This window comes from Oryctolagus cuniculus, chromosome 3, assembly GCF_964237555.1.
Source record: "Oryctolagus cuniculus chromosome 3, mOryCun1.1, whole genome shotgun sequence".
Classification (NCBI taxonomy): Eukaryota; Metazoa; Chordata; class Mammalia; order Lagomorpha; family Leporidae; genus Oryctolagus; species Oryctolagus cuniculus.
Genome location: NC_091434.1, coordinates 171,366,231 through 171,653,885, shown reverse-complemented (window position 1 = coordinate 171,653,885; position 287,655 = coordinate 171,366,231). Strand labels below are relative to the sequence as shown.

General features: G+C 47.9%; 4 protein-coding genes across 6 annotated transcripts; 2 read left to right on the top strand and 2 right to left on the bottom strand.

Annotated features, from left to right (window-relative positions):
• The first annotated feature begins 107,369 nt into the window (after positions 1 to 107,369).
• FAM180A (family with sequence similarity 180 member A) lies at positions 107,370 to 124,262 on the top strand. The gene is made up of 3 exons (XM_008258158.4): positions 107,370 to 107,690; positions 121,431 to 121,531; positions 123,469 to 124,262. The coding sequence occupies exons 1-3, from the start codon at positions 107,615 to 107,617 to the stop codon at positions 123,811 to 123,813; spliced, it is 522 nt and encodes a 173-aa protein (XP_008256380.1). The 5' UTR covers positions 107,370 to 107,614; the 3' UTR covers positions 123,814 to 124,262.
• A 5,437-nt stretch (positions 124,263 to 129,699) lies between these two features.
• On the top strand, positions 129,700 to 167,321 carry SLC13A4 (solute carrier family 13 member 4). Its single transcript, XM_070071338.1, has 16 exons — positions 129,700 to 129,943; positions 134,223 to 134,351; positions 145,733 to 145,869; positions 147,316 to 147,488; positions 147,854 to 147,908; positions 150,379 to 150,418; positions 151,113 to 151,193; positions 152,152 to 152,336; positions 153,663 to 153,782; positions 155,916 to 156,017; positions 156,940 to 157,041; positions 157,845 to 157,942; positions 159,448 to 159,572; positions 162,641 to 162,802; positions 163,939 to 164,076; positions 165,961 to 167,321. Exons 1-16 carry the CDS (start codon positions 129,845 to 129,847, stop codon positions 166,096 to 166,098), a joined length of 1,884 nt encoding a protein of 627 aa, XP_069927439.1. The 5' UTR covers positions 129,700 to 129,844; the 3' UTR covers positions 166,099 to 167,321.
• A 5,014-nt stretch (positions 167,322 to 172,335) lies between these two features.
• STMP1 (short transmembrane mitochondrial protein 1) lies at positions 172,336 to 191,288 on the bottom strand. The gene is made up of 3 exons (XM_008258156.4): positions 191,129 to 191,288; positions 177,345 to 177,398; positions 172,336 to 173,214 (listed from the first exon to the last, which is right to left on the bottom strand). Exons 1-3 carry the CDS (start codon positions 191,141 to 191,143, stop codon positions 173,140 to 173,142), a joined length of 144 nt encoding a protein of 47 aa, XP_008256378.1. The 5' UTR covers positions 191,144 to 191,288; the 3' UTR covers positions 172,336 to 173,139.
• A 6,728-nt stretch (positions 191,289 to 198,016) lies between these two features.
• Positions 198,017 to 283,799, bottom strand: NUP205 (nucleoporin 205). 3 transcript variants are annotated; one of them, XM_051848965.2, is made up of 43 exons: positions 283,549 to 283,799; positions 272,241 to 272,383; positions 269,684 to 269,855; positions 266,462 to 266,606; positions 265,953 to 266,112; positions 265,297 to 265,525; positions 264,451 to 264,615; positions 258,143 to 258,318; positions 257,278 to 257,394; positions 256,981 to 257,118; positions 255,392 to 255,542; positions 253,495 to 253,700; positions 251,971 to 252,153; positions 249,302 to 249,352; positions 248,567 to 248,776; positions 245,526 to 245,625; positions 244,964 to 245,101; positions 243,580 to 243,769; positions 242,796 to 242,916; positions 241,085 to 241,166; positions 240,644 to 240,808; positions 240,213 to 240,337; positions 232,427 to 232,541; positions 229,546 to 229,695; positions 228,973 to 229,044; positions 227,725 to 227,882; positions 227,212 to 227,292; positions 226,312 to 226,503; positions 224,577 to 224,841; positions 224,375 to 224,473; positions 220,349 to 220,497; positions 218,800 to 218,991; positions 217,875 to 217,996; positions 215,169 to 215,307; positions 213,610 to 213,736; positions 210,747 to 210,823; positions 209,568 to 209,696; positions 209,245 to 209,371; positions 206,294 to 206,460; positions 203,671 to 203,794; positions 202,739 to 202,867; positions 201,658 to 201,728; positions 198,017 to 198,357 (listed from the first exon to the last, which is right to left on the bottom strand). In XM_051848965.2, exons 1-43 carry the CDS (start codon positions 283,688 to 283,690, stop codon positions 198,205 to 198,207), a joined length of 6,147 nt encoding a protein of 2,048 aa, XP_051704925.2. In that variant the 5' UTR covers positions 283,691 to 283,799; the 3' UTR covers positions 198,017 to 198,204. The 3 variants fall into 3 exon arrangements, with proteins under 3 accessions (XP_051704925.2, XP_051704926.1, XP_051704927.1); XM_051848966.2 differs by lacking the exon at positions 283,549 to 283,799 and adding an exon at positions 282,635 to 282,789; XM_051848967.2 differs by lacking the exon at positions 283,549 to 283,799 and adding an exon at positions 281,984 to 282,671.
• Positions 283,800 to 287,655: the final 3,856 nt, after the last annotated feature.

Sequence of the window (287,655 nt, the reverse complement as noted above, 5' to 3'; positions counted from 1 at the left end):
TCTTTTAAAAATAAAAAAGAACATTAAAAAATAAAGTCCATTAACCAATCTTTACCAAACCAATCACTGTTTGCAAGTTGATACAGGTCCTAGATTGCTTACTGTGCATGTCTGTGTGGATAGATAGCAATAGACGTATGCACGGAGAACATACACACATTTGAGTACAAAATTTTCATTATTACAATAAACTGTAATTCTGCTTTAAATAGGTCCATATATATACATAAATTTCTATACATTTTTCATGAGTATTTAGTGTATTTAAATAGATATATCAACCCCCAAAAAAATATAAGAGATGCAACTGATTTATTTACATAAGTATATTCCTTATCCAGTACTGCCTTTTTCCCTTTCTTGTGTAGTGAACCTGTAAATTATTCTAGCCCATAGCTGCTTCCCTTCCTTCACTCACTCACTCACTGTTTTGTTTTCTCTGCTTATTTACATAAACCAGAGCTGTCTTACGTGCTCTGCTGCTTCTGCGTCATGCAAAGACTTAGAAACATGTTGGCTTCTATTCGAGGGGCAAAGGGTGAGGGAGCTCTTCTTCAACTGCATGTCCACTGGGATGTCGCAAACAGTAGGAGCTGAAGCCTGTGGCATCTCCTCAACACTATCAAATAGTAGGACATCACTTCAGTCTTCTTCTAGTTAAATATACTGAGATGTCAAGACATGAAAAGGCAATAGTAGAAACTCTGGCAGATGATTTTGCCATAGGGAATATATTTTGCACTCATCTTAAGTCTCTCTTTGAAATGGCAATATCAATTTATATGGCCAACCCTATTTAGAAATGTGCTACTGTGGCCGGCGCCGCGGCTCACTAGGCTAATCCTCCGCCTAGCGGCGCCGGCACACCGGGTTCTAGTCCCGGTCGGGGCGCCGGATTCTGTCCCGGTTGCCCCTCTTCCAGGCCAGCTCTCTGCTGTGGCCAGGGAGTGCAGTGGAGGATGGCCCAGGTGCTTGGGCCCTGCACCCCATGGGAGACCAGGAGAAGCACCTGGCTCCTGGCTCCTGCCATCGGATCAGCATGGTGCGCCGGCCGCAGCGCGCCGGCCGCGGCGGCCATTGGAGGGTGAACCAACAGCAAAGGAAGACCTTTCTCTCTGTCTCTCTCTCTCACTGTCCACTCTGCCTGTCAAAAAAAAAAAAAAAAAGAAAAGAAATGTGCTACTGTGTTAGAGGGAGGAGGAGGAGGAGAGCAAGGAGACGGGAAAGGATAAGAAAAAAGGAGCAGGCGTTGGGTGCAGCAAAGTCACCACTTAGGACGCCCACAGTCCATATCAGAGTGTCTGGTTCAAGTCCCAGCTACTCCACTTCTGGTCAGCTTCCTGCTAGTGCACACACTGCAAGGCAACAAATGATGGGTGGCAGGGACCCACTTCCGATCCTGCTCTCTGCTATGGCCTGGAAAAGCAGTGGAAGATGGCCCAAGTCCTTGGGCCCCTGCACCTGCTTGGGAGACCCAGAAGAAGTTCCTGGCTCCTGGCTTTGGATCAGCAAGGCCCCGTCCATTGTGGCCAATTAGGGGAGGGGAGGAGTGAACCAGTGGATGGAAGACCTCTCTTTCTCTGCCTCTCCTTCTCTGTGTAACTCTGACTTTCAAATAAATAAATCTTTAAAAAAAATTAGGAACTAATAATTTCCCATGGTTTCACATCCTGGAGAAGATAATACTGAATGATTTTGTGGAAGCCACTTTTTCTAAACATATAACTATATCTACCAAGACAATTTTTTTTAGTTGTCTTTACAAACTGAGATCATATTATACAGACTGTTCTACACCCTGTTTCTTTTTCTGAACAATGTCACGACTTTCCAAATCAGTACATACAGACGACCTCATTCCTTTGCACAGTTACATGGTGGTTTTTTGCATGTTATGGCCCACATTATACTTAAGCTTTCCTATGAAAAAATTTGAGGTTAAAATTTCAAGTTTTTGATCGCTAATAATGCAGTTTTGCACCTCTTGCACCTATTTCTTTGAAGAGTTATATAATTATTCACGTAGGTGAAACTGTCAAAAGTAGTCCTTCTTGGTCAGAGTAAGCATGTCTGTCTTCTGAGGGTTCCAAATTGCACTCTAGAAAGGGTGTGCCCGTTCACTGTCTCTCCTCTCCCACAGTGCATATTATCAATCTTTTAATTTTTGCTAATCTGATGTTTTTAAAATGAACTCATTTCAATTAGCATATTTCCACAGTCAAGGAGACCAAAGTTCTCATAAGCTGTTTGACCATTTTAACATCTAGAATTTTTGTATTCCTGTCTTAATTCACTTTTATGGTAGATTATTTGTCTTATCTATCCATTTATCGGATTTCTTTGGATAACAACATCAACTCCGTAATACTGGTTGAAAATAATTCTCCCAGGTTTTCTTATGTCTTTTTTATTTAATTTGTGGATCTCTCCCCTACAAGAGGTTTACCTTTTTCCACAGTCATCTATATACACCTTTTGCTCATGGTGTCTACTTTCAAGACCATGCTATGCAAGGCTCACAGCACCCCACTTGTTTTCTTATTTTCTTGTAAGATTTTTAAAATTTCATTTCTACACTTAAATTGTTACTTTATGGAGTATATTTTGGTGGAAAAGGTAAAATAAGAATCTAGTAGGATCATACTCTACATGCTATGTAACAATCATTTTTATGTATGCATTATGACCGCATTTCCATGTTAATAGATTCACCTCTATAATATTACTGCATGCTGTTTCCATAATTTATTTAACTAATCCCATTATTGGTTAATTACTTTGCAACTACTTTGAACAGGACTTTGATAAACATGACGGTAGCTAAACCCTCATCCACTGCCTAAATGATAGCCTTGTATGCATCTAAAGCTCTATCATATCCTCTCTAACGTCCAGATCTTGCCCAGTCTTCTCATCACAGTGAACTGTGCCTCCACCCATCCTTTTGATTAAACCGAAAACCTAGAAATAACCTCTGAGAGGCAGGTGTTTGGCTCAGCAGCTTAAGTCTTCCCTCGGGATGCCCGCATCCCACATCAGAGTGCCTGGTTCAATTTCTGGCGACTCCACTTCTGATACAGCTTCCTGCTAATGCACATTCCGGGAAGCAGAGATGACGACTCAGGTACTTGAGTCCATGTGATAGACCCAGATGGAGTTCTGGGCTCCTGGCTTCGCCCTGGCCCAGCCCTGGCTACTGCAGCCTTTTGGGGAACAAACCAGCAAGAGGAAGATCTCACTCTATCTCTGCCTTTCAAATAAAATCAAAATAAATTTTAATATTTTTAATAAGAGAAATAACCTGATTTCTTACTTTCTCTCAAACTTCAACCCATCAAAATCAGTCCGACCTGATTATCTGCTTATATCCTCTTATCTCCTAGTCTGTTACCACCACTGCAAGTCACTTCCTTTCGCACTAGACAACTGTGATAGCCTCCCCATTCTAACTCTTGCCCACAACAACCCAGTCTCAGATAACTGGGAAATCACTGAGTGTAAGTCAGATCAAGTCACTTCACCGCTTGCATCCCTCTGATGACTTCCCATCGCACCTTTCTGCTAAATATGAAAAACTCTCACTAAATTCTTGAAGGCCTCCGACGCCTGGCCCCTGCCCACCTCCCTGACTCATGTCCCACCGCCTGTCCCCTTGCTCACTCATTCCCAGACACCAGTCTCCTCCCTATTCCTTTAAATGGACCAAACTTGCTCCTGGGTTAGAGCAGGACTTCTCACTCCTGCCACCAACGGCATTTTGTTGTGGAGTACTGAATCATGCATTGCAGGATGTCTACCAGCCTCCCTGGCCTCGCTAGATGCCAGCAATACCACCTCCCCTGTGTGACAACCAAAAATGTCTCAACTGTGGCTTGCATTGTGGTGTCGCAGGTTAAGCCTGCACCTGAGATGCCGGTATCCCACGTGGGTGCCAGTTTGAGTCCCAGCTGTTCCACTCTGATCTAGTTCCCTGCTAATGCACCTGGGAAAACCATGCAAAATGGTCCAAGTCCTTGGACCTCTGCACCCACATGGGAGACCCAAAATAAGCTCCAGGCCTGGCCCAGCCCCAGCCATTGTGGTCATTTGGGGAGTGAACCAGCAGGTGAAAGACCTCTCTGTGTGTCTGTCTCTCATCCTCCCTCTGTAACTCTGTCTTTCAAATAAATAAAAAATAAATATACTTTTAAACAACTTTCACATTTATTATAAAACAAACTCAAGACATTACTAAATGTCCCATGGAGAACAAAGTTACCCCTGGTTGAGATCCATTGATTTAAGGCTTTTGCACCAGCTCCACCCTCAACCTGGAAAGTTTGGCCAGATGGCTCTTCCTCCAATTTCTTTTTCTTGTATTCAGGATTCATATCAAACGTCTCCTCCTCAGAGAGCCCTCATCCATCCAGTCTAAATAAGCCCCACCATCACCACTCACTCTCACATCACCACGCCGTCTGCCTTCCTTTCAGCCCTTATCACCCTTTGGAGTGACCCTGTCCAGTTAGTGGTTATTTGGCTGTTGCTTGTCGCTCCTACTAGACTATCAGCTGCAAGCCAAGACTAGCACTTGGCAAAACTTCAAGAAATCTTGTTGATTGAAGAAAAAAAAATGAAATCCCTGAAGTGCAGACTGGCGGTCTCCCTTGTTCGCCAAGTCCAGTGGCTACTTCAGGTTCTTGTTTTAATTCTCTCTGCCGTATGACCCTCCCGACGGCCTGTTCTCTCTTGAGGTTCTCCCTCCCCTTGGCTTCCACGATCCCGTGCTCCCCTAGTTTATCCCCTTTCCAGTTTTCGTGCAGAGATCCTCTTCCTCAGCCCATCCCCCACACGCCACCCTTCAGAAAGTACCATCCTAGTGCTGCTTCCAATCCCACATCAACCAGGAAGGTGACCTCAGCTGCTCCCAGGCTCCATCAGTCACCATCCCCCAAATTGATGCGCTTACCCCAGATGCAGATGACCACCGGGATGTGGCCACAGACCCATGACTTCTATCAACCCCAAGCCACATCGTCAACGACCTCCCTGGGATGGTTAATTTCACACGCCAGACTGTGCCGCAGTGTGCCCAGATTCAACACTGCTTCTGGGTGCGTCTCTGAGGGTGTTTCTGGAGCTCTACATCTGCAGTAGTGAACGCAGTACCTTTCCCACCTCCTCCATGAGAGTGGGCATCATCCAACCCATTGATTAGAACAGAAGGCAAAGGACGGAGGAATCCACTGATTTTGCTTCTTGACTGCCTGCTTGAGCCCCAACATCCACCTTCTGCCTTAGACTGAGACTCACACCATCAGCTCCCCTGGTTTTCAGGCCTTTGGGCTGGGACTGAATTATATCCCAGTTTTCCTGGGTCACCCATTTGCAGATGGCAGATGGCGGGATATACTTAGCCTCTGTACTCAAATGAGTCAGTTGCTCATATTAAATCTCTCTGTATGAAAATATACTAGGGAGCTTCAAAATATTCATAGAAAAATTAAAAGAGAGTGTGACTTTTCCATGACCTTCTTCAAGTCGTCTCATACATTTAGGTTCTGTTTCTCTCAAGAACTCTAATACACCTGCTCATCTGACATGGCTCAGCCTCCTCCTCCACAGACTTCTCTGTCTACAGTGGATTCCTCCACTGGGTTGCTACAATTCCCTCCCGACAGTCTCTGTTCCACATCTCTGCTCTCTATTACATGTACCCCTCACTCTTCCACCGGAAACTCTCAATGGCTCCCAACTGTTCTAAATCTAAATTCGGGGCTGGCTTTGTGGCGTGGCGGGTAAGCCGCCATCTGTGATGCCGGCTTCCAATATGGGCACTGGTTGGAGTGCCATCTGCTCCACTTCTGATCCAGCTCCCTACTAATCTGCCTGGGAAAGCAGTGGAAGATGGCCAAGTGCTTGGGCCCCTGCACTTAAATGGGAGACCCAGAAGCAGCTCCTGGCTCCTGACTTTGGCTTGGCCCAGTCCCCGCCTTTGTGGCCATTAGGGGAGTGAACCAGTGGATGGAAGATCTCTCTGTGTCTCTCCCTCTCTGTAATTCTACATTTCAAGTAAAATAAAAACATAAAATAAGGTCCAAATTCCTCCCCAGGCATCCCTGGGCCCTCCATGTTCCATCTTTGCCACCTGCCAACCAGGCTAAACCACATTTTCCCTCATCTCAGGGACCACAGATGTGTGTCTTTCCCTGCCTTAAAAACCCTTGCCTCTACCCCTATCTGCCTGGACTCACACAATTTTTGCAAAATCCAAATGGATGGGTAGGGGAACATTCTTGATATTTCCATTACCCCTGTTCATGGCTGAGCCATTGTTCCTTTGATCCAGGTCTCCTAAGGCTTTGACCTCCTTTCAGGCTTGTATACTCTTTCCTGCATTGCCTGTCCCCACTGAGTCTTTGCTCCACAACTCAAGCTACCTCTGCAATGACTCATGGAGATTTCTACCCTACCCGTCCTACTTCCCAGACCCCTTCTCCAACGTCTTCAAGGGCCTGTGCTAATTAATAACTACAGTTGGCCTCTCCCAACCAAGAATTTCACCCAAGATTTGCATTTTGCCACAACTGGGCACTTCTAGTAATAGTGACTAATCATTCGCCAACCTTCAGAGTATACAGCATTCAGAGATAACACAATAGATGATCGTGAATAAATGACGAAAACACAGTTATAGACAAAATAGGAAGTAATGAGTTACGTATTAAACAAATACACAAAAGGAACAGAGAACTGCTCTCTGCTCCGGAGATGTCGCTGGCCTCTTCAGTTCATCTCCAGTTTGACTGTCACATTCCTGTCAGTGCCTTGGCGTCAGCCCAACATACTTCGTGGCTGTGCCCTTGGCTACACCAGCGTGGATTCAGAGTCCCTCTAAACGAAAATCAGATCTCAGCCTGTCAGTCTGCACAGCTCCCAATCAGGTCAGCCTCCGAGGCATTTACAAACAACACAGCCCTGAAAGGATCGGATTCCTCTTACCTTACCCTAAATGTCACCAGTGGGCTGGACAGAGAGACCTTGGGAGCCGACCAGCACCTTTGGATGTTGTCCATGGAACATTCTGTTTTCCCTACCTAAAAAGACCCAGGCAAAGAGCAGCAGCAGGTGACAATTGTGAAGCCGTAGCCAGACAACAGCCCTGCCAGCCTATCTCCAGCTCAAAGGAAATGGGCAGGGAGTTCATCCTGTAGGTTAGTGACAGCTTGTGCTAACAGCGACCGTGTGGGCACAGACTCCCCATCCCAATAGGGAGCTCCAGGGGCCTACCTAATCAGCTTTCTGAATCAGCTTGGGAAACGCAGAGCCAAGCATCCCAGCAATCCCATTCCTCTGGTCTCGGGGACAGGGGATTCTATCAGTGTGACTTTGTGCCCGGTCTCTCACAGCTCTGCCCTAGGGTCCTTCAGAAGCCAGTCCATACATGAGTGTGACCAAGGAAGCCACAGGGAAACAGGTTCCCAGGGCTTTGGAAGGAACCTCCTAACAATCAGTAACAACAAAAAACAGAATGCAGTCTCAAGATATTAGCTTTAGTATATTCTTTGGTAGTTGGAGGTCCACAAAATTCAAATGTTGCCAAAGACCCATAGAAATCATTATGCAGTCTTGAACACAGGGAAGGTAAGCACAGAGCTGCATGGATGCCTGGTTCCTGCTCTGCACCTGCACATGTGCCTGACAGGCAAGCAGGAAACCTGCAAGCCCTCTTTGTTTCTCTCCCTAGTTATCTTGCTGGCAGGATGGCTGGGTAGAAGCACTGCATATCATCATTTTCCAGATATCACCGCAAGAGTCTGTGAACCAGGCACCTCTCTGTTTGGCCGTGTGCCATGAAACGTGTTCACCACCTCTCACTGAGTCCCACTGCCCTTCATGGTTGGCCCAGCTGGCTGAGACACTCGGGTGTTACCACTTTCTCCAAAGCCTCAAAACCATCTTCCCCCACCTCTTCACTTTGCCCTGTCTGCTTGTGAAACTGTGTGTGTCCAAAGAAACCAAAGAATATCTCCAATATGCCAAACAACAAACGCAGAAACCGAGGTAACAAGAACAAGGAAGTACTGGGGGACTTCAATACTCCACTCTCAGAAATAGACAGATCAACAGGACAGAAGATCAACAAGGAGACAGTAGATTTAAATGACACTATAGCCCAAATGGATATAACAGATATCTACAGAACTTTCAATCCTACAGCTAAAGATTTTACATTCTTAGCAGTACATGGAACCTTCTCTAGGATTGACCACATACTAGGCCATAAAGCAAGTCTCAGCAAATTCAAAAGAATTAGAATCATACGATGTAGCTTCTCAGACCATAAAGGAATGAAGGTGGATATTAGCAACTCAGGAATCCCTAGAGCATATGTAAACACATGGAGGTTGAACAACATGCTCCTGAATGAACAATGGGTCATAGAAGAAATTAAAAGAGAAATCAAAAATTTTCTGGAAGTAAATGAGGATAACAGCACAACATACCAAAACTTACGGGATACAGCAAAAGCACTGTTAAGAGGAAAGTTTATATCAATAGGTGCCTACATCAAGAAATTGGAAAGGCACCAAATAGATGAGCTTTCAATGCATCTCAAGGATCTAGAAAATCTGCAGCAAACCAGACCCAAATCTAGTAGGAGAAGAGAAATAATTAAAATCAGAAAAGAAATCAACAGGATTGAATCCAAAAAAACATTACAAAAAATCAGCCAAACGAGGAGCTGGTTTTTTGAAAAATAAACAAAATTGACACCCCATTGGCCCAACTAACTAAAAAAAGAAGAGAAAAGACCCAAATCAATAAAATCAGAGATGAAAAAGGAAACGTAACAACAGACACCACAGAAATAAAAAGAATCATCAGAAATTACTACAAGGACTTGTATGCCAGCAAACGGGGAAACCTATCAGAAATGGACAGATTCCTGGACACATGCAACCTACCTAAATTGAACCAGGAAGACATAGAAAACCTAAACAGACCCATAACTGAGACAGAAATTGAAACAGTAATAAAGGCCCTCCCAACAAAGAAAAGCCCAGGACCAGATGGATTCACTGCTGAATTCTACCAGACATTTAAAGAGGAGCTAACTCCAATTCTTCTCAAACTATTCAGAACAATCGAAAAAGAAGGAATCCTCCCAAATTCTTTCTATGAAGCCAGCATCACCTTAATTCCTAAGCCGGAAAAAGATGCAGCATTGAAAGAGAATTACAGACCAATATCCCTGATGAACATAGATGCAAAAATCCTCAATAAAATTCTGGCCAATAGAATGCAACAACACATCAGAAAGATCATCCACCCAGACCAAGTGGGATTTATCCCTGGTATGCAGGGATGGTTTAATGTGCGCAAAACAATCAATGTGATACACCACATTAACAGACTGCAGAAGAAAAACCATATGATTATCTCAATAGACACCGAGAAAGCATTTGATAAAATACAACACCCTTTCATGATGAAAACTCTAAGCAAACTGGGTATGGAAGGAACATTCCTCAATACAAACAAAGCAATTTATGAAAAACCCACGGCCAACATCCTATTGAATGGGGAAAAATTGGAAGCATTTCCACTGAGATCTGGTACCAGACAGGGATGCCCACTCTCACCACTGCTATTCAATATAGTTCTGGAAGTGTTAGCCAGAGCTATTAGGCAAGAAAAAGAAATTAAAGGGATACAAATTGGGAAGGAAGAATTCAAACTATCCCTCTTTGCAGATAATATGATTCTTTATTTAGGGGACCCAAAGAACTCTACTAAGAGACTATTGGAACTTATAGAAGAGTTTGGCAAAGTAGCAGGATATAAAATCAATGCACAAAAATCAACAGCCTAGGCCAGCACCGCGGCTCACTAGGCTAATCCTCCGCCTTGCGGCACCGGCACACTGGGTTCTAGTCCCAGTTGGGGCACCGGATTCTGTCCTGGTTGCCCCTCTTCCAGGCCAACTCTCTGCTGTGGCCCGGGAGTGCAGTGGAGGATGGCCCAAGTACTTGTGCCCTGCACCCCATGGGAGACTAGGAGAAGCACCTGGCTCCTGCCATCGGATCAGCGCTGTGCGCCGGCCACAGCGCGCTGGCCATGGCGGCCATTGGAGGGTGAACCAACGGCAATAGGAAGACCTTTCTCTCTGTCTCTCTCCCTCACTGTCCACTCTGCCTGTCAAAAAAAAAAAAATCAACAGCCATTGTATACACAGGCAATGCCATGGCTGAGGAAGAACTTCTAAGATCAATCCCATTCACAATAGCTACAAAAACAATCAAATACCTTGGAATAAACAACCAAGGACATTAAAGATCTCTACGATGAAAATTACAAAACCTTAAAGAAAGAAATAGAAGAGGATACCAAAAAATGGAAAAATCTTCTATGCTCATGGATTGGGAGAATCAATATCATCAAAATGTCCATTCTCTCAAAAGCAATTTATATATTCAATGCAATACCAATCAAGATACCAAAGACCTTCTTCTCAGATCTAGAAAAAATGATGCTGAAATTCATATGGAGACACAGAAGACCTCGAATAGCTAAAGCAATCTTGTACAACAAAAACAAAGCCGGAGGCATCACAATACCAGATTTCAGGACATACTACAGGGCAGTTGTTATCAAAACAGCATGGTACTGGTACAGAAACAGATGGATAGACCAATGGAACAGAATAGAAACACCAGAAATCAACCCAAACACCTATAGCCAACTTATATTTGATCAAGGATCCAAAACCAATCCCTGGAGTAAGGACAGTCTATTCAATAAATGGTGCTGGGAAAATTGGATTTCCACATGCAGAATCATAAAGCAAGACCCCTACCTTTCACCTTACACAAAAATTCACTCAACATGGATTAAAGACTTAAATCTATGACCTGACACCATCAAATTATTAGAGAGCATTGGAGAAACCCTGAAAGATGTAGGTACTGGCAAAGACTTCTTGGAAAACACCCCAGAAGCACAGGCAGTCAAAGCCAAAATTAACATTTGGGATTGCATCAAATTGAGAAGTTTCTGTACTGCAAAAGAAACAGTCAGGAAAGTGAAGAGGCAACCGACAGAAGGGGAAAAATATTTGCAAACTATGCAACAGATAAAGGGTTAATAACCAGAATCTACAAAGAGATCAAGAAACTCCACAACATCAAAACCAACAACCCACTTAAGAGATGGGCCAAGGACCTCAATAGACATTTTTCAAAAGAGGAAATCCAAATGGCCAACAGACACATGAAAAAATGTTCAAGATCACTAGCAATCAGGGAAATGCAAATCAAAACCACAATGAGGTTCCACCTCACCCCAGTTAAAATGGCTCACATTCAGAAATCTACCAACAATAGATGCTGGAGAGGAGGTGGGGGAAAATGGACACTAACCCACTGTTGGTGGGAATGCAAACTGGTTAAGCCACTATGGAAGTCAGTCTGGAGATTCCTCAGAAACCTGAATATAACCCTACCATACAACCCAGCCATACCACTCCTTGGAATTTACCCAAAGGAAATTAAATTGGCAAACAAAAAAGCTGTCTGCACATTAATGTTTATTGCAGCTCAATTCACAATAGCTAAGACCTGGAACCAACCCAAATGCCCATCAACAGTAGACTGGATAAAGACATTATGGGACATGTACTCTATACAATACTATACAGCAGTCAAAAACAATGAAAACTGGTCATTTGCAACAAGATGGAGAAATCTGGAAATATTATGCTAAGTGAATTAAGCCAGTCCCAAAGGGACAAATATCATATGTTCTCCCTGATCGGTGACAACTAACTGAGCACCAAAGGGGAAACCTGTTGAAGTGAAATGGACACTCTGAGTAACAGTGACTTGATCAGCTCTTGTCCTGCCTGTTGATGTACAATGTAATACTTTATCCCTTTTAGTATTTTTTTTTGTTCTAGTACTATTGGTTGAACTCTGTAATTAACACACAATTATTCTTTGGTGTTTAAATTTTAACTGAAAAGTGATCCCTGTTAGGAATTTGGAAAACATTATGCTGAGTGAAATAAGCCAATCCCAAAGGGACAAATACCACATGTTCTCCCTGATAGGTGACAACTAACCGAGCACCAAAAAGAAAACCTGTTAAAGTGAAATGAACACTATGAGAAACGGTGACTTGATCAGCCCTTGCCCTGACTTTTGATGAACAACTTAATACGTTATCCCTCTTAGTATATTTTTTGTTTGTTCTACTTAATACTTTTGGTTGAATACTGTAATCAATACACAGTTATTCTTCAGTGTTGAAACTTAACTGAAAAGTGATCACTGTTAAATATAAGAGTGGGAATAAGAGAGGGAGAAGATGTACAGTTTGGGACATGCTCAAGCTGACTTGCCCCAAACAGTAGAGTTAGAAACATACCAGGGGATTCCAATTCAATCCCATCAAAGTGGCATGTACCAATGCCATCTCACTAGTCCCAGTGATCAATTTCTGTTCACAATTGATCATAATGATAGGACTAAGAGTCAAAAGGACCACATAAACAGACTAGTGTCTGCAAATACTAACTGATAGAAAGAAAAAAAAAAAGGAGAGAACATCCAACATGGGAAGTGGGATACACAGCAGACTCATAGAATGGCAGATGTCCTAAGCAGCACTCTGGCCTCAGAATCAGCTCTTAAGGTATGCGGATCCGGCTGAAAAGCCCATGAGAGTATTTCAGGCATGGAAAGCCAAGACACTCTGGCAAAAAAAAAAAAAAATCTCTGCAAGTGAGATCCCAGTGGAAAGAACAGGTCATCAAAGAAGAAGGTACCTTTCTCTGAAGGGAGGAGAGAACTTCCACTTTGACCATGGCCTTGTCTAAATATGATCAGAGTCGGTGAACTCAAAAGGCTTCCATAGCCTTGGCAACTCATGACAAGAGCCTAGGGTGATTACTGATGCCATAAACAAGAGTGTCAATTTGTTAAGTCAACAACAGGAATCACTGTACACTTACTCCTCATGTAGGATCTCTGTCCTTAATGTGCTGTACATTGCGATATTAACTAGTACTCAAACAGTATTTTTTGCTTTGTGTTTCTATGTGGGTGCAAAATGTTGAAATCTTTACTTAATGTATGCTAAACTGATCTTCTATATATAAATAGAATTGAAAATAAATCTTGATGTGAATGGAAGGGGAGAGGGAGCAGGAAAGGGGAGGGTTGCAGGTGGAGTACAGCTGTACTTTGGAAATTTATATTCATTAAATAAAAGTTAAAAAAAAGAAACTGTGTGTGTGTGTGTGTGTGTACCATCAATGACAATGAAAGGTCAAGCATTGTAATGATGCTTTCCCACATGGGAGATGCAAAACATAGGTAGTTTCTGATGGGTTTAGTGGGGTACTCAAAGTAATAATCCCAAGGACTGCAATAGGCACCCTTCCTTTAGCAGAATTCAAGAGAACTGTGAGCTCTTTGCAAATGAAGAAACGGATGGGAATGGGAGAGGGCTAGCCGGGCCCAAACCCCTATGCCTCACCTCTCACTCAAATGCCCCAGGAGCAGAACACACCTGAGGACGGCGCAAGGGCGGCGAGTTCCGAAGGAAAAGATCTCCAGGTTCTGAGACAGTGAGGATGGCCAAGTGGCTTTTTTAAGTCGGTGAATGAGGGAATTCATAAGCTCAGTGACTGAAAGAAACGGTGTTTTCAGAGTCCAACTTCAAATGCAGAAAGTGCCGCTAGCTCCTGGCACTCCTCCCACTTCAGAGAACAGTGGCGGCGTGCAGACCGGATTGCTGGCCTTGGCTAAGTGTGCTGGGTACAATAAAAGGAGAACACTTCACCTCCAGGGCGGTGACTGTGGGTGCTTTGTGAGCAACACAAAGGGGAAGATGGAGTCTTTCTTGCACGTGGTTTGTTTTGTCCCAGAAAATTGCCCTTTATTCTGACTTGGGAGTTATTTGAAAAGACAGAACAAACAAGAGGCTGTGAGTAACAGAGACCTGGCTTTTAAGGTGAAGCGAGGGTGAGAGTAAGATACCTTCTAATTGGACAGACCTCTTGGAGGAATTGCACTGGGGAGGAGTTAGTTGAAAGGGAAAATGTACCCAAAAGAAGTTAAAATAAGAAAAAGCCTGCGGGTTTTGATGTACGACTGGAGTAGGCCAAATAAGCGACTCTGAGATGGAGAGGTTTTCTTAAAGCCAGTGCTGAATTCCAGAAGAATGGAGCAAAGGGCTGAGAGGTGCCCCCTCCACCGGGATCAGGGGAAGCCCCCCGTGCCTTCCTTCTGTCGGGTGCGACCCTGTTGCTGCCAAGATCTCCCGCAGATGGTCCTGCCCCCTCAGAGGTCCTAGGCTTCTGGACGCCTCGGGACTCCGGGCAGGCCAGCCCAAGGAAGAGCAGGGTGCTCCAGAACAGTATCTCTAGCAAAAAAGTCATCCTGTGGGTTCTTCCAGAGCTGCCCTAGAAAGCTAGTGTTTAAACATCTCCGCTACCTTCAGTTCCAAGGTCACCCTTATCCTGCTGGCCTCTGGCTTCCCCAGGCCCCGCCCCTCAGTCCTACCCAGACCTGCAACCTCAGCTTCATCAGGTCCCAGAGCCAGCGCTGACCAAGGCAGGAAGGAGACTCGGGGCCACCAACAGGCGGGTCTGGAGCAGGGTGTGCTGCCGCTGACCCTTTGCGCTTGCTGTGATGCCCGAATGTGTCGGTATCTACGAGGTCGTGACCTTGTGTCGACCTCTGTTCCACAGCTGGGTTTCCTCCAGAATGTCTCCTCTGGGAAGAAGGAGCTAAATCCATGCCCCTAGTCAGGGTCTGGCCACTGACTTTTTAATTGGGAATTTCATCTAGACCCCAAAACTACCACCTGCTGCCTGGTGTCCCCATCCTCCCCACAGGCCCCACGGGCAGCTATACCCATAGCATCACCCCAAAGAACTCGACAGTTTAGGAGTTTCCATATTGATGGACAGAAGAATACTGGAAGCCTGCCGCTAAAAATGAGAAGTCTGGGGGCCGACGCTGTGGCGCAGCGGGTTAACGCCCTGGCCTGAAGCACTGGCATCCCATATGGGCGCCGGTTCTGGTCCTGGCTGCTCCACTTCCGATCCAGCTCTCTACTATGGCCTGGGATAGCAGTGAAGGATGGCCCAGGTCCTTGGGCCCCTGCAGCTGCGTGGGGGACCAGAAGAAGCTCCTGGCTCCTGGCTTCGGATCAGCGCAGTTCCGGCTGTTGCAGCCAATTGGGGAGTGAACCAGTGGATGGAAGACTCTCTCTCTCTCTCTCTCTCTCTTCCTCTCCTCTCTCTGTGTAACTCTGACTCTCAAGTAAAAAAATGAATAAATCTAAAAAAAAAAAAAGGCAAGAAGTCTGGGGATGGGTAGTGTGGTGCAGTGGGTTACAATGCCACGTGGTGTGCCCATATCCCCTACCAGGCTGCTGGTTCAAGTCCCAGCTACTCCACTTCTAATCCAGCTTTCTGCTAATGCACCCAGGGAGGCAGCAGATGACGGCTCAGATGCTGGAGCCCCTGCCTCCCACCTGAGAGCCGTGGGTGGAGTTCCTGGTTCTTGGCTTCAGCCTGGCCCAGTCATGGATGTTACAAGCATTTAGGAAGTGAACCAACAGATACAAGATTCTCTCCATCTCTTTCTCTCTTGCTCTGCCTTTCAAGTAAATGAAAGTATTTTTTAAAATGAGAAGTCATATTTCCACCACTCAGATTCTGATCAAACTGCCTGCCCCATCCACTCATCCCCAGGCACAGGGGTTTCAATGGAAGAGCTTTGGGAACCCGTCTTGTCTACCCCTACATCAGTGATCCAAGCTCTTGAGCCAAGTCCCACACGGCTCTGGGTTCCTTCCCCGAGTTCCCCACCTACCTCACTTCTCACAGCCCAAGCAAGTCGTGACACCATCTATAACTCCTCCATGTTCACTATACTGCATTTAAAGCATCTTGCAATTACAGAACATGTGTTCTCTCTCCACCCAACAAAACTGAACTGAACCCTGACTTCTGACCCCAATGTATACACAGGCTCCCACAGACGCAGTCTGTATCTGGTGGAGTATCATTCCATCTTTAAAAAGGAGATGTTGCCATTTGCTACAACACGGGTGACACTGGCGGGCACTGTGCTCAATGAAATAATCCAGACACAGAAAGAAAAAGAACGTGCAGTCCACCTTCAAGAAAGAAATAGAAACAGAGTGTGTATTCTACCTTAAAGAAAGAAATAGAAATAGAGTATGTATTCCACCTTATGTTCAAGAAAGAAATGGAAATAGAGTCAAACGGTGGTTGCCGGGCACAGGGAGGGGGGGAAATGGGGGGGCAGTAGGTCAAAGAGCGCGGAGCTGCAGCACTGTGCGATGGATGCATGGAGACAGTGGCCGTGCAGCACGAGGACTTCCGTTACTGACACGGTGTCCTGCGCTGATGCTGTGGCAGCCCATATCAGAGCACCAGTTCGAGACCTAGCTGCTCCGCTTGCAACCTAGCTCCCTGCGAATGCACCTAGGGAGGCAGCAGCGGGTGACCCAAGTTCTCGGGCCCCTATCACACACAAGAGATCCTAATGGACTTCCAGGCTGGGGGCTCTGAGCTGGCCCAGCCCTGCTGTGGCCATCTGAGGAGTGAACCAGCAGATGGAAGATCAGTCTCTCTCTCATTCATTCTCTCTCTCTCTCTCTCCCTGCCTCTTGTGTCTGTCAGTCTGCCTTTCAAATAAGTCTTTCAAATATATATACATCATATGAAAACTAGCAAAGAGAATGGATTTTAGTTGCTTTTACACACACATGCACACACGCAACTATGGAAGGTGATGAATATGTAAATATGTATGACTATAGTAATTTTACTAAACACAGTCACCCCTCCATATCTGTGGGTTCTACCTCTATGGATTCAACCAATAGCAATAGAAAGTGGTAAGAAGAAAAGAAAAATCCAAAGACCTGAATTGTGGCGTAGCATGTAAAGCCACCAGCTGCAATGCCGGATTCCCACACAGGCACCAAACCACGTTCAGGCTGCTCTACTTCCGATCCAGCTCCCTGCTAATGACCTGGGAAATCAGCAGAGGATGGCCCAAGTGCTTGAGACCCTGTACCCACATTGGGAGACACAGATGAAGCTCCTGGCTCCTGGCTTCAGCCTGGCCCAGCCCTGGCTGTTATGACCATTTGGGGAGTGCACCAGCGGATACAAGATCTACCTTTACCTCTGCCTCTGCCTCTCTGTAACTGTGTCCTTGAAATAAATAAATAAATAAATCTTGTTGTTAAAAGTTCCAGAAAATTCCATAAACAAAAAACAACTTTCAATTCACTGGATGCCTGCGATTGAACGGATGTGCAGGCCCACCCTGCTACAGGCTCCGGCTCCTCCCAGGCCCTCTGTCTCTCCAGCACTCATTGTTTGAGCTCTGGTCGCCTCACATCTTGTTTGTGCACCACGTGGTTAAGCCCATGATAGCTGCATCTGTACTGAACATGTATAGACAATGCAGTTTGGCAACTATCTACATGGCATTACATCATATTAGGTGTCATATGTAATCTAGAAATGAGTTCAAGTACTCAGGCGGGTGTGTGTAGGTTGTAGGCAAACCCTACACCATTTCATATAAGAGACTTGAGCACCTACAGGCTTTGGTCCCACCAGTGTCCAGGAACCAAACCCCATGGGTACCAAGGAATGACTGTGCTTGTTACAACACGCCTTTGAGAAATTCAAAGAAAGTTCATTATCTTTTAATCCCATTTACCCAGGAATTTTTTTAAGAACTCTCCTGTATGCAACAACAACAACAAAAAATAAATTGAAAATAAACAAGTAAGTTCTCTATCTGGCAAGCCCAGGAGGCTAATTTAAGGGATATACATTATTGAAGAGAAATATGTGTTGGTATTTCAAGCATGATGAATTTTTAATGAACTGTAGTCACACAGAAATGGACAAACGGATTAACCTAAGAAGGTGTAATAAAATCAAATCATTTTTTATCTGTTTCATTTGGTCTCTCTTCAGCCTTTTCATATGGCAGCAAGACGCATGGAAACCTGACGCGGAAGGAGCCGCACCCCAGCTGTATTTCAGGAGCCTCCTGCAGACCCAGCACCCCATCTTGTGGGCAGAGCGCTCTTTGCACAACACGTCCTCTACTTGGGTCTGTCGCATTCCACACACTTCTGCCGGGAAGGGGCCCGGGGCCTCTCCTCGCACTCACCTCCACCTGTCCCCTGTCCCCACTGTGTTCCTTTTCCAGATCTGTCATCTTGATTCGTACCCTGGAGCCTACGTAAGCATAGAGAACAGCAGCAGGAAACACGGTGTGTGGCCAAAGCCTCCTGCTTTCTCCTGTCTCTGCAATCATCACTCAACTGCTTCAGTAAAGAGCAAGATGCCCCCACACACATCATTACTGGTTACAAGATCAGAATGGTCTCGGGGTCGCAAAGGTGAACACAGGGGAGTGGGGATTTTCTAAATAAATTGCTCTTCTCCACTAAGCCTCCCTTCTCTGGGGGAAAAAATGGAGGGTAGGAGGCCAGGCGTAAGTCAAGCTCGCATCCCCCCCAGTCACATGGGAAAGGTCTTGGAGAGACGCAAGATGTGGGAAAGACCGTGTGTTCTGCAAGGCCCCAGTCTGGGAAAGCAGCAGGGGTGCAGCACTGCCAGTGAGGCTCTCTGCACCCTCAGCGCCACCCTCACCCCTGCCGCTGGGGTAGGGAGTGGCCACAGGGCCAGTCCACAGCAGGGAGTCCTGCCTGGGTGGCTTCATGTTCCCCTCTTCATGGTTACCTGTCCACACCCTACCCCAAAGGGCACATAAGCTTTCAGCATAACTAGGGCAGAATAATAACAGACCAACGGGCTAGAGACACAAGTGTCCTTACGGATCAGGGGCCACCTGGCCCCAGGAGCTCATGAACACCTCTCTCAGTGCCCTGGGGTTGGGTCACACCATGGAAACCCATGTCAGCCCAGGGACAAGTTGTACGGCCTTCTTAGGCCATGCACTCTAAGAACCAGTGGTCCTACGAGATTGAAAGACGTTTGCCTTGACTTTGAAAGGTGCCCTGAAGGACTCACGAGAATGCATTGTGATGGAACAGATGGAGGTGGGCAGATGCTCCTATACCTGGCATGGAGCTTAAAGGGCTTCCAAACCCAAATGCCTTCTGGGGCATAGAAGGTAGCACATGTGTGTCATGGCCCAACTGGAGACACCTGCCACCTGTGATCATCGAATTCAAGTTCAAAAGCTGCTGGCCAAGCCAAACACAGGAGCCAGAGACCAGCTCCAGCATCCTGGCAACCAGCCTGTAATCCCTGCCCTGGAAAAGACAAGTAAAATCAAGAGATGAGAATGGACAAGAGCCAAGTGTGCTGTTCTCCTACTGACTAGCAGCCCTCATTGTCTTTCTGCTGTGAAACATCATCCAGCAGCTACGGGAGAGACTTTCCACCCAGCGGACACACTTCCTAGATACGTTTTCCAGGACCCAGAGCAAGGTTCTGCCAGTTGGTACCGCTCTCTATTTTAAGCATGTGGGGGCTGGGGAAGTTTGAGGATTGTCTCGCCAATGTTAGAAGGGAATCCGTGACCACCAGTTGGAGAGATTTCCTCTATGAAAGTGAATTCCCACCAGCCAAAATATATATATTAAAAAAAGCCCATCATTAGCGGTGTCGCCACAGGGCAGGTCAGCCCCATCCTCTGTGATTCTGTCCCAGTGCTTAACTGAGACAGAAAAAAGGAGACACGCGGCACATGATGACTGTGTCCCAAGTGGACTTCCACGTTGTGTGCCAGCTTCCAAAGATGCCAGTGAAGAAGTGAGCCCATTTGCCCACACCGCTGCTACTGCTCCTCTCTGAGAGAGAGGACACAGCCTAAGACGACAAGTGAGGAGCCAACCACCGCCAATTGGGCTGGAGACTGGTGGAGCTCTAAGCACAGGGTGTGCCCAGTGGAAATGAGTCAGGTGGCTGCTCCCAACAAACACACAGCTGGCACACAGAGACTCTGAACAGGTGTCTCACAGGCAAGTGGGAGAAGGGTCTGTAACTGTCGCTCCCCCTCTTCATGGAGGAATGACACTGAACCCTGCCTAGGTTTCCTATCTGAGTCACAGCACCATTATGTCGCTCCCCCTCTTCGTGGAGGAACGACACAGGACCCTGCGCTGTTCTTTCGTCTGCTCGGCCCTCCCCGGGTTTGCTGCTGGTTCTTCCCGGGTTGGCTACCGTCCCTTCCACTCCGTGGAAGGGCGGTTCCCCCTGCCACTTTCCCCACTTCCGCAGGGGAGCAGCACACCGCCGGCCGGCTCTCTCGGGGGCTGCACAGGTGTTCCTCAGGTGTTCCTCTTAGATGTTCCTGGTGCATGTTGTCTCTCTCCAACTTTATAGTCCTCTTCCACCAATCCCAACTCTGCTACCCACAAGCTGAGTACGCTGCTCTCCTCCAATCAGGAGCAGGTCCTGCTGTTTATTGGTTGAACTGGAGGCAGCTGTGTAGAAGCTGTTTCCTCCTCTCCCAGTGCCATATTGTGGGAGAGCAGATGCATAGAATAAGTCTTAATTCCAGTAACAGTCTAGTCCGAGTTGCTCCCCACAGTAACGACCTGGGGTTGGAGGCCAGGGAAGGAAAGGAGGGGACTGTCGGGCTTTGGGATCACATCTGAGTCCAGATCGCCAGGTCCAGTAAAGGTTAATATTGAGGATGGTTGTAACATACATCTATTTAAATTGAAATACATACATACACACATATGCACTATATATAATGTAGTATATAGTACAGTATAGTATGGTATATAGTGTTGTTCACTAATAACATTTTCTTCACCAAATACATTATCAGTAGAAGGCAACTATTATGTTCCTTTTGTATTTTCCAAAAGTAGGAAAACTCTAAGGAGAAGGGAACAGGAAGGAGGATAGTTCCTCCGTGTACATCCTGCAGTTTAGTTTGAGAACCTGTTAGAAAATGCTAGAAAACTGAAAGCTACAAACGGGGGGAAATGGCGGATGAAGTCGTTGGGTGAATTACCACTGCCACGAGCCTCCCTAGTAACTTCCACACCACAAACCCAGCTTCCCCAGTCCTGAAACCCTGACAGACACTGTTGGGAACCCCCGGCACCTGCCAGCTCACCAAATGTCTGGCCATTTCACCATGGCTCCCGCACCCTTCCCTGAGGCCTACAGGTCCCCCTGGCCAAAGCAGCTCAGACCCTAGCAGGTCCTCAGTGCCCTTCTGGTTCCCAGAGGCAGTGGTTGTCAGACAGGTGCTCCCCCAGTGCCAGACTCCTGTGGCCACCTGTGGAAGCCACGGCCTCAGCAAGGCATGGTTCCAGTGAAGTAAGCTGCACATCACCCCCGGGAAAGAGCTGAAACTGGTCATGGGAAGACAAGACAGCCATGGCTAAGAAGTGTGTGAATGGAAAAATTTATATGAAACTGATGTGATTGGCAGGACATCAGCTACAAAGGAGCCAGACAAGGGATAAATTACTTCTTGATCAGATAAAGGTAAAACAAATTTAGACCAGGTGAGGTACTCTAACCCAGAAATGCCTCTTTGTCCACCTCTGAGATGGCTACCCAGCCTTTTCCTGGTATAACAACAACAAAGATAGGTCAGGCATTTGCCTAGCAGTTGTCTATGTCTCTGCCCACAATGAGGGCAGCCCATATCAAAGTGCCAGTTCAAGCCCCGGATGCTCTGCTCCCAATCCAGCTTCTGGCTAATGCACGTGGGAAAGCAGAAGATGATGGCCCAAGTGCTTGGACCCTGCCACCCACTTGGAGGACCAGGATAGAGTTCCAGGCTCCTGGCTTTGGCCCTAGCCATTGCACTGGGAAGTCAACCAGCAAATGAAAAATTGATCTCCCTCTCTCTCTCTCTCTATTGCTCTGACCTTCAAATAAATAATAAATCTCAAAAAGAAAAAAAAAAGTCTACATCTCATATCAGAGTGCCTGGGTTCAAGCCCTGGCTCCACTTCTCATTCCAGCTTCCTACTAATGCACACATTGGTGATGGCTCAAGCAACTGGGTTCCCGCCACCCACATGGGAGACTTGGATTGCGATTGCAGCTCCTAGCTTGGGCCTGACCCAGCTCAGCTTTTGTGAGCATTTAGGGAGTTAACCAGTGGTTAACTCTGGTTCTCTTTATTAAATCAATCAATCAATGAACCAATTAACTTAAAATGTTTTTAAACAACAAAGAAAGATAATCTCATTTCACTCAGCACCCATCTGAATTCTCCACAGTGACAGGGAAATATGAACCTCTCTAGTTAAATGCTTCAGGATACGTCACTCTACTATCATCTTCAGAGGAAAAAAATTTGAAATCAGTGATCAAAGCGCTGGTCTTTGAGCTTGAAGAAGGCTCATAATTTTCCCTTGTTAAGGAGCACACAGGGACAACAACACGTTCCAAGGGACGTAAGGTTGTCCTGTCAACAAACAAGGTGAATGCAAGAAGGCCCACCAGAGAGAAGGGCAAAGTGTCCCAGAAGAGCCACAATAACTCCCACACCAGGGACACTCGACTGGAGGCGTGAGCGCAGCTGAAGCAAGAACAGGCCATCAGGAAAGGAGTTGGCAGAGGCAAGCGTTTAGGCTGGCCAGTTAAGACACCCACAATCCGTACTGGAGTGTTCGGATTTGAGTTCTGGCTCTGCTTCTGATTCCAACTTCCTGCTAATGTGTTCTCTGGGAGATGGCAATTGATGGACCAAGTGGTTGAGTCCCTGCTACCCACATGGGAGACCTGGATTGAGTTCCTGGCTGCTGGTTTTGGCTTGGCCCAGTCCTAGTCATGGTGGGCATCTGGGGAATGAACCAACAAATGAGAGCTTTCTCTTTCTCTCCCTCTTTTTTTCTCTCCTTGACTCTGAAACAAACAAACAAACAAACTTGGCAGCCCCAGTAGCTGCTGCCGGATCACTCCCAGTGTGGTTCCCAAGGAGTGTTCAAGAGTGATCCATGGGGGTTGGCACTGCAGCGTCACAAATCAGGCCACCACCTGAGTCCTGGCTGCTCCACTTCTGATCCAGCTCTCTGCTATGGCCTGGGAAAGCAGCAGCAGATGGTCCAAGTCCTTGGGCCCCTGCACCCACGTGGAGACCAGGGAGAAGCTCCTGGCTCCTGGCTCCAGATCGGCCCAGCTCCAGCCATTGTGGCCACCTGGGGAGTGAACCAGCAGATGGAAGATTTCTTTCTCTGTCTCTCTCTCTCTCTCTCTCTCTCTCTGTGTGTGTGTATGTGTAACTCTTTGATTTTCAAATGAATAAATCTTTTAAAAAAGAGTGACCCAGCTGGCGCCGCGGCTCACTAGGCTAAACCTCCGCCTGTGGCACCGGCACCTCAGGTTCTAGTCCCGGTCTGGGCGCCAGATTCTGTCCCGGTTGCTCCTCTTCCAGGCCAGCTCTCTGCTATGGCCCGGGAAGGCAGTGGAGGATGGCCCAAGTGCTTGGGCCCTGCACCCGCATGGGAGACCAGGAGGAAGCACCTGGCTCCTGGCTTTGGATCGGCGCAGCATGCTAGCCGTAGTGGCCATTTGGGGGGTGAACCAACAGAGGGAGGACCTTTCTCTGTCTAACTCTGCCTGTCAAAAAAAAAGAATGACCCCTGGCCTCCTTCAAGTTCATCAGAGCTTGTAGTCAATATACTCCTTACTTGGCTACAGTCCATCAGGCTTTTAAAACTTGAAGCCATCCAACCACCCAGCTAGTGTACTTTGTTCTGATTTCAAGCTCACCAAGCAACTGACTGTTGGCTTTAAGAGTGTTTTGTAGGAAGAGACAGGTGAAGGCCATGGCGATATGTGTTATCCGCAGGGCATGTGTGTCTTTTCAGTATAAATCAAGACGCAGGCCTGTTGATTCAACACAAGAGAAGCATTCCTGAAACACTGGATCTCCTCTTTTGGCTCTGGCCAAATCGGGCTTGGACCATATGAGGGAAGGGACAGACCCCAGACCGCAGGGAGGTCCCCGAGGACACCCCACTCCAGACCTTCAGCTCACATCTGTAACTCCCGATTCAGTTGATTGCTTCTCAGGAATGTGCTACACATTGGGCTACCCTGAACCTCATGTCCCAGAACCAGGGGCGCAGTTTGCCAGACGTCTGGCTATGGATGCTTCTCCCTCTTTGCTCAGTTACCTGTTTAAACCACATTTCTGGACACCCAATGCTACTCAACCCAATTCTGATGGAGGCACCTTAAACACCCCTGACTGCCACACATTTTATGTAGGGTGAGATCCCAGGTGTGATGGCCTTCAGCGTTAACAGAGGGGTTGTTATTGGTCTCCCTTTCTATCCAGCCGGGTTGGCCTAGGCTTGACTTATGGCAAGCTCCCCAGGGATGTCAGCAAGTGCTACTTGTCATCCCATGGCTCCTCCCCATTATCATCCAATACCCCCATCATCCAATACCCCCAGCGCCCAGGAAAACGCCTGATGCATTGCAGGGGCTTACTAGTGACCTGGAGTGCATGAATGAATGTGCGTAGTGATTCTCGACGGTGCCTCTGTCCTCACAGAATTCACAAGCACAACACGTCCCTGTGAACATCTCATTGCACAAAATGATTCTCTTAGTAATGTCAGAGGGCAAGAGGGGCAAACTAAAATCAATGAGGTCCCAGGTTTAGTAACGCACCCAAGACCCCGCAGCCTGAAGAATGTCCACGCTGACCCTTTGTGAAGGGACTAAAAGAAAGCACTTGCTAGCTCTCCGCTGAGGCTCTGAGCCAGATTTGCACTAAGCCGGCAGAGCTCTGCAGAGCCACTGGGGAAGGAGTGTGCTGCTCTCCCAGGCTGCAAAGTCTGTGGCTCCTTCACGTTCATGCACACACAGGGAGACTCGCTCACAGCACTGGGTGTTTGCCATTCGATGCATGGAGACTGGCTAAGGTAATTTTTGTGTTCAGGGAAACAAGTCTCCCATTCAAATGTGCAAAGCTGAAAGAGAAGCCAGGAGGGCGGGTGTTTGGCCTGGTGGTTAAACCCCAGGTTAAGACACCTGTTTCCCTTATCGGAGTGCCTGAGTGTAACGCCTGGCTCCCAACTCCTGACTCCAGCTTCCTGCTAGTGCAGACCCTTGGAGGCAGCAGGTGATGGCTCAAGTACTTGGGTTCCTGCCACCAGTGTGGGAGATCCAATTTGAGTGCCCAGCTCCCAGCTTCAGTCCAAGCCCAACTCTGACCATTGAGGACTCTTAAGATGTTATCTTAAACATCTTGATCAGCCCTTGTCCTGACTGTTGATGCACAACTTAATACTTTATCCCTTTTAGTATTTTTTTGTTCTACTTAATACTATTGGTTGAACTCTGTAATTAACACACAATTATTCTTAGGGGTGTTTAAAGTTAACTGAAAAGTGATTGCTGTTAAATATAACAGTGGGAATAAGAGAGGGAGAAGATGTACAATTTGGGACATGCTCAAGCTGACTTGCCCCAAATGGTAGAGTTAGAAACGTGCCTGGGGATTCCAATTCAATCCCATCAAGGTGGCATGTACCAATGCCATCTCACTAGTCCAAGTGATAAGTTTCAGTTCACAATTGATCATAATGATAGGTCTAAGAGTCAAAGGGATCACACAAACAAGACTAGTGTCTGCTAATACTAACTGATAGAATTAAAAAGGGAGAGAATGATCCAACATGGGAAGCGGGATACACAGCAGACTCATAGAAGGGCAGATGTCCTGAACAGCACTCTGGCCTCAGAATCAGCCCTTAAGGCATTCAAATCTGGCTGAAGAGCCCATGAGAGTATGATAGGCATGGAAAGCCAAGACACTCTGGCAAAAAGATCTCTGTGAGTGAGGAAAAAAAAAAAAAAAAACCCTAAATGAAAGATCTCTGCAAGTGAGATCCCAGTGGAAAGAACGGACCATCAAAGAAGGAGGTACCTTTCTCTGAAGGCAGGAGTGAACTTCCACTTTGACTACGACCTTGTCTAAATAAGATCGGAGTTGGCAAACTGAAAGGCTTCCATAGCCTTGGAAACTCATGACAAGAGCCTAGGGTGATTACTGATGCCATAAACAAGAGTGTCAATTTGTTAAGCCAACAACAGGAGTCACTGTGCACTTACTCCTCATGCAGGATCTGTCCTTAATGTGTTGTTCAATGTGAATTAATGCTATAACTAGTACTCAAACAGTACTTTACACTTGGTGTTTCTGTGTGGGTGCAAACTGATGAAATCTTTACTTAATATATACTAAACTGATCTTCTGTATATAAAGATAATTGAAAATGACTCTTGATGTGAATGGAAAGGGAGAGGGAGCAGGAGAGGGGAGGGTTGCGGGTGGGAGGGAAGTTATGGGGGGAAAAAGCCATTGTAATCCATAAGCTGTACTTTGGAAATTTATATTTATTAAATAAAAGTGAAAAAAAGATGTTACCTATCATCTATCTATCTTCTTTAATAAATAAATATTTTAAAAGGAGGCAGGGAGAGCAGCTCATCTTCAAGCCTCTGCGAATGTGATGCGGCTTTTCCTGCTTTGCCACAGACACTGCCTGCCTGTTCCTCCCTCTTATGGGAGGAGACGGCAGGTGCCCTGCCCTACCCTTCTGTGCTGTGGCATCTAGGCTGAGCCCCCAGACCACTCCCTCCAGGGCCCTAGAGACATGGAGACGCATGAAAACCAGAGACTCCCTTTTGTCACCACCAACTATGTGCTGCATGGACTGGACACTCACAGCCTTTGTTCACCACATTGGTTTGTTTGCAGGTGGCCTAGTCCCTGGCTCAGTGTTTGACACAGAGCAAGCACTCAGTAACTACTGTTGAATACATGCATGAATTAGAAGATTGCAGAGGGGCCGGCGCTGTGGCACAGCGGGTGAAAGCCCCGGCCTGCAGCACAGGCATCTCATATGGGCACAGGTTCAAGTCCCGGCTGGTCCACTCCAGATCCAGTTCCCTGCTACTGTGCCTGGGAAAATAGCAGAGGATGGCCCAAGTCCCTGGGCCCCTGTATCCATGTGGGAGACCCAGAAGAAGCTCTGGCTCCTGGCTCTAGAGCTGCACAGCTTCAGCTATTGTGGCCATTTGGGGAGTAAACCAGCAGATAGAAGACCTACCTACCTCCCTCCATCCCTCCCTCTCTCTCTGTAACTCTTTCAAATAAATAAAATAAACCTTAAAAAGAGATTGCACAACAGGGCCTGAAGGATAGAGATAAATGAAAGTCCATTTCTTTTGTTTGTTTGTTTGTTTTTACAGGCAGAGTGGACAGTGAGAGAGAGAGACAGAGAGAAAGGTCTTCCTTTGCCGTTGGTTCACTCTCCGATGGCCGCCACAGCCGGCGCGCTGCAGCCGGCGCACTGCGCTGATCCGAAGGCAGGAGCCAGGTGCTTCTCCTGGTCTCCCATGGGGTGCAGGGCCCAAGCACTTGGGCCATCCTCCACTGCACTCCCGGGCCACAGCAGAGAGCTGGCCTGGAAGAGGGGCAACCAGGACAGAATCCGGCGCCCCGACCGGGACTAGAACCCAGTGTGCCGGCGCCGCAGGTGGAGGATTAGCCTAGTGAGCCGCAGCGCCGGCCTGAAAGTTCATTTCTAAGGGAAATTCAGAAATAGAACCAGAGAGGAGGCCCCGGGGGGCTCGATGAATGGAGGACTGTGACCGCCTGGAGCAGGGAGATGTTCAAAGGTGGAGCAGGGCCCACGTCCGTCTGTCCCCAGTGCCCTTTCACCCCAGGCTGTGGGATCACATGGTCCCTCCATGGCCCTTCAGGGAGTGCAGAGATAAGGATATGGGAAGTGGCCAGTGTGTCCAGTTGGAGACCGCCTGTTGTGCCTCTGACTTGTGTTCCCTCCTCCCTGCCACCTGCCACCCCAGTAAAACCAAGGAAGCAGTAGAAGCATGCGCTGAAGGCAGAGGTGAGGCAGGGAGAGTCCTGGCAGGGGTAGGCCTGCCTTGGCCTTTGGTTTTTATTTCAAGTGTCTAGGTTCAATCCCTGTAGCTTCTCCAGCTATGCAAAGGCAAAGCCATGGGTTTTCCCTGGGACAAATGTTGTCAGAAGCTAAGCCTCACGTGCAGTCCTTGTAGCCCTGTGAGGCTGCCCAGGGTCAAGGTAGTAATTGAAATCTGCTGCCTACTGGTATCTGCCATGATCCTGTTCAGACCCAGTCCCCCAGGCATCTCACGGCCACCCTGCCCACCAGCAGCGAAAACCTGTTTTGGGCCAGAAGTTCAAAGGGAGAGGAAACTCCTGTCATGGAGAGCTTGGTGGGCCAGGCCTGGTGCTGAACACACAGCCTGGCCTCCTGCTTCTAGGCGGAGACTCTGGTGATGCCCTCATCATACATGAGACATGGAGGAGCTGAGCCGATGCCCTTGACAATGGCTTCTGGCCAGTAGGGTCAGTTTATGAGACGAGGATGTGGAAATGTTTGTGGCCAGAGAAGAGAGTGTCCTCCCAGAGGCAGAAACAGAACACCTGCCCCCTACAGCTTCCCACTGCTCTGTTAAACAAGCCCTTGCCAAGACCACTGTTCCCATCCGCACCTCCCCAGGTGCCGGTGTTAGACACTGGCCATCGGAACAGCAGTGATCAGAGGCCCCATGCTGCTGGACACAGGTCTGAGCCTGGCCGTTTTTTTTTTTTTAAGATTTATCTTATTTATTTGAAAGACAGAGTTACAGAGAGAGGTAGACACAGAGAGAGAGGTCTTCCATCTGCTGGTTCACTCCCCAGATAGCCGCAACGACCAGAGCTGTGCCAATCCGAAGCTAGGAGCTTCTTCCGGGTCTCCCATGTGGGTGCAGGGGCCCAAGGACTTGGGCCATCTTTTACTGCTTTCCCAGGCCATAGCAGAGAGCTGGATTGGAAGAGGAGCAGCCGGGACTAGAACTGGCGCCCATATGGGATGGAAGGGCTGCTTTGGGATGCCCCTATTATTCCACTGCTAGACTGGCCTCCTACAGTCACCCTCAGACAGTGCAGAATCACATTCTTCAACACAGTTTACTGACACTCGGACTCCAGGGAGCCAACAACAGAGACGCCCACAGCTGCTAACAGCGAGTTCTATCTGCGGCTGGGATTCAAGGAGGTCAATGACGTGGTCCCATCTCCTGCGATCGGACTGTCTGGTGTGGGTTTAATTGGCAAGTGAACAGGGAGGAGGAAGGAGGCGGTTATCACCTCTGCTGGCCTCTCCCTTACAGCCTGGAGCCACTCATTTGCCTCCGTGAAGAGGGAGCCGAGCAGGTTGCTCGTTAGTCTGCCAGGAAGGCAGGGGGTGGGGGCTGAATTCTCCAGCTGCCAGCCACTGTCACCTTTGGAGGGGACGGGGCAGAGGCAGCAAGTCTGGCTCCATCTGCTCTCCACCTGCCAGCAGCCCACTCTACAGTTTCCTTTCTTCTCTGTCCCCAGCATCAACTCCTTCTCTGCCTCATTTAAAGGATCTGAAAGACCAGCGGCTTCTAACCTCTTCCATCTCATATTCTGAGCTCATTAACGGAGACAAAGAGGAACTGGGGGGGGGGGGACGGCCAAATACAAAACAGACTTCCCAGAAGTAAAATCGGTACTTTTTAAATCTTGTGCTTGCTGTAGTATTCTCTCACACCTGGGCATGAGCCTTGAGCACACTGTGCTAGCCTCCATTTGAAAAGACAAAATAGAACCTCTTTGGAAACACTGTTTATTTTATTTATTAAATGTTTACATAACATCATGCTAGGGCCATAGTTACAATGCTGGGAGAAACTAACATCCTCCTCCCTACACACAGCTTCCGCGGGGAGAGCAGATGGGTTCTATAAGCGGATTGATAGGTGTGTAACTGAAATGCACCATGAGAGGTGCTCAGGAGAAACAAAGTGAAATGACGGAGCAGAGAGGAAGAGAAAAGTCTGAGCGACAGGTACAGTAAGTCATGCAGCATGAACACGGGTCATCCATGCCAACAGGCAGAGCGTGTCCCAGGCTTAGGAAACAATGCACCTCAACCCCTTCTAGAGTCCTGGAGAACACTCCCTGTTGCTTGCTCTACTTACACCGCCCTCACCAGTGTTTGGGCTGTCAGAACAGGAACTACGCATGAATCCATTCCCCCCTCTTCCCCTCTTCATGTTCACCCTACACTGTCAATGCTGTTTCGTAGAGCTGGATGCTGTCCCCTGTCGCAACCCTCTGACCATCAGCCAGTTTTCTCTCGACAGCTCCACACTGGGAATGAGGGGGACTGATCCAGGCAACACTGACGCAAAGCAAAAGGCACCGGCTTAATGAGAGACTGCTGACTTCAAAGCCACCCTAAGAGTGCAAATGCCAACCAAACTCTGTGATCAATAGACAGTCACCTCTTCTCTTTCCCACGCAAGACAAGACAGGAAGATGTGCCCCCGGCACTGGCCAGCTGCTGCTGAAGGCCACCCCGTCTCAAGGAGCAACCCCAGCCAGAAGCGGCAACTCCCTGCAGAAGCAATGAGCAGAATGACGTGTGGAAGCCAAGCAATCCATGAGACCGGGTAGGAGCTGCTCTTGGGATACCACACTTTTCCTTTCCACACCTACACACACACACACACACACACACAATAACAAACCCAGACACGAGCATGGATGCACTACATGCCGATAATATCAAGGAGTCCGTATTAGAAAACCTGGGGTTTCGACTGCTTCTCCAGTTGAATTGGGGATGTACGTGAAGATGTCTTATGGCGATACTGTGGATCTGATTGTACGCACAGAAGGTAGGAGATGGAGAGGGAGCCAGAGGAGCTGAAGGCTAACTGACGCTCCGGTCTGCTAGGGAAGCACAACCCTTGCTGCCAGCCTCAGTACCTCCAGGCTGCCCACCACGTGAGTGGCTCCTATGCTGCCTTAAAGCCACCAGCCGGCCTGGTTTGCCAGGGACTGTGCGTCTCCCAGGATGCAGAGCTAAAACCAGGACAGTTTCAGGAAAGGAGGCAGTTGTCACCCTGACAGTGTGGTTCCTGTGTGTGAAGATCCTTCTCTTTTCTGTATGTAAAATACTATGGAATGACACCAGTCTATGACCTCACCCCTACAGATTATACACTGGGCATTACTTTCAGCGTAAGACATCCATGCAACATAACTTGGCATGGGATTTTTTTTTATTTGACAGATAGAGTTGGACAGTGAGAGAGAGACTGAGAGAAAGGTCTTCCTTCCCTTAGTTCACCCCCCAAATGGCCGGTATGGCTGGCGCTGTGCTCATCCAAAGCCTGGAGCCAGGTGCTTCTTCCTGGTCTCCCATGCGGGTACAGGGCCCAAGCACTTGGGCCATCCTCCACTGCCTTCCCGGGCCACAGCAGAGAGCTGGACTGGAAGAGGAGCAACCAGGACTAGAACCTGACACCCATATGGGATGCCAGCGCCACCGGTGGAGGATTAACCAAGTAAGCCCCCGCGCCAGCCCCAGCATGGGATTTTATACACATTAGAGTCTTATGGCATCAACCTTTTCCAAGACAGTCTTAAATCCGAGGGCTGTACCTTATCTGATGTCTCTGAAGCCCACATAAGATGCACACCCCTGCAGGGGGACCTGGCCACCAAGAGCCCAAAGCTCAGAGTAAAATCTCCAGTCATAGAAGACGGCCACTTTGTAGGAAGCCACACATGATCCAAGCTATGAGTGGCGAGGTCCAGACCGTTCCTGGCTCTCCGGGCTGACTGCCTTGCCAGCCGAGCCGCTGGTGAGCAGGAGCTCACCTGGAGTGCCAACCCCCTGGGAGGCTCTGGACACATCACTGCTCCCCTCTGTGTGTAGTTCCTCATGTTTTAAAACAGCTTCAAAAGATTTCTTGGGTTTTTTTATTCCATTCTTTTTTTTTTTTTTTTTTTTTTTTTTTTTTTTTTTTTTTTGGACAGGCAGAGTTAGACAGTGAGAGAGAGAGAGACAGAGAGAAAGGTTTTCCCTCCGTTGGTTCGCCCCCCCAAATGGCCTCCATGGCTGGCACTGCACCGATCCGAAGCCAGGAGCCAGGTGCTTCCCTCTGGTCTCCCATGCGGGTACAGGGCCCTAGAACTTGGGCCATCGTCCACTGCCTTCCCAGGCCACAGCAGAGAGCTGGACTGGAAGAGGAGCAACCGGGACAGAACCAGCGCCCCAACCGGGACTAGAACCCGGGGTGCCGGCGCCGCAGGCGGAGGATTAGCCTAGTGAGCTGCGGCGCAGGCCCTCCATTCTTTTTTCTTTCTTTTTCTTTCTCAGACTAAACAGGAGAGGGAGGAGTGGGTGGGAGGGTGGGTAGGGTGGGAAGATTTACTATGTTCCTAATGTTGTGTTTATGAGATACATATAAAAAAAAAAAAAAAACAGGTTCAAGAATCTGACTTCACAGCAGACACTGAGAAATCTGATATGGAAGTCTTCTAGAACAGGAATGTGACGTCATGTGGAGGAGCACAGGCCAGCCCTCTGTCTGCCTCCCCTCCACCGCAGCCACGTCGCTGGTTCCAACCACAGAGCGCGCATCAGCAACCTGCGTGGAATGAGAGCAGACGAGCATTCTCTGCGGGGTGCAGATAAGACCCACGGGGGCCTCTGGGTCTGTCCAAGACTGAGAGTCCCTGCCTATCTTGAGACTGGAAGATATACGATGAATCAGCTCTCACAGACCAAGTCCGGGGTGAAACGCATTGTGATTCTGAAAAACCGTTTGCTGATGCCTGGGGGAGGGGAGGCCGTGTCTGAGCTGCATTTGGAAGGCCAGATAGGATAATTACATGGGACAAGAGAGGAAAGGGACTAACCGACTGCAGGGGTGGTGAACATGGACTGAGAGTCTGCTCCGGGCAAGGAGGCTGTGCTCGATGCTGAGGGTGAAGGCAGGGGAGGGCCAGGCACCGCACCCACCTGGAGCTGCGGACGTCTCTCGCGGTCCTACTTCTCCCTACCGCTCCACTTCTCGGGGACTGCTCACCTTTTCAATCTCCCCTCAGGCCTATCCCATCTCAACTGGCTGGAGACGCTGCAGGGACTCCCTCTGGCTCCCTTAGACCAACGTGACCCCAGCACAGTGCCTTCGTCCCTGGGAGCTTCCTGCGCTATAGCTCCACCCACTTTGTCTGCACCTCTCCGGACCTCTCCTCCACCTGGTGGTGGAGTAAAAGGCAGAGTTGCTGGAGGGTGGCAGGAAGCAGAGGAAACATTGGACTTGGTGCCCCAAGCGAGGCTGCTAAGAGTCTGCAGCCATCTGCTCTGGGGTCTTGCACAGGTCACGGACCTCCTGAGCCCCTGGTCTCCTCACCCAGAGGATGGAGGCCAGGCCCTGTTGAATGTCTATCCGGTTCGATACACTGGACACTTTACTGTGCGACTAGTCCTCACAGAAGCCGTGAAATAAATATTCACGTGTCCATCTGACTGTAGATAACTGAGTAGAACTACTTAATCTCGAAGAGTTTTCCAGTTCCATAATTTCATGAAAAAAAGCTTACTTCTGAGGCTCAGCAACAGAGGTGGCAAGACTGTTTTCCTGAGTGAGTTCTCTCACAGGTGCACAAGGAGTTACTCCAAAAACTTCACCATTAAAACAACACGCGTTAATTATCTCACGTCTTCTGTGGGTCAGGAATCTGGAAGCAGCTCCCTGGGCAGTACTTCTGGCTCAGGGCCTCACAGGAAGTCGGAACTGAAGGCGTCAGGGGGGGCTGCAGCGATCTGGAGCCGGGGCTGTTGGCCAGCCTCGGCTCCTCATTGGCTAGAGGCTGGAAGTCTCAGTTCCATGCCCTGCGTGGAGCCCCAGGGCAGCTTGCTTTCCCCAGAGTGGGGAGCCAAAGAGAGAGAAAAAGTGATAAGCCCCAGGACCTTTTCTCACTTAGCCACTTGCGCCTTATTCTGCTCATCAGAGGTGAGTCACACACTCGAAAGGTGGAGAATTTGGCTCCACTTCTTGAAGGAAGCAGATCAAAGAATTTGCATCATCTCTTTAAAACCACCATACACCCCATTCCAAGCGGAAGACAGCAAGCAAAGGCAAACCCAAGGAACAAATATCCCGAACTGTGGGAACAAGTGTGCCCAGTGATTATGCAAGCCAACGCCCTTAGGTTTGAATCCCAGTTTGCAATCCCTGAAAGAATGCATGACCTTGGGCAAGTCCCTTGACTGCTCTGAGCTTTAACATCCATGTCCTCCTTTGTAAGATAATAGTAATAATAATGTCCTTGTGTGGCTATCAAACGCAGCAAATGCAATGATGTTTGTAAAACTAATGGACCAGAATAAGTGGCATGAAATGGTCATTATTACATACAGCTCATCTCACCATCATCCTAATGTGTTTCTAACAATAGGCAGTCACTGGATTAGGGGCATGTGAGACACCCAAAGAAATACTGACAAATTTGAGAGAACAATGAACCCAGAGAATCAGGCATTTGATGAGTAGGCACCTTAATTTTTGTTGGTGGTGGCAATTGTAGCTGTAAAGGCAAGAAGGTCCAATGTCATTTTCATTGATTCTTTGCTTTTATTTTATCATGGTTATTATGTTTAATATTTAAATTTCACAGTTTATAAAATATGTTTCATTTAGATAGCATAGTTTTGCTAGGGTTGCTGGGACAAATGACCACAAGCTCAGCACATGTATTACCCCACAGTTCCTGACGGTCAGAAGTCCAACCTGCTCAAACTGAACTAAACTCAAGGTGAATGCCAGAGGGCTGCATTCATTACTGGAGGCTCTGAGGAAGAATCTGATGTCACATGCATGCAGGTTATTGAACAAACTCACTCAGCTGCTTGCAGTTAAAAGACTAAGGCCTCAGGCCCGCGCTGTGGTACAGCGGGTTAACGCCCTGGCCTGAAGCGCCAGCATCCCATATGGGCAACGGTTCTATTCCTGGCTGCCCCTCTTCTGATCCAGCTCTCTGCTGTGGCCTGGGAAAGCAGTGGAGGATGGCCCAAGCACTTGGGCCCCTGCACCCGCATGGGAGACCCGGAAGAAGCTCCTGGCTTCGGATCAGCACAGCTCCGGCCATTGCGGCCATTTGGGGAGTGAACCAGCAGGTGGAAGAACTTTCTCTCTGTTTCTCCCTCTCACTGTCTGTAACTCTATCTCTCAAATAAATAAATAAAATCTTACAAAAAAAAAAAAAGACTAAGGCCTCTTCTTCCTTGCTCACCGGGAGGACGGACCTCCTTTAGTCCTGAAAGGCCTTCTCTGGTCCTCGTGCATGGGCACCTGCATCTCACACGCAGCAACAGGGCATCAAGTCCTCCTCACACCAGGAGTCTCTCTGACTTCAGCCAGGAAAATTCTCTGCTTTTGAGGCACTCGGCTAATCCATTATAATCTCCCTATTTTAATGTCTTTAGTATTGATTACATCTGCAAAGTTCCCTTTGCCACGTAACCCAGCCTAGTCGCTGAGAGGGCCCAGGCATTTTGGGTATGGACATCTTTGGGGGACATTACTCAGCCCGATCTCTCTGCTCGCGGGCTGCCCTGCTCCATGGTAGGACAATCTACATGACGGACAGGATGTAAGTCAGCAGTCTGAACCAGAGGGTTTGGATTGAGGGATTGCTCCCTAAAGTCCAGGAAGAGCTGAGAAAAACTGAGAAGAGCTGAGAGTCCCAGGGTCTGAGAGACACAGGACCAGAAGGTAAGTGAACCAGGCAGAAACTCACCCAGGGCGACTGGATGGACAGGAAGCCTGCTCCTGGAATGAGCACCGGGCAGGTGCATGGTTCATGCCACAAAGCAGAAACCCGCTGACTGCCCACAAGCTCAACACAGTCTAGAGCAAGATGGGCGAGATGCTGGGTCTACGGGGCTTCTGAATTAGTCGTCCTTGGCCTCGCTTGACTGACAACACGGTGGCCTGAACCAGTAAGTTGCCTTTGCATGCCTCCAGTTGAACACATTTGTATTGTGAGGGGGAAGAGCTAGGTAAGTCCTCGTAGCCCTGTTCCTGTAAAGCACTTTTATAACAGGCACCATGAGCCTGTTATAGAAGCGCTTCTGTTACAGAAGCGGCAACAGAGCCCTACCTGAAGCCTGTCATTGTGGCGGAATCCTTTTGGGTCAGATCACTCAAGACAGCAGGAGGAGGCAGCCACTGAGAGGACGGGAAGCCTCCCACAGGGTGCACAGAAAGAGACGAAGGAGAAATCTCCTCGCTTAGTGCTTTGTCCTCTGTCATCAGAGGGGAAACCATTGTTTTGCTTTCTCGGAACGATAGTGCTGATTCCTTCCTCCTCCTTCGCCACCCCCGAAGCTGCTTTGCCTCTGGCTTCTCTCTCCTGCCTCGGCACTCCTGCTGCTGGCTGGCTGCAGGGGTTCATCTGATGTGTCAACTTGAGTATGCCACGGGGTACCCAAATGTAACTGGACGTGTCAGCGGGGCACCTCTTGCTAAGATCCACATTGAATGTCTGTTCTCAGTGAAGTGGGTCACCCTCCCCGGTGCAGGAGGGCACTATCCGATCTGGTGAGGGGCTGAACAGAACAGAGAAGTGGAGGAAAGAAGAATGGGCCCTTTGGCCTCTTGCCTGCCTGAGCTGAGACATCCATCTCCTCCCACCCTCGGGCTGGGGTTCACACTGCCCGCTGCTCTGATTCCGAGATCTGCATCACCACTTTCCTGAGGCTCCAGCTTGCACACAGACCGTGGGCTGCCGGGTTTCCCAGTCACACGAGCCATTCGCCCGTAAGTCTCTTCATATCTGTCTACACTGATATTCCTACATCCTCTTGGCTCTGCTTCTCTGGAAAGCCCTGCAGCCACACTGATCCACGTGTTGACTCTGCTTCAAACATGATGGTCTCTGTGGGTGTTTGTTTCAGCTAGCTTTTGTCAGAACAGGAGTATTACAGTCAGGGGGACACCCTAACAGTGTGGGGTGCTCTGGGCCCCAGTGTCCTCGGTGGCCCTCAGAACCCCAGCACAAGACGCACTTAGCATCCATTTCAGTGGGCAGGTAGGACACTGATTGCCCTCATCCAACAGCTTCTCTTGCGACTTCTCTCAGCTTGAGAAATGCACTCTAAGCACCAGAGTCCTGTGGGACCCAACCAAGCAGGCTGGGGGCGTCCAGAGCTTTCTTCTGAGACCAGGTCATTCTGTGGTGTGCTGAGTTTGTCTCCCAGGAGGCGCTAGGTGCTGTGAACCCGGCAGGAGCTCAAGGCCCTCAGCCTCTCTGCCAGGACCTTGCTTTGTGACCTTATGACCTGGTAACCTCTGGCCAGCCACGTCATCTCTCTGGAACTCAGTTTGTTCAACTCTAAAAGGCAGGCTTTGGATGAGATAAGGCTCCTCCAGCCCAGTGGCCCTGGCGTTTTCCCCCTCACCGTGAAAAGGCCCTCTTCCCTAGCCTAATCCCTTTTTTCTAACATGGCCCTAATGCTGCAGGGAATCCAATCAGGCCATCCTACAGTAGACAGCAAACTCTTCCAAGGTAGCAGGAGCCATACCTCTGCATCCCACAGCACGGACCACAGTGTGGGGTTGTGGTTCCCGAACCCCACAGTGGAAAATCCAGATGCCAGGGGCCCATCCAGACTACCAGACTCACTCTCAAGGACTAGAAATCTATATTTTTCAACATTTCCTCCAGGGATTCTATTGTTTACCAGCTTCAGGAAGCCCTGGTCTCATAAAGTACCCAATGTGCCAACTGTACGTTGAAATCCAGCCGCCTAGTGGGCCGAGTTAGGAAACAAGACAGAAATGGAAGCTCTGTGCGTGCTACGAGTAGAGAGCTATCAACCTGCTCAGCCCACGGGAGCAAAGCCTCATCGACCGTCTTCCTGTCTTCCTCGTTATTGGTTTGGTTCTACTAGAATGACTGTGCTTTGCCTTCAGGATAAAAATGATTATTTATGGCATGATGAGTACACTAAATTAAGATCGTGATCCTTCCAAATCCTTCCCCCAGTTCAAGGGGACTCGGCTGTTAGGGATATAAGACCAGCCTAAGGCTAGGAAGATGCAGCAACATGTGCCCTGGGTCCACTCAATTCTTCCCCGTTGTCCGTCCGTGTTGTCAAGGTTGTGTCCAGTCCTGAATGCAGTGATGTGATGGGGGCAGGGGGGCCGAGGGCTGGAAGGCAGAGCAGGAGGAAAAGAGAAACGCATCGAGAGAACTCTAGGTCGATTTTTCTGACCTCTTGTCTTCCCTGAGTCTACACCAGAGAGTCCTCGCGGAGCTCTGCCCTTGGTCTGCTGGTACTGATAATAGCCCCCTTGACCTGGACAAGGCACGCGGTTCCTAACACAAGTGAGAGACACGCTATCTCAGCCACATTAGCTCTTTTCTCTCTCCATGACAGCCAGGTGACGGCTGCACAAAGAAGATGGAAATTCAGCCGCCGCCAGCTGCCAAGGCCGGCACGGAAGTCTTTGGTGGTGATGAAGTTGTTTCAAACCCCGAGAGTGAGACGGAAATGTCGGAGCGGCTCGCCTCCTGATGGCCTGAGAATCTGCAGCAGTAGACAGGGAGTGTTCTGCTGGGGAAGGGCGGTTAGGAGCCTCCAGGCCTGGCCCACATGAACTACATGAACTTGGGCCGTGTGGGAAGGGCCAACGGCACAGACAGCCGTTGTTGTCCAGTTTCAGCGTGCATCAGAATCTGGTTCAATATTCAGGGTCCTGAGTGCCACCCAAGGAAGCTTTTGCCCTCTGCCAGTCTTGGTTCACAGCCTGCAGTTTCCATGGGTGGGAGAAGCTGGATTCTCCCTTCTGCTCCGTTCTTGTTGTTAGAGAAGGGCACAGGGCCTGCCTCTCAGCCTCCCAGCAGCCATGTCAGCCAAGGCGCGTGTGGCCTTTAACTCACAGTGAGACAGTGGATCCCCAGCCGGGCCAAGCTGCCCCAGAAACTTAGCTTGTAGTTAAGCCCACACTGGCAGGAGCTGTGTTCTTGTTCAGCAATGGTTGGCCGGCCTAGGCTAGCGCCCATGGGGAAATTCAGCCCTGGTCGTGGATACCTGAGAACTCACTGAGACTCTGAGCAGGATTGGATTACCCGCTTTGAGCTGGTCAGGTCAGATTCCCAGATGCAGAGGAGGCATCTGGGGACAAGGCCTACCCCAACATTGGTAGTGTTCTGCTGTGGCCCATCAGTCTGCCCTGCAACGAGAGAGCGTATGTGTCTATGTATGTGATCGTGTGGGCATGCGTGTGTGTGTGCACTCAAGGGCACGCACGGGGGGAATACAGCACAATGGATCCCAGTGGATGTGCACATGCTGTACTTGGAGTTACGGTTCCCTTTCGTCTCCTTTTTACTTTGCAAGTGTTGGCCGAGCCCCTCCTCTGTATTAAGGAGAAAGGGAGAGGTACAAGGCCTCATACTCTCAGAACCTACAGCCTACCTAGAGAATTTTGCAAGCTAGGAATACATTTTGCTTTATTTACTTTTGATCCATTTTCAGCCTATTTCACTCCGGTTCCAAGCACATGGAGCCCAGACCACGCCCATTCAGCTAGTACCTATTGACCAGTTATGTGCCTAGTATTACGCCTCGCACGGAGGTGATACCAAGCAAAATGAATAGTTGGTGAGCCAAGTTTATTGTGGATAAAGCCAATAGGAAAATAATCTGAGACATGTTTATGAGGCCAATAATACACTGGAACCCAAGGGCTTTTCTTCCCTACCACAGGTTTTCTCAAATTTGATAACAAATAGTTCCCTCAAAGGAAAAATTTCTGGGAACCTTCCAGTTTGACTTGAAATTGTTTTACTGTATTACTTTCAATAAGAAAAAATATGAAAAATGCTTATCATTTTTAAAGGAGTTATGTTATTTATTTGAAAGGCAGAGTGACAGAGAGGGAAAGACAGAGATTTTCCACCCACTGGGCCATTTTCCAGAAAGCTGGGGCTGGGCTAGGCTTAAGACTCCCTCCAGGGGCCAGCATTACAGCCTAGTGGGTTAAGCTGTCGCCTGCAATGCCAGCTCTCATTTTTTTAAACTTATAAACAAATACCAAAGCAGGGGCCGGTGCTGTGGCATAGCAGGTAAAGCCGCCGCCTGCAGTGCCAGCATCCTATATGGGTGCCAGTTCGAGTGCCAGCTGCTCCACTTCCGATCCAGCTCTCTGCTATGGCCTGGGAAAGCACTGGAAGATGGTCCAGATCCTTGGGCCCATGCGGGAGATCCAGAGGAAGCTCATGGCTTTGGATCGGCTCAGCTCCAGCTGTTGCAGCCATTTGGGCAGTGAACCAGCGGATGGAAGACTCTCTCCCCCCTCTCTCTCTGCCTATGCTTCTCTGTAATTCTGCCTTTTAAATAAATAAAAGAAATCTTTAAAAAAATACCAAAGCAAGTTTGTAAATTACATATTTTTAAAAACATCCAAAAACCAGTAATATTCAAATTAACAACATCAATTTAATAATACCATTTTCTTGCAAACAAATTATCTCGGCTGGGTTGGAGAATAGAAGCAGCCTCAGGTATTGGTTCTCTTTAATCAGCATTGTAGGTAGGCTTTTGTGCTACTGGTGCAGGGAGGGACTGTTTACTTCCGAGTGCTGTTCAGACTTATATTAATGGCTTCCAGTCTTTGCCTGCTAGTTCTGAATAATTAGACCTTACATGTAACCAAAACTTGCTGGCATGCAATCCTCAAGTGCCTATTTCAATGATACATTGCCCAGTGACACTGTAAAGCTGTCTAATTCAGTTGAAGATAAGACTAACATTGTGACACTCTTGAGGCCTTATTAAATTTAATCCCATTATTGTCTGTATCAGGAGAAGAAAAATGCCTTATTGTAAATGTACTACCATACTTATTTTTCAGAACTGCAAGTTGCAAAACACAGCTCCGACACACACGGTGCATCTGCTCATTCGTGACACTGTGGCGGTGCAGGCTCTTTGGTGCTCAGCTTGCCTCCTCTCTTCTGAGCCACAAGATGACAAAGTCCTCCACCTCGTCCCCGTATCTGAAGCTTCAAAGCTCTGCTCTTACAACTGCTGACTGCATGTGGCTTTCACTCTGTGCAAACGGGACTGGGTCCAAAAGTGTAAATGCAAGCATGAAAATATTATAACAAGCTTTGGTTCCAGAAGGGCCATTCAGAAGATCTTAGATAAGCATTTTTAGATTTTTATCAAAGTCACCACATCTCAAAGAGTCAAGTAAACATAAAGGTAAAAAATGGATCAAGGAGGAAATCTTTAAAATTTTGTGAAATGAATGGAAATAGAAATAAACATAACAAAATCTGTAGAATACAGAAAAAGCAGTACTAACTGGGAAGTTTAAAGCAACCAATGCCTTTCTATTAAAAAAAAACCTCAAATAAATAAACTCAACAATGCACCTCAAAAGATTTATAAAAAAAAAAAAAAGAACAAAAAATCACATCCAAAATTGGTAGAAAGAAAGAAAAAATACAACTCAGTGCTCAGGGGCCAGCGTTGTGGCATAGTGGGCTAAGCCTATGCCTGCAGTGCCAGCATCCCATATGGATGCCGGTTCTAGTCCCGCATATTCCTCTTCCGATCCAGCTCTCTGCTCTGGCCTGGGAATGCAGTGGAGGATGGCCCAACTCCTTGGGCCCCTGCACCTGCATGGGAGACCAGGAGGAAGCGCCTGGCTCCTGGCTTCAGACCAGCCTACCTTCAGATGTTTTGGCCATTTAGGGAGAGAGCCAATGATGGAGGACATTTCTGTCTGTCTGTCTGTCTCTCTCTCTCTCTCTCTTTTTCTCTAACTCTACCTTTTGGATAAACAAATAAAATCTTAAAAACCTCAGTGCACAAATAAATGACTTAGTGACTAAATAGTGACTATATATATATATATATGACATACACACACACACACACACACAAATCAATGAAATAAAGACCTCCTTTAACTAGACTAGCCAAAAAAAAAAATACATAGAATCAGAGGTGAACATGGAAACATTACTACTGGCACTTTAGAAATACAAATATTGTTTTTTGGAGGGTAAACCAACGGCAAAAAGAAGACCTTTCTCTCTGTCTCTCTCTCTCACTGTCCACTCTGCCTGTCAAAAATAATAATAATAATAATAATAATAATAAAGAAATACAAATATTGTTAGAAATTACTATGAAATACATAGAAATTACTATCAAATACATAGAATCAGAGATGAACATGGAAACATTACTACTGGCACTTTAGAAATACAAATATTGTTTTTTGGAGGGTGAACCAATGGCAAAAAGAAGACCTTTCTCTCTGTCTCTCTCTCTCACTGTCCACTCTGCCTGTCAAAAATAATAATAATAATACAGAAATACAAATATTGTTAGAAATTACTATGAAATACATAGAAATTACTATCAAATACATAGAATCAGAGATGAACATGGAAACATTACTACTGGCACTTTAGAAATACAAATATTGTTAGAAATTACTATGAAAAATTATATGGCAACAAATCTGATAACCTAAAAGAAATGGAAAAATTCTTGGACACATGCATTAAAGATTGAATCATGACAAAGAGACTACTTAAACAGACCAGCAATAGTAGTGATATTTAATCAATGATAGAAACAAAATCTCCCATCAAAGAAAAGCCCAGGACCAAAAGACTTCACTACTAAATTCTACCAAACATTTAAAGAAGAATTAGCATAAATCCTTCTTAATTTAGTTCATAAAACTGGAAAGGAGAGAATTCTTCCAAACATATTCAATGAGGCTAGCATTGCCTTGATAACAAACCAAAGACACAATAATAAAAGAAAGCCACTGGACAATATCTTTAATAAACATAGGTGCAAAAAATACTTCAACAAAAAAAATCAAAATCAAAAAAATATTTAAGAGATCATTCACCATGACCAATTGAGATTTATCCCAAGGATGCAAGAAAAATTTAACAAACACAAATCAGTAAAGTTGAAACAGCCTAACAGAATAAGTAACAAAAATCATATGATCATCTCAATAGATGCAGAACAGGCGTTTGATAAATTCAATATCCCATCATGATAAAGAACTCTGATCCAATTAAGTAGAGGGAACATGTCTCAACATAACGAAGGGCCTATGTAACAGGCCAGCAGTTAACACCATGTTGAATGGGGAGAGATGAAAGCTCTCTCAAATCCAGAACAAGACAAGGATGCCCACATCCACCACCCTTACTCAACACAGTACTAGGAATCCTATCAAGAACAATTAGGCAAGAAAATGAAATAAAGGACATCCAAGCTGGAACGAAGGAAGTCAAAGTGTCAATATGCAGATGACAAAGATTCTACCAAAAAGCTACGCAGCTCACTAGGCTAATCCTCTGCCTACGGCGCCGGCACACAGGGTTCTAGTCCCGGTCGGGGTGCCAGATTCTGTCCCGGTTGCCCCTCTTCCAGGCCAGCTCTCTGCTGTGGCCAGGGAGTGCAGTGGAGGATGGCCCAAGTGCTTGGGCCCTGCACCCCATGGGAGACCAGGAGAAGCACTTGGCTCCTGCCTTCGGATCAGCGTGGTGCACCAACCGCAGCGGCCATTAGGGGGTGAACCAACAGAAAAAGGAAGACTTTTCTCTCTGTCTCTCTCTCTCACTGTCCACTCTGCCTGTCAAAAAAATTTTAAAAAATAATAAAATAAAAAAATAAAAAGCTATTAGAATAAACAAACTCCCCAAATTTGCAGGATACAATGTCAGTGTACAAAAATTAGCACTACTGTCATATACCAATAACAAATTGTCTAAGAAAGAAATCAAGGGTGCTGGTGCTATAGTGGGTAAAGCTGCCACCTGCAGTGCCAGCATCCCATATGAGCACCAGTTCAAGTCCTGGCTGCTTCACTTTTGATCCAGCTCTCTGCTATGGCCTGGCAAAGCAGTAGAAGATGGCCCAAGTCTTTGGGCCCCTGGACCCACATGGAGACCTGGAAGACACTCCTGGCTCCCGATTGGCGCAGCTCCAGCAGAAATGGCCAGTTGGGGAGTGAACCAGCAGATGGAAGACCTCTCTCTCTCTCTCTCTCTCTCTCTCTCTCTCTCTGCCTCTCCTTCTCTCTATGTGTAACTCTCTCAAATAAATAAATCTTTTTTAAAAATCAATTTCATTTCCAATAGCTATCAAAAAAATCTGAGAATAGATTTAACTGAAAGGTGAAAGGGTATTGAGGTCCCCACCACCGTCTCCTTGCTGCCCATGGGTTCATTTCTCAAGTCTAGACCTCAAGCCTGCGGGAGAGTCCTGGGATTTCACCTGCTGACCACCGAGGGCCATTGCTTTGGTTTGAATGTTTGTATCCCCTCCAAAATTCATGTTGACACCAAACCCCCAGTGCGACAGTACTAAGAAGGGAGGCCTGTAGGAGGTGATTAGGCCATGAGGGTTCCACCTTCATGAATGTGTTTGTGCCCCATGAGAGGGATGGAGGCAATGAGTCCCTTATGCCAGGGAAGGACACAATGTTTGGCCCCTCTGGTAGACTGAGCGGATAGGTGCCATCTTGGAAACAGATGAGGCCCTCACCAGACACTCAACTTGCCAGCACCTCGATCTTGGGCTCCTCAGCCTTCAGAACTGAGAAACAGAGTTCCATCCATTCTATGCAGTGCCAGTCTGCAGTGCCTTCCTACAGCCACACCAGCTGTGTGAGACAGCCAGCCGTTAACACACCAAATCCCAGAGTTCCATCCATGCTACGCAGTGCCAGTCTGCAGTGCCTTCCTACAGCCACACCAGCTGCATGCGACAGCCAGCTGTTAACACACCAAATCCCAGAGTTCCATCCATGCTACGCAGTGCCAGTCTGCAGTGTGTTCCTACAGCCACACCAGCTACGTGCGACAGCCAGCTGTTAACACACCAAATCCCACAGAGCAGTCCAGTTCCACAACTCCTGCTTCCTCAGGGGCCTGCAAGGGTCTCCTTGGGCAGGTTGCTGGTATGACCCACCTAAAGGAGAAGCATGACTGTTCCTTAGCTGTTGGACTTGTTGCAACATAGATACACACGCGTACACACACACACACACACACACACACACTCTAATTCTCACAGACAGTGGCTTTTACTGGGAAGGAAATATCCCCCGTCTTCTCATCTCCAAGGTGCCAACTTCACCCAGGACGTGAGACAGTCACATTATTAAGACTGATAGAGTTCACTTGCATTTCTATGCCCCTTTGGGCTCACAGAATGGGCACGGCTACACCCTCCTTAGTGACTGTTCCTGAGGTACAGGAAAGGCTTTGGCCATTCTGTTGGTGACTCGTCTCCATTCTCCACCCACGCTTTCACTCAGCAGAGAATGGCCACTGAGGAGAGGGGAGGCTGAGAGACCACTTCTTGTTACAAGTACAGGTTCCCAAGGAGGACAAATGTCAACACTTGGTGTCACCAAGGAGGCGCTGTGGACAAGCTGAGGACTGAGGGGAAGTTGAAAGGTGAGCCATCTCCACACAGGTGCTGTGAGGTGTGGGCTGAGGCACAGGAAGGGCGCAGAGCCAAACATGGGCCAGGATGTGTGAGGACCTGGGCACAGGATAGGGCGAGATGGACAAAAGGACAAGGCCAGGGAGGTCACAGGGCCACTGATGTGTCAGTGGTCAGGCTTGGCCCAAAAGGCCATAGGGACCACTATGCATCCTTGAGCAAAGAAGAGAAAAGTCTGAAAGTAAACTCATATTTGGGGTGGACAAATGTGGCAGTGGGGGGCAGGATGGACTGACCTAGGAACAACTGAAGGAATTGTCTCATATTATCCATGAACTTTAGGTAACTCAGGTGTAGCCCTGTTTGACTACAGTCCCGTGTGGGCAGGTGCTGTGTCACACCTGAGAAACACAGAGTCTACAGGGCGCCTTACCTACAGGAGATGCTCACTCCCTCCAACAAATGAAATGAAGCTTAGTCACAGGAAAGAGCTGGCAATGGAGCCCCAACGAGGGCCCCTTGGCTAAGTCACACAACCCCACTCCCACACGCCTGCCATCATCTCCTGTGCCCTTTCCCACCAAAACAGGTCACCAGACTCTTTCCACACTTTCTCAATCCACTCTAGCTGAGAGAGTGAGCGAGCGAGAGAGGGAGAGAGAGCGAGAGAGCGAGAGAGAGAGGAGGGAGGAGTTTCATCACTCCCAGAATCTCAGGAGAAGAGTATCTTTGGTGGTACTCACGTTTCATGTCAGGATAGTACCTGTTACTACAATGTTATATAACAACCAACCATAAAACATCTCGGGAAGAGAATAAACTTCTGGTTTTGCTCGTGAGTCCATGGATTGGCTGGGCTGTCCTGCTAATCTGAATAGGCGTGTTCATGACAGCCAGCTTCTCTAAGCTGGCACCAGCTAGGGCAGCTCAACCAGGCTCCAGGTGGCCTCCCCCTCTCCAGGGGGCTAGTTCAAGCTTGTTTTCATATGTGGCAGGAGTCAATGACAAGGAGAGAAGCAAACAAGTCCTTTTGCAAATTTGCATCCACTTTGCTGCTGACCCCTTGACCACAGTCTCCTGTCCAAGAGTCTGAGTGGGTGGAGACTACAAATTTACAAGGCAAAGGGCATCAATACAGAGAGGCCATTAATGGGAGCCCTTAATAACATCGACCGGTCACAGCAACCAGGAAAGAAAAGGCTGGAGATCAGAATTCAGACCAGGAAAATGTTAGGAAGAGAATGACAGAACTGGTCACTGGAGAAGCTAGTCTTCAGCCGTAGGAAGAACGGTGAGTCACAGATTGGCCCCTTGGCTAATTCTCACCTTATGCATGCCTGTGAACACTGAAAGCTGGGGTAACAGGTGGCTGAATAGCCTGACTATGTGGTTCTCCCCTGCAGGTGATCACAAATCCTTTTGCTTTTCTTACTGATAGAATCTTTCCCATCAGCATGTAGATATGACCTGCTCATCTTAAACTCTTCTTTGAGTTCATATGCCCCTCCAGCTACTATCATTCTTAAAATGCAAGGCTTCGAAGGAACAGATGGGAACTAAGAAACCCTGGGATCCTTCAAGAGTTGTTCTCTTCAAACTAGCTTGAGGAGACAGACTGAGAGCAGAAGGACTTGGTCATGACAGGTTGTGAGGAGGTAAGACAGACTCTTGGGGCCGGCACTGTGGCGTAATGGGTAAAGCTACCACCTGCAGTGCCGGCATCCCATATGGGCACCCGTTTGAGTCCTGGCTGCTTCACTTCCCATCCAGCTCTCTGCTATGGCCTGGGAAAGCAGAAGATGGCCCAAGTCCTTGGGCCCTGCACCCATGAGGGACAGCCAGAAGCAGTTCCAGGATCCTGGCTTCAGATCAGTGCAGCTCCTGCTGTTACAGCCAATTGGAGAGTGAACCAGGGGATGGAAGACCTTTCTCCCTTTCTGTGTAACTCTGACTTTCAAATAAATAAGTAAATCTTTAAAAAGAAAAAAACTACAGAATCTTGACCTACTTGTGTCATCAGCGAAGTCAGAGAAGGCTAGAATATCTAGACTATGAGGCCTTGCACATGTAGCTACTCTAGATTCCAAGATCTGGAATAATTCTGTAGGCACAGGATGTCTGCTGCCTTCTCAAAACTTAACAGGCATAGGAGGACCATTTCCTGAACCCGCCAGGAGACCACCTCCCAAGAACAGTTCCTCATGAACAGGGCTGCTGAGGGCAGAGTGTGAAGTTGGGACGGGCTCTTCATCTCTCAGGAGGGCAGAGCAACAACCTGGCTACTCGATCAGGGACAAAGGACCAGCACATCAGCATAAGCAGTGTCCCCTGGCACATCGGGAAAGTGGGAGCCAAGGCCGTGGGCATGGCCTCCAGGGAGCACTGCCAAAGCAGGGCCACAATCAGCAGAAAGCCCTGCAAACAAAACTGCAAGTGATGGCCAGAGACCGCTGGCCAGGCCAGGCAGGCAAGCGGCCTCCAGGAGCTCCAGGAGCGTGGGCTGGGGCATGCAGATGCAGCGGGAATTCCACGACTGCACGTAAGCCAGGGCTGGGTTATGCGAAACAGAAAGCACAAGAGCGGACCGGTCAATGCCTAACTCTGTGCCACGTGGGAGAGGGACACAGGACCCGAGCTGTGATTCGCCCTGTGTGAGCAGCACCTCTCTATAGTCCCTGGAACTTGCAACAGGTTTTTTTTTTCTTTTTACAGGCAGAGTGGACAGTGAGAGAGAGAGACAGAGAGAAAGGTCTTCCTTTTGCCGTTGGTTCACCCTCCAATGGCCGACGCGGCCGGCGCGCTGCGGCCGGCGCACCGCACTGATCCGATGGCAGGAGCCAGGTGCTTCTCCTGGTCTCCCATGGGGTGCAGGGCCCAAGCACCTGGGCCATCCTCCACTGCACTCCCTGGCCACAGCAAAGAGCTGGCCTGGAAGAGGAGCAACCGGGACAGAATCCGGCGCCCCGACCGGGACTAGAACCCGGTGTGCCGGCGCCGCAAGGCGGAGGATTAGCCTAGTGAGCCGGGGCGCCGGCCTGCAACAGGCTTTACCTGTGGATGAGAACCGGTCAGGTGCAGGAGAGCCACTGGCAGGGACCAGTGTGGGGGAAGACCAAGAATTCAGGGTCTAGAACTAAATCTCAGACATCTTCCTCTATCTTTTTCCTTTTAATTTTTTTAATTATTTGAGAAACAGATCTTCAAATAGAGCTCCCATTGGCTGGTTCACTCCCCAAAGCCCACAGTAGATGGAGCTGTGCCAGGTTGAAGTCAGGAATGCAATCCAGGTCTCCCAGGTGAGTGGCAGGACCCCAATTACTTGAGCCATTACTGCTGCCTCCCAGGGTCTACTACTCTGGTAGGAAGCTGAACCCAGATTAGTTCTAAATTCTTTTTTGTTCATAAAGAGTTTTGCCAGCAACAATGGGTGCGATTGACTGGGTTTCTTCTATTCCCCTTTCTTCAGGAGTGGAGACAATTAGTGCTGACACAAATGATCACAAAGACACATTTCTACAGCAGTGGGCCAGTGATTTTGACCTAAATATTGCTCAGCTCAAACCAACGGCACTAATGCAATAGACCACAACATGCAAAGAGAATCCAACCCTTTGGCCGCTGGTTCAGCAGTGAGCCTTTCTATGGTCCCCTTCTCCTAAGAAGAGAGCGCCATCTTGTGTAGAAGCACTGAAGTTCAACACACACTGATCCACTTTTTTCTAATTCACCAGCTTAATTCCTAGAGCTAGGGGCCAAGGCTGTGGCATAGTGGATACAGCTGCCGCCTGCAGTGCTGACTTCCCATACGGGCACTGGTTCGGGTCCTGGCTGCTCCACTTCCCATCCAGCTCTCTGCTATGTCCTGAGAAGGCATTAGAAGATGGCTCAGCCGGCACCACGGCTCACTAGGCTAATCCTCCGCCTTGCGGTGCCGGCACCCCGGGTTCTAGTCCCGGTCAGGGTGCTGGATTCTGTCCCGGTTGCCCCTCTTCCAGGCCAGCTCTCTGCTGTGGCCAGGGAGTGCAGTGGAGGATGGCCCAAGTACTTTGGCCCTGCACCTGCATGGGAGACCAGGAGAAGCACCTGGCTCCTGCTATTGGATCAGCGCGGTACGCCGGCTGCAGCGCACCAGCCACGTCGGCCATTGGAGGGTGAACCAACGGCAAAGGAAGACCTTTCTCTCTGTCTCTCTCACTGTCCACTTTGCCTGTCAAAAAAAAAAAAAAAAAAAAAAAAAAAAAAGAAGAAGAAGAAGAAGATGGCTCAAGTCCTTGGGCCCCTGCACACATGTGGGAGACCCAGAAGAAGCTCCTGGTTCCTGGCTTCCAATCAGCCCAGCTCAGCCATTGTTGCAGCTATTTGGGGAGTGAACCATATAATGGAAGACCTCTGTCTATGCCTCTCTGTAAATCTTTCAAATGGATAAAAAGATCCTTAAAAAAAAATAGATCTTCTAAAAAAAAATCCCAGAGCTGTCGCATGCTAACAAACAGCGAGAACAAACAGTGAGATGGCCCTGTGCTTTTGTCAGGTACAGGGTATGACCTAAAGATGCTCCTCTTCCCCAGAGGATACCTTTCAGCAAAGTATTTGAAGACCTGTTTTCACTTCTCTTCCTCAGCCTGAGGCATAGCAGTAGGGGGAAATCTGCCAACCTCAAAGCTCCATTAAAAGCATTTCTATGAAATAAAGGCGTTCTATGGAGAGCCAAGACACTGTGGCAAAAAAATGTTCTACATGGAAGACCTCTGTGGGCGAGACCCCAGTGGAAAGCAGCAGCCACCAAAGGAGGACGTACTTTCCTCTGAAGGGAGGAGAGAGCTTCCACTTTGCTTATGGCCTTGTTGAAACACTGGTGGAGACTGAGGAGTCAAAAGGCTTCCTTAGCCTTGGCAGCTCATGTCAAGAGCCTTGGGTAATCACTGACGTCATACATAAGAGTGTTAATTGCTAAATGAACAACAGGAGTCACTGTGCACTAAGTTAACAACAGGAGTCACTGTGCACTAACTCCCCATGCAGGAACCCTATCCACAAAGAGTTACATTATGAGACTTAATAGTAAAACTTGTTCTCATTTTAGTGTATAAATGGAGGATATTTTTGTGTCACACAAATTATAGTTATGTCTAAGTGCTCACAAAAGATGTATCATTCGTGGGTTCCTCTTTAAAGATAATCAAGGTTCCAAAAGGGAAAAAAAAAAAGTGAAATTATCATCAAGATACAATGACCTTGAAAAGCCCTTGTCTGGACTATTGAACAGCTTTTGTTGTTTTTATTTTTTTTTTAGTGGGTTTTTTGTTTATTTTGATTTGTTTTTCTTTTCTTTTTCTCCCTCATACAAAGTTAATCGTCTGTGTTTAAGTTAAATGAAAATAGATCTTAGTAAAAAAACAAGATGAGAACAGGAGAGGGAAGAGGAAGAGGGGTAGGAGTGTGGGTGGGAAGGCAGGCACAGTGGGAAGGATTACTATGTTCCTGAAATGTATTTATGAAATGCATGCAAATAAATAAAAAAGAAAAGAAGTAAAGGCATCTACAAGCTCTTCCATCCAAGGCTGAGGTCACGTTGTTCCCAGGAGGGCGGTGGTCCCGAGTTGCAGCATGTGCCAGTTTCTCTGATGCTGATGCTGATACCAAGGACCAGTGGACATCACCACTGCTGACCTGGGAGGAGACGCCTGCCCTGGGCCCTGGCTCCAGCACACCCCAGGAGACCACTTCTTGTGTCCTTCTAAGTAAACTGGCCAAAGGGGACAGCAGGGATGACAGCAACAGGCCACATTGGGGACCCAAAGATACCAGCAGTGCCTGGCGATGCCAGGAAATGGGTCGGGAGACAAAGATCTTCGCAGCCTTTTACAAAGACACGTGATCCCAGAATCGTGGCTACCGTGTTCTGAAAAAGTTCATCTTCAACAGGGCAGTCGCAACACAAGGACGGTGCTTAACACCACACCCAGCGTGCAATCTGTGCTCCGGGAGCTGGGAGTGTCGCTAAGACTCCGCCTTTCTGAGATCCATCAACAGGCCCCAAAGCTTGATAAATGCATTATCCAACCAAGCTCCAAAAAGCAGCACTGTGTCTTCTTCCGCTGCCTCAAATGTTCCCCCAGCCCCCCCTGGAAGGGCCTAGACATCTGCACGTGCAAAGAGGCTACAGTGAGATGGGAAATACTCCTTCAACCAGAACCCTGTGGAGTAAACGGCATTTATTGCGCACCTCATACCAGGGGTCTTCAAAAAGTACATGAAAAATGCTTATGAAAAAATGACATTCAGATTTCAAAAAAAAAATCACACCAAAATAACTGATCTTTTAATTCCGCTTTCTCCATGAACACCGCGAAGAGTATGGGAAGTCGGGTCCCCTCTCCCCTAGGAAACCGCGGGGGCTGGTCGTGAAGGGGACTCGTGGCTGCAGAAGCAGCTGTGACCACGTCACGGCAGCAGTGGTGGAGGCAAGACCGCATACAAGGCCTGCAGGGACCCCGGCTACATCACCCCTGGAGTTTGAAGAAACTGGAGGTTCGAGTCCAGGTTAAGGATTTAGGATGACCGTGGGAGGCTCCTGCTGTTCCCTGGTTTCTCTGAGGTCAATCGGGAAGGGAGCAGACCGGAGTCCATTCAAGGAGGGCTCAGAGGACGCCGCCTAGAGCAATGCGTGCCGATGTAACGTTTGTGCTTGGCCAAGGAGGTGCTGCGGTCCTCCGCCTGCGGAGCCCGCTGTGGGAGACAATGGCAGGCTCCTCTCCAATCCTAAAAGCACGAGAGCCGAGGGAGAAATGCGGGGTGCAGGAGAAAGAGTCCCAGCCAAGACCTTCCCTGTTGCAAAGGGACAAAGGGCTGTTTGTTCTCCTCCCTTACAAGTGGCTGGAAAAACTTTTATTTGAAAGCTGAAGGCTCGGGGACCTATTGGAATAATTGAGCTATTTAGGCAATGTCTCAATGTAAGTACATTACTCTGCCCAAGGCTAACAAAAATCACTGTGGTGGTGTTGGATCCATTCACCCAGAAATGCAACTCCATACGGGTGCCTGATTGCAAGGATGGCACACAGCGGGCACACACCAACATCTGTGGAGGACGACAGGGACTCCCCCAGCAGCTGAGCGGGTCAGAGATCACGACCTTGGGAAGCGTGAAAGTAACAGACTCTACAGGCCACGGCAGGAGGCACGATCCCGCAGGACCGAGGCAGGGCAGGGCCCTAGGAGCTTCTCTAACCTGCTGAACGGAGGGCTCAGAACAAAGCTTCCCAGATGCAGCCAAGCTCGGCCCGGTCCACGCGGATGGCCGCCTTCGGTTTGCTTGTTTGCTTTGCTTTGATTCTGCTGTTCAAAGGCAGTAGGGCGTATTGATGTTTTGAGTAAAGAATGTGCTTTCTGGGTGATCGAATTCCTCTGGCGGTGGGACGACAAGGGAAAGAGGGGACAGGCAGAAGCCAAACGGGTAGAATAGCGGGATTGCGGGAAGCAGGCGTTTCGTGTAATGCTACGTCAGCCTGGACGTGCCATGCTGCCTGCTGTATCCGCTATCTTTTACCTCCTAGGCGGTGGACAACACAAACACAGCTGATGTGGACAAGGAACGTTGCACAAGGTAAGGAGAAGGGATGGCCACGTGAGGAACCAGCATGCTTGATGGAGAAAAGAACGAACTCCCCCCGCCCCTTATCTCATTTTATTCTCACAACAGGCACACATGAGGGTACATCAAAGAGTTCTGGAAAAATGGAATTAAAAGAGAAGTTTATTTTGGTACAAGAAAAATTCTGAAATGCACACGCACATATAACCAAAGAAAAACAAAACAAAACAAAAACAGATCCAAGGAGAAAAGTCACAAGCCTCTGCAAAACAGTGAAGACTGAAAACACAAACCAGCCTTGCCTCATGCAGGCTTTCCTGTGCACCTGCTCCAGTACAAATGTGCTTGCTCCTGGAAGTCGTCAGCTTTAGAGACAGCTTTGCTTAAAGAGATTTATTTACTAATTTGAAAGAGAGAGAGACATAGACAGAGAGAGAAGAGGGGAAGGGGGTGAAGGGAGAGGGGAGAGGGGAGAGGGGAGAGGGGAGCCCTCTCATCTGCTCTCAGATGGCCACAACTGCAGGGGCTCATCCAGGCTGAAGCCAGAAGCCCAGAGCTCCATCAGGGACTCTCATGTGGGTAGCAGGGGCTCAAGTACTTAGAGCATCTTCCACTGCTTCCCCAGGCTCACTAGCAGGGAGTTGGATCAGAAGCAGAGCAGCCAGGACCCAAACTGGCATTCCATTATGGAATGCTGGCACTGCAGGCAGTGGCTAAGCCCACTGCACCGCAATGTTGGCCCCGAGGTCTCATTTTTCTTAGAAGAGATGCAATATGGATGTCATGTTTTTACCTAGCCTACTTATAGCAATCTAACTCTTAGGCTATACTCTTTCCAACAGAGTAATGAACAGAATGGGTAATGGGATTTTTGACCTTAAGAAGGTTAAGTACCCACCTCTAAGTAGCTGTGGTATGTCCAGACAAAAGACTTGTTTTGCTTTCTAAGACAAGTCAGAGCCAAGAAAGCAGATTATGGAGACTTTGCAAGTTGATACATGCCCCTGAGCCCAGAAGCTGGAAGCAAGTGAGCACAGGGGTGAGCCAGGGAGGTGGGAGTTGGACCCTGCCCTGGCATTCATTCCCCTGGACTAGCATTGGTCGTTAATCAAAGTCAGTGCTGACCTGAGAAACGCTGAGACTGTCTACACCAGCCCGAAACAGCTTGAGATCAGTCAGCCACTGAGTTCTTCTCGCCGCCAACGCCAATTTTCCCTGTACTTGCTGAGTTTTTCATTCCCAGTCCAAATGTTTGGGTGCTGCATGTTTGACGCACACAGATGCCAGGGCTCTCTCAGAGGCAAATATTTGGATTGCAAAACATTGAGACTATCCACGGTCGACTTTTCATTCTGATATTTGGCATCGTGTAAAGACGATTAAGTTTTAATAACGAAGTCTAAGAATGGATAGGGCCAGCTGGTGGCAGGAGGGAATGGTGCCACATCTAAATCAATGAATAGTTTTAAACCTAGTAAACTTTTTTTTTTTTACTTTTCTGTTACTACAAAGAGAACAGATTGCATGTATTTCACAGGTACAGTTCCAAGAAGATAACCACACTTCTCCTTCTCCCCGCCACGTCAATCCCGCTCCTTCCTTTTTTTTTTTTCCTCCAACTTCTGCAAAAACATACTTTCAATCCATTCTATAATCACAGGCCCAATTCACCACCAACCATAATATTCAACAAGTAAAAAGTAGAAAGACCACGGCCCCACAGAGCACAAAGGCTAAAAACAATCGTATCACAACTTGTCCATTTCACTCCTATTTTTTTTTATTCTATATTAACTACCACATAGCAGACAAAACATATGATATTTATCTTTTGGGAACTGGCTTATTTCACTAAGCATGATGGTTTCCAGTTGCAAAAGGCAGGATTTAATTCTTTTTAATGGCTGACTAGCACTCCATAGTGTATATGTACCACATTTTCTTTATCCTGTCATCAGTTGATGGGCATCTGGGTTGAGTCTATATCTTAGCTATTTTGAGTTGAGCTGCAATAAACATGGGGGTACAGATAACTCTTTCATATGCTGATTTCATTTTGTTTGAGAAAATGCACAGGAGTGGGATGGCTGTCATATGATAGATCTATTTTAAAATTTCTGAGAAATCTTCATACTGTCTTAATGGTTGTACGAGTTTACATTCCCACCAACAGTGCACTAGGGTACCTTTCTCCCCATATTCTCACAAGCATTTATTGTTTTTTGATTTTTGGATGATTGGCATTCTAACCGGGGTGAGATGGAACCTCACTGTGGTTTTGATTTGCATTTCCCTGACGGCTAGTGACCCTGAGCATTTTCACATGTGTCTGTTGACTATTTATATTTCATCCTTTGAAAAATGCCTTTTTGTGGGTGAACACTTTTATTGAGTTGAAGCCCTACTTGGTCTACTTGTGAGTTCCCCCATCACAGAGAGCCAATGCAGGCCCAGCCACGTGGCCAGATTGACTTCACAGATGCTGGCGCTGAGTTGAACTCGAGTTACCTGATGCAACCAGGAACAGGAAGACCACAGAACAAATAAAACCACATTCTGTAGAGTTTTGCAGACCAGGCTGGACAAGCCAAATTCTTCTGTCCAAAACAAAGCCAGAGAGATAAGGAATCAAATAACAATCGTTCAGAGATGAAAAGAATGAGGCAAGAAGCCCAAGATTGTTTCTGCAAAATAATGAGCCTTGTTTTGATCGGACTCAGGTAAGTGCTGGTCTGAGGGTGCATGTCAGGGTGTGGGGGGATCATCTTGCAAGGTCTGGGTTTCTAGATCTGGGCAGGAACAGCTTTTTCAGTGGTACTGACTTGGTCACTGAGCATTAGAGCTGGCAACACAACTTCAGGTCAGTTTCAGCCTAACAAGGACAGTTTGGTGTCACCTAGGCCAATGCACCAAACTCCTGGCCTAGTAGACGAAGGGAGCATCAAAAAGTCAATCAACACCCAAGAACGCAACCTCCATGAAGTTGCCAATCTTGGAGGAGGTAAGGAAGGAAATGGACCATGGTCTGGAAATAGTTTAGCTAATAGGTGAAACTGTGGACTTCAGATTCAGAGAGACCAGGGTTCAAATCCCAGCTCTGCAACTAGCTGCTTTGTGAAGACAAGACACTAATCTCTGACTCCTCGGCTTCCCCATCTGTAAACCAAGCCTGACAATGGCACCTGCTTCCTTGGATGTTAACCGGCTTCGAGGGCACAGTGGCTAACGTGCGTTGTGTCCTCACATGGCGCTGTGCTCCCTAGCACACGCCTTGCAAATGGTAAAAACGCAAACACTCAGTATACTAACTGCCAGTATTCTGAGATACTCACAAAGCACACAGAGTATGAAGAATGTTAACCAAGCAGCACAAAAGTATAATTTTTAAACTCAAGTCACTACTCATGAAATTTTAACAAAACATTTTTGTGATATCTTTGTTGGAGAAACTGGATGCTACAGGGGGTGCAAAATAAACTAGACATGGTCTCTGCCCCTAAGGAGCTTTAGTCTAGGAGAGAAGAGAAGAGATAAACACAGAAATAACTGGTAAGTGCCACTTAGGGTATGTACTCCTACACGCACCGAAACCAAGACCCGAGGTGTACACTGGGAGGACGGGGAACGGTTCCTTGCAGCTGGATAAGAGAACAGAGCTTCATGGAGGACAGGAAGGGAGAGTGTAGCAGACACGGATACGGGCCAACCAATCGCCTTTCCTACCTCCTTTCCCTCTTGCTCACTAACCAAATGCATAATCACTTTCCCTGCCTCCCTGGTCACTGGGGGGTGGCCCCATGACACTATGCGGCACACAGCACCTAAGAGGGAGATTAACGGAGCTTCTGAAAAAGCTTTACTATTGGAAGAAAGGCAAACACATCCATGGTGACACCCTTGCCCTTCTTCCTACCTTGAACTTGGACATGATGCCTGGAGCTATAACAGACACCTTGCAACCATACTGCAATAGGCCAACATGTCAAGGCCAAGAATGTTATACTACTGTAGTTTTATGATCCATGATTAGTTCAAAATTTACTGTAAATGGGTAAAATGGTCACTTTTCCATTCAGTTATTGTTTATAACTATTGTTTATATTCTCACTAAAGTAGAGTCATTTTGCTTTTTACTTGTTAAAGTTATTCGGTGAAGTATTAAGCCTTTTTACTATAATGTAATTTTTTTTTTTTTGACAGATAGAGTTAGTGAGAGAGACAGACAGAGAGAAAGGTCTTCCTTCTGTTGGTTCACTCCCCAGATGGCTGCCACGGCCAGCGCTGCACCGATCCAAAGCCAGGAGCCAGGTGCTTCCTCCTGGTCTCCCATGCGGGTATAGGGCCCAAGTACTTGGGCCATCCTCCACTGCCCTCCCAGGCCACAGCAGAGAGCTGGACTGGAAGAGGAGAGAATGGGACTATAACCCAGTGCCCAAATGGGGTGCTGGTGCTGCAGGCAGAGGATTAGGCAAGTGAGCCACGGCGCCAGCCCCAACTTCGAAATTTTTTAAAAGAAATTTATGAAACTCCACTAGGCTATAAATTCAGCTTAATGAAACATTGCATTTCATGGATTTTGCATAAGTTAATTGTCAGTTAATCATCAATTAATGAGTTAATAGTTATGAATAACTTATTAAGTCTGTAGTGAAGGAAATAACTATTTTCCTTTCAAAAAATAACTCTGGAAAGTTAAACTGGACAGTTTGGTTTGGAAGGCAGGGGTTCTAGAAGCTGACGGAGCTGTTGGTTATCAAACTATCACAGGTGTGCAGGAGACGGTGCGGAGTCTGATCTCGGGTGGTGGAGTGACTTAGAAAGGAGGTGATGGGGCCGGCGCCATGGCTCACTTGGCTAATCCTCCACCTGCGATGCCAGCATCCCATATGGGCACCGGGTTCTAGTCCTGGTTGCTCCTCCTCTTCCAGTCCAGCTCTCTGCTGTGGCCCAGGAGGGCAGTGGAGGATGGCCCAAGTGCTTGGGCCCTGCACCTGCATGGGAGACCAGGAGAAGCACCTGGCTCCTGGCTTCAGATTGGCGCAGTGCCTGCTGTTGCAGCCATTTGGGGAGTGAACCAACAGAAGGAAGACCTTTCTCTCTGTCTGTCTCTCACTGTCTGTAACTCTACCTGTCAAATAATATATACATATACATATACATATATATATATTATATATATATATATATATATATAGAGAGAGAGAGAGAGAGAGAGAGAGAGAATGGAGGTGATGGGTACAGACCAACTTCCCTCTCCACTCTTCTTCAGTCACAGAGACGTGCAGCCCCTGCCTGAAAGGATTCTCCTTGCGGATCACCTATATTCCACACCAAGAGGTGCTCTCTCCTCTGCGTGACGTGTGCTAATGCCTGCAAGAGCCCAGCCCCCTGTGCTCAGTACACAGGAGCCGCAGGGCCCAGACTTCAAGGCTTCCAGCCAAGCAGGTGCCGGCCTCAGGCTTGGTTACGGGCGGGCACCTGAGGATTCAGAGGTGGCTGCTTGTCTCCAAACACAACAGTGGCAGCGCTGGAATTTGAGTCCTGGTCGGTTTGAATGCAAGGCGATTACCTAACGGTTATACTATTTCTAGACCACACTGCTACCTCTCCTGATTCTAGAAAAGTCTGCCTATTTCAGGATTCTGTTTCTATGAAACGGCCAGAACAGGCAAATCCACTAAAGCAGAAGCAGACTAGTGGTTACTGGGGACACGGCAGGGGAAGAAGGAATGTGGAACGATACAGGATTTCATCTCAGGGCCACAGAATGTTCTGGAACTAGAGGTGAACATCCTAAGTGCCACCAACGTGCTCACCTTAAAACGGGTAATTTAGGGCACTTAAGTCGCTGCCTGGGATGCCTGCATCCCTTGTCAGAGTACCCGGTTCAAATCCCTGCTACTCCACTTCCAATCCTGATTCCTGCTACTGCACGCCCTGGGTCCCTGTCACTCACATGGGAGACCTGGATTGAGTTGCAGGCTCCCGGCTTCTGCTGGCCCAGCCCTAACTGTTGCGGGCATTTGGGGAGTGAACCAGCAAATGGGAGATCTCTCTGTGTCCATCTCTGTCTCTCTGCCTTTCAAATAAAACAAAAATATATAAATAAATTAAAATTTTACATGATTAGGTGACTTTGAACCTCATTTTTTTTTTTAAGTGCTGGGAGCATAGAATAGGGGAAAGAATAAAGATGACGTTTTCCCAGGACCTCTGAGGAAGCAGCAAGGGTGGGAGTTGTGGGAGGGACCGAGACGGAGAAGAATGTGACTATGACAGCAGCTGTGTGACCCAGGTGAGTCACCCAACCTCAGGCCATCCTCCACTGCCTTCCCGGGCCACAGCAGAGAGCTGGATCCGAAGAGGCGCAGCCGGGACTCAAACCAGCGCCCATATGGGATGCCGGCGCCGCAGGTGGAGGATTAACCTACTGCGCTACCGCGCCGACCCCCCATTTTCTCATTTCTGAAACGGAGAGCTTTTCAAGCAGCTAATGCTAAGTAAATACCATGTAGAGGCTACTTATCACTGTGAATTTATTGCTTTTAAGTTTATGAATACACACAGATGGCCGCCTTTCTGCAACTCTGAATTCACTCAACCTTAGATAGGAAATACATAGAATAAAAAACACCGTTGTACCAGACACGTACAGGCTTTTTTTCTTGCCATCATCCCTACACAATATCATACGCCAAGTATTGGCACAGCATTCCCATGGCATGAGGTACTGTGGGTAGTCTGGAGACGCTGTAAAGCACACAGAAGAATCAGAGGATAAGGTAAATAGTTCATCATTTTATCTGAGGTGCTTGGGGATCTGTGGGTTTTGTGTCTGCAGGCAAAGTGGAACCAATCTCCTAAGTATACCAGGGAATGACTGCAAATGTTCCTCTCTAATGACCTACCCCCAGACGCATGCTGGTTTCTAAATCAGTTCATGGGCTCAGTCACTGCCAACTTCCAAGACAAAACCCAATGTCAAGGAGGCCAGAAGAGCCTGCTGCTCAAATAAATATTCTCACTTGCATGCAGGGAGGTGAGAGGCAGAGCGGAGCCAGCAATTAATGAGTTGAGGGGGCCAATGACATCGACGCTACTGGCCAAGGTTGTTAAAGAAATATGGGTTTGCACCTCACCACCCTCGGAAGCTAATAAATAACTCCCAGCAAGTGACCCAATATGACAGTGCATGGAAATAGGTACTACAAACCCTAAGGCTGTCAGCTCCCAAGGTAAGAGGTGATGTGCCGTCTTCTGAGTGCTGAAGAGACAAGGCTGGCTGTGACCTTGGCTGTGATGCAAACAGCTCCACCCCTGCTGGGAGCACCCGGGGTGAGGGCAGGGATGGCGACGCGGCTGCACGGCCGCTTTCTCCCTGGCTACAGGACACACCAGGACACAGCCCCAGCCACATCAGGACATCACAGAGCTGACGTGTGGCACTCCGCTCTACCTTCCAGTGAACGAAACACAGGCCTTCGCCTGCTCCTACAGGCCATGCTGCCCGGAAGGGCTGCGCTGCCCTGAGGACAGTGCCACGCAAAGCTGGCACAAGCCACCCTGAGAAGCAGGGCTGGCTGGCAACTTCCCTGGGACAGTCACTCTTGCTCCACAGTGCCATCTCCTCTGGCCCTGGGATCCTGTGCACAAGGAAGAGAAATGCACAGGTTCATCTAGCTGCATTTACCTGGAACCGAGGCGTTCTGATGCAGCCAACTGACTTCTCCTTGGCTGCAAAACACTCACACTAGGGAAAAACCCAGGCATTGTTCCCTGGGTTCATTCTGCCGTCTCAATCTGTCACCTTCTAGAATGGCAAAAACGACAGGGGCGCGTCCATTCCACACTCGGACACAGGGTCTCTGCTGTGTCGCTGGCACTTCTGCTTGGCATAGGGCAAGATTCATAACAAGCTAAAGGCACGTTCTCCGCCCCCAAGACCTTCATTCGCTCATTCACTCACTCATTCCTGCTGTTCTGGAGGCACCTGTGATACGCCAGGCGCAGATGTTTGCAGCTTGAACTCGGCAGCAGAAGAAAAAGTGTCCCTATCTACAGAGCTACGGAAGAATCTCAGACAAAGCAGGCAGGCAAAGCCTGACAACTGCTGACACCCAGCACACGCTCAGCTGCTGGAGCTCACTATTATACATGAAGTCAGACAAGTTGGAGCCAGCAGGGCCCAAGTCACCACTGAGCCTCTACCCAGCCGTCCCTACCCAGTGCTTGGCTGCATCACCATCTCCAGGAGAGCTTCCTAAGAATATAGGCACTCAGCACAGCGGTTAAGCCACTGCCTGGGACACCCATATCCCGTAGCAGTGTCAGGGTTCAAATCCTGGCTTTGTGGCCGGCGCCACGGCTCACTAGGCTAATCCTCCGCCTTGCGGCACCAGCACTCCGGGTTCTAGTCCCGGTTGGGGCGCCGGATTCTGTCCCGGTTGCCCCTCTTCCAGGCCAGCTCTCTGCTGTGGCCCGGGAGTGCAGTGGAGGATGGCCCAAATGCTTGGGCCCTGCACCCCATGGGAGACCAGGAGAAGTACCTGGCTCCTGCCATCGGATCAGCGTGGTGCACCGGCCGCAGCGGCCATTGGAGAGTGAACCAACGGCAAAGGAAGACCTTTCTCTCTGTCTCTCTCTCTCACTGTCCACTCTGCCTGTCAAAAAAAAAAAAAAAATCCTGGCTGTGCTGTTGGTTCCAGCTTCCTGCTAATGCACTCCCTGGAAGGCAGCAGTGATGGCTCGAGCAGTGCGTTCATGCTGCCACACGAGTGACTCGTGGTGGGTTCTGGCCTCCTGGCTTCCGCTTTGCCCAGAATGATGCTGGCGTCTGGGGAGTGAAACGGCAGATGGAAGATCTCTCTCCCTCTCTCTCAAAATTGAAGTCAATGATTTATAAACTTGTAAGTATAAATGATTATGCCTGGGCCCTTGTCCCAGAGATTCGAATTCCGTAGGTGCAGAGAAAGACGTGCCACTCTGTGTGTCTAAGGTACCCTGGGTTGCCAGTTTGCAGCCAGGTTTCAGTGTCTCAGCCCAAGTCCTTATTTAAGAGATGAGGAAACTACAGCCTAGGGAAGTGGTTTTTTTTGTTTGTTTGTTTTGGTTTGGTTTTTTTTTTTTTTTTTTTTTTTTTTTTTTTTTTTTTTTTTTTTTTGCCAAAGGTCACTGAGCACTGGGACAGCCTAGATGGGTGTTTCCAACCCTAGCTGGACATCTGAGTCACCCACTGGTCCCCCGCCCCGACCCACTGATCAGAATCGCTAGGAGAAGAGCTACTAGGACTTGAAAACACTCTGAAAATTCTCACAGGAAATGAATCCCAGAAGTGCAGACGCCTGAGCAAGTCTTCTGGCCCTCTGCATTCTCACATGCGGCACGGCGCTTCCTGGCGAGCAGTCAGGGATCGGGGTCTGCTCTGTGAGAGGGCTGCTACCTGCACACCTTCCAGCCAACGCGGGGGTTTAGCAACCAGGCCTCAGCCTCTCTTGAGAAACTGCGGTTTTGGAAAATCAGACCTCATCACTGCATAGTGCAAGATCTAGCACAGTGCCTCGCTTCCCAGTGCAATCAAGAACAAGATATATGGAAAAATAAACAGTGAAGAAAGAGCAAGATGCATCCACTCTGACACCTGGAAAGCCAAAGACACCTTTTTTTTTTTTTTATGACAGGCAGAGTTAGACAGTGAGAGAGAGAGAGACAGAGAGAAAGGTCTTCCCTCCGTTGGTTCACTCACCAAATGGCCGCCACAGCTGGCACTGCGCTGATCCGAAGCCAGGAGCCAGGTGCTTCTCCTGGTCTCCCATGCGGGTGCAGGGCCCAAGCACTTGGGCCATCCTCCACTGCACTCCCAGGCCACAGCAGAGAGCTGGACTGGAAGAAGAGCAGCCGGGACTAGGACCCAGAGCCCATATGGGATTCTAGCGCCACAGAGGATTAACCAAGTGAGCCACAGCGCCCACCCCCAACAAAGACACCTTTCTTATAACGTCTCTCAAGGCTCCCAGCTGCCTGAGATAGTAAGAAGTCAAGATCTACTTCCTTCAAGAACTTCCTCCCAAAAACGTTTCCCAAAATAATACCAGGATTACTTAAGCCAACTCAAAGGCAGGCCTGCTTCTTCTCGCCACGTGGCAGCCAGGAACACAAGCTGTCCTGCTTAAGCAAATCAGAAGCCAAAGGGCCGCTGGTTCAAAGTTAATAAGCCACCTCTGCCATCGGTAGGAGTCCCTGGCATCAAGAGGATTGTGATTGAACCGGAAGAAGCATTACCAACCTGGGGATGAGGTGTGTCTCCTTGTGCAGTCTTCAAGCAAGGAGATATGACTTCTCATTTTTTTTTTTTATTTGACAGAGTTAGAGAGAGAGAGAGACAGAAAGAAAGGTCTTCCTTCCGTTGGTTCACCCCCCCAATAGCTGCTGCAGCCGGCACACTGCGCCGATACGAAACCAGGAGCCAGGTGCTTCCTCCCGCTCTCCCACGTGGGTGCAGGGCCCAAGCACTTGGGCCATCCTCCACTGCACTCCCGGGTCACAGCAGAGAGCTGGACTGGAAGAGGAGCAACTGGGACAGAACCGGCGCCCATATGGGATGCCGGCGCTGCAGGCGGGGGATTAATCAAGTCAGCCAGCCCCGAAATATATAGTTCTAAAAAGGAACAAGGAAACTTCAAAACTAATATGGAAAAATCAGACACTGTTAGTTGATTTTAAAAGGTCAGAAGCAGAAGAGGGGCCAGCACAGTGGCTTAGCGAGTAAAGCCGCCGCCTGCAGTGCCAGCATCCCATATGGATGCCACTTAGAGACCCAGCTGCTCCACTTCCAATCCAGCTCTCTGCTATGGCCTGGGAAAGCAGTGAAAGATGGCCCAGGTCCTCGGGTCTCTGCACCCGCGTGGGAGACCAGGAAGAAGCTCTTGGCTCCCAGCTTTGGATTGATCCATCTGGGGAGTGAACCAGCGGATGGAAGACCTCTATCTCTCTCTCTCAACCTCTGCCTCTCTGTAACTCTGCCTTTCAAATAAATAAATCTTTAAAAAAAAAGTCACTGTTGCAAAACATCCTGCCATGAACTAAATTAGGCTCCTCACGTTGCAGGAGAATGGGCAGCTACTCTGCCAGCATTCCACTCCCAAAGCCATGAGCTCTGTCACCCCCAGGAAAGGGACAGCAAACATTCCCTGCTTTGTATCCCCACCCCAATCACCTCTGGATTGGTTAAAAAATAACCTGACCCAAGAAAGTCTTTCTCTGGGAAACTGAAGCTTATTTCCCATCTATATGGTAAATTCTACTGACTTCATGCAAATTCAGTGCTTATTATAAGCACAGAACCAAATACCTTACACTGCATTTTACTATAAAAAGTCCTTGGGAACAAGAACACGAATGTGATGTGCCTGACTCCCTCAGCGAGTTCCCCCAAACTGTATTTCAGATGCGCTGCTGGTGCTCTGCGGCTCTCTCAGGAGCAAGATTTTAACCTTAGGAGAACTCCACTACTGCATAGTCCACTACTGGTAGCGTTATGGTTAGTTCAGGGCTTAGGTGCCACATAGACAGATCCATGAATTACTGCCCGTGGTGACTGTAGCTATGTAGGGCAGTGGAGAAACAAAGCCCCTTGACCTGGGACACTCCCTCCGAGTTAAAAGGGGAAGCAGAAGCATCTGCTCAGTCTTTTTTTTTATTTTTTTATTTGACAGAGTGAGAGAGAGAGAGAGACATAGAGAAAGGTCTTTCTTCTGCTGGTTCACCCTCCAAATGGCCATTACCGCCGGAGCTATGTCGATCCGAAGCCAGAAGCCTCTTCCTGGTCTCCCATGTGGGTGCAGGGCACAAGCACTTGGGCCATCCTCCACTGCCTTCCCGGGCCACAGCAGAGAGCTGGACTGGAAGAGGAGCAACTGGGACTAGAACCGGCGCCCATCTGGGATGCCAGTGCCGCAGGCGGAGGATTAACCAAGTGAGCCATGGCGCCGGCCCCTGCTCAGTCCTTTGTGGCTGCCCACTGTGGATCTGTCCTACTCCCAAGACTTGTGTGCCAAGCAAGAGTGTGCTTGGAGAGAAGAATGTGTGTGTGTGTGTGTGTGTGTGTCACCTCCTACTGTAGTATTTTCTCTATTCTCAGCCAGGTGTCCCCGGGTGCCCAGGACAAAAGAGAAAACTGGAGAGCAGCATGAAGGAAGTCCCTTCCATCTTCCTGCAGCCACCTCCCTTCCCACCCACCCCTTCCTCCCCTCCCACCTACCCCTTCCTCCCCTCCCACCTACCCCTTCCTACCCTCCTACCTATCGCCTTCCCCCCTCCCACCTACCCCTTCCCCCCTCCCACCTACCCCTTCCCCCTTCCCACCCACCCCTTCCTCCCCTCCCACCCACCCCTTCCTCCCCTCCCACCTACCCCTTCCTCCCTTCCCACCTACCCCTTCCCCCCTTACCACCTACCCCTTCCTCCCCTCCCACCTACCCCTTCCCCCTTCCCACCCACCCCTTCCTCCCCTCCCACCCACCCCTTCCTCCCCTCCCACCTACCCCTTCCTCCCTTCCCACCTACCCCTTCCCTCCTTCCCACCTACCCCTTCCTCCCTTCCCACCTACCACCTTCCTCCCTTCCCACCCCCACCTACCCCTTCCCCCCTCCCACCCACCCCTTCCCTCCTCCCACCTACCCCTTCCTCCCTTCCCACACACCCCTTCCTCCCTTCCCACACACCCCTTCCTCCCCTTCCCACCTACCCCTTCCCTCCTCCCACCCACCCCTTCCCTCCTCCCACCCACCCCTTCCTCCCTTCCCACACACCCCTTCCTCCCTTCCCACCTACCTCTTCCCCCCTCCCACCTACCCCTTCCTCCCTTCCCACCTACCCCTTCCCACCTTCCCACCTACCCCTTCCCCCCTTCCCACCTACCTCTTCCCCCCTTCCCACCTACCCCTTCCTCCCTTCCCACCTACCCCTTCCTCCCCTTCCCACCTACCTCTTCCCCCCTTCCCACCTACCCCTTCCTCCCTTCCCACCTACCCCTTCCTCCCCTTCCCACCTACCCCTTCCCCCCTCCCACCCACCCCTTCCCTCCTCCCACCTACCCCTTCCTCCCTTCCCACACACCCCTTCCTCCCTTCCCACCTACCCCTTCCTCCCCTTCCCACCCACCCCTTCCCCCCTCCCACCCACCCCTTCCTCCCTCCCACCTACCCCTTCCCACCTTCCCACCTACCCCTTCCCCCCTTCCCACCCACCCCTTCCTCCCTTCCCACCTACCCCTTCCTCCCTTCCCACCTACCCCTTCCTCCCTTCCCACCCACCCCTTCCCCCCTCCCACCTACCCCTTCCTCCCTTCCCACCCACCCCTTCCTCCCTTCCCCCTACCCCTTCCTTCCTTCCACCTACCCCTTCCTCCCCTTCCCACCCACCCCTTCCCCCCTCCCAGCCACCCCTTCCCCCCTTCCCACCTACCCCTTCCCTCCTTCCCACCTACCCCTTCCTCCCTTCCCACCTACCACCTTCCTCCCTTCCCACCTACCCCTTCCTCCCTTCCCACCTACCCCTTCCTCCCTTCCCACCTACCACCTTCCTCCCTTCCCACCCACCCCTTCCTCCCCTCCCACCTACCCCTTCCTCCCTTCCCACCTACCCCTTCCTCCCCTTCCCACCCACCCCTTCCTCCCCTCCCACCTACCCCTTCCTCCCCTCCCACCTACCTCTTCCCCCTTCCCACCTACCCCTTCCCCCCTCCCACCTACCGCTTCCCCCCTTCCCACCTACCCCTTCCTCCCCTACCCCCTACCCCTTCCCCCCTACCCCTTCCTCCCCTCCCACCTACGCCTTCCTCCCTTCTTTGCCTGCCTCAGCACTGGCCATGCTTACGACTCAAGTAAGGTGTCACCCCCTTCAAGAAACCCTGCGACCCCTCCCTGCTGCACTGACTGCCCACACTTACTTCTATGTCACCAAAGCACCACTCACGCTGGACCACGGTTGTCTTGCTATGGGTCTACTTTTCTTGAACTGCCAGTTTTGGGAGGTCTGGGGCTGCTCCTTATTTATCAGAATCTTTAAACACTAAAAGGTACCACCTGGTACACAGTAAGTGCCCAGCAAATGATGAAACAATGAGTGAGGTTAACCTCCCAATGCTTAGGAGACAGCAGAGTTCAAGGCTTTCCTTCTGTCATCCGTTAGCCATGCAGAGGCTTATTTAGGAAGCCTAGGAGATTCCCAGAGGACATGAGCTGTGTATGAGATGTATTCTCTGCTAGCGAATCTTCAAGTGCATCATTCTAACTTCCCATGGACCATTGCGCATAACCAGTAGAAGAGCAATCATACCACTGTGTTAACCCACAAAGTATCCGAGTCTCAGCAGCTGGGCCCACGGGCCATGTACCCAAGAAGGAGCTCAGAAGGCGAGTGGGTAAGGTGCAACTACTGGGGAGGGCACCTCTGGAAATTGGCGTCTCAAAGAAAGCAAGTGCAAGGCCTGTGTTATTGGAGAATGAGGGGAGAGAGGTCAACAGCAGGGTGGCTCCGACCAGACCAGCCCATCCCAGGGGCAGACATGGGCCCCTCCCTTCCCCCACTACTCCCTTGAGGCTACTGGGCTAAGAGCTGGAGGGACACACAGGGTGAGTAGTAACACCCAGGTTACGGATGAGGGGGCAGGTGTTGTGGCGAAGCAGGTTAAGCCTCTCCTTGGGAGGCCCAAATCCCCTATCAGAGGGCCAGCTCCAGTCTTGGCTGCTCCGCTTCTGATCCAGCTTCCTGCCAGTGAGTACCGTGAGGCAGCAGCAGACACTCAAGTGCCTGTGCCTCTACCACCCACATGGGAGATCCCTATGGAGCGCCTGGCCTGGCCTGGCCCAGCCCTGGCCCACTGTGGGCATCTGGTGGGAGGGGGTGTAAAACCCAATCTCTGGCGCGTGTACTCTCCCTCACTCTCACTTTACCTTATTAAAAGTAGTTGAAAATAAAAACTTTTTTGAATGTTAAAACGGATCCTAACACGAGTGATATTACAGCAAGAAGGAGGAAGAGCAATCAGACCAAAGCTGGGGAGGGAGGAACAGTGAGAGCAAGGCAGAAGAGTCAGAGAGCTCTGCTTGACCGAAATAGCACACAATGCACAACCCCCTCCACACACACACACACACACACACACACACACAGAGGGAGGGAGGGAGGGAGGGAGGTGCTAAAGTGAGAACCCAAGGGAAAACAGGTGGAGGTCCGATTGGGAGCTATAATCCCTTCTTGAGTTAGGATATGACAAAAACAATGTTTTGATAAAAAAAATCAACTGGACAAAGGCAGGGTGAAGAGGGCAAGACTCATCGGGAGGCTGCTGGACTAATCGAGAGGTCCCCATGAAGTGCTGTTAGAACGGTGGGAGTTAGAGTTAAAGCAAGCTTGTCATTTCCGAGGGAGAAAAGAATTACTGCCTTGCCAACAGACGGGAGCCCTGTAAGGAAGGGTCATTGCAGAAGACTAAGATTTTATAACCTTGACTGCAAACACTGGATGTGCCCTTAGTGGGAACTGGGGAAGGAAGCCGGGATTCGGGCTAGGAAGATGATTAACGAGGTTAATTAATAAGGCTGGGGAGACTGTGAGGAGGAGCAGGTGGAGACGGCGGCAGAGCCATTTCTCCAACACGCCCCCGTGGTTGTCATCGCGGGCTACCACACCGCACTGCCTCCAGCATCAGCTCAGCCCGAGTTCACACTTGGGCTCCGTGACTTATGTGCTGTATGATTTACAAACTCAGAAACCACTTGAAGGCTTACTGATGCTTTTGTACCCACTCTTTTTGACCTCATGGAGTCATTCATTCCCTTCCACGAACCTCACACATTCACCAGCCCCGAATGAGCTGCCCACAGGCAGCACCAGCCCACCAGGTTGCAAGAGGGCCCAATTTCACACAATCGTGTGTGTATTTGTATGTCTCCCATCAACGCCTTGCACCTTGGCCTTTGAATTTAATTTTAAATCGGGTGCTCGGGCTTTGTAGAAATCCCATCTTTTCTCAGGGAGTGCTTCAGGGCAGGCCAGTGTTTCCAAGTTGCCTTACTCAGAAGAAAATCACAGCTCAGACTAGAAGCACTGTTCTTCCAGAAACACACTCTCCGTCCCAGACCAAGTCGGCATGGAGAGGGAGTCCCTGGAAAGCTCGGGGCCGGGAGGGGCGGGGGTGATGTTGGATGCTATTTTTAGGCTGGGACGTGGTCTCCTGACAGTCATTGGCGTCAGCGGGCGAAGTGGGCTGGCCCCCTGGACCGAGTTCTTCAACCCAAATTCCAGGAGCTGCTGGCTGACAAACGGTTATTTTCTGCAAGGAAAAACACACTGTCCAGATGAATGGCGGGTCTGTCTGGGACTTGCTGCCATCCTGGCTCCGGGGCTTAGGAGCTGCACTGGCAGGCCTGCCTGTGCTGCATCCCAGCCAGTCCCCCTCACTTCCCTCCCACCCTGCAGAGTCCCACCAGAACCGCTCTCTTGGCAAGGAGCTGGGCAAGACTCCCCTCGATGGCTCCCAGGATCCCTGCCCAGCCCCTGCTGTTGCCAGGGGACTGGTTCTCTCCGTGGCTATGCAACAAGCAGGACCAGGCTTACTGATAAACACTCCTACTATACCCAGATCTCCCTGGTACCTCTAAGATCATGTCCTAGTGTTTTGGGATTTAAAAAAAAAAAAAAAAAGCTTCCTGTTAGTAAAAAGATGTAGGGCACAAGACAAAAGAACCCTGAAACCAGGATGACTGGTTTGAACAGGACTCAATTCCAATCAAGCCACCAAATCTGGGATTTCATAGTTCTTCATGTGTTTCCCTGCCTAAAACATGGTCTGGTTCAATTCCAGGGCTCAGTAATGGGCTGAGAAAGAGGGTGGACTGTTAACTGGTCCCCTCTCTCAGGATGGACAAGTTCAGACTGCCAGGCTGGTCTTTGTAGAGCTCCCTGAAGCGGACCATGTTTTCACATGCTCTTGCCCACGTGTGCTTCCTCCTCCACATGGTCCTATTCCCTGTGGTGTGTGTTTTGTGTGCTATCTTTTCCTTAGTGATTTTTAGGACTTATTTATATGTTAGATAACTTTTTTTTTTCGTATATGTGTTACAAATATTTTCTCCTGTGAAGCTTTTATTTTCACACTTCTTTTAGGGCTCCTGGTAGTTCTTCCTTGTTTTCCTTGATGACTTGCACTTTGTTTTTGTAGTTAAGAAATCCTGGGGCCGGCGCTGTGGCGTAGTGGGCTAAGCCTCCATCTGCTGCGCTGGCATCCCTTGTGGGCACTAGTTCATGTCCCGGCTGCTCCTCTTCCAATCCAGCTCTCTGCTATGGCCTAGGAAAGCAGTGGAAGATGGTCCAGGTGCTTGGGTCCCTGCACGCACGTGGGAGACCCAGAAAAAACTCCTGGAGCCTGGCTTCGGATTGGCCCAACTCCGGCTGTTGTGGCCATTTGAAGAGTGAACCAGCGAATGGAAGACTTTTCTAACTTTGCCTCTCAAATAAATAAATAAAAAGCAGATGGAAGATCTCTTCTCTAACTCTACCTCACAGATAAATAATCTTTTAAAAAAAGAAATCCTTCCTCACTCCGAGATCTTAAAGTATTTTTATGGTTTTCCAAATCGCTTAACGTTCTGCGTTTTACCTTCGAGTACTTAATGAGTCTAGAGTTGATTCTTGTACCTGGTAAAATATGGGACTCCAATTTTGTTTATTTTTCCATATGGATAGCTATGGCGTAGTCTGCCCTACCCCTGCTTTTCTCAAACGCCACTTCTGTCATTTATCAAGTTTCCAAGGACACTCAGGTCTGTGTCTGGGTTTTCTGCTGGGTCTCAGTGGTTTTTTTGTTCATCCCTGCTCTAACACCCCACTGTCTTAGTCACTACTGCTGTACACGGGGGCTTCGCGGCCAGCAGAGGAAGCACCTCCACACCGTCATTTCTCCTGCTAGTCTGTGCTGGCTGATCTTGGGTGTGTGCCCTTCCAAGTAAATACTAGAGGCAGATGCCAACTCCCATGAAAAATCATGTTGGTATTTTTTACTGGAAATGCTATGAATCTAGAGCTCAAATTTGGAAAAAGGGACATAATTTCCAAGGCTATGTATTCTCCATTCATTTATGTCTTTAAGGCCTTTCAGTAAAGCTAGACACACTTATCCATATTTTACATATTTTATTAGATTAATTCCTAAGAACCTTAGTTCTCTTTGCCATTTAAATAGCTTTTATCTAATTAAATTTCCCGAATGTTAACTCTTTGGCTAATTCCAACAAATATCTGTGATTCCATGCAAACAATCATTTCATCTATGGAAAATGACAGCTTTGTTCCTTCACTTCTAATCCTTATGTTCCTTCTCTCTCTAATCCTTGTGCTTTTTCCTTATTGTTCTATCAAGGAAGTAACAAAACAGGAATCTTTGTCGTGTACCTGATTTTCCTATTAGCCATAAGTTACTTTCTATGGAGAGACGACCTTCATCAAGCTCAGCGAATTCCTTCTACTCCTGCTTTGTTAAGTCTGCATCATAAGTGGACGCTGAACTGTACTGAACAGCTTTCATCGAAGAACGCCATATGGGTTTTCTAATGTGACTTGATTGTGGTGAATTATATCAGTAGATTTCAAACTCTGAACCAGTTTTCCACTTCTGGGATAAACTTTCATTCCAATTCAGTCATGGCTGGTTACTGTTTTATATATATACATATATTGTTCAGCCTGAAAAAAAACCTTAGGGTGCCTACATCTATGCTCATGAGTTAGGTCAGCCTATAATCTTCCTGTCCTATATTGTACTCAGCTACTTTTAGTATGAAGACGTTTCCCTAGCTTCATAAACTGACCTGGGGGTGTTCTCTCTTTCCATCCTAAGAGTTTTGTACTATTTCATCATTTTCTGATGAAACCTACTTATAAAACTAGCTGGCTGGTATTTATTAATGGAAAAAATATTTACCAGTAGTTCTATTTATTTAATAAGTTTAATACTATTCCATTTTTCTTTTAAATTAGTTTGTATAAGTTATACTTTTCCCGTTAATTTGTCCATTTCACCTTTTTCTGTTTTATTGGCATAAATTCATTCATGATGGTCTCTTACTATTTTGTAGCCTCTGCTGCACCTGCCACATATTCTTTTTTATTGCTCATACTGTTTCTGTCCACTCTTTTCATCTTCATCAATATTGCCAGTTTGTTCATTTTCCTAGTCTCATCAGTGAACATGTTCTTTATATTAATCATTTTTATATTAATAAAAAACATTTTATATTAAATGTAATAAAAATATAATAAATATGTGTTTATTATATTAAATAAAATATATTTATATTTATATTTATATATTTATTTTATATATTTATATTATTAATATAATAAAACATAATAAAACATTTTATATTAATATTAAAGCATTTTATATTAATAAAGATTATATTAATAATAAACATTCTTTATATTAATAATTAGTCTATATTTACTATTTCACTAACTTATTCTCAAACCTTTTTTTCAGTCTACCTTCCTTTTAATGCTTTCTTAATATTCTTTCACTAACTTCTTCAACTAGATGCTCTTTCTAAATTTTATTTTATAATAAAACTTTTATTTTATAATATAAGCATTTAATGCTATAAATTTCCCTCCAAATACCAGTTTAGCTACATCTCACAAATTTGAGGTATAACATTTTCATCATTTTACGAACAAAAGTACTTTATTTTTAACACATCATCCATAAAAATTTCTGACCAAATGAATCATAAACAGAATACTGACAGCACTCCAGAAAACCCTGCATCCCCTCCCAGTCACCGCCCCGTTCCACTCACCATAAGACCAGTCATCATCCTGACTCTTACGGTCATCTTTTCCTTTCTGATTTTGCCTTAATTCCTAAGAGTTCACCCCTAAACATAGTTTGGCTTTGACTTGTATTTTTTGCTTGGTTTTTGTTTATATAAATGGGTTCATACAGAATGTAATTATTTTATTCTTGTTTCTTTTACTCAACATTATACTTATAAGATGCAGTAAACTATTTAGTTCGAGTTTATTCATCTTAATTCCTCACAGTTTTCTGTTGCATGAATGTATCTTAACTTATTTATCATTCAAGTGGACATTTGAGTTGTTTCCATATTGGCCATTATGAATAATGTTGCTGCTGAACTATCTTGGAAGTCTTAGTGCACGGGAGCCCAGATTTCTGTCAAATTCATATCAATAAATAGAATTGCCAGGTCAAAAGGCAAGATAATCTTTTTAATTTTTTTTATTTGACAGGTACAGTTATAGACAGTGAGAGAGATAGAAAGGTCTTCCTTCCGTTGGTTCACTCCCCAAATGGCCGCCACGGCCGGCGCTGTGCCGATCCGAAGCCAGGAGTCAGGTGTTTCTCCTGGTCTCCCATGGGGTGCAGGGCCCAAGTACTTGGGCCATCCTCCACTGCCTTCCCGGGCCACAGCAGAGAGCTGGAATGGAAGAGGAGCAACCGGGACAGAATCCGGCGCCCTGACCGGGACTAGAACCCGGTGTGCCGGCGCCGCAGGCAGATTAGTAAGCTGGAAGGCAGTTTTGTAACACAGCACAGAGGGGGAAATGACCCAATAGAAATCAAATGACAAATACCATATGTTCTCCCTGACTGGTGACAACTGAGCACCAAAAAGGAAACCTGTTAAAGTGAAATGAACACTATGAGAAACGGTGACTTGATCAGCCCTTGCCCTGACTGTTGATGAACAACTTAATACGTTATCCCTCTTAGTATATTTTTTGTTTGTTCTACTTAATACTTTTGGTTGAATACTGTAATCAATACACAATTCTTCTTAAGTGCTGAAACTTAACTGAAAAGTGATCGCTGTTAAATATAATAGTGGGAATAAGAAAGGGAAGAGATGTGCAATTCGGGACATGCTCAAGCTGACTTGCCCCAAACAGTAGAGTTAGAAACATACCAGGGGATTCCAATTCAATCCCATCAAGGTGGCATGTACCAATGCCATCTCACTAGTCCAAGTGATCAATTTCTGTTCACAATTGATCATAATGATAGGACTAAGAGCCAAAGGGATCACATAAACAAGACTAGTGTCTGCTAATACTAGCTGATAGAATAAAAAAGGGGGAGAACAATCCAACATGGGAAGCGAGATACACAGCAGACCCATACCATAGAATGGCAGATGTCCTAAACAGCACTCTGGCCTCAGAATCAGCCCTTAAGGCACGCAGATCTGGCTGAAAAGCCCATGAGAGTATTTCAGGCATGGAAAGCCAAGACACTCTGGCAAAAAAAAAAAAAAAAAAAAAAAAAAACCGCACACCTAATTGAAAGATCTCCACGAGTGAGATCCCAGTGGAAAGAACAGGTCATCAAAGAAGGAGGTAGCTTTCTCTGAAGGGAGGAGAGAACTTCCACTCTGACTACGACCTTGTCTAAATATGATCAGAGTCGGTGAACTCAAAAGGCTTCCATAGCCTTGGCAACTCATGACAAGAGCCTAGGGTGATTACTGACGCCATAAACAAGAGTGTCAATTTGTTAAGTCAACAACAGGAGTCACTGCGCACTTACTCCTCATGTAGGATCTGTCCTTAATGTGCTGTACATTGTGATTTAATGCTCTATCTAGTACTCAAACAGTATTTTTCACTTTGTGTTTCTATGTGGGTGCAAACTGTTGAAATCTTTACTTAATATACACCAAACTGATCTTCTGTATATAAAGAGAATTGAAAATGAATCGTGATGTGAATGGAAGGGGGGAGGGAGAGGGAAAGGGGAGGGTTGCGGGCGGGAGGGAAGTTATGGGGGGGAAAAGCCATTGTAATCCATAAGCTGTACTTTGGAAATTTATATTCATTAAATAAAAATTTTAAAAAATGGAAAAAAAAAGAAATCAAATGACATTGAAGATAGAGTAAGAATATTTAACATACAATGACTTAGAATTCTGGAACAAGAGGATATAAACTAATGGGAGCAAGTAATATTTAAGAAAATATCTGGCCAGTGCCGCGGCTCACTAGGCTAATCCTCCGCCTTGCGGCGCCAGCACACCAGGTTCTAGTCCCGGTCGGGGCGCCGGATTCTGTCCCGGTTGCCCCTCTTCCAGGCCAGCCCTCTGCTGTGGCCCGGGAGGGCAGTGGAGGATGGCCCAAGTGCTTGGGCCCTGCACCCCATGGGAGACCAGGAGAAGCACCTGGCTCCTGCCATCGGATCAGCGCAGTGCGCCGGCCGCGGCGGCCATTGGAGGGTGAACCAGCGCGGCAAAGGAAGACCTTTCTCTGTCTCTCTCTCTACTGTCCACTCTGCCTGTCAAAAATAAATAAATAAATAAATATAAAAAAGAAAATATCTGAATTTTCTCCCACAATTAATTAAAAAATACAAATCTTCATAAATTAAGACCCCCCCCCTGAAATTCCAAGCATTGTAAATAAGAAAGAATCCACATTAAGAATCTTATAGTCCAAGTACAGAACACCAGAGAGAGTTATAAAAAAAAATCCACTGGGGGGCTGGTGCTGTGGGGCAGCGAGTAAAGCCACCGCCTGCAGTGTCAGCATCCCATATGGGCACTGGTTTGAGTCCCAGCAACTCCACTTCCGAGCCAGCTCTCTGCTGTGGCCTGGGAAGGCAGTGGAAGATGGCCCAAGTGCTTGGGCCCTGCACCCCATGGGAGACCAAGAGAAGCAACTGGCTCCTGGCTTCAGATCAGCACGGTGTGCCGGCCGCGGCGGCCATTGGAGGGTGAACCAACGGCAAAGGAAGACCTTTCTCTGTCTCTCTCTCACTGTCCACTCTGCCTGTCAAAAAAATTAAAAAAAAAAAAAGATCTTGTGATTGGTAAAATCTGGTGGAGGCCCACAAAAAAAGAAGAAACAGATGGTACCTTTGATGTGTCAACCAGGCTCCCTCTCCCCTTCTGAGAACTGACAAAATGTAATTTTCAAAAAGTTAAAAAACGTGATCCTTGCACATACAGAAAACAAACCTGTCAAGATTTGTCCCACACATCTATGAGGCAATCAGTAGATGGTGGGGCTGGTTCAAAGGAGAAGTGGAGGAGAAGGAATCATTAAAGGAAGAAAATCTTGAAATAAGATGGCCAAGTTGGGGCCAGCACTGGTGTAGCAGGTAAAACCCCAGCCTGCAGTGCTGGCGTCCCATATGGGCGCCGGTTCAAGACCCGGCTGCTCCACTTCCCATCCAGCTCTCTGCTATGGCCTGGGAAAGCAGTAGAAGATGGCCCAAGTCCTTGGGCCCCCGCACCCATGTGGGAGACGTGGAAGAAGCTCCTGGCTTCAGATCACACAGCTCTGGCTGTTGCGGCCAATTGAGGAGTGAACCAGCGGACGAAGACCTCTCTTTCTCTCTCTGCCTCTCCTTCTCTCTGTGTATCTCTGACTTTCAAATAAATCTTAAAAAAAAAAAATCTTTCTAAAAAAATTACTAAGTTAGCTACAACACTGGTCAGCGGATCACTGGGAGATAAAAAACCATTTGCATCCCCTCAACAAAAATCTACAAGTTAACATGTAACTTCACAGAGCCTAGGCCTTTAATCAACAGAAAAAATGAGTCAAATAAAAGCACATTCCCTACATAATTAAATAATCCATAGGGAGTTTAACAATGCTGCAATTTCACAGTGGAAGGATACACAGCCCTCCTTCTGCCTTACCTCCAAATGTGAGATGATTCTTCCTTGCAAAACAAATCCCCGTCTACCGAAATGAACCCTGGCGGTGCTGCTGGTATGACATGATTCCGCCCCTGGACAGCCTTGGTCACATGATCCAACCCACACCGTTCAGCTTCTTTACCAGCTTCTGGCTACTGGGACATCTGCAGGACGCCCCCTGGAACTAGGGAGCTGAGTCTATTTTGTGGCCTCCATGTTTGTTCACACTCATGCCAAGGAAGTACAAGCTACTCAGGGAAAAGGAACACGGATCAGACACGAAGAAAGAGGCAGAGTCCCAGTGGCCCCCAGGTGACAGAGGAAACAGGATGAAATAACCAGTCGGGTTCTTTATGGCTTTCCAGACTTTGTGACACTCAAGCTGCAGTTCTTGGCCTTGGGTTCTGTGAGGTACTCCAGTATTCTTCCAATGAATTCCCTTTTGTGTTGAAAGGAAGTTGAATTTAAAAGCACAACAAGAGGGGGCCAGCTCTGTAGCATAGCAGGTAGACCACCACCTGCGACACCAGCATCCCATATGGGCGCAGGTTTGGGTCCTGGCTGCTCCACTTCCTGTCCAGCTTCCTGCTAATGGCCTTGGAAAGAAGGAGAAGATGGCCCAAGAGCTTGGGCCCCAGTACCCATGTGGGAGACCTGGATGAAGCTCCTGGCTTTGGCCTGGCCCAGCCCTGGCCCTTATGATCATTTGGGGAGTGAACCAGTGGATGGAATACTGTGTGTGTGTCTATCTGTGTCTATCTGTGTCTATTCAAATAAATAAACATTTTAAAAAACAAAGATAAACCATGATTAAGGAACTCAGAATATCAAGACAGAGAACAATGAGACCTCGTCCAATCAACACAGCTCCACGTGCAAGGCCCCCTTGACATGTCAGAAAAAATCATGCTTCCCCGTTTCCTGTTAACCCAGGATAAGGCTCCTTTGCCAGACAGGAGAGTACACAACTAGAACTTAACCATGAGCCAAGAGCTCCAGGAGGCTAAGTTCATGAATTCATTTATACAACATACGTGGCAGATCCAGAAACTCAGTTACCCCTCTCCTCTTTCCTGCTCCGTATCATTCACTCCGCTAGGCTGGTGCTAACAGCCTGCACTGTGACCACAAGAAAATCCCCACAGCTCTTCAGTTTGGTTTATCTAGTCAATTCAGAGGAACTCAACGAGAAAAATACATTTCACGTGAGTGTTTCCACTTTGAGAATGAAGACCTTAAACAGTCACGCTTTCGAGCCAATAAAAACACACAGACTTCTCAGGAAAGACCCTTGGAGAGGCAGAGAGACCTGCAGGGCAGGGGCGACTAAGTGGGAAGCAGTGGGGTAGGGGTGGGCCCTTCGTCAGAGCGGAGCTCAGGCCAGGTATCACCAGCGCTTGCTCTGCCTGAATCTTGGTAAATCATCCGGTGCACCTGACAGCAGAGAAGAACCTGGAAAGGGGCCTTTATGAAAAAGCTTTCAGATTGTGGAACAACAAAAGGTCTAGTTTTCCATCTCAGCTCTTTTGTGCAAATAGACTCTCAGCAGGCCCGAGGTCCACTGCTGCTTCTCATTAGGGCCCCAAGGCAAGGCAGCGCATCAGGGGGCTTCGGCCCAGCGGAACACAAATGCTACCTCTGTCTCTAGCGGCAGGGACGGACGGGGGCTCACTGCGCTGAGCTTGCTCCAGCTTGCTTGCAAAGCGGCAGGCCGCACCTGCCTTGCAGACACCCTAGAAGCGAGTTTACTCGGACACTGATTCTTATCCAAACAGCTCAAAGCCTGGGGAACAGATGTGAAAGAGGAGGGAAGCGCACGGCACACTCCCACTTTCTGGATGCTGGCGTGAACCGGGGGGGTGTTGGACGTAAAAGCCGCTATTATTTCTTTGGTTTTCAGGCTCGATAAGGCATCCCTCACACAGGTGCCGAGGCTGAAATGCCGGGGGCCACCAGAGGGCCTGATCTGAGAAGGAGGCGTCTCAGACTGAGCGCTCATTAGAACCACCTGCAGGGCTCCTTAACCCGCAGGTTGGCAGACTCACCCCGACTTTCTGCTTCAGCAGGGCCAGGGCGGGGTCCAAATACTTACGTTTCCAACAATTTACCGGATAATACTGGTGCTGCGGGTTCGGGGATGACACTTGCAGACCGCTGCTCTGGGATAATAGAGAGACAGGAGGGGAAAAAATGGCCAAGACACATCAGCCTGGCCACTGACCTGGGCGCTTTGATTTTTTGAGCTGCCACCCAGAGACGAAGAGACAGCCTGTGTTTGGATGGGACTGTTAATGGGCTGGGTATGGGCCTAAATTCATTTCCCAGGTTCTTGCCTTTTACTCAGAGAAGAATTCTAAACACAGGCCCGGACACGGCATGCAGTGTGATAAACTTTACTTAAAAAGCGAGACAAACACACAGGCTCGTTAGGGCTTTATTTAGGGAGAGTGGGCCACAGAAAGGGAATTATCATACCCGCTCTGCTCGTCCTGAGTCCACGAGGAGGAGCGAGCGAGTGGCCGGTCTCCCTAGATTTTTATGAGCTTTAGAAAAATGGAAGTGTTGACGTGGTACCACCTGCCACGTCCCGGGTGAGGGGAGGTACTTCCTGGGGAGGGGTCCCCTGATTGACAGGTAGATGGACATGGCAACACAGAGCAAAGGAGGTGCAGCTCCCAGCTCATGACCTTAAAATTATCTATGTAGGCCGGCACCGCGGCTCACTAGGCTAATCCTCCGCCTTGCGGCGCCAGCACACCGGGTTCTAGTCCCAGTCAGGGCGCCGGATTCTGTCCCGGTTGCCCCTCTTCCAGGCCAGCTCTCTGCTGTGGCCCAGGAGGGCAGTGGAGGATGGCCCAAGTGCTTGGGCCCTGCACCCCATGGGAGACCAGGAGAAGCACCTGGCTCTGGCCTTCGGATCAGCGCGGTGCGCCGGCCACGGCGGCCGTTGGAGGGTGAACCAACGGCAAAGGAAGACCTTTCTCTCTGTCTCTCTCTCTCTCACTGTCCACTCTGCCTGTCAAAAAAAAAAAAAAAATTATCAATGTAAGCTTGCCCACATCAGGAGCAGGTATGAGACGAGGTGAGCCATGCCAGGCAGAGAAGGGTTTCCTGGAGGGTTACCAAGAGGGAGCAGTGAGCTAGGAAGGGCTGGGAGGGGCTGGGAGCCTGCTTCAGCCTTGCCCCGCCTCCGAGCCCTCATCCAGGCTCCCGGTGGGGCCCTCGTCCTTGCTTTCTCCCTCTCCCCTTCCTTAGAAGCTGTGGGTGCTGGCCGCCCTGGCTCCTCCTGCCCCTGATCTCCCTGTGTAGGAAAACTTGTGGTGGGGGAGGAGCTCCCTCAGCAGGGCTCCTAGCGGCGCAGGGCTGTGAATCAGCGCACTGTGGGCTTTGTTGTTTCAGGCCTGAGCTACACAGCAGTCTGCGGCAACCCCGTTCCCAGCCCAGCGTCCCTCCCAGCCCATTAGTCCCACCCGGGATGGGTCATTTTCTGAATTCTGGGCAATAGGAGGGTCTGTTCCCGAGGTCCTGGAAGGGATCTGTCCAACAGCGGGAGACACGAGGGCAGCATTCAGGTGTCCACAGGGTTCTTCCTTCCTCGGTTCATCCCACCGCTCTCAGGGTTCTCAGGGAGATAGGGAGACTGTGCCAGCCCAACAGCCATGGCTCCTGGCTTTACCATACGTGGTACGAGTCATGAGTAGGACTAGCTATATAATTAGGGAGGGCTTGGTGCAAAATGGAAATATAAGGCCCTTTGTTCGACGGTGTTGAGAATGTCAAGATGGCGGCAGCAGAGGATCAAGTGGAATGCAGGATCTGATATGTGTGGGATCGGGGCCAGGACACTGGACCACGCCAGTAGAGCCAGACCCAGACAGGGGGTCATCGGTGGGAGTCCCAGCAATCACAGGGAAGCCCTGGCTCTCCCCCCGGCTGGAAGTTCCCCCCAGGGGGCTGTAGGAAGCCTCCCCACCCTAGGCCTGTAGAGGGAGTGGGAAGAGGAGGCACACGAATGCAGTCCCAACCTTGCTGTGGCCAGGGAAGGTAGACAGACGCCGCCTGCTGACGGGTTCTCAGACCGACTCTACGTGGGTGACGTGAGGCTGGCTCTCTACGTGGAACCTGCCTGCAGTAAGGTTTTCCAGGACAAGTACACACAGAGCTCTCTTCTGGCAAGGGCAGGGAAGGTGAAGCTAAAGCAAGGAGGCCCAGGACTTCCTCATGGCTTCTGACAATATTCAGAATTCTGTGTGCACACCAGAGATCTGAACCGCCTGGCCTCTGGGTCTCTCCCAGCACCATGACCATGGGTCTGGCCGCCTTTCTTTTCTTTTTTTTTTTTTTTTTTTTTTTTTTTTTTTGACAGGCAGAGTGGACAGTGAGAGAGAGAGACAGAGAGAGAAAGGTCTTCCTTTTTGCCGTTGGTTCACCCTCCAATGGCCGCCGCTGCAGCCGGCGCACCGCGCTGATCCGATGGCAGGAGCCAGGAGCCAGGTGCTTTTCCTGGTCTCCCATGGGGTGCAGGGCCCAAGCACCTGGGCCATCCTCCACTGCACTCCCTGGCCATAGCAGAGAGCTGGCCTGGAAGAGGGGCAACCGGGACAGAATCCGGCGCCCCAACAGGGACTAGAACCCGGTGTGCCGGCGCCGCAAGGCGGAGGATTAGCCTATTGAGCCACGGCGCCGGCCCAGTCTGGCCGCCTTTCTAACAAAAATGCAGGCATCTGTTATATAGCGACTTATCCTAAACCTTGATGTCTTAAGACAACCATTGTTTTGTTATATTTCAGATTTTCTGGACTGTGAGTTTCGTCAGGACTCAGACGTTCAATTTTCCTTCCCCACATGGAGTAGTGAAAGTCACTGATGATGGATGGGCATCTGCACTTGGGTGGGAAAGTCCTCCACAGCACCTCCATGGGGTCTGTCCAACCGAGGCAACTCAAGGTCATGAACTTAGGAGGCAGCTTGGGGTCCCAGTCACGGGTCCCAGGAATTTCAGACCCAACTATGGAAATCCCGAAATGTCACTTCTGCATTTTCTTAGTCGAGAGAAAAGCTAGCTCAGATCCAAAAGAAAAATTAGACTCCACCTCTCAATGGGAGGAGTAGCGAGGGATGTGTGGCCATTATTGATTCGTCATGAATGGGATTCATGTAAGAAAGAAGATAAGAAATCCAATCACCATACCCATGATCAAATAAAAGACTTAGACTCGGTATTGCCATGCTAGGAAACAAATATGATTTTGTTTTTAAATGAAAATAAAATATTTAGCATACCTAGGTCCTATTTTTAAAATGACTCTTAACATTTTTCTACATTTTGACCTATTGCTTGATTCAATCAAATGGAGTAAGAATCTCTTCTAAGCTTAAAAAATTTCAAGAATTTAGATCCATGACAATGTCTGTTCATTCTCAAGGCTTCAAAGCACCGTGTATGTTTGCTAATTCAGTGGAGAAAATAAAACAAAAACTGGGTGTCCACTCTGCAGCGGGCCCTGTGGTTTGTGAAGCTCCAGTTCCCCGTGCTATAGTCCCTTTACTCTAGGCCATTCTCACCTCCCCCGCCACTGGCACCTTAGCTGACCCTGCCGGTTTCCAGGACACACCTTCAGTCCTGCTCTACCCAAACACAGAAACTCTTTCTCTGCTTCTGACTCAAGCAAGGTCATGCTCCTCCCTCCGCCAAGGCTTCCCTTACTCAGATTTGGAAATGTTCACCATCTACCAGCTCCTCTCACGAAATCATTATGATTCAGGTCCCTGCCAGTTTGCCTAAGGATCCAGCCCCACGTGCCATCAGACCCTCTTCTCCTACAGACCCCATCAACCAAGCCTGGCATCCTTCGTTGCCATGGTAACAACATCTGGGCTTCCACACACCCTTCCTCATGCCCATGCGCCCACGATGCCTTCTCCAAGTCTTTGCACTGTTCATCTCCATCCTCATCAAGTGTTTTCCAGTTAACCTCTGCTGTGCCAGCCTGGCTCACTGTGCATCCCGGTACTCTTGCCTGCTCTCCCTGCTGCCTCTCCCTGAAGTCCTGGCATCGTTAGGAATGCACCCAGCTTGCCACATATGCGTCTTGCCACTCCCCACTAAAATGCAAAGCCTGTGGGAGCACAGACCACAGTGCACGTAGATGCATTTTGTCTCATTGTTGAGAGCAGGACTGAGGGCTACAACACTCATATGCTCTAAGGATGCATACTGAAATGAAACATCTAATACATGTGCATACTTTGGGCTAGGCGCTGGAGTAGGCACTTTATAATATATTAACTTCCTCCCTTCTCATCCTGTACCACCGTTACCTCCTCTGAGGTCTAGTTCTAACAAAATTCACCAAAAGGAAAGAATTCGGGTGTCCCACATAGTTCATTATAATGGGATTTGGCATCTGGTACAAGCAGAGCTCAGGATACCCAATAAACGTATGAAGGTCAACAGATGGGGTCAACTTCCGGCAGATAAGCATAAGTTTTCATGGCTCAGACTCCAGGCAGACAGTAGGGAAGAAAAGCCTTGGCCTTGGGAACCAGCCACTTGTGAGTGAGGGGCAAGAAGTGGGACCAGAACCATGTAGGAGTTGTGAGGAATGAGGTTGTGGAAGCACTGGGTGGATATATATTCTACAACACTTGGAACCAGTGAGGAAGAGAACAAGCCACAGAAATTCGTACTTGGCTGCTGTCAAACATTTGAGCCCCAAACCATGCCTTAAAATCTGTTTGCCATTGAGCAGGCAACTCAAAGAGCAAAAGACACGGCCGCGTCTCGGGGGCTCCTTGGCTCTGCTGCCAGGTTGGAGGGCGAGGGCTGTGTGCCAGCAGCCTGCTTTGGTACACTCCGTCCCTGCCCGAATCTACTGCAGTAATTAGCTTTGCTCATTAGTTTCCAGTAAGTAATCTCCTTGTCCCAGCTGGGATCCTTTATCGGAACATAGACTTCAGGGTTTGCAGAAGCAAAGTGATTTTTTTTCCTTATAATTCCTTGGACACTAAATCACGACCCAGAGATCCGAAAGAGGCAAAGAAGCTTCTAAAGATGTCTAAAACTCCCAAGGAACAGCTCTGCCTATAAGATGGAAGAGTCAGGTATTAAAAACAATTGACTCAGGGGCCAACATTGTGGCACAGTTGGTTACGCCACCATCTGCAAGATCAGCACCCCATATCAGAGGGCCAGTTCAAATCCTGGCTCCTCTGCTCTGACCCCGCTTCCTACTAATGCACCTAGGAAGACAGCAGATGGATCAAGCACTTGGTCCCTAGTTCCTGCTACCCACATGTGTGACCAGGCTGGAGTTCCTGGCTCCTGGCTTCAGCCCAGCCCAGCCCTGGTCCTTGTGGCCATGTGGAGAGTGAACGAGCAGATGGAAGATCGAGCTCTCTCTCTCTTGCCTCTCTAGGTCACTATGCCTTTCAAATAAATAAATAAACCTTTAAAAAAAACTTATAAATAAATAAATAAAAACAAATGGCTCAGACTCCATGCAGGCTGGGACACAGAGACCTTGGCCATGGGAACCAGCCATCTGTGAGTCAGGGGCAGGAAGCAGGTTCAATAATGACCACAGTCCTTTGGAACAGGCTTTTCTTCAGCCCAACTTCGTGGTTCAGACCATCACAGTACACAGGAGTTCAGTTAAACCCAGGTGCTGAGGTGGAAAGAACAGGTCATCAAAGAAGGAGGTACCTTTCTCTGAAGGGAGGAGAGAACTTCCACTTTGACTATGACCTTGTCTAAATAAGATCGAAGTCAGCAAACTCAAGAGGCTTCCATAGCCTTGGCAATTCATGACAAGAGACTAGGGTGATTACTGATGCCATAAACAAGGGTGTCAATTTGTTAAGTCAACAACAGGAGTCACTGTGCACTTACTCCTCATGTAGGATCTCTGTCCTTAATGTGCTGTACATTGTTATTTAACGCTATGACTAGTACTCAAACAGTATTTTTCACTTTATGTTTCTGTGTGGGTGCAAACTGTTGAAATCTTTACTTAATATATACTAAACTGATCTGTATATAAAGAGAATTGAAAATGAATTGATGTGAATGGAAGGGAAGAAGGAGCGGGAAAGGGGAGGGTTGCGGGTGGGAGGGAAGTTATGGGGCGGGGAGCCATTGTAATCCATAAGCTGTACTTTGGAAATATGAATTCATTAAATAAAAGCTAAAAAATAAGTTTAATAAGTAAAAAGCAAAAAGACCCTAGTTTACTGGGGATATAGACAATGGCTATAGATGATAATTGAATGGAAAAATGGCCAATGTCTACTTAACAAAAAGAAAATGAACACAGGTTTTGGAATCAAAGAGTTTCAGTGTAGGTACCAGCCCTGCTACTTCCCAACTGCCAGGAAGTGTTCCCTGGCCACCCTGGACCCCAGGTCCCCTGTCTGTAAAGCAGGTGTAACAATGATGCTCACCCCCTTGGGGCATCATGGGAATAAAATGCAGAAATGCACTCAGGTGCTCTGAGTAGCACGTGGCACACGGTGACTGCTCAGTAAACATCAACCGCTGGTTTCTCTGTCCATTTACATTCCCCACATCAGTGCATAGGCACCCAGATTCACCAGGGTTTTGGCCTGAATCACCTAGAGTAACTGCCTTCATGTAAGAACGTCATGTAAGAATTCTGGAGATAGGCATTTTTATACTAATAGCTTTTAGAAAGAGGGAGGGAGGGAGGAAAGAAATGTAAAGATACTTGCTAGCAGCAAGGAAGAATTCTTGGGGGGGGGGGTGTCAGAGCTACAGCCAAACAATGCTGTCTTCCTGGGAACAGGCTCTCAAGATCTTCTTTATTTAATGGGCCTTTGCCTTCCTGGCATGCAGCCTGCGCTTGTGGGCACATTTAGCGATGTGCCGTGTCCCACAGTGGATAATCCCTTTCAACAGCCTGCCTAGACCATAATGTCCCCAGTCCTGGGACGAGCTGAAATAGAGACGAGAGGGCCTTGCGGTTTGTCCACTGGGACTAATTGATGTCATTGAACTTTGGTCAGCAGCTCCACCTTTGGGGCTCTGCTTCAGGGACAGATAGAGGAAGAGCCACACAGGGGGCTGTCCCTTAATTATGAAGTGGACATTCTCCATCCACACTGGTGATCCCAACCAGGAAACTACACCCACAGCTGTGTAGTAGCCCAGCATCTGAAACACGCACGGCTCTCCACGACCTCGTGTGCGAGAGGCAGTCCAGCACTCATATCCCTGTTCTTACATGGGAGGACACAGCTCTACCCTTACCACGGTGCTCAATTACACGAGCGAAGAAACGGGGGCTTGCTCCCTGGTATCCTGATCCCAAAGTTGTTACCGTCGCTAAACCAGTCACTTTTGCCCCCAGGGAGAGGACAAGGTGCACATCCTTTGCCCTTTGAAACCTAAAGGAGCATTTCTGGGGCAGTTGGCTGGAGTCCAGCTCCCTCCTGTTGGCACTGGAGGCCCTGGCTCTCATTCATGCCATCCAAGGAGCCAGTTTTGCAACTGGTCTCATCACACTCCAGATCCTGCTGTTATCTGAATTAGAAACACGCGTCAGCTGACCAAGACTGAGCAGGGAACACTCTGGAAAGTACAGAACTTCCAGGAGGAGGGAGACAGCACGACTTCTCAGTGGAAAATTGCATCATTGCTTAAGCCTCATCGCTCCAGCTGGTCTCCCACCTCTCCCATTCTCCTGAACTGTCTACATCCTTTCATTTCTGGGCTCGCTCTCTCTCTCTCTCTCTCTCTCTCTCTCTCATCATCCTGTTACCCAGTGCCTCTAAGAATTACCTGTCCAAGGATGCAATAACTTCAAGACCTTGCTGTCAGCCAAATGTGAGGTCAGAAAGAATTGAAGAACAATTTCATGGTGAGGGGATAAAACCGAATATGTCTCTAGGGGGTATTTGCATTTTTTAAAAGAAGGTCATTAATCTTTAGTCTTGCTGGCAGACCTGCAGGCACTAAGACAGATGCTGGGCGGTACTTTGGGGCAAGCACCTAAAGGGAGCTCGTCCAGGTACATTTCCCTTCTCGCCTTGTCCGATATGGACAGCCCTGGGTCACTCTCCCTCCGAAATCAAAATCTCCTCCCGCAGCTGCCAGGAAGGGGCACCAAGCTGCCAGCTGATTAGTATTCAAGAACAAAGCGGGCCACGGATTGTGCAGGTTCACAGCCATTATCTCCCGGGGACACAAGCTGCAGCGTGTGCCGGCTTTGTCTCCCCACGTTTCCTCTGTCCTCACATCCTTCAAGAGTGGCTCGTTGCTCTCACTGCAGCACGACCAAAGGGAACCGCAGGAAACATTCCGCTGTAACAATGACCTGCGAAAGCTTCTCTCTCCTGCCTTGGCTGTTGGCTTCTCAAAAGCGTTAGGATTCCCCGTCTGCTCCGGAAACCCCAGGTGGATGTAGAAAAGAAGATATGGGGAGGGCATGGTCCATCTGAAAAAGGGGGCAGCACCACGCCCTCAGCGTCACCACCATCACCACAGACTCGCACTGCTTGTCTGCTAAAACCCTTAAACACTTCCAGATAAAATACAGGACATCAGGTTACATTTGAATTTCAGATGAACAGCAAGTAATGTTTAGTATATAAGTAGGTCTACTAAATTTTAGTGTATACGTGCACTTTTTAGTAGGAGGGTGTACTGACAAATCATGCATCGTTCATTTGAAATTCAAACTTAACTGAGTGTCCTAAGTCTGGTAACCCTGCGTGTCCTGTCCCGTCCCCTGTCCCCAGCTGTGTCTCTCTGGTCACCGCCAGTCCTGGTGATGGCGGGGGGAGGGGCACAGGAGAAACACACGGGAAGCATACAGGACTCTGTCAGTGTTGAACAGCGAGCGTCAGAGCCACCTGCTGTCTGGCTGCTTCCGACCTGCTTGCCTGAGGCCACCCTGGACACAGGAGAGACCCGTCCAGGTGTCCCATGCTGTCAGAGTGAACAGACCGTTCTCTCTGCAGGGGACAGGGACGGAAATCAGGTTGGCTCTCACTGGCGTACAGGGAAGTTTATGGGAAACGTCCATCTCTCCGGGCTTCATATGAAAATCCGAGAGGTGTAGAGAGATTCCTAACGCCCTACTGTTCGAACGTGTGCCCAAGCCTGCTCAGCCCTGGGACGCATAAGGATCGTATCTGCCCCACTCCACCTCTCACGGGGTGCCCGTGGCAAACGGTTTCCCATTTCTTCCTGGAGCAGCTGACGCTTCTCCACCTGCCTATGCTTGCTTTCCCACCGTCTGCTTGGACGCTGCTGTGTGAGTCAGGACCCCACGCCTGCCTGCTCTCCCACTGTTCCTGCTACTTCCCTAAGAGCAACCTGTCAGTGGTACACGATCATCCTTATCCCTGATCATCAGAGTCACGTACCCAAATGTAGGCTGGCACCAACTGCAGAAGTTCTTGCTTATTTAAGATGTATTTCATTTATTCGAAAGGCAGAGTGATAGAGAGAGGGCAAAGACGAGAGAGAGATCCTCTGTCCACTGGTTCACTCTGGCCAGTGCTGGGCCAGGCCAAAGCCAGGAGCCAGGAGCTCCATCCAGGTCTTCCACATGGTGGCAAGGGCCCAAGGGCTCAGGCCATTTTCAGCTGCTTTCCCAGGTGCATTAGCAGGGAGCTGAGTTGGAAACAGAACAGTCAAGATTCGAACCAGTTCCATATGGGATGCCGGCAGCCACGGAGGCAGCCTAACCCGGATATGCCACAGTTGCAGGAATTCTAACCTAGTGAGGGCTTTATACTGGCGTCAGCAGCTTGCTAAAACTCACTTTTAGGGCCGGCGCTGTGGCACAGTAGCTTAATCCTCCGCCTGCGGCACCGGCATCCCATGTGAGCACTCGTTCTAGTCCCGGCTGCTCCTCTTCCAATTCCAGCTCTCTGCTGTGGCCTGGGAAAGCAGTAGATGGCCCAAGTCTTTGGGCCCCTGCACCCACGTGGGAGACCTGGAAGAAGCTCCTGTCTCCTGGCTTCAAATCGGTGCAGCTCTGGCCGTTGTGGCCATTTGGGAAGTGGACCAACAGAGGGAGGACCTCTCTCTCTGTCTCTCCCTCTCACTGTCTGTAAATCTAACTCTCAAATAAAATACATAAAATCTTTTTAAAAAAATAAAATTAAATTAAATTCACTTTTAAAGCAATATTAACCCAATACTATCCAATCATTCTTCTAACATAATTAGTCTTCCAGCTCGCTGCCAGCCTTGATTCCCGTTTTGTACTTATTGCTGCTTTAACTGTTCCCTTTCACCGTTTACGTTCAAGTCAATTTGTCTATTTGGTTGAACTGACTAGTAAAGTTCATGAAAAGCCATTCTTTGCTATTTTTTTAATTCCCCTTTTGAGTCTATCTGGCCAACAGCTTGTGTTTTTCCTCTGACTCAGGCTGTTTCATTTTCGTTCTACCCAAAGCAAACTCACCCTTTCAAGATTCACTTGCTCTCACGTTTTGCAACCTAGCACGAAAGGTCTGCAGAATGCACTTTTTTTTTTCTTTTCTTTTTTTAACTAAAAAGGACTCTACCCTCTTGAGCATTTTATCATTTGGAAAACAGACATGGAACTGTTTAGTCACTTCCCCCAAAGGCCACACTGGTGAAAATTTCTGGGATTAAGGAAGACAATAAGATGGGATTTTGTGGTAGAGATGTTTCCTTTCATATTGTGCTTGTGACGTCTCCCAGTGCCAAAATTTTATGACTCTATGACAAATATTCTCCCTGCAGCTCTCAGGGCTGTTCATGGCTGTATTTGGGGACTTCTTTTTTCTTCTGTGAAAATTCCAAGGCTTAGCATTCCAGAATGTTGGCTGTGTCCCCAGGGAGAAAAATCTCTTTCCAGTAGTATCTGTTTCTATTGTTGCATAAGAGTGAAAAGAAGTCACATAATTAAGCCTGCAGCTCAAGAAGAGGCCTCCTGCACGGCTGTGATAGTGCACAACAAAGCGGGCAGACGGGAGCCCCTCCTGTCCTTCACAGAAGGGCACGAGCGGCATCTGCCTCGTGGCCAGACTGCGCCAGGCTGGTGTTTAACCTGAAACAACCAGTGAGCAGAAGCACACATCCCAGTGTCCCCCAGTGAGCTGTTCATTCGCTGATTCATTCATTCAGTAAGACCCTGCCCAGGGCAGATTGTGGCACAGCTGGTTAAGCCATCGTCTACGGTACCAGCATCCCCTATCAGAGGGCACTCCACTTCCAATCCAGCTCCTTGCTCATGCACCTGGGAAGCAGGCAAATGATAGTCCAAGTACTTGAGTCCCTGCTGTCCATAGAGGAGACCCAGATGCAATTCCTGGATCCTGGAGTCAACCAGCTTTTGTGGCCATTTGGGTAGTGAATCAGCAGATGGAAGATATTCTCTCTCTCCCTCTGTCTCTGTCTCTCTCTGCCAATCTATCTTTCAAAAAAATAAATTTTTTTAGAAATGCTCTGTAGCTCTGTCACCAGAGAACTCCACAGCGAATCCTAAGACAACTCTACAAAGAATACGTGCATCATAACACATATTGAAGTGCTGAGTCTAAAAGAACACTCCATGGCTCTGGAGTGCAGTGGCTCTCAACAGGGGGCCAATGCTGCCTCCTAGGAATAACTGGCACTAACTGGAGACATTTCCAGTTGTCACAAGTAGGTGAGGGGTGCTACTGGCATCTAGAAGGCAGAGGCCAAGGCTGATGCTAACCATTCCAGACAGCATGGGACAGTTCCCCTCTCATGGAATGATCCAGCAGTTGAGAAACCTTGATCTCCTGGGACAAACTATGATGTGATCAGTTCCATCTGGTTGGCTCAGGAAATCAGTCCCACTCTGTCTACGCTCTCACTGGTTCTATCATTGGTTGGCTTTTGCTCCTAAGCCAGTTACTTCTCTTGGCTTGAGTTTCCTCACCCATTAGAACTGGAGTCTCTGATCTCCAAATCCCTTCCGGTTTAAGAATCTGTGGTTTTATTGGGCCAATATTTGTGCTTCCGCTAAACCCTGCTCCTGATAGGAGAATGCCTGGGCCAGAAACTGTTTACTCCACTCCAGATCAGAGATAAACTGGTTTCCTGAGTTGATCCCAAGGAAGAGGGCAAGTATGACCTGTGCCCAAGGACCTCGCACTACACTACTTCCGTGTTTAGGGGCTAAGTTCTCCCAATGGCCAACAAGAGCCACTTAACTCGTGTGCCTCCGTGGGTCGGGAAGAAAGACTGAGTCAACGAAGTGAGATGGAAAATCACCCAGATGCAATTCCTGCAGAGACGTCTAAACCACAAATGCTGGTGCCCTGTGGGGTGAGCAATGGGCTGGGAAGGTGGTGGTGTCTCTTCAGACAACTGAAGAGCTGCCTCAAGGTGGACCTTTGTTCTTTGTGTCCCCAGGGAAAGTTGGACATGGATTCTTGACCACATGTTCTAGGATCCGGGGTTGAGGAATCCTCAGCTGTTCTGTCCCTCTCCCCACCCGGTGTCCTGTGGTTTCAAACTCATCCATCAAACAGAAAGAGCCTTTCAGGGCCAGGAGCCTGGAGGACAACAGCAGCTTCGCAGCATGAGGGCAGCCAGGAGCAGGAAGGAGCGAGAGCGGTGCCTGCCTGGGCCTGCGCAGAAGGTCTGTTGATGCAGGCAGGCAAAGGCAGCTGGGGGGGGGGGCGGCTTTGGTGCTGCACTGACGTCACTGTCCCAGCCCACCAGCACCGGAGCTGCCACTGGAGGTCACTTATGTTCTCCCCACTGCTAGACCAGTGCCAGCAGGGTGAGCAGATTCCGCGGGCAATCAACAAATGACCCTCTTTGTTTTGTTCTGTTTTTTCTTTAGAAGAGAAACAAAAATCCAGAGACATTGAATAACATGTCCAAGTTACTTACACTGTTAGACAACGAGGACTTCTGTCAAGGTTACTTACCAGGGTACTTCAAAAAGTTCATGGAAAATGGAATTAAAAGATGTTTATTTTTGGTGAAAAAAATTGGGAATCCATACATAGTTTTGCATTAATGCATTTTTCGTGAATCTTTTGAAGACCATTCATACTACCACATTTGCTTCGTTCAGCTAGTCAGTAATAAATGCTCTGAAGTCAGTTAGCCATGGACTTCCCATTCCGGGAGCTGGTATCATTTTATACTCAACAAGATATGCAAATGATAAGCTTAATAAATTTTTATAAGATTTATTTATTTATTTGAAAGGCAGAGTTACAGAGAGGCAGAGAGAAAGAGAGAGGTCTTCCATCCGATAGTTCACTCCCCAGATGGCAGCAATGGCTGGAGCTGCACTGACCCAAAGCCAGGAGCCAGGAGCTTCTTCCAGGTCTCCCACGTGGGTGCAGGGGCCCAAGGACTTGGGCCATCTTCTACTGCTTTCCCAGGCCACAGCAGAGAGCTGGATCAGAAGTGGAGAAGCCAGGACTCAAACCAGCGCTCATGCGGGATGCTGGCACTGCAGGTGGAGGATTAACCTGCTGCACCACGGCGCCAGCCCTCAGTCCCTTCTTGATCTAAGAGTGACTGTCAGCATTTCCTTGTGCATGGTGTTGTAAGAGTGTTTGCGCTGAGCTACAGTACAGAGAGCAGTTATCTCCACTTAGAGATGTAACCCTTGCACCTCGGAATTCACCAAGAAGACAAGAGTGTCATTTGAGGGCAAGAAATGTGCTCCTTTGTCTTCAGATCTAGTCCCAGTGAAAAACACTCCCCCCGTTCTACTCTGCGGAAACCACTTGACAGAGGTCGGCTCAGAAGGAAAGTAAATAACTACACCGACTTCAGTCCGTCCTGAGCCACTTGGAAAACAGCGGTTTCTCCCTTGAGATGCGTGGGGAAGGGTTGGCCTTCATGGGCCAGGCCTCCAGAGCATCTCCGCCAGGCAGGTTTGCAGATTCTCCCTCAGTTACTGATTTTTATTGTGTCCAATTCTCATTCCAGCAAACCCATATTGTACCTGCTGAGTCTAACTGCAGTGCACGGCTTCACTCCAGCACAAAGGGTACTGCAAAAAGTTCATGGAAAATGGAATTAAAAGGCAAGTTGGGTTTGGTGCAAAATACTTTTCAAATTCTTGCATAGTTTTTTCATAATATGCATTTTCCTTGGATTTTCGGAAGCCCTCCCGTATTTAACCCGAGTCTGTTACTGTCTTCCTAGACATGCAAAGAAAAGATCGGGAATGGGGCAGGCAATCGGCATGACAGTTAAGGCGCCTCTTGGGACACCACATCCCATACTGGAGTGCCTGGGTTCAACTGCCAGCTCCGCTCCCAATTCCAGCTTCCTGCTAATGTGCACCATGGGAGGCAGGAGATGATCCTTTAAGTGCTTGGGTCCCTGCCACCCATGTGGGAGGCCTGGACTGAATTCCTGACTCTTCCATTCAGCCTGACCCATCCCCAACTGTTGTGGGCATTTGCAGAGTGAGCCAGCACATGGAGATCCCCCTCTCCCTCTCCCTCTCCCTCTCCCTCTCCCTCTCCCTCTGCCTCTCCCTCTGCCTCTCCCTCTCCCTCCGCCTCTCCCTCTCCCCTCCCTCTCCCCTCCCTCTCCCTCTCCCTCTGCCTCTGCCTCTCCCTCTGCCTCTCCCTCTGCCTCTCCCTCTCCCTCTCCCTCTGCCTCTCCCCCTCCCTCTCCCCCTCCCTCTCCCCTCCCTCTCCCTCTCCCTCTCCCTCTGCCTCTGCCTCTCCCCCTCCCTCTCCCTCTCCCTCTCCTGCTCTCCCTCTCCCTCTGCCTCTCTCTCTCGCTCTCTCACTCTCCCTCTCCTTTCCTTGTGCTCTCGCACTCTCTCGCTCTCCTCCTCTCCTTCCCTCACAAATAAATAAAAATTATTTTTTAAAAACATTGAGAACAGGCTTTTGAATGATACACATTGTTTTTAAAAAATAATAATTATATCAAAACATCACACTATACCTCATAAAGTTGGAGAATTATTATGTTACTAAATAAATAAATAGAAAGTAAAAAACTACTTTGCCTTACGATTTATTCAGTGAGGATTCCTGGAGCCACAGGGACTGAACTTCCAAAGGTCAGCATTATTACTGTTGAGGCACCCGCCATCCAGCATGGGAACCAGCTAGAAGCCCACTGATGCCTCGTCACACCGAAGGCTAGCATGCCACCTACAGTAGCATGGGCAGGGAGAGGGGCCGCACAAAGGCCTTGCCATTCCCTCTTGCTGTAGCCCCTGACCTCTCCTCCACACCCTTCCTCTCCTCTCCCTTTCCTTACTGCTCCCATTTCTCTACCGATCTCTGCTCTTTAAGGGTTCTTAAGAAAAGGGAACAGGCCAAGCAGGTGTAGACACTGTAACTCAGTAGCCTTCACTCAAGCCATTCAGATTCTGTGTCCCCACACCCCATCCAAGCACACGGGTCCATCTCTCAAATTATCCCGTGTATCCCCAGGGAAGACCTCTTCCGGACCCCAGTTGATCTAAGGCACCACAATTTTGCCCAGCTCCTTCGAATAAAGACACCCAGCTCCCAAGCCCCACGGCAGGGAATTAAATTGTTCCTTGAGAGTCTACTGAGCGGGTGGGTGCAGGTCCCTGAGCTCGGGTTCCTCTCATTCTCACAGCAGGCAGTGCGGTACTGCTTCTCATTCCTTACCCAGAGCGGGCCGCATTCTTTCCTTAGAATGACAACACCGTGCGTAATCAGTTCCTGGGAAGGCAGGCCTCAGCCCACCCCAATCAGCCCCATCCTGGCCAGGGCCCTGAAGGCACCATCCAAAATCAGGGTATTTTTCCAACCTCTCCCCACCTTTTGTTCTTTCAAGAACAAATTCTTTCCCGTACCACCACCCCCTTACATTTCTAAAAGTGGACAAAGAGAAAAAAGAAAAGGAGTTTCTTCCGTTTTGATCATGAATGAAAATAAGCCATTGTCAGTTCCTTACCCAAAGTCTGATTCAGAAATGAGCCAGCCTTGCACTGGATATGAATTTCAAGGACAAACCTGAAAGAGTTCCTGGGGTATTTTTTGAAAATTCACTGACAATAGCCAAACTAAGCTGTGGTTATTGGCATGAGGGGTTGCAAAGGCCGGAAATTCCCTGCATAACTGGCCTGTCTTCCCGAAGCCTGCTGGGAGTGGGAGCCTCCAACTGCTCCCTGACCATTCCTCCTGCGTCCTCAGCCCTACGGCCCACTGGCTCTGAGCACAGCCATTCTGGCCACTTACTGTAAGTCACAGCCTATGTCCTTGTCCACCCATCACATCCTTTCTAGGCCAGAGTTTAGGCAAGAAGATGCAATGAACCTGCAGAGACACCAACCACGGCCGTCATAAAGGCTCTAAAAGACCTCCTTCTCTGTACCCAGCCAAACACAACCACGACGCCCACCCCAGGACATTCCTATGGATCCACCCTTCACCACCAACTCCACCTCTCCGGCTCCTGCTCCCAACACACACATACACACATACACATGGAACATGAGTCAAGGTAAGCTAACTGCTGTCGGCAACACACCAACATCTCAGCGAATTAACACAAGGAGGGTTTAGTCATCTTTCACATTTCATGACCAAATATTGGTGAGTTTTTTCCTAAATCATATTTCTTGCCATCTAGATCAAAATCCTTTGAGGAGCTGTGACTTATGCATGCCTACATAACTGAGATGCCCCCCAAAACTGTGGTTTGTAAAGCACAGAGCATACCTCAAGCAGCTCCCAGAGTAGAATTTGAGCCCCCAAACTTTATGGTAGCTGGAAATCCAGTCTATATTTTCTAAAATCTCATCTCACTTGCCTTTATATATCCAAACAACTGAATTTTTTTTTAAGATTCATTCACTTATTTGAGAGGCAGAGTAACAGAGAGAGAGGGAGAGACAGAGAGAGGCAAATCTTCCATCTGCTGGTTCACTCTCCAAATAGTCACAACAGCCAGGGCTGGGCCAGGCTGAAGCCAGGAGACAAGACCTTCTTCTGGGTCTCCCATGTGGGTGTAGGGGCCCAATAACTTGGGCCAACCTCTACTGCAATTCCAGGTGCATTAGTAGGGAGCTGCATCAGAAGTGGGGCAGCTGGGAATCGGACTGGTGCTGGTGCCGCAGATGGTAGCCTAACACACTATGACACAATGCTAGCCCCAACACCTTAGTTTCTACCCAACGTAGATAGGTATGGAATGAGAAAATGCACAGGAAATAAGAAGTCTTGAGCAGGTGTCAAGTATTATTTAGTCCTGTCTAGCCGGGTCCAGAGCAGTGGCAGGATGGTTCCAGGAGAAAATTCTTACCTCCCAGTAGTAGTCAAGATAGGCAAGTGTTCCCTGGAAGCTACAACAGTGACCTCCTGGACTACACTCAGTCAAGGAAACCTGGCAAAGACCTCAGCCCCTGTCCCCAGGAACTCCTTCAGCTAATTCCCAGGCAGAACCAACCCTGGGAACACTGGACCTGGATGGCTCCATCCAGGATTCTTGGGCCAAGAACATTCCTTGACTTGCCTCAGTCAGGTGGATCTAACAACTTACTTGTGCACTCTCTCTCTCTCTTGTTCCTTCTCTCCTTCTCTCCCTCTCTCTCTCTCTTCCTCTATCCATCCATCAATCTCAAACTCCCTGGTAAGTTCATGTTGGGGGCTCAGTGGCCTACCTCTGCCACTGGCCGTGGTTGGAGCCAGCCTGATACCCACCCTCAACAGATCTCCCTAATTCTGACTTCCCTAACCCTTCCCTAGACACCTGCATTTGGCATGAAATCAGTCATTGGTCCTGTACCAAGCTAAGCGTTGAACTGACTGCATTTTGGATGCTTTAGTGAGACGTGAACACAACTCCGGGGGCTCCGCAGCACAGCCAGATCTTCACAGCTTTTCTACAAGAACAAAGACCTAACCCAGCGGCTGTCACTATGGCGTAGCAGGTAAAGCTGCCCCCCGGGATGCCAGCATCCCATACGAGTCCCGGCTGCTGCACTTCTGATCCCTGCTATTGCCTGGGAAACAGCAGTGGAGGAAGGCCCAAGTACTTGGGCCGCTGCACCCACATGGGAGACCTGGATGAAGCTCCTGGTTCCTGGCTTCTGCCTGGCTCAGTCCTGGCTGTTGTGGCCATCTTGGGACAGTGAACCAGGGGATGGAAGACCTCTCTCTCTCTCTCTCTCTCTCCTTGTTCTCCCCACCCCCCAACACTGTAACTCCGACTTTCAAATAAATAAATAAGTATTTTTTTAAAAATGATCTAGCCCATTTTGTTCAGTGGGTCCATCCATGGGAGAGCCTAACCCTCACGCCCCTGAGTGACTGCTGCTGCCGTCAGAGCTGGCAGCAACGACTGGACATCCAGGCCTCACACAGACACGGGAGCCGGATTACCCGGTTGTCCCTTTCACCTGACAGAGGACACTCTGCGTCGCAGGAGCACGCTCTGGCCCGGCCCGCCACAGGCGTACCAGTACAGCGAGTCATCTTCGTTGGCAACCCTCGAGGGCGGATGGCTTTCCTGCTTCGGAGGCTGGCACTTCCTAATGACAGCTGTGTTTCCGTTGTCAGACTCAACTGCGTTCCTTACAACCTGAAAGTAGAGGCAGCCTATAGGTACTGGCTGCGCAAACCGAGAGGGAGGTGTAGCAAGACTCAGAGCCGAGGACTGAGCCAGTGAGTTAGACAGAGAAGTCCCAACTGCTAAAAACGTAGTGCTGCCTTCTTTCTTCTCCTGACGGAAACAGAGAAGGGCCAAGTTGTGTCTGCATCGCTCTCTCGCTCGTTCCCTATCAGTGTTTCCTCCTCACTGGATGGGATCTACTTTCCTTGTCCATCAGATGACCCCAAGCAGGGAGGAGACCGACTTCTGGGACCCATCACCAAGCTGCCTTGCCCCCTGCCCGCCTGATGGGTCGTTCTAAGAGGAGGTAGGAGATAGAAATGAGATGGTGAGGATGAAGAGAGTCCTAGGGGTCTGTTCACCTGTTCCCTCCCTGCTGGGCCTTGGTTTGCAGTAGTTGTAATTCTGGGGTCGCTGTGCCATAGTAGGCTAAGCCTCCTCCTGTGGTGCCGGTATCCCATGTGGGCACTGGTTCATGTCCTGGTTGCTCCTCTTTCCATCCAACTCTCTGCTTATGACCTGGGAAAGCAGTAGAAGATGGCCCATGTACTTGGGCCTCTGTACCCATGAGGGAGACCCAGAAGAAGATCCTGGCTCCTGGCTTCAGAATGGCCCAGCTCTGGCCATTGCAGCCATTTGGGCAGTGAACCAGCAGATGGAAAACCTCTCTCTCTCTCTCTCTCTCTCTCTGTAACTCTGCCTCTCAAACAAATAAATAAAAATCTTGAAAAAAATAATATTCCTTCTACCAGGGCCATAGCTCGTGGTCAGTGGCATCTCTGCCAGAGGTTACTGATTATAGCTCACTTCCTTCTTCCTCGATGAGCAACACATTCATTTCCCGAGGCCGCTGTCACAAACCAGGTAACTTAACACACAGTTCTGCAGGCAACCAACATCAAGGTGTCGGCAAGCCCATGCTCCCTCTGAGACACGCAGGAAACCATCTGTCCTTGTGTCTGCCAGCCTCTGGCAATGATCTTGGGCATTCCTTGGCTTGCAGACGCACCACTCTAATCCTGGCCTTTTTCAGCACAGGGAGGGCCGTCTTTTTCCTATGTCTCTTTCTCTCTGGTTATAAGGACAACAGTCATGTTGGGTCGGGGTCTACCTTAATGACCTCATCTTAACTGGATTCTGTCTTCACATAAGGTCAAATTCACAGGTACTTGGGAGCTGGGACTTCAGCATGCGTTTTGGGGGAATGTACTGAAATCTGTCCCAAGTGCCATCAGCCTCCCACAGCGGCTTGTCCCGGGATCAGCTCCTTCATGCCTTCACTCCTGTATAAATAGTCCCTTCATTAGATTCTCCTCAAGACTGAAACCCTCCTGCCTGACCACCTAGCAAGTAGAGCACTTACTACTAAGTGCAAGAGAGCCCAGGATACAGTGGTGATCAAACACTAGCACAGTCCCTGTGTTCATAGGGTTCATGGTCTGCAGTCACAAAACAAAATGGAAAACATCATCAAAGAAATGGTTCATAGTGCTTAGCTCCAGTGGTGGAACCACCCTGGTTGGGAGACCAGGAAGAGCTATACCTACGCCAGAATGTGAAGGGGGAATGAAATCAGCCCCATCAAGAGGGGACCCTGTGGCCCCTGTTTGCTAGGGAAGCAGATGCGGGTGAGTTTCTTCCCTGTGTCTGTATCCCCCTTCAGCCGGGATCTGTCTTCACGCATATCCCAACCCACAACTGACTCTTCTCCCCACACATGCAAACAGCAGCCAAGAACCCAGCACAGAGGAGAGCACTCAGATAAGCCAGCAAGACGCCCTCTCGGGCTGACGGGTAAGAAACAGCTGCGCACACCACCGAACCTGAGGAGGGGCAGACCCCCGTGGAAACCAAGGAATAGCCACGCCCAGCACACACCTCCACCCCAGCATTCTTGACACTGAAACCACAGGTTCCTTCTCCTCTGCGCTCAGCCTCAGCGGGACACCCTCCCAAACTTCCATCCACTGCCTCTCCCACTCTCGCCTCCTCCCCTGAGACATCGTTGTGTGTCTCTGATTCCGCCTCCTCCGTGTTTCTCAAAGCCTGTCTGCCTCTCCTCCTCCACTGGCTGCTGTTTGATAGGGGTCCGCATCTTCCTTCCCTGAAACGGTATTTTCTTGACTGGTTCTTCATCTGTCAATGCGCCATCAGCACAGTCAGCCGTAATGCTAACCACCTCCCTCCCCTGACGGGCCCTCTCCAGAGCTCCCTCTTACCAGCTGAACACAGTCCCAAGGGTGTCACACAGAGCTCTCTGTGACTGGGCTGTGCTATCCCACCAGCCCGTCTCCCACAGCCTGCTGGTTGTGTTTGACCCTCTGTTATGAGTTGAGTGGGATTTGTCTCCCCCAGAACACATGCAGCTACTTAAACTCTAATGCTTAAGAACGGTAGAGATTTGATCTAGCAACAGTGTCTAGGAGGTGGGGTGGGGTAGATGGCAGGTCTTTGGGTCGTCGGCCATGTGCCCTAGGGAGGTGGTTCTCATAAGAGATTAGAGTATTTCAGTTCAAGTTCAGCCTGGGCTCCCTCTTTCCTTCCTGGTTCATGTTGCGATTCCCTACTGCTGCACCTGCCACCAGATGCCAGACTACGGAGCTGTTCAATCCTGTAATCTCAAACTGTAAGATAAAATAAACCTCTTCTGGGCCCAGTGTTTTGGTAATGCTGGTGTTCCATTTGAGTGCCCATTCAAGTCCCAGCAGCTCCACTTCCAACTCGGTTCCCTGATAATGAGCCTGGGAGAACAGCTGATGATAGCCTACGTGCATGGGCCCCTGTCCCCCACCTAGGAGATCCAGGTGGAGTTCCAGGCTCCCAGCTTCAGCCTGACCCAGCTCCGGAAGTTACAGCCGTTTGGGGAGTGAACCAGTGCATGGAAGATATTTCTCTCTTCTCTCTATGTAACTCTGCCCTTCAAATAGATAAATAAATCTTTTTAAAAATAAATAAATGTGGGCCAGCACTGTTAAAGCCCTGGCCTGTGGCACCAGCATCCCATATGAATTGCCGGTTCGGGCCCCAGCTGCTCCATTTCTGATCCAGCTCTCTGCTATGGCCTGGGAAAGTAGAAGATGGCCCAAGTGCTTGAGCCCTTGCACCCGCGTGGGAGACCTGGAGGAAGCTCCTGGCTCCTGGCTTTTCTGCTTCGGATCGGCTCAGCTTCAGCCATTGCAGCCATCTGGGGAATAAACCAGCAGATGGAAGACCTCTCTCTGTAACTCTTTCAAATAAATAAAATAAATCTTAGAAATAAATAAATAAATGTTTTCTTTCCCAAAGAAACTCCTCTCAAGTACAGGGTCACAAATCAGTAAATAGTAGATGTAACTAAGTTAGAAAGTTGCCTAAGAGATTCAGGCAGGTATGGTGGGAGTTCAGAAAAAACAAAGTGCCTGATACTGTCATCTTAAGTCGAATACCCCCAACTCCAGTATCCTGCACATACCAACAGCTTTGGAAAGCGCCATTGTCCTGATTTTACTGTGTTCTCTTAAATGCAGAGCTGCCCATTTTCTTTCTTTCTTTGTTTTTTTTTTTTTTTTTTTTTTTTTTTTTGCATGGAAGGTCTTTATTTCACCTTCATTCATGAATGAGAGCTTTGCAGGGTACAGTATTCTGGGTTGACAGTTTTTTTTTCCCTTGAGACTTGGAATATATCTCGCCATTCTCTCCAAGCCTGTAAGGTTTCTGATGAGAAGTCTGCTGTGAGTCTTATTGGAGATCTTCTGAAACTAATCTGCCATTTCTCTCATGCACATTTCAGAATCTTTTCTTTATGTTTTACTGTGGAGAGTTTGATTACAATGTGTTGTGGTGAAGATCTTTTCTGGTCATGTCTATTAGGAGTTCTATGTGCTTCCTGTACTTGGACATTCTTTTCTTTCTCCAAATTAGAGAAAGTTTCTATTATTATTTCACTTAAAAGGCCTTCTAATCCTTTCTCTCTTTACACCTTCAGGAAGTCCTAGAACCTGTATGTTGGGTTGTTTGATAGAATCCTGCGGATCTCCAACAGTGTTTTTTAGTTTTCTAATTTCTTCTCCTTGTGTTTGGTCTGATTGTATAATTTCCTGTGCTTTGTCTTCTAAGTCAGATATTCTTTCTTCTGCCTCACCGATTCTGTTAAGGCTCTCCACTGCATTTATTTGTTGAATTCTTCATTTCTAAGATTTCCTTTTGATTTCTCTTTAAAATCTCAACTTCGTGGGAGAAATTTTCTTTCATGTCATGTATGGATTTCATTAGTTAATGCATTTGTGTCTGATTACTTCTAAGTCATCCTATGATCAATTTTTTAAATTCCATTTCTGGCATTTCTTCAATCTCATCTTCACAATCTAGTACTGAAGTATTGTGTTCTTTTGGGGGCATCATGTTGTCTTCCTAATTCTTGTTTCTTGAATTGGTGCATTTGTTATTCCGAACTACCCATTTTCTTACTGATCACAACCAATCCACACAGAATTACAACAGAAACAAGAAAAAAAATACATAAAGAAAAAATGTCAGGACACTAGCCCAGGGTTTCCCAAGACTTAAACCTCTTTGAAAATTTGTAGCCCTTATGCCTCCTGGTGCCAACTTACAGTGGTGGGGGAGAAGGCCTGGCTTATCATCTTAGGGAACAGAATGTGTTGCAAACATATTCATTCCCAGCCCAAATTCAAAAGCTAATCTTTTCCGCTGCTTAGTAATTAGTAGGTGATGGCTCGGAGACTTGAGCCTGCAGACAAAAAGTCCAGGACTGGAAGCCAAGACTGTCATTTCTGGTTCTGGATTCCATGTGGCCTGACAAGTCATGCCCACTGTTCCCTCCTCCTCAACTCCTTCCTCACTCACAGAGAATACAGAGACTCAAGCTTTCTTTCACAGCTTCAGCATCAACCAACAAATAAATATTTAATGGCTGACTGCAGAACACTCATTACCTCATCTGGGGCCTTTGGATGATCCTTGAAGACTTAAAAGGGAAGCACAAGAAGAAAATGGCGCAGTAGAAGGTGGAGAGTATCAGAGTAAGAGGCAATGCTGTGTTGGAACCAGCTCATTGGACTTCCAGAGGGCCAACTGTTAGTTATTCCAAAATCTTGCAAGCCACTTATTAAACCATCAGTGGCTTGAAATCAGCCAAGATGAGGCTGTTTTCTCCAGGGAGACTGGCCAGCAAGCTTCTCCCCCGTGCCCCAGAGCTGGCTCACTAGCTCTCCTCTGAATGCGAGGCTGTGAGGCAGGCTCGGGAGCAGCTTTGCACGCAGGCCATGGAATCACGTGGCCCTAGGTCATCTCCACTAGACAATGGCCATGGGCAAACCCCTCCTCCCATGTACATAGAGCCTACGTGTTGAATGCTTACTGTGTGCCAGGTAGTGTCCTCAACACTTATACTTGTTAACTCATTGATCTCACAACATCCTATGAAGGAGAAACTAACATTTTCTCCATTCTTTACATGAGCAAACTCACAGCAAAGAAAGATTAGAGAACTCCACTACTGTGAGCGCCACTTGTCACGCAGCTCACCAAGGCTAATGTGACGTGTTGGAGCACGGGGAAGAATCACACAGAATCGTCATAGTCTTTTCAATATAATTTATTATTCAATGATCAATACCACTCAATATATATATTCAAGGCACACATCTACAGATCAATATCACTCAATATGTTGTTAGTCCACAGGTTATAACACTCATCTAGGAATAAGGCAATTTCCAGAAATATCCAGCAATAGTAATAAGTATAACACATACAAAGCATAAAAGCATAACCAATCTAAACACTCATGGCTAAGGATGTAATATGAATGCTACATTCTCAAGGACCATATCACGTTCATGAAAAGTCCAAGTCCAGAGAGTCCAAAGTCCCCGTTACCACTCGGAGAGTGGATCTCAGAAGAGTCACTTACAGGCAGGAGTCGTGGGATGACTGGCACTCTGGGCAGTAGGCTCAAAGTTCCAAGACGGACAGCAAGGTGAAGGGTTGGAGAGGTCACCTGATGAGAGGTCGGTCCAGCTTTCACGTCAGCTCCAGCAGCGGCTGGGACGTCCAGGCGAGGTGGCTCCAGCAGGGTGGCAGGGAGAGCTTCAGTCAGTGGAGACGCGGGCAGAGTTTCACTCGCACTGAGCCATGGTCCCCGAGGGGATGAAGAGCAGCTCGGAGGCTGCTGGGGCAGGTGGGCAGTGAAGGTGCCCTGGTGTGTCACCAACCACAAGCTCATCCTTTGGGGTGTCACCAACCAGATGTTGGTGTCTGGGTGTGACCCAGACCCAGGGGACCCTGGGTGTGGCCAATCGTGGTGCAGTAGTGTGGATGAAGTAATGCAGTAGTGAGCTGGTTGGCTGCTTCTTATGATGTAGTGTCCCCCAGTCCTTATCAGGCCTCAGCACCTGTGTCTGTTCTGACAGATGGTCTGAGCAGTTCCTGGTGCCTAGTGGCCTTAGCTTAAGAAACTCCATTTTGGTTTTGCGTTTTCTCTTTCTCTTTGGGTTAGCGGTGCTCTGTAACTCTTTTGGGACTCCTGTGGGATTCCCCACATCTACCAAGATCACCAGTAAGTGACAAAAGAGGACAGGCAGTCTGGCCCTAAAGGTTGCCCACCTGAGACAGTAGCCATTGATGACCTGTGGCTATCAAGGACATGAAAGGAGGTGCTATGTGAACCATATGATTGGTTCCAAAGAGTTCGTTTCAAAAAAAAAAAAAAAAAAGGAAGGAAGGAAGGAAGGAAAGAAAGAAAGATAAATATCCTGTCACTATTGTATTGATGAGGCTGGTGTGGTGCAGAGGGTTAAACTGCTGCCTGGGATACCGTCATCCCTTACAGGCACCTGTCCTAGTCCTGGCTGCTCTGCTTCAAAACCAGCTCCCTGCCAGTGCTCCTGGGAAAGCAGCAGAAGATGGACTCCTGGTTGCACCCTGGCCAGCCCCAGATGTTGCTGTTGATCCAGTGGATGAAAGAGCTGTGTCCCTCTATGTGTGTTTGGGGGGGGAGGGAATCTCTGTCTCTTTCTATGTTAACTCTACCTTTCAAATAAATAAAACGCATCTTTTTAAAAAGTATATTGATTGGGGGCTAGCGCTGTGGCATAGTGGGTAAAGCCCCCACGTGCAATGATGGCATCCCATATGGGCACCACCAGTTAAAACCCAGCTGCTCCACTTCCAATCCAGCTCTCTGCTATGGCCTGGGAAAGCAGTAGAGGATGACCCAAGTCCTTGGGCCCCTGCCCCTGCATGGGAGACCTGGAAGAAGCTCCTGGCTCCTGGCTTCGGATTGGCTCAGCTCCAGCCATTGGGGTCATCTGGGGAGTGAACCAGCAGATGGAAGACTTCTCTGTCTCTGCCTCTGCCTCTCTGTAACTCTGACTTTCAAATAAATAAATGAATCTTTAAAAAAAAAAAAAGTATACTGATGATGTGCCAAAACGATAGTACCCTGGATCTACTGCATTAAATAAAAGGTATAGGCTGGCACCGCGGCTCACTAGGCTAATCTTCCACCTAGCGGTGCCGGCACACCGGGTTCTAGTCCCGGTTGGGGCACCGGATTCTGTCCCGGTTGCCCCTCTTCCAGGCCAGCCCTCTGCTGTGGCCTGTGAGTGCAGTGGAGGATGGCCCAAGTGCTTGGGCCCTGCACCCCCTGGGAGACCAGGATAAGTACCTGGCTCCTGCCATCGGATCAGCGCAGTGTGCTGGCCGCAGCGGCCATTGGAGGGTGAACCAACGGCAAAAGGAAGACCTTTCTCTCTGTCTCTCACTGTCCACTCTGCCTGTCAAAAAAAAAAATTAAATAAAAGGTATTATTAAAATCAATTGCACCTATTTCTTTTTACTTTAATGTGCTACTAGGAAATTTTAAATTTGACTTGTGGGACTCGCATTCTACCCCTGTGGGAGAGTTCTGCCATTCACCACCCTGTGGCTTGGAGTGAGTGAGCACTGGTTCAGCCAACGCAAGGAGGACTCCAAGCACAGAGCACCAAGCCCCCAGCAGCTATGTATGACTGTGATTCTTATTAGTGAAATTAATGATTTTCACCTTTTCAAACAACTTTTTTAGGTTTGTTTTATTTCTCTAAAAGGCAGAGTGACAGAGAGAGAGGGAAAAACAGAATGCAAGAGAGATCTTCCGTCTGCTGGCTCATTCTCCTACTGGCTACAATAGCCAGGGCTTGGCCAGGCAGAAGTCAAGAGCCAGGAACCCCATCCAGGTGTTCCACGTGCGTGGCAGGAGTCTGAGGTCTCGGGCCATCCTCCTCCACTGTCTTCCCAGGTGCATTAGCAGGAAGCTGGACAGGAAGCAGAGCAGCCAGGACTCCAACAGGCTCTCTGACGTGGAATCTGGACATCAGTGACTTAACCTGATGCACCACAATGCCAGCTCCTCAAATTCTTGTAACAGATAAAAGAGGAGCTCCGATTGAAGGGATGAGACCCTCAAGAGTTCATCTCCAACAGCCCACTCATCCTGCCGCCCTCCACAAGCAGGAATCCCACAATGTTAAGTGACTTTTTTTTTTTTTTTTTTTGACAGGTAGAGTGGACAGTGAGAGAGACAGAGAGAAAGGTCTTCCTTTGCTGTTGGTTCACCCTCCAATGGCCGCCGCGGCCGGCGCACCGCACTGATCCGATGGCAGGAGCCAGGTACTTATGCTGGTCTCCCATGGGGTGCAGGGCCCAAGCACTTGGGCCATCCTCCACTGCACTCCCTGGCCACAGCAGAGAGCTGGCCTGGAAGAGGGGCAACCGGGACAGAATCCGGTGCCCCGACCGGGACTAGAACCCGGTGTGCCAGCGCCACTAGGTGGAGGATTAGCCTGTTGAGCCGCGGCGCCGGCACACGTTAAGTGACTTTTAAATGTGCTGTCTGCGGTTTCATACAAGGTGAGAAAGTCATACTGGACAAAATTAAGGTGTCTACGGAAGCACTTTTCAAATGATCATGGGAAAACACTACCATTTTGCTTGTGAGAATCACATTGGTCTGGTCCCAGGTTCCCTGTCTGTCTCTTGCCCAGAGAAATAATAAAAAGAAGAAGTTAATGTAGTTCTCCTGAAACCCCAATTAGTCCGACAAGAATGGGTTGTTATTAAAAAAAAAAATGAGCAGGGAGCCGGCGCCGTGGCTCAATAGGCTAATCCTCCACCTTGCGGCGCCGGCACACCGGGTTCTAGTCCCGGTTGGGGCGCCGGATTCTGTCCCGGTTGCCCCTCTTCCAGGCCAGCTCTCTGCTATGGCCAGGGAGTGCAGTGGAGGATGGCCCAGGTGCTTGGGCCCTGCACCCCATGGGAGACCAGGAAAAGCACCTGGCTCCTGGCTCCTGCCAGGATCAGCGCGGTGCGCCGGCTGCAGCGGCGGCCATTGGAGGGTGAACCAGCGGCAAAGGAAGACCTTTCTCTCTCTGTCTCTCTCTCTCACTGTCCACTCTGCCTGTCAAAAAAAAAAAAAAAAAAAGAGCTTGACCTTGAATCTTCTGGCTTCCTGTTTCACCGAAGGATCTCTTTTATTGTGATGCTGCTCCCCATGGCCCTAATAAGAGCCAATGAGATGCCAATGCCATGCCCTTGGGCCTCTAGAATGGTAAAATAAATAAACCTCTTTTCTCTATAGCTGACCCAGCCTTGGGTATTTTGTCACAGTGATGAACACGGGTGGGGAGTCCTCTGACCCCCGAATCCTCACCCACACACGTTCACACACACGCCTACACACCTCTCCACTTCTGCTCCCTTACAAGTGCAACGACCCCTCTCCCAGCCAGAGCCCAGGGAAGACTCAGCACCCAGACGCCTAGGTCTAGCTCCAGAGACGGGCACCCATGACACCCGGCCCAGGCACCACAACGCTCTTGCTGTCCTGAAGGCAGCCTCCTCCCAGCCCTTCCTCCCGTCAGCCTGGCTCGGGTGCAGTGTGTGTGGACGCGGAGAGCAGCCAACGCTTCACCGGGCTCTCTAACAAGTTCCGCGGGTCTGTTTGTGAAAGAAAAATTCCAGTGGGCGCATCCAACACATGGAAGTCAAGAGCAGAAATTATATTTATCCACCCCACTGCCAGGGAGATCACATGCCCCGTGAGTCACTCCAGATGTGCTCAAAAACAGTCTCTGTGTGGAAGCCCGGTCCCCCAATCCCAGAGAGAGCTGGATTAAGAGAGGTGCCGGCTCCCGTCCCACCCAGGAGCAGCCGCCTGCCTCCGCCCTCCTGAGGCCAGGCGAGGGCACCTCGGCTCTTCCTGAAAGCCAAGCGAGTGGCGAGCCATCGTCTCCCGGGCAGCATCGGCTTTCGCGAGCGTACCTGTAGCCACCGGGGTCCCCTCGGCTAGAAAGGGCCGCTTTCTCACCTTGGCAGACAAGATGTGTTGGAAGACGCTGCTGCTTCTGCTGTTGTATTACAATGCGCAGGCTACCGTGTCCCACAGGTGGAGCAGGGGTGAGTTGCTTTTTATTCTTTTGTTGGTTTGATGCTGTCTTTTCTTTCTTGAAGACAATCAGGGACTTGGAGGGGAAGGAAGGGGTGGGAAGGAAATTAGAAGCCCCACCACACCCTCCTAATATCTCTGCCCATTGCTTTACGCTTCTGGGCTTCTTATAAAAAGGGAGTGGGAAAATGACACTGAGAAAAATCAAAGCCACTGCTCTGGGCCCTTGGCCAAGGCGGAGAATGCAGAGAGCAACCCTCCCGCCCCGGGCAGGCCAGACAGAACTCACTGCTGCTTCACCGGACGTGGGCGTGCTTCCTGCAGGTCCCCCCACGCTGCTGCAGCTCGGGCAGGGCGTCGAGAGCAGGTGCTGCGGCCTGTAGCTGAAAGGCCGGAACACGGGTGCTGGGAGGCAGGAGGCCTCTCCAGGCTGCCTCCTGACCACAGGTGCACGCGACTAGGCAAGCAGGTAGAGCTGGCTCCGTGGCAGGCAAGGACAGACAAACCCCTCCGCACCTGCTACGCATGGGCCCTGCTACTCCCACCAGCCCCTCACCAATCCACGGAAGACAGGGTCGCCAGCAGAAACTCTTGTCTCACTGCCTGTCCCCGAGGAGGTGGCCCTCAGACCTGGGGTGACACCGTTCCTCCACACTCCCGGGACTGGCTCTGCTTGGCAGACACTGGCAGCACCCCCAGCCGATCAATCGTTCTTAGGAAATGAGGGTCCAACGTTGTTGCCCACTCTTGGCCCCCAATCTATAGGGAGGCCTTCCCACCCCCAAAAGCCGGCCGAGAACCGGAAGAAGGATGGGGCTCCTTCAGGTCAGGCTCGGGGGTGCTCCTCGCGCTCCCACTAGCACCGCGGCGTGGGACGGGATGAGCCCCCTGCTGTCAAGGGCAGTGTCAGGAAAGGAGTGAGCAACACAGAGGAGCCTGCCCTGAAGGCGGGGGTGGGGAGTGGGGCAAAGCCACTGTGCTTATTTCGGTTTTTAGTGCCTCACGGTTCAGCCCGGTATTAGGGACCTGCCCTCCTCTGAGCTGAGCTGTGAAATAATTTTTGCCCAGAGGCAAATAATGCAGCCTTTTACCCTTTCTTTTCATACCAACACTGCATATAAACACACACACACACACACACACACCTGCTCATGGTGTGCACACACATTGGGAGAGGCACAGTGCAAAGATGTCCCAGGGTTGGATTCTACTACCTCCTCCCTTGTCCCGTCTACTGACCTTGCCTATTGAAAAGGGATAACCCAGGCTGTTGGAAAACCAGAAGGGATCTTGAACTCACAATACGGCTTGTAAGCACGGATCGTGAGCTACCCTGCAAGGGACCCAGATTGAAGGCAGCCACAGCTGTGTGATCGCTGGCCAATCTCGGAACTTCTCTGAGCTTTGCTAACAACTGCCCCTCGCAGTGTAACTGAGAGGCCCAGATTAAAAAATGTGAGTGAGAATGCTTTCTAAATGACACAGCACCCTGTAAATGCCGGCTCAAACATGAAACTCCTTCCTTAAAGACAAGTCTGGGGCTCTCAAAAGAGGGTCCAACAGCAACACTGTGGCCCAGCCCCCTCCTCACTGGGGAAGGGCTGTCCCAATCGCTGGAGAGACCCAAGGCCAGCAGGACCAGCACAGAGGGCGCAGTGAGCCCACGGATGCAAAGTGCTGGAGCAGTGGCCCTAACCCGCGTTCAGAGTCAGCAGCTGATGTGGAATCCTTCCACCAGCTTCGGAAGTCGTCCCTGTAGCTGATTCCCTGCATTTTGAACATTTTTTTTGCTAATTACCAAAAGGCACACACAATACTTGCCATTTTTTACGGATGGACTGGGAGTCACACCCAAATAAAGAACACTTTGGCCACATGTCCCTTGCTCTCACACCTTCGTCCTTCTCCCGCCCCGACTCCAGCTCCAGTTTAGAACGTCCTTTGGAAAGAGTGGGAGGACGCCCTCTGCCTACATGAGCCTCCTGCGCCATCCGTATGGCCTTGGCCCCCTACCCCCTACCCCTCCCCCGTCCCTGCTCCCCCTGCAGAAATGCAGAAAGAACCCAAAGACGTGCAGCTGCCCACAGGGCGCCCTCTCTCCTTCCACAGCCCCGCCTCTCTCAGAAATGCTCTCTAGGATCCGCCCTGGGAGGTAGCTTCCACGCCAGGATCCAGGGTTGCCCAATTCCCGCCCTGCCTGCTTGATTACCACCGAATGACTCACCTGCGGTCAGGGCCAACCCGGGGCGCCCGATGTCTCTCCCTCTCTCTCTCTCTCTCTCTCTCACACACACACACACACACAGTGGCCGGATTCCCCACACACCCCAGTCCTGCGGAAGCACTGCTTCCCAAGGGAGCCCTAGCCAGACTTCAAAAAATTAAAGTATATGTATATATAATTTTTAAAAGATTTATTTATTCATTTGAAAGCGTTATGGGGCAGGGGGAGAGAGAAAGAGAGAGAGAGGGTGAGAGAGAGAGATCTTCCATCTGTTGGTTCATCCCCCCCAGGCAGCCCAATGGCCAGGGTGAAGCCAGGCCAAGGTCAGGAGCCAGGAGCTGCATCCTGGTCTCCCACATGAGTGCGGGGCCCAAGCACTTGGGCCATCTGCTGCTGCTTTCTCCAGGTCTTTAGCAGGGAGCCGGATCAGAAGTGGAGAAGCTGGGACTTGACCCAGCACCCATATATGGGATGCCAGGATCTCAGGAGGCAGCTTTATCTTCTACCCACCATCTCGCCACTCCCCCTGGGCCGCCCTCCTAACCTAGTGGATCTTTCTAGCAACACCAGCTCCCCACGGGAGCACTCCAGGGAACCCCAGCACTCAGGGCCAAGACCCTGGCTTGCTCGGAACTCAGATTTCCAAAGGGCTGCCTTAGGAGCCAGAAAGTCAATGACATCAGGAGGACCTGGCGAGAGATCTTTCATGAATAAGAGCGTTTCCCTCCACACTCACTGTCATTTCCATACAGCTGCTTTAACCAGTTCATTCAGAACTCAGCTGTCTTTTGGCTTGAGCCGGTCTGCAGGCTGAATCCTTTCCCAACAGCCTTTCTAGGACAAATGTTAGGCACAGCTAAGTGGAAACAGCGGTGAGCCTTCATACTGCTCTGTTATCTGCAGGTCTAAGCCAGGAAGCCTGGAAGAGGCAGGTGTGGGGAGGCAGCAACAGCCTTCATTGAGAAGTTAAAAGCCACTTCTTCCTCGCCAGAACAGGGCCTCCTCTGAGCTGAGGAGGGGCTGAGGTAGAGACAGATGTCAACATCTAATGTCTGATCGTTGGCCAGGACCTGGAACCGCACATAAACCCCTGAATCGCCCCGTCAGGAAGAGAAGCAGGGCCAGTGCTGTGGTGTTGCAGGCTAAGATCTGCCTATGGATGGTGCCGGCATCCCAAATGGGCACCAGCTCCAGTCCCGGCTGCTCCACTTCCCACCCAGCTCTCTGCTGTGGCCTGGGAAAGCAGTGGAAAGTGGCTAGCATGCTTGGGCCCTGCACCCATGTGGGAGACCTGGAAGAAGCTCCTGGCTCCAGGCTTCAGATCGGCCCAGCTCCGGCCATTGAGGCCATTTGGGGAGTGAACCAGCAGGATGGAAGACCTTTCTCTCTGTCTCTCTCTCTCTCTCACTGTCTGTAACTCTACCTCTCAAATAAATAAATGAAATCTTAAAAAAAAAGAGAGAGAGAGAGAAGCATTGTGTAAATCACTCTGACTGAAAAGATTGGAATTTAGTGACAAGGATGGGTAATGTGTTTCTATGGGAATACCGCCATGAACAAAACAAAGTCCTATACCTTCACGGAGCTGATACCCTAGTGAGGGGAGACAGGCGATAAACACATACAGTAATTAGAGAGATGATACAGAGATACGGATTTACAGGAGGACATATAGATAAGAAATGGGGCTGTGGGATGGTGATAAAGTAGGGGCAGGAGTTAGAGTTAATTTTTAATATAGTAGGCACCGAGGGCCTCACTGAGGAGGTGATGAAAAACCTGAGAAGGGAGAGACTCACGTGCTCTCCAGAGGAAGAGCATTCCAGGAAGATGCGCAAAGGCCCTGTGGCAGAAGCCCGCCTGGTGCCCACAGGTGAGGAGGCGCCCGTGGCTGCAGTGCCATGAGCCTGGGCATGAGCGCAGCTCAGTCCAGGGAGGTGGTAGGAGTCAGCCGGGAGCCATCCGAGGAGCTGCGCTTCCCTGGAAGGCCACAAGGGGCAGCATCGTCAGACCTGCGTGCGCAGATTCCCTCCGGGTGCCGTGGGAAGAAGGCGGCGAGGGCCCGGGCCAAGGATGCACGCAGACACCCCGGGGAGGTGCGGCAGGCCAGGCGTGATGAGACCCAGCGGGAGCCACGGAAACCCAGGGCTAGGCTGGGAGATTGCCGGTGAGGGCAGCAAAGTGAGGGCGACTCCTGAGCCGCCGAGCCGAGCGACGGGACACGACCAGGAGGGCTGTGCGCGCGTGTGTGGTGTGTGTCGAGTATGTGTTGTGTCGTGAGTGTGTTCTGTATGTGTGTGTTGTGTGGGAATGCGTTGTGTGTGTTGTGTGTGTGTGTGTGTTGTGTGAGTGTGTGTGTTGTTATGTGTGCATATTGTGTGTTGTGTGTGTTGTCATGTGTTGTGTGAATGTGTGTTGTGTTTGTTGTGTTGTGTGTGTCATGTGGGTGTGTGTTGTGTGTTATTTGTGTGTTGTATGTGTTGTTATGTAGTGTGTGTTGTGTGTGTTGTGTGTTGTGTGTTGCATTGTGTTATATGTATGTGTTGTGTGTGTTGTGTTGTTTGTTGTATGTGAATGTGTTGTGTGTGTCATGTGGGTGTGTGTTGCATTATGTGTGAGTGTGTGTTGTATATGTTGTGTGTGTCGTGTTGTGAGTGTGTGTTGTGTGGTGTGTCATGTGTGTTGTGTGTTAAGTGTGTTGTGTGTGAATGTGTTTTGCATGTGTCATGTAGGTGTGTGTTGTGTTGTATGAGTTCTGTATTTTGTATGTGTTGTGTGTGAATGTGTTGTGTTGTGAGTATGTGTTGTGATTGTTGTGTGTGAATGTGTGTTGTAGGTGTCATATGTGTGTGTTGTGTTATGTGTTGTGTTGTTTGTTGTGTGTGAATGTGTGTTGTGTGTCACGTGGGTGTGTGTTACGTGTTATGTGTGCTGTGTTGTTTGTTGTGTGTGAATGTGTTGTGTGTGTCACGTGGGTGTGATGTGTGTGTTATATATGTTGTGTGTGTCATGTTGTGAGTGTGTTGTGTGTTATGTGTGTTGTCTGTGAATGTGTGTTGTATGTGTTATGTAGGTATGTGTTGTGTGTGTTGTGTTGTATGTGTTCTATATTTTGTTGTGTGTGTTGTGTGAATGTGTTGTGTTGTGTGTGGGTATGTGTTGTGTTTGTTGTGTGTGAATGTGTTGTGTGTCACATGAGTGTGTGTTGTGTTGTTTGTTGTGTGTCAATGTGTGTTGTGTGTGTCACGTGGGTGTGTTATGTGTGAGTGTGTTTTGTATGTGTTGTGTGTCGTGTTGTGTTTGTTGTGTGTTAAGTGTGTTGTGTGTGAATGTGTGTTGTATGTTTCATGTAGGTGTGGTGTAAGCATGTGTTGTGTGTGTGTCGTATGTTGTATATTTTGTTGTGTGTGTTGTGTGAATGTGTTGTGTTGTGTGTATGTGTTGTGTTTGTTGTGTGTTGTCCGTGTCATGTGGGTATGTGTTGTGTGTTACGTGTGTTGTGTTGTTTGTTGTGTGTGAATGTGTTGTGTGTGTCACATGGGTGTGTGTTACGTGTGAGTGTGTGTTGTATGTGTTGTGTGTCGTGTTGTGTGTTAAGTTGTGTGTGAATGTGTGTTGTATGTGTCATGTAGGTGTGTGTTGTGTGAATGTGTGTGTGTTGTGTGAATGTGTGTGTGTTGTGTGTGTGTGTGCCCACGCTGAGGGTTGAGGATACAGTAAGGAGAAATGACAAACTGCAAACGCACCAGATTTCACCAGGCCGCTGGGAACACAGCACCGGAGTCCACCCGGAAGTGAGTGTGGCCCCAGCGAGGACAGCGCTCAGAGCCGGGCCTGCGTGCTGCGGATCAGGGGGCAGGCGGGCAGGAAGTGAGGACGGAAGTGAGGGTGGCCAGCATCGAGGACAGCGCTCAGAGCCGGGCCTGCGAGCTGCGGAACAGGGGGCAGACGGGCAGGAAGCGAGGACGGAAGTGAGTGTGGCCCCAGCGAGGACAGCGCTCAGAGCCGGGCCTGCGAGCTGCGGAACAGGGGGCAGACGGGCAGGAAGCGAGGACGGAAGTGAGGGTGGCCCCAGCGAGGACAGCGCTCAGAGCCGGGCCTGCGAGCTGCGGAACAGGGGGCAGACGGGCAGGAAGCGAGGACGGAAGTGAGGGTGGCCCCAGCGAGGACAGCGCTCAGAGCCGGGCCTGCGAGCTGCGAAACAGGGGAGGGCAGACGGGCAGGAAGTGAGGACGGAGGGAGCAGCAGCACTGGAGAAGTGGGTGCCCGTGTGGGGCGAGTGGGCGCGAGCGTGGGGCGAGCGCACATCACAGGGGCTGTTCTCCTCCAGCCACGCGGGTGCTTGGGGCCAAGCCTAGAACCGGTGGAGCTGGGCCGTGCCTGGGCCAGGAGAAAGGAACAGGGAGACAGCAATCAAGGATCCACGCAAGCCAGCGGGGCCTACAGGCTGTAGCAATTTGGCCTGATACACACACATTGTTATAAAGCAAAGTTTGAGCTTTTACAAATGCTTGTGATTCATTTAAGGATATGTGAGGTTTTTGTTGATTTATTTGAAAGGCAGAGTTAGAGAGACGTAGAGAGATCATCCATCTGCCGGTTCATTCCCAAAATGGCCACAGTGGTCGGGGGCTGAGCCAGGCTAAAGCGAGGAGCCCAGAACTCCATCTAGATCTCCCACATGGGTGCAGGGGACGAAGCATTTGGACCATCTTCCGCTGCTTTCCCAGGAACATTAGGAGGGACATGGATCAGAAGCGGAACAGTTGGGGGCCAGCACTGTGGCACAGCAGGTAAAGCCACCACCCGCAACACCAGTGGCCCGTATGGGTGCCAGTTCCAGACCCAGCTGCTCCACTTCCGATCCAGCTGCCTGCTGATGCATCTGGGCAAGCAGCAGAGCGTGACCCAAGTGCTTGGGCCCCTGCACCCATGTGGAAGTCCCAGAAGAAGCTCCAGGCTCCTAGCTTCAGCCTAGCACAGCCCTGGCCATTTGCAGCCATTTGGGGAATGAACCAGTGGATGGAAGATTCTCTCTCTCTCTCTCTCTCTCTCTCTCTGAGTGTCTGTAACCATGCCATTCAAATATTTTACAAAATAAATCTTAAAAAAAAAAAAGTGGAGTGGCTGGGACTCACGCCAGGGCTCACATAGGATGCTGGCGTCCCAGGCAATTGCTTACCCTGCTACCATAACACCGGCCCTAAGACTATGACAGCAAATGCATTCGCTCATTCATAATTCACTGGCTGCCCTTCTTGTAGTTACTTAGAACTTCGGATTGCCTGGTCTTTGGGCAGAGGCACCCACATAAACACATAACTGATCACCCCCTGGGTGAGACTGGGTTTTAGGGTCCCAGAGATCTGAGTTACAGCCTAGTCCTACCTCAAACAAATCGGGTGGAAGGATTCCTGAGCCGCCTAGTTTCTTCATCTATGAAACAGGAAGTGAGTACCTACCTCCTAGGAACACAGGGACAGCACAAGGCGCATAGACAGGCACCCAGTGCTCCCGAGCCGCACACCGTACAACTTCAATGTGAGGTCCAAAGTTGTCTCCCACCAGGTGACGAGGACAGAACACACGGTTACCTGGGAGCCTTGAACCTCTGACTCCGCTCCTGGACTAACCTGGGCCGTGTGGCGTGACCTTCAGCAAGGGAATCACTTGTTCTACGCTGGTCGGTCCAACCTTTCAGAGGCCAGGAGCCCGTGCCAAGGGCCAGCCTGGGCAGTGGTCTCACAGGCAAGGAGACGACATGCAGCTCAGGTGTCCCCCAGGACAGAGGCACATCCAGGAGGGTGAGCGGGGCGGGGGTGTGGACTGATGTAGAAAGCAAACGGACTGGGTTTGACACCAAGCGGGAGGTGCACAAAGCCAGGAGTTCGGACGCCCACGCCTCTGCAGCCTTGGCTGTGGCTCGGTGCTCAGGTGACCTGTGGCGAGCAGGAAGCCGAACCTGAGATGACCTCCATCCATGCGGGAGACAAGACAGACGGGATGGGAAGAAAGCCCGGCAAAGCCTCCAGTCTCCAGGGCTGTGGTTGTGCTTCTTCGCGTCTAGCTCACGGTCTAGAAGTCATTCCTGGCCGGCGCCGCGGCTCACTAGGCTAATCCTCCGCCTTGCGGCGCCGGCACACCGGGTTCTAGTCCCGGTCGGGGCGCCGGATTCTGTCCCAGTTGCCCTTCTTCCAGGCCAGCTCTCTGCTGTGGCCAGGGAGTGCAGTGGAGGATGGCCCAAGTGCTTGGGCCCTGCACCCCATGGGAGACCAGGAGAAGCACCTGGCTCCTGGCTCCTGCCATCAGATCAGCGCGGTGCGCCGGCCACAGCACACCTGCTGTGGCGGCCATTGGAGGGTGAACCAACGGCAAAGGAAGACCTTTGTCTCTCTCACTGTCCACTCTGCCTGTCAAAAAAAAAAAAAAAGAAGAAGAAGAAGAAGAAGAAGAAGAAGAAGAAGAAGAAGAAGAAGAAGTCATTCCTAAATCTGCATCGGGGCTGCACTCAGAGCTCCTGCATCACCCAGACCCCACGGTCACACAGGAGAAGCGCGGGCCCCTGCCCCATCCCTGCCTGGAGCTGGCCGTCCAGTGATAAAGGGGCAGGATGTGAAATGGGTAGAATGGATGCTGAAAGCACACGGAGACAGAGATGGGGAACAACAGCACACGGTGCGGCTGCCCCGAAGGCTCCCCAGGAAACTTGGATGTTTCTCCAACGCTGTCAGAGCTTCAAGCTTTGCATCCAGGTGGACAGCTCGGAGTCGGCCGGCCCTTGTCTCGCCGTGGCTGTGTCTGGCAGGGTTGAGCCTTCATCATGGACAAGAACATCCCAGGGTGCCTAGACATTCAATTGTTAATCTCTGTGGGTTTAAAAAGAAAAAAAATATGGATTTATCTGAAAAGCAGAGTGACAGAGAGAGAGAGAGCGAGCAAGCTTCCGTCTGCTGCTTCACTCCCCAAATGGCCACAGCAGCTGGAGTTGGGCCAGGCCGAAGCCAGGAGGCTGGCATTCCAGCCAGATCTCCCTTGTGGGTGCTGGGGCCCGAGCACTTGGGCCGTCTTCCGCTGCTTTCCCAGGCGCCTTAGCAGGGAGCTGGATTGGAAGTGGAGCAGCTGGGACTCAAACCTGCACTCCAATGTGGGATGCTGGTGTGACAGGCGGCAGCTTAAGCAGCTGTGTCGCAACATCAACCCCACTTCTGCATCCATACACTGCGTCCACCGAGCGGCTCCTCACCCACCTCCAGCGTCTCCAGGGGAGATGGATTTGTCCTCTCCAGGTCTCGCCTCACATAGAGTTAGGCATGGGCAGCTGCAGAGTCAATGACACCCCAGCCCCAGGGCTGGCTGCCCTCCAGCCACCTGCGGGGGCACAAGCACCCGCACCTCTGCCCGACGCCCAGGGTCAAAGCAGCTACGGAAACGTGACGGCAATTACTGCCAGGGCTGAAGGGGCGGGGAGGGAGGGACCCGCCTTTAAGATTCCTGTGCTCCCCATACAGACCTCCCAGAGCAAGAGTCTGCACACTGGAGCCCTGTCTAATGCTAACCTCCAGAGGGAGGCATTATTAAGGAGGCGAACGAGGGCTATTGGAAACAAGTGTTCCCATTTTCAGGCTAAGCTTTGAATCGGAAGCATTTTCTTCTCGACCCTTTGAGAACTCGGGGTTCACCTGGCGCGAGCACGCTACCGCAGCATTGCCGTGTGCAGACAAGCCATTGAGTGAGGAAGTGCAGGTCTAGGGCAGAGAATGGCTTCCCAGGAGGTGGCCACCCTGTGATTACAGGGGCAGAAAGGCCTCCACATCCACGCCACTCCCTCCCTGTCCCCTCCCCATCCGCCTAGCGGTGAATGTTTTTAAAAGGGAACAATACCTTCAACTTTGCAACAAGAGAGAACTTCTGGGAGCAGAATTAAAGAAGCAAAATGGATCTCACAGATAGATCCTACGCTGAAAAGGGGTTTCATCCATGCTTTCTGGATGGGAAGAGGAGTTGGGCACAGAGCAAGAAACAGGGCACGCCCCAGGCGAGACCCGTCTAGGCCCGCTGTGAGCCTGGTTCCATGTCTACTGAAGAGAAAGCAGAGGCAACGTCTACACCCTCTTTGTGCCTCCACCTACAGCCTCCAACAGCATGATGCCCTTGGTCTCTTCAGATGTCTCTGGGAGGCCCGCTGGAGTGAGCCTTGAACTGTTTTATGGTACAAGGGCTCCACCTGCTTATCAGGGACCTGGGCCACCCAGTGGTTATCGATGCTGGCTGCCACTGTCACCTGGAAGCTGTCAAAGTTCCGATGCCACCCCCAGGGAACCCCTAAGGTGGCCTAGGGTGTGAGCTTCAGTTGTGAGAGGTTCCCGGGTGATGCTGCAGCAAAGTCAGGTTGATGACCACTGGGCTAGCCCAAAGCGGACACCCAGCAGGGGCAGTGGCTTCTGTACAACTTCACAAGCACAGTCCAAGCGCCTCCTGATGAGGACAGTGATCCTCTACCCCGGGAAGACGTACAAAACCTAACGTCCCCAGTACACCCTGGCTCTGCGGAATCGGCATCCTGGAGCTGGGACCAGGGGTCAGTATTTTTATTTTTAATTTTATTTTTATTTTTATTTTTGACAGGCAGAGTAGACAGTGAGAGAGAGAGACAGAGAGAAAGGTCTTCCTTTGCCCTTGGTTCACCCTCCAATGGCCGCCGCAGCCAGCGCACCGCGCTGATCTGAAGGCAGGAGTCAGGTGCTTCTCCTGGTCTCCCATGGGGTGCAGGGCCCAAGCACTTGGGCCATCCTCCACTGCACTCCCTGGCCACAGCAAAGAGCTGGCCTGGAAGAGGGGCAACTGGGAAAGAATCCGGCGCCCGACTGGGACTAGAACCCGGTGTGCCGGCGCCACAAGGCGGAGGATTAGCCTAGTGAGCCACGGTGCCGGCCGGGGTCAGTATTTTTTAACAGGTGATGCTAACGGTATGAACCAGCAGAGTCGGAGGTGCCTCACTCGCCTCAGCTCCCCTAAAACCACAGGCAGGGACCGTGGATGAACAGAAGCCAGGGGCTCCACGAGCCCTAACATCTAGGAAACTCCCCTAAGACCTGGGCTATTGCTCCGAGTTCAAAGGCTCCTTCCCACGCTGGTCGCACTGCAGGCCAGAGAGTCCTTCAGACAAGGATTCTGCCAGCCAGTAGCTAAGCCTAGTGCACTCCCTAGAAGCCTGCCAGGCTCTGCCACAGGTGCCCAAACACAAAGCCACATGTATCCCAGCCCCTGAGGAACTTGTGGTATGGAGCGTAACAAGCTACCTCCAACCAGCTCGTTTGCTGGGAAGTGGGAGATGGCTACAAAGAAGTTTTCGGGAAAGTTCCTGTGAGTTCAAGCTATTTCACCTTTTATCCCTTCTGCCGGAAATCCATCTTAAATGCGTGACGTGGTCCCTGCCTCCTACAACACAGCGCACCGGACACCACCAGGCCTTCTCCTCAGGGCTCCAAGCTCCGTCCCTGACCAGAGGAGTGGTCGTTTTCGGTTCTACTAGTTGTGCTTTGCACAACTTCAGGGGGCGCCACTCTGCCATCGCAGTCTTAGTTATGTCCTCCATTTTCTGGCAGATGACAATCAAATGTCTTGGAGAAACTGCACCTTTTGTTATCAGCTGGCAGCAGGTTTAGCAATCCTTGCAGCACAGGGGGGCTGTGGCGGTAGTCAGGGCTGTTTATCCCAGCCTGATAGGATCTCCGAGAACTGCAGCTTATAGCCAGCAGGCCTGTGCTTGGTAATAAATAGTCTATCTCCTCCCCCTGCTGGTCCCCAGCAAGCTCTAACTCTGGTTATCCCGCGTCTCTCTGTGCAACCCCTGGGGAGCAAGATTGACAAATCATTGACTGCAGGCTGAGTGCATTCTTAAACCACGGTGCCTGGGGGAAGCCTGAACTGGGCCTCACGGTCCCTCGGAGCCAGGTGTCCGGGTCTTGTGGCAGCTCTCTCCCTTTATTTTTGCCCTCTGTATATATTTTGGAGGCCAGCGTAGCCCTGATCCTTGATGAAGAGCAAGGAGAATGACTATAAAGCAGCACTTTATTCTGATAAAATAAAGCGCACAGGGGTGCAGTACTGTTGGAGAACAGTACAGAGGAATTTCCAAAAGTTCACGGAAAACGGAATTAAAAGATAAGACGATATGGGTGCACAAACATTTTGAAATCCAGTGCATAGATTATTCACCACACACATGTTCCCATGAGCTTTTTCAAGGCCTCTCATATACATGAACTTTAAAAAATTTGCACCAAAACAGACTTAACGCCACTCTCTCTGAACTCTTTGAGATACCCTCCTATCTTTAGGGACTTCTTTGTTGAATTTGGGACTTTAGCTTTGCTCACTTCTCTTCTGCACTATCTCTCTTTGCTTTAGTATAAATTCCTCAGGGCCTGCATATACCTAGGCACATGCATTTTTCAAAACTTTCTCAGGGGACCAGCACCGTGGAGTAGCAGGCATCTTATATGGTTGCTGGTTCATGTCTTGGCTGCTCCTCTTCCCATCCAGCTCTCTGCTGTGGCCTGAGAAAGCAGTAGAAGATAGGCCAAGTGCTTGGGCCCCTGCACCCATGTGGGAGACCCAGAAGAAGCTCCTGGCTCCTGGCTTCAGATTGAACCAGCTCTGGCCATAGTGGCCATCTGGGGAGTGAACCAGCAGATGAAAGACCTCTCTCTCTGTCTGTCTGTCTGTCTCTCTCTCTCTCTCTCTGTGCCTCTGTCTGTAATGATACCTCTCTGTCGCTCCCCCTCTTCGTGGAGGAACGACACTAAACCCTGCGCTGTTCTTTTGTCTGCTCGGCCCTCCCCGGGTTTGCTGCTGGTTCTTCCCGGGTTGGCTACCGTCCCTTCCACCTCTGTGGAAGGGCGGTTCCCCCTGCCACTTTCCCCACTTCCGCGGGGGAGCGGCACACCGCCGGCCGGCTCTCTCGGGGGCTGCACAGGTGTTCCTTCAGATAGATGTTCCCCATGCATGTTGTCTCTCTCCTCCTTTATAGTCCTCTTCCACCAATCCCAACTCTGCTACCCACACGCCGAGTACGCTGCTCTCCTCCAATCAGGAGCAGGTCCTACAGTTTATTGGTTGAACTGGAGGCAGCTTTGTAGAAGCTGTTTCCTCCTCTCCCAGCGCCATATTGTGGGAGAGCAGATGCATAGAATAAGTCTTAATTCCAGTAACTTAGTCTAGTCCAAGTTGCTCCCAGTTGCTCCCCACACTCTCAAGTAAACAAATAAAATCTTAAAAATAAACACACAAAAAAGATACCTTCTCAGGTGGGCCTGATGAGCCGCCAGGCTTGAAGCCACAGCAGGGTCTGATATCCCGAGGAGCTTTGCAGGACGTGCCAGGGGAGTCGGTCCCCATGCCCACTCTGTGTCCACCACCACGTTGCGTCGATGGCTTCTGAGACTCTCTGGCCACAGCAAGGCTAAGGAGGGAGAAGGGCAGTGTGGACACAGCCTCCCCGGAGCTCACGTTCTATTTCTTCCAGCCGTGCTGTTCCCTGCTGCCCATCGGCCGAAGAGGTCCTCGTCCCTGCCACTGAACCCAGTCCTGCAGAACTCCTTGGAGGAAGTGGAACTGCTCTACGAGGTAGGCAGACGGGACGGTCGTCAATCTGGGTCGCCTAGAAGGCACTGGGTCTTCTCGATGCTTTCTGGAGGAGTGACCTCCTAGAGACCCTGAACATGACTGGCCCCTGCTGCTGTGGGGAATGGTCTAGACTCGTTGCAGGGGTCACAGAGTCCTGCGGGTCCCAAAGCAGCCCTAGGACCTCCATTCCCCCCCTCCCCCCAGCAGGGAAGGAAGGCATCAGTCCAGTGGAGGCAAGATCAGTGCTTCGGTTTGATTCCTGGGAGTCACCACCAGCTATGAGGCACGACTCACCCACAGGGTCCAGGGTCTGGGTGCCATCACGCTGCCAGGCTTCCCTGTAGGCAGAGTGGGGCTTCTGGAAGCCCAGGGCCACCATGCAGGCTCTCTGTGCTCAACTCTGACCCCCGCCTCACTGAAAGTGCACCCCCACCCAACTACAGGGCACACGTCCTGAAGCTGCGCTGTCCGCCTCCCCGGCTCTGTGGCTCCAGATCTGAGCCTCAGCCCTGGCTCTGTCACCCCTCAGCCATGTGACCATGCACTGAGACTGCTGGGTTAAGAAAGAGATACTAGGGCTAATCTTCCGCCTTGTGGCGCCGGCACATCAGGTTCTAGTCCCGGTCGGGGCACCGGATCCTGTCCCGGTTGCCCCTCTTCCAGGCCAGCTCTCTGCTGTGGCCAGGGAGGGCAGTGGAGGATGGCCCAAGTGCTTGGGCCCTGCACCCCATGGGAGACCAGGAGAAGCACCTGGCTCCTGCCATCGGATCAGCGCAGTACGGCAGCCATTGGAGGGTGAACCAACGGCAAAGGAAGACCTTTCTCTCTGTCTCTGTCTCTCTCACTGTCCACTCTGCCTGTAAAAAAAAAAAAATAGAAAGAGATACTGTGCTCTAGCCACACCACTGAATCCTGCCGTGGGGAGCACAGTGGAAATGCCACGTCTCACACGTGGAAGTCACACAGCAGATCCTTGTTTGGCTGGTTTGTTAGAGATGGATTTGTTTCACTTGAAAGCCAGAGTGACAGAGAAAGAGATCTCCCACCCAGTGGCTCATTCTCCGCATGGCTGCAGTGGCCAGGGCTGGGTCAGGCTGACGCTGGGAGCCTGGCACTCGAGCCAACTCTCCCACGCGGGTGGCAGAGACTTAAGCACTTGGGCTGCTGCTTCCCAGGGACACAGGCAGGAAGCTGGCTCCAAAGTGGAGCAGCCAGGGCTCAAACTGCTGCTGGGATATGGGACACCAGCATTTGCAAGTGGTGGCTTAAGCCACTGTGCCACAGTGTCAGCACCCCCACCCCCACCCCCACGCCATCCATGTTTTAAGAAGATAAAAGACAGTACCACGCAGGAGGGAGCAGAACAGGGGCAAGATGGAGTCAGAGAGAAGAGTTAGGAATTGGAGTTCCTCCAGCTATGAGCATCTGTGAGGTGCCTGCTGTGTGCCTGGCCCTGCCCAGGGAAGGAGATGGCAGGCCCACCCAGCGCTTACCCTGAGCAGGCAGAGAGAGACACAGCCCAATCTCTGTATCCCACCCAACTCCTCGCACAATTCTCCTCATCCTTCAAATTCCGAGATTCTGATTTGGGAAATTACCCAGAAGAGCCGGTGTATGCATTAGGAGGTATGTGGTGGGTGGGATGGAGTTAGGGCGGCAGGGAACGGCACCAGACCCTGGAACCAGCGGTCCCCTAAACAGCAGCTCTGCAGCCGGCACCAGGCTGGGTGTGTCCACGCTTCGAGGCTCGGAAACATTGAGCAACTCTTGCCCCATTCCATGGGCAGTGGGAAAGGCAGGCCCGGAACCCTCATCTCTCTGGATTCCACAGCTTCTGCCCCCGCAGCCTCCCCGCGCGGATGCGGGTTGTGAGGAATGCGGCTTGGTCCTGAGCACGGCCCGCCCTCATGTCTTCCGCCTCCTGTGTTTCTCACCAGTTCCTGCTGGCCGAGCTGCGCATCAGCCCCGACCTGCACATCTCCATCAGGGACGAGGAGCTGGACTCCCTGCGCAAGGCCGCGGACTTCCGCGCCGTCTGCAACGATGTCATCCCCAAGCGCCTGCCGGACATCCGGCGGCTGAGCGCCAGCCTGGCCAGCCGCCCCGGCGTCCTCAGGAGGGAGGACTTTGAAAGGACCGTGCTGACCCTCGCCTATGCGGCCTACCGCACGGCGCTGTCCCAAGGGTATCAGAAGGACATCTGGGCCCAGTCCCTGGTCAGCCTCTTCCAGGCCCTGAGGCATGATCTGATGCGGTCCTCAGGCCCCCGGGCGGCTCCCTGAGAGCCTGGGCCCCTGGAGCAGGGACCTGCACACACAGCAATCCAGAAAGGCTTCCTTCTCTCTCTCCACCTACACAGCCCAGCAGGAAAACACGCCCAGCGACACAGATCGGCCGAGATAAAATACAAGGAGCCCCGATGCCCCTCTGCGCTTGGTAGCTTCCTGCCAGGCACATGTGCCGGGAGAAAGGGCCGCTGAGGTCCCTCCGGATGCCTGCCAGGCAGGATGCTTTGCCTGAGGTCATGCAGGAGTCTTAAGACAGGGTTCCCCGCAGAGCCATCGCTGGACACACCAGGAGTGAGGGCGGGAGAGAGAGAGGGCGGCAGAGAAGTGTGGGCACGGCACGAAGATGGGGTGAGGGGACAGCGGCCTGGAGCTGGCTTCCCAGCAGTCCCATAGTAAACTCGAAGAAGCTAGAGCTACACCCAAATAAATGCGTTGTGAGCCAAGGATGCACTCCCTGAGTTTTTCCAAAAGCCACCAGGAAGAATCGGTCAGGAAATCAGTGGTTTTATGACCTGTCTGCCTTAACTCACCCTCTCTGTAAGCTGATTGTATACAGAAAAGAAACAAGAAAGGGGGCCACAGAGGTGCTGGGAGCCCAGTCCTGCTTTGTCTTTCCAACACAGAACCCGAGCTAACGCAGAGGGGCCTTGCGAATGGAAGAGGTGGCCCCGGCCTCTCTCTCCCAATCCTAAAATAAGTTAGCATCTTCAAATAACCAGGTGCACCCAAGAAAACACAGGATGTTACCCTGTCAAATGCCCAAATACTGATTTAAGTTGATTCAATACTGATTTAAACATCTAAACTATACATATGAAAAGTTTCAGCTTTTATTTACTAGCTTAGGAGACTCATTGGAAACAGTCTAATGAACGAATTGATAAGATAATCTCTAAGATTCCTTCCACCTTTGAAATTCCTACAATCGTTGAACTAACTACAAGATACTGCAGGGAGGGACAACAAGAGGCCTGCAGGACTGTTTGTACCGACGCTGCCCTGCGAGCTGGGGCTTGGCCTGTTCTCTGCCCAGGTCTGAGTTTTTCTGCTGCCTCCCTCACCGTCAGGCATTTTTACCGATGTAACCTGCCCTCCCTGGTTCATTCTTCCTTAGCCTCAAGATTAAGGTAGTGAGGTATGTTCTCATTCTATGTCAAAGAGCAGTTCCTGGCTGAAGTGTCTGCTAGGTTCTACAAGGGCTCCTCACAGCACAAGAATGCTACTAGCTTTGGCAAAGTGTCAGCTGGGGTTGGACTGGAAGCTGCAGAAAGTCTAGTCTTTGAATGACAATCACTGGGCTAAATTCGGTTCTGCGAAGGTTATTCAACAATTGTCATTTGACACAAACAAGCTTTGCCTATCAGCCCTAGCAACAGGGTCTTTTTGGAGAAATACAAGGATGCAGGAAATGTCATCTGCATCATCTCCAGTCTTGCGTAGTGCTACTCTCAGGCCCAGAGGAGCGATAACTCCCAGCCTCTCTCCCCGATCATATTGCTCTCATACGGCCCTCAAGCCCAGGTTCTGAGTTACACTTGTTGTTCTGTCTTTCTCTTTCTAATTGACATCATAACTCTGCTGGTCTCTTTCCTTTCATTCCAGCATTTCTGCCACTCTGTATTTGGACCCAACTCTGAATATCTGTATCTGTTTCTTGATACACCTCCAGGCCCCTTCTGGTTGACTTTGTTTCTCTCTCTCTCTCTCTCTCTCTCTCTCTCTCTTTCTCTCCACTTCTATCCCTCTGACTGCTTGCTCATACTCTGATACTGTCTTTCAGTCTCTTGGCTAAAACCAAGAGCAGTGTACAGACAGGACTGTGAATCCCCAGAGGAAGTGAACCTTCTTTCTTTCCATTCTTCCTGCTTGTGGGATTGGGAAGTGACCAACAATGGCTTCCATCCCTAGACACCATGCAGTCAGTCATGCACCACCCCCCCAGACTCCACCCCCATCCGAATGGATCTGTACCCAGACCTCATCAGATGGAAAGACCAGCTCTGCAGTCCCTGCCTACTGTTTTATGGTCAATGCCTCCTCCAATGGTAGGAGACCTGTGAATTGAAGGCTCAATCCCAGGATCACGGGTAGCAATGCTAGGTTCATTCATCTAGCAACAAAAAATTGAAGGCACTTTGTATGTAGAACTTTTGGGACCTGAAAGCATATGGTAGTCAACAACTGACAAAAAAGAAATTACCTTTTTAAAGGCAAATGAAGACTTTATTTCCATAACTAGGTTCTTAAACACGATTTGAATCTGAAAGCAGATTAATTTCTTACCCCAAAAAGTTTTATAACAATTACTTTATTGACATGAAAATGATATATTATGCTCACCATCCCTCACTCCCCAAAATACCCTGCCCCTTGGAGCAGGAATTTAACACTTAGTGATTAAGATGCCTACACTCCAAAGTAGAGGGCCTGGGTCTGATTCCTGGCTCCAGCTCCTGACTCCAGTTTCCTGCCAATGCACACCCTGGGAGGCAGCAGTGATGTCTCCAGTAATTAGGTCCCGGCCTCCTACATGGGACACCTGGATTGCACTACCAGCCCCCAGATCCAGCCTCAGCCCCACCCCCCAACCCTCAGCCCTGGCTGTTGCAGCATTTAAGGTGCGAACTGGTAGATAGACGTGGTTTTCTCTCTCCCTTAATTTTTTTTTAAGATTTATTTATTTATTTGAAAGTCAGAGTTGTACAGAGAGGAAAGGCAGAGAGAGAAAGAGGTCTTCCATCCGCTGGTTCACTCCCAGATGGCTGCAACAGCTGGAGCTGCACAGATCTGAAGCCAGGAGCCAGGAGCTTCTTCCTGGTCTCCCACGTGAGTGCAGGGGCCCAAGGACTTGGGCCATCCTCTACTGCTTTCCCAGGCCATAGCAGAGAGCTGGATCGGAAGTGGAGCAGCCGGGTCTCAAACCAGCGCCCATATGGGATGCCAGCACTGCAGGCAGTGGCTTTACCTGCTACGCCACAGCACCAACCCCTCTCTTTCTCTCTTCCTCCCCCCATTTCACCTTGTTCATGTTGCTCTCTCCACAACGACAGAAGGGTTGCATTTTGTCACATTTACTCACAGAATAATGTGAGAGTGTAATGCTTGCAGTGGAAACTTGTCTTACAGACCCATTGCTGCCATGTGTACACTGCTGGGAAATTGTAGGATCGAAGACCCCGGAGGTTTCTGCCGTAGCTGGCATCCTCACAGCTATCTCCCGCATCACACAAGAGACATTGACAAACCTCTCTGCGCTGCAATTTGCATTGCTCAGTCATCTCACCTTGAACTGACTGAAAATACAATCACATAAGTGGTAAATCAACAGATATTTCCACAGCTAAACTCATCGAAAACGAAATGCTCATTAACTGCCTGTGCACAACACCCTTTACTTTCTTAACCCATTTCCTTGTTGTCCATTAGAGGAAAAAAACTCATAAAAGTTACCATCTTAACCAATGTCAAGGGTACGGTAATGTTAACTACATGAAGGATTTTCAGGAAGTCCATGAAAATGCCTATTATGAGAAAACAATACAGAACTTTCAAAAATTCTTGGCACTCAAATAAACATGGTTTCACTCCATTTTCCGTGAACTTTCTGGTCTCCTTCCATGCTCGTGCCACACAGATCGCCACGAGTTTTTCGTGTTGTGAAACTGAAGCTCCACACAGTGGAACCGCCCCGCCTTGCCCCTCTGCCAGCCCTCATTGGCCTCCCTTCCACTTTCTGCTGTTCAGGGTTGAGCACTTTAGACCTCTCGTCCGAGGGGGACCAAAGGGTTTTTCTTCATCTGAAAAATGCGCCAAGTCCTGAAGGAGAACTTCTGGTCTTACTGTGTCACTTGCCTCACCTAACTTTATTGAACAAATATTCCTTTACGGTGTAATAAAAATGCCATGATGGAGTTACTAAAGCCACTGGAATCCTTGTTTTCTCAGATTATCTCACCCAGGAATCTGAAGTGGCTCTTGGGTAGAATAGTGGATGTTGACTTCCCCAGCTGTTCATTACCAAACAGTCTCTTTAATATTTGCAGCCCAAACACCACCCATGCAGTAGTGTTCATTCTGAGTTTCAAAATCATTCCACATTGGCATCCCCATTAATCTGAATGGAAGTCTAAGAAACTGAAGGAAGGTAGTTTAGGTGGTCCTAATAGCCCAGAACATAGTGAATTCAGGAGCAGGTCTTTTAGAGAAATGAGTCATCCCAACCAGTCCTACAATGGCAGGATAATTCCAAAGAGAACCTGGATTTCCCACAGTTGCACCTGCCTTTGAAGTCCAGAACTGGTTTGGGGGGCATTGCTCCCCTGGGCGCTTTACCTTCACCCCAGGGGATCATTTTCAATTGGCCTGGCTGTACATCTCGGAAGCTGCCATTCCTTGGATTGTGTGAACTCAAGGGACCGTGGATTTCCTGACGCCCGACCCTCCTTAGCGTCTCCCCATTGAAGGCAATGCTGTTGAGGACCACCACTTAGAGGAGGGTTAGGGTTTTCCTTTGCATTTCTTCCCGCTTGTCCCAAATCCACAGCCCCTCTCTGAGAGAAGAGCTACACGCTTCTCCCAGCCTGTAAGCAGAGGAGATTCCAGAGTGTAACTGCTGGGGAAGCCTTGTCCCTGAACTTGTCAACTCTTCCCTTCCCTCTCACCTCCCCGCTGTGTGCCAACCAAAGAAGCCCTTCTCCCTCCTATCTGGAAAGCAGCGTTTGAACAGCTGCCCCAGCCAGAAAGATCACTGACGTAGGAGCTGGAGGGGCCTCTTAAATGGGCCTGGCATCCAGACTTTTCCAGGGATGCAGCGACCTTCCCATTCGTCCTAAAGGGTCTGGGGTCTTCCTTGCAGGCTCAGGCTCTCTGCTGGCTTAGGGCCTTTCTTTTCGCCCTGGAACAGAGCAGTTTTTCCTTCCTGAAATGGAAGGTTTGATATTGTACTCTGTGGGCAAAATCCTCACCGTCCACTGGGTACATCATCTTCCTAAGCAGGTCAGCAGGTGGCCTTCGCTGGGAAAGCTCTGAGGCTTATGCCCTGAGGCAAAGAAGCGGCGCTGGGGGCAGTGGGACTGTGTTTACCAGGATGGTCATCACTCCAGCCCCCAGGATGCTGGAGAAACTGAAAAATAAGCTTTGCAAGCCTCCCAGGTTCTGCAGAATCAGCAGGCCCCTGCTGTGGCCAATCAAGAACTGCCTCTGGCAGAGATATTGGCTCATTCTTTTCAACTTGCTGATTGGCTTTGAGCAATGGGTGGGGCCACTGCCCCTGTCCTGCCTTCCCATTGGTGAAGGGGAGTTTAAGGTGGGCCTCCAGCAAGTTTTTTTGTCCTGTGACAAAAAGGAATGTCTTGGGGAGTTTCTGCTGCTCTGGAGGCCTTGGCTCAAGGCAAATTCTAAGTAGGAAACCAATTGGGAGGAAAGAAAGTTGGAAAGAGTTAAGGTGTCAGGTTCTGGCAGGGACCAGCAGAAAGTCTGACAAACTCTGTGCTCGTCTTAGGGGCCAGGGCTGCTACATTCCTACCCGCGGCGGGCACAGGTAGGAGAGCAGACAGGTGCGCCTCAAAACAGGCCAGCAGAGGGAGGAAGATGATGGCGAGCAGGACAAGCTCTTGGTGTTTTTAACTTTGCCAAGCTTTTCAATGGCTTCTTCAAGCCCCAGCAGCAGCCGCGGAGGTGTCACTGTAACTGCCTGAGACGGCTTCCGCCGGCACCCAGAATGGAGTCACCGGACTACTGACCGAGCGAGGAGGAGCCCACGATGCCCCCGCATAGAACCCTGTCCCAGTTCCTTTTCGCCGGCCATAAAACCATGCTCATCAATCCTACCTAACGCCGAAGGCAAGGAGCCCAGGCTTTTGTGGAAACCAGGGGTGTAACTGCCCTCCTGCTCTGTCCCTGAGGCCAGAGACGGACTCTTGGGAGCCAAGAGCGGTGTAAGACGTCTTTCTGGACCGGTGCCGCCGAGCACAGCCCGAAGCCAAGGGGCAGCTCTGAGGGGAGCGGGAGAGGAGCCAGGGCCACCATGGGCTGGCTGCAGGGCCTGCTGCGGGCCCGGAACCTGCTGCTGGTCGTCTGTGTGCCGCTGCTGCTGCTGCCGCTGCCCATCCTGCACCCCAGCAGCGTGAGTACCGCCCGGGCCCGGCCAAGGCGTGTGCGTGGGCGCGTGGGCGCAAGGGCGCAAGCGGCGCTCCAAGGTGGAGGTTTGCGGGTTGGAGGCAATGGAAAGGTTTCCCCCGGAGAAGGCCAAAGATGTCTTCTTCCGTCTCCGTGCCCGAGTCTGCAGACCCCAGGCCCCGGCCAGGCGTGAGGTCAGCGCAGGGGCCTCACAGAGCACTGGGCCAGCCAGGCCTCGGAGCTGGGGGCCGGGTAGGAGAGCCTGGCTTTGTCGGGGTCAACCTGGGAGCTGGAAACAGAGCCGCCCGCAGGCCCTCCTGGGAGCGGGCTGGGGGACCGAGAGGGGCTGTGGGGGCTCCTGGGGCCTGGGGTTGGGAAACGCTGAACCCCCGGTGCTCCCCAGGAACTCAGAACCGAGCTGTTGTCCTGGCCCTGCACGCGAGGCCCCTGGCTGATTCCTGTCCACTCTGTTTTCCTCTCTGTGCAGACACAGAGACCCCACCAGCACGACGGGAGAGGCCCCGCACCCCAGACTCTGGCCCTGTCTTATGCAGGGTTCATGAGAGCCAGGGAGCGACGCCTTGGCCTTGGCCTTGCTCCCCGACCTCAGCAGCCTCTCGCTCCCCTTCCTCTCCTGGTCTCCTCCTCCTGTGTGGCTTTGCCCACACCCCCACCCCGCAGCTGGCACTGCCCGGGAGATTTTGAGGACAAATGAGCTGAGACAGGCTAAACGTGTTTGTGAGAGGCAGAAAGCCTCTTCGACTTGGCTCCCGAGTCACTTGGTAACCAGGGTTATGTGAAAGCGTTAAATAGCGGGGATTAGAAGATTCTTCTCAAAAACAAGCTGGCTTAAGTCTTTAGTAGAATAAGTAGCCCAGAGTGCCAGGGAGACGCTGATTACAGCTGCGCTGGAATTAACAGTGATTGCCACCAACTTCTTTCCTAGTCAATTTTCTACTTTGTCCAAAGGCACCTGATTGTTTTCCCTTTTTTTTTTTTTTTTTTAAATTCAATGTCAGGTTGACTTAAGGGAATGCTAACAAGATACACATTACCCGCCTTATCTTTGGGGTCCTTGCCCACTGCCTGCAGGAGACACAACCCAGATTCCTGACACATAGGATGTCTCTCATCCATCCTGGACCCCTGGCATCAAACCTGCAAATTCTGATACTTAATATTTGAAATTCCGAGATGGATTCGCTTGCTCTGGGCTAGATTGGGGCAGAGTGGCTGGGTAGCTGGGCGGGAGCTCCTGGTGGTTTCTCAGAGCAACAAGAAACAGCTGCACTCGACGGAGAGTCAAAATACCCTTCCCCCTGTTCTTTCAGTCCCCTGAAACCCTAGGTCCAGGCCTGCTTATCATAGTAAAAAAAAAAAAAAAGAGTACAAGACGGGCACCCATAACTAAACCCGTCTTCAGTATCCCCAGCAGGATACAAGGTGCACCCCGACCTGCCAAGCTAAAATTTTTTAAAAGGCCCCTTCCCTAGTTATTTTGACAGTAAAGAAATGGACATCAAGTCCCTTCCAGTGATGTTTCTAGTAGACTATCCTTGGCACAGCCAACTGCAAGGAAAAGGAGCAGATCCAGGCCCACATTGGCCACAGGAAGGGAACATTCCACACAGGGATGTACTACTTTTGAATGCTCTCCTTTACTTACAAACAGGAGCCAAAGAGAATTGATAACACTCAGGTCATTGCCCGGATACTCACCAAACCCAGTGGCGTTAATAAGGGGCTTGGGGGCTCCAGAATATTCTCCCTGGTGGATAAAAGAGAACTATTGCCCAGCAGAGAAGTCCCAAGCAGTGCCTGCAACACTGCTTGGCAGGATGTTCGGGGCACGGGGCTCCCGCAACCAACCAAACAACTCAGCAGAGTGTTGAGTTGTCCATATACAGGCTCACCCGTTTAATGCTGAGAAGCTTGGGAAGAGGTGGGAGGACGTTTGTGTGAACTCCACGGGTGAACTACGTGAGAAACAGCTGGGAAGACCCTCTGAGGCCGTCTTTCACCCATTTTCCTGTTGGAAGGGGAGTCCAGATAAGACTGATAGTGGTTTATCCTGTTTTCGACATTGCTAGATGAAGACGGGTCCGGGGACTTCCTCCCGTAACTTATTCCAGTGCCTAATGAGAGTTATCTCTGCTTTCCCAAATTCCCCTTAATTTGTGGCCCTGCAATGACCAGCATGAGAAAAACCAAGGGTTTTCAAGAGGCGATAAGGATGTCCCCATAAGGGGTAGATACTCTGCCCCGTTGAGTTAAGCCCCGTCATTCTGAGTCTTCCCCAGAAAAGAGATAAGAATAGGGAGACTCCAGTGGGCTTTGGACCCCTTGGGGGTAGTTTTAGTTCTCTTCCAAACAGAGTTTTTTGGTTTTTGTCTCTGTGACCCTCACTATTGATTCTGTTGTCTTATCAGCACTTCCAAAAGTGTTATCTGCTCTCTGGTCTTTCCACCCCAGGAGAAATCTCAGTGGGAGCTACAGTCAACAGTCCCTGGGCCCCGTCCCACCTCAGGCTCCAGCCCTGTAACCCATGACTGCCAGGAGGGAGCAAGGTCCCCTCAGGCCGAGCCGGGTTAATCACTCCTGCTGCCCTGCTGACCACTCTGACCTTTTGTAACTTTTATGCAAGAGTTTGAGGACCCTGTTCTCAAAGCAAGGGGCTATAAATAGAACAAGACTTGTCCAGTTCCTAATCCACAGCCAGCCTCCAAGCAGGAGGTCAGACCTGAGCCCTGACCATGTAGAACTGGAAAAAATCAGCCGTTCAATCAGCACAACCAGAGACCAAGGTGAAGGGGGGCTGGGTTCTGATGAGAGTGTTAGACTTGGGACTCTCGGCGCCCCTAGGCTGTGCAGCCAGTGCCTTGAACGGGCTGGAGAAAACGCTGATAAATTTCCAGGCCTGGGCTTTGTGGAAGGAGGTGTCCGTGGCATCAGGCACGATGCAACGAGCCCAGATCCTGCATAGAGCACTGGCTCCCAGCCAGGGGCCAGTTGTCTCCTCCCCCACAAAGGATATTTGGAAAGGCCTGGAGACCTGTTTGGTTGTCCCAGCTGGGGAGGCAGGGCAGGTTCTACTAAACACGTAACACTGCCCAGGACCGCCTCCACAACGAGGAATTATCTGGCCCCGTATGTCCCCCCGTATGTCCTTAGTGCCAAGGCTGAGAGGCACTGAGCTGGGAGTTCGTGCTTCTTCCTCATCCCAAATGCGAGCCCAGGTCTCAGGACCGCTGCCCTCCCTTCCCCTCCCCTCCCCTCCCCTCCCCTCCCCTCCCCTCTCACCAGGCTCCCTGCAGCTCCTCCAGCTGTCCGCTGGGACTCCACATGTGAGGCGCTCAGCATGCAAGCTGAAGCAGGAAACAGTCTGTCCGTTCTTGTCTGTTTATCCAGCTACAGTTCACTGCTAGTGAGCTGTTTGAGTGAGTAGTCTGAAACACGAGGATTTAACTTCACTCATTCATTTTTGAAGCAGTGAGGACACTTTTAAAATTCTGCCAACAGAATCCATGTGGAAGGCTGTGACTTATGTGACTGATGTACCTGTAAGTCGTGTAGGAAACCTGGGCTACTTTGGTTGGGATGAGGCAGGAGAAGGCGTCTGGATGCAAGGCCCCCTGGGAGAACCCCTGAGACACACTCCAGACCGCCCCCTCCCCGCCCAGTGGCTGTGAGAGCAGAGTGCAGAGCCGCTTCGGGGATTACATACAAATCTCACTTCCTGCTCCTCTACTTGCCCTTGGCCGAACACACATCTAATGTCACTACGTGCCCATAGCTTATGCACAGGTGCTGAACTTAGGATTGCTGATCTCAGCACTCCCATACCAACCAATCATACACGTTGATTCCAACCTCCAACTACCCCAAGAGCCACTGCTGTCCCATCAACTTGACACAGCTATGTTGTGTCCCAGTCCAAGTTAGAGCTTTGAACTTCACTCTCCTAGTCTTTGATCTTGGGGCTGGGTGTTGTAGTTAATCAGTGCCCACCATCCCCAGTTTCAGAAACCAGCAGAGCTGTGATAGGACCACAGTCCAGTGATCCCTCGCTGCGTACTGGTGCAAACTGTGTGCCAGACGTGAGCCCCCAAGGAACAGCGCTAACACCACCCACGCCAAACACGTGCCCAACACACACGCCTGCCAAGTTCAGCTTGGCACTCCCAGGGCTGCATCCCAGCGCCCGCGTTTGAGTCTGAGGGCTTGTTGAGATTCTCGGTGGCCGTGACCGTCCCTGTGACTTAACCACTTCTTCCATCCCCTTGCAGGAGGCTGCGTGTGCTTACGTGCTGATGGTGACGGCTGTGTACTGGGTGTCTGAGGCCGTGCCTCTAGGAGCTGCGGCCCTAGTGCCTGCCTTCCTCTACCCGTTCTTTGGAGTCCTCCGGTCCAGCGAGGTTAGACCACACCCTGCTTGGGTCCCTTCCCGGCCAGTGAAAGAGGGCTCCTGGTGGAGGGAGATTCACAGAGCACTTGAGAAGGAGGGGGCTTTTGTAATCCACTGGGACGATGCCTTGGCAGCTGCTGTGTAGGGCCTGAGTTCCTTCTCTCCAGCCCACGACTCTCATTTCCTTCAAACCGGCTCAAAACTTGCCCCTTTCAGGAAACTCCTTGATTAAGCATTTCTGACTGCTCCTCCAGTCTGAAACCTTCAGGTACTATATGATTGGCACCCATAACTAGGCTATTGTCGGTCTTTTTCGGTCTTAAAAAAAAAAAAAAGATTTCTTTCATTGAAAGGCAGAGTGACAGAGAGAGAGGCAGATCCAGAGAGACTGTCCACTCCCCAAATGGCCACAACAGTCAGGGATAGGCCAGGCTGAAACCAGGAGCCAGGAACCCCATGCAGGTGTCCCACATGGATCGGAAGGGCCCAAGGACTTAAGCCAGCATCTGTGAACTCCTAGGGTGCATTAGCAGAGAGCTGGATAAGAAGTAGTATAACTGGGACTCATACTGGCACTTTGATATGGGATGCTGGTGTCCCAAGTGGTGGCCTGACCCACTGTGCCACAATGTCAGCCCATTTCTTCAGTCTTTTGTGTGTTCCTTTAGCCTGTAAGCACAGAAAGGCAGGAGCCAGGCCTCCCATTTCTAGGGTATCTTGTTATAAATCTGAGCCCATATGAAACAGATACTGGCCAGCGCCACAGCTCACTAGGCTAATCCTCCGCCTGCGGCGCCGGCACCCCGGGTTCTAGTCCCGGTTGGGGCGCCGGATTCTGTCCTGGTTGCTCCTCTTCCAGTCCAGCTCTCTGCTGTGGCCTGGGAGTGCAGTGGAGGATGGCCCAAGTGCTTGGGCCCTGCACCTGCATGGGAGACCAGGAGGAAGCACCTGGCTCCTGGCTTCGGATCGGCACAGTGCCGGCCATAGCAGCCATCTGGGGGGTGAACCTACGGAAGGAAGACTTTTCTCTCTTCTCTCTCTCTTTCTCTCACTGTCTAACTCTGCCTGTCAAAAAAAAGAAAAAAAGAAACAGGCACTGACTATGTTTGTTGACAGTGATTCCTGAATCCTAATAATGTTTTTATCTACCCCTCTTAAAAAAAAAAAAAAAAAAAAAAAAAAAACACTTCTGTCCCTTCTTCTCCAACTCCAAATTTCTGCATATTCCTTCTTCGATTGCTTGTTGTCTACCCGAAGTCTGCCCCCTCTGTTCACTTTCTGTGGCATTCTCAGAAATCGGCAATATCCAACCCAGGCTGTGGCCAATCTCAGGGCGAACATTTCTTCCTATCACAAATAGAGAAGAAGAAGAGCCAGCCTGCAGCAGCTAGACGAGCAAGGGTCCCGCTTGTGAACACCTGGTTCCACTTGGCGAGCCCCGTTGTGGCACCTGGCCTCTGCCTCCAGTTTCTGATGATGAAGACGGAATAGTAGAGGCAGATGTGAGGTTAAGGGCAGAGGCACAGAAAGAGGCGAGGGAACCAATGGTTGGATGCCTACCTAGAATCGGGCCCCAAACCGCGGTGTTAACATTTGTTATCTGACACCCCCAACGATCTCTGCAAGGTAGCTTAGTATTTCCCTGCTGCAGACGAGGAAAAAGACAACAGTTAAGAAACTTGTCCTGCATCACGAGGTAGGCAGTAGCAGAACTGGATTCAAACCCATACCTCTTAGATTTCAAGGCTTCTGCTCTTGCTTACTATTGCGTAAGGAAAACACTTCATGAAGTGTTATCATGGTGTTATAAATACATGGAGTTGTTACTGAGAACGGTGGGCCTCTCACTTCCTTGATGTGAGGAAGGGAGAAGGAAGTGGCACCTGTGGGATGCCTATAACATTTTTTGGCAGTCTGGAGATAGAATTGGGCAATCATTGTACTTGTCTTTCTACTGGACGGACTCAACTGACCGGATTTTTGTTCATTTCGGTCTTGGATTCCTTCTTTCCTTCCTTCCTTGAGGACCAATAGCCTCAGGTGCTCCAAAAAGGATAAAAGCCCAAAAACTCTTGAGTTGTGCTTTCACTCCTGAAGGGGGCACAGTCCCAGTCCTCCGGGGCCCGCGTGAAAGCTACCCTGGGACCAGAATCTCCAGTGTCCCCCCTCTTCTTTTGTAGAAAGGGAATAGGGAATATCGGGGTGTGGTGCATGCCTAAAGAGAAAACTCAACCTTAAGTATGGCTTTTCCTAGGAGAGGTATACAAACTCATTCTGCAGGTTCCTCTTTAAAATTGCGAAACTCAAAAGCCAATGAGGACAGGGGTTGAAAGTAGAGGGTGAAGAAAAAAAAAAGGTGAAGTTTAGAAATAACTGAATCCTAAATAATATTTTACAGTGAGATAACTATTCATTAAGAGACTTGACATTTGTGTTTCACTCCAGGCAAGCCCAAAGCCAACAGCATGCCTTAGCCATAAAGTGGATGATGTCTCTATTTCTCCAAGGGCTGCCTGCCATGGGAATCCTACGGGTGGGCCCGTCAGCCCATAAATCTGCACAGAGATGTTGCTAGGCAACAGCCATTGAAGGTCCACCCCTTCTCACAGCCAGGAAGGGCAAACCAGTAAGCAGAGCCTGGGGAGGCAGCGGCTTGTGAGGTCAGGAGGACTTTGTGAGAGGAAAAGAAGTAAGACTGTCTGAAGGGACCAGGCACTGCTGTCACCGGGGGAGTAAGCAGGCTTGTTCTGTCCCTTGAGGTGCAAGTCCTAATCCGTCTGTCCGCCAAGGTGGCTTTGGACGGTGATGATGTCTAGAAGTTGGGCTACACAGAGCAGCTTAGTCCAAAGTTAGTCTGTTTAGCTGACCTTCTTAGCTCAGATGAGAGGAAAATGCTCGCAAGGTAAAGGACGTGGATTCTAGCCCTTTGGTAGCCAGTTGACTTTGCAGAGGAAATACCTCTCCCACCATCCGTGCCCCCACTCCAGCACACACTATGCCCCCACTCCAGCACATGCTATGCCCCACATCAGCACACACTGTGTGCACAACAGCACACACTGTGCCCACACCAGCACACGCTGTGCCCACACCAGCACACGCTATGCCTCACATCCGCACACTCTATGTCCCCACACCAGCACACGCTGTGCCCCACATCAGCACACGCTGTGTCCCACACCAGCACACGCTATGCCCACACCAGCACACACTGTGCCCACACCAGCACACGCTGTCCCCACACCAGCACACGCTATGCCCCACATCAGCACATGCTATGCCCCACACCAGCACACGCTATGCCCCACACCAGCACACGCTGTGTTCTTACACCAGCACATGCTGTGTCCCACACCAGCACATGCTATGCCCCACACCAGCACATGCTATGTCCCACACCAGCACACGCTGTGTCCCACACCAGCACACGCTGTCCCCACACCAGCACATGCTGTGTCCTTACATCAGCATGGCTCACAGGCTTCAAGTCATCTCCCGGTCAGGTACCAACCCCCCTCTCCCTTGCCACAAGGCAGGCCATTCGCCCATCTGGGAAGGGTGTCCCCAGTTCCATCAACCTTTAAACCCTACTCCGTCACCCTCTTTGCTGAGGCCTTTCCAAAGACCCTTGGCAGGAGAGCCTCCTCTCTGGTCTCATGGAGGCCTGGCACAGTTTCCCATGCAGGCCTGTCCTAGATAAAGGCCCAGTGCCCAGACTTTCTGCTGACTACTTTCTAACTGCAGTCTTTTAAAGGGTTTCCCTGCTCTTTTAAATAGAAGTTCTTGACGATAAATTAACTTTTTCTTTGGAGCCTTCAACATTTCCAGGAGAAAAATGTGTCCTCACTCAGGGAGCCAGTGTGGGCTAGATGATTGGACGGTCGAACAACACGAGAGCTGGCTGGAGAGCTGAACCAGAAGAATCTTGGGTAACTTGTTGGCATCCAGTGGGAGAGAGCTCGGATGCAAAGATAAGAGGTCGCTATCAGATTTGCAGTGAGTCAGGTGCATGGCTAGCTAATGCATGGTGACAGGATCCGTGTTGACAGGATGAGACTGTGGACTGACACGGAATGAAGCTGAATAGTGATTCATGCTAGCAGTCCATGTAAAAGTCTCTTGGCGTTCAGCTAAGTACAGGCTCTGTGTGAGTCATCCCAGTCTAATGTGGCTGCCAGCAGGTTGAGGATCTGTCATGCGCCAGGCACTGTGGGAGGTCATTTACACACACCGTGCACTTTCCTCCTCTGTGAAGGACCTGTTGTGCTCGCCTTCATCCTGCAGATTAGGAAGCTGAAGTTCAGAGATGCTAAGTAATTTTTTTTTTTTTTTTTTTTTGACAGGCAGAGTGGACAGTGAGAGAGAGAGACAGAGAGAAAGGTCTTCCTTTGCCGTTGGTTCACCCTCCAATGGTCGCTGCGGCCGGCGCACCGCGCTGATCCGATGGCAGGAGCCAGGAGCCAGGTGCTTTTCCTGGTCTCCCATGGGGTGCAGGGCCCAAGCACCTGGGCCATCCTCCACTGCACTCCCTGGCCACAGCAGAGGGCTGGCCTGGAAGAGGGGCAGCCGGGACAGAATCCGGCACCCCGACCGGGACTAGAACCCGGTGTGCCGGCGCTGCAAGGCGGAGGATTAGCCTAGTGAGCCGCGGTGCCGGCCGAGGCTAAGTAATTTACCCAACATTACACAGCTAGGAAGTGGCGAAGCCAGGACTGGAACCCCAGGTTATATGATTCCTAAATAGGAGCTCTTAGCCGCTGGGCTATATAGACCACAGCCGCAACTGAATTAATAAGCCATGTGTTCAAACTATTGCACTCCGCATTTGGAGCTCACCCAGAGGTGGCCAGGATGTCCAGTGTCTGGAAAGAGTCATAAGAGGAAAGAAGGGAATTAAAGGGGATGTGGTTGCTGGCTTCTGTAGCTCTCAGTGCACCAGGCTCAAAGGTCAAACCAGAGCCAAAGAGCCAAAGCAGTGCAAGGGTGCTCCCACTCGGTGTAGGGGGTGACTTGTCACAGGCAGTCCTGGTGCTCCTGGCCCTGGGACCGTGTCAGAGATGAACTCTGTGCCTCGGGAGATGGGCTGGACTTCCGATGCCCCTGGTGATCTGCCTGTGAGTGTGTAGCCGCCGCTTCGTCTGCGGGTGCACAGAGCTTGTTTGGGCTGGAGTTTAGGCTGGTTTTTAAGTTTGGTATTTTGTCTTGGCTCCACTGTGGCTCTCACTGCTGTCATTCTGTCGTCCTCTAAGCCCCTCCGAATGTATTGATCACATGATTATTGCTTGGGCACAATGCCCTTGTCAATCAAGTTAGCTAACATTTCCTATAGGAGGGCGTAGAAGTGGGGGCCAAAGGGCTCTGCGGCAGAGGGAGGAGCTTGGTTTGAATGCTGGGGCGTGGGGTGGCTCTCCAGGAAGCCAGGATCAGGAACTACTTCCGGTAGCAATTACCGGTGTTCCCTTTCTCTTTTATGTGCACACGTGTGTGCATGCACACACACAGTCACACTCACCCGGGGCCCCACCAGCTGTCTCAGTGGCCCTGCACCGCAGGCCTGCAGGCCAGTCTCATTCAGATTCTAGCTCCTGCCAGGGCAAGGGAGAGCAGAGGCAGCTCCCGCTGGGATAACAAACGGCCTCAGAGCCACATGAGCTGGAGTCCATGTCCGGCATCTGCTTCCCTGCAGGCTCCTGCCCCTGCTGACCTGCTGGACCCCTGCCCACTGCCTAGACCCCGGGCTTTCTCTGTTTGTCTAAACCAAGGCCATTTCAGAGTCCACTCCCCGCTCTGCTTTTCTGGCCTCCGCTCACTATGGGAGCTGACCCTTCTCCCGCCTGCAAGCCGTGGGGCTGTGGGCTGAGCCCAGGCATCCAGACACAGCCCAGGGCTGAGTTCCATGCCCGGGGCTTATGTAGGAACCTACAGATCTCACCGTGAGACCAAGCTCCTGCCACTGTTGGACCAGCAGCCCCGTTGCCCCAGGTTCAAATCCCAGCCCCTGCCTCAGCCTCCCCCAGCCTCAGAGAAGAAACTGAGGCAGAGAGGGAGGTACGAATCAGTGTCACCCACATGCAGGGGCTGGACTGGCTTCTGGGTCTCCACTGTAGACAGCCCCAGTGTAGAGTTGGTAAAGAATTATTTCTAAGCCACAAAGCCTTTTCTTTCAATCAGATCTTGATGGAAGACTTGATGTTGAAAACAGACGGAAGGGCAAGCTGGACTCTAACTGGGAATGGGGGCCCAGAGCGCTGGCTACCTCAACACCCCCCTTCCTGCAGTAGCCCCTGAAGTGGTCCCGGCAGTGGACAGGATTTGAAAGCCTCTGTGTTCAGGAATGCAAATCAGGCCACGAGAAGGGTGTCTGAGCCCCCCCAGAAACCACATTCCTGCCCCAGGGAAAGGTGGAGAGGCAGGCACATCGCCTGGCCCCACTGCTTACTCACTGGCTGCAGGGGCATGGTGTGCGGCTCCAGCCCCAGCAGGGCCTGGCTCGGTGCTGAGAGGGAGTTGACCCAGGTGTCCACCCCAGTGGTCCAGGGGATTTCGCTGCAAAATTGTTCAGAGGAACCAGAAAAGCCTGCACATATGTCCATTGCCCAAGGTCCATTGCCAGTGTCTCCCAGGGGGCTGCACCCCGCTTTCCCCCAACTGCTTGGTGTAGCAGCGCTGGTTCCTGAGGGACCTGCCTGATGCCACCGACGCCCACGTCAGCAGGTCAGACGCAGTCAGGGGCGTGCATCCTGCAGCTCTCTGGCTCAGAGAAGGGACAGGGATTCTTGGCCCCAACACGAGCAAACAGAGTGGAAATACAGACAGAGGGGGGCAGGTCCGAGCGTGGAGGAGGGTAGAACTGAGTTTCAGATCTGGCGTTCTTACTAACTAGTCTTGAGCAGCTCGTGTGACCTCTCCTGACTGCCACTTGCTGATCTGAAAAGTGAGGCAGTAGAAGTACCTTCCTCGTGGGGACTAGAGTTTACGCTGTCCTGGATGGTACATCATTTAAAACTTGTGAATTGTTCATTTCTGGAACTTTCCATATAATATTTTTGGACCACAGTTGACTGCAGGTCTCTGAAACCTCAGAAAGTGAACCTGTGGATAAGAAGGAATGAGATAATTCCGTGTCCAAGAAAGTGGTACTGTTGAGAACTCACCTCTCCCGGGGATCACTGCCCTTCTCTCGCGATGAACCAGTCAGCGACTTGACCACACTGGCCTGTGTTGCTGTCAGCAGGGGCTGGGCAAGCTCTCTCAATACGGTCACCTTTTGCTTAAGAAAATTTGGAGGAATGTTTGTCCTTTGTTCCCTCTTGCATCATTTAAGCTTTGCTTTCTTTAAGATAACATTGATTGAGCACCTGCTATGTGCCAGGCACTGTCCTCAGAGCCTACTTGCATTATTTTACTTAAGACCATGGCACACTGGGTTAGGTGAGCTCCGTGGCACCACTACTGCCACTTGAAACACTGGCATATTTTCATTTGGAAGAGTGAAAAGGCAGTGCGGTGGTTTTGCTCTGTGCAGGAGACACTCTGCGTGCACATGGCCTCGGGCCAGGCCAGCCTTTGCATGGAGCACTTAGCAATGGGAAGAATCACCAGGAATCCTGACTGTCCGTTCAGCCGGCCACCACAGCTGGTTTGCGTATGTCACTTAATCTTTGCAGTAATCTTACAGAGTAGAGACTCACACAACCTTTGCATTTTTTTAGATGAGGAGAATGATGTCCAGAGAGGCTGGGTCTCCCAGCCAAGTCTTGGCTGATCCTGGAGTCCCCACTCCTGCCTGCTTTACCTCGCTGCCTCTGTACTCACAGACCTCACACTGAGCCCCGTTACACGGCATCACTTACAAGGGTCCAGGGGGCTTATGAGTAGACCTAAGCCCACCAAACCCCTAATGAGAACACAGCACATAGCCAACATCTCAGGAAGCCGGGCCTTAGAGTGGCCCAGGCCTGGCCATTTAGCACCAGTGTCAGGACTATGCACCGGAAATGGGCGCCAGCCCATGTGTTTGGAAGACCAGGGACCACCTCCCACCCCCACCCCCCAGAGCTGAGCCGGATGCATGGTTTCCAGGTGACCCACCTGGATTCAAATGAAACTGGGCTGCATCGCGCCTCTGCACCTGCCCTGGGACCTTGGAAAGGCTCCTTAACCTCTCTGGGTTTCCTCACCCGAGAAGTGAGATGCTAAGAGCACCTGCCTCCTAGGACTGTCCTGCAGCTCAAGGGAGAAAGTGAATGCAAAAGGCCTGGTGGGTGGAAGGCTCTCTTACCTCATGGGTGCCTTTTCTCTCCCATGGGGAGGAATCCAGAGAAAGGAGCCCCACCCTACCCTTGGGGCACTGAACCTTCCTAGTTCCAGAACAGCAGGTCCCAGACAGGCAGACACTGTTGTTGCTCCGTCCCCTGGGGAAGGCATTCTAGTAGCACTGACTCCTTAAAAGTGTCACAGAGGGGGCGAGCATTGAGGTGCATTGGATTAGGCAGCTGCAGCGAACTGCCTGTTGGACTCCTGGCTGCTCCGCTTCTGATCCAGCTTCCTGCTAATGAGCCTGGGAGGCGCTAGATGATGGCCTAAGTCTTGGGCCTCTGCCACCCACGTGGGAGACCCAGATGGACTCCAGGGTCCTGGCTACAGCATGGCCCAGACCTAACTGTGGCAGGTTACTTGGATCACTCTCTGCCTGTCAAGCAGATGCCTGTCAATTTAGAAGCTTGGTGGGGGCAGGGATTTGGGGGCAGACATTTGGTACAGCTGTTAAGATGCCACTTAGGGACTGTGAACACCTGCTCCCATATCAGAGTTCATAGATTGAGTCCTGACTCTGCTTCCGATTCCAGCCACCTGCTAATGTGCACCCAAGAGGGCAGCAGATGATGGCTCAAGTACTCGGGTCCCTGCCACCCACAATGGAAGACCTGGATTGAGTTCTGGGTGCCTGGGTGCCTGGGTGCCTGGCCCAACCCTACCTGTGGCAGGCATTTGGGAAGTGAACCATTGGATGGAAGATCTCTCTCTCGCCTTCAGATAAATTAAAATAAATAAAAATGTTTAAGTAAGAGGGAAAAAAAAAAAAGATTCCCAAGGGGCCACATGTCCTGGGTCACCCAGTGGTTCTCCTACCTCCCACTAGGGGGCAGCACCCTCCCCATGATCACCACCCCTCCCAGGAGGCCTCTGCCCCAGTTAGAACTGTCCACAGAACAGGGGTCCTTTCCTGCCCTTGGAGGGGCACGAAGCCCCCCACGCTGTGTGACGCCGGTTCCTGACGCACCCCGTCTACACGTTGTGAGCACACCTCTCCCCGTGGCGGGTGGAGACGCTGTTCTCTCACGGGCCCGTTCCGTCTCCTTCCATCTGCCCAGTGCAGTTACATAGTAGTTGCTGTTGGCTCAGGCGCCAGATCCAACAGCAGGACGTCTGTGAGGGTATTGCGGACGTCAGACGCCATGTGTTTCACTTCCTCTCAATGTCCTTCGCTGTTCACTTTTTATTTCTCCAGCAGTTAAGCATTTCTCGTTTTCTCACTTTTAGAGGATTTTAAGGTTAGAAGCTGTCTCGTATCTTTTCCTCTCAGTTTATGCCATGGCCCCCCTGATGCAGAGCGAGGCTCACAGAGGAGACAAGTATTCACTGAGCGCCTTTTGCACCCTGATCTTCTAGTGCCAGGTGATACAGAAAGGCCCTTGACCAACAGGGACTGCGTTGAGTCGCAGGGGGATAAGCCACTGCTTGTACGTTAGTGTCCAATATCAGGGTGCCAATCTGAGTCCCAGCAGCCCTGCTGCTGTGCCTGGGAAAGCAGCAAAAGATGGCTCAGGTCCCTGGGCTCCTGCCTCCCACGCGGGAGCCTGGATAGAGCACCCAGCTCCTGGCTGCCTCCTGGCCCAGCCCCGGCTGTTGCAGCCACTTGGAGAGTAAACCAGTGTATGGCAGATTTTTCTCTCTGTGTGTGTGTGTGTGTGTGTGTCCCTCTCTCTCTGTCACTCTACCATTCAAAAAACTAAAATCGTTTTTTAAAAATTTAGTTCCAAGAGAAGGGAGCTACACATATAAGCAGCAGCAACAGGAAACAATTGTGGGGGGAAATGTGGAAGGAGGTTTCTAGCTGCTGCTGTGGGTTGTAAGAGGAACATCATTAGTCTTCGGGTCTGTACGCTGAAATATTTCAAGGTAAAGGCCAAGATGTGTGTGATGTAAAGACCCAGGGACATGTGGAGACAGACGATGTAAGAGTATCCCTGGTACTGTTTTCAATTGTTGGAATTCCTTGGACCTTTGGAATTATTTATTAAATTTCTTTAAAAATTTTAATATTTAAGATGTTATAAAAACATCTTAATAACTCTACCTCTATGGAAATAAACACATTTAGACAAGGAAAAAGATTTATGAAGAAAAGTTGTCTTTGCTACATTTGTAATAGTAAAAAAAAATATTCAACAAAAGGAAAATTACCCAATAAATTCTACGGTACATTTTCCCAATACATTTGCATTTTCCAAATACATTTATCCATAAGAAAATAATCAGAGTATGATGTTAAATTTTAAAAAGGCAACACATAAAACCATGCTTATTGTATAAATCCACTTAAATATTTTTATGGACATAGGAAAAAAGAATAATTGAAGGAAATAACACTAAGGTATCAACACTAGTAGGATTAAGGGTAATTTTGTATTCAGTTTTTTATACTGAAAACATACTAATTTTCTATTAGAAATGCAAATAAGTTTTTCTAAAAACAATAAAAATGAGAAATGGAAGATAAGCCTAGGGTTATTTAAATAATTTTTAAACATCAATTTAAAAGTATTCATGTTTATTCTTTAAAATCATATTCATATCAGACTTGAATTCCACAATTTATATTTTTAAAAGTGGAAAAGGAGTGGGCATTTGGCCTACCCATTGGGACGCCTATGTCCCACATCCGCGTGCCTGGGTTCAATTTCCGGCTCCGGCTCCTGACTCCAGCTTCCTGCTAACGCAGACCCTGGGAGGCAGCAGTGATGGCTCAAGTGATTGGGTTCCTCCCACCCCTCTGAAAGACCTGGGTTGAGTTCCTGGCTCTTAGATGTAGCCCCTGCCCTGCCCTGCCCTTGTCATTATGATCGGTCGGTCGATCTCTCTCTCTCTCTCTGTCTCTCTCTCTCTCTCTGAATGTCTACCCTATGGAGTTACTGGCTGGATTAAATAAAATTAATTTGCAAAATTCCTAGCCTAGGGCCTGCCTCGGCAGGCACTCGGTGGATGGATGTTCTGCCAGCCAGCTACTGCACTAATCCGCACTTCCCTGCTTCCTTCTTCCAGCCCCTGGGCCTGGCCTGGGTGGGGGTGGGGTGGGGGTGGGGCTGAGTGCCCCTGGCCTCCCCTCAGGTGGCGGCAGAGTACTTCAAGAACACCACGCTGCTGCTGGTGGGCGTCATCTGCGTGGCGGCGGCCGTGGAGAAGTGGAACCTGCACAAGCGCATTGCTCTGCGCATGGTCCTGATGGCCGGAGCCAAGCCGGGCATGTGAGTCGCTCTCGGGGTGCTGGGCTGGGGTTCACCCCTACAGCGCCCTGTGTGCCGCAGGGATGGGGGCCGGCCTTGGGTCACAGTGGCATGTCCACCCCAGCCTCTTTTTCTACCAATGGGGATGGGATGACCCCAGCGCCGTGCGGCCCCGTCTTCTCTTAAAGTGAGAGGGTCAGTGACCATGGAAGGCAGTGACCTTGGTGTCCTTACCGGCATGGTCTAAAGAATTACCTGACAACTTAGCATGCAAGGCAGCAGGTCCCAGCACACAAGGGGATTTCAAAAATGCTTGTGGAAAATGGAATTAAAAGATTAGTTCATTTGAGTGCAAAAGCTTTTTGAAATCCATGCATGGTTTTTTCCTAATACACGTTTTCTGTGAGCTTTCGGAAGACCCCTTGTCAGTGTGGATGGCGCAGTGGGAAAAGCACGGTCCTGGCCGGCGCCGCAGCTCACTAGGCTAATCCTCCGCCTTGCGGCACCGGCACACCGGGTTCTAGTCCCGGTCGGGGCGCCAGATTTTGTCCTGGTTGCCCCTCTTCCAGGCCAGCTCTCTGCTGTGGCCCGGGAGTGCAGTGGAGGATGGCCCAAGTGCTTGGGCCCTGCACCCCATGGGAGACCAGGAGAAGCACCTGGCTCCTGCCATCGGATCAGCGCGGTGTGCCGGCCGCAGTGCGCTGGCCGCGGCGGCCATTGGAAGGTGAACCAACGGCAAAGGAAGACTTTTCTCTCTGTCTCTCACTGTCCACTCTGCCTGTCAAAAAAAAAAAAAAAAAAAAAAAAAACACCACGGTCCTGTCTCCCACACTGTCAGGTGGAGCTGCCGAGTTTAATTCAGCGCCCTCGTTGGCAACAGTCCTCGGCCTGCAATGGCATCTGCACATCGCATTGGAACCCTGGCTCTGTAAACCCTCTGGGTGCCATCGTCAGTGGAAACACTTCCACTGTCCCCTGTTTACGACGTCAGCCAGCAAGTTCCCAGCCCCCGTGGTGCATTGCAGGACAGCAAAGTCTTGTTGCTGTCAGCCTGAGAGTAAACACCATCAGGCCTGGTGCCCAGGTTGTGCAAAGTCGAGGATTTCACCTGACGTGCTAAACACGGGTGCTCGTTATGTGGCTTATCCTATGGGAACGGGACCCCTCATCTGTACACTGATCCACTGAGCCACCAGTAACCCCGTGTCCTGTGACCTGGCCAGAGTGAATCCATTGCCTACGGAAGGGCTTCTTTCTGACTGCAGTCACTAGCCCAGGACGTGCAATTCATTCATTCATTCAACAAACCCCGATTTCATGCATACTCTGTGCCGAGCAGTGCAGCTCTGAGTGGCACCCAGAAAGACATCAAGGCCCGATTTCGGTCCCAGAGTCACCGCGGGGTGGGCCCTCGGGAGCCCGCCCTCCGCCCTCTGCCCACCGCCGCCCCGCGCCTCCTGCCCGCAGGCTGCTACTCTGCTTCATGTGCTGCACCACGCTGCTGTCCATGTGGCTGTCCAACACCTCCACCACCGCCATGGTGATGCCCATCGTGGACGCCGTGCTGCAGGAGCTGGTCAGTGCTGACGAGGAGCAGCTGGCGGCAGGCAGCGGCAGCGCCGAAGAGGCCGAGCCCATCAGTACAGTTTGCTGGAGTTCACCTCCCCTTTGCTCCCCCAGCCTCCCCTCGGGGTCTCCCTGCCCAGGGCCTCCTCCCCTAAGCTCCTCCCCTCCTCTTCCCTGCCCTCCCCTCCCACCCCAGCCCTTGGACCCAGCCCCAGCTCTTCCTGGCCCCCTCCCTCTGCTCCTTGCCGCCACACGCTCAGGGGTCCCTACAGAACCCTGGGGCCCGCCCGTGTCCGTGAGCCCTGCCGCACCTGCAGAGCGGGGGTGGGGGGAAGAACTGTCACGCGCCACGCCTGCAGCCCCACCCCGAGCCCCTCTCCCACCCACAGCGGCAGCTCCAGCCTCCACACAGCACCTCCCTGTCTTCCTTGCTTCTTAGGTCTTGACGTGAACAACAGCCAACCTTCGCTGGAACTCATCTTTGTCAATGAAGAGTGAGTATGACTGTCTCCTCCCAGACCACACCTCCCGGGGTGCACTGGAGAGGCCGGGGGGCGGGGTGGGCCCTGAGTGCCCGAACAGCTCTTCTGGCTGTGTAGCCCAAGCCCCCTGTCGTGCTGCACACACCCCCCCCCCCCCCGCCCCGACCTCCTCTCCATCCCTAGGAGCGCTGGCTGGGTCTTGGGCGGCCCCCTTAACCACAGGGTACTGTAATGACGACAGTGAAAGACCACGCCGAATCTCATACGGGAGTTGTCCATACAGCTACCCAGTAGGAGTTCACCTGAACTGCCCCTCTGACGAGACCGACACGTGTATGCATCGAGAAACATGGAGTAGATTCCATTAGAAGCGCTGGGACACCCGCAGGCTGTTTGCTAGATACCAGATTCAGCCTTACTAGCCTGGTCCCGTTAGCCATGGCAAAGGAGAGGGGAGGTGACAGGCAGGGATTAGGGGCAGCTCGTGAGAGGTGGCCGTGGCGGAAGCTGGAAAGGGCGAACTCGTCTCAGACATCCTGAGAGGTAAATCCGGGAGCAGCTGGCTCGGGTGGAGATTCTGAGTCGAAATGTGACTTCCCGGGATGCCATGGTGAACGCTATCCATGCAGACACTGGCTCTGTGACGGAGACCAGGTTTCCAGTCGGCCCTTTTCTTTAAAAACTGGAGAACTCGCGTGGAGCGAGATCAGCAGTGGAACAGGTGCAGAGGCACCGAGGGCCCCGCCTTGCTCTCTGTCCCTCCGTGTGTGGTTCTCGCTGTCATGGAGCAGTGCCCGCCTCCGCGGGAAGACACAGAGACAGGGAGGGACTGGCTGGTGCTTTCTCACAGGGCCAGGGCCAGCTTTGCCCTCAGGGCCTCTGCATAGCCCCAGGCCCAGAAGCAGGCCACTCGGCTCCTGCTTGGGCTCTGCCCTGGAGGCCCACTTCCCGACAGCCCCTCTGCCTCTTGGGCAGGGCCTTTCCCAGCTGGTCCCGCCCCGCCTCCTCCCTCACCCCTCCAGGGCCAGCCCAGCCCCCGGGAGAGCGGACACACCAGCCTGTTGCAGAGTGCACGGGCTGCTCCCGTCCCCGTGTCCCTGTGCGCCGCACTCCGGCCTCTGGCAGCACCGCACCTGCTTCTCGCCTTTTCCTTTCCACACAGAACTATGTGCCCCCAACCCCAAAGCAAAAGCTGGAGTGCCCCTCTGTGTGGCGGGGGCAGGGCTGCTCGTCACGCCGTGAGGATGGCACCCTCCTGACTGGTACCCCCCGCCCCGCAGGGCCACCTGGGCCCCTGCCTCCCTCTTGGGCCCATTTAGGAAGTAGCCAGGGACACGTCACGGCATATTCTCCAAATGATGTTTTCCTCGAAACCCTACCACCTCCCGTCCTTCCCCGAGAGCATCCGGGGACAGGGGATGGCCACAGGACGCCATGTCCTGCAGGTGTGCATCCAACGCTCTCCTGTGCCTTCATGGTGGGTGAGCCACTCGCACCCACGGTCCTCACAGCTGGGACAGCCCAGAGACACTCGCTGAGCAGTAAGTGTGTTCTCAGGGCAGGCGCCGGCCAACAGGTGTGGGAGGGACTCCGTGTGTGCAGCCGACTGCCCTCACCTGGTCATAACCACCACCACCCCCATCTCCTCATTCCTACTTGCCTTTCCCTGGGTAAGGCCAGGCCTTTCCCTCTCGTGCTGCCTCAGATAAACATGGCACTCATTTCTATTCCTGGACTCAGCCTGGGGGTTTGTGGTCTGGGCACAGGCTCCGCAGCCAGCCAGAGACGGCTCCTGTCTGTCCGTCACTTAGAAGCTGGTTCCGGTAATGGTGAACATGGAGGTAGCGCTGGCTGTGCTGTGGGTCTGTTACAAGGATCGCAGTGTCCTGAGGGTTAGAGTGGACGTGTAGGGCTGTGTGCTTGGTGCACCAGTAGATGCTCCTCTTCAAGTCCTGACTCAGTTCCAGCCTCCTGCTGGTGCATACCTGGGAGGTAGCAAGTGAGGGCTCAAGTACTTGGGTCCCTACCAAGCGCACGGGAGATCTAGACTGAGTTCCAGCTCCTGGCTTCAGCCTGGCCCAGCCCCAGTTGTTTCAGGCCTTTGGGGAGTGAACCAGCAATTAGAAAATCTCTCTCTCCTCGCTCTCTCTTTCTCTCTCTGTGCCTTTCAAATAAATAGAAGATAAATAACCCAAGAGAGCAAATCAGAGTCAAAGGAGGTCATCCACTTAAAAAGAAAAAAAACCATGTTTAAGTGCAGGTACCCCACAAGGACCCCATGTCCGCCAGCAGGAGTACTGTTAGCTTCCCGTGGGAGGAATCAGGCCCTTGGCTCCACGAATCCCACGGCCTCTCAGACGGTGAGGGAGACCTGGGGGCCGAGTCTTCTCCGTAGGCCAGACACTGGGTCCCTCCCGCCAGCTGCCCAGCGTGGGGGGAGAGCGCCTGTGGCACACCTCCCATGGTCTGTGTTTCGTTCCAGCTCGTCGACTGCAGACTTCATTTCACTGATGCACCACAAGGTATGGCACCAGGTTCTTGCATACTTTGGGGTCACTTAGAAGTCCCTCAAGACAACTGGGGGGGGGGGCAGGATGCCGGGCAGCGTGTCCCACGGCCTGCGTGGATGTCGGGGTGGCAGGCGCTCACCACGGCCTGCACACAACAAGGATCAGTCAGGTGGCAAAGCCTGGGTTAGCTCCAGACTCCAGCCCAAGCACAGCATTTAGCCACAGAAAGTACACCTCAGTCATTTTTCACGCAAACCCAAGGTGTGGCCAGCCACACTTCCCGGAGCCACACACTCAGCCTTAGGATGCCGGTCGGGGAGGAATCCATGCAGAAAAATCTTATTAGGAGGAAGCCACACATGGGGGACCACAAAGCCCACCCACACACATCTGCTTGAATTTACCCCCTCCCCACGGAGCGCCACGTCTCTCCTTGAGGGGTGTCCCAGGCCAGGCCAGCAGTGGACATTGGCGTGGAGAGTTTTCCCCGCCATTTTCTTAGTGTTGAACAAAAATGAAGGGTTCCTCATTAGCGAGTGGAGTCGCAGGAGGTGAGCTCTCTGTAAGGCCAGTCACGTCCTGCCGGGCTCAGAGGCTGCGTGGGAAGCTGTGACGACGGAGGCAGTCCACAGAGAGCCCCCAGGGCAGGTTTTCCCTGGCTCATCCACTCCTGTTCCTAACAGGAAAATGGGCTTTGTTCCAACAGAACGTGAACGGAGTGCCCACAGTGACCAACACCGCCAAAACAGCCAACCCGCACCGGAGCCAGCGGCAGCCCGCAGCCCAGGTACGAGCACTGCTCCTGGGCCGTTCTCTGGACTTGAAACGCCTCGTGTTTCCAAGGGTCTTGGGCTTGGCTCTGTGAGGGCATCAGGCTGGTGAGCTGTCACCAGGCCACGGCAGTCTCTGTGCACCTCCGTGTCCGGCCCGGGGGTGGCCTGGGGAGAAAGCATCCAGCTCACTTGACTTTGGTGCGGCCTCCAGTGCCTGAGTCCCGCTCTCTTCCCTATGAAAGACAGGGCTGGTGTAGATCCGAATCTCTGACCACATGAAAGTGACTGCCCGTGGCCGGCACTGCGGCTCACTAGGCTAATCCTCCGCCTAGCGGCGCCGGCACACCGGGTTCTAGTCCCGGTCGGGGCGCCGGATTCTGTCCCGGTTGCCCCTCTTCCAGGCCAGCTCTCTGCTGTGGCCAGGGAGTGCAGTGGAGGATGGCCCAGGTGCTTGGGCCCTGCACCCCATGGGAGACCAGAAGTACCTAGCTCCTGCCATCGGATCAGCGCGGTGCACCGGCCGCGGCGGCCATTGGAGGGTGAACCAACGGCAAAGGAAGACCTTTCTCTCTCTCTCTCTCTCTCTCACTATCCACTCTGCCTGTCAAAAAAAAAAAAAAAAAAAAAAAGAAAAAGAAAAAAAAAGAAAAGAAAGAAAAGAAAAGAAAAGAAAGTGACTGCCCGGTTTCCACCAATCAAATGCTATACTTACGGTTTATGTATCAGGGTTCTGTGCAAAGTGCCACCGGACCACATAACAAGGGCTCTTCCAGCTGTGATGGTGCATGGATCTTTGAGAGATGTTTGGAAGCAGCCAGCCTTGCTTTGGCCCTCCTGGGAAGAGGGGGCAGTGGTTAGGGGCTCTGGAGCCGGGTGACCCTTCCCCACTGGTTTTCTTGTAACCTCACCTACTGACATTCACCGTGCGAGTCCACGCTGGGTTTGAGACTCTCACCAGCTTTTCTTTGGCAGGGAAAGCCCCCAGCCCGGGCCCCCAACACCAGGAACCAGGAGCTGAGCCGGAAGTACAGGTCCCAGCATGACCAAATGGTCTGCAAGTGCCTCTCCCTGAGCATCTCCTACGCGGCGACCATCGGCGGCCTCACCACCATCATCGGCACCTCCACCAGCCTCATCTTCCTGGAACACTTCAACAAGTCAGTAATCCGCTCAGTCAACACACACTCACGAACCGCCCACTGTGTCTCAGGAACTGACCCGGCTCCCGGGGCTCCTGCACAGCCCCTGTCCCCGGCTGGCCGGGTCACGTACAGCACAGTGTGACCGCAGGAATGCAGGGGGAGCCCACCCCGGCTGCAGGGGACGCCGTGTAGGGGGGCCTGGGGCGCACACAAGAAAAGCAGACAGGGCCAAAGGAGGCCTGGCAAGTGGATGGGCGTATCCCAAAGGGCTTGGCACAGCCCACGAAGGAAGTTGGACCTCATCCGAAAGGCTGTGAGAAGCCTTTAAAGAATTCTAAGCAGGCAGTGAAGTGATCAGATTTATAGTTTTGAAAACTCATTCTGGATGAAGAAATGGGGACTGAAGTGGAGAGGGCAGAGCAGGCAGCAGGAGGACAGCTTAGGACACGGCTGCTGTTGCCCGGGGCACAGCCTTGGCAGCCCCACAGGGCAAGGCGGTGGCCGGGGGAGGGCAAGGGGGGAGGCGGTGGTCCCGTCAGACCTGGAGGTCTCGGGAGGATGAGAAAGGGCCCGATGGAGGGGAAAACCCAGTCCGGCCCCCAGGCTCCCAGCTTCCCCGGCCTGGGGGAACAGAGGGCAAGGATGGGGGATGGGAACTTGGCATGCGGGTTGAGAGGTCCAGCGGGAGGTACAGGCTGGATCCCTAGAGGATTTAGGGGGAAGGCATAGGTCCTGTGTGCCCGGGCCAGTATGCTCAGCTTCCCTGGCTGCATATTCTTCACCATCTTCGAGCCAGGGTTCCCTATTTTCATTTTACGCTTGGTCATGGAGGCCATAGGAATGAGACTAGAATGGACAGCGCAGGGGGCGTAGATCAAGCACGCAGATCTAAAGCAGGCTACACAAACGGCATCAGACAGGAAAAGAAAGCTGATGTCATCCCACCAAGGGAGGAGAGTGTTTGGGGACAGAGTGGCTACAATATGTGACGTTAGTAATGATGATGCAAAAAAAAAAAAAAAAAAAAAAAAAAGGAGGGGGGATGCAAATGTAGCCATGAGACTGGGCAACACAGAGGTCCCCGGTGACCTGGGCAGGAGGAATCCGTCAAGTGGTGGAGAAAGAAGTGAGATTTCAGTGAGCGAAGAGTGCAATGCGGGAAAGAAACAGAGCTGACGGTAAAGGCGGGCGGGGGGAGGGGGAAGGGGTTTCTAAAGTGGGGGGCCATGATCTCTCCCAGAGCCCCACCGCCTGTCTTCTTAGAGAGCATTTAGTTTTCTACCCCCAAAATGTCAGAGGGAAGTCGGCCCTTTGCTCACCGCCGACCTGGTCTCCCCGCAGCCAGTATCCGGCTGCAGACGTGGTGAACTTCGGCACCTGGTTCCTCTTCAGCTTCCCGATATCCCTCATCATGTTGGTGGTCAGCTGGTTCTGGATGCACTGGCTGTTCCTGGGCTGCAAGTGAGTGCCAAGGCCCCGCGGAGGCCGCACAAACCGGGGGACCCTGCGCCGGGGAGGGGGGGCCTGCCAAGCAGCTACGGGCGGTGCCCCCGGGAGTGTGCCGTGCGCTTAACCAGGGAGTCAGGCACTGCCTGTCTGGATCCTCTATGAACGTTCCCGGCCTTGGCACTTCACTCTCAACGCCACAGTGAAATTCTCTCTCTCTCTCTCTTACTATTTGAGAGGCAGAGAGACAGAGAGAAGTAGATAGAGAGCTCCCACTCACTGGTTCACTCCCCAGATGGCCCCAATGACCAGAGCTGGGCCAGGGTCACATCCAGGAGCCAGGAACACAATCTGGGTCTCCCTCCTGAGTGGCAGGAACCCAGTTACTTGAGCCATCCATCACCTGCTGCCCCCAAGGCTCCGCATGAGCAAGAAGCCGGCATCAGGACCTGGAGCTGGGAGTCAGATGCAGTCACTCCCATGGGGGATGTGTCTTAACCAGCAGGCTAAGTGCCTACTCTCGAAGTATGCTTTTTTGTTTTAAATAATTTTTTGAAGATTGTATTTATTTATTTAGAGAGATGGAGGCAGAGAGAAAGAGAGAGAGACAAAGACAGAGACAGAGATCTTCCATCTGTAGGTTCACTCCCTAAATGGCTAAAAACAGCAGGGGCTGGGCCAGGCTGAAGCCAGGAACCTAGAACTCCATCCAGGTCTCCCACATGAGTAGCAGGGAACCAGGTACTGGGGCCATCCTCTGCTGCTTTCCCAGGACATTAGTAGGGAGCTGGATCAGAAGCAGAGATGCTGGGACTCGAACCAGTGCCTTCGCGGGGTCCCGGCATCTCAGGCAGCAGCTTAACCCTGTGTACCACAATGCCAGTGCCCTGAAAAGTTCTTAATTCCAACTAAATGGGTAGATCTCTGCAACTTAGGAAAACTCTGAGTGGTCAGTGTTCCTGCACGTCTCTCAGAGCACACCTAGTGATTCCAACTCCACGCAGAGTATGCCTTAGGTGTAATTTCACAGACAGGAGTGATTCCACCTAGTAGTGTCTACAGAATATGCACAGATCCTTCAAAACAACAAGTCTGACTTTCCTGGCAGTATTATTTCCAATACTGATCTGAGTAGCAAATCTTTTTTTCTTGACCATCGGTCTACTCCAAATCTAAGAAGTTACATATGATTTTTTTTCTACTAGTCCATAGAATTCAGCTATTATTAGTCCATAGAATTCAGCACTCCACTGGTCCAGGATCGGTGTCTGAGATGACTTATCCTTTTACTCACAAAGTGGTGTAAAACCAACGATGGGTGCCTACTTCCGTAAACCAAGTATTACTGGTATAAAACACCCTCTTTCCCTTGCAATAAGCTTTGTCTCTCAAAAACTACACACACACAGGAGATGTGTGTGTGTGTGTGTGTGTGTGTGTGTGTGGAAGGCACACAGACATCCAGACACGCCACCTTGCACGCACGCTTTTACTTACGTACATGACAAACATGTGTAAACTCACTTGCAGCTGGTGGGCGCTGTGGTGCAGTGGGTGAGGCCACTGCTGGGAGTCCTGTCTCCCGTGCTGGCATGTCAGTCTGAGGCCCAGCTACTCTGCTTTGGATCCAGGCCCCTAACTTTCCCGGGAAGGCAGCAGAGGACGCCTGATGGGTGTGGGCCTCTAGCGCTCACATGGAAAGCCCAGATGGAGTTCTGGGGTCTTGGCTGTGTCCTGGCCCAGCCCTGATTGTTTAGGCATTGGGGGAATGAACCAGTGGATGGAAATCTCTCTCCCTCCCCCCCTTCTCTCTCTCTCTCCCTCCCCCCCTCCCTCTCTCTCTGTCTCTCCCTACCTCTCTCTCTGTCACTCTTTCAATAAATCTCAAAAGAAACACGCTTTCTTACATCTATTCAAGATAACCTCACACTGACACACCAGGAATAGACCCAAAGAACGAGAGCAGGAGGCTGCTGAGGCTGGGTGGGGGTGGGGGGGCTGCATGGGCGGGCGGGTGGGGGACAGAGCGCCTGGGTGAAGAGGACGAAGTGATCCGGGCAAGCGAGTGGTCTCCTATCTGCCAAATATTTGATCTATGGGCCTCAGAGGCAGGTTTTCTCTGTTCTTTCGCTCCCGTTCCCTTCTCAGTTTTAAAGAGACCTGCTCTCTGAGCAAGAAGAAAAAGACCAAAAGAGAAGAGCTGTCGGAGAAGAGGATCCAAGAGGAATATGAAAAGCTGGGAGACATCAGGTAAAAAAAAAAAAAAAAAAAAAAAAAAGGAGCTAAATTAAAAACCAGCCGCCCCCGCTCCCCGCTCCCCGCTCCCCGCTCTGCTCCCCGCTGCCCGGCGGCGGGGTGGGGACCAGCAGGTAGAGTGAGCACAGAGGCCGCCTTGTTCTGGACAGCTCCCTGAGCTGGCAGGCATTTTCCACCGCTATGAATCCGGCCGTTTAGAAGGTGCTATTTAAGGCCAAGCCAAGCTGGCCCAGGTGGCGGCAGCCACCCTTCCCCTCCGCTGTATTCAGAGTGCAGGTGTGGGCCCAGTGTGGGGCGGCCAGAGAGGGCAGCGGAGGCGGGCACAGACGTCCCGTGGGCTCGCGCTGAGTCCCCTCGGGTCAGGACTCTTCCCGGTGCTCAGCTGCTCGCCTCCGGGGGATGCTCGGGCCATCTCTGCTCCTTTCCCGGGTACATTAGCATGAAGCTGGACTGGAAGTGGAGCATCCGGGACTTGAACTGGTGCTTTGATACAGGCTGTGGGCATTGCAGGCGGCGGCTTAACCCACTGGACGCAATGCTGACCCCATCATGATGCATTTTTTTTTTCACGCTTGTTGGGGCAAATTATATGTATTTTTGGTAAAACTTAGTCCTCCCGCTGGCACCGTTTCCGAGGGTGCCCATCCCACAGGCCTCTCCTCGGAGACTTTTAAACTGTCTTATGGATGGACAGAGCTCTGTCCTGTCTCCCTTCAGCCCTCGATTTCCCCAGGGACAGGGTTAATGCTACATCGTCCGGCATTGCTCACTCCTCTCCCAGATCACAGTGGCCAACCAGGGACTGTGTTTTATGCCTCGAGCATTGGAATTCTGAATGCAGGGGCTTCCGGAAGCAGAGTGAGAGAGTTACAAGAAGCGTCCGCATCCCTGGACTCTTTTCTGTGTTATTTTACAGCTACCCTGAAATGGTGACCGGATTCTTCTTCATCCTGATGACCGTGCTGTGGTTTACACGGGAGCCTGGCTTCGTCCCCGGCTGGGACTCTTTCTTTGAAAAGTAAGTGCTACCCTGTCCTCCACGGGAGCGGCTCCCTTCCCACATTCTCCAGGCTGTAAGCACTGGTGCCCCCTTCAGAGACTCGTGGGGCAGACACGCAGGCAGGAAGTATTTTGCTCCCTGGGGAACAAATGTTCTTTTCAGGGAGGGCTGTGGAGTGGAAGAAAATACAGTCTTTGGAGTCCCAGTCTGTGGCCGGGATCCGGTGCTGCCACCACCCAGCTGTGTGCCCTCCGTCGCATTACATAAGCCCCTGGCACGCTGGCTGCCTCACAGCCTGTTATGGGAGTTACAGTACACGTCTAGAAGGGGCCAGCTGCAAAGAGGATGTGGCCACGGGGTGGCTGCAGCCCGTGGGGCGAAGGAAGGCAGGCAGACACTAGCATGGTCCACACAGGCTCCCGAGCCACGCCTGCATGGTGCCCCGAGGGCCAGGGCCACACAGCACAGGCGCCAGCTCTCACGGGACACTCATGGCGCGGGGCCTGCATAGGAACGCAGGTTCATCTTCTTCTCTTCTCCTGACCCAAGCAACTCCTTAGCACTCCCTCTAGGACTCTCCCCATGGAAGTGCTCATACATTCACACTGAGACATCGGCCCCGGCTGGGCTGGGCCTCTGCATGTTCGCAGTTGCAAACTGAACCCACCGTGGATAGCGTGGCGATGAGCAGCCAGCAATAAGGTTGCCCTCGGTCTAAACTCGGCCCAGAAAAGAGGCGCTAAGCTCAGACTGCCCTGAGTCACAGCATCCCTCCCGGGGACGCCTGACCCTCCTCCTGCAGCCACGTTTCTCTTTGCTAGGAAAGGCTACCGCACGGACGCCACGGTCTCTGTCTTCCTGGGCTTCCTCCTCTTCCTCATCCCAGCGAAGAAGCCCTGCTTTGGGAGAAAGAGTGATGGTGAGAACAGGTTTAAGGGAAGAAGTCGGGACTGGCGCTAAACAAACGGTACTCAAGTCTGGATTTTCCAAATGAGGCTGCCCAAGGCCCGTCAGACTCCCCACGAAAGAGCGGAGGAGTCACGCCTAGGAAGGCGCAGTCGCCACAGACCCCGCGCATCAGTGTTCATAGGTTCTCTCTCTCTCTCTTTCCCTCCCCTCCTCTCCCCTCCTCTCCTCTCTCCTCTCCCTTCCCCTCCTCTCCTCTCCCCTCCTCTCCCCCTCCCCTCCCCTCGCCTCCTCTCCCCTCCTCTCCTCTCCCCTCCTCTCCCCTCCCCTCCTCTCCTCTCCCCTCCTCTCCCCCTCCCCTCCTCTCCTCTCCCCCTCCCCTCCCCTCCTCTCCCCTCCTCTCCCATCCTCTCCTCTCCTCTCCCCTCCCCTCCTCTCCCCTCCCCTCCTCTCCCCTCCTCTCCTCTCTCCTCTCCCTTCCCCTCCTCTCCTCTCCTCTCCTCTCCCCCTCCCCTCCCCTCCTCTCCTCTCCCCTCCCCTCCCCTCCTCTCCTCTCTCCTCTCCCTTTCCTTCCTCTCCTCTCCCCTCCTCTCCCCCTCCCCTCCCCTCCTCTCCTCTCCCCTCCTCTCCCCTCCTCTCCTCTCTCCTCTCCCTTCCCCTCCTCTCCTCTCCCCTCCTCTCCCCTTCCCCTCCCCTCCTCTCCCCTCCTCTCCTCTCCCCTCCTCTCCCCTCCTCTCCTCTCTCCTCTCCCTTCCCCTCCTCTCCTCTCCCCTCCTCTCCCCCTCCCCTCCCCTCGCCTCCTCTCCCCTCCCCTCCTCCCCTCTCCCCCTCCCCTCCCCTCCCCTCCTCTCCCCTCACCTCTTCTCCCCTCCCCTCCTCTCTCCCCTCCCCTCCTCTCCCCTCCCCTCCTCTCCTCTCCTCTCCCCCTCCCCTCCTCAACCTTCCCCTCCTCTCCCCTTCCCTCCTCTCCCCTCCTCTCCCCTCCCCTCCTCTCCTCTGCCCTCCTCTCCCCCTCCCCTCCTCTCCCCCTCCCCTCCTCCCCTCTCCCCCTCCCCTCCTCTCCCCTCACCTCTTCTCCCCTCCCCTCCTCTCTCCCCTCCCCTCCTCTCCCCTCCTCTCCCCCTCCCCTCCCTTCCCCTCCTCTCCTCTCCCCTCCCCTCCCCTCCTCTCCCCCTCCCCTCCCCTCCCCTCCTCTCCTCTCCCCTCCTCTCCCCCTCCCCTCCCCTCCCCTCCTCTCCCCTCCCCTCCTCTCCCTCTCCCCTCCCCTCCCCTCCTCTCCCCCTCCCCTCCCCTCCTCTCCTCTCCCCTCCCCTCCCCTCCCCTCCCCCCCTCCTCTCCTCTCCCCTCCTCTCCCCCTCCCCTCCCCTCCCCTCCTCTCCCCTCCCCTCCTCTCTCCTCCCCTCCCCCCTCCCCCTCCCCTCCTCCCCTCCTCCCCTCTTCTCTTCTCCCCCTCCCCTCCCCTCCCTTCCCCTCCCCTCCCCTCTCCTCTCCTCCTGCCTCTGTCTCCCTGCGCTCCAGGGGACAAGGAGCCGCCCTCCGCAAAGACAGAGCCCATCATCACCTGGAAGGACTTCCAAAAGACCATGCCCTGGGAGATTGTCATCCTGGTCGGGGGAGGCTACGCCCTGGCTTCGGGTAGCAAGGTAAGAGTGCTGTTCTGCTCAGCCAGCTGCTGTCCCGGGCCTTCCAGCCCTGGGAGGAAAGGGCGCGGGAGCAAGGGAGAGGTGACGGCTCCTGTCCCAGGAACAGGCAGAGCAGGGCAGGGCGGGCGTGCTGTCTTGCCCTCCGCCGGGAACAGCCTCAGATCAGCTGCGGGGCGGGATGTGGCGCCCGGACAGGCAGGCGAAAGGCTCATTTCTGGGTTGTGTAGCCCTCATCCCCCGGGTTGAGGGAGGGGAGACTGGTCACTCAGGGCGCAGCCGCCCCAGATGAGTTGTCTTTCATTCCGTTCATATGCACAGACTGAGGCCTTTGGGAGGATCTTCACTAACATTCATTCAAATGCTTCTTGATTTCCTGGTTGGGATGAGATGGGGAAGGAGGAACTGAAGGAGTCAGGTTATGGTTCTGGCGGTTTCTCCCTGCGCCTTCTCTCCCTGCGCTAACCCATTCTACACGGGCTTCGCTTTTCTCTTCATCGTGAGCCTGGATGCTGTGCACCCTTGAGAACGAGGGCTCAGAACCCTACCCTGGGAAGGAACCCTGGAGGATGCTGGGTTCCTCCTAGCCACGTGAGATTTCCCTCCGTGATCCCCCTGGCTGGACCACCTCCGACGCGGGGCACACCCTGGACAGGGTCCAAGAAATACTCCCTTTCAGCCCAGATCTTCCACATGAAGAACCCTCTCCTGGGTAATCAATAGTAAAGCCACAAAAAGTTACTCGGTCTTTGTCTCCAACCAAAGCTCCCTAGCTCCTTTATTCTTTCCTTATAGAAACAGCGACCCCTTACCCTCCCTATTAAGGATTTAAAAAAACTAAGATCTCCTTCATTTTTAAAAATAATTTTGCAGTGTAATTTTATAGTTTATTTCAAATTATGGCATTAAGTGGTTCTGCTGGAAAAAATAGTTGCCCCTAAATTATTTCACTTTACTTATAACAAGTATAATTTAGATACCGTGGGAATAAAACTCTACTCCTTTATAAAATGCGCTGTTTCCACTCAACTGATTGCTTTTCCTCCCTTGCTTTTGTCCAATGAGCTGGACGTGTTACAAAAGGGAACGATTACAGAGTTCCTGCAGGCCCTGAGCCCCTGTAGCAACCATTACTTGATGCTGTTTCACATATTGGTTAACTCAGTCAGTTGAAAGAAAAAGGGAAGAAAAGTTCTCCAAGGTGAGATGGCTACAACAGAGAGAATTCTGAAGGGCTTTGGTCATCCGTTGTCTACCAGCTTGCCACGGGGTGGCCAGAGTACTGTAGAGATCAAATGAGTTGCTGTTGAATTTGGAAAAGAGGAGAAAGTTGCCTGCTGATAATGTAGTGAGGGCTGACTTTACTATTGGAACGTGTGTAGCGGGATTGACAGCTTGAGGAATCGTAAAATGCTTCTCCTTGCTTTCTGCCCCTACCCCCTGTCTCTTTAGTGCATCTGCAGTCTCTAGGGTACCACAGGAAAAGGCAGAAGTCGGGGAGAAGAAAGGGATGGAGGGAGAATGCATACGGCATCCTGGGGCTTTTGTGAGTGCAAAAACTCAACAGTGCCCCTCACTGTTTAGGGAGGACATCCTGGAAGTGAACATCTTCCAGCCCAATGAATGATTTGAGTGGGAATATGCATTTATTTGAATGTGGGCGTGTAAATGTTCTTGATGGCAAAGGTTCCCAGTGGGCAATGTGCCTTCAGATGAGCACTAGCAGATGGCAGATCCTGATGTCTCCAGGAGGGGATCTGAAAGTAAACCAAGCCAGGAGGGAGGTACCTCCCCCACCCAATGCCAATAGATGCTTCATCCCTGTCTTCTTTATTACTCAGGTAAACCTTCTGATGTTCAGCCCTGCCCTTTCTTACCCAAAGAAGAAATCACAAAACATTACTACTATCCAAAGCTGTTGATAATTTTTTTCCCTTTCTTAGGTGATAAGAAAAATGAATTTCAAAACAGAACAAAGGATTACATTCAAAGTTCACTGTTGAGTTCACACATAGAGTGAGGAGAACCTGAAGAAAGAGCAATGACACAGCAGACTCATAGAATCACAAATGCTCTAAACAGCACTCTGGCCTTAGAATCAGCCCTTAAGGCATTCAGATCTGACTAAAAAGCCCATGAGAGTATTTCAGGCATGGAAAGCCAAGACTCTGTGGCAAAAAATGACCTACATGAAAGATCTCTGTGAGTGAGATCCCAATGGAAAGAAGGGGCCATCAAAGAAGGATGTACCTTTCTCTGAAGGGAGGACAGAACTTCCACTTTGATTATGGCCTTGTCTAAATAAGGTTGGAATCTGTGAACTCAAGAGGCTTCCATAGCCTTGGCAGCTCATGACAAGAGCCTCGGGTGATTACTGACGCCATAAATAAGAGTGTCAGTTGTTAAATCAACAATGGGAGTCACCGTGCACTTACTCCCCATGTAGGATCTCTGTCCTTAATGTGTTGTACTATGAGAATTAATGGTAAAACTCGTTTTCAAACAGGACTTTATACTTTGTGTGTCTGTGTGGGTGCAATCTGTTGAAATTTTTACTTAGTACAGAGTTGATTTTCTGTATATAAAGATAATTAAAAATGAATGAAGAATGGGATAGGAGAGGGAGTAAGAGATGGGATGGTTTGTGGGTGGGAGGGTGGTTATGGGGGGAAGAACCGCTATAATCCAAAAGTTGTACTTTCAAAATTTATATTTATTAAATAAAAGTTCTCTATTAAAAAAAAAAAAGAACAGTGACATTGACGTTGAGGAGTAAAGTTCTCCACCCCTGCCAAGACACCATAGCAGAGCCCTAAGACGATGCATGGCTTTTGGCGGGGAGGGGTCTCCGTGACCCTTGATTCATACAGCGGGAAACCCAAAGTCTGAATATGGTGCAATTATGAAAAAGGATTTTCTGGGCTACAAAAGCAGTCTCCAGCCGGACTGAACATAAACACACTGGGTGACCCCCGCTGGCCCCTGCAGTGGCGTCCCGGCCTTCAGAAACCTAGGAGTTGAGTTTGGAGCACACTCGCCCACCGTCCCTCTGTCACCTTCTCTCCCTGCAGAGCTCGGGCCTCTCCACCTGGATAGGCCAGCAGATGTTGTCCCTGAGCAGCCTCCCGCCCTGGGCTGTCACCCTGCTGGCCTGTATCCTGGTGTCCATTGTCACCGAGTTTGTGAGCAACCCGGCCACCATTACCATCTTCCTGCCCATCCTGTGCAGCCTGGTGAGTAGAGCGGGGCTCCCAGACGCCCACATGGGCTCTCCCAGGGGCCTGCAGCGGCTAGCCTGCTTCGGGGCACGGCCTCCGTGGCTTCCTCTCCCCTGCCCGCTGCCCACAGCCTTTACAGACTGCTGTTCAAATGATAATTCTGAAAATGACCTTTACCAGAGAGACATGGATATGTGAGAAAATCATAGTTCTAGAAATTCTGTTTCAAAGGAGTAGGACTTGTTCAGGGGACAGCCCTGAACAGAAACTAAGGATGGATAAAATAACCTGAACACCCTAGAAATCCAGTTCTCATAATCATCACCAACCCTGCTCTCCTGAGACTAGATCTAACCGTAGGGCCGGGGAGAGAGCCACAGAAAATGCAGGCAAAATAGACATGCTACAAAGACTGGGAACACAGCTCTAACGGTTTCATTCCTCCCAGAGGTTCTGAGGACTGGCAGCAAGGCCAGCCTCAGGCCCGTTTGTTAGGCATGGACCAGGGGAGGCAACAGCTGCCAGATCCCAGCCTGGCCAAGCAGCCCCGAAGGCCATGCACCTGCTCCTAAGCTGCACCTGTCCCATTCTGTGACATGAATGAACCCAGGAAATGAAGGCGCCCCCCGCCCCCACCTCGCTCATTGCTCAGGCGTCTCCAACTCCTCCCTGCTGCCATCTTGCTTGTGTGCGCACAGGGGTACACTTTGTGACAACATGGCAGCACTGAGAGTAGGACCATCAGTTCAAATCCCATCTAAGGAAGTTACACGGGTTGGGGGAACAACACAACCTTAGTTCTGTACCCCAAAGGTAAGCAGCTTAGTCCTGGCATATTTGTTCCAAGAAAGGATTCCTCAGCTGAAGAAAACATTAGCAGTTTAAGAAGCACTTTCTCAGAACAGCACCAAAACCCCAGCACCCTCCTAGGAAGCAGGAAGCCTGTTTGCACGGGAAGCGAGTGAGCGGCATCAGCCCTCGGCGCTGTCAAGCGCACTGCGTACCCGGAGGGCAGGGACCTGCCCACCGCCAGCCCGTGCTGTCTGGCTCAGTCCACACCAAGCTGTCCCTTACAGCACATTCATGGCTGTTCAGCCCCGGAACTCCAGCCCAGGGTCAACGTCAATGTTTCTGTGGGTCCTCTCTTCCAGTCCGAAACGCTGCACATCAACCCGCTCTACACCCTTATCCCGGTCACCATGTGCATCTCCTTCGCAGTGATGCTGCCCGTGGGCAACCCTCCCAACGCCATCGTCTACAGCTACGGGCACTGCCAGATCAAAGACATGGTGAGTGGAGGCGGGGACGGACGGCTGCACCGCCCCGTCCCCGAGCGGTGACACTGCTCGGCCAACACCCAGTCCCGCGTGTCACACACAGCGGGGACTGTACGAAAGGTTTTGCTTGGTCCATCAACACCAGGAATAGTGACAGTGTGTTCTCCCCGGTCCTCAGTGGACGAAAGCTGGGAGCAGACCCAGGCGGGGACAGTCCCAGGAGGCATGAGCTTGCACAGGTCTTTGCCTCTGTTTCTTCACTGCACTGGTGGGGATACTCGTTCAGACAGCTGCTGGCTTGCTTACTGCACAAGCACGAGAGACTGCCTGACTCTAGGGAGCAAGGTGTCTTGTGGGAACAAGATGCGTGTGCCAGCTCGCCCTTAGCAAGCAGCCCTGGAGCCACAGTGGCGAGATCAGCCGCCACAGTGCTGCCCTGCATTCCCAGTGTGACTCACAGAGAGACCCGAGTGGGCATGGCCAGCCTCCCTCCTTCCTCTGCCTGTATTCACTGCGGAGGCTGGGGAGAGGAGGGAAAATCCTACCGTCATGGGGCCTATCTGATGAGGGCCTGTCCACCCTCGATGAGGAGTTTCACGGGAGGCCTCGCTGGCTCTCAGCGCCCAGTGAGATTTCAGAGGACAGGACGTGTCAGGCTGGTGACAACATCCAGGCCCTTCCCATCATTCAAACGTGTACGTCACCAGCGCTGCTTCAGGAAGGGAAGAGTGTGGCGCTCACTCTCCCGCTGTCTTACTGCTCAACCCTCAGTCTGCCCACCCTGAGCTTGGCCTCGCCTGCTGGGAGCCCCCTCTGCGCGCCCTGTACCCTTTACCCTAGAGTCTGAGTCGAGACAGTCATTCCCAAAGGCACTGGATGACAGGTGAGCCAGGCCTGTTCCAGTGCCAGCTTGGGCACTGACTCAACACCTTCCGGCTCCTCATCTGACACGTGGTTTCAACCAGCTGCTCCGTGCACCCCCTTTCCGCTCTGAAGGACCTCACTGTAGCTCCCCTGGAACCCACCCCTCCCCTCTGCTGGGAAACAGCAGTTCTCCTGGCCCAAAGGCCCGGGCTCCAGCCAGACAGCGGGAGAGCGAGCACATGTCTAGTCATTCACTTGGGACAACTTCCCAGGATCCATTTTTCCTCTTCCAATTTTCCCAACTGAGCGCCAGCGAGTAGAACTGTCTGGGCTACATGCTACAAGCATGGTCACCCTTGGAGGGATGCTGTGCCGCTGACTGTACGCACGTTTCCGTCCGGCCCTGGCTCTGCCATGTCACCATCCCTCACACCCACTTCAGCCTGGCTCAGTGCCATACATGGCAGAAATGAGGTGTGGTTTCCTCCAGGTAGCAGGCCTGTGTCACCGTCCAGTGAGCAGAGCATCCCACCTGTTCACCCAGGTGAATCCAGAGTGTGTTATCTCCATGGGCTGTACCTTACGGGGTACAAAAAAAAAAAAAAAAAAAAAATGCCAGCAGTGGCAGGAGCTTCACATAATAGACCCCCTCCCATAAGCTCTCTAGCATCTAAGAGGTCCTGCTTTGTAGAGATCCATTTAACTTTAACACGCTTCCCAGCTATTGAGCTGCAGAACTAAGTCCCCATTCCACAGATCTCATACCTTCTGGGCTTCCACTCTACATAGAGTGCTGCGATCAAGAAGTGGAGACGATTCTAATCGCCCCTCCCCAGCCCCCCAGCCTTCCCAGTCCTTCCATCCTGTGCCACCCAGAAAACAGGAGACGACAATGCCCAGTAGGCAGCAACTGGACAAATGAGGGCCAAGCGGGTGGAGCAAGGCTTAGCCCGCAGACCCAGGCAGGGACAGCCTGGGGGCCCGTGATGCCGCCCGGCCAGAGACTAGGGTGTACTGATTTGTGTCTCGCAGGTGAAAGCTGGCCTGGGAGTCAACGTCATTGGCCTGGTGATAGTGATGGTGGCCATCAACACCTGGGGAGTTAGCCTCTTCCACTTGGACACTTTTCCAGCCTGGGCTAAAGTCGGTAACATCACTGATCAGGCCTAACACAGGTGGACAAACTGGCCAGAGCGACGGAGCTGCGTGGGAAGAAAGACTCTAGGAGCTCATGCCTGGGGGAACCCTCCCCCCACCACCACAAGATTCCTCGGGTGATGGACAGGCCCCCTCCCGCCTCCAGCACGCGGACACGTCCTCGGCACTGGCGTCTTCTCTCCCTCCCTCCCTAGGACCACAGCCCGAGAGAACCCAGTGTTCCCACTTCCCGAACCTCGTCTGTCTGATCCCTTCTTTCTGAAATCAAGAAAAGCCTGTCCGCACTGCCCTTCAGAGACTAAGCGAAGTAGGCCTTGCACACAGACCACCCCCCGGGTTCGATGTCCTTGCTGCCGTCTTAGGAGTTAAGGAGCTATCCAAAACTTCCCACCCGGGCAGGGAGGGAGACCGGTGACATCTCTTCGGGGAAAAGCTTGCCCCGAACTTGAGATGTCTCAAGGGCTTCCCACCCTACGATCTCCCCATGAAGAGGCCACTCCTTGTAGGTCCTCTTTGTGGCCATCAGTTCTCTCATCATTAGTCTGATTCCCTTTTAAGCATCTCTCTCCAGTGGCTCCCCTTTACCTGGGCACCGAATTCCTGAGAAGAAGTAGCGTTCCCCTTCAGAAAGAGCCTGGTGGTATCTTTGTCAAAGGAAAAGGAAGCCGAGAAAGAAGACACACTGAGATTAGCATCTCTCGCCACCCATCACTAACCCAACACCGCACGTGCTGGGAGGGAGGAGATCAAAGCTATGATGAAAACCGTGGCACTGTTAGTGGTAGCAGCTTGGTTTGCTTCTGGGTTTAATGAGTGGTTTATCCCTGCAAAGATAAGAGGGCTAGGTATTATCCAAAGGTCCAAACACATTAGTCGCCTCCTACGTGTCAGTGAACGCCGTGAGGGGAGGGAAGATGTGTGCGTGTCACACAGCAAGCTCTAACCGTTCAATAAACGTTTCCCGTGAGAGAAGTCATTCTGGAAATTGAGGCTTCCTCCTTCCTCCTGAGGACCACGCCAGCTTCCCCAGGAGACGCCTGGACGCGGTTCTCAGTCCCTCCAGTTTGCTGGCGTCCTCACGCATTTCTGATTTCTACCCTCAGTTGCTTGCTAACTACATCTGATGGGAAAAGGGAGTCCCCTGAGGTCCCTGCATTGTTCGGGTTGAGTTACTGTTGATGCCAAGTGCAGCTTTCTCACAGTTTATCGATAAAGCCACTCCCGTGGTTCCTCAGCTGTCTCTGGGTCAAGTTTCTTGTTTGCCAGTCAGTACCTGCACTCCTCAACTACACAATGTGAATGACCGGGTTTCACCAAGAACACTGCTGCTTCTGCTGTCAAATTAGCCAATATTTGGTCATTCACAACAGTCACAACCCCCGAGGCCAAAATAACTATCACTATTAAGCACGTTATAACAAGTCTGATTGAGTTGGCATCTCTATAGTCATCTTGTTTTACAATGTTCGAAACAGCGTGTTCCTGATGTTGTCATATTTCTGGCCCACTCAGGATTCAGAGCCCTCCGACAGTAAGAGAAAGGTACAGATAAGATCCTGGGGTACAAGAACTAAGAAGAAAAGCTGACTCAGTAGCAGTGGACTCAGAATCACCAGCCACGTTCAGTCCTGAAAGCCTGACTCACTCCTCAGGGGAGGCAGCATCACTCCCTGGCAAGTGCTGCCAGCGCCCCGCCCCGCCGCGCCAGCTCGGAAAGCCCTTTACCCCAGCCTAGGCCGTGGGCTGCGCTCAAGAACAGCCCTGTCCGTCCCGAGTCAGAGATGCAGGCGGACACCACTGAGCACTCCAGTGTCAGGAAGTGACAGACTGATGGCTCCGTCATCTACAATCACTCCACCCCTAGATAATGTCTAGCTCTTCTTGGTAATCTTGTGTTGTCTCCTGCAAATACATAATTGGATTTTGATCTTATCATATCACACTATATGGGTGGAAAAGCAGTAAATGATCATTTTATACTAGCTCGCTTTTCAGATGAAACTGGTAGCCAAACAGTAACATCTTCCTCTCAAGTCAGTACTAATCAAATCTTAGTCAAAGCAGCCTTTGAAGTCACCCATGAAGTATATAACATGTACTCTTTTACATTAGCATTGACACCTCACAAAGACTCGCTTGCCATCGCTTAATAACAACAAAGTTCTGGTTTTCCCTCCAGAGACAGAACAGAGCGCTGATTCTTCAGCTGAACACCAAGTATACACGTTGGCCCGTCCTTCAGGTTCCACATTGGCAGATGCAACCAATGGTGGATCAAAGATATTTGTGGGAAAAAGAAAGACTGTGCTGACCACGCGCAGCCCTTGTTTTCTTGCCACTGTTCCCTGAATTACAAAGTACAATACCCACTGACATGGCATTTACAGTATCTCAGGTATCACAACAAATCTAGACACGGCTTAAAGGATATGAGAGGATGCACACAGGTTACCTGCAACTGTGCCTTTTTATATATGGGACTTGAGTATCTGCACATTGCAAGGTCCTAGAACCAATTCACCAGGGATACCAAAACAACTACAGTTGGCTTCACATTTGGGGACCACATCATTTGAGAAATACCTGGGCCGGCGCCGCGTCTCACTAGGCTAATCCTCCACCTAGCGGCGCCGGCACACCGGGTTCTAGTCCCGGTCGGGGCATCGGATTCTGTCCCGGTTGCCCCTCTACCAGGCCAGCTCTCTGCTGTGGCCAGGGAGTGCAGTGGAGGATGGCCCAAGTCCTTGGGCCCTGTACCCGCATGGGAGACCAGGAGAAGCACCTGGCTCCTGCCATCGGATCAGCGCAGTGTGCAGGCCGCAGCGCGGCGGCCATTGGAGGGTGAACCAACGGCAAAGGAAGACCTTTCTCTCTGTCTCTCTCTCTCACTGTCCACTCTGCCTGTCAAAAAAAAAAAAAAGAGAGAGAGAGAGAAATACCTCTAAGCACTAAGATCAGCTCAGTATTCCAAGATGCCTGAGCCATGACAACACAAAGGGACCTGAGACCAGAGTGTCCTCAATGAACACAACTGCCGGCACCAGTGATGGGCACACTTCTGTCCCGGTCGTGGCCAACCGCGGCAGGGACCCCAGCAGGCCCAGGACTCAGGTTTGCCAATGCTCCACCCTAGGCACTTTCCACAAATCTCACTCTTGTGTTATTTTTCTTCCCCAGTGCCCTCCAAAACACTCCATACGTTAAGTCTTCAGTGCTTGACTGAGTAGGCTGCTGCCAGGATTAGGGAAGGCACAAAGTGAACATAAGAAAGTCTAAGTGTTACAAACTGCCTATTAAGAGCAGGCAAGGTCTCAAACTATTTTCCCTTCACCACCCTGTTCCTTTCCACAAGGCAGAGCCCAAGTAAGTCTGTAGGGAAAAAAGGACTCACTCGTCTGCCTCAGGAATGGAAATGCTACGTGCAAAACCCAAGCCTGAAGTTTCAGGACAGACTCATTCGCTCCAGTACAGTATAGGGTGTTCCTTAAGGAGGAGGAACTCAAGAAAAGCATTGAAAAACCTGGGCGAGCTCAGCCGCAAGACAAACACCAGCACAGTGTCTAGGGAGGGAACTGCACGGCGGAAATGAAAACATTACGCGTGTGCACATAGGCTCTGTGAATCCCTATGGGCGGACAACTAGGAAAACCACATGCAGCTTTTCACACACAAAATAAAAACTGAATGAGTTTTCAAAAAGCATTAAAAGCTGCTCACAGTGGGTAACTGTTTGATTCCATGACATCAAATCAGAAGAAAAATCTAAAGATGTCAACTACTAACCTCAACTCATAAAATTCTGTCCCAGTGATAATTTTCAATAAGGAATTTTAAAAATCTCATCCTTTTGGTTTCATTTGGGACAGTCAGAGTTTAAGAATACTTCTTTAAAAGTTCAATGTACTTATTAAGTTTTCATCACTGGGGCCGGCGCTGTGGCACAGCAGGTCAAGCCTCCGCCTGCAAGGTCAGCATCCCATATGGACGCCGGTTCTAGACCTGGCTGCTCCACTTCCGATCCAGCTCCCTGCTAATGCACCTGGGAAAGCAGCAGAGGATGGCCCAAGTATCTGGGCCCCTGCATCCACGTGGGAGACCCAGCAGAAGCTCCTGGCCCTGGCCCAGCCCCAGCCGATACGGCCGTTTAGGGAGTAAACCAGCAGATGCAAGATCTGTCTCTCCTCCTCTCTCTGTAACTCTGCCTTTCAAGTAAATAAAAAAATAAATCTGTTAAGAAGTCTTCATCCCCAATCCTGATGTCCTCAACTTCCCATGGCAGAGTAATCCTCCTTTTATGGTCAGGTGTGGCAAAAAATTTTCTAAAATCACATTAGCAGCTGTCAAGGTCTTGAAGGAAAGGTGTGTGTCGTGTTTCTCCCCATGCTCCCCTGATCTGTGCGGCGAGCACTCCTGCCAAACACCCAGCAAGCGAGCCGCCATCCATGCCGCTACCGCGAGCTTTCCACCCCCCGGGCTTTCCAAATCTGCAGCTACTCCCTAAAATCTATGATGGTTCTGGGCTCTTCCAACACATGACTTGACTTGCCGAGAACTCCGAGCTCCCCTCCAGTGCCCTAAGAACAACTAAGGGGACGACGCCATGACGTCGCAGGTTAGGCCTCCGCCTGCAACACCGGCACCCCACACGGCTGCCCCACGCCTGATCCAGCTCCCCGTTAACGTGCCTGGGAAAGTAGCGGAAGATGGCCCCAGGCTCCTGGCTTCGGCCTGGCTCAGCCATCTGGGGAGTGAACCAGCAGACGGTCTCTCGGTCTTTCCTCCTCTAAAAAATAAAAAATAAAAACAACTAGGAGAAGGCAGCTGAACTTTAGAACACAGCCCACCTGTGTTCACTCCACAGCAGCTTACACGGTGGAGCTGCTAACTGGCTCCTACTGGCAAAACGAGGCCACCAACAAGGTTAAGGTCACTCTTGCGGGAAGCCTTAAGTCCCAATGAGCCCTGGTGACAGGGTGTAATACAAAGAGACTTTCTAAGCGATCTTTAGCCCCAAAGCGGCCACTCTGGGAAACCACGCATATAACAATGCTAACGTAACAACAACAAGGAATTCCTCTTTGGAAACAGCTTTCTAAGCCCCCAGCAATTGGAGTATCCTCATGGTACTAAACCTTTACCCTTGGAGGCTGCAGTTCACTCTAACAGTTCAGTCATTCAAGGTTAAATATGTCAGGTGGTCTGATCAAAGTAGATACTGTACATCTTCATCAGTAGCAAGCAACCACAGACCATGACAAATATTGCATGCTTCATACACTGGTTCCAAAAATAACTGCAGAAATGGCGAAAGTATTCTGGCCAAAAGCAACATGGCTGGATGAGTATCTTATTTATTGGATCATATGCAAAGCAAGAACCATATACGTTGTCCAATTATTTCTCATGAAAAGCCTATGAGGTAGGTAGGTGTTACGTCCACATCTTGCAGATAACGTAAGCTTCAGGAAGAATAAGTCATTTGCCTATTATCACTCTGTTAAGTAAGAACCCAAACCATAATGTGACCTTCATGTGTCACACAAAGACAACCATAACGGGGATAAAATTTATCTCCAAGTCTAAGAAATCCCCGTTCCCAAAGAGAAACAGAATCCTTCATGTTATCATCACACGTAGAATCAGTTTGTCACTGTGAAAACGGCGGTCTCTAAATAGCTCCAGCTGTCACGACTTCAGAAACGGCGTGATCAGAGAGGCCACCCAAAACCAAGCACCCAAGGAAAGGGGTATTCAATTTAATGCAAACACAGGACTTTACCTTGCAAGTATACGCTTGCGCTGACAGGTGTGCTAACAGGAAGTTTAAAGTTATCACTGTAAGAGCAAAAGAAACAAAGCATTCACCCGGAGTAGGTTAAACAACTCGCGATATATCCAGTCATGCAGCCAACAAGGCTGAGGCTCCTTGTGCCTCACAGACTGACATGGAAAGGCCTCCAAACACAAGTCAAGGCCAGGGGCAGACCTCACGTGCGGCTGTTATCGCTTGTTTAGACTGTTGCTCAGGGAGCACATGGCATGCTACTGATGTGGAGGCAGGAGCCAGGAACCGGGGGGTGTGAGAGTGACTCTATACTAAACCAACTTCTGCGTCTTGGCCTATGGGGAAAATTAAGTATGCAAATTTTTTTAATCAAAAAAATACGGACTGATTACTTGATATCTGACAAATCACAAGGGCAATTTTTGATTTCAGAATAAAGCAGCAGTTGTAAAGAAAAGCAGAAATTCTTCTTGGGAGGCTGATTTTATTGTACATTTGGACCCATTTTTGTTATAATAATTACTATAAAGTTGTGACATACTTTTTTAATATGAAAAGGCATAAAATTTCCTTTATAGTCAACTTCTCACTTATCCATCATGTAATGTCAATGCTCCTATAACCCCAGGTATGATTCTTTTGAGAGACAAGTCAGATCAAATACATCATTAAGGAAAACCTGCATGTGAAACGGACTGAACTCAGACAAAGGCCATTATTTTGCATATTCCAGACAGGATTCTTAGAATATAGTTTCCTAGTTAATGAATAGTAAATTAATTTACTGGCTAAATTATCAACTATGGAGCTTCTTGACAGTATAAAGCAAATGGATAATTCATAAAAAACTGTCTTCTAAATATTAAGTACTTCAAAACAGAATTTAGTAATGAATGTTTAAAAAGCACCCATTATAACTGCTAAACCATAAAACGCGTATTATATCTATTTTATCAGCTATACAAAACTTATCAATTTTTCTCTTGACAAAAGGTAGTAGAAATCCCAAAGAATAAGGGACGGACCACTAATTAAAGGTCATGTTTACTAATCTAGCACCACAATCCCAGCCTCAGGATTCCCAAGCAGCTGGCAGGAGGACACGGGAGAAGGCGAGGACGCTGGCGACGTCAGGCGGCCCCATTCTCCCGAGGCCACCTGGGGACTGGGCAAAGACGACTGCTGAGACTGGAGAGGAGCCCAGATGCTTTGGGATCCGACGGCAGAGACAGAAGCAGTGTATCCAGAAGGCAGTGCCGGCGTCAGTCTCACGAACTGGGGGGTTTCTTCTTGGCATCCAAGTCCTTTTTAATTTCTTCAAGTTTTTTAGCCAAGTTTGGTATCTTGGAAAAGAAAAAAGATTATTATAGTTTTGCATCTACCTAATATTCTTTTACTTCCCCATCTTCAAAGATAAGTGCCTCTGCAGGTTTCGATATTCCTGTGAACAGAGTTGCTCATAACTGCACACAGTCGATACCACAAGTTGTATATTAACTATGCTCCCTCTCTGGTAGCCAGACTAGCTACTCCAGCCCCTCGATCCAGTGCCAAGTTGTACATACAACAGTAAATATGACATCAGTTAATGAAGCCCTGCCTACACGCCACGGCTCAGGAAGGCAACAAAGGAAATTCCTTTGCCACATTGAAAGTTTTTTTTAAGGCTTATTTATTTATTTGAAAGGCAGAGTTACAGAGAGGGACACGGCGGGGCTCGAGGGTGGCAGTGAGCCTGATCTTGCGTCAGCGGGTTCACTCCCCAGCTGGCCACAACAGCCGACGATGGTGAGGCTGAAGCAAGGAGCCTGGAAGCTCATCTACGTCTCCCACATGGGTGCAGGGGCCCAAGCACTTGGACCATCTTTCGTTGCCTTCCCAGGTACATTAGCAGAGAGCCAGATCGGAAGTGGAGCAGCCGGGACCTGAACTGGCTCTCATGTGGGATGCTGGCATCACAGGCCGTGGCTCAACTTGCTGTGCCATAATGCCGGTCCCACCAAAGCTTTACCACAAAACTACTGAAAAATCAGTAAGTTTCTCTTGTCTTTTGAAGATTTACTGCTTTACTTGAAAAGAGAGCATCAGAGAGATCTTTCATCCACTGGTTTATTCCTCAAATGGCCGATGGCCGCGTCAGCCAGAACTGGGCCAGCCTGAAGCCAGGTGCCAGAAACTCCATCCAGGTCTCCAGCGTGGGTGGCGGGGCCTAAGCACTTGAACCATCTGCTGCTGCCTTCCCAGGGGCAACAGCAAGGAGATGGACTGGAACTGGGGCAGCAGGATTTGAACCAGCACTCTAATATGGGATGCCGGCACGGCAAGCCATGGCTCAACCTACACACCAGTTCTTGTTTGTCTTTTTTTAGAATTTATTTATTTATTTGAAAGGCAGAGTCACAGAGAATCAGAGGCAGAGAGAGGTTTTTCATCCACCAGTTCACTTCCCAAATGGCCACGATGGCTGGAGCTGGGCCAATCTGAAGCCAGGAGCCAGGAGCTTCTTCCGGGTCTCCCATGCACATGAAGGGGCTCAAGGACTTGGGCCATCTCCTACTACTTTCCCAGGCCATAGCAGAGAGCTGGATCAGAAGTGGAGCAGCCAGGACTCGAACCAGCGCTCACATGGGATGCTGGCACTGCAGGCGGTGGCTTTGCCCACTACGCCACAGCACTGGCTCCTCTCACCTGTCTTTTCAAAACAGCTTTCCAGGGTTCCCATTCCTATGCAACTGTGCCACCTGTTTTTCATGTTTCCCTCTATAAAGAGAGGCTGATACACAACCGGGTCCTCCTTCCATGCACTGGGCTAACGGATCTACCTCCAAAATCTAGACATCTCGACCTCGGGCGGCAGGGGCTGAAAAGATGATCCGATTACTCTTTAAATTCCCTCATCACACCCACTTAAGAGATGGGCCAAGGACCTCAACAGGCATTTTTCAAAAGAGGAAATCCAAATGGCCAACAGACACATGAAAAAATGTTCAAGATAGGCTGGCGCCGTGGCTCACTACGCTAATCCTCCGCCTTGCAGCGCCGTCACACCGGGTTCTAGTCCCGGTCGGGGCACCGGATTCTGTCCCGGTTGCCCCTCTTCCAGGCCAGCTCTCTGCTGTGGCCAGGGAGTGCAGTGGAGGATGGCCCAAGTGCTTGGGCCCTGCACCCCATGGGAGACCAGGAGAAGCACCTGGCTCCTGGCTTCGGATCAGCGCGATGCACCAGCCGCAGCGCGCCGGCCGCGGTGGCCATTGGAGGGTGAACCAACGGCAAAAGGAAGACCTTTCTCTCTCTCTCTCTCTCTCACTATCCACTCTGCCTGTTTAAAATAAAAAAAATAAAAAAAAAAAATAAAAAAGAAAAAGAAAAAATTTTCAAGATCACTAGCAATCAGGGAAATGCAAATCAAAACCACAATGAGGTTTCACCTCACCCAAGTTAGAATGGCTCACATTCAGAAATCTACCAACAATAGATGCTGGAGAGGATGTGGAGAAAAAGGGACATTAATCCACTGCTGGTGGGAATGCAAACTGGTCAAGCCACTATGGAAGTCAGTTTGCAGATTCCTCAGAAACCTGAATATAACCCTACCATTCAACCCAGCCATCCCACTCCTTGGAATTTACCCAAAGGAAATGAAATTGGCAAACAAAAAAGCTGTCTGCACATTAATGTTTATTGCAGCTCAATTCACAATAGCTACGACCTGGAACCAACCCAAATGCCCATCAACAGTAGACTGGATAAAGAAATTATGGGACATGTACTCTATACAATACTATACAGCAGTCAAAAACAATGAAACCCGGTCATTTGCAACAAGATGGAGGAATCTGGAAAACATTATGCTAAGTGAATTAAGCCAGTCCCAAAGGGATAAATATCATATGTTCTCCCTGATCCGCGACAACTAACTGAGCACCAAAGGGGAAACTTGTTGAAGTGAAATGGACACTGTGAGAAACAGTGACTTGATCAGCTCTTGTCTTGACGGGTGATGTACAATGTAATACTTTATCCATTTTAGTATTTTCTCTTTGTTTTGTTCTAGTACTGTTGGTTGAACTCTGTAATTAACACACAATTATTCTTAGGTGTTTAAATTTTAACTGAAAAGTGATCCCTGTTAAATATAACAGTGGAAATAAGAAAGGGAGGAAATATACAATTTGGGACATGCTCAATCGGACTTGCCCCAAATGCACCAGGGGATGCACCAGGGGATTCCAATACAATCCCAGCAAGGCTGCATGTACCAATGCCATCTCACTAGTCAAAGTGATCAATTTCTGTTCACAATTGATCACATTGACATGTCTAAGAGTCAAAGGGATCACACAAACAAGACTAGACAAGCTAATACTAACTGATAGAATCAAAAAGGGAGAGAATGATCCATCATGGGAAGCGGGATACACAGCAGACTCATAGAATGGCAGATGTCCTAAATAGCACTCTGGCCTCAGAATCAGCCCTTAAGGCATTCGGAACTGGCTGAAGAGCCCATGAGAGTATTTTAGGCATGGAAAGCCAAGACACTCTGGCAAAAAAAAAAAAAAAAAAAAAAAAAAAAAAAAAAAAAAAACCAAACCACTAAATAAATGAAAGATCTCTGCGAGTGAGATCCCAGTGGAAAGAATGGGGCCATCAAAGAAGGAGGCACCTTTCTCTGAAGAGAGGAGAGAACTTCCACTTTGACTATGACCCTGTCGGAATAAGATCGAAGTCGGCAAACTCAAAAGGCTTCCATAGCCTTGGAAACTCATGACTAGAGCCTAGGGAGATTACTGACGCCATAAACAAGAGTGTCAAATTGTTAAGTCAACAACAGGAGTCACTGTGTACTTACTTCTCATGTGAGATCTGTCCTTAATGTGTTGTCCAATGTGAAGTAATGTTATAACTAGTACTGAAACAGTATTTTACACTTGGTGTTTCTATGTGGGTGCAAACTGATGAAATCTTTACTTAATATATACTAAATCAATCTTCTGTATATAAAGATAATTGAAAATGAATCTTGATGTGAATGCAATGGGAGAGGGAGCAGGAGATGGGAGGGGTGCGAGTGGGAGGGAAATTATGGGGGGGGGGGCATTGTAGTCCATAAACTGTACTTTGGAAATTTATATTTACTAAATAAAAAAAAATAAAAAAAAATGCCCTCCTCACATGACTTTGCAGAAAATTGTCAGCACCAACTTAATGTTACTCTAGAAACTGAGCAGTGCTTAGCATCACCTTGAGATCACCTAAACCGATGGGCTTTTGCCCTCTTGTGGTGACACAGAGGATAGACACCACTGAGAGATTATCTTTTGAACAATAGAAAAATCTTTCTATAAAATGTAGGCTGTTTTCCTCAGACCTACTGGGCTAACATGCTTGAGGGCACGCCTCACCTTAACAAACAGTAAGTCACTGGGAAACCGTCAAACGGCATCAAGGAGGACAGGGTATGGCCACTTACGTCATAGTTCTGAGCCAGATACATCCCAACCACGTTGCCGAAAGTGAATCCAAGCTGGAAGAATAGAAAAGGAAGAGTTACGCTGTGCCAGTACGACATCAAACCAAAACACAGGGCAGCATCTTCGCCTTGGCATCTGGTCTAGGACTTTGAATAAGAGATCCACATTTTTCTTCTATAAATTAAACAGAGAAACACCCTTCCAAAAAGTTAAAGAGCACAAATAAGTAAGAATAAACAGTGGCACTGGATAAATCTACCCTAAATTCTCCCTGTCCCTTCAAAACCCCCATGTAACTTGACCACAAGGTTCCAGAAAACCAAGCCAAAGTTCTTGTTTTTGTTACCGAATGCAGCAACGTTTCCAGATTTTTTTTTTTTCCTGTTATGGGTACTGCTAACCCTTTCTATAGCAAATAAAAAGTACTCAATTGAGAAGTACTCTTTTGAATTACAGAATCTTAGAGAACAAAGAGATCTCTTTTTTAAGATTTATTTATTTATTTGAGAGGCAGAGTTACAGACAGAGAGAGGGAGAGACAGAGAGGTTCTCCCTTCGCTGGTTCACTCCCCGAATGACTGCAACAGCCAGAGCTGGGCCAATCTGAAGCCAGGAGCCAGGAGCTTCTTCTCCCACGTGGGTACAGGGGCCCAAGGACTTAGACCATCTTCTACTGCTTTCCCAGGCACATTAGCAGGGAAGTGGAGCAGCCAGGACTCGAACAGCACCCAAATGGGATGGGTGCCACAGGCAGAGGCTTCACCCACTACACCACAGGACCTGCCCCCAAAGAGATTCTCACAGCACAATCTCTTTATACTTTACAGGAACTTGAGGCCCTTGACAGTGAAGTGACTTGTTCAGAGTCGTCACAACAAGGAGCACAGACAGGACACCTAAATCACACACATACTCGAAAACAGAGACTGTGTGATGATGGAAAAGAAGGGGAAACCCTGACACACCACTGAGCCCAGCACTGTCACAGGTGGATGTTAAAGTCCCTTGGGGACTGTAACTCGAGCTCAGCGACAAGCAATAGAGAACTATAAATGTTTATCTGACTGAACAAGCACCGTTTCCTGCAGATTTAGACTACTCTCTGCAGACCAAAAGGGCCAAAGCCCATCAGTTTGGAGTTTAAATGATAATTTCCTGGTTTTCCCCTTATAATTAAAGGCCTCCAGCTGGAGGCCTAATTTCTAATCTCATAAATTAAAACTGGCATCTGTCTGGCTTCATCATTTTGTCTAATTCGTGTTACTTACTACAATTCAGTCAATACACAGCAGAGGATAAACAGGAAAACAATGTGTGGCGTTCAACATTACCAACCCCACATGGCATGGTCTACCCATGTATTCCAGTTGGAGATGCACACGCAAGACAGAGGGCAGCTTATTATGCTTTACGCTTACTCATCTTTAAACAACAAAAGCATAACTCATATTGGCAAAAATAAACATAAGAGATACGCAGTCTCTAAGGATATACCATTCTCTGGTCATTTGACTGGTCAGAAATATTTTGCAAAAGCCATATTTTTACCAATGTTATACACCAAGGTTTACTCTCATGGGTGGAAACCAGGTACAAGGAGGCTTTCCAACCTGGGGAAAGTATTAAATTTGCTTAAGAGAAAAAGAACCGAACACCAAACAGGAAGGACGTGCACTGAAAATTTTTCAAGAAAAGCAGAATTCAAGTTTTATCACTACCTGGCTGTGTGCTTTTAGACAAGAAACTTAACCTCTCTGTTGCTTCGTTGATTTGAGCTTCCTGATTTATAAAACACTGTTTTAACAATGTAATCATCCAGCTTCAACATTCTGGGATTCCTAATTCTTACCACTTGTATCTCAAATACAGGCTAGCTAGTGTGGCTTCATTTGGGCAACTTCATCAGGCATCAGTATTTGCAAAAAACTAGTAGTTATTTTAAAACACAAAACAAAAACCACGTGCTTCTAACAAGTCATATCCAATTCCAATTTCATATTACTACCAGATCTACCAAGGGATACTGTAAAAATTAAACACACAACATGAAGATGAATGTCACTCATTAAGAGGAATGTGAAGGAAAATACATGAAGCTAGAAAGGAAAATACACTGCTCATGGGACGGTGCACCACCTAAGTTCAGACAGAAAAAAGAAACCGACATCTGAGCAACAGTCCAAGAAGAGTTCTCAGTCTGAGGCGGAGACAGGCAGATTACAGAAGGTTCTGAGTGGCTGCCAAACCCCCGCAGGCCGAGAACGCCCACTTCCCCCAGGCCAACACCTGGCCCTGTCAGGAGCGGGTGAGCTAAGCCGGCTGCCATCACCACGCCTGCTCTCCCATCACTCAGTGCCCCCGTGGCACTCCCTGACGAGACAGTCTAGAAGGGAGTGAAATGCCTTCTTCCCCAGCACACAAAACCCACGCTGTCGGGGCCAGCGCTGTGGCGTAGCGGGTAAAGCTGCTGCCTACAGTGCCGGCATCCCATATGGGCACTGGTTCAAGTCCCGGCTGCTCCACTTCCAATCCAGCTCTCTGCTATGGCCTGGGAAAGCAGAAGATGGCCCAAGTGCTTGGGCCCCTGCACCTGCGTGGGAAACCTGGAAGAAGCTCCTGGCTCCTGGCTTCGGATGGGTGCAGCTCCAGCTACTGAGGCCATCTGGGGAATGAATTAGCAGATGGAAGACCTCTCTCTCTCTCTCTGCCTCTCCTTCTCTAACTCTGACTTTCAAATAAATAAATAAATCTTAAAAAAAAAAAAAAAAAGCCATACTGCCACACCGCCACACCTGTTCTGCAGTATCATTGAGACATTAGGAATACGAAAAAATAACTGCTTCTCACAAACATGTTAGGGGCCAAGAAACGGTACAACACTAGAAGTCTGGAGATAGAGGAATGGCATGAGGAAAGTGAGAGACAGAAAGGAGTGGGAAAGGGGCCGGCGTTGTGAAACAGTGGGTTAAGCCACAGCCCACCATGCAAGCATCCCACGTAAGTGCCAGTTTGAGTCCCTGCTGCTCCGCTTCCAATCAGGCTCCCTGCTGATGCAGCTGGGAAAGCAGAAGATGGCCCACGTGCTTGGGTCTCTGCCACCCACACTGCAGACCTAGGTGTCTTTCCTGGGTCCTGGTTCTGGCCTGGCCCAGCCCCAGCTGTCTGCAGCCATTTGAGGTGTGAACCAGCCTACAGAAATCTCTGTCTCTCCCCCTCCCTCTGTAACTCTGCCTTTCAAATGAATGAATGAATGGAAGGAAGGAAGAGAGGGAGGGAGAGAGGGAGAAATGGGAGAAATGGGGGGAAAGGAGCAGCTGGAGTTGGGTCCCAGAGGGAAGTCTGGATTGGCACAGGGCAGCACAAATGGCTCTACGGTTACAGAATAACTTAGGCAGTGAGGCTCCAGAGTCCACTCCCGTCCTGAAAACCCAAACTCCCTCCAAACCACCTTTCATCACTACTCATCTGGCAGCAAAATCTCACCTGGATACTGAGACTATTTATAGTTTTTTCATCCCACTTTACTGTGAATAACTGTTTGCTAGAGAAATAGAAATCTTTAAATATAGGGTCCAATGGAGATTAAGTTCAACAGCAAAAATGTTAATGCATTTGATTAAAAAGTGCTATCCTTGACCCTGATGGGCTGGTTAAGTAGTGAGGTATATATAGTGTGTTATCCTCTAGAAGATTTTTTAAAGACTCAGTTATTTACTTATTTGAAAGGCACAGCAACAGAGAGAAAGGGAGAGACAGAGAGAGACAGAGAAACTGCTCTTCTATCTCCGGTGCACTCTCCAATGGCCACAACAGCCAGGACTGAGCCAGGCTGAAGCCAGGAGCCTGGAACTCCACCCTGATCTCTCGCAGGGGGACCAAGTACTTGGAACCTCATTCACTGCCTTCACAGGTGCATTAGCACTCGAGAAACCAGGTCGGAAGCAGAGCAGCTGGAACTCAAACGGGCACTCCAAAACAGGATGCCAGTGTCCAAAGTGGCAGCTCAGTCCACTGCACAACACCAGCCACATGCCCTTCTAAAATATAAAAGAAACTGGATTTCCCAAATACATCTGGCCCCAAGATTTCAATGAAGGGACTGCAGATCCTTACACGAGGACACTTGAAAAAGTTTGTGGGAAAATGCCATTAAAAGAGATGTTTATTTTGGTGCAAAAAAAAACTCCAAAAATGAAATCCATGCAGTTTCTCACAATACGCATTTTTGAGGATACCTCATACTAAAAATCAACTTCATAGTTAGCCCTGTAAAAGGATTAAAACTGTCCTCTGCCCTTGGAGAATTTACATAATATTCAGAAGAAATGCTACAAGTGAGCAAAATTGCTATAGAACAAAACAGCAACACCCCAGCACAGAACTTGAGTGGTACAGGTGCTCCAAACACCAGAACTAGGCCACACAGGAAGTAGCCAAATGAATGACACAGAGGTGATTTCTCTAAGATACCATATCCGCAAGAGGTGGACGTACCTCAAGTTCCTTTTAAAGGTTGTAAATATACAAAGTACTGACATTTACACTGGCAAAGGAATGAGAAGGGAACGGAATGTGGACAATCAAGGCACAAGATGGGAACACAGATATGACGACTGGAGTAAGAGTAACAGGTCTGGCACTGGTGCTGCGGCGCAGCGGGTGAAGCCACCTTCTGAAGTGCCAGTCAGCATCCCATACGGGCGCAGGTTCAAGTCCCGGCTGCTCCACTTCCCGTCCAGCTCTCTGCTATGGCCTGGGAAAGCAGTGAAAGATGGCACAAGTCCTTAGGCCCCTGCCGCCTGGCTTCAGACTGGCACAGCTAGGGGAGTGAACCACCAGATGGAAGATCTCTCTCTCTCTCTCTCTCTGCCTCTGCCTCTTGATAATCCTGCCTTTCAAATAAATAAATATAGCTTAAAAAAAAAAAGTAGTAGGTCTAATAGCAAAAAATAACCTGAGTTAAGGAACGAAGAGCATTAACTACGGCAAGCTGAGTAGGGCTGGCTGATGGCCTCAAAGCACAGGCAAAGGAGTTGCATTCACAAGCAGTGAGGACAAGGAGCCACTGACCACTGTTCGGCAGCAATGTGAGGACAGCATCCAGCTGCACCTACACTCAGACAGGGCCACGTTCATACAGATTACAGGAAGCCTAGATTAGTGGGGCGGCAATAAGGGGTAGTAAACAAACACGAACAGATTGTTTCTCATCTTAAATATCAACAAAGAACAATGGAATAGAATTAAGAGTCCAGGTGGGGAAAAACCCACACATTTATAGTCAAGTGATTTTCAACTGGGGTGCTAAGACATTCAGTGGGAAAAACAATGGTGCTGGGAGACCAGACATCCACATGCGATTGAATAAAGCTGGACCCCTATTCAGATCTCATATAGTATTCAAAAATTAACTCAAAACAGATCAAAGACCTAAATGTAATGCTAAATTGATAAAACAGGAATAAAGCTTCAGACAATGGTTTTACTACAAATGACAAAAATGACAAAAGAGCAGGTGATGAAAGAAAGTGGACTTCATCACATTTTAACATGTTTGTGTTTCAAAGCTTACCATCAAGAAGTAAAAAGACAATATATAAAATAGGATAAAATACTTGCAAATCGGAAACCTGAAGAACCGTTATAACCGTATGACAAAAATACAAGCAACTTAATTAAAAATGGGCAAAGGATTTTTCCAAAGATACAAAAGTTCAACAAGCACATGAAAAGATACTCATCATTAGTCACAGAGGAAATGCAAACCAAAACTATAATATGGTTTATTTTGTTTAATTTTTTTTTGACAGGCAGAGTTATACAGTGAGAGAGACAGAGAGAAAGGTCTTCCTTCTGTCTGTACAGTCTGACCAGAGCTCACAGCCCGGCTGAGGCCTGGGACCTCCAGAAGAACTCTGTGAATCTAGCTCTGACTCCGGACGTCACCTGTGACACGTAATTCCCCACACCCCAGGGCGTGCGGGGTGACGCTGCAACTGAAACTGTTTCCTGTGCTGCTGCTTATATGTGTAGCTCCCTTCCCCTGGAACTAAATTTTTAAAAAAAGATTTTAGTTTTTTGAATGGTAGAGTGACAGAAAGAGAGGGACACACACACACACATATACAGAAAATCTTTTTTTTTTTTGGACAGGCAGAGTTAGACAGTGAGAGAGACAGACAGACAGATAGGTCTTCCTTTGCTGTTGGTTCACCCCCCAAAGGCCACTGCGGCCGGCACACCGCGCTGATCCGATGGCCGGAGCCAGGTGCTTCTCCTGGTCTCCCATGGGGTGCAGGGCCCAAGCACTTGGGCCATCCTCCACTGCACTCCCGGGCCACAGCAGAGAGCTGGCCTGGAAGAGGGGCAACCAGGACAGCATCCGGCGCCCCAACTGGGACTAGAACCCGGTGTGCCGGCGCCTCAGGCGGAGGATTAGCCTAGTGAGCCGCGGCGCCAGCCTACAATATGGTTTTGTGGTCACAACACATCATACCCACTAGGATGGCTGTAATTTTTTTTTTTAAAAGATTTATTTATTTATTTGAAAGTCAGAATTAGAGAGAAGGAGAGCTAGAGAAAGAGAGAGATCTTCTGGGCCAGCGCCGCGGCTCACTAGGCTAATCCTCCGCCTTGCGGCGCCGGCACACCGGGTTCTAGTCCCGCTCGGGGCGCCGAATTCTGTCCCGGTTGCCCCTCTTCCAGGCCAGCTCTCTGCTGTGGCCCGAGAGTGCAGTGGAGGATGGCCCAAGTGCTTGGGCCCTGCACCCCATGGGAGACCAGAAGCACCTGGCTCCTGCCTTTGGATCAGCGCAGTGAGCCGGCCGCAGCGGCCATTGGGGGGTGAACCAACGGCAAAAGGAAGACCTTTCTCTCTGTCTCTCTCTCTCACTATCCACTCTGCCTGTCAAAAAAAATAAATAAATAAAAAATAAAATAAAATAAAGAGAGAGAGAGAGAGAGATCTTCTACCCGCTAGTTCACCCTCAAGATGGCAACAGCCAGGGCTGGGCCAGGCTGAAGCCAGTAGTTTCACCCAGGTCTCCTGAGTGGGTGGTAGGAGCCCCAACACTTGGCCATCTTCCGCTGTTTTTCCCAGGCCATTAGCAAAGAGCTGGAGAAGTGGAGCAGCCAGGACATGAACCAGCGGCCACATGGAAGCGCCATCCCTGCCGCCCACTCAGGAGACCTGGATAAAGTCCTTCTCCTGGCTTGGGCCTGGCCCAGTCCAGGCAATCTGGGGGTAAACCAGCAGATGGAAGTTCCCTTGCTTGCTTGCTCTATGTCTCTCCTCTGTGTAACTGGGCCTTTGAAATAAAAGAAAAATGAAAAAAGTAAATGATATGGAATATGGGGCTTCTTTTTGAGACCATGAAACATGAGCCAGAAAAGTAGACAGTGTTGGTGACTGCACAATTCTGTAACTACATTAGAAACTAACAAAATGAGTGAGTTGTATAGTACGTGAATTATATCTCAAAGCTATTTTGAAAACATCATTAAGCTATAATAAAACAATGTGAGCTATGTAGGAAGTAACTGAGAAAATCAGAGATAACTCAGGCTTCCAGACAGGGCAAACCTTTAAAAAGAATGGAAATGCCGAAAGTGAAAAAGCAAGGATCACTCAGATAAATGGTTGAGTACATGAGAGCTCCAGGGAAAATGTTCCAAGTGGACACAGTTGGGATTAGTCACAACAGTGTATCTATTAACCTAAAAACACACTCTAGGGGCTGGTGCCAGCATCCCTTATGGGCGCTGGTTCGAGTCCCAGTTGCTCCACTTCCGACCTGTTATGGCCTGGGGAAGCAGCAGAGGGCCTGCACTCCCGTAGGGGAACCAGAAGCAGCTCCAGTCTCCTGGCTTTGTATCAGCTCAGCTCTGGCCATGTGGCCATTTGAGGAGTGAACCAGTGGAACAAAGACCTTTCTCTCTCTCTGGCTCTACCTCTCTTTGAAACGCTTTGAAATCAATAAAAATAATTCTTAAAATACGTAAGTAAATAAATAAATAGGACCTAGAAAAGTAAAATATCCAGACTGAATTCGAGATCATGAACAACAGTGGAAGAGGGAGAACGGCTTAGCCCAAAGACTGGGGTCCAGCATTGTGGTACAGAGCTAGCACTGTGCCTTCAGCACCCCATGCTGGAGCGCCAGTTCTGGCCCTGTTCCTGCTGACTGCCTGCAAAGGCAGAAGACAGCTCCACGGCCCGGGTCCCTGCCACCTACGCGGGAGACCAGCACGGAGAACTGGCTTCCAGCTTCAGCCTGGCCCAGACCTGGCTGCTGCGGCCATCTGAGTAACCAGCAGATGGCAGATCTGTCTCTCTGTCACTCTGCCTTTCAAATAAAGAAATCTTTAGATAGACAACGCTCTGCAGATATGTGAAAGGTTACAAATGCTCTTTAAGGGGCCAGCACTGTGCGTGTCAGGTTAAGCCTCCGCCTGTGATGCCAGCATCCAGCTGCTCCACTTCTGATCCAGCTCCCGGCTACTGTGCCTGCGAAAGCAGCAGACGATGACACAAGAGCTTAGGCCCCTGCACCCACGTGGGAGATGCAGAGGAAGCTCCTGGCTTTGGGATCTCTGTCTCTCCTCTTCTCTCTAACTCTGCCTTTTGAATTAAAAAAAAAAAAAAAAATCTTTAAAAAAAAAAAAAAGGAAGGAATGCTCTTTAAGATCAAAAACCAAGTAAGGAGACACTGACCAAAAACTTAAAATTGCCATCAGAAGTAATGAGTCTGTTGTATCTGGAGGCCTCCAAACAAACTGGATACCCCTTAGTAGTGGAGACTTAAGCATCAACAAGCTAGCTGGACTAGAGAAATCTAAAACAACACATCCAATCCCAAACCTACAATCCTGTACCAAGGCGCTAGTACAGCCAGGCCCAGACTAGAGTGAGAAAGACCTGCTCTGGGAGGTTTACCACGAGAACACAGAGACCCGAAGGCTTAACGTGACTCAACAGCTAGCATTTTACTGGGGCTTACCCCAAGCAGGGCCGTGTTCTAACTCCTTTTTTTACAAATCTCATGTTCTTCACAACCCTACCTCTAGAGCAGACACCACTATTACCCAGTTTATGCTGGGAAACTGAGGCACAAGCAATTAGGTAACTTGCTCACAATTACATAGCACGTCTATGATAGGGAGAATAAAGGAAAGACATAAGATTTTTTTAAAAGATTTATTTGTATTTATTTGAAAGACAGAGTTACAGAGAGGTAGACACACAGAGAGATGTCTTCCATCTACTGGTTCACTCCCCAAATGGCTGCAATGGCCAGAGCTGAGCCAATCCAAAGCCAGGAGCTTCTTCCGGGTCTCCCACGTGGGTGCGGGGCCCAAGGAGTTGGGCCATCCTCTACTGCTTTCCCAGGCACAACAGCAGGGAGCTGCATTGGAAGTGGAGCAGCCAGGACTCAATCGGTGCCCATTTGGGATGCGGGTGCTGAAGGCCAGGGCTTTAACCCGCTGTACCAGAGTTGGTCCCAGGACATAAGTCTATGTCAGTATTCCAAATTTCAGAGACTCAGGGCAAAAAAACAAAGTTAGGTGTAGGTAGGGATTGGGAGGAAGAGGTAATGGGGTCTGAAATAGAGGTGAGACCAGGGATATTCAGTTGCCTGCTGACGCCAGGGAACCGGAATTCAGAGAAAAGCACACAAGGTTGAGTGCAAGCTGTCCACAAGACGGTGAAAGGTGATGGCACGACAAGGAACCCACTCCGTAAGACAGGGTGTGGGGAGAAGAGCAGAGGGCAAGACTGAGACTTGAGCAACACACAGTATCCCAGAGCAGGGAGACGCAGCCAGCAAAAACAGGAGCGATCAGATGAGGCAGTGTCTCAACTGGTGTGCCTGATGCCGTCCCCCAGGGCCTCAGGGTGGCCAAGAGCAGAGTCTGCCACTTGGCTCTGCCCAGGTTCTCCCATAAAAACAATTCTGGCTATAACATAAAAAAATGCCACAAACCAGGAAGACATGAGATCCTAAAGCCAAGGGTAAGGGGTTTAAAATGAGGTGATTTAAGAGTACCAAATGCTGCCAAGTTCAAGAGATAAAAATAAATGATAACAATAACAGCGCCACAGGCAATGTTCACAAGTCTGCAGCAGTGACATCAGAGCAGGGGCTTCAAAAAGTTGGAAAAATGGGCCAGCACTGTGGCACAGCTGCCACCTATAGTGCCAGCATCCCAGACGGACGCTGGTTCGAGTCCCGGCTGCTCCACTTTTGATCCCGCTCAGCTAATGTGCTTGGGAAAGCAGCAAAGGATGGCCCCTGCACCCACATGGGAGACGTGGATGAAGCACCTGGCTTCAGACTGGCCCAGCCCCAGCTGCTGCGGCCATTTTGGGAGTGAATCAGCTGATGGAAGAATCTCTGTATCTCCCTCTCTCTCTCTGACTTTGCATTTCAAATAAAAGAAAACAAATTTTTACAGAGTTTGTAAAAGAATGGAATTAAAAGATATGCGGCAGTGGGGGGTGGGGAGGGTGGTGGCAGGGTGCTGTGGTGTAGCAGGTAAAGCCGCGGCCTGCAGTGCTGGCATCCCATATGGGCACTGGTTCAAGACCCAGCTGCTCTACTTCCGATCTAGCTCTCCACTATGGCCTGGGAAAGCACTGGAAGATGACCCAAGTCCTTTGGGCCCCTGTACCTGCGTGGAAGACCTGGAAGAAGCTCCTGGCTCCTGGCTTTGCATTGGCCCAGCTCCGGTTGTGTAGCCAACTGGGGAGTGACCCAGCGGATGGAAGACCTCTCTCCCTCTGCCTCTCCTGCTCTCTCTCTGTGTAACTCTTGCAAATAAATAAATAAATAAATAAATATTAAAAAAAAAATAACCACAGCCCAATCATACTGAATTCAGGACGCTACTGCAATAAAAGGAAACTAGGCGAGAGGCAGCAGGCTCACAGCGAGACAGGGATGCCGGGCGAATACTGCACTACGGAGAGGGACGGACAAGCAACACATCAGGGGCAGGGTTTTCACATGGCGCCCCAGGGAAGAGTAACTATGGAAACGTCGCAGAGGGTTCCAAAGTGTGTGGCAACCGTACACACGCTCCACGTGACCGTCCCGTCGTTTCCACACCTCTGTCCCCTGCCCTCTAGGCCCTGCTTCCGAGTGCAACTGCTAGCTTTCTAAAGAGAAGGCGAGCCCGGCATCCGCGCAGCGCCATCTTTAACTCCCATAACCAAGCTAGGAGGCGGCTCCCAGCCTCAGAGGTGGGAAGCGGAGTGACTGCCCAGGCTCCGCAGACAGGGCTCAAGCCCAGGAGTCTGTCGCCTCTCAATCAGTCGCTAGGGAATGATGGCCACTGCTTCACAGAGGAAATGACTGGCTCAAGCTCACGGGGAATGGACCGCTTGACAGAGCAACAACCGCCGTCTAATGCACCCCACTCGACAACAGCAATGGGGAGGTGGGCAGGGAAGACGAGGGGAAAGGACCAGAGGGCGGGGGACAGCACTCCAGTGACTTCCGAGCTGGGCCTGATGCCCGGCCCCAGGGTCTTCCTTTAAATTCTCAGGACAGAATCGGTTTACACACGGCCAGAGTTCATTCTGTAAAAGCGCTAAGAGTTTCATCTAATGCAGCCAGCGTCTTCCCGCGGTTCATCAGCGAGCAACACGTGTAGCAGGAGGCTCAAGTATGTCACCTGACACTTGGGGGCTGACCTGGCTTTGATTACGTTTTAAAATTTTATTTATTTTTTTTAATTTATTTTTTAGGAAATACAAATTTCCTAAGTGCAACTTTAGGACTACAGTGATTCTTGCCACCATACCCGCCCTCCCACCCGCACTCTCACCCCTCTTCCTCCTCCCTCTCCCCTTGCCATTCTCCATTAAGATCATTTTCAGTTAGCTTTGCACCCAGACCAACTTTATACTAAGTAAAGATTTCAACAGTTTGCACGCACACACAACTGTCTGAGAACTAGTTTTACTATTAACTCTCAACACAACTCACTGAGAACAGAGGTCCTGCATGGGGAGTCAGTGCACAGTGACTCCTGTTGTCAATTGAACAACTAACACTCTTACGTATGACCTTGACCACCGGAGGCTCTTGCCTAGGCTATGGAAGTCTTCTGAGTCCACAATCTCCACCAGTATTTTTTTTTTTTTTTTTTTTTGACAGGCAGAGTGGACAGTGAGAGAGAGAGACAGAGAGAAAGGTCTTCCTTTGCCGTTGGTTCACCCTCCAATGGCCGCCGCGGCCGGCGCGCTGCGACCGGCGCACCGCGCTGATCCGATGGCAGGAGCCAGGAGCCAGGTGCTTTTCCTGGTCTCCCGTGGGGTGCAGGGCCCAAGCACCTGGGCCATCCTCCACTGCACTCCCTGGCCACAGCAGAGGGCTGGCTTGGAAGAGGGACAACCGGGACAGAATCCGGCGCCCTGACCGGGACTAGAACCCGGTGTGCCGGCGCCGCTAGGCGGAGGATTAGCCTAGTGAGCCGCGGCGCCGGCCACCACCAGTATTTAGACAAGGCCATGAGCAAAGTGGAAGTTCTCTCCTCCCTTTAGAGAAAGGTACCTCCTTCTTTGATGGCCCGTTCTTTCGCTGGGGTCTCACTCACAGAGGTCCTTCATGTGGGACATGTTTTGCCACAGTGTCTTGGCTTTCCATGCCGGAAACGCTCTCATGGGCTTTCCGGCCAGACCAGGAAGCCTGAAGGCCTGATTCTGGCTGACCTGCCTAGCAGGTGGAAGCTAGCCTGCAGGCAGCGCGCTGGGCACCAGAGGCGACCTCTCTGGGGGACCGCATCCAGCCATCAGCTGCCATTCTCCAAGGGGGCAGAGGGGAAAGAACCCCACCCGGAGAGCAGGCAGTAGTGCAGTCCCCGCTTCTGATCACAACTGGGGGTTGCAAACTTTGCTTAGAAAAACTCGCACTAGGCCAGCGCCACGGCTCACTAGGCTAATCCTCCGCCTAGCGGCGCCGGCACACTGGGTTCTAGTCCCGGTCGGGGCGCCCGATTCTGTCCCGGTTGCCCCTCTTCCAGGCCAGCTCTCTGCTGTGGCCAGGGAGTGCAGTGGAGGATGGCCCAAGTGCTTGGGCCCTGCACCCCATGGGAGACCAGGAGAAGCACCTGGCTCCTGGCTTCGGATCAGCGCGGTGCACCAGCCGCAGCGCGGCGGCCATTGGAGGGTGAACCAACGGAAGGAAGACCTTTCTCTCTGTCTCTCTCACTGTCCACTCTGCCTGTCGAAACAACAACAACAAAAACAAACAAACAAAAAAAAAACAAAAAGAAACCTCGCACTGGGAAATCCAACTGGCAGGGCCTCCTGGCCTCTTCCCCGGGCCATCAACCCTCTTGGCAGGACGCTGGGTTTCGCCAGAAAGCTCATTCTTCATGCAAATAGGGGGTCGTGAGAAGTAACGTGCTAATTCACGGTGACACCTCCTTCCCCTCCTGGGGCGGGGCGGGGGGGGGGGGGGGACCATGACTTGCACACTCCCTCTTCAAAGGCTGAAGACTATAAAAAGTCCGGGAAGGGCGCCGGGGCGTCTAACGCGCTAACGTGAGCTTCAGTCTCAACTCTCCCGGCCGCGAGGACCCGGCGTGCGTCCACGGAGGGGCCGCTAAGGGCCTTCGGTGCCCAAGCCTTCACACGCCGACCACACTCGGGCAGCTCGTCGGGCCCAGGGTGGCTGCAGACTACCAGGACACGGCCAGGTGCGGGGTCCCCCTCGCACGGCCCCCCAGGGGCGAGGGGCCCAGAGCGACCCCCCAGCGCCGGCCCAGCGCCACTCACCAGGAACTGGAGCATGATGTCGGCCGGAGGAGCGGGGACGGCGCAGAAGGCGGCAGCAGCTCCGCGGGCCGGTCGCAGCCCGCCTCCTCGGGCGCGACGGGCGGGACCCGCCGGCGACTTCCGGGTCACGCCCCGCCCCCGCCCCGCCTACCGCCTCAACGCCCGGAAGCGGCTCGTGACGTCCCGACGCCCCCTGGCGGAAGTGCCTGGGATCACCACCTGTTCCGGCCCGAGAGGACCAAGGGCCCCAGGAGTCTTTTATGGCCAGCTCGCCAGCGGCTGTGATGCACAGCCAGGCCTAGGGCTCCCTGGCCTGGGAGACGGGCTGAGGCGGCGGGTTCCATCCGGGGGTGCACAGCCGAACGGCCTGGGGGCTTGGGTGCCATGTTCCACCCGGGCCCCAAGCGGACTGCGGTGGACTGGAAGAGGCTTGTAGTGCCCGGGCTGCTTTGTAACCCGAGTGCAGGACCCATGAGACGGTGGGTGCCTAAGTAGTCAGGATGGAAGCAGAGTCCGGCACAGCCTGGCTGCCTTTGGGCCGCCCAGCACGAGCGAGCTGTTGAAGTTGGTTCCTGCACCTGTCATCTCCCTTGTTAGCATCGTGGAGACCCGATGAGGTCATGTGAGCGACAGGAGATGACTGCAGGAGCCGTCTCCAGTCCTCTCTGCCACACTGAGGGCCAACCCTGAAAGCCTTCCTGGACGCACACCTCCAGAGGCAAGACCACTCTGCCCTCTAATCCCGGTCTTCTGAGTGCACACGTGTCTGCTCTACTAAGAAGGACTCTGGTCCCAAGTAATTGAAAAAGAAAATCATGTTAGCCTGAGCCAAACAGGAATGCAGGATACAGAAAGTGAACGACCACGGGGAACAGGAAAGCCGTTAGGAAGTTAAAAAGAATTTTCTGTTTTCTGCCCCCACACCTGGCCCCAACTCCCTGAATACAGTCACTGTGACTGACTTGGATTTCTTACTTTCTAAAAAAAATTTTCAAATTTATCTCTTTGAGATTTATTTTTTTATTTCAAAGGCAGAGTTGGGGGGGGGGGAGATCTTCCATCCACTGGTTCACTTCCCAAATGGCTGCAATGACTAAGGCTGCGCCAGGTTGAAGCCAGGAGCCAGGATCCCCACGTGGTCTCTCACACAGGTCTTCTTCTGCTGCTTTCCCAGGCACATCAGCAGGGACCTGGATTGGAAGTGGAGCAGCTGGGACTCGAACTGGTGCCCACATGGGATGCCGGCACTGCAGGCGGCGGCTCTACCTGCTACACCACAGTGCCAGCCCCCAGATTCTTTCTTATGGATCCTCACAAAAACACCCCCTTTTAGACTCATGCTTTTCCTTGACCCCTCCTTGCGCCTTTCTCTATTGACTTCCTAGACCCCCCTATTCAGTAAAATGTTAAACCTTCCGTGGGAGGTAATTTGGCTCAAACTATTAGGAGCTTAGATGAACAAATGTCCCAGTGATTGCTGATTGTGTATGGTCAAAATTGTTTCATTGCAGCAAAAGGCTGGAAATAATGGAAATTAGGAAGGAACTGATTAAAAAATTGTTGTTAAAATCTGTGTGACAGGAGTGAAAGGGGCTCTATGTTGATTTAGAAAGATATTTGGGGATCCTGGCCTTGTGGTGTACTGGATAAGGCTGCTGCCTACAATGCCAGCATCCTATAGGAACGCTGGTTTGTGTCCCAGCTGCTCCACTTCCGATCCAGCTCCCTGCTAATGGGCTAGGAAGAGCAGTGGAAGATGGCCCAAGTGTGCCTCCCACGTGGGAGACCTGGAAGAAGCTCTTAGTTTCGGCGTGGCCCAGCGCTGGGCACTGTGGCCATCTGGGGAGTGAACCAGCGGATAGATCGCTCTCTCTCTGTGTCTCTCCCTCTCTGTAACTCTTTCAAATCAACAAATAAATCTTAAAAAAAAATTTCTTTGGGATTCACATTGCGATGCAGCAGGTTTTACGCTGTTACCAGCTATTAAAATGCCGGTTTAAGACCCAGCTGCTCTGCTTCTGATCCAAACTCCTGCTAATGAGCCTGGGAAGGTGGTAAAACATGGCCCAAGTGCTTGGGCTCCTGCCACCCATCTGGGAGACCCAGGTGGGAGTTCTTGGCTTCTGGCTTCAGCTTGGCCTAGTGCTAGCTGTCTTGGCCATTTGGAGAGTAAACCAGTAAACGGAAGATCGATCTCTTTCACACTCTGCCCTTCAAATAATGAACAACATATATACATTAGAATATAATTTTTTTTTTTGACAGGCAGAGTGGACAGTGAGAGAGAGAGAGAGAGAGAAAGGTCTTCCTTTTGCCGTTGGTTCACCCTCCAATGGCCGCCGCGGCCGGCGCGCTGTGGCCGGCGCACTGCGCTGATCCGATGGCAGGAGTCAGGAGCCAGGTGCTTTTCCTGGTCTCCCATGGGGTGCAGGGCCCAAGCACCTGGGCCATCCTCCACTGCACTCCCTGGCCACAGCAGAGGGCTGGCCTGGAAGAGGGGCAACCGGGACAGAATCCGGCGCCCCGACCGAGACTAGAACCCGGTGTGCCGGCGCCGCAAGGCGGAGGATTAGCCTAGAGAGCCGCGGCGCCGGCCTAGAATATAATTTTTTTTTGACAGGCAGAGTGGACAGTGAGAGACAGAGAGAAAGGTCTTCCTTTGCCGTTGGTTCACCCTCCAATGGCCACCACGGCTGGCGTGCTGTGGCCGGCGCACTGCGCTGATCCGAAGCCAGGAGCCAGGTGCTTCTCCTGGTCTCCCATGGGGTGCAGAGCCCAAGCACTTGGGCCATCCTCCACTGCACTCCTGGGCCACAGCAGAGAGCTGGCCTGGAAGAGGGGCAACCGGGACAGAATCTGGTGCCCCAACCGGGACTAGAACCCGGTGTGCCGGTGCCGCTAGGTGGAGGATTAGCCTATTGAACCGCGGCGTCGGCCAGAATATAATTTTTAATAAACTTTATTTTCATTGATATTTAACATAATTTCAAAGTGGATCTGCGCTCTAAGATGAGCAAAAGAACACATAACACATATCCTAAATTTCATCGGAGGTTTTTCACTCCATTGTTTTGAGTAGGGCGTGGGGTTTCAGGGCCCCAGTGTTGACCCTTACCATTCTGCAGCTTGAGCTTTGACCCACACATGGAGAAAGAAGAGAGAACACCAGCACACACTGGATGACAGTACCGCTAAGTCCTGGTGTTACACATCTGCCACCTTGTACGGCTGTGAGCTAGTTCTGTGTGTACTCAGAAAGTCAAAGTGATGACTTAGACCCAGCTGCAGTCGGAACTCGCTGCTTCCCAAGCTTCTGTTTGGTTGCAGGTTTTACACTTTTTCCTTACAGGATAGATACTTGCATTGACTTAGGCTTCAACAACACAGACTGATGCCATGGTTTCAATCACACTAAAACTCAAAGGATACCTGGGTAATTACGGACCTGCCCGACAAGTGGGTCCACTGCATTCCCACAGTCTGCTGTTATCTGCAGAACTGGGGTAATGAATCATTTTCCCATAAAGGCCCCAAGAGGTAAGGCTTTTATGGCACAGAGCTGTCCCTGGGTCACAGCATTTGTTGAAAATTCAGGCAAGTGACTGCACACCTTTACAGTGCAGATATCTCAGCTGACTGAGGCCTCTGCAGTCACTCCGTGTTTTTGTTTTGTTTTGTTTTTAAGGCTTATTAATTTGAAAGAGCCACAGAGAGGAAGAGAGAGGGAGAGAGAGAGAAAGTGTCTTCCATCTCTGGTTTACTCCCCAAATGGCCACAATGGCCAGGGCTGGGCCAGGCTGAAGCCAGGAGCCACATCAGGGTCTCCCATGTGGGCAAAGGGCCCAAGCACTGGGGCTGTCTTCTGCTGCTCTCCCAGGCACTCTAGCAGGGAGCTGGATAGGAAGTGGAGCAGTTGGGACTCGAACAGGTATCCTTATGGGATGCTGGTAGTACAGGTGGTCGTTTTACCCACTATGCCAAAATGCTGGCCCCCGTTCCATTCTTTTTTAAAATTTTAAAAGGTTTATTTCTTTGAAAGGCAGGGTGACACAGGGGGAGAGACAGAAAGATCATCCATCTGCTGGATCACTCCCCAAATGCCCACATGGGTGGCAGGGGCCCAAGTACTTCAGCCATCATCATCTGCCTTCCCAGGCACAACAGCAGGAAGCTGGATGGGAAGCAGAGTAGCTAGCACTCCTAGATGGGATGCAAATATCCTAATCAGCGGCTTATAACTCACTGTGCCACAACACACACCCATCATTCCATTCCAAATCCACATTAGGAAAATATCCTTAAAAACATTTAGGAACAAAGTGTCATGATGCCTACAACTTGTTAAGGAAGAAAATCGGTATGTATGTGTGTGTATAAGGAATGAAGGTGGGGCCGGCGCTGTGTCACAGTAGGCTAAGCATGCACCTGTGGCGCAGGCATCCCATGTGGGTACCACTTCCTGCCCCAGCTGCCCCCTTCCGATCCAGCTCTCTGCTGCGGCTGGGAAAGCAGTAGAAGATGGCCCAAGTGCTTGGGCCCCTGCACCCACATGGGGAACCCTGAGAAAGCACCTAACTCCAGCCTGGCCCAGCCTTGGCTATTGCAGCCTTTTGGGGAGTGAACCAGCAGATGGAAGACGTTCCTCTCTGTCTCTCCCTCTGTAACACTCTCTCTCAAATAAATAATTAATTTTTAAAAAAGAAATGAAGGTAACGTGCCAAATGTTGACAACAGTTGCATCCAGGTGATTGGTACCTGAGTTCATTGGGGAGAACACCCGAATATTTGGGAAAGGACAGAGTGTATATGAGCTTTGCTAGCACAGACAAAAATTTTCTATATTAACAATTTGTCAAAACTACAATAACAAGGGTACAAAATCCTGATTTCTAAACCCTGCTTGATTGAATCAGTAAAAAATGATAGCTTTGAGTTCTACTTTTTTTTTTTTTTAATTTTAAAGGCAGAGTTAGAGAGAGAGAGAGAAGATATCATCCATCTGCTGGTTCACTCCCCAAATGGCCACAAATGCCAAGGCTGGGCCAGGCCAAAGCCAGGAGCCTGCAGCTCCATCAAGGTCTCCCACATGGGTAGCAGGGGCACAAGTAGTTAGGCCAGCCTCCGTCTGCTGCCTTCCCAGGTGCATTAGCAGGGAGCAGCCAGGAACTGAAGCTGAGGAATGAGCGAGCCCAGGCTTTAAATGCTAAAACACTAAAGACACTTTTGTTTTGATAGGCAGAGGTTGATCTTCGACCTGCCGATTCACTCCCCCAAAGCCACAACAGCTGGGCCTGGCACTGCTGAGACCAGGAGCCTGGACCCCAACCCCGGTCTCCCGCAGGGGTGGCTGGGACCCAAGCACCTCAGTGTTCACCTGCCACCTCTCAGGGTGCACACGATCAGGAAACAGGAACCGAGAGCAGCGCCTGGACTTGAACCGAGGCCCTCGAAACGGCTTGCAGGCATCTCCACTGCTCTGGCCAAACGCCTGCCCCTACATGCTGAAACTTTTTAGTAAGACGTTTCTCCAGGTGCCGAGGAAGCAGAAGGCCGGGCCAGGCCGCAGAGGAACCCCCCTGCTGCTGTGTCACACAAACAGCACTGCTGGTCAGCAGCACAGGGCTGCCCAGCGCTTCCTGCCACTCCCACGCACTTCTCCAACCTTCCACAGAAATGAGGAGAAAAGGTAATTAGGCTTAGTAAGTCCAAACCACAATTAAATCCAAATTTAGCAAGTGTCTCTTTCCTGTGGGAGGCTTCGCACGTCAGAGGTTTATAGAATGCTTTGACTCCATGCCTCAAGTTCTTGGCCGATTATTTCTGGCTTCCTGATGATAAAGATTACCACATGCCTGACCAGTGGAACAAAAAGCATTGTGACCACATTTTGGATCCAATTATTTATTCATTCACACCCTCCTAAGACTTCTACTTTATGAATAGGAATTCTTTCCAGCAAAAGACTGAAATTTATGAGTAGGCAGCAAACTAATTTCTAAATAGATCGAGGGGGCAGGCGTCTGGCTTCCCAGTTGTCTGTTGGGAGGCCTGCATCTCTCACGGCGGCACTGGGTTCCAGTCCTGGCTCTGCTCCCGATTTCAGCTTCCTCCTAATGTGCATTCCTGCCATGCACACGGGAGACCTGGATGGAGTTCCAGCCCTGGCCACTGCAGGCATCCGGGGTGATGCACCAGCGGATGGGAACTCCATTCATCTCTGTCTTACTGCCTCTTGAATAAAAACAAGTAGAGAACTTATCAATGAATACGCCTCTTAAAATCCATAGAAATGTAATTGTAAGAATGAAAGATAAAGCTACACTCTAATATCATTGAAGGAAGTATTAATTTTCTGCTGTGATGTGAGATTCGATCTTCTCCCCATCAGCAGTCTGTCCTAGTCATTAGGTTGAAACAATTGCTGGCTGGAGAGCAAACATCCACTTTCCGATAAAGTAGTCACATAAACACTTGAGCAAGAAACACGGGGAGGATTAGGTGAATTTTTAGTGCTCATGTTAATTATCCGAGAAAGATGGGCAGATGGTTAATTCTGTAATCATTTCTAAGGAACAAATGCAAATTATTACATTGTCCTTTCATGAGCAGAACAGGAAGAGGGGGGCAAAAGCTAAATTACTGTAGAAGGCATAGCTTGACTTTTTGAGACATTTCTATCACAAACTTTCAGACTGAGTAAACCACTCTAACAGATAATGGACACAGTTAATTATCCACTCTTCCCCATGCAGTAAAAGTGTACCACAGGCCCAAAGGGTGAAAAAATTAGAATTTCCAGACTACTCTTTTAAAGTTTAGCATTCAGGACAATGTATCTGGGGAAAAACCATCACTGTAGAAAGTTGGTGCATTTTAAAAGGACCATGGTTGTTTTTAAAAAAGTATTTATTTTTCACTAGTGAGGATGGATCCAGGCAAAGAGATTTACACAAAAGTGTCCATATATAAAGAAAGAAATAGCAAAATATTTTTGGTCATAATTTAGAAACAAACTAATCCACAAAAAGGAGACAGTTTTCCCCAATTCCTCTTCCACAGAAGAACACAGCAGGGGCTCAGTTCCTGGATATCCTCATGAGGCCACGGATCCGTCTGACAAGAGCCTGGATGAAACTGTAGCGAGACCGAACCTTTGAGTACAGTCCTTCAATGTCTAGAAGTTTCTTCTGTAGTGACTCTCCAAAAGCGTTGTTGGCATCAGCCTGAAGCTAGAGGTAAGACAGATGAAATTTTATTATTAAAGTTACCATCTCAAATATTTATCTTTTCCCATCTTCCAATTGTAAATACCTCTGAAATTTTGTAACGTGGTCTTTCCAACATAAAATATTTGGAACTGTAACATGGAACCAAGTGAACTGACCCGGCTGTTCACATTTTCTGTCCGGATTTCTGGTATGATTCTAGTGCTCTTCTCTCCTTTGCTGTACAAATGTGGGGATTTTTAAATGTGCTTTAAACAGCAACTTGATGCTAATGCTGACATATCGTCAAGCACACAAACACATATCCTAAGGGGCTACACAACAAGTTGGCTAACAGTATGTGCTTTTAAAAAAGAAGAGTAGGTGTGCCGGTGCCGTGGCGCAGCGGGTTAAAGCCCTGGTCTGAGGCGCCGGCATCCCATATGGGCGCCAGCAGAGTTCCAGCAGCTCCACTTCCGATGCTGCTCTCTGCTGTGGCCTGGGAAAGCAGTGGAAGATGGCCCAAGTCCTTGGGCCCCTGCACCCACATGGGAGACCTGGAAGAAGTTCCTGGCTTCAGATTGGTGCAGCTCTAGCCATCTGGGGAGTGAACCAGTGGATGGAAGACCTCTCTCTGTCTCTACTTCTCTCTGTAACTGTCTTTCAAATAAATAAAATAAATCTTTTTTTTTTTTTTTTTTTGACAGGCAGAGTGGACAGTGAGAGAGAGAGACAGAGAGAAAGGTCTTCCTTTGCCGTTGGTTCACCCTCCAATGGCCGCCGCAGCTGGCACGCTGTGGCCGGCGCATCGCGCTGATCCGAAGCCAGGAGCCAGGTGCTTCTCCTGGTCTGCCATGCAGGTACAGGGCCCAAGCACTTGGGCCATCTTCCACTGCACTCCTGGGCCACAGCAGAGAGCTGGACTGGAAGAGGGGCAACCGGGACAAAATCCAGCACCCTGACCGGGACTAGAACCTAATGTGCCGGCGCCGCAAGGCGGAGGATTAGCCTATTGAGCCACGGCGCCAGCCTTAAATAAAATAAATCTTAAAAAAAATAGAAAAAGAATAGGTGGGGAGAAAAGCTTTTATCCTTCACTGTTTAATTTCTAAAACCACACTTGCTTTGGGAGAGGCAGCAGCAGCCAGGCAGCCCTGTTTCACTGAGGCTCTCGGTGCGCCGTGGCCCACCGGCACCCAGCATGCACCCTTCCCACCACCAAGATGCCCAAGAGGAATTGAGGGATGTAAGCCCAAGAAGATAGGTGGGGTGGTCCCCCAAACCTGCTCCTACAAAAGTAGAAATGAAGTTAAAAAAAAAAAAAAAAAAAAAAAGCAGCAGCAAAGTGTATCTTCAGACAGAAAAGTACAAATCAAAGGGAAGAGAAACAAAGTGAAAACAGGCCGCACTGGCTCAAACAAGAAACCAGAGATCTGCCAGCAGGAACAGAGAAACTAAAAGCAAGGAGCGTCTGGCCTGATGAAGCAGCTGTCATACGCCCGTCTCAGCAGTGGTCCTGGTCTCCCTTCTTGAACCATCCAGAGGAATGGTTTCATCAACTTTTTGCAAATCAAGTTTTCAAGTTGCTCTAGAAACATTTTCTAAGAAAGAAGGAATCCAATCTCATCCCATTTTTTCAAGTGTAACTGATTTTTTTAAAGGTGAAATCATCTGCTGGTTGGTTATTTCCAGTCCAACCAGAGAACAGCTGTTTTCTGTACAGGAGGCTCTGGCTGCCATGGTGTCAGCTTAGACGTCCACAGATGTCCACAGACGTCTAACATCTCTCATTACAAAGCATACTAAACGGCACTGTGGAGTCACAGTTGTGCATTTAATCTGTTGTTGTTCAGTACAATTGTTTCCTACAGAAAACCACTCCTTACCACTGTCCTGTCACAACAGGGCATGTTCCTTAACATGTTTTGTTATGATTCAGTTTTCCTAATAACTTGTTAATGTGTTGTGAAAGGCTGAAAATTCGAGTATGTAATTTTTATGATAAACTGTGGCCTGGTGGGACTTATGTAACAGCTTGTCAATATTTGAAGATATTGGTACTTAGTATCTTGTTAAGGAAAATTTGCCTCCAAAGGCAAAGCTGGAAAGTCACTGGAATAACTCTTCGCCGCAAGATGGAGGATTAGCCTAGTGAGCCGCGGCACCGGCCTTGGAATAACTCTTAAAAAGGATCACAATACATGGCCTTTTAGATTTTTGGTACATATGTTAGGAAATGTGCACAAGTGGAAATATCTGTGTATTGATTCTGAACACTACCAGGAAAATCTCGATTATGAAAGAAAAAAACCCATTTGCTTGTTTTCAAGAAATATCAATTGGGTAAGACAGGAGAGGGGGTTTAACCTGAACCATACGTTAGAATTCAATGTATTCCAGAATGCATATGTCGTTTTAGATGGGTCTTTTGGATCCACCCTTCTATGCTAAAATACTAAAATTAAGCAGTGAATTAGATGGATCTTCTTGCCTTCAGTTTTGTGTTAAAATTACGGCACAGAGATTATTTATTAATCCTGCATTCTCAAAGAACTTTATAACAGACTGTAAAGGAAACAAAAAGTCGTAAGTTCAACATATATGTATTAGACATCTTCTGGATGACTTTCACTGTTTCTCTCTGGCTGTAATTCTGTCTCTCAAATAAATAAATAAATAAGATCTTGATAAAAAGGTAGCAAAAAAGAGAGAGAAGGAAACAGCAGAGGCTTTACAAATTATGACTCAGGACACTGATACACCTGGTAGAGATCCAGCTGTAATTCATCTTCCCTACTATCACATACCCTGATACCCGTCTCCTTAGGAATAGGACTCCGCTATTAGTTTAGTATGAGGGTTTCATCTTTAATGTCTTTGGAATGCACTTCATTTTCTCCACCACTACTGATCAAGAAGTAACTAAGAGTGTAATGATGCATATTATTAGAGTCTGTGACCATGGGGGAATTCTTGATGGCTACTCTCAAACTTAATTGTTTCCTGAAAAATGGAGTGCTGAGTGATACTTCAGGACTTCAAGGGGATTCCAGATCACAAGGTCCAGCAGTTAGGAATACTCAGCACATTGCAGGTGCTCTGCTGGGAGCCTCCCTTAACTGACAAAACCCTCAGAGGTTGAATCATCATTCCACTTTCTAAGATGACGAAATCGAGGCTCAGTTTAAAGTCACACAGCTGTGTAATGTCCAAGCCAGAATTCACATCAGGCATGCAACCCTGAGAACTATAATCTTATTACTATCCCAGACCTTCCTTTTTACTTTAATAAAGAAAAAAAAAAGTATAAGAAGCAAACCTTACCTGGTCTATGTCATGTTGGCTTACTATTGTCAGTCCACTTTTAAAATCTAGATTGGTTTCTGAGAAGGAATCTAGAGATAAAAGTCACAGTCAAACCAGCTTTGCAAGTACACCATACAAGGGGTCTTCTTCAAAACTTTCACAGAAAATGTGTATTATGAAAAAACTATGCATGGATTTAAAAACATTTTTGCACCAAAATCAGCCTATCATTTAATTCCGTTTTCCCACAGCTTTCTGAAACAGTCTCATCTTCACCCAACAGTGGAAGAACCTGCTAACCACCACACCACAGATCGAGACCGGGAGCTCCATCTTAGCTGAAGCAAATGGAGGTCCTTCCCTGGTGCAGCCCGGGATGCTCAAGCCTTCTTCTCTTCCCTCCGCAGGAGGGACCTAACGCCTGCCCAGTAGTCTCAGGGGCCTAGGAACCATGGCGGAGGGGCTGCCTCACTGCCGTTCTCCTGGCAAATTGCCTGCGATGAGGGGACTCTGGGGTTGGATTAGCCCTTAGCTCAAGCTGCTGAGGAAGAGCTGGTGAGCAGGCTCTAGCATATTCTTATCCTCCACACAACTTCCCACAAACAGAAAGTCTACTACAAAGAGAAACTAGCCTTATCTAGTAACAAGGTAGCACTCAATTACCCCTCACTTTTGGTTTCCTGGAAACATAAAAAATAAACAGAAAAGTAACTAGCTGTTCAAGTACTAAAATCCATAGGCAGGGCCAGTGTGTGGTGTAGCGGGTAAAGCCGCCATCCACAGTGCTGGCATCCCATGTGGGTGCTGGTTCAAGCTCCGGCTGCTCTACTTCCCATCCAGCTTTCTGCTATGCCTGAAAAAGCAGCAGCAGACGTCTCGAGCTCTTGGGTCCCTGCACCCCATGGGAGACCTGGAAGAAACTCCTGGATCCTGGCTTCGGATCAGCCCAGCTCCGGTTATTGCAGCCATATGGGGAGTGAACCAGCGGGAAGACTCTGCCTCTCTCTGCCTTTGCCTCTTTGTAACTTTGCTTTTCAAATAAATAATCTTTTAAAAAAACATAGGCATTTATGTTTCACTAACACAGAATTAACTTTACCTTGTAGCCTTCTGCTTTTAAATAAGGTTCTGGAGGCAAACAGGGAATCTTGAGAATCTGTTGGTGTGCAATGTAACAAGTAGTACTCCAGGTGGCGCCAAAAAATAAACAGACAAGTCTCTATGATAACTGCATATGGGAACTCAGGTTAAAGGAAAATTGCATGGCTTTTTTTTTTTTTTTTTTTAAATAAATCAGTTTCTCAGGAGGAGGAGAAAAGAGACCACACTCGTTTATGATACACCCACATGTTCAGTCTAACAGGCAAGGTTCCAGTGACGACACCTGCAGAGAAAGCAGCAGAATGTGCCAAGCTGAGGGCAAGGAGCTGGGCACCACAGGGTGCTACGTTGTTCCTCCTTTCCTAGGCAAACAGAGAGCATCTATAGCTATGATAAGTATTAAAAAGGTAAGAAAAAATATGATTTAGAAATTTATCAAGCACTTCATGGAAAAAAAATTACAGTAATTATGTCCCCTTCCTTCTGGTTCTGGCACTCGAATAATGTAAGAATAAGAAAACAGTTTCCGGGGCCAGCGCTGTGGCGTAGGGGGTAAAGCTGCCGCCTGCAGTGCCAACATGCCATATGGATGCTGGTTCAAGTCCCGGCTGCTCCACTTCCAATCCAGCTCTCTGCTGTGGCCTGGGAAAGCAGCAGAAGATGGACCAGGCCCTTGGGCCCCTGCACCCATGTGGGAGACCCGGAAGAAGCTCCTGGCTCTGGATCAGTGCAGCTCTGGCCGTTGCAGCCATCTGGGGAGTGAACCAGCGGATGGAAGACCCCCCCCCCCTTCCCCCCCGGCTCTCCTTCTCTCTGTGTAACTCTGCATTTCAAATAAATAAATAAATCTTTAAGAAAAAAAAAAGAAAAGAAAATAGTTCCCACGTGGAGAGGTCATTCCATCCACGTCTTTGGTTTCACAAAGGATACAAGAACACAGGGAAAGCAGTTTAGCTCGATTGTTGATCAGCTTCACCAGACGCCGCCTTGCTAGAACATACTTCTGTGCAGTGGAGATTTTATCAACACCAGCAGGCATCGCAGACTGACACAGCTAAAATGAAGAAAGAAAAAGAAAGAAATGCGGTGTGAGAGTGATGTAAATGTAACCAAAACTGTAATGAAAATCTACCAGGAGCAGGGAGCCGTGTGAAGTGTTGGGAGGAACACTCAAGACAAGTTTGTTATCTAGTTGAAAAGACAGTTTTTAAAGGAGAGCCATCTACTACCGGGTATTTATCTAAAGGAAAGGAGATCAGTAATGTCAACGAGATATCTGCACTCCTGCATTTACCGCAGCACTATTCACAACAGCCAAGAAAAAGGAAAGGTGGGCTGTGTGTATATATATATATATATATCATATATAGATATATGTGATATATATACACACAATGGAGTACTACTCAGCCTTTCAGAAGGAAACACTGCCATTGTGACAACGTGGATGCGTCACTGGGTTAAGTGATACGTGCACAGAAAGGCATACACCGCCTATTCTCACTCAGATGTGCAATCTGGAAATTCATCTCACAGAAGCAAGCAGTGGAGAGTAAAGGCGTGGTGTTGGACAAAGTATGGTTAACATGTGGTCCATATGTGCAGCTGGACAGGAGGAATAACTTCTAATGTTCTACAGTACATTAGGGCAACCGTAGTTGACAACATTTAATGTATATTTCAAAATAGTTCGCAGAATTTTGAATGCTCCCAACTCAAGAAATGATACATGTTTCAGGTGATGGATCTGTCAGCTACCTTGGTTTGATCATCACAGTTATATACATACATACTGAAATATCACACGGTGCCCCACGAATACGTACAATGACAGGCACTCCAAAAAAAGTCATGGGAAAACAGAATAAAAAGATACGTTTACTTTGGTACAAAAAAACTGAAAGCCATGCATAGTTTTGTCATAATATACATTTTCTACTAACTTTTTTTTGAAGATGCTTTACATGTCAATTAAAAATTTTAAAATGAGAGAGAAAGAAGAAGAGCCAAAGAAGCAAATCCGTTAAGTGAAATGTCCCAACTGCTGCCTTTCAGAAAGTCTGTCCCTGAAACACAGGCATCCCCACCTCCCACCTGCTGATGGGCCCGCCACTCTTGAATTTCCTGTCTCAACACAAAACAGTAGGTGTGAAAAGGTCATGCAGAGTTTCTCTAAGAGCTGTCGGCATTTTCTGAAGAAAACGTACACCTACGAGGCCTCACTCAAACCTCCCAGGATACTTGCCATCTGACACACATCCCAGTAAGTACAACGGTTCAGTTTAACGTCTCAACGTTAAGTTGTAGAGAAATCACAGGGAAGTGATGAGGTTGCAGTTCTTGCAAGGACACCTAGCGCCAGTAAGCTACATGACGGAGGAAAGACCGCTGGATGCAAGCCACACAGTGTCAGGGGCTACCTGTACCCACTCGCTCACTCCTGCCTCACCCTGTTCCCACCAGCCGTGTGCCTCTGGACAAGCTATTCGAGATTCTGCGCCTTGTTTCCTCATTTGACAAATGAAGTAGCATCAGTATTTATCTCCTATATTCAGAACATGTAACTCAGGGCCTGGATCATAAACACTCAATAACTGTTCCCCATAATTATCAGAAGAGTGGCAAGAGGGAGTAGGCTTTGCCCACTCAGAAGATCGACATGGAATGTGTTAGGAAATCTGGAAAGAATCAGAAATGGAAACTAGCTCAACATCCAGGTTGGCATGGGACACCAAATGAGGCTGGTTCTGTGGTACAGTGGGTTAAAGCCCCCTGCCCTGCAGCGCTGGCATCCTATATGGGCGTCTGTTCAAGTCCCAGCTGCTCCACTTCCCAGACAGCTTCCTGTTAATATGTGTGGAAAGGCAATGGAAGACGGCCCAAGTCCTTGGGCCCCACACCATGAGGGAGACCTGGAAGAAGCTCCTGGTTCCTAGCTTTGGATTGGCTCAGCTCCAGCCATTGTAGCCATGTGGGGAGTGAATCAGCAGGTGGAAAACCTCTCTCAGTCTCTACCTCTCTCTGTAGCTCTGTCTTTCAAAGAAATAAGATAAATCTTAAAGAAAAAAGAAAAGCTTCAGAACTGACCAAGGAATGCCTTAGAGCTCAGCTGCGCCAAGTGGAAAAAGTAGGCAAGCCGCTGTGGAAGCAAGCCTGGTAAGGCCCATTGAGCTCTAAGGCCAGAGGAAGACTCTGGGGCACCGAGATGGCAGTCAGGTCTGACACGATAACCTATCTGTTTTGGGGAAAAAACTACCCTAAATGGACAGCGAAGCTGCTGAAGTCACAGAGACACACGTTCTACGAAAATGAACAAATATCTGCAGTAGGAGTCCTAGCTTCTCAGCAGTTTACAGCATAACTTATCCAACCCTCGCTGTTCAAAGGTCAGCTGCCTTTCTATTTTGCTGAGTGTGTTTTCTGGTCAAGAGATTCTATGCTTATGAGGTTGTTGCTACAACGACAGCATCTTTCTTCCCAAGTCTGAGGCCTGGCCCGTCAGTGGTAAAAAGCAACAATTTCCCAAGTCCCCAAAGCTCATTAAGATTCATACCTCTTTGATCTCATCTGGAGGAAGCTGCTCTACATTCTGGAGCTTGTTGACACTTCGCCGATGACTGTCATAATAGCTGAAGAAATCATTAGCACTCTGTTTCAGCAGGTAGAGGATAATGCCCAAACCAGGCAGGCGCCAATATGGAACCACGGGAGCTTGGGAATCTAATAGAATTGACGATATAAAGCAACATTCTACTTACAAGTAGCTTACATGACTTTCAAAATACCTGCTGTAAAACAAGGGCTACTCTGGAATTTAGGGCAAGTAAACTATTATTAAAACCAACCCAAGGTTACTTTTAAATACCACTGATAGTTCAAAAGTTCAAACAAGTGGCTAAAAGCTGCTGTAACCCGGTACAGGGGACCTTAAGAGGACAAAGAAATTTGTCAGTGCTTTTAAAAGTAGACATGGGCAGGTTATACTTTATATTGTGTGAAGATCTCTTTGAGAACTCTATGAAAGTTATAAACCTTTAAATTCATTCCCATTCCTCCCCACACAAACATACAAAACACATATGCAAACCTGGGGTTCCTGACCCCAGCTGAAAAACCTGACTCACTGGAGAGCTCTAGCTATATGAATTCACTTCTTTTTCTCCCATTCCCCCAAATACCAGCAACAGCCAGGGCTGGGATGAGCCAAACCCAGGAGCCCAGGTCTCCTGTGTGAGTGGCAGAGGCCCATGTACTTGAGCCACCACCCACTGCCTCCTAGAAGGAATTAGTAGGAAGCTGGATTGGAAGCGGAGGTGCCTGGAAACAAACTGGTAACCCAATATGGAATGCAGGCATCACAAGTGGTGGCCAGCTTGCTGTGCCACACACCTACCCCATATGGACTCACTTCTAGTCTGTATCTTCCTGGCTACTGAATTCCCAGTTCAAAGACACTCTTCCAAAGAAACAGGGAGAACAGAAACTGAAATATTTTAAAAATGTAACTGCATTTAAACTTTAACAAGCCTTTTACTATAACCACTCCATTTGAATAGCAAAATGATTTGCCTTTCCTTTTTTTAGGACTTATTTATTTTTATTGTAAAGTCAGAATTACAGAGAGAGGGAAACACATACACACATACAGAGATAGAGACAGAGACAGAGACAGAGACAGAGAGAGAGAGAGAGAAAGGGATCTTCCATCTGCTGGTTCACTCCCCAGATGGTTGCAACGGCAGGGCTGGACCAGGCCGAAGCCAGGAGCCAAGAGCTTCCTCTAGGTTTCCTATGTGGGTGCAGAGGCCCAAGGACTTGGACAATCTTCCACTGCTTTCCCAGGAGCATTAGCAGGGAGCTGAGATCGAAGTGGAATAGCCAGGACTTGAACTGGTACCCATAAGGAATGAGGATACTGCAGACAGTGGCTTAGGGATTGTTTCATATTTCCAGTCTAAATGATTTATCACATAGAATATAACAATAAATCTTTTTCTTAAAAATTATTTTCTACTTATTTGAAATGGAGAGAAACAGAGAGTGCATGTACTCCCGCATCTACTGGTTTACGTCCCAAAGGCTCAACAGGGCTGGGCCAGGTCAAAGCAGGAGCCGAGAACTCAATCCAGGTCTTCCATGTAACTGGCAGGGACCCAGGTACTTGACCCATCATCTGTTACCTCCCAGGGTGCACAGCAGCAGAGGCTGAATCAGGAACAGAGCCAACACTCAAATCTAGGCTCTCTGCTATGGGAGGCAGCTTCCCCAGGCAGTAGCTTAACCACTGTACCAAACGCCTATCCCAAATTCTAGTGAGTATTTATGGCTATTTCCCACATTTCTTTAAGACATACTCGCCTAAGTCTATTCCAAACCAATCACTGAATAAACGTATTATGTAAAGCTATCTTATTAGCTTAATTAAGGTCTTCTTCCACATGTGACAAACAGAACATGCCAGATGAAATCCTGCTCCCCTTCCCACCCTACAGCAGAAAACTAAACAACCTACACATAACACAACAGGAACAGACACTGGTGGGGAAAAGCAGAACTACTGTTGCCAACGGCAGAACAGTAGATGCCTGGGCCAGGAGTCAGAGGAAGTTATCAGATGTAACAGGGCAAGAGAAACCTTCTAGAAAGAGGAAATTATTTCTCTATTTTGACTGCTCTAGTGCTTACACATCTGTATATTTAATTACAAAAATTATTCAAACTGTATTCCTAAAATAGGTGAATTGCTTTGTATGTAAATAATGTCAATTAAAATTAATCCTACTAACTAGAAGATTACCAGAGGCTTCCTGAAATCACCAGCAGTCCATTCCATTACCACAACCAAGGGTAACAGCTTTAACCGAGCCGTATTCCAAATCTTCCCTGCTGGGTCATTAGGAAATCACATACTTAAGTTAGCTTGCTGAAGACCTAAATTTTACTCTTTTGCTACAGAAATTTGGAACTATAATAGAAAACCCAATTTAGACACTGAATTCAGCTTAACATGATTTAACATACAAACCTATCTGTTATATTTTTGTATTTTTCATCCAGTGAGCTTACTCTCCAGTCCCTGAGAATTTCTTTGGAATCTCAAGTAATATTTAAAACTGTTCCCTCCCACATGGCTCTTCCACACTTATCCTCAGGAAATCTTGAATTTCTCTATTCTTTTCAGCTTTTTTACACATAGGTCTGACAATAGTTCTTCTCATACTTTTTACCCTACATTTTTATTTGAAAGGCAGACAGAAAGAGACACACAGGAACAGAAAGAGCCTCCATGCCAGGAATTCTGATATAAGATGCAGGTATTGCAAGCAACAACTTAGGCTGCTGTGCCAAATGCCACCACCCCACCCATAGTTTCTTTTAAACGCCATTTTAAAATTTTTCCATTATTGACTTGTAAAGAAAAAAATATATCACATTAAGGCCAAGATAAGAGAGCTGTGTCGTAGTCACAGCAACTTAGTTCCACTGAGAAAAGACTGGACTCACCTTGCCGTGATCCATCTCTGTTAACCGTTTCTGAAAGGCTAGGGGTGAAGAGACACACAGCATGCTGGAAGGGAGGAGAACTCTGTAACATGAGTGATTGGCAATATTCCATTACATTAGCACAAATCTGCAATGGAAGAAAAGCAGTAAAAAAAAAAAAAAAAATATTAGCTGCCAAAATGCCATAAAGCCAGAGAAATCAAGATTCAAAAGTGAACAAGGTTATGAATCAATTGGTAAAATGACTCACATCTGCTACCCTTAACAAATTGTGCCCACCTCAGAAGCCTTACAGAATGCTTTCCAATTCTCACCCCTCTTACCTGCTGCATAGCCAGTTCAATCTCATCTTTCCTGCTCACTCTATCTCCCTCCACATTATCATCTTGAAATTTAAATTGACGTAGTCTGTCAGAGCCACCAAAGCGACCAAGTAGTCCCAAACATTGGCGCTAAGAAAGAAAAAGACATTTTGTTACATTCTAACTGAATGTGTTTAAAATTAACAATGTCCCTTTCTTGAAGGAAATCTAAAGAACAAACTCCACAGAATGGGATCACTGTAAGGTAATGTGACATCTACTAACTCAGCCAACCAATGAAAAAGTTGGAAGACTGAAAAACCCAGGGTTTGTGGTTTTTGTAGTGAGAGCTCAACTCTTTCTGGAGAGCTGACAGTATGATTTCAAAATATACCACGTTAGGGGCTGGTGCTGTGGCCCAATAGGTTAATCCTCTGCCTATGGTGCCAGCATCCCATATGGGTGTCAGTTTGAGACCTGGCTGCTCCACTTCCAATCAAGATCCCCGCTAATGCAACTGGGAAAGCAGCAGCAGATGACCCAAGTACTTGGGCCCCTGCACCCATACGAGAGACCCAAAAGAAGCTCCTGGCTCCTGGCTTTGGATTGGCTCAGCTGCGACCATTGCAGCCATCTGGGGAGTGAACCAGCGGATGGAAGATATCTCTCTCTCTTTCTGCCTCCTCCTCTCTGTAACTCTGCCTTTCAAATAAACAAATCTCAAAAACACCTCTAAATTTGGGGCCAGCAGCGCTGGGATTCCATATGGGTGTCGGTTCCAGTCACGGCTGCTCCACTTCTGATACAGATCCCTGCTAATGCACCTGGGAAAGCAGTGGTGGACAGTCCAGGTGCTTGGGCCCCAGCACCCACATGGGAGACCTGGAAGAAGCTCCTGGCTCCTAGCTTCGGATCAGCTCAGCTCCAGCAGCTGCAGCTACTTGGGGAGTGAACCAACAGATGAAGACCTCTCTGTCTCTTAACTCTTTGAAACAGATAAAATAAATCTCATAAACACACACACAAAACCTCTAAATTCTCACATCCTCCTCTATGCAAAGTCAAAAGACGATTTCCAAAGTCGGAAAATCAAGTAGTAGCTCTATTGGCACGTTATGCAGACAGTGAATTACAGCAGCTCAGAGAGGCAGCCCCAATCCAGGAAGCAGATGCCCATTTGAAGATGTAAGAAACAGTTACCTGGAATCTCCCAATATGTCCCTGGAGCTCCATTAGTGATCCTTCATTTACATCAACATCAAGTTCACTTAATATACCTATAAAATTTAGAATGCTTTTAAATTTAGTTTTATAATAAGAGCATAAAAAGCTAGGAAGCATGGATCTGATATTTTAGTTTTTATGAGCCTGAACAGATCTTTCCATGAAATTATTTTGAGAAATGATTTCACAGACTGTAAGTGCCTTTTATGAATTAGTAACACCAGCACATGTACAATTAGATGAAATCTAAAGTCTAGATTAAACTAATTTCAAAAGGCATTTTAAAAATTTTCAAAAAAATCTTTTATTTATTACCATAAAAAGTAAAACTTTCTAAATTCAACAGTAAATACTTTCTCTTTCACCTCTTTAACAATGTCAAACACTGGGGCCAGTATTGTGGCGCAGCAGGTTCAACCGCCACCTGTGAGGCCAGCAGCCCTGGCCATTGTAGCCAACTGGGGAGTGAACCAGCAGATGGAAGATATCTCTCTCTCTCTCTGCCTCTCCTTCTCTCTCCCTGTAACTCTTTCAAATAAAATAATAAATTTTTTTTAAAAAAATCATAATTGGTGATGACGTTGCCAAAGAACAAAGCAACCTTTAGATATTCCTACATTAGAGAATTCCGAGTATTTTTTCTTCTTGAGGAGAGGGGTATATTATAAATTAAAAATACCAAGATATAAATCAAAATAAAGGAAGAAGTGGTGTTTTGCAGTGAATCCATGTAACAATACCACTATAATTAACAGCTGAGGACACTGTGTGTTTGCAGGACTGAGTGTAAATGTTATAAAACTTAACAAAATAAAAATGATATAAACAAACAATCTGAAGGTGGAAGAGGCAGAACAAAAAAATTCATCATAGGGAGTGGGTCTTGTGGTGCTGTGCGTTAACCCTCTGCTGGAGACACCCACATCCGTTATCAGAGTGCTTGGTTCTAGTCCCAGCTACTCCACTTCAAGTAAGCTTCCTGCTAATGCAAGCTGGGAGCAGCACATGACAGTACTTGGGCCCCTGCCACCTGTGGGGAAGACCTGGCTGGAGCTCCAGGCTTCTGGCTTTGGGCTGGCCCAGCCCTGGCTTTTGTGGAAATTTGGGAAGTGATTAAGGATGGAAGATCTCTCTCTCTCTCTCTCTGGATTTGTGTGTATGTGACTCTGCCTCTCAAGCAAATGAAAATAAACATTTTAAAAAATTATCACTTCATCTTTCACATGAAGGAGTTAAATGATTCTAAAATTGACACATAATAGAGATTACATGGAGGGAAAAAGTGATCAAATCATATCAATAATTGTTTATTGTTCATAAACTTTTTTTTCTTAATTATAGTGATCTTTTAAGAGCAAATATTTCTGTATTCAGTAGCAAAGAAACAGTTATCTAGAATCCAGTAACTCCTCCTGTTTCTCATTAGTAAGTTTTTTCAAATCTGCTAAATTCAAATAAAATTAAATATTTTCTAAAATAGCACGTAAAAGGCAATTCCACTCTCATAAGTAACATCTGTTATGCCCCATATACATAGAGCAATGTTTGAAAGGATATTGACTGGGGCAGGCGCTGTGGTGCCAGCATCCCATGTGGGCACCAGTTCGAGTCCCCACTGCTCTACTTCCAATCCAGTTCCCTACTAATGCACCTAGGAAAGCAGTGGAGAACGGCCCAAGTACTTGGGCCCCTGCACCCATGTGGGAGAACCAAAGGAAGCTCCAGGCTTCGGAGCAGCCCAGCTCTGGCTGTGTGGCCATTTGGGAGTCAATCAGTAGATGGAAGACCTCTCTCTAACTCTGCCTTTCAAATGAAATAAATAAACCTTGTTTTAAAAAATTTGTTTATTTGAAAGGCAGCGATGACAGAGAGAGAAAGATACATTTGCCAGTGCCCACACAGGATGCAGCGACACAGGTGGCCTTACCTGCTATGCCACAGTGGCTGCCTTGGTTTTTTGTTGTGTGTGTGTGTGTTTTTTTTTTTTTTTTTTTAAGAAGAAGAAAAAGAAATTATATTGATCAAATGCTAACATTTGTTCATCTCTAGGTAGCATGACTTTGTAAAGCTTTTTTATAATGAGCACATGTATCTGTCAAGTATATCAGTCAGTGAAGAATTCTTAAAAGTCCATTGAGGGATGGCCGGCACCGCAGCTCACTAGGCTAATCCTCTGCTCTGTGGCGCCGGCACACCGGGTTTTAGTCCCGGTCAGGGCACCGGATTCTGTCCCGGTTGCCCCTCTTCCAGGCCAGCTCTCTGCTGTGGCCAGGGAGTGCAGTGGAGGATGGTCCAAGTACTTGGGCCCTGCACCCCATGGGAGACCAGGAGAAGCACCTGGCTCCTGGCTCCTGCCATCGGATCAGCGCGGTGCGCTGGCCACAATGTGCCGGCTGCAACGGCCATTGGAGGGTGAACCAACGGCAAAAGGAAGACCTTTCTCTCTGTCTCTCTCTCTCACCTGTCCACTCTGCCTCTCAAAAAATTAAAAAAAAAAAAAAAAAAAAAAGTCCATTGAGGGGGCCGGCGCTGTGGTTGAGCAGGTAAAGCTGCTGTCTGCAGTGCCAGCATCCCATAAGTGCGCCGATTCAAGACTGGCTGCTCCACTGATGATCCAGCTCTCTGCTATGACCTGGGAAAGCAGCTGAAGATGACCCAAGTCCTTGAACCCCTGCACCCATGTGGAGACCAGGGAGAAGCTCCTGGCTCCTGGCTCCAGATCGGCCCAGCTCCAGCCATTGTGGCCACCTGGGGAGTGAACCAGCAGATGGGAGATATCGCTCTCTCTCTCTCTCTCTGCCTTTCAAATAAATCAGTCCATTCAGCACAATCAACTCACCAGGAAGTGCGGCTTTACTGATAATTCCTGTCAGCAGAGCCAGCTCCTGCAAAGACCCAGCACTAACATCCTGACAGCGCAGAATGGCTTGGATGGTGTCTGAATGCGAAATGAGAAACTGCAACACCTAGGCAATGGAAAAGGAGGAGAAACAGGAGGAGGAGAAAGAGAAAATTTTATTATAAATGCATAATGCATCACAATAATACTGAAGCATGTAATTCAGCATGAGAATCAGAGACTGTTTCCTACATGTAAGTTTATTTTTTCAGGAAGCAATTACACTAAAATCCACAAGAAATCTAAAGATAAGGATCATATTAAAATTTATAAATCAAGCATTTAAAGTCTGCTCTAGAAGAGTTTAATATAACTATTGTGTTAGAACCATTATATGACCGCTAGCACAAGAACTTAAAATAAGTAGGTGGGTAAATGACTACTGAACTAAGGAGCTGCTCCATGACACTGACTACAGTAACAAAATTTTTTGTCTAATTCTCTTGTTGAAGTATAAAAACAAATGCATACGTTTGATTGAAGGTTTCATCGAAATATGATAATCTCTGGTGTTTAAAGAAAAAATTTTGATAAAAAATTCATTTCTTTAAATTACTGTGTTATCATCTATATTCAGTATTTTTTGCAAAGCACAACACACATTTCTCTGAATAAATCTGATTAAGTTACATCTTGGAAGCCAGCTTATCCTCATTATAACTGTTTTCACTTATAAAAGAGCAAGTTTCAATCACTTGCTCTCCATTTCATGATTTTACTAATTAATTACAGTGTTTTATTCAAATCAAAATACAGAAACAGATCAAAGATAAAATCCAAAGCAAGATCAGAGTAAAGTACAGGAGCCTGTTTCCTTATTTAGTTATTTTTTAAGAACTTTGTTTATTTGGGGCCAGGACTGTGGCACGGCAGGTTAAAGCCCTGGCTTGCAACATCGGCATTCCATATGGGAGCTAGTTCAAGTCCCACTGCTTCACTTCCAAGCCAGCTCCCCCAGCTCCCTGCTATGGCCTGGGAAAGCAGTGGAGGATGGCCCAAATCCTTGGTCCCTGTACCCACATGGGAGACCTGGCAGAATCTCCTGGCTTCAGATCGGCCCAGCTCCAGCCTTTGCAGTCATTTGGGGAGTGAACCAACAGATGGAAGAACTCTCTGTCTCTACCTCTCTAATTCTTTCAAATAAATAAAAATAAATCTTAAAAAACAAAAAAGAGTTGTTTATTTATGAAGGTATCTCAAAGGCAGAGTGACAGAAGGAAAAAGGAACAGAGTTGTGCCAGTCCAAAGCCAGGAGGCAGGCGCTCCATCTAGGTGTCCCTAGCTGGTGGCAAGGCCCCAAGTACCACAGCCATGCTTCTGCTGCTTCCTGGGTGCACTATCAGTGAGCCAGTTCAGAAGCAGAGCAGCCAGGACTCGAACCGCCACTCCGATATGGGATGCAGGCAGCTTAAGCTGCTGTGCCACAATGCCCACCTGGGGGCCTGTTTTTTATACCTAGCTCTGCTCGGTATAGCCTCCTGAATAAAGATTCACCTTACCTGCCCTGCTGCCTGCAAGTGCTGGGCCATACTGGATGTGAGGATGACCTGGCACAGCTGGAGGGCTGGAAGGAGGATCTGACGGTAGCGATCCACCGGCGTAGGGATGAACACTGGGTGATCTCTCATGCCAAACATCCTTGATTCATGTCAACAAGCAAGAAGGGAGCAACATTCCAACAAGTAAGGTACAGTCTTCTTTTAAAAAGTTCGTTTATTTTTATTTATTTAAAAGGCATAGAAAAAGAGCAAGCAACCATGCATGCTTTATCGTCTATCTGCGGTTTCACTCCCCAAACGCCCACAACAACCAGGACTGGGTCAGGCTGAAGCCAGGAGCAGGAAACTCCATCTGGGCCTCCCTTGTGGGGGGCAGGACCCAAGTACTTGAGTCATCAGCACCTGCTGCCTCCCAGGGTGCCCACTAGCGAAGCTGGCATCAGAAGCAGCCCAGACTTGATCCTAAGCACTCTGATGAGGGATGTGGGCAACCCAAGCAGCAGCCTGAGCCACTATACCACAATCCCTGCCCTTGAGATACCTTTTACAGGCAGAGTAGACAGTGAGAGAGAGAGAGACAGAGAGAAAGGTCTTCCTTTGCCATTGGTTCACCCTCCAATGGCCGCCGCGGCCGGTGCACTGCGCTGATCCGAAGCCAGGAGCCAGGTGCTTCTCCTAGTCTCCCATGGGGTGCAGGGCCCAAGCACGTGGGCCATCCTCCACTGCACTCCCTGGCCACAGCAGAGAGCTGGCCTGGAAGAGGGGCTACCAGGACAGAATCCGGCGCCCTGACTGGGACTAGAACCTGGGATGCCGGCGCCGCAAGGCAGAGGATTAGCCTAGTGAGCCGCAGCACCGGCCGAGATACATTCTTAACAACTACCTTTTAAATGGCAAATGAGTAACAGCCAGCCAATTGAAATATGAAGCTACTGTTCACTCTGCTTGGATTATCAGTGATTCAAAACACCATCTATTTGGAGGCAGGTTTTTGGCACAACAGTGAAAGATGTCTCTTAGGACACCCTCATCCCATATATGGGAGTCCCTGGATTCAAGTCCCAGTCTCCCTCCTGGCTCCAGCTTCCTGCTCATGTGGACATGGAGGAGGCAGGGGACAGCTTAAGTGGCTGGGTCCTTATCAACAATGAGGGACACCAAGTTGAGTAGCTGGCTTCTGGTTGTTGTAGGCACTGGGGGAATGAACCAGCAGATGGAAGATTTTCATCTCTTTCAAATAAATTTATATAAATTAAAAATATAAACCTGTATCTTAGTAAAAAAACAGTGTTAATTTTGAAAACTCTTACAAAGAAAAGCTTGCATAATTGGAAAGCCAATGTTTAAAACTTCCCAAACATATTGATTCTTCTCTAAATGTTTCATTGGGCCACAGAGGTTGTAAGAAATAGATAAAAACAAGCTACTTCACCCAAATTTCCCTCTCCATTGGCTAAGCCAAAAATGAACATACACTGTCCATTATAGAAAATTAAAATAAAAGTTAAAAGGAGGGTATAAAATCTCTTGGCTTTTCTTTTTTTTTTTTTTTTAAGAATTGTTTATTTATTTGAAAGTATGGCTGCACTAGACAGGGCTGGACCAGGCCGAAGCCAGGAGCCTGGAACTCTATCTGAGTCTCCTACACGAGTAGCCCAAGTACCTGCTGCAGTCACACAGACGAAAAAAAAAATATTTCAACTCAAAGCTTTTGTATTAAAATTTAACTGAGAAATTACTAATACTGGAAAACAATGTCATCTAAAGCTTTATAATTGACCAGGAAGTAAAATGTCCAAATGAGGAGAAAAAATCATAAACCTTGAAATCTTATCCAAATCATCAAGAATTTGAAATCTGGGCTGGCGCCGCAGCTCACTAGGCTAATCCTCTGCCTGCGGCACCACCACCCCGGGTTCTAGTCCCAGTCGGGGCGCCGGATTCTGTCCTGGTCGCTCCTCTTCCTGTCCAGCTATGCCCTGGGAGTGCAGTGGAGGATGGCCCAAGTGCTTGGGCCCTGCACCCGTATGGGAGACCAGGAGAAGCACCCGGCTCCTGGCTTCGGATCAGCGCAGTGCGCAGGCCGTAGCAGCCACTGGGGGGTGAACCAACAGAAAAGGAAGACCTTTCTCTCTGTCTCTCTCTCTCACTATCCACTCTGCCTGTCAAAAAAATAAATAAATAAAAAAGAATTTGAAATCTGTAACAAATTATAATTTCACTGTAATACTTTAAAAGACCACTATAACAGAAAACAAGTAGTTCTACTGAATAAGAAAACAAGGTGGGGCCGAGGCTGTGGCATAGCAGGTAAAAGCCTCTGCGGCCATCTGGGGAGTAAACCAGCAGATGAAAGACCTCTCTCTCTTTCTATGCCTCTCTGTAACTCTGCCTTCCAAATAAATAATAAAATCTTAAAAGAAGAAAATGTGGGGAAGGAACACATTTAATAACAAAATTCTTTCCCACATTCTCTCTTCTATTATTGATCTAAAATGGAAAGCATTGGGCCCCTATTTACTTTTTGTTATTACAAACAATTTCCATTTATTAGGAAATGACAGGGAAATATAACCAAACACACAAAGAAAATCAAAATGACAGAATACTACACAGAGCTATAAACCAGTGGGAAAATGATGTTTGTTATTTCCTTAATAACCTTTTACTCAGACTTTTATCAAACTGGCCTATATGGACACTTACCCCTGTGGGTCCATTTCTGGGCGCATGTCATAGACTTGGCATTGTGCTAGTCTCACGATCACTCCAGATCTCAACAGCTCTAACGCACCTTGCTGTATCTTAGCCACTCTTGTGAGAAATGCCTAAGAAGTCACAGAAGAAAAAGCAGTACTGAAATCATAGAAAGGACCTCACATAGAAATGAGACTCTCTCATGGTATATTTTCCATCTTTGATCACCACTGGGCTAACTATCCGGGCACAACATACTGCCTTTCTTGAGTTTTTATAAGGGATTAGAGGTACAACATATCTACACTGAATGCAAATGGGGCCTTGTGTGAATTAAAAATTCAGCTGAAATAGTTTCTGTCATTATCATGTGGGCAGAGAAATTTCTGTTTTGCTCACAGCTGTGTCTGCAGTCCCCAGTGCCATGCATGCCACATACTGGGTACTCAGTGAAAACTTGCCAGATCAATGAATGAACAAAGACAAAGGAGTTACAGAAGCGTCTAAGACTTCTGTGCTTCCATTATTGTGATATTCATGTTAAGTTCAACCAGGAGGAACCAAAATTAAAACAGATTTAGAGGAAACGAAATAGAGCCCGAGCCAACGTCTCTGTGTTGAAAATTCTGCATTGCAAGTACAAGCCAGAGCACTGGAATTCTCAACAAACAGCCAATGCAGAGTGAATTTCACTGCTGCCTCCACGTGGAGCATTAGTGACCGCAGCAGCCCCATCACCAAACTAGCCTGCCAGGACCACTTCAATCCATCTTTCACACGCTCAGTAGACACTGCTCCCCAGATGCAAAACTCCCCAAAGTTGAAGACAGCTTGTGTCACAGAAGACAGTCTTCAAGATGCATGTCACATAAACTCTCTTTATATATCTTCAGTCCCAAGAAGAAATAATCAAGTGGTATTCACAAAGCCTTACCATTTTGGATTCGTAAGTATAGAGGGCTTTCAAAAGGGGAGGTTGTGGAGTGAGCAAACTCTGCAAAGTACGGTCATCTTCTACCAGGCTGTCCACAAGGACCTTCAAATAGCCACTGTTGGAAAGATACAGAAGCCACTGCTGCTGCTTGTCCACAGAGACGATCCGATCCAGGAGAGCCAGGGCCAGCATCTGAAGAGACAGTGAAACAAAGTCTAAGACGTGGAGCTCACTTATAGGATCAGCAACAGTAACTGTCTCTATCTGCAAATATTTAGAACTTTTCTCATGGCAATTATTGCTTGCAACAAAATTCCGTTTTTTGTTTTTTGTTTTTTTTTTTTTTTTAAAGTTGAAAACTGTATGTATGGGTCCAGAATCTCAACTCATTAAGAAGAGGAAAATTTTCACAGTAAAACTGCATTTCTAAAACAAAACCTACACATTAAGATAATGACACTGACTATATTTTACCATCACCTAGACATCAGTTATTAAAGAAGTTTTGAAAAATAGCTGTTTTTCCTAATTGTACAGTTTTATGTACTCAGTACAGAAAGCCTAGAAAACTACATGAGAAGTATAAGACCTAATGAAAACAGTTCATCCTTTTTGGTCTATCTCTGGGCAGTTTTTCTTGGGTTTTCTGTTTATGTTTTTTTATGTCTAAAAATAATTTAAGGATTTTTCAAACATAACTGAGATATTACTACATGTATATCCTCTTTCTAAAAACCATATTTCCGTGGTTTTCAAAAACATGATTTACTGCTACATAATTTTCCACTGGGAGAAAATTATCTTCTCAGTGTTATCTCTAGGATGTCACAATATTGTAAAGAACTATAAATGCAAGTTCCCACTCACAAAGATTTAGGCAGAGAAAGATAAACTCAGTGTAAAGGCAATTTATCCAGCATTCTGGATAAATCATTTTTAGGCAGTATCTCTTCTGTTTTAATCTGTTATTACCCCAGCCAACCTCAAAATTAGCAAAAGAGATGATTCTGAGAGGAAGCTCTGAATTAACATTCTAAACAGAATTAAACAAAACATATGAAGAGGGGATGGCACTGTGGTGTAGAGGGCTAGGCCTCTGCTTGTGGCACGGGGATCCCATATGGGCGCTGGTTCTAGTCTCAGCTGCTCTTCTTCCAGTCCAGCTCTCTGTTATAGCCTGGGAAAGCTGTGGAAGATGGTCCAAGTGCTTGGGCCCCTGCATCTGCGTGGGAGACCCAGAAGAAGCTCCTGGCTTCAGATCAGCTCAGCTGTAGCCATTTTGGTTGTATGGGGGGTGAACCAGTGGATGGAATACCTTTCTCTCTGTCTCTCTGTCTCTCTTTCTCTGTAACTCTAACTTCTCAAATAAATAAATAAAATCTTTAAAAAAATATGAATAAACAAAACAGAAGTCCCTATCAAATAAGCAAATTCTCTGTTACACAAAGTAAGTGCTCAATGTGTAATACATTTCAAAAGCTGATTCAGTTTGTAGCTTAGTAAGTCAAAATACATACTCAGTTACAATAGCAAACAAGAAGTACTTTACCCTTCCGATCTCATGACCATCACAAGCATCTCGACAGACTACCTCCATGAGGGCAGCACCATAGCTCTCAATGATAGCTACATTTTCTCGCTGTAATTTACTAAACACATCTTCAGGGGCCGTCAGCCTTTCCCACATTGTTTTTTTAGCTAAGGAGTTAAAATAGAAAGCATACTCTAATAAAAATGAGTAAGTGAGCAATTATGCCTCATATGCAACAAAAAAAACCCTTGCATTACTGAATGTACACAAAGGCTCACTAACCAATGAGTCAAGCCACATGACCTTTTAAAGAACATAATGTACGTATTTCATGAATGGACATTAAAATAACAGTATCAGGAAAAGACATTCTTAAAGAAATCAAAATGAATTATGAGACTCTAAGAGAAACAGTATGCTCTAATTATCCTGCTGACCAATGTGATTTTATTGAGATCTTGAGAATTTAGCCAGGAGAAATCAAGTAAAATATGGATAAAATTATCCATCAGAATCCTGATCATTTTGGTCAAAATACTTATTAAAAATAAAAAACACACACATTATAAAGGTAATTTAAATATACAATGATAATTAATGGCATGATAACACATTTTATGATTCATGTAAACCTCTTATAAAAGTTTCTAAATACATTAAATAAAGCAATAACCCATATTTTAAACCAACCTCATGACTTCCTTCCCTAACTACTACATAGAACTTCTTTGTTTTTTTTTTTTTTTAAAGATTAATTTTTATAGAGAGAAAGAGAGAGAGGGAGAAAGAGAGAGCTTCCATCCCTTGGGTCATTCTCCAAATGGCTGCAACAGATGCAGCTGAGCCAGGCTGAAGCCAGGAGCCAGTAGCTTCCTCTGGTCTCCCATATGGATGCAGGTGCCCAAGCACTTGGGCCACCTTCTGCTGCTTTCCCAAGCACATTAACAGGGTGCAGTGTTGGAAGTGGAGCAGCCAAGACTTAACCAGCACTCATATGGGATGCTGGTGTTGCAGGCATTGTACCTACATGTAAGTTTTCAAATTGCCATCTTGCTAACTTCTCATAAACAGCGTGTTTTTAATAGCTTCACATAGTGGTTAAGCAGTGATTATGCCAACTCAACTAAATGAATGTAAAAAAAAAAAAAAGAAAAAGAAAAAAGAAGGGCTGGTACTGTGGCATAGTCGATAAAGCACCACCTGCAGTGCCATCATGGTACAGACTCAAGTCCTGGGGGCTCCACTTCCCATCCAGCTCTCGACCACAGCCCAGGAAAGCAGGAGAAGATGATCCAAGTCCTTGGATCCTTACTCTGTGATGCAGATCCAGAAGAGGTTCCTGGCTCCTTGCTTCAGATCAGCCCAGCTGTGGCTGCTGTGGCCATTTGGAGTGAATCAGCGGATGGAAGACCTTTCTCTCTGTCTCTGTCTATCTGTAATTCTGCCTTTCAAATAAATAAATAAATTTCCCCAAAAAATGAGAAGAACATGGACGATGTTTGGAATGGGGAAGTTCTACTATAACTCTTTCTATCTCTAAAATTTATTTTTTTGATTTTAGTTGAAAGGCAGAGATCTTCAATTCGCTGGCTCAGTCCCGAAATGCCCACAGCAACCAGGGCTGGGACAGACTGCAGCCAGGAGCCCATAACTCAATCCAGGTCTCACTTGTGGTCGTAGGGATTCAACTACTTAAAGCCAAGACTAAAGACACACTGAACTATGGGACACAGACATTGCAAGCAGCATCTAACCACTGTGCAAAAGCCCACACCATTATCTTCTCAGAAAAGGCTCCTGTGGAGCTGGCACTGTGGTGTAGCGGGTAAAGTGCTGCTTATTATAGTGCAGGCATCCCATATGGGCACCAGTTCAAGTCCCGGCTGCTCCACTTCCAATCCAGCTCTCTGCCATGGCCTGGGAAAACAGTGGAAGATGGCCTTAAGACTGTGGGATCCTGCACCCACATGGGAGACCCAGAGGAGGCTCCTGGCTTTGGACTGGCTCAGCTCCGGCCATTACGACCAACTGGAGAGTCAACCAGTGGATAGAAGACCTCTCTCTCTCTCTCCCTCTCTCTCTCTCTCTACCTTCTCTCTCTGTGTAACTCTAATAAAATAAAAAAAAAATCCTTAAAAATAAAAAAGTTCATGTTTGTTTAAAACGTCTTTCTGAATTATTCTGTTTTTTTTCTCGACACTGAAAATATTGTTATGCATCATTTAAATGGGTACTACATTTTCTATAAATTTATCATTTGGCTGTTCTTCCTAAGGTACTACATGGCATTATATATAACCACTACAAGGATAATATGAAATACACTATTCCTTACATATATAGTGGTTAAGAATCTGTACAAAATGACAAACACTCATAAATGAGAAGGGTACAAAGACATCTACTACCAGAAGGTGATTCCAGCATGTTCTTAAGGAACAGCAGAGTAACTCTGCATAGAGTAATATTCAACAGTCTGCTGAAGAGTTAAAAACAGTTTTCCTCTCCGGGAACCAAAGATTCCAGATTATTCCTTTTTTTTTTTTTTTTTAAATTCAGAAGTAGGTTGATTGCTTTTTTTTTATTTTTAAAATTTTATTTATTTTACTTGAAAGTCAGTTACACAGAGAGAGGAGAGGCAGAGAGAGGCAGAGAGAGAGAGGTCTTCCATCTGCTTGTTCACTCCCCAGATGGCCGCAATGGCTGGAGCTGCGCCGATCCAAAGCCAGGGCCAGGAGCTTCTTCCAGGTCTCCCAAGTGGGTGCAGGGGCCCAAGGTGTTGGGCCATCTTCTACTACTTTCCCAGGCCATAGCAGAGATGTGGATCGGAAGTGGAGCTGCTGGGTCTCAAACTGGCACCTATATGGGATGCCGGTACTGCAGATGGCGGCTTTACATGCTATGATACAGCGCCGGCCCCTAGATTATTTTTTTCCATTAGAGATGCTAATTACATTTTAGAGACCAGCATTTATCAATACTGTTTAAAATATGTCTATCTTTTGACCAAGAAATTCTAAGCTTTGTAATTTGTTCAAAGAAAATCTCCTACCAGTATACAAAGATTTTTGTATACTGTTAAAGAATTTAAACTGGTAGTGCCTATTTAGAAGGCCATCTGATATAACCTGTTCAAATAAAAATGAGCAAACTCTATTTGATATGGAAATTCGATCTTAAAGCATCCTTCCTGAGAAATGCAGGCATATGAAAGAATTACCTGACACAGCACTTTCATGACAGGAAAAAATTAGACAAAATTTAAGTGCTCATGAATAAGGAAAATGGTTAAATGTTACATCTAGGACTGGCGCTGTGGCATAGCAGGTAAAGCCGCCGCCTAAAGTGCTGGCATCCCATATGGGTGCTGGTTCTCGTCCCGACTGCTCCACTTCCAATCCACATCTCTGCTATGGTCTGGGAAAGCAGTAGAATATGGCCCAAGTCCTTGGGCCCTTGCTCCCACGTAGGAGACCTGAAGAAGTTCCTGGCTCCTGGCTTTGGATCGGTGCAGCTCCAGCCATTGTGGCCATCTGAGGAGTGAACCAGTGGATGGAAGACCTCTCTCTCTCTCTCTCTCTCTGCCTGTCCTTCTCTCTCTGTGTAACTCTGACTTTCAAGTAAATAAATAAATCTAAAAAAAAAAAAAGTTATATCCATTTGAAATGGATGTATTATTCCATATGTATTATTCTATATGGAATAATATATTACATATGTACTACAGTTTAGTACAAAGGGAAGAAAATACAGTACAGTTTATGGACAACATATTGTTCAGTAGGATTGGAGGCAAGTGAGGGAGTTACAAAAGTATATAAAGCTTACAGTATTATTTTAGAATTTTTTTTTCTTTTTAACAGTAGCAATGCACTGTCATCATAACCCTTAAAAACCACACATTCTTCCTCCAGGTCAGAGAACACACTTTAATGATTGTATCAGCTCATTTATTACAGATGTGCTTAGTCAGAAGATGTGACCTTTTTTTTTTTTAAAGCAATCATCTCTAAAAAACAAGATGAAGAATTAATCTTATTCTACCTGCTTCTAAGGTGTCTGGTTCATCTGGTCTCTGGGCAATCTGTAAGTAATACAGCAGAGAGCCATACAGATGAGTCCGCACTCGCTGGAATCCACCACCTAGGGAGAGGAGACACGGATGGAGTCAAGTGAACACTTTTTTACAATGGAAGTCAAAACAAATACCAAGTTGTAATGTATAGAGCATTCAGCTGAAAAAAACCTGTCTTCAAAATGAAGTCTAATAGTTTCTTCAATATGATGTGAAGCGAAGAATCTCCAATAGAAGCAAAACCCACTGGTGGGCTCTCTGCTGAAGATGGTGAGGAAAAATCGTCAAGCATAAAAGCATAATGGGCCTCTCCGGCTCCCGAGACTAACGTCTGCTTCTGTTCCGTGCGGACGGCTTGGCTTAGGTGAGCAGTCAGGGTGAAGACAGCACCAGCAACCACTGGCATTAACTCCTGCGCTGCCTCGTCATCCAGTATCTTAAAGCCAAAGGAAAGCGAGAGTGAGGATCATTGTTTTAGCTAGGATCATCAAAAAGTTTTATATACATTTAGCTTTTCAACACTGTAACAATGTAAGAATTAAGAGGCCAGGGTTGGCCGGCGCCGCGGCTCACTAGGCTAATCCTCCGCCTAGCGGCGCCGGCACCCCGGGTTCTAGTCCCGGTCGGGGCGCCGGATTCTGTCCCGGTTGCCCCTCTTCCAGGCCAGCTCTCTGCTGTGGCCAGGGAGTGCAGTGGAGGATGGCCCAGGTGCTTGGGCCCTGCACCCCATGGGAGACCAGGAAAAGCACCTGGCTCCTGGCTCCTGCCATCGGATCAGCGCGGCGCGCCGGCCGCGGCGGCCATTGGAGGGTGAACCAACGGCAAAGGAAGACCTCTCTCTCTGTCTCTCTCTCTCACTGTCCACTCTGCCTGTCAAAAAAAAAAAAAAAGGCCAGGGTTGTGGCACAGCAGGTTAAGTTGCTGCATGTGATGTCCACATCCCATATGGGTGCCAGTTCAAGCCCTGGCTACTCTACTTCCAATCCTGCTGCCTGCTAATGCACCTCAGAAAGCAGCAGCAGACGGCCCAAGTCCTTGGGCCCCAGTACCCACATGAGAGACACTGGCCCAGCCTTTGCCACTGTGGCCATTTGAAAATGAACCAGTGGATGCAAGGTCCTTCTGCTTCTCCCTCTTTATCTGTAACTCTGCCTTTCACACAAATATGTGAATCTTCACAAACAACAAAAAAGAATTGTGAAAAAGAAAAAAAAGCTAATATATACGGACAAATTTAAATATAGTGTCTACTCCCATCCTTGGGGGATATGTTCCAAGACTCCCAGGTGATGCCCAAAGCCTCAAATCCTATATATACCATGTTTTTTTTCTGTACATACATTCTTCTGATAAAGTTTGATAAATTAGGCATAGCAAGAGGTCAGTAACTAATAAAATAGCTTTACCAATACACTATAGCAAAAGTTCCATGAATGTGGACTCTCTAAAAATCTTACTGTACTGTACTCACCCTTCTTCCTCTTCTTGACTGCAGATAATCAAACGATGGACAGAAAACGGCAGATAAGGGACTAGTGAGTGATGATGGGTGACCAGTGTTCTCAACCAGAAGGGCTGCCTATCAGAATTCCTCAGTGAGGTGTATGTATTTATTTAGAGATCACGTAAATGGTCTCCTTGCAAAAAGTCCCACTTAACAGGTCTGGGGTGGGAGCTGCTCTGTGTATTTTTACAAGACTCCCTAGACAATTCTGATACACAGTCTGGTTGAGAGCCACTATTGGGCAGAATTAATCTCTTTGTTCAAGGAAAGTTTTAACATTGGTATTATACAGCCCTATTCTACCCCTAACCTAAAACAGAAAAAATTTAGGGTGCCACAATCTTTTTGCTTAAATGGTATCTGTATTTGTTCAGCAGTATAAGGCAATTTGGGAAGTGTCACCTTATCATGCACGTCTTGTAAAATGTCACGAATAATCAGTTGTCTGTCCTCTGCCTGAATGAGGTCCTGGGGACAAGCTGTCAGTATAATTTCCACCAGTTGCCTCCAAGACTCCAGGGCATGGCGCTTTGCATGAAGACACTGCAGCAATTTGTTTCTTCCTACCACATACTGAAGAATAGTGCTGATTTCCTAAAGCCACAGAGATTGAATCACAAGGTTAATACATAGCAAATAACATTTGTTATGAACAGGTTCCTATTTTCAACACTGCCAGTTACTAAGAAACCATTTATTTGGAAACTACTATATGCATGTCAGGCAGCAGATACTTTTCCATGCTATTCTGTGAGCCAGGGCTATGAAGAACAATAGGGGTGTGTGTGTGCACAGGAAAGGCAGGGGACAGAAGTGGAAATAAGCTTTGTAACCCTATCTCCTTTCTCTTTGCAGCTGTCTACTTATACCTTCTCCAGAGCACTAGAACTGTCTAAACCCTAAGTTCAATAGCAAGCTTCCTTGACACACATTTTATTTCTTTGCCTCTTCCTTTGATCTGGTCAGCTATGTGTTCATGTATACGGTTCTTCCCACCTGAACGCTTACCCAAATTCCTCACTGTGTGAACAGGCAGCCCTCCCTTCCCACACTGACAAGGACAAGTGAAGTCTACTATCAATACAATCAGGCTGCAAATCCCTAATAAATAGCAGAAATGTTACTTCAGCATATTAGACATTAACTTCAGTTCTGTTTATAAAAATAAAATCAAAAGGGAAAGAATAAAGTTCAGTCTTTTAAGTAGTTTACTAACTAATGAACTATAAGTCAATTTAAGATTTTGTCTATTCAACAGTTAAAACTTTAAAACTAAGATATAATCAATATGTAATCACTTACCTCCATCAGTAGAGGCCTCTGTCCTATGGCTGCCATGCCCTGAAGAGCATTTACTTCAGCTACAAGAACCCTATGAAGAAGCTATATAATTAAGAAAAAAAAGAGAAACAAGCCCATGTGACTCACTGGAACAAGAACATCTAGCAATTATTATCAACTCTGCTGAAGGGAAAGTTTAAGAGATTTCATATGTAATCCAACAATGGCACTAATTTTGAGACAAAAATACTAGGTGTCTCTCACATTCCAGAGAGTGGGACCACAGAGCCTCTGTGGCAGATAAGTTAACCCAAGTGGCCTGGATAGTGTCCACCTTCTGGTAAGGCCAATTATCATTCACCTTTAAATGTGGTCTGCATATGATTTCCCAGCTGTTTGACAAACTCTCCAATAAGCTAGTAACTAACATCTCTAACAGAAATTAAAACAAAACAAAAACCAAAAAATCCTGCTTAGTTTATATTTTTTTCGGATGGTTCACTTGATACTACAGATCCTTTAAAGCAATCCTACCTTCACATTGCAGACTGTCTGTCCTCGTAAATTCTTGTGTTCACAGTTAGCAATAACTTGTTCAATCTGGGTTCGATCAAAAAAATCCAACTGCAACGGCTCAGGAATCTCCTGACTGAAGTCAATGGAGTCAAGGATACTTAGAATTTTTCGACGTACTAGAAATAATAAGTAATTCAATTTTACTTGGGACACTGAGAAGAGCAATTCAACATACTTGGTTCACTCTTAAACACAATGCTATGTTCACAAAGAGCAATGGCTGAAGAAGACAGTGTTGAAATCTAAATTTGATTTTATATCTGCCATATCCGCTTACAAAAATATTTTCTTTCCCATTCTATAGTCCTATTAATTAAAAAGAAAAAGGAAAAAAAAAAAAAGGAAACCGGTGCTGTGGTGCAGCAGGTTAAGCCACCTCCTACAGTGTTAGCATCCTATATGGGGGCAGGTTAGACTCCTGGTTATTCCACTTCTGATGGAGCTCCCTACTAAAGCACCTGGGAAAACAATGGAGGATGGCCCATGTGCTTGGGCCCCTGCACCCACATGGGAGACCCAGATGAAGTTTCTGACTCCTGGATTTAGCCAGCCCTGGTTGTTGTAGCCATTTGGGGAATGATAGCAATGGCAGAATTCTCTCTCTCTCTCGCCCCTCCATCCTTCCCTCCCTCCCTCTTCCTCTCTTTGTAACTCTTCCAAATAATTAAATATATATCTTTTTAAAAAAAAATGCAGGGAGGAAGGATATGTGTGACAAATAATCCTTTATACATGTACAACTTTTCTTCTCTTCAAAAAAAAAGATTGATTTATTTATTTGAAAGGAAGAGTTACAGAGAGAGGGAGAGGGACAGAGAGAGAGAGAAGACAGAGAGCGAGCGTGCGTGCTTCCATCCATTGGTTCACTCCTCAGATGGCCACAACAGCCGGAGCTGGATGGATCCGAAGTCAGGAGCCAGAGGCTTCCTCTAGGTCTCCCACATGTGCAAGGGGCCCAAACACGTGGGCCACCTTCTGCTGCTTTCCCAGGCACGTTCACAGGGAGCTAGATCGGAAGTGGGCAGCCAGGATTTGAACCAGTGCCCACATGGGATGCCAGCACCAAAGGATCCGATACACCACACACAAGCTCCGTGCACAAATTTTCTATATATCAGTTCAGAATTTGCAGAAACAATAATCCCATGAAGTTTTAAGCAATTTATGTCTATAAAATCAGTTCATTCTCAATTCAAAGGGCCTTACCTTTAGTAGAAGTGTCAAAGTGAAGGAACCCAGAGACAGACCTATTTTCATCTTCTGTTCCTCCTTCACCATCTGTTGGATCATCAATAATAATGGATAGAAAATGAAGAACATTCTACTTTATTTCTACGTCATTGTTTCTAGATCCAAGAATCCCTTGCAAATACAGTTAAAACTGATAGTTAACTACCAACATTCATCTAATTCTCTCCCCAAGAGATCCACTTTACAAAAGTGGTGAGATCCAATCATGCCAATGAGATTAATTAAAGAGCTTATGTTTAATTTCCATGTATAATACTGATACAGTTTAGGTCATGCTGGCTCAATGCACAAACGCCACGGCATATTTTGTACACAATGACTATGGTATTATTTAATGTGGACGCTTAAGACAATAAAGTGACAATGATGTGATGATTTTAAAATTTTTTGTGCTATGGAAACCTATTTTTAAATGTGGGAAGAACCGTTTTGCTCTGTCATCACATCCTAAGCACAAGACTCAGATTTGTGCTTGCATTCATTCACAAGACCAGTCAACAGCATAATGAAACAAATGCCAATATCCACCTGAGTATGGTTTCACCGGCATGTCATCCAATAGGAGATGCAGGAGCCTCTGGGTATGTGACCGTTGACGATTGAGAGAAGTTACCCTTAGTTCTATTGAGGCAGTCTTCATAAGCCATGACATTTGGTTCAGCATAGATATTTCATATTCTGGAATTTAAACATTAATTTCATTTATCAGAGTAATAGCACAAGAACAAAGGAGCTTTGAATTCCAAAATTCATCAAATATTTTCCCAAGTAAGAAAGTCAATCGCTCATGAAACTTAGCAACATTAACACTCATGAAATTAGAAAGGGAAAAAGAAACAAGTTAGTATATGTCTTCAAATGATGAGCTAAAGCAAATAAAGAACAAAAGAGAATCATGATTTCATTACAAGGATAATTTCAAAAAGATCATCTGAGTCTCTCATACTTTTACAAACTGAAGAAAAGTAATTTTCAAATACGTAACTTGTATAAAAACTACCACAGTTCATGATTTTGATTTTATGAAACATACTAAAATAAACTTAAATTACATAATTTTATGACATCAAGATAATTAAGGACATTTGGTTTCAAATATATTTAAGGGTGAGAATTACTCTGATATTACTTGAGTCCTAAATTGTAACAGTATAAACATGAAATTCTTCGAATAACTAATAATAATAAAATTCATAATTTTAGCAAAGCTAAGTTAATTTTTGAAAAGCACATATCATTAAAGATTTGATATTAGCTATTCTTTGGGATTAGATATAAAATGAGGGTTTCTAAAAGTTTTTTACATAAACAAAATCTCAAAACTAAAAATCATTATGAAAATGAAATGGAAAACTCTTTGCCATTAGATAACACTCCAAGGTCATACATCACTACTCTAAAAAGCAAGTTTGAGGGGCCTGCACCATGGCATAGCAGGTAAAGCAGCTGCCCATATGGTCGCCAGTTCGAGTCCTGGCTGCTCCACTTCTGATTCAGCTCTCTGCTGTGGCCTGGGAAAGCAGTGGAAGATGGCCCAAGTCCTTGGGCCCCTGCACCTATTAGGGAGACCCAGAAGCAGCTCCTGGTACTTGGTTTGGATCGGCACAGCTCCACCCATTGCAGCCATTTGGGGAGAAAACCAGCGGATGTGAAACCTCTCTAGATCCCTCTCTGCCTCCTCTGCCTTTCAAATAAATAAAAAATAAATAAATACAGGGAAGGCGAGTTCCAGGCCCTTTCAAAAAATAAATATATAAAAATAAATTTTAACAAATAAAATAATTTAGAAGTTGACAATTTGCTACTCATGGAAATTTACTTGTGAAATGTGTGAGCTGTAATTTCCTAAAACAGAAATGATTCAAAATAAACCTTTAAAAAACTCAACAGACCACCACTGTTTAATTCTTAAAAATTGTGAGAGGTCAATAAAAAAAATAAAGTTGTATCCTGATAAAACTTAACCTGGAACTGTCAGTCAAATCACTAAACTAAGTTATATATGATTTCTATCATAATTAGTTTTCAACTTTTCATTTCAACAGCTGAATTCATTTCAATAAACACATAAGAAACAAAAGTAAATTAGGAATTTCTATAAAATAGCTTTCACTCAAAAATATCTAAACTTCCATCATATCATTATCATTTAAATTTTATTTGTTAGTAAAAGAATCAAATTTCATTCATGATACACTATATTTAAATAATTTCATATTAACAACTAAAATATCAGACTTCCTAGTATAAACTACAGAAGCAAACCAAAGTAATAAGAGCTCAAAGACTAAACATAAATTAATGACAAAGAGAAGGAAACATTAACTACTCTGATTTGATTAGTACACACTGCATACATTTATGGTAACATTGTAATGTATCCCAAAATAAGTATAATTATTAAGTGCTAATCAAAAGCTTTTTGAAAAAAAAGTTTAAAATGTAAATGCTAACTAAATTGATTTGATCTTCACATACTGAATACATATACTGAACTATCACACTGTACCCCATAAATATGTTTAATTAAGACACCAAAAGAGGGGGCTGGCACTGTGTCACAGTGGGTTTAAGATGGCATTCCATCTAGGCACCAGTTGAAGTCTGGGCTGCTCCACTTCCAATCCAGCTTCTTGTTAACGGCCTAGGAAAAGCAGCAGAGGATGGTCCAAGTGCTTGGGCCCCTGCCAACCACATGGGAGACCTGCATGAAGCTCCTGGCTTCAGCCTGGCCCAGGCATGGCCCTTGAGGCCAACTGGGGAGTGAATCAGGAGATGGCAGATGGATCTCTTTCTTTTTCTCTCTCTCCCCTTCTGTGCTAAGAGTTCCAAACAAATAAATACATCGCTAAAAAATATACTAAGCAAAAAATTTTTCAGTTGTAAAATACCAAATAAAATAAGGAAAGTAACAACATGAAACCAGACTTCCACAAATACTGTAACTGCTCTGTAGCAAACACTATAGAAATTAAATCATTCATTGTGGACTTACAAATATATTATAGTGGGGCTGGCGCTCTGGTGCAGTGGGTAAAAGCCACCCCCTGCAGTGCCGGCATCGCATAAGGGAGCCGGTTCGAGTCCTGGCTGTTCCACTTCCGATCCAGCTCTTTGCTATGGCCTGGGAAAGCAGTGGAAGATGGCCCAAGTTCTTGGGCTCCTGCACCTGTGTGGAAAACCCGGAAAAGCTGCTGGTTCCTGGCTTCAGATCAGCTCAGCTCCGGCCGTTGTAGCCATCTGGAGAGTGAACCAGTGGATGAAAGACCTCTCTCTCTCTCTCTCTCTCTACCTCTGCCTCTGCCTCTGCCTCTGCCTCTCTATAGCTCTGCCTTTTAAATAAATAAATAAATCTTAAAAACAAAAAACCAAATATATATTATAGAAAGGGAAAATAATGGCTTCCTACCTTTGTTAGAAAAAGGCAAATGTTGCAGTTGAGAAAACAAGAAATCCTGGCTGGTTCTCAAGTATCTCATAGTTGGGCCAGATGTATCAGAGCAGGCACATAGCTGGTACATCACCTGAAGAACAGAAAGGAGAGAAACCCTGAGTCATCGTTGTGCTACACATTTTAAGATATAAACCTAGATTTACTATGTGAAGAACTAAACCCATCAACAACTCAAGGAGGATGGATGAACATATTCACTAAACCATCAGCTCAGAGTGACAAGCAGTTCTTGGCATCCTGGCTCAGTAAACACATGGAAAAGAGAACTGTGTGTTAAGGACACTACTGTAGGACCTACCTTGAAATCACCAGTAACGTATTTATTAACATGGTCACATAAAGTTAAGTAAGTAATGTTTTAGTATTTAGCTGCTATTAATAACAAATTCCTTCAAAGTAAACTTTGAGAATTAGTCATTTCATCTCAACCTCAGGTAGACAATAACTTTACTGGAATTGAAGCAACTGTAGAACTTACAAAGAAGATCTATAAATTCAACTATACTATGAAAATATAAACTCTGAACAGAAATTTAACAAACAGTAGATTTGGGGCAAAAAGCTTTTATATCAAATATTAAGAGAAAAACTGATACACCCCTCTTATGTTTTGATTATAAAGATCAAACGGGGGTTCTGGCGCTGTGGCATAGTAGGTAAAGCTGCTGCCTGCAGTACTGGCATCCCATATGGGTGTCGGTTCAACTCCTGCCTGCTGTGGCCTGGGATAGCAGTGGAATATGGCCCAAGTCCTTGGGCCCCTGCACCTATGTAGGTGACTTGGAAGTAGCTCCTGGCTTCTGGCTTCGGATTGGCACAGCTCCGGCCATTGTGGCCAACTGGGGAATGAACCAGAGGATGGAAGACTTTTCTCTATGCCTCTCCTTCTCTCTGTGTGTAACTCTGATTTTCAAATAAATAAATAATCTTTTAAAAAATATATTCAAATGAATAAAAGAATAAAAATATTTTATACGAGAGGAAACAGAGCCCAAAGTCAAATATCCATCGTTTGCCAGCCATAAAGTTAATTTTGATGCTGCTGAATGGCACAGAGGCTCAGGGGCATTCAAGGTTCAGCTTCACAGGGAGACAGGCACTGGCACGGCAGTAAAGAGCCACTCTGGCCACGCAGCCGCCGCATCAGAGTGCCCAGGTTTGTGTCCTGACTCCACTTTGAATTCCAGCTTTCTGCTAATGTGCACGCTGAGAGGCAACACGTGATGGTTCAGATTCTTGGGTCCCTGCCACCCACTTGGGAGACCACGCTGAGTTCCAGACTCTTGGCTTCAGCACGGTCCAGCCCCACCTCTTAAGAGCATTTGGGGAGGGAACCAGAGGAGGGAAGATCTCTCTTGTTCTCTTTCTTTCAAATAAATAAGTTCACATGCACACACACACACACAAACACAAAATTGGTTTCATTCATATCCACCACCATAGCGAAAGAACGGTTGCTGAAGGTGTCATGGACATTAAGATTACTTAACAAGAAATGCAGAAAACTGTCATCCATGATGGCCTACCACATGGAATCTGAGACGCTTCGAAGTCTCAGGCAAAGGCAAGTCCGTCTTTTTGTGCTTGCACCGGGTTATGACAAGTGTATGTGTGTATGTATGTCAAGTTGGGGGACATCCTCTGTACTAAATACCCAATCAACCTAATTAAAGTTGTTAACAAGAAGCGTGGGCAATGAGTACCCTGTGAAAAACTGATAGAAAGGGAAAACACTATAAATTGGTAGGTTGTTAAATAGTGGCAACTGAAAAGGATCTCAGGTCAAGGAATGCCATTAAAGAATACCTCAGGGGCCAGTGCTGTGGTGTAATATGTAAAGCCACCAGCTACAGCGATAGCATGCCACATGGACTCCAGTTCGAGTCCTGGCTGCTCCATTTTCGATCCAGCTCCCTACTAGTGAGCATGGGAAAGCAGCAGCAGATGTCCCACACGGGAGACCTGGAAAAAGCTCCTGGCTCCTGGCTTCAGCCTGGCCTACCTCTTGCCGTGACGGCCATTTGGGGAGTAAACCAGTGGGATGAAAGATTCTCTCTCTCCCTCTCACTCTGTAACTCTGCCTTTCAAATAAATAAATCTTAAAAAAAAAGAAAAGAAAAAAGGATACTTCAAATTTGAAAAATGAACAAATAAAACATCTGGCTTCTGTTCCTCAAAATAAAAATTCAGGTAATTAGCAAGGCTGAGGTCATATCTTATAAATCATTCAAGTTTCTATTTTGTTTTTTAATATCTATTTGAAAAGCAAACACAGAGAAAAAGAGATCTTCCATCTGCTAGCTCTTTCCCCAAATGTCTGCTACAGCTGTGCTGGGCCAGGACAAAATCAGGAGCCTGGAACTCAAGCCAGGCATTCCACATGGGTGGCAGAGACCTAAGTACTTAAGTCATTACTTGCGCCTCCCAGAGTGCACATTCGTAGGAAGCTGGATCACAAACTGAGCCAGCACTCAAACTGGGACATCCCAAAACGGATGCCAGTGACCCAAGTGATGACCTAAAAACTGCCAATGCCCACCCCACAGAAAAATTTTGAATTATACAAAGCAAATCTCAGTATTTGACAAAAAGGCAGTTAAATTTTCATTCATGAGTGATTCACTTTATAAGTATTTATTAAATGCACTTTAGGTGCATCTAGTATTATTATTGGCATGATTTATGCCTGGTAAACAGTACAATTATTTGTGAGTTAAAGTTAAAAATCATAAAACTATTCCTGTCCTTTGTTTCAACAGTCAATCCCTGTTATTTACAAACTTTGTATCTGTGAATTAACCTACATGCTAAGATTTATTTGCCACCCCGAAATCAACATTTGCAATGCTTCTGCACGTCATTCACGGACACAGCAGTGAAATTTCAGTCACTCAACTTGGATTCACACACAGCAATGCTCTGCCTTTTTGTTCCAGCTCTCAAAAGGAAAACAAGGGTGCTTCCTTTTCACGATCTAGTTAGTGGCACATTTTTGCATTTTTGTGGTCTATGTTAGAAATTTCACTATTTAAAATAGCCCCCGAACACAGTTCTGAAGTACTGTTTAGTATTCATAATCACAAAAAGTCTGCGATGCAATTTTCAGTGAAATGAAATGCACGTGTTAGATAAACCTCATTCAGGCATGAGTTGTACTTCTCCTGGCACCAAGTTCAATGCTAATGAATCAGCAATACATATTAAATAAGGCATTTTTAAATAGAAGCACACAGAAAACAAAAATCATGGATTCAGTGCTTAATGAAAATGTGGGGAACCGGAGGCTTACAGAAACCTAATCTTATATATATTTTCTTAAGGACAATGATTCAGAATTTACAAATTCAGTGTTCTAGCAATTTTATAAAAGGGGCTGGCGCAGCAGGTTAACGCACTGGCCTGAAGAAGCGGCATCCCATAGGGCGCTGGTTTGAGACCCGGCTGCCTCCACTTCCAATCCAGCTCTCTGCTATGGCCTGAGAAAGCAGTGGAAGATAGCCCAAGTCCTTGAGCCCTTGCACCTGCCTGGGAGACCCGGAAGAAACTCCTGGCTTCTGGCTTCAAATCGATGCAGCTCCAGCCATTGTGGCCAACTGGGGGGTGAACCACTGGACGGAACCTCTCTCTCTCCCTCTGGATCTCCTCTCTTTCTGTAAATCTGACTTTCGAATAAATAAATAAATCTTTAAAAAATATATATATCTATTGTAAACACTGAGAAATGACTGTAAATCCATGTCTGAAAACACGTCCATAAGAAAAACAAAACAATAGAAGGTAGCTAAAGATGTTCATCAAGTAGAATAAAAAGACTAAATAATCTATATGTAATTTACACTGTAGCAACATAACATGTTGGGGGGGGGACACAAAATTGTCTACTTAATAAAACAAACAAGTAATATCTATACACAGGAAAAAGACAAAAAAAGGAACACAGTAAACAGGTTCTGTTGCAGATGTATGCTTTTCTTTAAAACAGCTTTACATGGATTTTATGTTCTATAAACAAGTAATATCATAACACTGAACTTCTCAAAACAAAAGGGAGTTACATATCTCAGAGGGCAAGTTAAGAAAACACGCAAACATGTCCAAAGACATTGGCAAAGTAATACTGTTAGAAAGGCAGGACATGAAATTTGAGTTCAGAAAGGACTACGGGGCTGGCACTGTGGCGCAGCAACTAAGTCCACTGCCTACAGTGCCGCATCCCATATGGGTGCCAGTTCCAGTCCCAGCTGCTCTAGGACATAAACAGCTTCCACTGCTTTCTCAGGACATAGCATAGATCTGGATCAGAGGTGGAGGCAGCTGGGTCTCGAACCAGCGCCCATATGGGATGCTGGTGCATCATATATGTGTGTGTGTGTGTGTGTGTGTGTGTATTATTATTTAATATCCATTTGAAAGCTCTCTACTGTGGCCTGCGAAAGCAGTGAGGATGGACCAAGTCCTAGGGCCCCTGCACACAAGTGTGAGATCTGGGAGAATCTCCAGGCTCCTGGCTCCAGATCGGCACAAATCCAGCCATTGCAGCCAACTGGAGAGTGAACCAGTGGATGGAAGAACTCTCTCGCTTTCTGTGTAACTCTGACTTTCAAATAAATAAATAAATCTTGAAAAAAAGAAAAAAGCACCTTAAGGGGCCAGCACCATGGCACAGCAGGTAAAGCCACTGCCTGCAGTGCCAGCTGGAGTTCCAGCTGCTCCACTTCCAATCCATTTCTCTGCTATGGCCTGAGAAAGCAGCGGAAGATGGCCCAAGTCCTTGGGCCCCTGCACCTGTGTAGGAAACCTGAAAGAAGCTCCTGGCTCCTGGCTGCAGATCGGCCCAGTTCTGACTGTTGCAGCCATCTGGGGAGTGAACCAGTGGATGGAAGACTTCTCTCTCTTTCTGCCTCTGCCTCTCTGTAACTCTGCCTTTCAAATAAATAAATCCTTTTTTTTAAAAAAGCACCATAAGCCATTTTACTAAGGTGGGTCCTATATCCAACCTATTTCCCAAGACCAGGTAGAAAAATCTTCATTCCTAAAAAGAAAAGGCAAAGATACAGGCCTTAGTCTCATCTTGACCCAGAAGTCCTTGTATTGCAGGATGATAAAGGTTTCAATAAAGTCCAAATTATTTCCCTTTGCTACAAATCAGATGTACTAAAACTAAATTCTTTCTAGAGGTTCAATTTTTTCCTGAAGCAGATAAATTATAGCATATAGGTGAAAAAAAGTATATTTCAAGAGCAATAGGGGGCCAGCGCCGTGGCTCACTTGGTTAATCCTCCGCCTGCAGCACAGCATCTCGTATGGGTGCTGGGTACATAATGCTCTGAGACCTTGCTACTCAGACTGTCCCAGGAACACCACTGTCAGCATTGGCTCCTAGGAGTTTATTAGTACAGGATGTCAGAGCCCCTCTGAGACCTGTTGGGTTGGAATCTGCAATTTAGTAATAAACACAATCCCACTACTCTTTTTTGACAGATAGAGTTAGACAGTGAGAGAAAGAAACAGAGAGCAAGGTCTTCCTTCCATTGGTTCACCCCACAAATGGCCGCCACAGCTGGAGCTACGCTGATCCGAAGCCAGGAGCCAGGTGCTTCTCCTGGACTCCCATGCAGGTGTAGGGCCCAAGCACTTGGGCCATCCTTCACTACACTCCTGGGCCATAGCAGAGAGCTGGACTGGAAGAGGAGCAACCAGGACTAGAACTGGCGCCCATATGGGAAGCTGGCACTGCAGGCAGCGGCTTTACCTGCTGCACCACAGCACCGGCCCCTCATCCTTCTTTTTGACCAAAATCTGGCTTCACTTACTTCATCAATCCTTAGCCTACAATACCAAGCTTGTAAGTTGCTTCCACGTACATATCAAATTCTGTAACACTGAACTGAAATGTAGATCAACTTTGTTCCCTCATATGGAGGAATTCATTTTGATTCACACAAAGACCTAGCTGAAGAACTGACAATGAAAGGATTTTTGGACAGCCAGAGAACAATGGAAACAGTGAAAAATTACAAAAAGAAAAATATGCAAATAACAAAAATCTCTATGCCACTAAGAGGGTAATGACATTTTTATGAAAAAATGTGGATCAAGATGCCACTTAAATTGAGAAAACAATCACTTCTTATAAAACCCTAATTCCCAAACACTTACACTTGTACAATGAATAAAAAAAGAAAAACACAAGTAAGTAAAACTAAAGTTCTCAGAGCTTAAATTTTCCATTAATCTGATTTTGTACCATCTTACATAGTTGTAGGACATCATAATTTAATTGGTTCATTTTCAAAAACTTAACTAGTTCTTTTCATTTTATTTGAAAGGCAGAGAAAGAGATCTTCTATCTGCTGGTTCACTCTAAATGCCCTCAAAAGCCAAGTCTGGGCCAGGTTGAAGCTAAGAGCCCAGACCTCAATCCAGGTTTCCCTCGTGGGTGTCCTGACCCAAGCACCTCGGCCATGACCTACTGCCTCCCAGGGCATACATTAGCAGGAAGCTGGACCAGAGGCAGAGTGCTCCAGTAAAGGGATGTGGGTGCCCCTACCTGTGTCTTAATCATAGCACCGAACAGCTAACCTTGATGCGGTTCTTAAAAAGCCCACTTCACAAAGTTTTCCTGGCATGTCCAAGGTCACTCAGCCTGTTAATAGGGCAAGAAGGGAACCAAATACATGGCTCCTGCCACCAAAAAGAGCTTTTTGTTTTGTTTTTTCAAAGATTTTCATTTATTTAAAGACAGAGTTACAGAAAGGGAGAAACAGACCTTCCATCTGCTGGTTCATTCCCGCAACAACTGGAGCTAGGCCATGCCAAAGTCAGGAGCCAGGAGCTTCTTTTGGGTCTCTCATGCGGGTACAGGGACCCAAGGAACCCCAGGACATTGGCCACCCTCCACAACCCACATAAGCACTGGTACGAGTTCTGGCTGCTCCATTTCTAATACTGCTCCAGGCCACTGAGCCTGGGAAAACAGCTGAAGATGGTCCAAGGGCTCGAGTCCCTGCCACCCCAGGTGGAGTTCCCAGCTCAGGACTTCAGCCTGGCCTGGCCCTGACTCGTGTCCATTTGGAAAGTGAATCAGAGATGGAAAATCGATCTTTCTCTAACTCTACCTTACAATTAAATAAAGCTTAAAAAAATAATAAAACTTAGGCCGGTGCTGCGGCTCACTAGGCTAATCCTCCGCCTTGGGGCGCCGGCACACCGGATTTCTAGTCCCGGTCGGGGCGCCGGATTCTGTCCCGGTTGCCCCTCTTCCAGGCCAGCTCTCTGCTGTGGCCCGGGAGCGCAGTGGAGGATGGAGTGCAGTGGAGGATGGCCCAGGTTCTTGGGCCCTGCACCCGCATGGGAGACCAGGAGAAGCACCTGGCTCCTGGCTTTAGATCAGGAGTGCTGGCAGCAGCGGCCATTGAAGGGTGAACCAATGGAAAAAGGAAGACCTTTCTCTCTGTCTCTCTCATTGTCCACTCTGCCTGTCAAAAAATAATAATAATAATAATAATAATAATAAAACTTAAAAAAACAAAACTATTAAAAATTTCTACACTATCTGATCAAAATGTGTCACAAAAATGTAATTTCTTTCATTTTTTCAAGTTAACAACATAGGAGACCTTTAGACCTTCCGTAACTTGGGATCTGGATTTTACCCATGAAAGACAGGCTAGTCACATGAAGCTCATTGCAACTCAGTCTGTGGTGTCCTCAAGCATCTGGTCAGGTTTCTTCTGCATACCTGGTAACACAGCTCCGCCAGCTGAGGAGACTCTCGAACGGCCACCGGGCCGGTTCTCCCCTCTGCTCCTTTCTCCAAGATGTTTAAGATGGCGTGGAGGCAGGTTCGAGGGCAGCCCAGGACTCCTACATGAAATCAAAAGGAAATTCAGCTTCTCTTTCGGAATTTCTGCCTTAAAACTAAGTTGTATTTTCTAAACACATTTTCTATGGTAACACTCTTTGAAATACTGCTAGAGAAAATTGACAAATGCCAAATCCCTAAGGCTCCATTTGGTCACTGTTGGCCTAAGTCCTAATGACCACATTATCTTTCATACATTATTTATTTTGTCAATGAATTATCCCATTAGCCCAGAATTCAATAAATGAACACTTCAGTACAAAGTAAATAAATAAATTAATAAATGCTTATGTATCTTACAGCTATACCTGGATCTTGTAGGTTTGTGGTACTGACAGGTTTCTTCAGTTCGAAGCCCAACAGGTAAAGAGCAAGATTGGGTGGGTTGCGTTCCAGAGAGGTGATGAGAAGATTCAAGATGTGGATTCGAGTTTCATGACGGATTCCAGCTAACTTCTTTTCAAGTTCTGATCCTTAATGTGGAAATTACAAAACAATACAAATTTAACATAAGTCAAACTAAAAAATATAAAAAGTATTTTAAATCTCCTTGTTTTGTTTAGCTTCAGTTTACCCAAACAGCCATAACATTGGCTTCAGATTTATGAAAGAGGAATCCTAAAAGCCTTACACTTTTTCTAGCAAATTCGCAATTTCTTTTCTATCAACACTAAACAATTTCAAGGTTTTTTTCTTTATTTTAAGTAAAAACTCAAAGCAAAAAACATGCATGTTAATTTCAGGCACACCTTCTTCCAGACGTACAAAATCTTCTGTATCTTCACTGTCCAAACATTCCACAAATCCAGCCATCAGCTTCTGACTCACACTCTGAAGTCATACAAAGATAGAAAAACAAATCATATGATGTATTTAAATTTTAGAGAAATTATTATAAACACAATTTGTATATATATATATAAACATTTGTCAGTAAAGAAAAAGAGCAAATCTGTCCCAATGACTTAGGTTTTGCTTATGTTATAAAATGAAAACTCAGTTCCTTAAATTGCCATAAATTAAGTCTCTCAAAGAGTTTTAAAATGCATTGTTTTTTTGTTTGTTTGTTTTTTAAGATTTATTTATTTACTTGAGAGGCAGAGCTACAGAGAGAGGGAAAGACAGAGAGGTCTTCTATCTGCTGATTCATTCCCCAGATGGCTGAGCTGATCTGAAGCCAGAAGCCAGGAGCCTCCTCCGGGTCTCCCAGATGGGTGCAGGGGCCCAAGCACTTGGGTCATCCTCCACTGCCCTCTCAGGGCATCAACAGGGAGCTGGAGCAGCCGGGACTTGAACCACTGCCCATATGGAATGAGGATGCCACAGGTGGAGACCCAACCTACCATGCCACAGTCCCAGACCCAAAATGTACTGGTTTTAAAAATTCCCTAATCCTCCTTCCCAAAGAATCAAATTAATTAAAAAAAAAAAAAATTAAATTGTTGTTTCATGACCTCTTCATTATATATTCAACTTAATGAGATTTTAACTAAAATATAAAAAAGTCTCATCTTCTCTCTTTAGAAATGTATTTCTTATCATCAGTTTCATATTTCTTGGCTAATTTGTTATTTAGAAATCAATCATCAAAATGAATGTCATCAAACCAAAAGTCTTCAACATCGCTGATTATCACATTGTTTCGTGAACCTTATCCAAAAGCCACAGATAGACACATATGTTTATTATAAATAGTGGTTTTCCATCTGAGGGACACTGAGAAAGATGTGGAGTCATTTTGAGTTGTCACAATTAGAGGTCACTATCACTGACAGTGGCAGAGGACCCAGGGATGCTAACGGTCTTGCAGGGTGAGTGAAGATCTGTCCCACCTAAATGGCAGAAGGATCCTTCTTTCTACACACTGCAAAGGAGTACACAATAAAAATCCAACCAGCTAAAGCATTTTCAACAGAGATAAATAAAAAAAATCTACAAAGAAAAAAAAAAAGCAATTTCCCACTTGTAGCTACACAATGCAGAGAAACAGAATTATTTTAAGCTGAATAAAAAGAGGAACACTTAAAAACTCTACAGCGTTCTTAACAAGACAGGTGACACAGATGTAGCCCACTGAAACACTATCGAGATCGAAAACTCAACAGTGAACACCTTCAGCATTGCAGCAGCTCACTTAGAATGAGGTACCTGGCAGACTGGGAGCAGAAAAGCAACAGAAATTGTAGCTACAAACCTAATCATTTTAATGTGCTTAGCGCAGCAGCTGTCTTATTAAACTATACAATCACATACTACTGTACATGTCATATAGTCCCATACATGTAGTATGTATCATTGTGATCAAAGTCCAATCACAGTCAAGTACATGGGGAGGTTTTCACCCATCCCCAGATAAACATACTTTGAATTGTTCTACAAATAAGAATATAATTCTTCCACAACCTCTGTGACTTTCATGTATACTCAGAATGCACCAACAATAAAAACAAAATCAGTTACCTGGTCATGTGTGAAATCTCCAACCAGTTTTATCTGAATGTTGGAGTTGCAGGAAATACAGCAGAGGATTTTGGCACTTTCAAAAGCTAATTCCGGATTAGTATTGCCATGGTACAGGTACCTTTAGAATAAGAAAACATTTGAGGAACAATGTGACAGAACTCTGCTTCTGAACTATTCTTAACAAAGAAAATGTAATGTCAAGACCTTTTGTATCATAGAGCACCTCTGAGTTAATGAGAGGAGAGTGTCCCCTTCTAGCCAGTTATAGGCTGGATTAGGTTCCCCTAAAACTCATTACACTGGCCCCCTAATCTACAATCACCTTCACATTACTTAGAAACAGTTTGTGCATATGTAGTCAGTCAAGTTAAAACAAGGTCATTATGGCCCTAATATAGTAATGACCAGTATCTTTATAAAAAGGGCGAATTAGCACATAGATACAAATAGAGTGTTTTCCCTGTAAAGCTAAAAAGAGACTAGGGTGTTATTTCTGCAAACCATGGAACACCAAACCATGAGAGGGAGATGTTTGCTCCCTATCCAGCCCTATAGGAGATAAACAACAGCATGTCATTTTAGACTTACAAATTTTTAGAATACAGAATAATTTAGAAGAAAAGGAAAAATTGCAAGGTTTAGAGTAACTAATATCAGATGAGCTATAGAAGGCAAAATTAAAATGAGGCAAAAAGAAAAAAAGTGATACTTCACAGACATACAGCCAGATGTAGAAATCAAAGGTAGCATCTCTATATTTCTACCAACACATGTAATGTACCTGGCAATGTTTACTACATTATCTGCCTTCTTAGTTCTGGGATTAATTCCTTGTAGCAGCTGTTCTAAAGGAGAGACTATCAGAGACAGCTGACTTTCTCTTAGAAGATCCATAAAGAGATTTTCTTTTTGTAGAGTAAGATTGAGAAGCGCAAGGCAATGCTGTACAGCTTTCTCCAGGTGTTTCTTCCCTACAAACAAAAATGAAGTTAGAAAGTTCTAAATGAGTCTCACAACCACTCAGCAATCCTTAGGAAAACAAAAGACAAAGTTCTGGAGTCAAAAGAGCCTCGTCATTTCAACCTTTCAGCTCCAAGTTGACAAACTTCACCTACGCAAATAATGGGTTTGTTTGCAACAGAGTATGTTTATGGAATGGCTTCTCCTTCATCTTTTGCCTGCTGATTTTGAGCAGTGGTTCTCAGACCACGTTGATATGAACTCAGATGCTGTCTGACAGTATCTGCAGAAACTTGCAATTGTCCTAACTGGGGAAGTCCTACAAGGATCTGGTGGACAGCATCCACAATAAAGAATTATTCAGCCCAAACTGTATATGATGTCAATGCTGAGAAACTTTGACATAGAGAAAGACAGATCCATTATGGAAAATAAAGTAGCAGGAAACATAAAATAAGGGCCACCTATAATCTTACCATTCAAATTTAGAATTTTGGCATAATTCTTACCATGGTTTCTTACTTGTATATTCTCATTACAGTTAAAATTAATATGCTTAGAATCTGTCTTTTCTCACTTAGATCATAGTCACAGTAAGTAAAGGCAGTAACAGCAGAATTATACAAAGTATGTGCTTTGGAACTAAACTGCCTAGGTTCACATTCCAGATCTGACACTCACTGAACAAAGCCAGTGAAACTTTGCATACCAGTTATTTGTTAAATGAAGTAATATCTACCACATAAGGCTTTCATACAGATTAAATGTATTAATATATTTAGCATGTTTTTTAAAAAAATCAAGTGCACAGTGAACAGGTAATAGTTAATTAATGGTAATAATATCAAAATTTACTAAACACTGTACCAAGTACTATATTAAATGCTTTTTACAAATATTATGAGGGAAGCAAGACAAAAAGTACTTCAGATTTAAACTTAGGCACCCTAAACTTGATGGAGTGATAAAATTATCACTCTAATTAGCTACAAAGAACCCTGCAGAGACACACAGTAACACTGCCATCCCTGTACATCAGCGCATTTTCACTTAGAATACACAGCCATTTAAATGACTTAGTGAAAACACCACTGTATATACAGAGAATCTTACAGTGAGAAAGAACTTCAGATTATTTCAAGCTCCCACTTCACCAAAGATACACATCCCAAGTGTCCTCAAGACAATGACTTGCAGGAACATACCAGGAAAAGGAGCATAGGTATCAAGCTGCTTAACTCCTTCTTCCAGTAAACTAAGAGAAAGCTCCAGCATTGGTGATTCATTCAGAAGATGATACATCAGACTAAATCCAGGAGGCTTATAGGCTATGATTTCTTCTCCTAAACAGGACATAGCATAGCCCAAGAGACAGTGAATTAGTACTTCAGTCACATCCTTGATGTATTTGAAATCTATGAAATTCAACAGCATCTACATACATGAAGGCAAGTACCAATTTAAAAAGCAGTAACAATACCCTCTCCAACAGTAATTCCCACAAGACCTAACGCACACAGCACTCAGTCACTTATTGTACCAAACACATTAGAAAGGAAAATGTTAGTGTTCTTGATCTTCCTCCATTTAACAAAACTTAGCTTTCTCTTGAAAAGAACAATTAAAATCATCTAAACAATGAAACAAAAGATTAAATTCTAACTTATAAGTATGATTTTAAATTTGCATATAACATGCATAATTTATATAGTTAAGTAGCTTTACAAACAGCTGACACCCGGTTTGAACATGAAATAATTAAATTACCCTGCAGTTCCACAAACTGGTCTACAAAATCTTCAAGCTGCGGCTCATAATCTCGGAGCAATTTATAAAACACCTCCAGAACAACCTCGGCAACTTCCCACTACGGAAAGACACAAATACTTCATTAACGAGCAAACAGTCGAAAGGGGTAGCCTTACCAGGCTTTTCGTTCCTCCCATTGTTTGTCCAGAAAATGAGTAAAGTCCCTTACCTATTTTATTAATTCATGCTAAACAATACAGAAACCCCAATTCATGCTGATTTTGCTAAAGAATACTGGACTGGCTCATTTTCAAGGTAAAATATTTTTTAAAACAATACTCTTAAGGAAACATTTCTATAGTAGAGGTTTAGGCTTCATTTAAAAATCTAAGGCTTTTAGTAATTAGCCATTTGATTTATAGCCAAACAACATCAGAGCTGGATACTTCTCCAAGGGTCAGGTAATTCACATTTTCTCTAAGAATCTCAGCTGGAAAGGATCTGACAAATCATCTTATCTAAGCATTGTTACAAGTGAAGCTCAGAGCAATGTACAAATCCCCTAGAATCATAAAGTCTGGCAGCAAACAGAATGGAAGCTCAGCCCAGATCTTCAGGGTGCCCTACTCTACAGTCAGAGAAGATAAGACACAATCTCTGCAGGCTAGCCCTGAAGGACCCCATTCTCACCTGCTTGCTAAAAATCTATTTAAGAGATAGGCATCAACATGGGAAAACAAAAATATACAGGTAATAAAATTAACTTTATTTAAAAAATCTATTGCATTGAATTTTAGCAAGACTGGATTAATGGTAATGATAATGGTCATCATTATAACATGACGGTTTTTCTAAACTATTACTCTAAAACCATTATTTCTGTTGCACACAAAAGGGCACTATAGGGTAACTTATTATTTCTTAAAATTAATCACTTTCTTTATTTGCCAAAAATTACAAGAAATTTTTTTTTAAAAAAGGTGTATCATTAAGTAAGCGACTTCAGGACTGATAAACATACTGCCTATAGCACTGTATTCATCTCAATCCAAAGCACTGTTTTTTGTCTTTTATTTTTGAGGTCAGTGTCCTAAAAATTAATAAGATTTTCCAGTAAAATAAATTCACAAAACTGAGGGAAAACTGTTCAGGGTGACTATGTTGGCATGGGGCTGAAGTCAATGGCAGCCATGGAAAGTAGGAGCGTTTGAAGTTATGCATGGGCAAAAGATCAATCTGGAAAGAATGGGGCTGACACACTCTACACATCTGGGTCACAATAACCTGTTTAAGAAAAGGCAGATACGGCATTTAAAAACAAGTGCAAACAAGTGCCAGAACACCCTTGCCGCATTCACAATCCTTAGCATCTATTACTGATCTGAAGTGGCTTTCATTAATGAGGCATGGCTGCAGTTATTATGTCACATCAGAAACAGGTGAACTAAGTCGATCTAGTTCTTAATGTAAAATGCACTCAGTATTTGCTTTTATACAAGAACAGCAAAAATTACAAAGCAATTTACAAAACATGAACCAATATGACTAAATATTATAAACAGATTTGTCAATAACAGGATAATGAATAAATTAAAATTATGCCAGACACAACTAATGGACACTACACAGTCAGTAAAAAGACTTTCTTTGTCCAAAGAATCATTACTGACATGAAAAGTTCTGGACGAGAGGCTGCAGTGAAGGAATGCACAGTGGCATGGCCACCTACCACGTTACTTAAGCACATGTGCACAGGAAGAACACAAGAACGATCCTTCCTCTGGCAAACGCATTAGGGTGATATCATTTCTCATGTCTCTATATTTTTCTAATTACTCCAAATAAGCATAAAAAAATAGCTTTATAATTATTAGTAAAACAATTTTTAAAACCTCACTTCAAAATAAAGCAGAAATGTTGCTACAAAATAGACTGAAGGGAATTCTGTGAGGTAGTAAATAGCATAATAAGACTAAAGCGAATTACATCAGAACCTAGAAAGGTCTCTTACATAGCTTAGTGGTTATGAGCTTGGATCTGGAATCAGAGTCCTAGGTTCAAGTCCTGGTCCTGGACCTTAGGCAAGTTCCTTAACTTTGCTAAGCCTCCATCTGTAAAATGGGAATGTTAATAGTACCTGCCTCAATGTAATATCAGAATTACATAAGATGATATATACGGTCAGCTCAGTGGTTAAGTGTCTTGTAACCAGAGCCAATAAATATCAGTGCTCCCTCAGCTTTCATCCACGGCAGACATGCCTGATGGATCTCATTCCCACTAAGCCAACATTCCGCAACTAAGATGTGCTACTAGTAGATAAGACACGGGTGTGCAAATTTAAGCTTATTTCAATTCCTAACCTAACTCATCCCAATAAGGAGTAGCAGTGTGTTTCTCACAAAGGTGTGACATTCTTGGCTCAAGGTTAGTTAAAATTTGTTCAATTAAGGAACTGAATGACTATGAACCCATTCCATTCAAATTAATGATCACTAATATGCCAGTGTTATAGGTTAAGCTCCCCACCTTCACTTGTTTACTTTATTTATTTTTATTTGAAAGCTAGAGAGATCGAGAGAGAAGATAGAAAGAGGGCTCTTCCATCCACTGGTTTACTCTGCCAAATGCTCGCGACAGCTGGGGCTGAGCCAGGCCTAAACCAGGAGCCCAGAACTCCATCTAGTTCTCCAAAGTGGGCAGCAGAGAAACAAGGACTTGAGCTATCATCCGCTGCCTCGCAGGCTGTACAAAAAAATGAAGCTGGAACTGGAAGTGCAGCCAAGATTCAAATCCAGGCAGAACAGGGATAAAGGTGTCCCAGGTAGCATCTTAACTGCTGTGCCAACACCCACCCATGTTCTCAATTTTTTTTTTAAAGAGTTATTATTACAATTCCAAATTTTTAAACACAGATAAATGAAATCAGATTTCAGAATTAAAACTATGAGTTGCACTAATCTTCAGATGCTATAATGAGTTGAAGCACCTAGCATCTTTGATAAAAGAAAAAGCAACAGTAAATGGATAAGGAGAGAAAAGTTTTTTCTGAACATAACCTTCTCAGCTGCTCTCCGGTAAGCTCTTGTACGGAATCGAAGAAACACAGAATCTCTAAGGAACTGCAGATAAGGGTCAAAGCCAGGGGGCCGCAGGCCAGCGCCCAAATTGGAAGGAAAGGAACTCTCCACCAGAGTACTAATAAGCTGGCAAAAGGCTCGGGTCAGCGGGTACTCTTCACACCGGGATTCTATTTCACTTAGTTCAACCTTCCAAAGAACAACAAAGAAAATGTGGTAAACAGTCAACCATCAAGTACAGAGCATCTTGCAGACGCTAATTCATTATTAGAGCTGTATCACACCAAAAGATATGTAACAGATATTATCATTTTCATTTAGAAGACACAGAACCATTACATGAATATAGATCAATCAGAAGGAAGTTTCAAATTCTCACGTATCAGCTCCAATTCTGAATTTAAAATAGTAATCTTAAATTGTCTCAAAACAAGAGAGTAGAGAAAAAATAAAAGTTAAATTCCCACTTCAGGTTAACTCAAGTAACCTAATTAAACAGTTCATATCAAAAACACTGTTTGGATGGCTACCATGTTGCGTGTGTTTCCAAATCTGAAACATTAAATATTCAGCTCCTTTTTTTAAAGAGTTCCACCTCCATTTCAACACTGATTAGAAAACCCTTCAAATGCAAATACAATAAATCTGAAAATTACAGGAACTATTATTACATATATGAATGAATTTAATATTTAAGTAAAAAGAAAGTTTTACCTCAATACCAATAGCTTGCCTCTGGCTTGGAACCCTGACGGTCTGCAGTATCTTAAAATAACAAGAAGGAGATGTCAAGAACACTGCTCATTCATCAGTGAACAGTATGGCTATGCAATGTAACAGAGCCACCCACTGAACCCACACATCTCACAATGCCCATCAGAAATGACATTCCTGCAGGATTTCCATTAGCAATTCTGGCAGCATCAGACAGAACTTTTAACTATCTGTGATTTAGAAAAGTGGCAATTTCTAAGCGCACACAAGATGTTTTTATGCAAACCTCTCAGATATCCTGGGAATTAATCTCATAAAGGATCTATGGGGTAAAATCTCAGCAATGTTCAAATGTGATCTAGTCACAACCAGTCCTACTCCAACCAAAGACGATTTCTTAAAGGGACAGAAGTTAAGTTAAAATGTTCGGTCCTGGCTGGCGCCGCGGCTCACTAGGCTAATCCTCCGCCTTGCGGCGCCGGCACACCGGGTTCTAGTCCCGGTTGGGGCGCCGGATTCTGTCCCGGTTGCCCCTCTTCCAGGCCAGCCCTCTGCTGTGGCCAGGGAGTGCAGTGGAGGATGGCCCAGGTGCTTGGGCCCTGCACCCCATTGGAGACCAGGAAAAGCACCTGGCTCCTGGCTCCTGCCATCGGATCAGTGCGGTGCACCGGCCGCAGCGCGCCAGCCGCGGCGGCCACTGGAGGGTGAACCAACGGCAAAGGAAGACCTTTCTCTCTGTCTCTCTCTCTCACTGTCCACTCTGCCTGTCAAAAAAAAAAAAAAAAAAAAAAGTTCGGTCCTGACCTTGCTAGGCCTAATTATTATACAGTACAATAAATTTCAATTTCTATCAAGTCACTTTTTTAAAAAGATTTATTTATTTATTTGAATGGCAATTACAGAAAGGCACAGGCAGAGAGAGAGGTGTCCTCCATCTGCTGGTTTACTCCCCAATTGGCCACAATGGCTGGAGCCAGGCTGACCCAAAGACAAGAGCCTGCAGCTTCTTCCGGCTCTCCCATGTGGGTGCAGAGGCCCAAGGACTTGGGCCATCTTCCACTGCTTTCCCAGGCACATTAGCAGAGAGCTGGATCAGAAGTGGAGCAGACAGGATTCAAACTGGCGTCCATATGGGATGCCAGCACTGCAGGCAGCGGCTTCATCCACTATGTCACAGCACCAGCCCCATCATCAAGACACTTTAATCTCTTGCAAGTCAGGAGAGTGCTATTAGGTAGAATTCTTTAGGAACACCAGTGTTGTTTTAAGGACAGAAACATTTAACCTAATCATGTTTCATTTCAGGTGAAAAAAAGCCCTAATCATGTAGGCACTGGCATGTACTGCTGCATTCATCAAAAGCAAGCCCAGTTAACTCAGTCACCCAGCACACACCAACTCCACAGTCGTACTTTGATAAAGACTCATGAACATCCTCAAGATACCTATGTTAGGAAATATCTATTTCACTGCTTCACAATGATGCGTCCATGAATGAGAACCACATGCTTCCTTTACGCTGTATTACTGCTAAGACAAACATATACCATCTTCTCACTTTCCTAAAGATATTTGTTTCTTTATAACTTTATCACATATAGATTGAGCATACTTGATAGAAAAATTCCAAAAAAAGCAAGCTCCATCAGACATACCTGTTAGAGGTTACAATTATACTAAGAAAAGTTAGTAATTCATTGAGACTTCAAACACTGTAGCACCCAGGGCCAGCACTGTGGTGCAGTGGTTATGAGCCCAGGCCTGCAGCGCCACCATCCTATATGGGTGCTGGCTCAAGTCCCAGCTGCTCCATTTCCAATCCAGCTGGCCTGCTAATGCGCATGGGAAAGCAGTAGAGGACGGCCCAAGTCCTTGGGCCCTGTACCCACGTCGGAGACCCAGAAGAAGCTTCTGGCTCCTGGCTTCAGATCGGCTGAGCTCCCGACATTGTGGCCATTTGAGGAGTGAACCAGCGATGGAAGATATCTCTCTCCCTCTTTCTCTTTCAAATAAATAAAAATTAAAAACAAAAAACTGTATCACCCAAACAAGTATAACTGCCCACCTATGTCAGCATAGGTACACTCTCTATGCAGAAGTCAAAAATTCCCATTACATTACTACTTTTGGCCAGAGTTAAGATTATGATCCTGCCAGTAATCTCTTATGAGCACCAAGGAGGTCATCTGGCTACTAAAGTCTGTGCAAACTCAGCAGACAGTGAAGCTGCCCCCCACTGAGCACACAGAGCTACTCAGGTGCTTCAACTTCTGGTATGCAGCAAGAGGCGCGCAGTAGGAAGGAACCAAAAACAAAACCGGATGTTCTCACATTTAACGAGTAAGATGACTCATGAAGGCTTATGTCAGCCTTGTCTCAAAAAACAGTTGAAGAATTCTGTCCATCTAGTACTACGTTACAGACATTGAAAAATTCTACAGACATATGAAGACTAAGCCTCCAGCAATGCAGTGAACTTATCAACGGATCCAAGAGAGACAAACCCACGCCTCTAAAATTCTGTGGCTATGCTCAGTCTCCAAACTGTAACTTCCTAGCTGGGAACTTCATGGTATAAGCCAAGTCTCGACCAGATGCTCCTGCTTCTACGGTATCATCAGATTCCCTTTCCAAACTTCAGTTGTGGAATCAGGAGTTCACAATGTTACCTGAGTGTATTCCAGTGACTGCCAGAGGGAAGCAGCGATTTCAGGAGATTTTCCGAAAGCGGAGAGTGTCTTCAGCAGCTCGGCCTTTAGAACAGGTGGAATACTGCACTGCAGGAGCCCCAGAATCACCACAACGGGGGTCCACTGCGGATGCTCACAGAGGGCCAGGCGGGCATTTTCACTCTGAGAATGGAACACACAAAGATGAGACAGATTTTCCATCTTTAAAGGCTGAGAGAAATGACCAACAATCCTCAGAACTGCAAGCACTTACACTGGGCACTCACAGGTTTAATACATACTAAAACAAAAACAAGCCTATCACTTACACTGTAAGTCTCCCTGTGGATCCAATCAGATCACAGGAGAGACTGGAAGAGAAACTGCCTTAGAATTACTCTTGCAGCTCCAATTACAGAAAATAATACAAATAAAGATGAATGGCCTGGCCGGTGCCGTGGCTCACTTGGCTAATCCTTTGCCTACGGCGCTAGAACCCCAGGGTTCTAGTCCCGGTTGGGGTGCCGGATTCTGTCCCGGTTCTCCTCTTCTACTCCAGCTCTCTGCCGTGGCCCAGGAAGGCAGTGGAGGATGGCCCAAGTGCTTGGGCCCTGCACCCCATGGGAGACCAGCAGGAAGTGCCTGGCTCCTGGCTTCGGAACAGCGCAGCGCGCCGGCCACAATGGCCATTTGGGGGTGAACCAACAGAAGGAAGACCTTTCTCTCTCTCTCTCTAACTCTGCCTATCCAAAAAAAAAAAAAAAAAAAAAAAGATAAATGACCTGCCAATGTCATAAATCTAACCTAGGCACTTTCAATGCTTTCTAGGACATTATAAAGTACATATTATACTATACTATAATGTACAAATGAATAACTACTCTGTCGTTTCTACTTTTTAGTATCGGGCCCTTTTAATTCAATGAGAAATGACTACTAAACACTATTAAGCATCATTAGAAAAATTAATAAGTGAGAAGACACTATGCTTATCCTTCAGAGAGAATGCAAAGTTAAGCAATATAAGTTTGTTTTAGCAAACAATAAAAATAAATATGAGATTTCTGAGTTGGAAAATTATGGAATCAAAATAATGTTTTTTTACAAAGGTAATTTGATAGAAGTAACCAAAATGGTTAGGTGTGAGAGAAGAAATTAATTTCAGTACATAACTTTTTAATTAAAACTTTTCTTTATATAAATATTCATACACCCATCCCACACGTATATGCTCACAACCAAGCTAGCAAACTTTCTGGAAGAAGGTGCATGCAATAACTAATTCTTATTTGCCCTTTTTTTCCGTCAGGCTCAGGTTATTACTTTCATCCTAATATTAGGCCAGTAAGTAAAGCTATAATAATTTATTCCCTTTAGAGGGCAAATAAACAAAAAACTTAAAGACAGAATGCTAATGATATGCTAATTGTATCACTTATAAACTTTAAGCAGTAAAAGATGTTGGCCCTTTACCATGCCACTGAGCTAGAATACAGAGAGTGCTGCCATGGAGGGGCTACCTACCCAAGTAATGATGGTGGACGTGAGCTGTAAGAAAGCGATCAACCCGTCTTGCTCCTTCTGGGTGATGCCACGAGAAGGCAGGTGGCGGTACTGGACGCTATCCGCACTCGGGAGGTCCTTCCGGAGGTGCTCATGGTAAAGCATTAAGGAGTGAAAGAAATGCTCCCAAGAAACAGGGCTGCCACCTGCACCCTGAATATTTTCAACTGTAAAGAAAAGCACAGAATTCTCTCAAGAATCCCTACACATATGCTTGGAAATGAGGATTTATATAAAAGTATAAATTTTGTTTATCTGTGTCTTAGCATCAAGGCAATCTTTGTACTACATAGGCTAGAATTCCTCTGTAACTTAGAACTTGAATTTCTGCTCAGAGCTAAGAATAGGGACACATATATGTAAAGGTAAACTGCCTGACAAGCCCATTACCTGCTTCATATTCAGGGGAGTTCTCTGTAACTAAACAGGGCTATTTTTCCACAGGATAATTCACAAATGATGAGCTTGAATTCCCCCCCAAAAAAGAGGTAACTACAGCCTAGGTTTGTGAATTCTACTACTCCACTACATACCAAGCTGGGAGCAAAACCATAGCACATAAGCCAGGCCTTGACAGAGTGTCAGCACACTGACTTTGGAGTCAAAGACAGCTCAGTTCCACTTGCGGCTCTTTAAATACCTGTGCCCTAGAATAATTACTTAACTTCTCTAATCCTCCACTTCTTCACATGTAAAAATGAAAATAATATCCACCTAACAAAGCAGGTATGGTTCTTCTTTTGCAGCATTTTTGGCTTAACCAGACTTAAAAGTCTGAAAAGCAAATGAGGAAAAATTGGTCAAGAAAAGACTCTTAAATACTAACAAAAAAAGAAAAAGACAATAAACACCTAAAAGTTAAAGAAATCAAAGATAGGTCACAAGTACACATACTTTGTACACTAGATTTATTATTGAAAATGTATATACCCGTTGAGCATCCTTTACTCAAGATGCTTAAGACCAGACATACTTCAGATTTTGGATTTATTTTTAAAATTCTGGAATATCTGTACATATACAATGAGATAACTGAGGAATAGGGCCCAATCTAAACACAACATCCAATGATATTTCATATACACCTTATATACATGGCCTGAAAGAACCTCACAAAAAATCACCAATATTCTTTAAAAGGTAATTGGGGTACTGAACTCAAGAGTGAAGAACAGGGGCCGGCGCTGTGGCATAGAGGGTAAAGCTGCCGCTATCCCACATGGATGCCGGTTCGAGTCCCGGCTATTCCACTACCACTCCAGCTCTCTGCTATGGCCTGGGAAAGCAGTGGAAGATGGCCCAAGTGCTTGGGCCCCTGTACTCCTGTGGGAGACCCAGAAGAATCTCCTGGCTTTGGATCAGCATAGCTCTGGCTGTGCAGCCATGTGGGGAGTGAACCAGCGGATGGAAGACTTCTCTCTCTCTCTCTCTCTGCCTCTCTGTAACTTTGCTTTGGAAATAAATAAATCAATCTTAAAAAACAAAACCGACTGAACAGAGTGTGGTATACCACACAAAGCCATCCCCAGCAGCACACCCCCTGCAGCCTCCCGTACCAGAGTGCTGGTTCAAGTTCCAGCTGTTCACTCTTCTGGTTCAGTTTCCCACTAACCTATCTGTGAAGGCAGAGGATGATGGCCCAAGTGCTTGGGTTCTTGCCACTCATGTGAGAGATCAGGATGGAATCCCCAGATCCTGGTTTCAACCTGACCCAGAGCTAGCGCTATGGACATTTGGTGAGTGAACCAGAGATTAAAAGATCTCTTTCTCTGTCACTCTGCCTTTCAAATAAGTATTTTTAAAATGAGAGGAAAAAAAAAAAGACTGGAAAATCAAACAACATGTAGCTCTTCCTTACCATGGCTACTACCATTGACTTTGAGTAGGCTGAAACAGTAGTGGGCACACTGAGGCCCGCTGGCCAATCCTCGCAGCATTTTCAAATAAGGGATATAAATAGTTGGAGGCAACAAGTCACCCATTTGCCTAACAAACTTAGACAAAACAACCTGAAATAGAAAAAAAACAAAGAGATTATATGTAAAGTGTTTCTTGAGTTTAAGGCAACATGAGCCAATTAACAAGGACTACATGTAAACCAAAACTATACATATATACTTTTTTTTTTTTTGGACAGGCAGAGTTAGACAGTGAGAGAGAGTGAGAGAGTGAGAGAGAGAGAGAGAGAGAGAGAGAAAAGTCTTCCTTCCGTTGGTTCACCCCCAAATGGTTGCTATGGCCAGCGTGTTGCGCCAATCCAAAGGCAGGAGAAGCCAGGTGCTTCCTCCTGGTCTCCCATGGGGTGCAGGGCCCAAGCACTTGGGCCATCCTCCACTGCACTCCCTGGCCACAGCAGAGAGCTGGCCTGGAAGAGGGGCAACCGGGACAGAATCCGGCGCCCCAACCGGGACTAGAACCCGGGGTTCCGGCGCCACAGGTGGAGGATTAGCCTAGTGGGTCAAGGCACCGGCCAAACCAAAACTATATTAAGTACTCAGATTTAACCCTCACAAATGATAAAAGTAAATGTTAATCTATAGATTCATATGCATTTTGTCATCCATTACAACTTCTAAGCCTCTCTAGCACCTGTATCTCTCCCATCTTCTCAACGTGGTAGGAAGTATATACACTGGTTATTACCATGCAAATGCAGTACAGGCTAAAATACTGCTAAAACATTAATGAGCAAGTGTGGGGAGCAACTCGGACTAGACTAAGTTACTGGAATTAAGACTTATTCTATGCATCTGCTCTCCCACAATATGGCGCTGGGAGAGGAGTAAACAACTTCTACACAGCTGCCTCTCGCCAATTTGATGAGCTGTAGGAGCTGCTCCTGATTGGAGGAGAGCAGCGTGCTCGGCGTGTGGGTAGCAGAGTTGGGATTGGAGGAAGAAGACTATAAAGGAGGAGAGAGACACCATGCACCAGGAATGTCTAAGGGGAACATCCAGATAACATCTGAGCAGCCCCCGAGAGAGCCGGCCGGCGGTGTGCCGCTCCCCCGCGGAAGTGGGGAAAGTGGCAGGGGGAGCCACCCTTCCACGGAGGTGGAAGGGACGGTAGCCAACCCGGGAAGAACCAGCAGCAAACCCGGGAAGGGCCAAGCAGACAAAAGAACAGCGCAGGGTCCTGTGTCATTCCTCCACGAAGAGGGGGAGCGACAAGCAAAGCATCGAGAACCCAGATGGCTTCCTGTTCCAACGATCTGACACACACCTAGCATCAATACAGACTTGACTACATAAACTCCAAAATCATCAGAACTTAAAGTTCAGGGTTTCAAATTTCCTTAACAAGAAGAAAAAGGGAAAAGGACATACTTCTAAAAGTTTTACTAGTGGTCATCCATGTTAACAGAAATCTCAGGAAGTATTAACTTTCATGTCTCAAGACATCAGATGACGAGAGACGAGCATAACAGTAAGAAAACTAAAGACTCACCTGGCGTTGAGGAGGCCGCTGGTGAGCCACCCCCAGATAAGAACCCATGATACTGGGGGTCTGAAGAGGCTCCGAGGGACACCAGTACTCCAGAGCAAGTTCCAAATGAAAAGGGTTCTTTTTATATAGCTCACCAATCTGCAAAGAGGAAGCAGAAATTGTGGGGAGTCTGTAACTCAGAAACTACTTTAAATTAAAAAGCACATGCAGATTTATAGCATTAGGCCTGAAATTTTCCACAGTGAGGAAAAACAATGGAAGGAAGCAAAGATGGCAAGTGATGGAATGATGGCTTACCAGGAGCATTAAGTGTTCCAGATCCCTCCTAAGTGACATGGGGGGCTCGTTACCCATCTGCACGCTCATGTGAATCATTCTCGCATCCTCATCCGCCCGATTCCTCAGCTGTTTCACCTATTAAATTTGATACCATTTTAAATGTCAATTTATCCTATATAGGTTAATAAAAATGACAACAGAAGTTAGGCAATTATCTTAAAGTGATCACATACATGAAAAGTGTTACTTAAATATCCATTCCACTTTAATGGATGTGAAGAAATACACTAGGAATTTTATTTCAATATTACAGCCATAATTTATAGTACCTTAAAACGTCAGTGCATTTTCCCCGACAGAGAAGCTGAGTTCAACCACAGTAGTTTTCAAAGAGGACATTACTGACTTCGTAGGCTGAAACTTCTTCTCTGGGCTGGATCATCCTAAACAGGCAGGACATTCAATATCCCTGAACCTAACTACTAACTACCAATAATATTACAAGCAAAACTGACCTACTCATTTCCGAAAACTGCTCTGAAGAACATTACAGCCTGGGTTCAGAACCTCTGCCTTACAGTATTTGTGTGAACTCAATGCCAACAGAAATTTTTTTTTAAAGATTTATTTGTTTATTTATTTGAAAGGCAAAGTTGCAGACAGGCAGAAGCACAGAGAGAGAGAGAGAGAGAGAGGGGTCTTCCATCCACTGGCTCACTCCCCAGCTGGCCGCAACAGCCAGAACTGCACCACTCCAAAACCAGGAGCCAGGAGTTTCTTCTGGGTTTCCCACACGGGCGCAGGGGCCCAGGACTCGAACCAGCACTCATATAGGATGCCCGCACTGCAGGTGCCGACCCTCATCATATATTATTATACTCACCTTCATTGGCATAAGTGCAAGAAAATCTGTGATGAGATTATGGATTCTACGAATGTAAAATTCCTCCTGATAGAAGTTTTCTGACACTACTACAGACTCCGTGAGGAACAGGAAAACATTGTCAGCAACTGCAAGCTCTGCCATTGCTTCATCTGCTTCTGTGAACTCAGCCAGAGCTGGAAAGATATTTAGGGAAACAATACATGGAGGAAAGGGCATTAACCAAAATGTTAATAATGCATAACACTCTGCTGGTGGCTCAAAATTCATATATCCTTAAAAAAAAAAAGCTAGAAGGCAAATAATCCTTGATGAACATAGCTACAAAGATGCTAAACAAAATACTAGCAAACTGAATTCAGTAACACAGTAAAAAATTGTTTGCCATGATCAAGTGGGACGCATCCCACGATGTAGAGATGGTTCAATATACACAAATCAAGAAATGTGATATAACACATCAGCATGGAAAAAAATTAAGACATGTTCCCCACCTTCTAGCATGTGTGACACACAAAACTGTTTAACTGTAATTGAATCACAAATCCCAATGAACTCCTAAAAAAGTACACTAGAAAAACATATTCTCTTTGTAAATAAAAATTAGAGATACATGATATACAGAACAGTCAGGGAACTATTAACCAAACATTAAAACAATACTAAGGCTTTAATATCAATAAAGTCTCATGGGTCATTCTAAAAAATTCTTCACAGTCAATGACTGAAGAAAAAAATTTGAACAATTTGGTAAACAAGTAGCTAAAATTGAAAAACTAATTCTAACTTAAACTGGCCTAGGGGGTGGGTCTTTGGCCTGGTTTCCCACCAGCCCCAACCCTGGCGTGAGTGAGTCACTTAATTATGATTAAAAGCCATTTCCAGTATTGGCTGGTGTCTGCCTCTGTGTCCATGTCTCTCCCTCACTGCTGGGACAGAAGAGCATGGGCTCTGAAGAGAGACTTAGGGATTTATCCTGTGAGTGGGACTCAGTCCTTCTTGGAGGCTGCTTTCCTCACTGCACTCAGGTCACTGCTCAGCTTCTACTGCTTCCCGTAGGCATAAATGTGTGGCCCAACTGTCCCTGGAAGCCTAGAGCAGCTCCATGGCGCACTGTCCAGAGGGACAAGTCATACACCTCCCTGATCGCGGCCAACACACACCTGGTTTGCTTGGTGAGATGCCCACACTGTTGGCTTAGTTACCTTGTAGCCTCTATTGAAGCTCACAGAAATGGGGTAGCATTGAGCCATGGTTGCTGCTTTTCAATGGCTACTGAGATAGAAGGATAGCCTAATCTTTAATACCCAAGTCCCATATAAGAGTCACTGGGTTCAATACTCAACTCTAGTTCCTGACTACAGCTTCCTGCTAATGCAGACCCTGGAAAGCAATGGTGATGGCTCAAGGAACTGGGTTCCTGCCACCTCCATGGGAGACCTAGATTGAGTTCCCAGCTCCAAGTTTCAGCCTCTGGCCTGCTTCTGGCCAGTGTGGACACTGGGGCATGAACTAGATGGGAGATCACTTTCTCTTGCTTGTGCTTGAGCTCTAAGAAACTTAATTTAAAAAAAAAAAAAATCTTTTGAAAGATTTATTTATCTGAAAGGCAGAGTGCAACTACATGACAGGGGCCAGTGCTGTGCGTAGTGGGTAAAGCCGCCACCTCATGTGGGCGCCAGTTCAAGTCCCAGCTGCTCCATTTCAGATCCAGCTCTCTCTGCTATGACCAGGGAAGGCAGTGGAAGATGGCCCAAGTCCTGGGACCTCTGCACCCACGTGGGAGACCCAGAAGAAGCTCCTGGCTCCTGGCTTCAGATCAGCACAGCTCTGGCCATTGCCGCCATCTGAGGAGTGAACCAGTGGATGGAAGACCCCTCTCTCTCTCTCTGTCTCTCTGTAACTCTTTCAAATAAATAAATCTTTAAAAAAAAAAAAATATGACATATCTGTAGGATCCCCATGCATCTTTTTTATTTTCTATTTGCCCTTAGTCGGCTGAAAAAGTTAAGTCCACAACATGGTCTGGCATTACAACCCAGGAGGTTAAAACAAAAAATTAGAAATTTGACCCAGAAAGGCCTGACCTGACTTCCAATTTTTCTAAGGAGTTTGTCATCAGGAAGCACATTGTTTATTCTTGTAAATTTTAAATATAGGGCCAAGCCTTTGGCACAGTGGTTATGCCACTGCCTGGGACAACCATATCTCATATTGGAACACCTGAGTTCAAGTCTCAGCTCTGTGCCCAAGCCCAGCTTCCTACTAAAAAGCACCTGGGCAGGCAGAAGTGATGACTCAAGTAGTCAGGGCCCTGCAGCTTCTGGCTTTACCCTGCCCCGGATGGAACTATCGCAGGCATTTGTGGAGTGAAGCAGCAGATGAGAGATCAGTATCTACCTACTTGTCTCTTCCTTTTTCTGCCTTTTAAAGAAATTAAATACAATTTTAAAATAAATTTTAAATATAAAGTTACTAAGTATGTTTTTGGCAATCTACCTGTAGAAAAAGAACTGCTACCTAGTTTTTTCTGCTTGATTGGTACAGAGACCAAATACATAGCTCACTATTGAAGATACATTTTCATTTCTTTGAAAAGGGTCAGGAAATAAAATAGCCAGGATGGTCTCAACCAGGGGAAAAGAGTTATGGGTTTCTTTGGTTTGTTTTATTTTGTACTTTGAAGTAAGGGCTGCATATCTACTCCTAGCATAAACTCTCTGACAACGAAACATTTTCTTCTTTATTATTACCAATAACAATGATTACTACTAATTAGTGTTAAATATTAATTTTTGTAGTTTAAAACTTAAATTATAATACCTCTATTATTAAAGCTTATAAAAGGGTATGAGCACACAAAACCAAAGAGAGAAAGTAGCCAAAGATTTGAGAATCCAAAGTAGGGCTGTGATTTCTACTGTATTGTCATCTATTATTCTGTAACAAAGTAGAGCAAATTCTACTGTGCCTCTTAACATTAAGGCAAGAGTACCAGAAATTATAATGTAAGAATTTGATTAAGTACCACATAGCCTCTTAAGAATTTAAAGAGTAACTTTATGCCAGAGAAGTAATAGGACTAATAAACAAATAGGGTTGAGAAACAGAATCTGCACGTGAATGTTAACGTCCAATTAGCTATCTATCCTTTTTAATATATTTTTTAAAGTAGACAAAGAATGATTCCTACCACAAAAAGCCTTTTTGCAAACAAGAGAATTATACAACTGATAGGACATTACAATCTGTTGACATTGTAGGATTAGAAAATACTGACATGGGGCCGGCAGCGGGTTAACGCCCTGGCCTGGAGCTCCAGCATCCCATATGGGCGCTGGTTCGAGTCCCAGCTGCTCCACTTCTGATCCAGCTCTCTCCTATAGCCTGGGAAAGCAGCAGAAGATGGCCCAAGTCTTTGGGCCTCCGCACCCACGTGGGAGACCTGGAGGAAGCTCCTGGCTCCTGGCTTTGGATCGGCACAACTCAAGCCGTTGCGGCCAATTGGGAAGTGAACCATCAGATGAAGGACCTTTCTCTCTCTCTCTTTCTCTCTGCCTCTCCTCTCTCTGTGTAACTCTTTCAAATAAATAAATAAACCTTTAAAAAAGAAAATACTGACATGAATTGTAAACTTGAATAAAGCCTTCCCAGATTTACCAGAAAAACCCATGGATGTGACAATACTTGGGCATCTGACTTAGTTGTTACAATGCCACCTGAACTACCTGCATCCCATGTTGGAATACATGGGTTGAAACCCCAGCTCCATTTCTAAATCCAGCTTCTTGCTAATGTACACCTGGGGAGGTAGTAGGTAATGACTCTTGGGTCTCTGCCACCTACTTGGAGCCAGGGATTCAGTTCATGGCTCCTGGTTTTGGCTTGGCTCAGCACTGGCTGTTAAGGCATTTGGGGAGTGAATCAGCAGATGGGACTCTCTATATCTGTCTGTATCTAAAAAAAAAATACAGGAAAAGCAGTTTCTATCCTGTTAGGGTGAACAACTATTAATATGATAATTACATGAATGTAAATTGCATAATAGCTTATGTTATAATGAGTAACATTGTTTAAAAGTCAGAATTCCAAGGCACCAGTGTGTGGCACAGCAGGTTACGCCAATAATGGCATTCCATGTTGGAGTGCCAGTAGGAGTCCCTCGGCTATCCCACTTCCAACCCAGCTTCCTGTCTTGGATGATGGCCCAAGAATGTGGGCCCCTGCCACCCATGTGAGAGACCCAGATGGAGTTCCTGGCTCCTGGATTCAGCATGGCCCAGCCCTGCCTATTGCAGGCACTTTGGAGAGTGAACCAAAGTATGAAGATCATGCTCTCCCTCTCTCTCTCCCTTTCTGTCTCTACCACTCCCTATGACAATCTTTCAAATAAATATATAAATCTTAAAAATAATAGTAAGAGTTCCAGGGGCAGGCATGTGATGTAGCAAAGACCCTGACTGGGATGCCTGCGTTCCATACTGGAATGTCTAGGCTTGAACAGCAGCTCTGCTCCTAATTCCAGCCTCCTGCTGGCAAGTACCAGCTCCGGTCTGGCCCAGCCTGGTTATGGCAGGCATCTTACAAGTGCCTCAGTAATAGGCGATTTTTCTTTTTTCTTTCTCTCAAATGAAGATAAACAAAAATTAATTTTTATTCATTTTCATCCAATTTGCCTTTTATTTCATTTAATTTACCTCAAGATAAATAAAATTTATTTATTTCCATTAAATAAATAAAGACAGAAAGAGCAATCTCCTAACCACTGGTTCACTCCCCAGATGACCAATAGGAAGCCAGGAGCCAGAAACTCAATCTTGTCTCCCCAGTGAATAGCAGAGACCCACATACTTTAGCTACCATCTCCTTCCCCTCAGGGTGTGCATTAGCAGGAAGGTGGAATAGGAAGCAGACAGGCCTTGAACCCTGGCATGCTGACATGGGATGCAGGCATTCTAAGCTGCATCTTAATCACTGTACTACACACCTATCCCCAATAAATACTCCGTAAAAAATGAGTTTAATTTGACAAAATTTGAGAATCTAGCTTGTCTTTGAACAAACCAAGAAGAAAATACGTAAAAATAAAACAGTACTGGCCCGCATTGTGGCATAATGGGTTAAGCCTCTGCCTGCAATGCTGGCATCCACTATGGGTACTGGTTCAAGTTCTGGCTGCCCAACTTATGATACAGCTCCCTGCTAATGCATCTGGGAAAACAGCAGAGCATGGCACAAGTGCCTGGGCCCCTGCACCCACATGGGAGATCCAGAAGAAGCTCCCGGTTCCTGGCTTCGTCCTGGGCCAGCCCTGGTCACTGCGGCCATTTCGGGGGTGAACCAGCAGATGGAAGACCTCTCTGTCTCTCTGCCTTTCAAATAAAGAGAATCTTTTTAAAAATCAAATAGTAAATTATACTTCTAAAGAACATTTAGGGGTCAGCACTGTGGTGTAGTAGGTAAAGCCACTGCCTTCAGTACCAGCATCCCATCTGGCACTTACTCAAGCCCTAGCTGCTCCACTTCTGATCCAGCTCCCTGCTATTATGCCTGGGAAAGCAGTAGAGGCTGGCTTATGGCTTCAGATTGGCGCAGCTGAAGCCATTGCTGCCATTTGGGGAATGAACCAGTGGATGGAAGAGCTCCCTCTCTAACCCTGCCTTTCAAATAAAATAAAAAAAAAAAAAAAAAAAAAAAAAAAAAAAGGCCAGCACTGCGGCTCACTTGGCTAATCCTCTGCCTGTGGTGCCGGCACCCTGGGTTCTAGTCCCAGTTGCTCCTCTTCCAGTCCAGCTCTCTACTGTGTTCCAGGAAGGCAGTGGAGGATGGCCCAAGTGCTTGGGCCCTGCACCAACATGGGAGACCAGGAGAAGCACCTGGCTCCTGGCTTCAGATCGGTGCAGCGCACTGGCTGTAGTGGCCATTTGCGGGGTGAACCAAAAGAAAAGGAAGACCTTTCTCTCTGTCTCTCTCTGTCTAACTCTGCCTGTCAAAAAAAAAAGAATATTTAATGTGATACTGTCATTTCGTAATTTCAAATTCTTAACCTCTTCCTCGGAGGTTAAAAGGGCATTGTGAAGGTGTGAAAGGGAACTGTCACTGGTTCCAAGGAAGGAAAATAATATTTATTTCTTTTCATAGTCAAGGATAAACAGGTCTGTATTTCACTATTACTCTACAAAATGTCATTTAAAACAACTTTGGCTATCTGCCTATACTCATGCTTATGGATGTAAAGATAATACTCCTGCCAAAGTTTCATTAAATGCTGCCTCTCCTAATAATAAAATTACTTATAATCGATTTACCTGTCACATCAGGTAGCTGGGATATTCCCCTCAATGCCAATGCCCAGGCAAGCCTAACAGTGGCTTGCAACCCAGGCAGCTTCCAGGGTTGTGAGTCTTGCAGGCGAGAGTGGATCGTTGCAATGTATTGTCTCTCTGTCAGCAGTGGAAGCTGATGAATCACATCTGAAAACACAAAAATAGACCACTTAACCAAAACTACACAAACAAATTCTAACTTTTGACATATAGGAATAATGCCTAAAGTCAGAAAATCTGAGCATTCTCACAAAAGAATTTTAAGTCAATAGCATTAATATTTAACATACCAAGAAGTACATTACTGTTAAGGACAATATACATGATAAAAATGAAAAGGGAAATAGACAATAATCCTAGATTTTAATTTTATTGTTTTCACTTGGAGTCACTCATTTTTTTGCACATAAATCAATGCTATTTAAGTATCAAAAAACTTCATTTAAATGTAGGTCAAAGATGATATATTACTGAAATTAGTCATCATCCCTTAGAGCATTTTCATACAGGTTCTGAAAACATGAATAAATAGTAGAGAAGCAATTAGACAAGTCAGGCATTTGTAACTCTTAAAGATGACCTATAAATAGCACTGTGTATCCTTCAACGCTTCCCATTCCAAATCTCAAAAGAAACCATCCCCGCAGAAATACCAACAGAGCTGCAATCATTCTTCATGTGATCTTCTAACATTCAAACGTGCAAACTGCACATACAGCAACAAAGCACATAATTTTGTAGTACAGTAGTTAAAACATTGCCCTTCTTAAGTTATCCACAATCCAGACTTAAAAAATTAAGTATATGGAAAGATAAAAAATTCAGTACCATCTCGGTCCTCCGTGCTCTGCTCTATAAAACTGATATCAAAGCAGTACAGAAGCGCCATAAGAAGAGCCAGGTTCACTGCATCCAGTGAGCCATTTGCCTCAACTGTCACTCTCTCCAAATGGCCAATAAGGAGAAGGGTGTCATCTTTGCTTAAGGGTGACTGGCAAGCCCAGGCAAAAAGGCTTTCTGCCAAAGACTGTCTGCATTCTTTGATGAGATCTGAAACCTAGAAATATAAACATGATTATCAGTATAAATAAATCAAAGAGAAGCCTGGCCTGACTCCAAAACTCAAACATACTGTCTTTTACAAAAGTTAATAAAATAAACCTATCTGAAATCACAAGTGATCCTCAACTCTGATTTCTGGAATTCTGCAAAAACTGTTGTATAACTGTCATTCTTAAGTTACTTAAGGAATTGGGATGACCTATTTCTTAAAGAATTCACTCCAGGAAACAAGATGGAATGGCACACAAATGACTAAACAGAAGCTGAAACAACTGTATGTCCATTTCAAACACAGCTGACTACACACTTTAATATGCAATATTAATTTTCCTATACCTATATGAGAAGAACACTCTAACTATGCCGATTTTTCTGCCACTGAGATTCCACACAACCATTAACTTATCTGATTGAATCCTTGCCTCTTTGCGATGTTTTTCACTGCCCAAACCTCTCTCTCGCTGTAGTTTCTCAAACTCATTATTCACATCAATCTGTGACACCAGACTAAGAACTTTATAAGTCAATCCTTGCTCCATTAGCTCATCTGTAAAGCGCGTTGTCATGGAAACCAGCTCTGGACTGTAATGAAAAGAAATCAATAAACAACCTATATTGATCAATATTTACACTTCCTTATAACAACAGAAGGAAATGCTATTTGACAATAATGTTACATTACTGGAAACAATCAAGGTGACTTAGAAACCAGCTCTTTTGATCCTTTCTACCTCACTGGGTTTCAATAAACATCTAGCCATAAATAACTGAACTGTTTAATTGTAACCAAAGTAAAACAGGTTTAAACTATCGCAACATTCTTGACAAAACAGGGAGTACCTTATTCTGCTTTTTACATAGTCTACTTAAATCACACATACTATGGGGAAATTTTTGTTTCAAGTCCTGAAGTTTGAAGAAGCAACAAGACCTGAGTTCTAGAGTCCATGTCTTTCCTCGTCTAGACTGCACCAAAGCTTTCAGGGAATTCGCAATGCACCGCTTCCCATCCCAGTATAAGAGAACAGCTACTAATCCTCTGGTGAGGCCCGGAAAATGTGGCTGTTGGTGCTCTCCTAGAAAAAGAAGTTGAGAAACAGTTGAGTAAGAAACAGTATGTCTTTATTAAAGGATGCGACAAAAATCACTATTACTAGTGTTCAGTTTAAGCATCACTGAATGTTAGGGTTTAAAAGGCTGTGAGCATTCTCCACTGCAAACATCCAGCCACTGTTTTACTCCTTACACCACAAACTCAAGGGGCCATCCAATCCAGCAACATGGAATTCACCATTTTCCAAACTCTCACTGTCACTTTCATCTTTGATTTCCATGTTCTGGGTGAAAATCTGTGGGAATCACTATTGTCCACTGAATCTGATTTTATTCAATGCCCATTTTACTCGCTTTCAAATGAAATCTTTGTTTCAAATATTTGTAAGTTTCTTGTATGAGTCTTCTCTGAAAATTAATTTTTCTTACATTTCAATTTTACTCACACTTTTTTTTTTTCTTAAAGATTTATTTTTTATTTATTTGAAAGGCAGAGTTACAAGAGAAGGAGAGACAGGGAGAGAGAGATCTTCCACTAGCTGGTTCACTCCCCAAATGGCCACAATGGCCAGGGCTGGGACTCGGCCAGGCTGCAGCCAGGAGCCAGGAGCTTCTTCCAAGTCTCCCACAGGGTGCAGGGCCCTAAGCACTTGGCCATCGTCTGCTGCTTTCTCAGGCCATTAGCAGAGAACTGGATTGGAAGTGGAACAGCCAGGTCTTGAACCGGAGCCCATATGGGATGCCAGCGTTCCAGGAAGAGGCTTAACCTGCTATGCCACATTACCAGCCCCTCACTCATCCTTTTATTTGCTCTCCTTTGGGTAAGTTCTAGCTCATCGTGTTTAGAGTATCCTGCCTATACTTCCAGTTTTATCTCCTACAGCTGTCTTCTCTCTTTTCTCCATCATTCCTCCACTCTACTGCCTTCAGTTTCCCAAATTCAACACCTGGCTTTACTCTCCCGACCTGGATGCCCATCATGCTCCTGAGTACCCACCTGCCTACTCCTTCTGTAACACCTACCCCATGCCTCACTATTTTTGTGAAGACTTCCCTGTACGATCCAAGGTCAAATGAACCCCCTTGCCTCTGGACTGCAGCTAACTCTTGCACAAATTAGCCATTACTGGACTTGTGTCAAAATTTTCTGTCTCCATATCTTTCTCAATTATTAGTCTACGAGCTCCTTTATTACACCAGTTGAGGTTTTATTCATCTTCATACTGCCAAGATTGTAACACAGTGCCTGGCACAAAGCAGGGACAGAATGTGTGTTAAATGACAGTTCTGAGTTAAACTCAAAGTTCAAACATGTCCAGTTAATAGCCCCTTGTCACAGAATGGGGAAACCACCTCCCTCATTCTCAATAATGTACTTCTTTAAATGCAGCCTTAGCTCTGTCTCTCTGCCTTTCACATTAACTGAAAATAAATAGACTTTAAAAAAGAATTTTGAGGGGCCGGCGCTGTGGTACAGTGGATTAATGCCCTGGCCTGAAGCGCAAGCATCCCAAATGGGTGCCAGTTCTAGTCCTGGCTGCTCCTCTTCCAATATAGTTCTCTGCTATGGCCTGGGAAAGCAGTGGAAGATGGTCCAAGCGCTTGGGCCCCTGCAACCCGTGTGGGAGACCCAGAAGAAGCTCCTGGCTCCTGGCTTCAGATCAGTGCAGCTCCAGCTGTTGCGACCATCTGGGGAGTGAAGCATCGGATGGAAGACCTCTCTCTATTTCTGTCTCTCCTCTCTCTGTGTAACTCTGACTTTCAAATAAATAAATCTTTAAAAAAAAAAAAAAAAAGAAAGAATTTTGATACCCACACTATTTCTTTAGACATGGCAACTTCTGCCTTAGAGGACCTCCCTCCTGACTAGCACAATAAGAAGCTCCCTGCTTTCAATAAAACTTGTGCTTTGCTAAAAAAAAAAAAAAAAAAAAAAAAAACTTTTTTTTTGGGGGGGGGGCCAGTGTTGTGACACAACAGGTTAAACTGCGATGTCACATGCCATACAGGAGTGCCAGTTGGGGTCCTGACTGCTCTAGTTTCCATTCAGCTCCCTGCTAATGCACCTCGGAAAGCAGAAGATAGCCCCAGTACCGGGCTCCTGTCACTCACACTGGAAATCTGGATTGGGTTCCAGGCTCCTGGCGTTAGCCTGGCCCAGCTCTAGCTGTTGCTGTCATTGTCTTTCTCTGTCTTTCCCTGTCACTCTACCTTTCAAACAAATAAATCTTAAATAAATTTTTGTTCCACTAAAACAACCTATATTGTCTTGACATGGCTCTTATTATAACTAAAATGAACATCTTATTTTATGAAACTTTCAATCATTTCTCTTATAGCAGCCTGAAAAAGAAATGCAGTTATTCTGAGTTAAATAAAGTCTCCATTTAAGCCTCCATCAATAACCCTGCACCACAATTAAAATAAAATCCAAATTAACTTTCATGATCTGCAAACTCCTGCTCTATCTGTGCTTCCCCCACTCCTGATGCTCAGCCACAGTGGTCTTCTCATCCCTACACGTGCCTTTGCTCCCTCCTCAAACTCCTGCTGCTCCCTCTGTCTGGAAGTACTTCTCTCCACAGGTCTGAGAGAAGCAGCCACCCATCATTCAGGTCTGAGGTCAGAAGTCACCAACCCAGAGAAGCCACCTCTAAGTATCCGATTTAGAATTACCCAACATGCCTCCACCTCTCCATATTCCACTGCTTTGAAAAATTACCTTATTTTCAATCTATTCATTATGTGAACTACCCCCTCAAAAACAAACTCCAAAAAAGCAGCGATTTTACATCCCTACTCACAAAATGACAGTAAGTGCTTTATGCTATAAAACTTCTAAGACGTCAGAAATTACTTGGCTAGTAAATTACCACATAAAAGCCTACCTTCAATCATTCAATTACCTTTAACAACTCTGATCATACATTGAAGCCTTCTTGTCAAAAACAAAAAGAAATATTTTGAATACAATTTTATCAAATAAATTACATCATCAGAAACTACTCTGGAATTTGAATAATAAAATATTTCAAACTATGGTGAACAGCTATATAATTCTGTACCAGCTTACTAGAGTTTCAGTAAAATGTCAACCTACCAGCAAGGAGAAGTTCAACAGCTGCCAATTCCCCAATATCAAAAAGGTCACTGAGGATAAAGGCTTCCTTAATGAGCTGCTCCGGAAGAAGTCGGGTTCCCTGTTGACCCTGGATGGCGACTCCCTCTGTACTGGCTTTCTGAACCTTCTCATGCTGTTGAACATTTTTCGGCTACAATAATAAATTGTATGAAGTAATAAAAATGGTACATTGGAGACTCGGCCCCACCTACAGAAGTTTACTGATGACAGTACAGACTGGAAACATGGCAAACGGAAGTGTTTCTTATCAGATATTTCAGAACTAGACTTTATGCAGCAGCATTTTGCAGCATTCTCAATTTTTTTCCTAATCCTACCTTCTCAGTAAGTTCTTTACGCTAAACTCTAAACTACAAAATTTGGAGAAAACACCATTAGCAAATCATTTTTCAAGTATCTAAGGCACTTTTCTAATTATATATCTAATAAAGAACGAACAATATGATCAACAAATGGGAAATAACAAATGGATATATGACTTGAGAATTACAAAGTCCAATGAAAAACAGTTTATTAATTTACTCTATAAAAGGTAACTTGGCATGGGCTGGGTGTTGTGGCACAGTGGGTTAAGCTACTGCTTGCTATACTTGCATCGCATGCAAGAGCACTGGTTCAAGGCCAGGCTGCTCTGCTTCAGATCCAGCTCCCTGCTAATGCGCCTAGGAAGATGGCACAAGTACTTGGGTCCCTATCACTCATGTGGGACACTGGATGGAGTTCCTGGCTTCTGGCTTCAGCCTGGCCCAGATCTGGCTGTTGTGGTCGTTTAGGGAGTGATCTAAAGAAATTTCTCTCTCTCTCTCTCTCTCTTTCAAATAAATTTTTAAAAATTTAAGATAATTCAAGTTCAAATATTTAACAAATGACATATTTTAAAGAATTACACCGATAGATCAAAAAATCTTAAAACTTAAATTTTAATAAAAGCTACACAAGTCATTTAATCCAGCTCCTCTGTTACACACAGGAAAACAAAAACCCATTTAAGTAACTTTTTTTTAAGACTTATTTATTATTTGAAAGGCAGAGTTAGAGAGAGAGACAGAGTGAGTGATCTCCCATCCACTATTTCACTGCCCAGATGGCTGCAATGGCCAAGAGCTGGGCCAAGACAAAGTGAGCAGCCTGGAACTTCATCTAAGTCTCCAACATAGGTGGCAGCGGCATAAGTAGTTGGGACATCATCTGCTGCTTTCTCAGGAGCATTAGCAGACAGCAGAGCAGCCTGGACTCGCACTTGCATCCATATAAGATGCTGGTGTTGCAGGCAGAGACTTAACCTGCTGTGCCACACTCCAGCTGCCATACAACTTCTGAAAGGCAGAGCCAAGACTGGAACTCAGTTCAACTACCTCTTAGGCGAGGGCTCCTTCTACTGAGGAAAGCTAAAAAATGTTAAAAAAGAAAAGCTATTTCTTATAATACAATCCCATAAATAGTTTTTAGATGGTCCTTTTGGTACATGAGGGTATTTCAAAAAGTTCAAAGAAAAATGGAATTAAAAGGTAAGTTATTTTCACACAAATGTTTCGAAATCCATTCACAGAGAGGTCTTCAAGAAGTTCATGGAAAGTGCGTATTATGAAAAAACTGCATGTATTCCAAAAATTTTTGCTACCAAAATAAACTTACCTTTTAATATCATTTCTAAATGAATTTAAAAAAAAAGATTTATTTATCTGAAGGACAGAGTTCAGAGAGGCAGAGGCAGAGAGAGAGAGAGAGAGAATCTTCCATATGCTGGTCCACTCCCCAAATGGCCACAACAGCTAGCACTGGGCCTGACAGAAGCCAGGAGCCAGGAGCTTCATCCAAGTCTCCCACGGGGGTGCTAGGGACCCAAACACTTGGGCTATCGTTTGCTGATTTCCCCAGGCCATTAGCAGGGAGCTGAATTGGAAGTGGAGCACCCGGGACAGGAACCGGCGCCCATATGGGGATGCTGGTGTTATAGGACGTGGTTTTACACACTATGCCACAACACCAATCCCTCATGAACTTTCTGAATTACCTCTTCACAAAGAAAACTGTCAAACAGCAAGGAAGGATTTCCAAATTTGAATCCTCTCTATTGATGTACTCTATTTCTAACTGCAAAGGAGTTCAAGATGCAATGATTAATGATATACAATAATTGGTTAGTTCAGCTAACACAAGTTACCTAATTCTGTGAAGACTTAAAATGCTGAAGTGTACCTGGAAATACATAAAATAATAATCTTACCAAAAATAGATGTGTTATTAACTATAGGTAAGAAATTCTAAGGGCTAGTGTCACTGGGATATACCCTAAATCATCTTCAAATGTTATTACGTTTATCTCATGGTTAGTGATAAATATTAATTTCTATGAAGATCTAAAAGAAGGCTATTACTCTTAGAAAACTTGAATTACTAGAGAAAAAGTAACATATTTTGTTTACATGCATTAAGAGTTTTTTTGCTCCCTCAAACTAAAAAAAAAAAAAAAAAATTAAAGCAAATCCAAGAAGTAGAAAACAAAATTTCCTACTGGGTTTCTGAATAATGAGATGAAGTCCGGTTTGTGTTTCTTCAAAATCATATCAAGGAGGTGCACAGCTTCAGGTTGTCTTCTCCAAAGTGCATTTCCCACTGTTTGCCAAATGTCTTTGTAAGGACCCCATAGACTAGCAGCTTAAAGAAAAAATAAAGCCAGCATCAATAAAACATACACTGAGAAAGTGAAGTGAGGTTATCATCTGTACATTTTAGTGACACTCATGGCTACTTTTAAACACAAATTACAAATACAAATCAAACATTAAAATAAAAGCATAGATTATTATATTGGCAATAATATAAACATAATCTTATCTAACAATATAAAATCAAATAAATCCTGACCTTAACTGCCACGTCAGCTGGCCCTGCTTTTACCACTTTATTAGCTGCATCAGCTGGACCGAGTTCTTAAAGCTTTGGTTTCCTTACATGCAACAGAGAAACCCCATCTGTTTCAGAAGGTTTGGAGTCCAGGGCCAGCTTGGCCCAGCAGGTAAAGTGGCCACCTGCAGTGCCAGCATCCCATACAGGCTATAGTTTGAGTCCCGGCTGCTCCACTTCTGATCCAGCTCTCTGCTATGGCTTGGGAAAGGAGCAGAAGATGGCCCAAGTCCATGGTCCCCTGCACCCGGATGGAAGACCCAGAAGAAGCTCCTGGCTTTGGATCGACTTAGCTCTGGCCACTGCAGCCATCTGGGGAGTGAACCAGCAGATGGAAGATCTCTCTTTCTGCCTCTGCCTTTCTGTAACTCTGCTCTTCAAATAAGTAAGTAAATCTCAATAAATAAATAAATAAATAAGGTTGTGAGTCCTCAAATGAAATAAACTAGGAAAACTACCCAATATAGTGCCTTTCCTTCCCTCCCTATCACCCAAATGAAAAGGAGGAGCAGGAAACACTCAGATTCTGTACAAAAGGAAAAGTTTTTGTTTTCGAAAATGAAAAAAAAAATGTACTTTACTTTGGCTGGGGTACCAGCTATTAAAAAACAGCATAGGCTGGCACCGTGGCTCACTAGGCTAATCCTCCACCTGTGGCGCCAGAACCCCAGGTTCTAGTCCCAGTTGCTCCACTTGCAGTCCAGCTCTCTGCTGTGGCCCAGGAGTGCAGTGGAGGATGGCCCAAGTCCTTGGGCCCTGCACCTGCATGGGAGACCAGGAGGAAGCACCTGGCTCCTGGCTTCAGATTGGTGCAGCATGCCAGCCGTAGCGGCCATTTTTGGGGGGGGGGGGTGAACCAACAGAAGGAAGACCTTTCTCTCTGTCTCTCTCACTGTCTAACTCTACCTGTCAAAAAGAAAAGAAAAAAACAAAAACAAAAACAAAAAAACAACATAGAGGTGCAAGCATTTGGAGCAGCAGGTAAGATGCTATTTGGGATGCCTGCATACCATATTGGGTGGCTGGGTTCAAGTCCAGACCCAGCTACTGATTCCCATTTCCTGCTAATGCACCCCCTCAAAGGCAGTAGATGCTATGTAAAGTACTTGGGTGCCTATCACCCAGTTCCCAGGCTTCTGGTTTTGGCTTGGCCCATTCCTAGCTATGAGCATTTGGGGAGTGAACCAGCAGTTGAAAGATGTCTCTCAATCTCTCCCTTTCAAATAAATACAAAAAAAAAAAAAAAAAAAAAAAAAACTTAACAGACTAGGAAAATGGGATACTTTTGCAAGCTTATGTGAATATGCTCACATTTTTATTTATAAACATAGTATCACTAATAGTTAACAGTTATTTTTTTTTTTTTAAGATTTATTTGAAAGACAGATACAGACAGAACAGAGCAGACGGCAAGAGAGATCTTTCATCTGCTGGTTCACTCCCCAAATGGTCCCAACGGCTGAGGCAGGGTGAAGGTGGGAGCCTAGAATTCCTTCCTGGCCTCCCACATAGGTGGCAGAGGCCCAAGTACTTTAGGCCATCTTCTGCTTTCCTAGGCACAAATATGCAGGAAGTTGGATAGGAAGTGGAGCAGCCAGAACTCAAATCAGTGCCCACGTGAGCTGCTGGCATTGCAGATGACTGGCTTAACCTGCTGCACAACAATACTGGGCCCGTTAATAGTTACTGACCTTTTGCTATGTGTTGCTAAATTTTTTACACTTTCTGTATTTCTTAACAATATCTGATGCCAGCACTGTCTTCCCTCTATTTTATAAATACGGAGCTTGAGGCACAGAGGTTGAAACACTCAAGAGTCACAATGGATAAACAGGTTTTGAATCCAGGCAGTCTGGAATCAGAGTGTGCCTTACACACTAGGTTGGATTGCCTCTTTGCACACAATATTTGAAAAGTAAAAATGTTTGAGAGTATAAATTTAAGTAAGTCACAAGTAATCTGGAAAATAGTCTGGTAAGTGAAGAAATTAAGGCACACCTAGACAAGCCCAGGCTAATTTGTCTGAGCTCAGCCAAATTCATTTACCTGAAAATATTCAAGCTCCACAAATAAACAGTAAGGTATCACAGAGGAAAAGAGAACAAATTCTGGTCTTTCAAAAGCTCAAAATCAAGCCTGGAGACAGAACGGATATAAGTGCTATAGAACATTATACAAATGAGAACCTAAACCAATCTGAACATCAGGGCAAGAAGTGACATTCAGGCCTGTGGGGTGGGGATCTAGGAGAATGGGAATCAGCAAATGCAGACATCCCTATACAGACACATAATCCAACTCCCTCCTTCACTTTTGCCAATTTTGTGATATATAAACTTGCAGAATGAAGAACATGCTGACAAATCAACATGAGTACCAATGCAGACAGACTTCTGGTTAAAGACCAATAAACTGGCATATTGGTTTAGCTATGTCTTTCTAAATTTAGTTAGAAAAAAATCAATTAATGGGGCCTAATCAACTCCAGTTACACTGACAAAAGCCAGTTTCCTGGGATCGCCAAAATGTGGACCCAATCCTAGATCCTCATGATTTCTCTCTGGATCATTTTTGCAGCCCTCAGGAATGGCAAAGAATAGAGTAAACTTAAACCTTGGATTCCAATGCTAAGATGAAATTTTTCCTATTATTAATGAAAAGTTTCAACTACAACCCAAAATCAGAAATGTGCCAAAATCCAAAACATTGTTAAGACCAACAAGACACAGAAATTCCAGATTTTGGATCACTTTGGGTTTCAGATTTTTGGAAAAAAAGATACTCAATGAAGTCTACACCAATATTCCAAAATCTGGAAAAATCCAAAATCTGAAACACTTACGGATCCAAGAATGCTAAATGAGACACATTCAATCTGTAGTAGATGACAAAATGAAATTGGCATTACAGGAAAACGGTGTTCAAGCATGGCTGGACTAGATCAAGAAGTATTAAGAAACTAACAGGTACATAAGCCACTCACAAGATGATGGAACCTAAATTAAAATAAGGAGGCAGTAAAGTAGGAAGAAAAGGCCTATTAATAATAGAAAGTAGTCAGAATTGGGAGCTGGTGTATATATATATATATATATATATATATGGTATAAAGAGAGGGTATCAAAAATCACTCCCAAGCAAACTAGAAATTTGCTTTGCCACAAATACTTCAGAAATCAGATAAGGTAAGTATAAAAGTTAAGTATCTGGCCAGCGCCGCAGCTCAATAGACTAATCCTCCTCCTTGCAGTCCGGGTTCTAGTCCCGGTCGGGGCGCTGGATTCTGTCCCGGTTGCCCCTCTTCCAGGCCAGCTCTCTGCTGTGGCCAGGGAAGTGCAGTGGAGGATGGCCCAAGTGCTTGGGCCCTGCACCCCATGGGAGACCAGGAGAAGCACCTGGCTCCTGCCATCAGATCAGCGCGGTGTGCCGGCCGCAGCGGCCATTGGAGGGTGAACCAACGGCAAAGGAAGACCTTTCTCTCTGTCTCTCTCTCTCACTGTCCACTCTGCCTGTCAAAAAAATAAAAAAATTTTTAAAAAAAGTTAAGTATCTGTCCTTAAAAGTAATACCTAACAAGCTGGCTTTGTGGCACAGCACATTAAGCTGCTGCTTCCGAAACTGGAGCCCTATAACAGAGTACTGGTTCAAGACTCAGCTGTCCTGCTCAGATCCAGCTCCCTGCTAATGCTCTGGGAAGATAGCAAAAAAAGGTACTTGGACCCCTGCCACTCATGCAGGAGATCTGGATGGAGTTCCAGACTCCTGGCTTCAGTCTGGCCCAGCCCGCACCATTGTGGCCATCTGGGTAGTGAACCAGTAGGCAATTGGATGGAAGATATCTCCCTCTCTCTTTCTGTCTCTCCCCAACCCTGGTCATTCTGCCTTTCAAATCAATACATCTCCCCCCCCCCATAACTTCCCTCCCACCTGCAACCCTCCCCTTTCCCTTTCCCTCCCCTTCCATTCACATCAAGATTCATTTTCAATTCTCTTTAAATACAGAAGATCAGTTTAGTATATATTAAGTAAAGATTTCAACAGTTTGCACCCACATAGAAACACAAAGTGAAAAATACTGTTTGAGTACTAGTTATAGCATTAAATCACAATGTGCAGCACATTAAGGACAGAGATCCTACATGAGGACTAAGTGCACAGTGACTCCTGTTGTTGACTTAACAAATTGACACTCTTGTTTATGGCATCAGTAATCACCCTAGGCTCTTGTCATGAGTCGCCAAGGCTATGGAAGCCTTTTGAGTTCACCAACTCTGATCATATTTAGACAAGGTTGTAGTCAAATTGGAAGTTCTCTCCTCCCTTCAGAGAAAGGTACCTCCTTCTCTGATGATCTGTTCTTTTCACTGGGATCTCTCTCGCGGAGATCTTTCATTTAGGTTTGGTGTTTTTTTTTTTTTTTTTTTTTTTTTTTTTTGCCAAAATGTTTTGACTTTTCATGCCTATAATACTCTCATGGGCTTTTCAGCCAGATCCACATGCCTTAAGGGCTGATTCTGAGGCCAGAGTGCTATTTAGGACACCTGCCATTCTATGGGTCTGCTGTGTATCTCACTTCCCATGTTGGATGGTTCTCTCCCTTTTTTATTCTATCAGCTAGTATTTGCAGACACTAGTCTTGTTTATGTGCTCCCTTTGGCTCTTAGTCCTATCATTATGATCAATTGTGAACAGAAATTGATCACTTGGACTAGTGAGATGGCATTGGTACATGCCACGTTGATGGGATTGAAGTGGAATCCCCTGGTATGTTTCTAACTCTACCGTTTGAGGTAAGTCAGCTTGAGCATGTCCCGAATTGCACATCTCTTCCCTCTCTTATTCCCACTCTTATACTTAACAGCGATCACTTTTCAGTTAAGTTTCAACACTTGAGAATAACTGTGTATTGATTACAGTATTCAACCAAAAGTATTAAGTAGAACAAACAAACAAAAAAATACTAAGAGGAATAACGTATTAAGTTGTTCATCAACAGTCAGGGCAAGGGCTGATTAAGACCTTAATGTTTATTGCAGCTCAATTCACAATAGCTAAGACCTGGAACCAACCCAAATGCCCATCAACAGTAGACTGGATAAAGAAATTATGGGACATGTACTCTATACAATACTATACAGCAGTCAAAAACAATGAAACCCGGTCATTTGCAACAAGATGGAGGAATTTGGAAAATATCATGCTGAGTGAATTAAGCCAGTCCCAAAGGGACAAATATCATATGTTCTCCCTGATCAGCAACAACTAACTGAGCACCAAAGGGGAAACTTGTTGAAGTGAAATGGACACTATGAGAAACAGTGACTTGATCAGCTCTTGTGCTGACTGTTGATGTACAATGTAATACTTTATCCATTTTAGTATTTTTTTTTGTTCCAGTACTATGGGTTGAACTCTGTAATTAACACACAATTATTCTTAGGTGTTTAAATTTTAACTGAAAAGTGATCCCTGTTAGGAATCTGGAAAGCATTATGCTGAGTGAAATAAGCCAATCCCAAAGGGACAAATACCATATGTTCTCCCTGATCGGTGACAACTAACTGAGCACCAAAAAGGAAACCTGTTAAAGTGAAATGAACACTATGAGAATACATCTTTTTTAAAAAGTAATCAAAGCTTAAAAAAAATCTAATACTTAACATACAACAGACTCTGAGGAGCAGGTTTTCCTGTAGTGTTCACACTTAGTGTAATAAGCTCTATTATAGAGAAAAGTTTCTATCCCCCTTCCTGGGGAGGCATCCAATAACAGAACAAAAATCAATACACACACCAAATCCACATTACTGATCTAGCTATTCCATCATTAATATCAACACACAAAGCAAAAAGAACTGCAACAAAAATTTAACTTTGATTTGCCTTCAATGACAAGTGTTAGTAACCACCTTTTTTTTTTTAACAACGAAAGAAAGCTACCCATTTTTCCAAGTTACAAAATACGTAACACGTGATTTATTCCCTTAAGAAATAAGGTTTACAGCCGGCGCCACAGCTCAATAGGCTAATCCTCCGCCTGTGGCGCCAGCACCCTGTGTTCTAGTCCCGGTCAGGGCGCTGGATTCTGAACTGGTTGCTCCTCTTCCAGTCCAGCTCACTGCTGTGACCCAGAGTGCAGTGGAGAATGGCCCAAGTACTTGGCCCCTGCACCCGCATGGGAGACCAGGAGAAGCACCTGGCTCCTGGCTTCAGATCAGCGCGGTGCACCAGCCACAGCGGCCATTGGGGGTGTGAACCAACAGCAAAGGAAGACCTTTCTCTCTGTCTCTCTCTCTCACTGTCCACTCTGAAAGAGAGAGAGAGAGACAGAAAAGAAAAGAGAAGAGAAATAACGTTTTCCTTCATGTTTAGGGATCCCTCCAGCAAGTCACATTTATCACTCATTCATCGTGTATGAGGTACGGGTAAGCTTACAGTACACTGAGGAAATACATTAATCACACAACCAACCACACTCAAAGGTAATAACCAATTGTGTGACACACTATCTATGATAGTGCCCAGGGGAGTGCCCAGGAGAGGTGCCCAGGGGAATCTCACCCAGCAGAGGCTCAGGGGAGGAAAAGAATCCCTGAAGGATGGTTAGGCTGGAATCTGAAGGATCTAAGTGGGAGAGAACTGAGGGTGGGAGGTGAGCACCTGCATTCTAGGAATGGGTCCCCAGGGCCAAAGGGAACACTGCAGTCACAGAGCCACACAGCAACAGAGCTGCAGTGCAGACACCAGAGTCAGCAAGGCAGGCGACCACCAAGCCAAGCAGACTGCTCCTGCCCATGTTAAGATTTTGCTCTTTACCCTAAAAGAGCAAACAAAATGAAGATTTAAAACATTTCTGGGGGCCAGCGCTGTGGCATAGCGGTAAAGCCGTTGCCTGCAGCGCTGGCATCCCATATGGGCACCAGTTCCAGTCCCAGCTGCTCCACTTCCAATCCAGCTCCCTGCTGTGGCCTGGGAAAGCAGCAGAAGATGGCCCAAGTCCTTGGGCCCCTGCACTTGCATGGGGGACCTGGAAGAAGCTCCTGGCTCCTGACTTCGGGTCAGCGCAGCTCCAGCCATTGTGGCCAATTGGGGAGTGAACCAGCGGATGAAAAACCTCTCTCTCTCTCTCTGTCTCTGCCTCTCTATTCTGCCTTTCAAATAAATAAGTAAATCTTGTTTGTTTGTTTGTTTGTTTTTTTTGACAGGCAGAGTGGACAGTGAGAGAGAGAGAGACAGAGAGAAAGGTCTTCCTTTGCCGTTGGTTCACCCTCCAATGGCCGCCGCGGCCGGCACGCTGTGGCCGGCGCACCGCGCTGATCCGATGGCAGGAGCCAGGTGCTTTTCCTGGTCTCCCATGGGGTGCAGGGCCCAAGCACCTGGGCCATCCTCCACTGCACTCCCGGGCCACAGCAGAGAGCTGGCCTGGAAGAGGGGCAACCGGGACAGAATCCGGCGCCCCGACCGGGACTAGAACCCGGTGTGCCGGCGCCGCTAGGCGGAGGATTAGCCTAGTGAGCCGCGGCGCCGGCCTAAATAAGTAAATCTTAAAAAAAAACTGCTTGTCACGGTGAAATAGAAAAACGTGCTAATATCAGTAGGAAGAGGATGGGAGCAGACGAAAATCGCGGGAAGAACAGGAGGTATGGAGATGGAGTGAGTGAATATCAACCAATCTTCTCGAACATCCGTGAAGAGATGCAAGAGGATGCTAACTGGTGAGAAACCTGAGCAAGCTAAAGATGGTGAGTGGACAGGAAACAGCAAGAGAAGTGAACACAGGGAAACTGACTCAAAGGGGTGCAGACCTACTTAGGCTCGTAGGTTTGAGGGTGAAGAGTCCGTGCCTGTGGGCCTCCGTTTTCTCTGTAACAGCAGCCTGAGGGGTCGGTGCGAGGTGAGGGGTTTGAGGAGTGAGGAAGAGGCCGGAACCAGTGACTGCTGTGACCAGGGGTGACACACCAGCACGGATGGGCTGTCAAGCAGTGTCCGTGGTTACCACTCAGAAGCCCGGGCGGATGACAACAGGTCACCACTAGTAAGTTAGGAGCTGAAATCCAAGTGCACACTCCTAAAACACGCCACAACTCTTTGCATCCTTCCACAACTGTGGGATTTTTGTAAAATTGAAATATGGTTTAAAACACACACAGAGTGGCATCTTAACCATTTTTAAGGGCATACTTCAGTGGTGCTAAGTACATTCCTATCGTGCAACAGATCACCAGACCTTTTTCATCCTGCAAAACCGAAACTTACATGCACCAAACAACTCCCCATTTCCCACTGGCTACCACCAGGGACTTGCTGTTCTATGAGTCTGCCTACTTTAGAGGCCTCACCTGAGTGAAATCATACAGCATCTGTCTTTGTGAGCAGCTATTTCACTGAGCACATGGGCCGCAAGGCTGTCCACACTGTAGCATGTAACAAGATTCCCTTCTTTATAGGCTACACATTATTCCACTGCATCTACATAACACATTTTGTTTATCCATTCACCTGTCTTCCAATGATGTTTAGGTTGCTTCTCTAAGAGGTTCAATTGAAAAAAAAAAAAAAGTCTCCAGACTCTTGGCTTTTAAAAATGTTTCCTTTCTACACTGCCAGTGAAACATTTCAGTCACAAGGTTTTTAATACAATGTAAACTGTTCGGCGACTGCCAATTCGTTCTCCTTTCCCTTCCATGATTCACCTTTAAGGATTAACTTGGGATGGGTGTTGCCAAAATTAAAAAAAAAAAAAAAAAGTACATAACCGCACACGTAACACGCAAGCCTTCAAGTTCACATCCTTCGATAGGGGCAGGATGATTAAGCACGTGACTTCATTCCTAACACTCAGATATATAAAGTCTGATATAGGTTGCTCTTAAACAGTACACAGTACTTTAGGCACCAAACACTGGCTTAGAATCGTTCGCTATTTAACTGAGGAAGTTATATGACCACCTGAAGTCTCTATTTGCGAATGTGTGACGTGGAGCAGCAGCTACACCGTAAGAGTATAAAAGGGGCTGCATACGACGCTTCAAGCACAAGCCTAGGTCCAGGGCTAGGACAGGACGGGTGCTCCGCACACAGACGCCTTCCCTATTACAAGGTAGCCTGTAGCGTTTCTGTAGCGGCAGAACCCGTGGGCGCTCGCCCCCACCCCCGATGTGCACAGACAGCACCCAGCAGAGTCCGGTGAGATTCTCCGCAGGCACTGCCCACACGGACCGCCTCTCCAAGTGCCCATGAAGCTACGGGTGTCTCCATTAGGTGTTAACATCCTCCACTAAGTTTTCGGGACGGCTCCGCCCACTGCAGGGCGCACCAGGGAATTCTGCCAAGCAATCAAAGCGCGCTCACCTCTTTCAAACGCCCCTGGAGGGCAGTACGGCCCGGGACTCAAGCCCCTGGAGAGGGCCAAACCCCGAGTCTTCAGCGCTCCTCCGCTGTCTTCTAGCGTCTACCCCACTACGCGAACCCGCGGCGAAGGCGGAGCAGCGTGCAGGGCCAGGCCACGGCCGCAGACCTGGGAGTCCTCTGCTGAGCCGGCGGCGCGCTCTTCCCAGCCACCTTCACGACCGGAGGTCCTCCTGCCTGCGGGAACCCTCAGTCTACGAGGCCCCGGTGCCAACCCGGGACGCCCGTCTTTAAGACAGCACGGGTCCTGCGGCCTCATTGCTGGAGACTCGACGCACACCCCGGACACAAAACGGGGGAGAGGCTGGGAGGGGCTAGGCTCAGCTCAGGCCTGCTAAAGTCCACACAACTGGTTCCAGCGACCAAGCTCCACCGCCTCGGCGCACGAACCCCAACTCGAGGGCTAGAGCCACGGCGCGGACGCGCGCCATTCAAACCGGGAAGGGGCGGGACTCGAGGCCCAGAGCCCAGGAAGAAGTAGCACCGCGCACGAGGGGAGGCTCGGACTCCGAGGAACCTCATGGCCCGGGTCTCTGTCTGAAGAGCGGGTCATCGTCCCCGCCCGTCGCTTCCTGGCTGCCCGGCCACACTCACCTGAATTTACCGCCAACAGCGTCGCCATCTTGGAGGCGCACTAACGGAGCCCTCCCGCCGCACGAAGCCCCCAGGGAAGGGGAGGCTGCCCGAGGCGCCGCCTGAACAGAAAGGCACAACGCCGGCCACCCAGCAGGGCGCGCTTGGCCCGCCCAGGCGGACGCAACGTTCAAACGCCTGCTCTGGGTCACAAACCTTTGATTTCTCACTGGGCTCAGCCCTGTTCGAATGAGGCGAGGGCAACCAGTTCGGAGGCGCGGGGTCCTTACTGCGCAGCGGGCCGCGCAATGCACCCTGGAACTTGTAGTCACGAGCCTGGTTGGGCGAAGTGGGAGAAGTATGCTGGGCTAGGTGTTCAAAGGACGCCTATTCGTGCTATTTTCAAAGCCAAACATTCGAAGCACCGCCTTCAAGTGAAATCTTCCTTGCGTTCCTTCCGTACTTTGAGGAATAGCATGGAAGGAGAGTTGTTTACACCGCAGAAAGCCACGTGACCCATTGCAAACCAAGTCCTTGTGGTCCAGCCTGTAAATCCACCCCTGGAGTCCTGGCTGCTCCACTTCGGACCCAGCTCCCTGCTAATGCGCCTGGGAAAGCAGAAGATGGCCCAGGTATTTGGACCCTTGCACCCACGTGGGAGACCTGGAAGAAGCTCCTGGCTCCTGGCTTCCTTCTGGTCTGGCCCACCCCCAGCTCTAGAGCCCATTTGGGTTGTAAACCAGCGGATGGAAGATCTCTGTCTCTGCCCCCACCACCGTCTCTCCATAACTCTGCCTTTCAAATAAATAAATAAAAAGAAACAAAAAACCCAAGTTTCCATAACCTCTCATTTTACCAAGTGCATTGTGTCAACATACTGGCATAGGGTAAAACAAATCATAATTAAAAAAAATTTTTTTTTTACTTTCACCTACCTGAAAGGCACAGCAAGTGACGGAGTTCTTCCACCTGCTGATCCATTTCCCAAATGCTTGCACCAATTGGGGCTGGGTTGGCTGAAGTCAAGAGCCAGAGAACTCCACCCTTGTCTCCCACGAGGGTGGCAGGGGCCCACATCCTTGGGCTGCTCTCCAGGTTTGTGAGGTGAGCGAGTTGGATCAGAAGCAGAGCTGCTGGGATTCGCACCAGCACTCCAATATGGGATGATAGTGTCCCAAGCCGAGGCTTAACCTACAACACCAAAATGCCTACTCTTGAATAACAATTTTTTGTTATGAAAATTTTAAACATATGCAAAATCAGGATAATGAACACTCAGCTTCAATAGCATGACCAATTCCCTGACACAGATTGTTTTGATGCGAATTCCAACCCTAATCATCAAGTTTCTTTCTACCCGAGTACCTAAAATAGCTAGACTCCCTTTTACTTAAAGATTGGTTTATTTGTTTGAAAGGCAGAGAGAAAGAGAGCGAGCTTTCATTTGCTGGTTCACTCTCCAACTGCCTGCAATAGCCAGGGCTGGGCCAGCAGAAAGCCAGGAGCCCAGAATTCCACCTGCATCTCCCATGTGGGTGACAGGGACCCAAGTACTTGGGCCATCGTGTGTTGCCTCCTGGCAGCTGGGTCAGCAGCAGAGTAACTGGGAATCAAATCAGCATTCCCGTATGGAATCTGGGTGTTCCGAGCAGCAGCTTAACCTGCTGCCCAGTGCCTGCCCTCGGCTTGTTCATGCACTTAAGTTTTAGCTTGTTAATTTTAAAACCTAAATGTAACTACCATATGCCAGGTGCTTATTAGCTATGTACATGCTTTGTCTCGTTTAGTTCCTGCAACAATCATACTGGGAAGATGATACAGCTATAGCCACTCATATCTTTTTTTTTTTTTAATTGTTTTTGACAAGCAGAGTGGACAGTGAGAGCGAGAGACAGAGAGAAAGGTCTTCCTTTGTCGTTGGTTCACCCTCCAATGGCCACCGCGGCCAGTGTGCTACGGCTGGCGCACCGCGCTGATCTGAAGCCAGGAGCCAGGTACTTATCCTGGTCTCCCATGGGGTGCAGGGCCCAAGGACTTGGCCCATCCTCCACTGCACTCCCTGGCCACAGCAGAGAGCTGGCCTGGAAGAGGGGCAACAGGGACAGAATCCGGCTCCCCGACTGGGACTAGAACCCGGTGTGCCGGCGCCGCAAGGTGGAGGATTAGCCTAGTGAGCCGCGGCACCGGCCTAGCCACTCATATCTGAGATGTTCTCCATGCCTTACAATGTCACATTATCCACTCACCAACACCTCCATGAGATTGGGAGGAGATAGTGCTTACATTTACATTTCATTGTGGGAAGTGAGGATCAAATAATTTAGACAAACACATGGAATATGTTGTTGAGACTAGTAGGCATATTCATTCTTTTGAACAAATAATATCAAGTGCTTAGACACACAAAAGCCAAGGGTGATTTTGTTTTTAAAGATTTATTTATTTATTTGAAAATCAGAGTTACACAGAGAGAAGAAGAGGCAGAGATAGAGAGGTCTTCCATCCAATGGTTCACTCCCAATTGGCCACAACAGCCAGAGCTGTGCCGATCTGAAGCCAGGAGCCAGGAGCTTCTCCCAGGTCTCCCACGTGGGTGCAGGGGCCCAAGGACTTGGACCATCTTCTACTGTTTTCTCAGGCCATAGCGGAGAGCTGGATTGGAAGTGGAGCAGCCGTGGCTTGAACCAGCACCCAGATGGGATGCCGGCACTGCAGGCGGTAGCTTTACCTGCAAGGCCACAGCAGCCGGCCCCACAGGTGATTTTTTTTTTTTAAGATTTATTTATTTATTTATTTGAAAGAGTTACACAAAGAGAAGAGAGGCAGAGAGAGGTCTTCCATCTGGAGGTTCACTCCCCAATTGACCGTAACGGCTGGAGCTGCGCTGATCAGAAGCCAGGAGCTTCTTCTGGGTCTTCAACACAGGTGCAGGGGCCCAAGGATTTGGGCCAGCTTCTACTGCTTTCCCAGGCCATAGCAGAGAGCTGGATCAGAAGTGGAGAAGCCAGGATTGAACTGGCGCCCATATGGGATGCCGGAGCTTCAGGACAGGGCGTTAACCCACTGTGCTGCCGGCTATAGTGCCAGCCCCAAGGGTAGTTTTCTGAAAGTCATTGGTTTATAGAAACAAATCCCAAACTACAATGAAAGTGGTTTTAAGGAGAGAAGGGGATAAACAATGAAAAGACAAATTTTTCACAAAGGTTAACATGAAAGAAGAATATTGAGCAGGAACCTGATAGGAAATGGTGTTAAAAGATTTTTCTGGGGGCCAGTGGCGTAATGGGTAAAGCTGCTGCCTGCAGTGCTGGCATCCCAAATGTACGCTGGTTTGAGACCCAGCTGCTCTACTTCCGATCCCACTCTCTGGCCTGGGAAAGCAGTGGAAAATGGCTCAAGCACTTGGGCCTCTGCACCCACATGGGAGACACAGAAGAAGCTCCTGACTCCTGGCTTTGAATCAGCGCAGCTCTGGCCATTGCAGCCATCTTGGGAATGAACCAGTGGATGGAAGACCTTTCTGTCTCTGCCTCTGCCTCTCTGTAACTCTGCCTTTCAAATAAATAAATCTTAAAAAAAAAAAAGATTTTTCTGTCTCAGTGTAGATATTGCAAGCCTTCCCTCCCTCCACGCTTTTCAAGCCCACGCGTTTCCCCCTCAGTAGATCACTTTGCTTTCTGATAACAATTTCATTAACTCCCAGCAACTCTCCCTCCCCCATCATGACACTTAAAAGAATTCTCCTCCAGGATTCCCCTCTCTGAAGCAGTCAGGATATTGCCAGCTTAACTGCTTCTAAAGCTGCTCTCAGGAGCCAGCCTTGTGGTCTAGCAGGTAGAGCCTGCTTGCAATGCCAGCATCTCATGTGGGCTCTGGGTTATGTCCTGGCTGCTCCACTTCTGATCCAGTTCCCTGCTAATGCACCTGGAAAAGCAGTGGAAGATGGCCCAAGTGCTTGGTCACCTGCTACCCCTGTGGGAGACTTGGAAGAAGCTCCTGGCTCCTGGCGTCAGCCTGGCCAAGCTGGCCATTGCAGCTATGTGAAGAGTGAATCATTGGGTAGAAAATCTCTATCTGTCTTTCCCTCTCTCTGTAATTCTGTCAAATAAATAGATAAATATTTTTAACAATTAAAAAAAAAACCCTACTCTCAATGTGGTCACCAGTGATCAACTGTCAAATTCCATAGTTACTGTTGTGAATGTCTTAGAAAGTATCCCCTCCCATAGGGTCGACACTGTAGTGTAATAGGCTAAGCCTCCACCTGTGGCACTGGCATCCCATATGGGTGCCAGTTCAAGTCCTGGATGCTCCTCTTCAGATCCAGCTTTCTGCTGTGGCCTGGGAAAGCAGTAGAAGATGGCCCAAGTGCTTGGGTCCCTGCACCCACGTGAGAGACCCTGATACCTGGCTTTGGATCGGCTCAGCTCCAGCTGTTGCAGCCATTTGGGGAGTGAACCAGCAGATGGAAGACTTTTCTCTCTGTTTCTCCCCGTCTCCTTCTGTAACTCTACCTATCAAATAAATAAATAAATCAAAGAAAGAAAAGACTTCCCTTCTGTGACTTGTGGGGCACCAGCACTTCTTTTTAAGTTTCCACTATGGATTTTTCTTCCTCACCCATTAAATGGAGCTCCCCTACCAGCCTCCTTTCTTTTAGGCTATGCACTTTCTCTGGTAAATTTTTTTTAAAGATTTATCATATTTATTTGCAAGACAGAGTTACAGAGAGAGGTAGAGACAGAGAGAGAGAGGTCTTCCATCCGCTGGTTCACTCCCCAAATGGTTGCAATGGCCAGAGCTGCGCCAATCTGAAGCCAGGAGCCAGGAGCTTCTTCTGGATCTCCCACATGGGTGCAAGGACCCAAGGACTTGAGCCATCTTCTACTGCTTTCTCAGGCCATAGCAGACATCTGGATCGGAAGAAGAGCAGCAGGGACTAGAACCGGCGCCCATATGGGATGCTGGCACTGCAAGCGGTGGCTTTACCTGCTACGCCACAGCGCCAGCCCCTGTCTGGTAAATTTTATGATGTCTTACTG

Coding starts and splice junctions, on each gene's coding strand:
- FAM180A (XM_008258158.4), top strand. CDS start 107,615: ATGTGTTGGAAGACGCTGCTGCTTCTGCTGTTGTATTACAATGCGCAG. Junction 107,691..121,430: donor GTCCCACAGGTGGAGCAGGG/GTGAGTTGCTTT, acceptor TATTTCTTCCAG/CCGTGCTGTTCCCTGCTGCC. Junction 121,532..123,468: donor AAGTGGAACTGCTCTACGAG/GTAGGCAGACGG, acceptor GTTTCTCACCAG/TTCCTGCTGGCCGAGCTGCG.
- SLC13A4 (XM_070071338.1), top strand. CDS start 129,845: ATGGGCTGGCTGCAGGGCCTGCTGCGGGCCCGGAACCTGCTGCTGGTC. Junction 150,419..151,112: donor TTTCACTGATGCACCACAAG/GTATGGCACCAG, acceptor TTGTTCCAACAG/AACGTGAACGGAGTGCCCAC. Junction 162,803..163,938: donor TGCCCATCCTGTGCAGCCTG/GTGAGTAGAGCG, acceptor CCTCTCTTCCAG/TCCGAAACGCTGCACATCAA.
- NUP205 (XM_051848965.2), bottom strand. CDS start 283,690: ATGTGGGCCCCTGCCACCCTCGTGGGAGACAAGGGTGGAGTTCTCTGG. Junction 266,607..269,683: donor TGTTGAACTTCTCCTTGCTG/GTAGGTTGACAT, acceptor TTCTTTTTCTAG/GAGAGCACCAACAGCCACAT. Junction 253,701..255,391: donor AGTCAATGGTAGTAGCCATG/GTAAGGAAGAGC, acceptor TTTTCTTTACAG/TTGAAAATATTCAGGGTGCA.
- STMP1 (XM_008258156.4), bottom strand. Junction 173,215..177,344: donor ATCTGGCTCAGAACTATGAC/GTAAGTGGCCAT, acceptor TTCTTTTCCAAG/ATACCAAACTTGGCTAAAAA.